This window comes from Lampetra planeri, chromosome 25 (genome assembly GCF_965212315.1).
Source record: "Lampetra planeri chromosome 25, kcLamPlan1.2.h2, whole genome shotgun sequence".
NCBI lineage: Eukaryota > Metazoa > Chordata > Hyperoartia > Petromyzontiformes > Petromyzontidae > Lampetra > Lampetra planeri.
In genome coordinates this window covers 2,780,861-3,069,218 of record NC_136131.1, presented here as the reverse complement: position 1 = coordinate 3,069,218, position 288,358 = coordinate 2,780,861, and the positions used below count along the sequence as shown (strand labels likewise).

At 47.8% G+C, this 288,358-nt stretch overlaps 4 protein-coding genes across 6 annotated transcripts; 3 read left to right on the top strand and 1 right to left on the bottom strand.

The window, feature by feature from the left end:
• The first annotated feature begins 8,112 nt into the window (after window positions 1-8,112).
• ASPG (asparaginase) lies at window positions 8,113-50,472 on the top strand. 2 transcript variants are annotated; one of them, XM_078605937.1, is made up of 17 exons: window positions 8,113-8,650; window positions 20,416-20,545; window positions 26,491-26,602; window positions 28,318-28,443; window positions 29,392-29,475; window positions 29,741-29,867; window positions 32,713-32,825; window positions 34,351-34,536; window positions 35,897-36,010; window positions 37,561-37,680; window positions 39,573-39,668; window positions 40,668-40,831; window positions 42,701-42,787; window positions 45,117-45,219; window positions 46,479-46,544; window positions 47,711-47,764; window positions 49,048-50,472. In XM_078605937.1, the coding sequence occupies exons 1-17, from the start codon at window positions 8,482-8,484 to the stop codon at window positions 49,087-49,089; spliced, it is 1,893 nt and encodes a 630-aa protein (XP_078462063.1). In that variant the 5' UTR covers window positions 8,113-8,481; the 3' UTR covers window positions 49,090-50,472. The 2 variants fall into 2 exon arrangements, with proteins under 2 accessions (XP_078462063.1, XP_078462062.1); XM_078605936.1 differs by having other exon boundaries at window positions 29,374-29,475.
• Window positions 50,473-52,870: 2,398 nt separating this feature from the next.
• LPGAT1 (lysophosphatidylglycerol acyltransferase 1) lies at window positions 52,871-159,214 on the bottom strand. Of its 2 annotated transcripts, none has more exons than XM_078605939.1 (9): window positions 158,964-159,214; window positions 129,498-129,638; window positions 91,984-92,209; window positions 84,356-84,474; window positions 82,161-82,256; window positions 69,455-69,788; window positions 67,412-67,538; window positions 62,662-62,768; window positions 52,871-60,346 (listed from the first exon to the last, which is right to left on the bottom strand). In XM_078605939.1, exons 3-9 carry the CDS (start codon window positions 92,204-92,206, stop codon window positions 60,189-60,191), a joined length of 1,164 nt encoding a protein of 387 aa, XP_078462065.1. In that variant the 5' UTR covers window positions 92,207-92,209; window positions 129,498-129,638; window positions 158,964-159,214; the 3' UTR covers window positions 52,871-60,188. The 2 variants fall into 2 exon arrangements, with proteins under 2 accessions (XP_078462065.1, XP_078462064.1); XM_078605938.1 differs by lacking the exon at window positions 158,964-159,214 and adding an exon at window positions 134,598-135,452.
• A 4,257-nt stretch (window positions 159,215-163,471) lies between these two features.
• LOC144727247 (phospholysine phosphohistidine inorganic pyrophosphate phosphatase-like) lies at window positions 163,472-184,790 on the top strand. The gene is made up of 7 exons (XM_078605935.1): window positions 163,472-163,638; window positions 172,470-172,657; window positions 177,723-177,876; window positions 180,493-180,556; window positions 183,342-183,434; window positions 183,831-183,922; window positions 184,670-184,790. The coding sequence occupies exons 1-7, from the start codon at window positions 163,493-163,495 to the stop codon at window positions 184,767-184,769; spliced, it is 837 nt and encodes a 278-aa protein (XP_078462061.1). The 5' UTR covers window positions 163,472-163,492; the 3' UTR covers window positions 184,770-184,790.
• A 30,996-nt stretch (window positions 184,791-215,786) lies between these two features.
• On the top strand, window positions 215,787-286,637 carry LOC144727246 (ATP-binding cassette sub-family C member 2-like). The gene is made up of 33 exons (XM_078605934.1): window positions 215,787-216,229; window positions 228,680-228,772; window positions 233,001-233,174; window positions 236,595-236,729; window positions 238,080-238,217; window positions 241,436-241,558; window positions 241,846-241,907; window positions 242,806-243,016; window positions 244,807-244,994; window positions 245,602-245,779; window positions 248,773-249,027; window positions 249,990-250,055; window positions 250,391-250,528; window positions 252,609-252,755; window positions 254,329-254,413; window positions 257,285-257,351; window positions 259,501-259,627; window positions 260,286-260,462; window positions 261,744-261,911; window positions 262,719-262,917; window positions 265,780-265,915; window positions 267,330-267,450; window positions 268,225-268,435; window positions 270,330-270,484; window positions 271,534-271,689; window positions 273,232-273,431; window positions 275,654-275,780; window positions 276,662-276,763; window positions 278,141-278,284; window positions 280,574-280,732; window positions 282,471-282,637; window positions 283,274-283,468; window positions 284,822-286,637. The coding sequence occupies exons 2-33, from the start codon at window positions 228,731-228,733 to the stop codon at window positions 284,949-284,951; spliced, it is 4,683 nt and encodes a 1,560-aa protein (XP_078462060.1). The 5' UTR covers window positions 215,787-216,229; window positions 228,680-228,730; the 3' UTR covers window positions 284,952-286,637.
• The last annotated feature ends 1,721 nt before the right edge of the window (window positions 286,638-288,358 follow it).

Below are 288,358 nucleotides of genomic sequence, written 5' to 3'. Positions count from 1 at the left end.
GGAAATGACACATTCTGACTGAAATAAACAAAAATAGGTGATGGAATAAACTGCGTCTATTTAGCTTTTTTCCCCACCTTTGTTATTATTTAACAGTAGAGTTTGCCTATTGTACCTTTTGTTGTCACCAAGACATTCCATAGTTACCTCCATTCACTGTAAAAAAAAATTATAAATTATCTTTACGTAAAATTACGTTTAAGATTTAGTTATATTTTTCAACAGCTGCCCACAAGGCGGTAAGCCATCAGAGCTGCAAGGGCGAAGCCAAATAGCTCCAAGGGGGAAGCCTCAGGTTGCCGACCCCTGGGGTTAAACAAAAAAACATGTGGCCATTTGGTTTAACACGGAGGCTTTCGCGACCAATATCATCCATAAGAGAGGTTTTTTTGGGGTTAGATCGCGTAAATATATAAATGTGCCATTAAAACTTGCCACCACCCGACACAGCCAACTAGTAAGGGTTGTCACGTAAACAGAACGTGGCCAATTCGTCACTAGTACAGCACACCGGTGTGTTGGAGAGCCAAGCCACAATATTTACAATCTGAGTACGACGTTTCGCCAGTAATTACCGGGAGGTCGAACCGGTGAGCACAGGACTACACGTCCAGTGTACTGCACCGTTACACCGAGGTGGCATTCGCAGTTATTATTGACAGCCAGTAGCGTAGTAACGACATAATAATCGTTTAACACGTAGGCTTTCGCGACCAATATTGTCCATAATAGAGGTTTTTGGGTTAGATCGCGTAAATATGAATGTGTCGTTAAACCCGCCACCATCCGATTCAGCCAACTAGTAAGGTTTGTCACGGAAATAAAGCATGCCAATTCGTTACTAGTGTAGGGGTGTTACGGAGGGGCTGTTATAGAATGGGATCAGATGGGAAAGAAACACAGTGGGCGTGGCTATGTCGGTGCACGGGAAGGTGCTCCCAGCGACGTCCGCATCGGGCAGCCTGGGGGGCTGACTCGGAGCTGGGATCCCCCGGGGCCCCACCCCTCAGCGGGGGGTTTTGGTATAAAAGGGGATGAGCCGGAGGGCTCAGGGAGAGATGTTGAAGCTAACCAGTGAAGGCTGAAGATCGTCGTAGATAGAGCCCTGGACTCCCCTGGATCGCTGCCCTTATCAGGGCCGAACAGGATCGAGCCAGCGGCGTGGTCCCGAGAGCCAGAGCCGGTGCTCTTGTAAGAGCTGGTCTGGGACTCTGGGTACCGTGAGCCCGACTTACCAGTGTCGGCTAGCTAGCCTCCCCTAGCCCGTTAGTGGAGGACCCAGGGGTAGGCTAGGCGTAGCTAGAGAGTGTATCCCCAGTTAGACGGGTGAGGGGGCCGATACCCCCTCCAGTGTTGTAGGTCAGTGTTGTACTGTACCGACACGGAATAAATACGTGTGCCTCCAAACCCCGGCGTCCAGTCTCCTGGAACATTATTACACTAGTACAGCACACTGGTTGTGTGTTGGAGAGTAAATCCACAACATTTACAATTCTGAATGATATTACGAATAATAATTGTCCTTTTGGGCGTTCTCTGGTCTGACACTGGTGAGACTAGACCATGAAGAAGACTGTCTCCGGTGTGGGCAGAATCCGTTTTAAAGACAATGCAAATATTATCAGAGCATGTTTGTTTGCGTGTTTTGCCACAAGTACGTGTGTGCTTAATGCCGACTCGATGTCTTGCAAAAGGTGTCGTCTATTTTGGCGTTTGAACATCTTAACACCTCCTGTTTTATTGGCAGAAAGGGTGAAACCTATTATTTTTTTATACTTTAATACGGGAATAAAAGTCCCATAATAATTCTTAGTGTTCGTGATAAGAGTTTACAACCACTGTCGTAGTAACGACATTATCAGCTCAGGGGGGGCGGCAATCGGTCAGGTGGGGTCCCCCCCCCCCAATATTTGATTTGTCTCGCACGGTCGCACCTAGGCTATTGTGTATCACAGCTCTTATTGCCCTAATCACGTCATCGTCGTTACGCTCACGGCATCGAACACTTAACGATGTAGGTGCGATTTCGATTTAAAGCTTTCGTGACTGCAGGGATTCATCTTCTTGGTTCTTTCGGTAAAGTCACGTAGAATGGAAATAATAAAATATTTTTTTTATTTTTCTTATTTTATTATGTCCATTCTACGTGACTTTACCGAAAGAACCAAATAAAAAAAAATTCTTATTTTATTATATACATTCTACGTGACTTTACCGAAAGAACCAAATAAAAGAAAATTATTATTTTTATTATTTCATTATTTCCATTCTACGTGACTTTACTGAAAGAACTAAGAAGATGTAAGTGCGTCTTCGCAAAATAAGTGTTGTTGTTCTTTTACACTGTTGTTGAAAACATATCTGGTGGTGGTTGTCAAGGGGGGGGGGGCCTCAACTTGTAGCTTTGGTCACCGGTGGGGAGGGGTAAGGCATCCCCTGCTTGGCCCCACGCTCCGTTACGCTGCTGATGCCACATGCAACACTCCTCTTATTTCAGACCTCTCCAGTGGGTCTGTTCTTGACGATGGCAGTCCCAGAAGGACTGTGATCTTGTAGACAAGCAATTCCGCCGTCGGGCGTTGGAATGCGTGCGCTGTCGCTGCGAGATCAGCAGCGATTTGTTCACGTTTATCGCGGGGTGTCTTCAAGCATTCCGAGCGTGATTGCGCGTGACATCGCACAGATAACACTGGCGGCATTCATGAATAAATACATAAACAAACAAACAAACTAAAACGTTATCCCAAGAGCATGGCAAGGTGCTATCTTAGTGTGGCGAGATGTTAACTACTTCGCCTGGTATACAGGACGGTCGTGGCTTTTATCCCGACCCTGACGCCTGTTGTATATTTGAAGTTTGCGTGTCTCCCTCTCTCTCTCCCCGTGGTCGCGTGGATTTTTTTTCAACTCCGTGCCCTCCAGGTTTGTCCCCTCCACATTTAGAATCAACATGCCTTTAAGAGTATTTGGCTGCTTATAAATGTCCCCGTGAGACAACAACTTCGTGGAGCTATCATCTGTGATGGCCATATCGCTTCTGAAAAAGAGCTTCTGGAGAGCTCAAGTGGGCCTTACCTGGTAAATAAAAAGAGTATTTTAGACATACTCTTAGTTTTTTTCGGTAAAGTCACGTAGGTAAAAAATGAAATTAAAATTAATAAAAATAAAATAATAAAAATCACGACGTTTCGGAGGCAACGCAAGTCTCCGTCATCAGGTGGGACCGTCACAGCCAGATTTGCTGTATCACTTGATACAGCAAATCTGTCTGTGACGGTCCCACTTGATGACGGAGACTTGTGTTGCCTCCGAAACGTCGTGGTTTTTATTATTTTATTTTTATTAATTTTAATTTAATTTTTTACCTACGTGACTTTACCGAAAAAATCTAAGAGTATGAATCCTTGCAGTCACGAAAGCTTCAAATCTAGGAGTATTTTAGAGTTTGTGATAACGAGCGAGTGCTTCCTCTAACGACCACTCGGCGGCGTGGCTGGCGGAGCGCACTGCGGTTAAAATAAAAACAAGGTCACCCCACATCCAAAGCAACTCAAGGCATCCGTCAGTAACGCGGTGGCCTTTGGGGCATTAATGAGCCTGATGATGGCCCTTCAGCACATTCTTCGCAGCACAATTAGCGCCACCACCGCCAGCCCAAAGCCATCGCCGCCTTCCCTTTTGCCAGAGCCACCATCAGTTGTTTATTCGACTGATGACACTGCTGCTGGACCTCTTTCGTCTCAACCAACTCGTGGAGATTTACATTGAGAATTTACATTGAGGGCGCTCTGCACCCCCACCTCCTCGTGTTAAGTAGTGCCCCCTCCCCCCCACTTTCTGCACCCCCTCCTCAACCCCGGGGGCCCCCCAGTGTCCTGTGTGCTTAAGCCTTGGACGGTGACCCTAGCTCCTATTTTTACACGCGGCAGTAGGACCCCCCCCCACTCCATTCCTCAATTTAGACGCAGCCTATTCAATGTGCAGCCTGCTATGAATTGCCAGGCGTCCCGGAGACGACGATCACGTGACGGGGCATGATGACGTCACGCGACCCACGACGAGACACATTCCCGTCAACCCACACGGTTTGCCCCGTGTTCTTGTACAGGGACATCGAGTGTGCAGGTCCATACGGCGTATAGCCGTTTCAATGCGGGCAAAAGAATCATCAAATTTGTTTGTGTTTCTCCCTTGTGATGGGACTTTGTAGGATGAACGTTGAGATTTATAAAGGGCACGGGGTGACCAATAAGGTCTGAATTGGTCTGTGATGATGTTGGGCACGGATAAGGGGTTGGCAGGTATGAAACCGAATATTTTCCACTGCCACAACCACTGCAGATGTAACCTTCATTTCACCCACCCCCAAGAGCATGGCACCGTAACTAATATGTGGACCGTCCAGCAACGCCTGCAACGTCGCAGCACGCCCATGAAATTGAGCCTAGCAGCTCATTGGGTCCTTCCCGCTGAAAATAAATAGAATCTAAATAATAATAACAACAATTTCATACGCATGCGTTCACGACCAATATTGTGTATATACTCTTTGGTTCTTTCGGTAAAGTCACGTAGGTATAAAATAAAATAAATTAAATCACCTACGTGACTTTACCGAAAGAACCAAAGAGTATGGATCCCTGAAGTCACGAAAACTTCAAATCTAGATTGTGTATATATTTAGGCTTTGAGGACCTTTTTGAAAGGTGCTTTAAAACGTCACTTTGTTTTACTCGTAGAGTATTACTGTTATGATTTTTAGTTTCTTTTTGGGATAGCTCGTTCGTTGGTTCGTTTCTCAGTCCGGTTGTCCTGATGAGGGTCAAGGTGGCAGTGTGTTGAGTAGGGCGGTCCAGACGTCCCTGTCCCTGCCAACATACTCTAGCACTACATTACTATACACGACTATAAACTACTACAAACTCCACTTTAATACACTACACGACTATACACGACTATAAACTGCACTATACACTACTATACTATACACTACTATAAACTACACTGTACACTACTACGCTATACACTACTATAAACTACACTATACACTACTGTACTATACACTACTATACACTACTATGCTATACACTACTACACTATACACTACTATAAACTACACTATACACTACACTACTATAAACTACACTTTTCACTACCCTATACCCTACTATGTACTCTATTATACACCAGACTATACACTACTATACACAGACTCTAGCTCTTCCTGGGGAATTCAGATGGTTTCCCAGACCAGCTGAGCGACGGAGTCCTGCCAGCGTGTCCTGAGCCGGCCCGGGGGTCAATGACAATTTGTGTAGTGCCGTAACGCAAGCCATACACAAGGGGGTTGAACAAACGACAACACACATTCACCATGAGCCATTAGTCCATTGCAGTGAGAAGTAGACGTAGCCAATCGTGGTTCTCGCGGCGAGGAGCGTTCACTAAGTTTTTGAATGACGAGCCAAACGTTTTGAACGTTGGCCAAACATTGGTTCAACGGTTCCAACTACATGCCAACGTAGTTGGCCCCAACGTTCCTTGTTTTACTGGGAGACTTGCTCCAGGCACCTGGACTGGTAACAGGAAAGGTGCGATCACAGAACGTGGCTTTCGTATGATAAACACACAGCAGAGGTCAGGCGATGGGCTGGACTCATTGGGGCACCACGGTGGTGAGATGTTATCTCCCTCGACTGGTATCCAGGAGGTCGTGGGTTCGTTCCCATGTGGGCGCCGCGGGTGCGAGATGTATCTCCCTCGACTGGTTTGCAGGAGGTCGTGGGATCGATCCCGACTCTGACACCTGTATGTTTGGAGTTTCCATGCAAAAATTATAAAAACAAGAACAACTACTGTACTTTGTTTCATCAAACCCTATGCATTTATTAACGTTGTAAAAAATATAACGATTGGAAACCAAAAGCGTGCAAGGCTGCAGTAAAGGTGAAGCACCACTGCTTTAGACCATTACTTCAAGCGTGTTGTTCGTGAGAGGAAAGCGTAGCCACCTGGAGGAAACAACCTCTCTATTATGTGCATGAGCAGACAGCGGTCGAAGGTTGGCACAAATGGGGCTACAAAGTACTGTCATCTAGCAACGTCGCATCTCATGTGGGAATGTGTCACCAGCACACGACGGCATATGTCACGATCGTCCAATCAAGCCCGTCTCGTAGGAGGAGAAATAGCGGGACCAAAATAGACCAGGCATCGTCGTTGTTTTTCATTCAGCCCTTTGTCGAGCTCCACTGCTGGCTGAATGACTTCCGCATGCCGTGTCGGTCATGCGGGAATGATTGACCCATACTTCATTGCACTGGATATACCGCACAGAATCAAGGATCAATCATGTTTGTTCTCGTTTGCGGTATACTGGCTATACAGTATTCTTTGAGTCTTTCGGTAAAGTCACGTAAAATGGTTAAAAGAAAATAACAAAAAATATTTTTTAAAAACTACGACGTTTCAATCGCAACACAAGCGTTCGTCATCAGGAAGAAAAAAAGGGGGAAAGCTGCTGAGGCAGACTGTTTTAAAGGTTTAAAATGTGTGTAGCCCAAGGGTCATAAACGTAGTGGGCGGGGCTAGTGATGCTAATGTAATAAATTTACATGTTAATGTGAGAGATGAGCATGTTAATGTGAGAGATGAGCATGTTAATGGGAGAGATTACCATGTTAATGGGAGAGATGAGCATGTTAATGGGAGGTCGTAGAGCAGCAACGTCGAGCACGGCGAGCGAGGTGGCTGTGTTAGTGTGGGAAACTTAACCTGTTAAAATCAAGGCCGTAGCCATGGAGTCAACATTGGGGGGACCAAATTTTCCAGGGGGTCTAGGGGTACCCCCCCCCAGAAAAAAAATGAAAATTTGAAAACTAATTTCCTGCCATTTCCTGCCTAGAATATTAAAAAATTCACGAACACATGGGATGGACTTTTTATTTATTTTTTACAATACAGGTAATGTCTAATAGTGTATTGTATTACATTGCTCTGTTTTTACTTTTTTTTAACATTTCTTGATTCATTGTATGTAATGGCAGAGATTAGGGATTAATAAAGTACAACCATAACCACAATCATATAAACAGAATCTATGCATTGATTTATATGAAGACAAGTCCAGATATTGTGGCAAAGGTTTAGCAAATAGTTGTTTTTATTTACATAGCATAGCAATTTATTTTTTATATAGCAATATATTGGGGGGACATTTTGAGCATATTTGAATATTGGAGAGGCTGTGTCTCCCCCAATATATATTATAATTATGGCCTTGGGCTAACAGTAGTTCGCATTGTGTCTTACGCGCAGTCTCGTTCCTTCCAAAGCACCCTGGAGATGACTTTGCACGTATTCGCATAGTTATGTCGGAACATCGAGAAATTGTATTGCAAGGCAGGATGGCGAGATGTGGCGGAGCGGGTTTAAGCAGGCCTTCATCCAGCAGTGGAATGGCCATTAGCTGACGATGACGAAGAAACTTAAATGGGGATGCAGCAATCGCGCAGCAGCATTAATATGAACCGATCGATAATCGAAAACCCGAACGCATCCGTGTGGCTTAAAAATGAGAGGCGACGTTTCGGGCGATGGCCCTTCTTCATAGCACACGAAGGGTCATCGCCCGAAACGTCGCCTCGTATTTTTTATTTTCCTTTTTAATTCCTCGGTGTTTTTTTTTTACAAATCTTGCCGCGTTATTTTAGTTGCGCCTGCCAACGCAGCAGCAGCAACATCACCACCAAAATCATAATAACACGCCTTAACTTGGAAAATGCGCACCAGCAATACACAAGCAGTCAATGCCCCCAACCCACCACCTCCCCATAGATCACACTGCAATTGCAACTCGTACACTTAACAAGCACGTGTGAATCGCGAGTGGAGGCGGGGGGGGCGGCAAGGACGAGCCTCCAAATCGCGACGCGCCATTGGTCAATACGGCGACCCTCCCCCCCCGTCGCCCGCGGGGCGACCAATCGGAACCTCGGCTCGCGCTTACCCGGGCTGGGAAATAGAAATTGAGGGGAGGGGAGAGTCGTGGGGTAATGTGGGTGGGGTGCGACCACGTGCTTGTTGCGGCGCGCATATAAAGAGCCACGGCGACTCGCACTCCGAGTACGCAGCGTGGATGTTAGCATAGGCGCCGGGCAGCCACGATCAGCCACGATCAGCCACGATCAGCCACGATCAGCCACGATCAGCTACGATCAGCTACGATCAGCCACGATCAGCCACGATCAGCTAACCAGCAGCTATAACACCAGCAAGCCATCCAGAAGCAAGCAGCGAAGAGCCCACGAGCAGCGAAACAACCACGTGCAGAGAAACATCCACCGGGCAGTGTAGCTAAACTAGTCGCCTTCAAGCACTCGGCTCTTAAGTCGGCGGCACTTGCTGCAGCCAGGGCGAGCAAACAGTCGCGCCCTACGGCCTCGCCCGATTACCTGGAACGTCGAACAGCAGCTGGCGGCAATGGAGCCGAGCAGTAACGGCGTCTCGTCCCCACCGCACAGCCTCAGACGCTCCTCCAGCCACTGCCTCCGTCGCTTCCCCAGCACCAGCAGCTTGGAGCGAGAGCCCGAGGCGCGGGTGCTCGTGATCAACACGGGCGGGACCATCGGAATGATGTACTGCGGCAACGGTGAGAGTGGGGGGGGGTCGTGAGGCACACTCACCACTGTGGCACGCGATCTCGCCTCGTCTCACTCTCCAGCGGTCTCACCGCAGGAGCACCACACACGACGTGGAAAGACGCCTTGTGTGTGTGTGAAGAACACGCGTGCTCGCGATGTGACGCAATGGGGTTGCTTCGTGTCGTGCGTACGGATTGTGAGCACTGTAGCAGATTAACCTGCAGGTGACATCGTCATCATCACACATCGTCATCATCACACATCGTCATCATCACACATCGTCATCATCACACATCGTCATCATCACACATCGTCATCATCACACATCGTCATCATCACACATCGTCATCATCACACATCGTCATTCCACATCGTCATCATCCCACAGGCCGTGTTTTTTCGGGACCTCGTTTAAATCCGCCAGTCTGGAGGGCTTCCACCCCTGTATGTATTCTGTGTCGAACTTCTTTCGCACCGTACGTAGCCTAACCGTGTTCATCGGAGGTGCGGTTGGGGAAAGACCGCAAACTAAACGCACGCAAAAGAAATGAGTTTGTCAATAATGACGATGATGTCCATGACGATGACGACGACTTGCAAGTGCTAAAGCTCCCCCCAGAGGCTTTCCAATGTCGAGCCGGGGAGAGCGTTCCAGACGGGCCGCAGAAGAAACGCATCTGAAAGCGCTGCGGTGATGACCCCACGTACGGGGAGAGTGATGGACAATGCTGTTGTTGTTGTGACCCCAGCAAATGAACTCGTTTCCAGGGTCTTCACCGGCTACCTGCAATCTTGATTTGAAGCTTTCGTGACTGCAGGGATCCATAATCTTCGGTTCTTTTGGTAAAGTCGCGTAGGTAGAAAATAAAATTAATCACGACGTTTCTGGCGCAACACAAGCGTCCATCATTAGGTGGGAAAGTTTTTTTTTTCCCCCCACCTGATGATGGACGCTTGTGTTGCGCCCGAAACGTCGATTTATTTTATTTTATCATCTACGTGACTTTACACTCGGGTAGAGCGTGTAACCGGACCGTGTAAACATTTAAGTGCATGGTGCGTAGTGCTGACCCTAGGGGTATGTATGTCATGTGTATGATGTAATACCCGGGACGTATGTGCCTACCGCTTGGGGGCCGTTCATAAATGACGTCACGCACCTCGGGAGGGGGGTGGGGTTTGAGGAATGTGGTGTCACCTCAATGCGCAACTTTAAATTAAATAGACTTTTTAATAAATGTTTTCTCCTACAACATCAGAGTGGAGTGGCACATTCAATACGCACTACAATGACAATAGTTTAAAGCGATTTGAAGCATGTTTTATATTTTTTTTGGGGGGGGGGGGGGGCGCAGAGCTTTGCGACGTCATTTGAGGGGGGGTCTGACTTGTGACGATGGGGGGTGGTCAGAAATAGTCCAAAATCGCGTGACGTCATTTATGGACGGCCCCTTACGCAAGTGGTCAAGACAAAGATTCCCCGTATAGCCTGTAACAAACTGCTGGGGCAAGTGCTGTTAGCGAGTAGCACCTATGAAGGCCAGCACGGCACACGAGGGGGTGGGTGGCCAGCAACCATGCCCGGCCGCCTTTGTCTCCCCAGTGGCGATGTTTACGATGCACCGCAAATCGACCTCTGGGCAGGAGGCCCAGCAACCTGCTCAGATCATCGTCACCGATGTTGGGTGGCCGCGAGCGGGAATCGAACTCGGGTGGCCAGGTTCGTCGCGATGGCTACCAGCCGTGTCCCACGCATCGCGTGGACTAATAAACTCCGTTGTTCTTGTGCACCTCCAGACCGCGGTTGTTAGTACGGTCCAAGAGGGACGGACGCCTCGTTCAGGGATGGCCGCGAAACTGAATCGTCTTGGCGAATTTCATCCATTCTTATCGACGGTGACATGTGGATATCGATCGATAATGTAACCTAATATAAACAGGGTGTGTATACCTGTCAACCCCTTATCAGTGCCTACCTTATTTCAGACCTTATTGGTCACCCCGTGCCCCTTAAATCTCAACGTTCATCCCACAAAGTCCCATCACAAGGGAGAAACACAAACAAATAGACAAGCCAAATGTTTACCGAATTGAAACGGCTGTACACGCCGTATGGACCTGAGAACTCAATTTACCTGTACAAGAATACTGTACGGGTAAAACATATGGGTTTGACAGTGGCATATGCAGTAGGATTTCTGTAACAGTCAAGATAATGGGGTGGGAAAGGGGGCATTAACTTTAGCTAACATTCATTCTAGAATTTAAAGTTTTCGTGACTGCAAGCATCCATACTCTTTGGTTCTTTCGGTAAAGTCACGGAGATGAAAATATATATATGGAAATAAATAATTTATTTAATTCTATGCTTTTATTTTTACTTATTATTTCTTATTTTCACCTACGTGACTTTACCGAAAGAACCAAAGAGTGTTTAGCTAACATTGCATTACAATCGGAGTGTTACTGGAACCCTGTTGCGAGTGCACTGTTTATATAGGTAAGACGCATTATGCATTATGCAGTGTCTTTATGCTACCGCATGTCAAGATTATTCTGCCAATTACTTTTTGTTGAGAGTTGTGCAGTCGTAGCCGGAGGATCGATTGCAATTCTTGATTCTTGACTTTTTAAACCTAGGGGGGGGGTCGAGAGTTGACCGCACGGATGGTGGAGAAGAGGGAGCTTTTAATATCGTGCACCGGAGTGGTGAAGTATGGTCAAACAACCCTGATGATCAGCGGGGGTTGGATTGATTCAATATCTGGAAAACAACGTGGCGTTGTGTGCGAAGTGCAGTTTTAAATCTGCACGACGTCTAAGTAATTTTTTGGCATTTTGGCGATGAACCAACAACAATATGTAAATAATTACAGTAACGTGTTTTTTTTATATAACAAAAACGTTACGGTACAGTATGTATGTTCAAGCGGCAAGTACACGGTTGGGTGTAGGGCTGAACGATTTGGAGAAAATATATTGCGATTTTTCTGACAGATATTGCAATTTGATTTGCGATTACGTTACACGCTTCAGTTCCAATATTCACTGTGAAAATAGATTTGAAACGTGACTGAGCATTACCACATGATACCATCGAAATAGGAACTGCTCTATATATTCTAAAGCAAGGATGAGAACTTAAAAGATATGAATTTCTTCCAACATGTATTTATTAAAATGTTTTAATTGAAATAGAACAATTAAGTTAATTAAATAAAGTTATAATAATAATAAATAAAACAATTCCAATAAGAAAAAAATGGGACTTTTCAAATCGCTAAAAATCTAACCCTTTACGATATGCTAATCGCATTGTTTCAAATTTGCGATTTCTATTTGAAAATCGATTTATTGTTCAGCCCTAATTGGATGCTACGGGACTCTCCGTTGTATAATCTAGATTTCAAACGCTTTGGTTCATTCGGTGAAATCGCGTAGGTATAAAATAAATTTAATCTCGACGTTTCGGGCGCAACACAAGCGTCCGTCATCAGGTGGGACAACCACAGCAAGAAACAATTGCTGAAGTGGGCAAAGGGGGCTGCTGTATAATTTAGTAGCAGGCAAGAGGACGCACTTGAAATGCAACACTGTATAGCCCGAGTCACTCCCGTTACAGACGCGTTTCGTTTGTTCTTTGCACAGGCTGCGAGTGTATTGGTGTAACATGTGCTGCATCCACAAAGCCCCCCCCCCCCCCTGTAAGTTTGCAAGCATAGAGAGCCAGCCCATTAATTCACCCACTCGCTCGCCCGCGTGGTGAAGTATGATCAGACCCCCCCACCGTGACCGCTCCGGTTAGATGTTATCTCATTCGTCTGGTATGCAGGAGGTCGTGGGGGATCGATCCCGACTCTGACACCTGTTGTATATTGGGAGTTTGCGTGTCTCTCAACCGTCTGCCCGTGGATGGTGGATTTTTTTTTCTCCAGGCCCTCCAGTTTTTCCCCTCCGCATTTAGAATCGGCATGCGTTTTTGAGTATTTGGCTGCTGTAAATTTCCACATGATAAGCCACTTCTTAAAAATAACTGTTTGCTCGGTGGGCCTTACCTGGTAAAATAAAAACATGTTTAGTTTAGCGTGGGGGGGGGGGGTGGTGACCCATACACAAAGGTCATCACCACCTCTCGCCAATGGAGGAGCTTTTATTCCAGATACTAAACTTTTTTTATTTTGTCAGGTAAGGTTCACTGAGCTATGCAGCTCTTTTTCAGAAGCGACCTGGCCACAAATGATAGCTCGACGAAGTGGCTTGTCACATGGAAATTTAGAGCGGCCAAATACTGGAGGCCCCAGATAAATTCGCGTTCTGTGCCCTCTGTTCATCAAATGACAAATGGAACATTCAAAAACTCTCCTGCACTCACCCAGAACAGACAATGTGCAACCAATAACGAACAACTCCACACCTGATTCACAAATACAAAGGAGGTGGCATCGTCACATGACACAGTTAATCTGGCTCATTTAGCCACCTTTAGTGTCCAATGATAGTTGTTACTCGACACCAGGGGTGAGGAACGTCCGGCCCGCGGGCCGTACAAGGCCCGCGAAATCATTTGGGTCTGGCCCTGACAAGGCAACCGCAGGCGGGACTCGAAATTCAATAAATCTAGGAGCAAACCTGAAAAAGCAGTTGCGAGTAGCGACATCATCAATACCAGCTAACATCACACGCCTCCCCAAAGAGAAGCAGTTCCAGGCATCACATTAGGGGTGAGTTAATTAAATGTTTGACCAAACATAACAGGCAAATTTTTAAGTTAATAATTTTGTATGGCCAGCGAATGATGTTCTAAATTATCCAAATGTCCCTTGGCAGAAAAAAGGTTCCCCACCCCCTGCTCTACACCAACATCAGACGAGGAAAGATCATCCTATTTGAAGCAGAACACTGCTAGTTCTTTGTGTGCGTGGCGATGGAGATTGGCAACACTGCTTAACGCCCCATTTAATTTGCCATTCGGAAGAAACATTGCGTCAACCAATTCATCCAGGGATGAACTTTGGGGGCCAGTGCGCGCTGCTTTGTGGTAAAGTTCGAAATGTGCAACCTTGGCTACGAGGTTGCATCATTCCAGAAGGGCCTCCCATCTCTCCTCTGCCCCACAGAGAGAGCAGCCGTGCCCCCCCCCCCATCACGCAGGGGTGTGGTGCCACCGTTTCAACAGCCCCGCATGAGCCGCGTTGTTAATTTGTGACGATGCTGTGGGGGGGGGAGCGGTTGGCGTGTGCCGTGCTGCGAACCCTACGCCACGTGTTCGATTCCTGCTCACGGCCAACGCCAGTGACGAATTTCTGAACCGGTCCTGGGCCTCACCTAGGTCGACTCGGCCTCAAATTAATACCTGGTTTGGAGTGTAAACATCGCAACTGGGGGGACAAAGGCGGTTGGGCGTGGTGATTGCCACCTACCCCTTTGTGTACTGTGCCGGTCTTCATTGGTGCTCGCTAACAGCACTTGCCCCAACAGTCTGTTGAGGTTATACGGGGTATATTTGTCTTATGACGATGCTAAACTGCATTGTTCCACAGAATATGATTGGGGTTCTGTAACGACACGGCGGCGCTCGGCTGTGTGGTTAGCGGCATGCTGTTTACAGCCGTGTTAGTTCATTCGGTTATGTTATTTATGGTTAAGGCCCATTTGAGCTAAGGGGCCGTCCATAAATGACGTCACGCACCTGGGGGGGGTGGTCAGATATTTGTGACTGTGACGAGGGGGGGGGGGAGTTTGAGAAATGTGACGTCACATGAAAATGCGCAACTTTAAATAAATAGACAACACGTTCTCCTTAATTAAATAGACTTTTTGATAAATGTTTTATCCAACATCAGAGTGCAGCAGCACTTTAAATACGCACTACAATGACAATAGTTTAGACAATAGTTTAAAGCGATTTGAAGCATGTTTTATTTTGGGGGGGGGGGGAAGCAGAGCTTTGTGACGTCATTTGAGGGGGGGTCTGACTTTTTGACGAGGGGGGGGGGGCTCAAGAATCGTCCAGAATCGCGTGACGTCATTTTTGGACGCCCCCGAAGATAGAAAAAAATCTAAACATTCGTCAATAACTTCGTGGCCTTAATAGGAAAAATATGTGTAACGGGTGACGTTTCAGACGATGGCTCTTCACGTCACGCACAAACAAGAGATTCCAGTGCGATAGTGGACAAGGGTTGGAGACTGAATTGAGCCAAAGAGGCTCTCATTCAATAGCGGCAACTTTGAGTGTGGCATGGATTAACAACCACGGTGCGTGGGTTTTCTCCAAAGCTCGCTGTTAGGTATGGATGGCCCATTTATTTCCCAAGCTCCGGCTTTAGATCTATTTTAAATATCCCCTCAGCGGTCATGTGGTGAGGTGACGTCTGGAAGTGCTCAATTTGCAATGGGTTGACTGCTGTTTGTAACTTAGATTTCCAACCCCTAATTTATTTCACAATTACATTACATGTATGTACTGTCGTGCCATTTTTTAGGGTGAAGACCTCAGAGTGCTTAATTAAAAAAATAGTTCTGCTTGACTGGCAGAAAGTGGGTATAGTCTGCCAGTAGGAGGGCGATGTGAATAAGTTTGACCTAATTTAAGTACATTTTCATATTTGTAATATTGGGACTGATGCGGCGCACACGTGGCGTACTCCTTTTGAAATAATGTCACAGAAGGCGCTTGGTTTTGATGGTAAAATACACTCGCAGTAATAACCAGGGTGGCCACTAGACTCGAATCGTGAACCTCTGCAGGAAGTGGCAAACCTGCTCCCACACGGCTATGGCACCACTTGCATAGGATGCACTTAAAAAAATATGGATACATTGGTAACGTACCTCTTTATTGCCAGCCTTTTAACAAACTATCGGGGCAAATGCTGTGAGCAAACACCGAAATGAAGGCCAGAATGGCACACGGGTGGGTACGTGGCAAAGGCATGGGCGCCTTTGTCTTCCCAGTGGTGACGTTGGCACACTGCACCAATTACTCATTTAAGACTGAGTCTAGGGGAGGCCCAGGACTGGTTCAATCGTCGCCGCTGTTAGCTGTTGGCAGCGGCGACTTTCGCACCTACGTTTAGCACGGTTGGCTACGTATGTTGTACATATGTTGCTCCATAATAAGGCGCTGTAGGCAGCTGACCTGCCACCACGCTCACGGGCCAACGGGGCAGCCGAGAGAGCGAGGTGCGTAGGGGTTGACCGAAGGTCAAACCCCCCCCCCCCCGTGACCGGAGGTTGACACCCCAGACCCCCCGGGGGCTGAGGGAGATGGGGGGGGGGGCCCACCACTTCCTAAGACCCCTTAAGAATTAAGACCCTCTAAGACCTTCTAGAAGGTTCTGGAGGGGGGGGGGGGTCATGAGGGGAGGGGTGACCCCGACCTGGGGATAAAAGGCAGGCCCTCTGGACGGGCCGGAGAGTGTTTGCCAACTCAAGCTCAAAGACATCCGAAGACCTGAAGACTGGACCAGGCCCCAGGAACCCTCAACCGAGGCTCATGTTTAGAGCCGGTTGTAGCGGACCCGAGGTAGCTCGGACACCCTGGAACCCTCCCCGAGGCTCTGGGTAGAGCCGGGGGTTGCAGTGGACCAGGGGCGAGTCCCGTACTCCGAGTGGGTCGTTCGGTCCAGTCTTCCCTTGGAGCCGTGGCGAGGGACCGGCGTGTAGCGTAGCCCGGCGTACGTAGGACGCGAAGGGAGGCTGTCCCTCCCTTAGGCTATCAGGTGGAAGGGGCCCGTACCCCTTCGTGCTACAGTAGTGTTAAATAAGGTTCTAGATTTGAAGCTTTCGTGACTGCAAGGATTCATACTCTTTGTTTTTTCTGTAAAGTCACGTAGGTAAAAAAATTAAAATAAATGAAAACCACTACATTAAGTTAAATAAGGTTGTGACGAGTGTTGTAATAAACGCCTTGCCTCCAGCAGACATATCTGTGGTTAGTTACAAGACACAACACATATGTAGTGGTGATACGCGCTGGGGTAGCGATCAGGTGCCAGCGCGTTGTGATTGGATGTGTGGGTGGTGACGCGCGCTGACGGTGAGGGATCAGGGGTCAGCGCGGGATCGTGGGTTGTGTGGTGTTGATTGGCTGGGTGCCGGTGACGTGCTGGTGTGGGAGTGATCGGGTGGCAGCACGGCGTGATTGGTTGGTGAGTGGAAACACGCGTTGGGGAAAAAGGATCGTACAGATAACGCGTTGTGATTGGTTCACTAACAAGCGATGCTCGCATCGAGGTCCGCATCCGCTCCGTCTCCCGGGAGGAACGACTATATAAGGGGATGCGCACAGGCGCACAGGGAGAGTGTAACCAGCGAAGACTGAAGACGGGAAGAAGAGCCAGGGCCCTGCGGTACCTAGTCCCGCTGTCCTGCGAGGACCGGGACTCTGTAACCCAGAGGCGGGGGTAGTGTGAGCATGCAGTGTCAGCATGCCGAGTGTGTAGCCGGGACCTAGAGTCTACCCGAGACGAGTGATGTGTGTGTAGCCAGAGGCATAGAGTCTACACAAGAAGAGTCTACACGAGACGAGTGAGGCGTGTGTAGCTAGAGGCTTGGAGTCTACACGAGTTCAGTACGGTGTGTTATAAGAAGAGAAGAGGTTACGAGTTGTACCGGTGTCTGGTGACCGTACGCGGAAGAATAGAGACTACACGTTGTATCGAGATAAGTGAAGATTTAATAAAAGAAGTGTGTTACCCGTCAAGGAGTTTCCTGCCGTCATTTCCAATACTTCACATACAGCAAAGACAAAGGTCCCTTATAGCCTTAACAGACTTTAGGGACAAGGCTGTTCGCGAACACCCTAATGAAGGTCGGAAAAGCACACGAGGAGGTGGGTGGCCAGCACCACACCCGGACGCCTTTGTCTCCCCAGTGGCGATGTTTACTCCATTTAAAGCCGAGTCGACCTAGGGGAGGCCCAGGACCTTCAGATTCTCGTCACTGGTGTTGACCGCAAGCAGGAATCTAACTCGGTTCGCCGGGTTCATAGTGCAGCGCACTAACTGCTACACTACCGCTCCCCGCACGCATACATAGAGCGTGCACTGTTACGCGCACGAACACTCGACCGAGCACTGATGCGCACGTGCCCGCCAACGTTGTCGTGCGAGGCACGAACCACGTGGGGTTACCCCGAGACGACGGTGGGAAAACATTGATCCACATTGGCAGCAACACGATTTAAAGTTGTGAACGCAGACTTATCCAGGGCAGCGGGACTGCATTCTGGGAAAAAAAGTACCGTGTGCAATTTATTATTTAATTGAAAGTTCATTTTTTGTGTGTTTGAACCTAACCAGGCGGTGGTGGTGTGTGTCTGTAAACCCAGCGCTGGAGGCAGAGAGGGTTGGTGGATCACCGCCAGACATGTTATGAAACTCTCTACCCCCCCCTTCCCCCGGTCATGGGTGCCTGCCAGGAGAATGTGGTATAGCTGAAATGTGGACTCCACCTGTTCCATCCGTACGGGATAGCGTTATCCCCCCCCACACGGCGCGTGGGTTTTTCTCCCGCGTGCTCCACTCGTTCATTTGGCTGAAACCCGTCTCAGAAAGTGTTGGGAAATCGTTGTTGCCATCTCCACCGCCTGGCTACTGCTGCCAAATCCCACCTGTCCGTGGGTTCCGCCTCGTGCCTCATCATCAGTCGTCCCCTCTCTTCGACAGCGGGCAAAATAATACTGCGCCTTCCATGCTGTTCTCTCGCGTCGACCGCGAGCAAAATATATTCCGTGTGGAAAGTTTCAAGATGGCATCTTTTTTTTTGACGGCATTTGGAAGTGGAACCACTGCAACCCATGATGTGTAATATGCTCCGAACGGGGCCAGGCTAAATCGCAGGAGTTTTGAACGACCCCGTGGCTCCTCTGTCGATGCTTGTGTAACCAAAATACACGCATTATTGCCCCCCCCGCCCCCTTAATACTGGTTACGTCTGGAAACTGTAGACGTATGTACGTATGTATGTTGAACGGTGCGAAAGAAGTTCTGCATGCAAACATACATCTACTGTTTCCAGCCTAACTCTTATGATTAGCCTGATGCTGCTGTGTTCTTTCGTACTATGTAATTTGCCAAGTGCTAAGCCATTACACGTTCAACAGTGCTGTTTGTTCATGGCCGTTTGGCGTTCACTTGCCCAAGCGACCGCAATAAACAAATAATATTTTATTGCTGTGGCTCTTCGGTGCTACGGTGATGGTGTAAAGGTACTCTGGTCCTTGCACGAGTTGTCTCTGTAATAGATGGACAACCATGCATGTGCTGGTTCGTAAGGGATGCAAAATGACAAGGGGCATTTTTTTCGAATTCGGTCAAAAACTATTTCAAGAGCTGCAATGCACGTGGTGAATACCAGACGGGTGGTCCTTGATAAATAACGTCGCCAAGCAGCGGTTCCTTCTTAAAGAGCCGCAGGTAGCCAACCCACCCCCCCCCCCTGGTGTAGCCAGAGATCTGTAATTGCCACGTATCTCACGGGGGGGGGGGTGACTTTTTAAAACTTGGAAGTGGGTGAAGGGTGCTGCTGTTAGCATGGTTTCTCCGATAGCGTGTAGTTTCAAATCTTGACTTAAAGCTTTCGTGACTGCAGGAATTCATATTCTTTGGGTCTTTCGGTAAAGTCACGTAGATGGGTTCAAAAAAAAGAACCAAAAAAACTAAATAGCAATCGGTAGTTTTTTGTTATTTTCTGTGAACCTATCTACGTGACTTTACTGAAAGACCCAAAGAACACGTGTAGTTTCAAGTTTTTATTTAATTTAACCAGGCGAGAACTCGACAGACCCAGGGATGTCTCGTCTGCAAGCGTGATACTTGATCGCAGCCCTGGGCTTCTCATTACTGCTTTTCACGCGATTTAATAACAAACAAAAAACTAGGATTTTTTTTTTCTCAATTTATTTATACTGGATGAATCTGATGAGCTATAAAGCTTTCGCAGATTGATAACATGAAGGAGCTCTGCATGGTATTGTGGGTATTTTTAATGTAACATTTTTAAATGGTAGAACTGCAGTTATTTAAAGTACTGATTAACCTCGATCGTGTTTTTAAACTTTGTTTTATTTAAATCCTTAACTACAATTACCATTTTTATTAGCCTTGCGTGAATCGGATTTTAACGGCATAATAAATTTGTGCTATTCTGATTTCGAAGGTATATATTATTCTAGCAGCCGTAGCCTCGAAGCTCGTGGTTTAAATTAATTATTATGTAAGATCATATGCAACGATAGTGCATAGGAGCAGCTATCCTCCAATGCCAACCCAAGGTGTCGGATTTAGCCCCTTTGGTTAGGCAGGAGCAATTTTCTGGCTCGACAGTTTCCCAGTCAATATCCCAAGATAAATTTAAAATCTTTGACAGGACGACTTAAGTCGCAGCCTTCGTTAGGATTGCTGCTGTTGTTCCGGTAGCAGTAACACCATAGATGCTATTCGTCGCAGATGGTAATAAAAAATAACTACAGCTTGTTTAGCACCATTCATAAAATTCCCAAGGCGCTTTACATCAATGACTTGGGGGGCGGGGGGGAAGTGGCGACGTTAAAATAGGAAACTAACCTTCTTAATGTTTTTGGATGGTACAGTCCCCTTACCTTTTCCTCTATCTGTCTAGGCTGCATAGTCACTGTCGGCTTGTCGAGTTATGTCTTGTTAATTTTGAACTCTTGTAGACAATGTAATTGCACTTGCAGAGTGCCGTGCGTGAGCTTGCCGTTACTAAGTTTGGGGTGCGTTCTCTCGCTCTTTCTCAATCTGTGCAGTGCTGGCGCCCCGGGCGAACACGTTTGTGCAGGTGCTGCGAAGGCTGCCCATGCTGCACGACGAGGCCTACGCTCAGCAGACTCACCTCTATGACCACTACGGCTCCAGCGAGAACATCCTCGTGCTGCCGTGAGAACTCCACACACGCTCGCAACGGGCGCACACGCAGCGACATGAACACGCAGACGACAACACGCCTCCTTCGTATAACCCACATGCACACACAAGGCTGTGTTCGCCTTTTGGCATACTCTCTGGTCTAGCACTGGTTGAGACTTGGCTCTAAAGAAGGCTGTCTCTGGTGTAGACCAATCTGTTTCAAAGACGATGTATCATATTACCAGAGCATGGTTTTTGTTGGCATGATCACCACAAGTATGTGTGGTTAATGCAGACATGATTCCTTGCAAAAGGTTTCAGTTTGGTGTTTGAACACCGTAACGCCTGTTTTATTGCCAGAAAGGGTAAAACCTTCTTATAAAAATATAATTGTTTTAAACATTCCATCGACCAACATGGCCTTCTGCTGCAAATGCATGGTGCAGCATGGGTTCAACACAAGGGAAACTCCTGCGCTTAAACCACCCAGCTTCGCTTATATTCTTTGAAATCTTTGATGCTTAATATTTTTGGATGTACGAAGACTAACGAGCTGAAGTTTTCTACAGACTCGCCTCGCGTGACGGTTCAAGATTGTATTAAAACCGGTCCGGGTCCTGCCCATCGTGGCCTGATTCGTTGTTTTATTAATACTTGATTTTAATAATGAATCCTCGTGCACTTCACCCACACCTTTTTTAAATCTCTAATTATTGCGCCCAGCTTCAAGGGCAAACATCTCGTCCAATCGGAGCGGCTTTTGCTGGTCAGCCTATGACCAATGAGAGGGTGCGTCTATCACCGCTCGTCATGGCGCCGTAGCGGCCGCTGTGGCTGCCCCCTCTGCCTTGGCACGAGACCAACAAGTACAACATTAATAATCATTACTACTCTTGCTATTCATAACATAATTACTTTTAATCGTTAAAAATAGCGTTTTCATTTGCTTAGCAACGCCCCTTCTGACACGCTGAGGGCAGCATGGTTAAATTAAAGTGCTGCCTCTGCACTTTGCATACCCTGTCGCGATATATACACTGCTGTGCGTACACACACATTGTTATAACATTGCAGTCCATGTGTATTATTTTCCGTCGTGCATACTCTCCAGTACCGAACGATCGCAAACACAATTAAGCGCGCTGCACATCTCGCCTTCCCCTGAATGTCATTCCACTCCACCGTCGTATAGCAATGTGCATGCTTGCCAATTGCTAAACTGCTCATAGGCTAGACATCATTGCCATCTCTGCACGCTCACAACATTGGTTCCACTTCGTGCGCAGTCGTCGGCGGTTGGTAAACACGGCCCCGGCCATGGCAATGTGCAATTTCCACTGGTCGAGATGAGCACCGCACAATGCCCATAAGAGCATTAGGGACCTGTCCTTCCACTGCTGGATGACGTCCTCCACACGCGCTATGCTGGTTGCAGAGGCTGTTTGACTATAACTCGCCTGCCCAATGGTCAGAGCAGATTGCTAAAGGTGGGCAGCATAGACGTATAGTACAACTGCATATAAACACAACGTGCCCCCACCAGCCCTGTGACAACCTGCTTGTGCATGGTGGCCACCCCTCCAGCCACTGTCCCCCGCTCAGATCTGCTTTACTTTTGAGGGTCCAAACAGATCGACCACATTCCAAGCAAGTCGGGGTGATTTCTTCAATAGACCTTGGGTTATAGCCTTGCTGTTCTTCAGTTAACATCATGCAGTAGTGAGATCACTACTGTATGACTCCTTGTAAAAAGGTGTCAGTTTTGTTGCCAGATAAAAGGGTAACAATTATCATATTTTTTCTTCTGGCAAATGAGGTTCCAATGGTGTAAATGCTTACCCCGAGCTCTCATACTCTGATGGTGCATTGTCTTTGAGTTGTGTGCCTTTTGGCGTCATCTGGTCCAACATCATGTGAGACTAGGCTCTAAGGAAAGCTGTCTCGGGTGTGGACCAATCAACTTCAACGACGGTGCATACATTATCAGAGTTATGTTTTTTTTGCATTACGACTGCAGGTAGTGTGGTCTATGCAAACATGACTCCTTGTAAAAAAGGTGTCCGTTTTGTTGCCAGATAAAAGGGTAAAAAAACAATTATCAGAAGTGAGATGTTTACTACCTCGTCTGGTATATAGGAGGGCCTGGGTTCCATCCTAATACGTGTACATATTTCCCATTTGCATGTTCTCTCTCCCCCTGTATATCGCTTTTAAAATTTGCATATGCGTAAACAGAGACTAATGCTACTTCCATTTCTTTACTGAATTTAAACTTTACATAAGCTTACTGTATGCAAATGACCAAATTCTACGTTCAAGTCTTTACCAAGTTCACCACCGGTGGGACTAAAACGTAAAAATGTTACAATGCCTCACCGTCAGAGGTGGGACAAAGTCATTGTTATGCAAGTCCAAGTCGAGTCGCAAGTCATCAAATTCATGACTCGAGTCTGACTCGAGTCCAAGTCACATGACTCGAGTCCACATCTCATAGGTGGGACAAAGTCATTGTTATGCAAGTCCAAGTCGAGTCGCAAGTCATCAAATTCATGACTCGAGTCTGACTCGAGTCCAAGTCACATGACTCGAGTCCACACCTCTGCTCACCGTACATATACAACACGTTTTAACAATAATGCTACAGCTTACTCCACTCTCCCCTTCTGCATTGCCAATTTAAAATAAAAATTTCCTGCTATGACCGTTGCCAATCAATTATTTTCCTTTCATATTCAGTAGCTGTCGAAAATAGCATTTTAGACTATATAAAAAAAGTGGTTAAACAAGTTTTTCAATGCACATACTTTTATTTGCACTCAAATAGAAAATAAATTCCTTTAACCCCAGAATTAATCAAGTGATGTGCTCAATTGTGGGTGGCTTGCATAAAGAAAATTAAACATCACAAAAGGAAGCCACCCATATTTATTTAGCACATCAAATGTTATTATAATATGGGGTGAAAGGAATTTATTTTCTACTTGTGAGTGCAAACAGCCAATCGGTAAAATAAATATGTCACGTTGGCAAAAGACAAATAGTTCACTACTTTAGCCCACCGGTGTGATGAAGAGTGAACCCACAACATTTACAATTTGAGTACGACTTTTTGCTGGAAATTACATCCAGCATCTTCGAGCGATTTACCAGAATAGTGAAGCCATCCACCTGCTTCCGGTTTTAAATAGTGCATTATGACGTCATCATTGTACCCCCATCAGCTTTCGAGATCACAGGCAGAGGTGTGGGTGGGGTGTATGCAATTATGTAATAGATCAGTAATCAGCCACTTGTGACTCACCTTGTAAGGAATTAAAATGCGCTTATTACTTGATACGCTTCCAGGCTGCGCGAAGTCTATAGCTATCACAGCGATTGAAATTATTTGAATTCATCTCAATTTAAATTGATTCTCTAACTAGTCTTGGCCAGTAATAATTAGTTCTGCATAACACTTCAACGTTATCAAAATCAATTGAATGCCCTTGTTGGCAAGCATGATCTTCCACTGCTGACAGCTGTGTTTGGGATAATTTAATGTGTTCTTTTAGTCTTGCGCTAATGTTACGTCCCGTCTGTCAAATATAACACTTACCGCATAAGCAATTGATCTGATAAACACCTTCTGCCACTATGGCATCCTGCTGAGTGCGATTGATTTCCGATTTGTTTTAGGTCCATGGACTGAGAACTGGCTTCGAGTAACGGAATTCTGTCCCTGTTGAAAGTTCCAGCGTACTTGGAAGCGAAATGTCAGGCATCGTGTCCGAGAACACACGGTGCAACCCGAAAAAACACATTGGGGAGAGCCAAGTTGTTTATTTTACCCATTACCCCCCCTCCCCCCTCATGCTAATTGGAATAGTGGCATTGTGGATGTTTGGTTGCTTTGCTGCTGTGAACACGGGGGCATTCTCTCCTCCACTGGAGTGATGCCAAGGGGAAGGCACGTCAGTCTGCACATGATTGGTCTTCATACAAAGCCAGGCTTAGTTGTGGCCCCTTAAAACCTCTTGTCTCTGTGTATGTATAACAAGAGATCCATTTACAAAGGGGCTTCTTTTCCCTTGAGCGGTTTGTTTCAAATTGCTTTGGTGCCACATTCCACGGCGTAGCAGGGAATTGGGGTATTGATTAAGCATGTGTTTTGCATGATAAATACGTGCCGGTAGTCGCCGGCAGTTCCCGGGTTGTTGCCGTGCTCTGGGGTTGCCAAGCTTTGCTTAACGAGCGCGCGGTGCGATGGCGCGCACGCCCAGGGCTGTGTTCCAGGAAGCCCGTCCTCTCCCGTCCCTGCCACTGCTGCAACCTGGCCGTGTTAAGTTTATCAGAATATTTGATACTGGAGGAATCGGATGCGCTATAAAGCTTTGTTTGTCATGGATAGGGGCGGGTAATAACGTTACAAACAATACAAAAACACGATGGTAGTGCAAAGTTCAAGAAGGGTAAGCCTATCGCCCAAAAACATACAAAGTAAAACTAAGCCATTCCCATCGGGCAAAGTTCACTGAGGTATGAACTTATTTTTCAGAAGCGACCTGGCCACAAATGATAGCTCGACAAAGTGGCTTATCATTTGGACATTTAAAGCATTGCCAAAAAAAGTGCGGTTACGAATCTAATTGAGATGGTAGCTGATACCCGCTTACCGATTGCGCCGATTTCAGAGCTGGAATCACGAATCTATAAGGAGGTAACTCCATTTGTATTTGCTGATTGACTATTGCAAAGCCTCGTTCTTTTGGGGGGGTCCAGAGTAAGGTCCTGGTCAGGTTGCAGACTGCAGAATGCGGCAGCCAGGGTGCTTGCGCCACGTCCCTTCGCAGCGAGAACTCCATTGCTCCTGTCCTCACTTCATCGCATTGCAATTTAAGATAACGTTGCTCGCATGTAAGGCCTTGGTGAGGGCTTGCCTCCAATCTTCATTTGAAGCTTTCGTGACTGCAGGAATCCATACTCTTGGCTTATTTCGGTAAAGTCACGTAGGTAGAAAAAATTATAGATCACGACGTTTCGATCGCAACACAAGCGCCTGTGTTAAGATCGATTTTATTTCTAACTACGTGACTTTACCGAAAGAACCAAAGAGAGTGGCTTTCCTCCACTTTACATTCGGAAGCTAATTCGAACTCGTCCTTTGGCGCATGGTCTTTAACAGAGACCTGTTGATGTGATGCCCCTTTTATGCACATGCCTTCCTATCTCCGTGACGTTCTTGAGAGTGATCTGACGCTTCCTGTTGCGGCCCCCCAGCTGTGCGACTCCCTTTACCTGTGGCAATTGGGTTGTCGCCAACAGTGCTGACGTCCTTTTAATCCTCTCTGTTTAAAAAAAAAATATATATATATTTGCCCTCATTTAATGTTGGTCCTCCTTTGGCCTTTATTCTGCCACCCGATGCTTTATTTATTGATGCCTCATTTTCATTCACGTTGCCTTGAGCCTTTTTGTGAAACACTCATTTATTGGTGCAGATTATTAGGATTACATTATTATTCAACACTTATATTATCCATAAGAGGGGTTTTTTTGGTTCGATCTCGTAAATATAAATGTGTCGTTAAACCCGACACAGCCAATTAGTGAAGTTTGTCATGTTAACAAAACATGGCAATTGGCTACTAGTTCAGCACACCAGTGTTTGGAGCGTAAAACCCACCGCATTTAAAATGCATTAAAAACTTTACTAATTTGCTGCGTCGGGTGGTGGCGGGCTTAACGACACATTTATATTTACGCGCGCTAACTGAACTTTTCTGGAAACCTTATTTTTCATGCAGCGGTGTTTACAATAACAGTATTGTTACTTTTGAGTCGAGTGCCTCCGTTGAACGCCTGTCATTGGGCCGCATTTAATTGGGCTGCACAAGCGGAGCCAACCGATTCAAAATGGGCATGGTGGTTGGGGGGTGTCTGCTGCTGCTAGCTTTTCATCTGCCCTCTCTCCGTCGTTCTTGCTTTCTGTGGCACAGGCTGTCCAAGCACCACAAGCGAATCGTTTACACGGTGCTGGAGTACAGCCCGCTGCTGGATTCGTGCAACATCACCACAGATGACTGGGCCGTCATCGCCAAGGACATCGAGGTACGTCGCCAGGCCCGCACTCGCGAGGGGCGAACGGTCCATGGGGCAAATGCCCGGTGGGCCGGTCCATTCTGAGGGCCGGTGGGCCGGTCTGTCGGGGGAAATAGCAAATGTGATCGGAATAATTTTTATATTTTTTATTTAAATATGTTGTTACCTCAAATGTGTGTGTGCTTCATTGCTGATTTATGCTCTCAATTGGCATTAAGTCCCCATATTTGGCAGTCCCAAAGATTCTTCCTCACCGGCCCATTTGTTCTTTGGACCTAGCCCAAATGGACCAATGACATCGCACAGCAAAATCACACTAGTACGTCACATGGTAAATCAAGCTACTCGTATACAATTTGTCTTGCACAACCCCTTTTAACAAAAAAGTATATTGGCCATAGCCCGAATTTTGGCCAGTGTGTTCACAAATGCCTAAGCCGATGTTTAGTCCCAGTCTGTCACTGCACGCCGTTCCTCCGCTGTGGCCTCGCGCGGTGCGATATTGTCACGCGTCGGGCCGACTGCGATTGCAACGGTCCCCCAGGGCAAGCAAGATTATAGGGGCCAGAAAAGTGGCACAAAGGCCCCCCCCCCCCATGTGAGGGGCTATGTGGGCCCGTGTGGCATTATACAGGGACCTTAAAGTATTTGGAGTGGCACAGAATCGCTTGTGCAGTGTAACCCTGCAATGCTAATTGATGGAAATTTGCATTGCAGACAATACATGGTTTTCTGTAGTAGCAATTGCAGTTATTTTAAGCATAAATGCTCGTTTGTCCTGTTTTACCTCCATTCCAATAGACTAATAACCCCGATATCAAATGCATTCCTAACTTTTACCCCACCCCCCCCCCCGCCAATTTTATTCTGTGCTGTGGGGTGTCATTTCGTGAAATGAATTACATATTCGGAAATCTCTCTGAGCAGCATTTCGCCCCATACAGACATCGGTCTGCAGAAGGAGACGTCACAGAACTGCTTGTGAAATCCCCTTTCAAGTGACCTGTTTTATATCTACACGGGGGGGTGGAATTTTTCCCAACCACCCTGGGACAGGGAGAGACGTTTGTTGCGTTTGCCAGCCGGGCTGATATTTGTTATTATAATCAGAGATGTATTTTAGCAAGTTTATTATGATTGTTATGTGCAGTCATTCGTGTCTCCAGATGAGACGATACATTCTCTGCACTGGAATTTTGCTTAATCGTGTGCAAGTTTGTTTTTTTGTCCACGGTTGCTGAGTAAAGGCTCAGTGCTCCAATACAATAAGAGACCAGAAACAACCAGCACGAATAATTCTAGATTTGAAGCACGAATAACTTTGTATAGACAAGAGCTCGTACGTTTCTTGTTTGAACATATTTTAATATTAGAAGTATTTGTGAAAAGTGATTATGGAAGGGAATTCCAAAGTCAAGCAAGTGTGAAGGAAGATGGCAGGAGTTGATTTTAGATTCCACTGATGGGTGAGAATACATTATTTAAACCTGTCCTTGTGTGTGCCAGTGCGTTTTGCGGGGAGCGGTCGTGCAACGATTGGTTACCGCTCTGCTATGACCCTGGCGACCTGGGTTAAGATTCCTGCTCACGGCCAACACCAGTTAATATTTATCTGAACGGGTCCTGGGCCTCCCCTAGATCGACTCAACCTCAAAGTCATCCCAACTGTCTATTTAAGGCTGTATGGGGGAATCTTAACCTTTGTGCGTTTTGTCCCCATGCAGAAACACTACAAGGCCTACGATGGCTTCGTTGTTCTGCACGGCACCGACACGATGGCATACACGGCCTCGGCCCTCTCCTTCATGTGCGAACATCTGGGCAAGACCATCATCCTCACCGGTTCGCAGGTGGCCACTCACAGACGCGACGGCCCCTGCCGTCTGGCTGCTGCTGTTCCCTGCCACTTTCGGGGGCAGCTGCTATCAACTTTTGAAATCCTTTCCTTGTTGCGGTGGCCAAATGTTAACTTCCTCGCCTGCTCGTGGGTTCGATCTGGACCCTGGCGCCTGCTGCTGTATATTTGGAGTTGGCGTGGATTTTTCTCTCGGGTCCTCATGCATCAATAGGGAAAATATTTAATAAGTGACATTTCGGGCATTTACCCTTCTTCACATGGCCACTTATTTACGAATGGATTTTTTTTTTGTTAATTGTGTTTGTACTCAACTGCCAACACGGCAACATCGCCACGTAATTTGTGAAAAAGTGAGGTACTCGTGGAAAGACGTTCAACACGTGATTCGGCATGCAAGATAAATATAATGATCTGGAGATGATTACAGTTTAATCTGGAAATGCAGGGAACAGAGCTCTATTTCCGGCTTAACACTGTGCGTCATCGCTGCTGTTTATGAAACCGATTGGATTAAATCCCTGGCTCATCATTGTCACCATTTAACAAGTCAAACTGGTATAGCCTGTCTGTCCGTCTGTAAACTGTGATTAAACGTCACCTGATATTTGCCATATTAACATTACTCACGCACAAGGGAGAGTTGTGGGTCATACTGCCTGGGGGAAGTAGGAGTAGCGGCTAGTGTTGTCCTATGCTACGGACCCGTCTGCCCGAGTTTGATTCCAAGCCACGGTCAACATTGCAATAATTATCACGTTATTGCATGAGTGTACGCCACGTGACAATTTTACTTGGCTGCGTCGCGTGGTGGCGCGTTTTGCAACGGACGTTTGACCAGGTCGTCACTACTTGGCCTGACCGCAAACAAAAAATCAATTAATCTTAAGTTTTAATGTTTCGGTTTAAATTAACGATGGCTCAGTCCTCTCCTTGCACGCAGGTGCCCATATTTGAGATGCGGAGCGATGGCAGAGACAACCTCCTGGGAGCGCTGCTCTTCGCGGGACACTTCGTCATCCCAGAGGTGAGGCCGCCACCCCCCCCCCCCCCGCTTGTTCCGGATGTCGGGAGAGCGTCTTCGTGGTGCCAACTCTCTCATTTATCCTGCGGATATGTGGATATCTTTTGAGCCTGGTGTCAGGTGCGCGTGGTGAGTGGTTAGTGTAGCGGTTAGCGCACTTGTCTGGAGCAGAGATGAGAAATAAGGGCCATTCCTTTTTTAATGTTACGGTGCAAACTATCCCAACGGAACATCGTTAATCAATTGCCTGCGATTGGCATTCCCGCAGGTTGGGCTGTACTTCCATCACAAGCTGTACCGCGGCTGCCGTGTCACAAAGGTGGACGCGGGAAGTTTCAAGGCTTTCCAGTCGCCCAACATGCCGCCGCTTGGTAACGCGCAAGTCGACATGAAAGGTATCCACTCCTCGGGGGGGAAAAGCCCTGGGCACTTTCTCCGTGTTCTGTTGGTAAAGGTCACCGGTGTATATGACAGAGGTGGGACAAAGTCATTGTTATGCAAGTCCAAGTCGAGTCGCAAGTCATCAAATTCATGACTCGAGTCTGACTCGAGTCCAAGTCACATGACTCGAGTCCACACCTCTGGTATATGATGCGTGGGTAGGTCTTCTAGAAGGTGATTAATAATTTACTATTGGTGAAGCCGGTCCGCCATGCCCCCTGCTCCCGTTGTGAAACCTTGCGAGGGGTGGGGACAGGTCGGCTAAACGGACAACAATAAAAAAAGTTAGCAGACCATGAGTAGTGACTCTGCATTTGTGTCATGTCCTCCTGAGAAGTGGGTGACCCCCCCCCTCCACAACGGCTGAGCTGCACCCAGAGGGTTTGTGAAACGGCAAAACTTTTATTTCAAAAGTCTTCTTCAGAAGGGCAGTGACGTATCTGCAGTAGCGATCAGGGACACACCCTCCGTGTCACAACACCGCAGCTGTGAACCCCTTGGCACCAAGTCCGCCCAAATCTAAATTATGGGGGGCGTACCTCGTACTCTGCCGTGCACGTGGGGGACTTGGTCCAATCCCTGATCACCGTTGCATTCGCTTAGAACAGTAATAATAAACCAAATCTGTTCACCCGTAGCTATGCAAAATGGTTTCTTATGTTCCGGTATGCTTCAGGGGTGCACATTTAACACGTGTGATTTTTAATCACGGGTGTACTCACACCGGCTACATTGGGTTCGGCCTCATGGCAAGGATCTTGCTAAATTAAATAGTCGCAGGTGTATGACCGTTTTTAAGGACGCGCCTGTTATTGTTGTAAGTTGGAGTGCAATTGTGAATTTGGTTGTGAGAATTGTTCTTCCAACTTAGCGGTAAGCAGAAATTCTAATATTCAGCACGTTAAACGCACGTGCACATGGCAATTACATTTATTGTGGCTGTGCTGGGTGATGGAGGGCTTCGCAATTTAACTTGGGCACATCATTACTACGAGGCATAACCAAAAAATCAACTTTGAATGATCAAATATGCCTAACCAAAAAATCAACTTTGAATGATCAAATATGCCTTTTGCTGTCCTCTTCTGAATGGAGATGAAGTGCTTTGGACTTGCACCGTAATTCATGCAAATGGAACACATTTCTAGTGTCCTTGGGAGTTTCCTCACGTTATTTTTGTTTCCGCAAGCTCTGTGGCAGCTTTAGTTTCTTCTGCCAGTCTGTTAACAAGCTCCCCTTATAAATACACAGTAATAATTATTATAAATAAAAACACTTGAAGCCAATAAATACAACCTGAAACAACACTCGAGTAGAACGTGTATGTAGTGTGCATTCGTAGCATGCCATGTGTTTTATGCATGGCATGCCTGTGTGTAAATAGGTTTAACTCGGTTTGAGAAATTTGGGTAGTGTTATCTTATGGGGTGGTTTAATTGCCGTGTGTGAGCATTTTGAAGCAGATACCACGAATGTGTTTTGTCTTCGATTTTATATTGCACGCACACATTTATACTGTACAGTTCTCCGAAACCGCTTGGTTTTCTGTTGCACTAAGGATATATTTTTAAATAATCACTGGCCATAACCCAAACTCTCATGAATGCATTCCTTAACCTCCCATTGGTTTATATTGCATGAGCTACCAATTGTCTGACGTTTAATAACAACCTCGTGCTATCCAAATAAAACTCTCCTTCCCCACACTGTCAGGCACTGACAAACGTTGTGTATTTCTAATATATGTATATACATTGAACTTCTTTTGCACCCTACATAACCAAACCGTGCTAATTGTAGGTGCGGGAATGGCTAATGCCAATTGGATGGCCACCTGCAAAGCAATATTTTGGTTGTACCCACTTTACTTAGTTTTCCTTACCAGAAGTGTTTTTTTTTTGAGAAAAAATCAAACCAGGGGAAGTTTCCTCAAGCGTTACGGTCAGACGGGGTTGGATGGGGCAATACGTGGGGTGAAGCGGAACGGAGTAACTGGGGTCCCACATGGGTTGAGGGGGTGGAATGATAACAGTGGGAGAGGCATAGTGGAGGGAAGAGCAACCCTTTGGAGTGTTGGTGATGGGAGGCAAATGAGGGTCTGGTTGAGGTTGGGTAACTCGTGGGTGGCAGCGTGTTCATGTATGCTGAGGCGGAGGTTTTTCTTTTTTAAGAACGTGTTCATTTCGGAAAGGGTTTATTTTAAAATGTTTCACACTAGATCTGTAACAATGTCGGCAGCGTGCCGTATTATTGGTTCAAATTCTACTGTCAGGAGTCCTCGTCAACGGCCATGCTCTATCCACTGCTGGATGAAGGGCTCCCCAATCCTGCGCCAATAGAAGCGTGCGTCAGTTGTTGGAGGTCAAGTGAAAGATTCTGACCGAAAATCAACCTGTTGTTAGGAAAACTCTCCTCTAGCAAAGCGTTCAGGAAACATGCTGCTGTGGTGTCGGGAGCAGTAGGACGGGCTCAGTGTTGGTGTGCTCGATAGAATGATCCAGAACCTCATAATTCGGACTCATGATCCTGCCCATACCTGAGCATGGAGTGCATTTGCTTGTTCGGCTCTTCTGCGCATTCGTCATTGCTGCTGTGCTTGGACGACGTGACAACAGAATGATCCGCGCCACGTGGATCGTGGCATTTGTGCACCGTGGGACGGAGTTGCCAAAAATAAATCAATTACGATTTTGACTTCTGTTTATTCGGGACCCCGGGGTCCGGCCATAAGGTTTACTTGCACCAACAGTCTAAGGCTACACTGTGGATCTTTGTGTTTGTGCGTGCGTGTGCTTGCAGTCACCTGGGAGGAGGTGTGGAGATCCAACACGACGCGCCCGTTCCGCGTGCACACGAACATGAACCGTAACGTGGGCCTCCTGCGGCTCTTCCCCGGCATCACAGCCGCCACGGTGCGTTCTGCAGGACCTCGACTGCGTGCCACTGCTGTGCAGTGCGCCAATGATGCCGACTGCGAGAGCGAGGCTTCTAAATTGACAACTAATTTTTAACAACAAATTTCTGGGTTTAGTTTGTCTTTCCAAAGCACCTGCAATTGGCATGGTTGGCGATGTACGGTATGAAAGAAGTTCAACTATTATATACGGACAGGGTTGCCATTTTCCACTGCAGACCAAACCCGGACATGTTTCTCGGTGAGCCTGGGTCTATCGTCAAACCTGTGCAGAATCCTGCGATGATGATTAACTCCACCATTACTAGTTCTCGGTACAAAATCAATTCCTGCCACCAAAAACCCGATGCCAATTTCCCAGACTGCCCGAGGTTTGATAGGTGGCAACTCGAGACAGAACGGTAGCTCACAACTCAATACTTATTGGAGATTGAGCTATTTGAACAACAATTGTTTTTTTTTTACATTTTTGTCTGATTAGGTAACAATACATGATTCTAAATGGGCCGGTATTATGGCAATACAGAGCTGTTGCCAACTGCACTTTGGCTTGGCACACAGCAGCGTGTCATCAAAGCCAAGATTAACGGAGAGTGGCTGTGCTGGGAGCCAAGGCTTGTGGGATGAGAGAGACCTCTTCCTTGCGGGCAAATTACATCACTACTGTTGGCTACATACAGTGCGAAAGAAGTTCTACATACGTACAGGAGGGCTGGTATGCGTCCAGCCACAAATGTTTTCCTTTTCATGCGGCAGTTGAAAAATCAACCGATTCGTTACGCAACTCTAAGTCTGGTAATCAAATAGCATCAGGAGTTTCTTGATGTATAATAATGCAAAGCGTCCGTGCCCCCACCCCCCCACCTCGTGTAAGCGTATAACAGGCAGTGCTTGATTACGTGATGTGTGAATGTGGTTATCTGAACCGCATTTTACCCCGGGGGACTCTCTAAATTTCTAGCATCTGTCAAGGAGATAGCCGCAGCTGTTGTGCGGTGATCAAAACGCGAATTAAGTGCTGCCCTTCGTGCAAAAGAAAGCAATCGCTACGAATCCCGTTGATGGCATTTTGTTTTTATATTAAAATGCAATTGGCACTCGCTTGGACGGAATCGTTGGTTACAGCCGCGGAAAAACTAAAATCTGATCGAGGACCCCGACCTGTGGAGGAAGCGGGCTGCTTCTCTCCCTCTCTGACAGCTACAGACCTCGACCTCGCTGAACCGCGCTCAAACGCAGCGTGGGAGATGCGCGTCCACCTTCCGCAAATGGAAGAACAAATAGTCGCCAAAACAACTGCGACCCGCAGTGAAGTCCAAACGAATCGCCGCCATCTTTGCAACAGCATTGTCGCTGCGATTCGCACCGGCGCCTGCCACTGCCTCCTTGGATTGGTTGAAACAAAAACATTGGCGTTCACCTTTAACGCTGTTTCATGACCGTTGCTCTTCCCTCCTGCTGTTGTACAAAAGCGGTAGAGCGCGGGAAAGTAAAATGCGACTGTCTGTGTGCTCGTGCGCCAGGTGCGAGCCTTCCTACAGTCGCCCATGGAGGGCGTGGTACTGGAGTCGTACGGTACGGGCAACGCGCCCGACAACCGCCCCGACCTGCTCGACGAGCTGCGCAGCGCGACGGCACGCGGGGTCCTCATCGTCAACTGCACGCAGTGCCTGCGCGGCTCTGTGTGCGAGACCTACGCCACCGGCAAGGTGGTGCCCCCCCTCCTTCTCCGCCGCATCATCACGCTCGTCGCACGTGCGAGTGTGCGTTATATAATGTGTGCGGGCGGCGGCTAGCAGGCTGTGCTGCGGTTGAACTTCTTTCGCACCATACGTAGCCAACCGTGCTAGTCGCAGGTGCGAATCCAGAGACCGTAGTTCGATTTTTGCTCGCGGCCGATTATCTGAACCAGTCCTGCGGCTCCCCTATATCGACTCTGCCTTAAATGAGTACCTGGCGCGGTGTGTAAACATGGGTCACGAGGGAGGGATTCTTTGGTTCTTTTCGGTTAAGTCACGTCTAAAAATAAAATAATAAATTAAAATAACATATTACGACGTTTCGATTGCAACACAAGCAATCATCATCAGGCATAAAAGAAATGGCAACAAAAATCTAACTAGAAAACTATAGACAGACATACAAGCAGACAGACATCACAACGGCACACAGAGAGAGGACACAAATCGGCACAAAGAGGGGTCGTTTCTGTGACGGTCCCTTAAATATAGAGAGGGGGGGGGCGGGGACGGAGAGAGGGAGGGGGCAGAGAGAATTAGCATATCAATGAGTGTACGGCAACGTACTGCTGTTGCAAGTAAGATGACAATGTGGAACGGGCACGCAAGCTTGAAAATTAGGAGACAGGCACACGAAAATTAAATAACCTAGCAAAATATCGAAATGTGATGTAATACAACACAGAGTCGGTTAACACACAATTAACGCATAGCCTGGTTGATTACGTGTTTCAAAATTTGCTAAGTTAGAATTTTAAGTGTGAAAATTCCAAAGAGAGGACACAGGCAGAGAGAACAAATAGCCAGAAAGAAAAAGGATAAGCTTAAAACTTCCCCGTAGAAGTGGTTCAATGTTAATTTAGGAGCTTTCGTGACTGCAGGAATTATAAATACCCCTCTCTTTGTGCCGATTTGTGTCCTCTCTCTGTGTGCCGTTGTGATGTCTGTCTGCTTGTATGTCTGTCTATAGTTTTCTAGTTAGATTTTTGTTGCTATTTCTTTTATGCCTGATGATGATTGCTTGTGTTGCAATCGAAACGTCGTAATATGTTATTTTAATTTATTATTTTATTTTTAGACGTGACTTAACCGAAAAGAACCAAAGAATAATTCCTGCAGTCACGAAAGCTCTTAAATTAAGAACGAGGGAGGGAATTGTGGCCGGGCGTTGTACTGGCCCACCCATCCCCTCGTGCCGTACCAGTCCTCGTAGGTGCTTGCTATAACAACAGCACTTGCCCCAAAAGTCGTCTTCAGGATACAGGGGGGGCGGTGTGTGTGCCGTGGGTGACGATCTTCTGCCACTCGCCTCATTGACGTTGCGACCCAGGTGCTGAATGACAACGGCGTCATTCCTGGAGGAGACATGACCCCCGAGGCTGCCCTGGCCAAGCTCTCCTACATCCTGGGGAAGGAGAAGCTGAGCTTGAAGGAGCGGCGCGAGGTGGGTGCCCTCCACCCCCCCCCCCCCCCACGTTGCTTGCTTCCCACAGCGATTCCGGACAGCCAATGCAGAGCAATTTTATTAGAGATGCAGCTTCTAAGTGGCGAGGCCATTCACTTGCTTTGTCTGAGATTTAGTGTGTGTGTAACCTGGCGACCCGGGTTCAAATCCTGCGCTCACGGTCAACGCCAGTGACAAGTAGCTAATCTGATCCTGGGCCTCCCCTAGGTCGACTCTGCTTCAAACGAGTACCGGGTCTGATGTATAAACATCGCCACTGGGGAAACAAAGGCGGCCGGGCGTGGTGCTGGCCATCCACCTCTTGTGCGGTTCTTGCCTTCCATAGGTGCTCGGTAACAGCACTTTCCCCAACATTCTGCGAAGGCTATACAGGAGGGGGGGGTCTTTGTCTTTGTATGCATGTTGAACGTCTTTAGCACCGTACGTAGCCAACCATGCTAATCGTACGTGCCTGGGAAGGATAACAAACACAAAAAGCAGTTCTAAAGGAATCGGGTTTAAATCTATATTTAAAAGTGGCTTAATAATATCGAAAATAAGTGTTCCTTATGGCTGCAGAAGCACATCTGAAAGCGTGCGATGTAGTGACGGTCTTTGTTTGACGCCTAGCCAAAAGCCGCTGTGAGGATGACCGGATTTCGCGTGATTGTTTATGGTCCTTGACGAGATCGGCAAGATATTGTGAATTGCAGAACATTATGATCGTACTTGTATCTGGTGCAACCCCACTGACCTGTTGTGTTTACATTTTGTGAGTCGTCATGGCTGCAAGGGAACACGTGACGTGAACTGTTCACCGTTCCGAAAGTTTATGTAACATTTTGTAACTTTCACAAGTCCCGCAGTGCTACGCGGTGGGCACCAGAGGGCAGTGCAGAAAATCCTCTTTGTATCGCACTTCTATGCTCCTCCACTTTCACGAAGATGCACTGCCCCAGTACATAATAATTGGTGTATTACCCTTTTATCTGGCAAACAAAACTGACACCTTTTTTACAAAGAGTCATGTTTGCAAACATGACTCTTTGTAAAAAAGGTGTCCGTTTTGTTGTCAGATAAAAAAAAGGGTAAAAAAACTATTATATTTTGCTACTGGCAAAGGAGGTTCCAATGGTGTAAATGCTTACCCCGAGCTCTCATACTCTGATGATGCATTGTCTTTGAGTTGTGCGCCTTTTGGCGTCATCTGGTCCAAGACCATGTGAGACTGGGCTCTAAGGAAAGCTGTCTCGGGTGTGGACCAATCAATTTCAAGGACAGTGCATACATTATTAGAGTTGTGTTTTTTGTTTGCATTCCAACTGCAGGTATTGCGGTCAATGCAAACATGACTCCTTGTATAAAAAAATGGTGTCAGTTTTGTTGCCAGATAAAAGGGTAATACACCAATTATCATATTTTGCTACTGGCAAAGGAAGTATGGTCAAATAGAGGCCGCACGACCCATAAGGTATTCGCGACAATGCTGTGCGTGACTCTGCAAGTACGCAAACCCATGCCTGGAATCTTTTTCCCTGGGTGCGGTGCAGATGCTGTCGGACAACCTGCGCGGCGAGATGACGGCCCTCCGCCAGGGTCCCACCATCTCGCTGCGCGACAGCAAGTTCATTCAGTTTGTGGCGCGGGCTCTGAGCGTCAGCAGCAAGGAGGCAAGTTTCAACCGGGGCGGGGGGGGGGTGCAGAAGGAAAGTTGCACACGGCGACGAGTGAAGCAGGCGAGCGGCAACGCGGGTCGGAGGCTGGGGTGTCGTCGGGGGAGATGTTTAGAATCAACATTGCGGTTTGGAGTATTTGGCTGCTAGAAATTTCCATGTGGTGATGAGCCACTTCATTGAGCCGTCCTTTGCGTGGCCAGGTCGTTTGTGAAAAAGAGCCACGCAGCTTGGTGACCGGTTACCTTGTGAAATAAACAAAATTGTTGGGCTACGTTTGTGGCTTTGCAACCTCCAGGCAATTCACCGCCACAGCCTCTCGTGTGCATCCTCATCGTGTACATCTTACAGACCCGATCAGCTGTCCATGTACCCCCTTACGAACATGTACTCTACTTGCTTAAATAATGTGGTGTTAATTTTTATTACGTGTGTGCTTAATTTTTTACGCGTAACATTTAATGTTAAAGATGATACTGCAATGTGTAACACGATTTAGTTGTAACCCTGCTTTATTTGCCTGATAACAATAGATTTTTATTCACAAATTAACCAAGGGTTTCTTTGTGACCCTGGTTGATGAAACTCCACGTGACCACCACCCCGCTAGACCCACTCGGACCTATTTGATTAATTTGCCAGGTAAGGCCCACTGAACTATATAGCTATTTCAGAAGCGACCTGGCCACAAATTATAGCTCAACGAAGTGGGTTATCATGTGGAAATGTATAGCAGCCAAATGCTCTAAACACACGTTTTTAAATGTGGAGGGGAAAAACTGGAGGACCCAGAGGAAACATCCATGCAACCACGGGGAGAGAGACATACAAACTCCGAATATACAGGTGCCAGGGTTGGGATCTGAACCCACGACCTGTATACCAGGCGAGGTAGTTAACATATCGCCACTGTGGGTACCCATGGAAGTCTGATTGCCACAGGTTAAGACCCAGAGGCGGTGACATGGCCTAGCACTACCGCATTTGCAGGTTGTGGAGGTTAACAGTGCTAATCCAGCAGGCTGCCCTCATTATCACTGCGGTGGTGTGGCGTTACCCATCATATACTACGCGCCGTCTGCTTCACTCGGTTGACGTAATAAAATATCCAGTGCGGGAGCCACGGCCCAAATTTGGAAAATTCCCCAAAATACTCAGTAAATTTACTCTGCTGTGATTTGCACACGGCAGCCGTCATCGCCCTCTACCGACTGTCACGACTAACCGCCCACTTGTAGGACCACAGTCCTGAGTCTCCTTTGTGTGCCACACACTGACACAGCAGCCACATTTGTGTTGAGATGGAGATGTTTGAGTTGCTTATCACGTGTAAAGACGCCTTGAGATGCCCCGACCCATAGAGGGTGCAAACATCAAAACCCTAGCAATAACGCTGGTCAACACACTTTTTCTGGCATAAGGTATTCCAACGGTTTTAAGGTAATTTTGGGGTGCTGATTCCAAATCTGGCATCAGTTTTTGTCTATCACATCAGGTTTTTGAGATCAAATATTGCATTTTCAATAAAAACTACAGAAGAAAAATATTAAATAAATGTGGATATCTACATAAAATTATATTATAAACACACTATCCTAAAAATACAGCACCATATTTTAACACTAAAGCAGTCACTGACTCGCAACAACTTGCGATCAGTGACAGAGTTAATTTCGGGTAAAATCAATGAAAATGGGGTATGCCGATAGCATAATAATGAGATGTGATAGAGCAAATCTGAAATCAGATTTGGAATCGGCACCCTGAAATTAGTCAAACAGCTGATAAAGTCCAGGCCAGAAAAAAGTTTTTTTTGTTGACCAGTGTAATTGTCGTTGTTTATTATTCACCACTGGCGTTCGTCACGTTTGCGTCGAGTCTGGGCGCAGGAGCTGGAGGCTGTGCGGGATGCCATCGCGCCCATCCTGGCCTGCGCTGCGGCCAAAGCGGGAGACATCCACACAATGGAGGCCCTTCATGAGCTGGTACGCGGAGATTGTTTGGACACGCTATTTCCATCGTGGGGTGGGGGGGGGAAAGTGGCTTGCAAGCGCTCGTGAGTCACGTGACGCGAATTCTGCCCCCTCCCGGAGTGAGTAAATGACCGGGGTGGGTGTGAGCGTCTTCCTGGCAGGCTTTGTGTATTATTCGGGCAGTCGTGCAGTATTAACAGCGTTGTAATATGTAACAAGAAGGGAAGTGAACTGGGATCCATGACAGACATTGTCAGCGGCAGAGTAGAGTTCTCTCGATGTTGGCTACGTACGGTGCGAAATAATTTCTCCATACACAACATTAGTCTTGATCTTCCACGAAGCTCATGGTCCACCCAAACTATAAACGACATCGGCAGATACAGATACCTGTTACAAAAATTTAAAATTTTAAAACTCTCCAGTCGTGTGCGAATGTCGTCATTCCGACGACCATGTAACCACGCAATGCCCCGATCCACAAATACGAAGGAGACACCGCTGCTCACGACGCGGTTGTTTGGCTTGACCGCCTGAATGTGAAATTGTAGTTGCCCTGCATCTACATCGGCCATATGAAAGAAGAAGAGTGTTAACGTTTTCGTCTGAGGTCCGCAAAATATTGCAGGCGCATTGCACGCGTTGAGGGTTCGGCTGCGATTATCGGGGATGGAGCAGGTGGCTGTGTGGGCTTGCTCGCTCAACGCACAAACACACGGGTGGAACGTTATTGCTCAATACTGACGGTCTGGAACACAGCTCTTTACAATTCCCTGTGTTTCGATTATGGCATAAAAAGAGCAACGTCAAGCCTCGATAATTGAATTAGCTTGCCATATATATATATTTAAAAAAAATGAACATTCTGCAAGTTCACCCTTTGCTTAAGTAGGTCGCGTCTCTCCGGGCAAACGCTTGGTTGCCCGGCGGCCCGGCCCGGCCCTGGCGTGGCACAAGTTCAATCTGCTCGTGCTCTTAGATGGCTAACGTGTGGCGTCCACACGGGGGCAGGGTATGAACCTGAGCGACCAGGACTACGACGGGCGCACGGCGCTGCACGTGGCGGCGTGCGAGGGCAACCTGGCGCTCGTGGACTACCTGCTGAGCTGCGGCGCCACCGTCTACGCCAAGGATCGCTACGGCTGCACCCCGCTGCGCAACGCCGTCATGTTCCGGTGAGTGAGTGAGTGTGCGTGTGTGTGTGTGTGCGCGTGATACCAGGAACCATGGGCAAGTTCCGTGCTACGTGTTTGTCCTGAGTTTTTTGTCCCCCCCCCCCCTCCACCGCCGCGCCTCTGATTCGCACGGTTGGCTACGTTTGGTGCAAAGGAAGGCCACCGTAGATATGTAGGCACACCCGGACACGGCAGTCTTCCAATAATAGTAGTATTGATTTCTTCCAGCATGGGACACGTAGGTCTTCAAGGATTCCATTCACTCCAAGCGTTCACAGCTGTCTTGTTTCCCCCCCCACTTGTGTATCCCTCGAGCCCCTTTCTCGAAGGTGCCTTGCCACGCTTTTCTCTCCCAACCAATCACCTTCCCACTTTGTGTTAATGGATCCCCAACCGACCTCCCTGTCAATCGTCCTCTGTTTCCCACCATTTCCATCTCGTATTTCTCCTCCAATCCCTTCAATGTCCTTGCCTCTAACCAGTCCCCTTTCAGGCCTGTCAATTCTCCAATCTGAGGGCTTTGTTTTTACTTCCTGAATTTCCGTGTCACGCGGTGGCGTCCACCCACGTCGGGCGAGTATCGTTGCTCGTGATACAATCTCTCCACGTGCTTGCGCACTCGATGCCGCTGTTGTGCCGACCCCTGCTGGATTTTGTGTTTTTAGCCGAACGATGCTCTAGGTGGTTTTACAAGTGAAACGTCACGGTATTGCACGTCTCGTCGCTGCTCAGATTGGCGTGACAATTATTCGTCAACTCTGCCGGCAGGGTGAGACTGAAGCGATTTTAATAATAATTGCTGTGTTAAGCGTTTGTGCGCTATGCGATAATTTTTATTTGTTTGCTCATGTCAGGTGGTGGAGGGTTTCGTAACAAAGAATTTTGCCGACCCATTAAATAGTGGCCTCATCCAGACTTAAAATCGAGTCCTATTGATTGCGAAAAACCAATACCTCCTGCGTATTGACTAAACGCAATATCTGCTTTGGAATCTGTCGATAAACACGGCTGCCCCTGGCAGGTTAACAACAATACAGGTATCAAAGGCCTGATGGGTAACTTATTTCCCAATAACAATACTACCGGATGGGGCGTGGAGTGCAGCCGTCGTGTTCACGGCTAAATGTCATGGCTCAAATTTTCCGTAAAAATGTCAATGCAACTTGGGGGGTCCCAATCGCGTGGATGCCGCTCTGCTTGAAAGGATTTTCCAACTTGGAACTGAAAGTTCCTCCCCACCCCTCCTGTGCGTCGGGCAGCAGCGATGGCCTGTAGTTCGGCCCTTTTGGAGGCAGCAGCGAGGATTTTGGTGAATTGCTGCACACACGTGGTTACCCTGGCTCGCCAGGAGAATGCGGTACAGCAAAAATGTGGGCTCCACCTGTTGCATCTCCAGGTGCTCCGGTGTCCTCGCACGTGTAAACATTCTTTAATTGGCTGATCACAGCCTAACCCTTTCCTGGAATCGGAAGTTTAAAGCCCGCACGGTAGGGCATTTGGCAAAATTTGGTGCCAGCTATCATCGAGTGCGGTCGTGTCGTTGCAGCTCTCTGTGGTGAGTACAATGTCTTTGAAAAGCAACGGCGCTACACCTAGATAAAAGTAATGCCGAGCCGCTTGCGTGTTCTGAGATTTGGGGATGAACGGGACGCCCACCCTGTAACTTGCAGATGTCTCGGAATGGGAAAGGGTTAATATATAGAGGATCTCAGAGCTTGGGCAATTGTTGGTACTGGCTCATCGTGTGGCTGCCTTGCCGCTTGTCTGTGGTTCCTCCCGAGTAATTTTATCTCTCTGTTCGAGAGTGAGCGAACACTGCCACCACAATTAGCATTATTATTATTGTGCCGTGCATGTGCTCCCCCACAGGCACATGGACGTGATCAAGCTCCTGCATCAGACAGGAGCTCACCTCTCCCAGGACGAGTACGATGGTCTGGGCCCCGAGCTTTGCACGTGAGTGCACAGCGTTACGACACGCATGGCATGAGGCACGCCAACCGTGCTGTAATGGTCGGCATGCTGGACTTGCGATCCGTAGGGCACCGGTTCGATTACCCCCCCCTCGCTGCCTCTCCTACCCGCATTCTTATCGGGAGGTCACACGTGGTGAGGTAAAGTGTTGGTACTCCAAACGCTCTCCTAGCTGTCTGGCCAACGTGGACGAGTAGGCCTCTTAACCCCCCCCCCCTTCTAGTTTGGTTTCGGAGCTGCTTCATTTTGTTAGCAAAACAAATTTGCAGACCTGCTCCTTTACCTGTGTGTGACCAAGTAATGGAGCGGTAGCGTAGCGGGTTAGCGTGCTGCACGAAGCCGGTGACCCGAGTTCAATTCCTGCTCATGGACAACCGGTCCTGGGCTTCCCCTAGGTCGACTCGGTCTCAAATGAGTACCTAGTGCAATATGTAAACATTGCCACTGGGGAGACGAAGGCTGTCGGGCGTGGTGTTGGCCACCCACCCCTTCTTTCACAGGTGCTCGTTAACAGCACTTGCCCCAGTAGCCTGTGAAAGCTATATGGGGGATCTTTCTTTATCTTTATTGTGACAAACAATGCCGAGACTATTCTTGTTTTTTTCCGGTAAAGTTGCGTACATAGAAATGAATAAATATCCTATAACTCACGCCGTTTTCGGTCGCAACACAAGTGGTTGTAATCGCCGCTTGTGTTGCGATCGAAACGTCATGAGTTTTTGGTTTTTATATATAATAAAAACAAATATTTTCTATTGTGGCTTTACCGAAAGAACCAAAGAATATGAATTCCTGCAGTCACGAAAGTTTTAAGTAAAAAATGTATTGCGTCGATTGCGTGCAAGGCCCGTTGTCACCTAACTTGACACACACAGCGTGTGACAACCAATGTGTGTGACGCATGCACGAAGCCTGCCGCCCCCAATATATGAACGGCACCACGTGTAGCGAGCGGGCACGCTTCCTGCGCCATGGCATTGACGTTCAAAAGCTAAATGCCAAATGTCGGTCTGCTAGCCATGACGAGAGGTCTTCAGAAGAAGAGGGTTTGTGTACTCATGCCATTCCTTGTCCGTTGAAGGAGTGCAGACTACGATGGTTTACTTTCTAGTGCGTAGTTTGAGTTGCATGTGTGTATCAGAATGCATCTGCATTTGTAGCCCCTTAAAGTTTGACTGGTAGTCCAGTTGCAAGACTTGAGGTTTAGCATGTCGTTAGTAAGGCTTCCGTGATCAATATTATCCAAAAATTGAGGTTTTTGGGGTTGGATCACGTAAATATAAATGTCGTTAAACCCGCCGCAGCCAATTACTAAGGGTTTCTAACGTTAACAAAACGTGCCAATTCGTTAATAGTACAGCACATGGGTTTGTTGGAGAGTAAACCCACAACATTTACTAGCAACGAATTGGGATGTTTTGTTTACATGACGCCTTATTTAACTGGGTGTCGGGTGGTGGCGGGTTTAACAACACTTATATTTACGTGATCTAACCTAAAAAACCTCTTCGGTTAAGGTTTTGGGGTCTTGGGCATGTTGTTGTGCCTCATTCTGACCGCAAGCAAGCTGCAGAACGGTCGCTACACAGCACGTGTGTGCGCACCGCCCTGTCGTGTCACCTCCTCGTGTTTACGTGCAGGAGGTGGAAGGCTTCTTTGCACGTGTACAGCTCTTGTCGATGTATACTTCCATAGCAGGGTGGCGCAGTGGCAACGCTTGTGCCGCACAACGACCCCCGAGGTTCGATTCCCGACTTGATCACCCTTTCTGTGTGCAGGTTGTTCTTCACTGGTTCCATAGAGAGTGAGTGGCATTTGTATGTTCTTCCCGTGTTCTACAGCAAGTGGAGTTTGTATGTTCTCCTGTTCTGCACAGCTTTACCTCCTGAGTACTTTGGTCCCATACCTAAAATAAAACACAGCCAGTATCGGCCCAAAAAAAATCACAATCCTAAAATAATCAACATTTCAATACCCCATTGGGATTCCACGTAGTAGTAACATCGCCCCCCTACTGTGATGACCTTTGCAGACCCCTCCTGAAGGAGAGTCTTGAGACACTGAGGTTTTCCCAAGTGGGCGTAATCTTCTTTCGTACGGCTGATGTAGAAGCAGAGCAACAACTACGATTTCACATTCAGGAGGTCAAGCCAGATAACAACCGTGTTAGCGGCAGCGAGGTGTATCATCGCTGTGATGTCTCCTTAATATTTGTGGATCGGGCCATTTATGAAATAAAATAATAATATCTGGTGAAGTTGTGGATGGTGCTGTTTTACATAAATGATTGTGCGTGCGTGTGTCTCCCTAGAATGGCAGTAAATGGGGACGTGCAAGGCTTGATGGCGTGGAATTTGGCCGGACTGAACCTGGACACGCAGCTGGGCTACGACCAGCGCACGCCACTGCAAATAGTGCGTACGCTAGGATCTCCCCGGCTCTTCCTTCTGTCCACGTTGTGCGAGGTCTATTTGTGCGTATGGCAATATGTTCAGGAGCTCCGCGAATGTTGAGGTTTGTATATATGCACGATGAACTTCGTGTGCACCGTACGTAGCCAACCGTGCGGATTGGCATGGATGGTTGACGCCTGCCAGCCACAAGTGCTTTTTAGGAGAACGTTTGGGTAGTTTTGCCATTCCTCATCCATTTGAAGGAGTGCAGATTGCAGTGGGTTTTCTCTGTAGTCTGTAGTTTTGGGTTGCGTGGCCACAGTCGGACTGCCGTGTCGGTCTTTACAAATGGAGGTAGAGACAAAGTGGTCTTGATTGTTTGGGTAAGCACCCACACCACGAGGGTTGGGCAGCCCACTGTATTAAAGGAGTGACGGTGCAAATGCTCTAATCACGTTTGTCCCGGGGGCCGTATCGCGTGCGTGTGCATTGAGGCTGCTTGTCAGTGGCACCTCCGTAAATAGTTTCATCTAAAAAAGTTCGAGGAAATTCAATTGTGAGCTTGGCGTACGGCCGTTACGAGTGATGCCCATTCCCAAGTGAACGGAGAGATGAAGACTCGCCACGCACGCTGGGACGTGTTGCACATCGTCCGTAGATCTTGTTGAAGATGCATCGATGTCTCCCAACCGTCCAACTGCCAGCCAGGCTCATGTATTTATGGCCATTTTAATCGGTGTAAATCTGTCCTGAAATCTGTTTTTAAGGAGTGATTTGGTTGATGCCATTTAAAACTTGCTGCACAAGTTCAAGCTTCAACTGGCAACATGAAGTTGTTCGTTTGATTTAATTTTACAATTTTCAATTGGTCACTAATAACTGCACGCTCCCCCCCCCCTCCCCTCATTGCATTTGGGTTTTCATTTATTCCCGATTATTCTCACTCTGCGGGCTTGTGGTGGTGTTCATCGGTGCAGAGTGAACAAGCGGGCTTGTGGCGACCTGCAGCGGAGGGATTTTGAAGGGGTACCAGGGGTCATTCTTCGTAGTGCTGTCCTTTGGCATTCCCCGAACATTGATGTTCTTCTCTGTTCCGAAATGAATCGCGATGTCATTCGTTCCGTTCCTTGACATTGAGAATAGAGAAGATTCACACTTTCATTGCAGGACGATGAACTGAAATGTAAAATACCGTCCGTTCTGCAACTGGTGCGCTGTGTATTCTACGGAAGCGTTTGTGTTTTGTACTCGTAACGAGAATCCATACCTTGTGCTTTCAGGCGAAGAAAGCCAATAAAAAAGAAGTTGTACATTTCTTGGAGGGTGCCTCTCAAAGGAAGGAACAGGCGAGTGAAAGCAACATTGCAGCAGCTGACAACAAAGGAGACTGATCGTTAAACGTGGGGACCACATTGATAACGACAACGGAGTGAATTCGAACTCTGACAGAGGGAAGAAGTGCCGTCTGACATTGTGTGACATTGCGTGGCATTGTTAGATCACCGGCGCAGACTTGAAGGCCAGCTGCCATCGCCAAGAACGACTTTGCCAGTTAATGTCATTCTTGTCCCTCTTGCGGACACGCTGTGTATAGTCGATCGGGAAAACAATAATAGCCGTTTAGGCTGACGACAGTTGGTATTGTTTTTAAATCGGCGTTGTTACATTCCTCGCTATGCCACCTCCATTGTCGGATGGTATAATCCATTCGTACAAAGCGGCGCCATGCATTGCAAGGCACATTTTGATCGCCCTTTCAGTTACGGTAATACTGTGTGTGGGGTTGTTGGCCGTGTTGTGGAGAAAGTGATATTGTTTGTCCCGGTTTGGCTTTAATCCATCTACGGTTATTGTCCTAAGGCTACTAAATTATACGATCAAGTCGCACCAGCCTCCTCTGAAAGTTTATAGTTTTTGTATATATTTTTACATAGTTAAATTTGTACGGTTGTTAATGATAGATGTATCAATTTGGGTACGCTGATAACGCCCTCGCCTGGTATGCAGGAGGTCGTGGCTTCAATCGTGACCCTGATGCCTGTATTTGGAGTTTGTGTGTTTTCCCCGTGGTTGCGTGGATTTGTCTCTGGATTCTCTGGTTTTTGCCTCCACCTTTAGAAACGTGTACGTCATTGGAACGGAATTGGAATAGAATGACGACGTACACACGCACGTCATTGGAACAGTTAAGGGTTTTAATTGGCAAATGACACCTTTTTAATGCATAGAGGACCCCAGAGCTTGGGCAGTTGGTGCATGCTCATCGCGTGGCCGCCTTCCCCCCTCGCCTGTGGTTCTTACTCGCACCTCCGACTCGGTCTCTCTACGAGAGCGATCGGTGGCATCTTCCCTTTTGAAGTCGCGATGTGCCACTGTGCCTCTTCAGCCGTCGTTGAGGTGAATGCGAATGTGTGTTTAGCTGCCCTGCAGCTTGACATGACCCGAGCGTTGATGTATATTTTTGTTCAGACATGTGCAGATCTGCTCACGTCCCGTTCTCTCTTGCCCGCAGAACTTGGAGACTGGCCAAGTGAAAGATCTACCTCGTGTGGAAGCTCTCTCTCTGGTAGAGTTAACAATTTCTATTCTTGAATTTAAAACGTGAATAACATGGAAACCCGTTGTAGTTTTCACATGGGGCAGGGGGCGGGGTTGGTGGGGTTTCCCCATCAATATTCCAAAGTTAAAATGTATTTGTTCACATTGTAGCGCCTCCTGGATTTGCTGCCTTTCTGAAAACAATCTTGGACGTAATAGCCCCTACATCCGACAATGACATGGATACCACCTTTGGGATTTGATGGTTTGTGTTCCTTGCAGCAGAGGTGAACTTTACCCAAGGAATGTAACTGAAAATATAAAACATTTTAATATTTTAAAGACTTGCCTCACAGCAGTTGTGGTAAAACAGATAAACTAAAATAATGATATTATCAGCTGGACCATCCCAAAGTTTGGAAAAATGGAACTTAAAATGTGCCTGTAGCTTGGCATTTACCGATTTCAGAAATAAAAGCTATACGTTACAAAATGTATAGTTGCAGTTAGCCTACTTTTTTTAATGGTTCGAAGTTATAATGGGGAATAATTCATGTACAGGGCCCTTGGTTTTAAGAAAGGTGCCTTTTTCAAGAAAAAGTTTCAGTTTGAGAAGTGCAACTCTTATGTAAACGTATGTTATATTTCATAATTGATACGATTACATTAACGACACATTGTTATGCGATCAAACTCAAAAACATTTGACTAATATTGATCTCGAAAGCCTACGTGTGAAACTGTCCATTGTGTGTCTATATGCTTAAATCCGTGAAATGTGTGGCATATGTAATGATTTGATGGCGAGGCGATGGCATTGGTGGACGTCGCTTTATCCGTAGCGCTGTTTCACATCTGAAGTTACACACTGCACAACATGTACATTCTCTATTCAAATAAAATGTGCAATGCATTTTGGTATTCACGCCATTTGTTATAGCGCGAAACTCCATCGCCACAACTTAGGAAGAGTTGCAGCTGCGTTTCAGGCCGGTCTGCAGTAGTATCGCAGTAGGGCGCGCGATGTTGCTGTGCCGTTCTCCAAGTTGAGTAATTGACAGGTAAAATATTCTTCTTTGGGATCGTGACGCCGGCACGCGTGGCATGCGCACCCTGCTCCGTGGTGAATAACAACGTGGCATCTACTCGCCTCAAACCGTGAAGCAGCAGGCGGCGCGTAGAGTCGTAGTAGTAGTATGATGGACCGTACACACCGCGCTCGTAACCGGGGGTGGCCGTGGGGCCCCGAAGAAAGCCTTGTTCGTGCCCCCACATTGCTCACGCTTGTCGCTTGTCTCCGCCGCTGTGCAGGATGCGGCTTGCACCAACGGTAATGGTGTGGACGACGAATGACGAGGGCAGCTCTTTTGACTCCGTGCAAGTGTCTCAAGGTGCCGAGGGGGGCTGGGGGCTGGGCGAAGGGGCCCCCCACTGGCCTTGCTAAGGAAACGGATGTGGACACGGTATTCTCAGTGTCAATCGTTGCACACGCGCCAGAGGTGAATTTTGCAATGTTGTCTTGTGAATGATTTCTGCGCGGTACCCACTGACAAAAGTTGGTTTGTTATTACCGAGATGTATGAACGGAAACCTTTTTTTAGCGTAGACATGACTTTGCACAAAAAATATTGTAATTTTTTTCATTTATCCTTGTATCATGTTTTTTATTTGAGGCGTGCGATGTTGTTTAACTTCCGTCGCACGCATGCGTGCGTTGATAAACGTCTTGCTGTGTTGGTGGCAGAACCCAGAAATGTCCGAGTTTCGTGTCTTTGTAAATGCGTGGTTTTAGCATTGCGAAACGACTTGTATTTTAACGAAAAAAACGGTGTATAATTTGTGCTTGCTGCTGGTTTGTCAAGAGTGGGGGGTGGATATCTTTGTGCATAAGTTCGTGATGAAGTCGAGTGACCCAAGGTGGTGGCAATGGAGTGCCCAGGCACGCGGTAATGCTTTACTTAAACGTGCTACGGACTGCACACCCCCAACTGGGTTATGCCAGGGAGCCTGCGTCGACATTGCATCCTCTCGTTGGCCACTCGTCATTGGGTGGGGGGGGAGGGGAGTAAAATCGAAAAACCGATGCATTGTCTGCGCTAAACGAATGTTGTAACATATATCAACACCAGAGGTCGCAATCGGGTACCCGATACCGTTTGCGACCCTGGTGCGGCCGGGTACGGGTAAGGGTAGGCCGTGAGTCACTGGTGAGTAACCGTTTGTCACTCATTTCGGGTAGGGTACGGGTAGGGTACGGGTACCCGTACTCGGCCGGGTGTGGCTGGGTACGGGTAAGGAATCAAAACCCATTTGCGACCTCTGATCAACACCCCCCCCCCCCCCCCACTGGCTACCAACTCCCTCCCGCGTGGGCTTGTGGCCCAGCTAATACATGAAGCGGTGTATCTTTAACACCCCCACCCCCCACTTGCGTTTTTTAGCAAAAGTTGTATTTGTGGTTCAGTGTTCCAATTTGTATGCCTTTAAAACTTGATGTGACTGAGGGGGGCAGGGTTGTGTGTTCATCGGCAGAATAAGTCTACATCAACCATAATTAATGTCGCTCTTGTGGTTTTCCTTGACATTAGCTTAAAAGTGACACTTTATGCATATAACCACAATAATGTATTCACTCTTGATGAATTGTGTGGGAAAACTTCCATTTTAAAATAGAAGGTATGATTTCCTGAATGTTAATGAACATTTTCTTCAGTAAAATTTAACGTTTGTGTAGAATTTTGCTCTGTCCGTGCATTTTGTGTACATATTCTTAAGAGCACGTGGTGTTTTTTATGTTTTGCATCGGTGTGTAAAAGTGCATTCGCTCGCACCACAACTCCCCGCAAAAAAAAAAGATTCCACCGTTTCTCCTTGTTAAAATGTAAAAAAATAAACACTCCACCGTGTGATTCTGTCCATGGCCCCCACACCCATATGCCCAACTTGGCCACTCTGCCATGTGCACTGCGCTCGATGGCACGCTGTATGTAACACGCACGACATTGGCCCAAATTTGGCAAATTAACAACTAATGGCAGTCTTCGGGTTACGAACCTAATTCGTTCCAGAGACCTTGTTTGTAAGTCTAGCGGTTTGTGAGTCAGAGACGCAGTAATGCGCTGCATTTAAATGCCCATTTCGGTCTGTATTATGAAATGTGATGCGGTTCAATAAAATGGTTTAAACGCCTAATTAAGAAGAAATATTGTATATTTGCATGTAACGGTGTAAAACAGTGCTTCGTAACCTTGTACTGCAGCATGCACCCGTTTTGGTTCTTGGGGCATCTTGCACCACCAGGGGGTGTGTGCACCCAGGTTAAGAGCCACTGGTGTAAACTACTACTATAGTAAATAAAACAGTCACAAATAGACAAAAACTCTATTTTAATTTACCTGGAGTCCTGATGGCAGCTTGTAGTTGGAAGGGGGGGTGGCGCAATGAGTCGCCACAATTGCACAGACACACGAGGCACGCACACACAAAGACCCCGATCCCCCTTGTAGCTTCAACGGCACACGAGGACGAGTGGCCAGCGACATGCCTGGCTGCCTTTGTCTCCCCAGTGACGATGAATACCACACACTGCACCAGGTACTCATTTGAGGCGGAGTCGACCTAGGGGGGAGGCACAGGACCGGTTCCAACAATCGTCACTGCTGTTGGCAGTGAACAGGAATCTTAACTCGGTTCGCCAAGTTCGTAGCGCAGCGGCGTGAACTGCTTCACTACCGCTCCCCCATAGCTGTCAACCCCTTATCCGAGCCCCCCCTACCTTTATTTCAGACCTTATTGGTCACCGCGTGCCCCTTTATAAATCTCAATGTTTATCCTACAAAGTCACATCACAAGGGAGAAACACAAATAGACACAATGAATTTTTGTACCGTATTGAAATGGCTGTCTGCCATATGGCCCTGAACGAATTTTTCACGGGCAAGGATTTGGGGTAAACCGTATGGGGTTGACAGGTATGGGATTGAGTGGCCGCTTCGTGTCTGGTTATGTATTTGGACTTGCTACACTCCAGGGACGTGCGGTCAGGGGAGGCAGAGCCTCACCTGTCATACTCCAATGAAAACAGCTGTTACAAAAAGTAAAATATAATCGCATCAAATCAATATTAAGATTTTCCCACTGATCTGTTTTTATAAATGTAATTTCTGTACGATTCCAATAATCTTCAGTCAAAATCGCCAAATTTGTGGAGCTCCGCTGCAAATACAGGAAGAGACGAGAGGTGAGGCAGCGACGAGCTCAGCCTCCCCTCTGATTGCACAACCCCTCAGTAACTGGATGGAGCGTGGGCAATAAGCACGTGCCTGTTACTCTGTCACCAATGTAATGTTTGTAGACCCCTTCGTTTCATGTCCTCGCCTTCCGTACTCCAGGTAACTCATTTCACGTATGTGTATAAATATATTTAGGCTCGCTGGTCTCGACATGAAATTGCAATGATAATGCACCAGGGGAGGCAGCTATCACATCTGCCTCACTGAGGGGGATGTCTAACGCCCCCTGAGGCCACGTCCCCCTCGGTGTGAATCTTGCTCTGACACAATCCAGTGCCTCCCCAGCCATTAACCTCGCCGCAAGTCACTGCTACACTCACACTTTCACACACCACGCGCAAACACTCACTCCCAGCGCGAGGCCGACTCTACACCTCGCGGAAGAAAAGTTCCGCTGTGCAAGTACGGAGCGTTCGTAAGGTGAGGACTGCCTGGAGAACAAACTCGAATGGGGGGGGGGGGACTGCAACATTGTACCCCGACTGGTGGTCGAATGGGTAATTTCGAACTGGTGCTGTGTCCACACCTTGGCGAGACTTGCTAGACAGAATTGGAATGCTGAACTAATACCGCACCGAATTCTAAATGTCTTTGGGGGCGATGACGTGGTGGCCAATTTATGTCACAAGGTGACACGAACCGTACATCTGCTCCATTTTAAGATTGTTGGAAGATACACTCATTCCCGCACGTTTGAATTGGTGGTCCAAACACCATGGCATGCATCTGACAATCGCTTATTCGGTTGCGTGGGGGGGTGAAATTTCACCGGAAGTATCAAAAAACAAACTTGTCCACGATGAGAACACAAGAAAAGCAACACACAAACGCAACATACAAAACATTATGGAATTGTCTTTATTTTCAAAAACTGAATAGACCTCCCCACCCCACTGCCTTTCTGCCCTTTGCAGTAAAACTGTAGTTGACAAATTTACCAAAGTTAATCAACAAAACCTGTTTTTGTTAGTTGGTGAGCGATTGCATAAAATCGCCTGCGGATGGCTGTTCCCTTGTTCCTCGGACGTTCTGCTATTGCACTTAAACTGTACAGTAAAACAGCAACTTCTCTCGTTAAAAAAAGAACTAAGGACAAAAAACCACCGCTCCACAGCAGACAATTTTTTTTAAATCGGGAGCTCTAAAGTTAATGTTATAACATGTTTTTTTTTTTTGGGTAAAAATTGACAATTCAAAAAAACGGTTCAAGACAGTTTTTTTCCTTTGTTTTAAAAAAAAAAGCAACCGATATGCCTTTGCGATTTTAAAAATTAAATAAGAAGCCGTAGCCAACTAACGAAAAAAATACAATTGTGTTTTGAGTAAACATGCAATGAGGGGGGGGGGGGGGCGAGCATTTAACTACAGCACGAAATATCAACACAATCGTGAACATGTGTTTGTCTAAAGTTGGACAAGTTTTTGTTTGCATTCCGTAAAGTCTGGTGGCATCGCCCTCTCGCTTAAGTTTGCTAAGCCTTCAAAATAATAAACACCGGTAAAATAACAAATATTTCTCACGATGTATCTTCAACTGTTTCGAAGCCATTATAATAAAAAAAAATCGAATTCTCTTCTTGGAACGGAGCACCATAAATGCGCAATTTCATCCGGTTGTGATTTCCGCAGCGTTGCTCGAACTGATCGGGAGACCCCGTCAACACTGGCGCTCGGGGTGGTGTCTTGCTGGGTTTGGGCCGTGCACAATCATGTGGTCGCACGTCGACAAGGAGGGAGACATTGATGGTTGGGAAATCGCAGAGTTCAACATTCACCACTGGCCGTGACTGACAAAGGCTCAGTTTGGCTGCCATTGTCCACACGTCCCATAATTTTGTAATTCATGAAGCCCTGCTGAATCGATGCTTGATTGTATCAATTTCCCACCATTTTTGTTTTAAAAAATCCCACCTCTACCTCTTAGCATCCTGTAACCTTTGACCCCAGCCCAAGAGGTTGACCCAAAAGTAGGTTGAGGTCAAGGGTTACAGGAAGCTAAACAAAGAATTGGTTGAAAACATTCCTCCTTCGGCCTGAACAGATGGGATGGAGCATCACCAACCTCTTGCATACTCCTACCATCAACACCTGGCAAGGTGTTCTTGCTTTTCAGGCAGAGGGCACTGGATACAAAACTGGAACACTCTTCAGCGGTGTGATTTGGTAATCTTTGTGTGTACATGGAACAGCCCTTCTGGCAATCCACTGCTGGATGGAAGAAGACCCTCCCCACGCAGTGGGTTCGTACATTTTTATTTTACTATATTTAACCACGCCGGTCTGTGGGCTTTCCCTTCAGACAAAGTATCACAATATTACTCAAAAGGTCAGAGGTCTGGTTACTGACGAGTTAATGCCCCAGTCTGCCATGTAGGTTTTGCCCAAAAATGTGCATTTATACTGGTTATTCCAATCGCAGAAACTGAAAACAAATACATCGTGAAAATGCTTCAAGACTTCATCTGATACGTGGTGAACGTATCTTCATGGCAGTCCACAACCATCTACATTTAAAATGACCGTCACTGCAATACCATCTGAGCTTGCCCGCTCAACAAAACGAGTTCATCTGCCGTAAGGCAAAATCAAAACACGAGGCCATTTTCACTCCGAGAACAACGTTCGAATGTCATTATTCTAACAACAGACCTGCTGCCTTGTTTGTTTAAGGGTTTGCTTGCAGACACAAACCGACAACGGTAACAACAAAGTGTTTGAAATTCTCCTCAGTAATAAATGTCGACTTACCAAGCTACTAGTACATTGCTTAATTACGGGAGAAAATAGAGGACTTGGTAGCATCTTTGTTGAAGAAAATGAAATAAAATCCCATCAAAATAATATGCCATTTGTCGAGTGAAAAGCCGACCCGAGTACTCGGTATTGTATCAGAGTCGTTAACGACGTATGAAAACATTGCATTCAAACCGGGTGTCGGGGGGAAATCCGTAACCTTGAAATATTTTGAGTTTCTCTCTCAAAAATGACTGCAGCAGAGTGAATTACTGCCATTAGTGACCTGAATTTTAGCGACCGACGTCATGACGTTTTTATCTAGAAAGGGTGTTTACATTTTTTTGCTTATTAAAAAATAACGAGCATTGGATCGTTATCGAGCCAACGCCGGATGGCTGCGATAAAAATGCGTGCGAGCTTCGAGGTGGACATACGGCCACCAAGTATATTCAAAACTTTGCATAAATGGTGTACGTAGGTGTACAATTCTAATTAGCATTCCTTATTAATATTCGTTTTTCCACGTCTAAATACTAAGTGGGCACTCTACCGAGACAAACGGGCGTCTAATCAAAAGGTTAGCGGGGCCTGCACCCCGTCATAAGCAGGCCTTGGGGGGAGTAAACTTTTTTTTCTTGTGCGGACTTGTGGTTATGCCGACGTTTCGGTGGTGGGGGGCACGGGCCCTGCCCTGAAATGAACAACGTTTGTACGATTTCACGGGGGGGGGGGGGATGGCAGCGGTGCATACATTTTGACATCTCGAAAACGTCCCCGCTCGCTCTGTGCGACGGTATCTCGAGAAGAAGAGGAGAGGCGCGGGGGGGGGGGGCTAGAGAAGCAAAACAACAAAAACCGCAGCGTACAAAAAAAAATATTTATAACAAAAAGGTCCCTTCCGGACATTTGCGCACGTTCACGAGGAGCAAGGCGTGTGCACAATGACGCGCGTCGGTGTGCCGCTCGCAAACAATTGGCAGCGGGTCGAGAGTCGGGTCGACTTCTCACTGGACATTCGGGCACTCGCGCCAAACGTGTTGCGACGCGTTACGTTGCCACCACCTCGGGTCACCCACGAAATTCACCCGCGGGCAAAGTGAGTGGCACCGAGCGTTCGGACAGGTGGCGCGTCACGCGATTGGAGCGTGTGCGGCGATTTTACTTTCGGAGCCCTCGGCCGCCCACACCTCGATCGGTCCCTGCCAGTTCTGTTAATCGATGTGAATTTCACCCTGCCACCCCATCGTGATGTCACCGAGGTGGCAATTACGCTCTGTGCGTTCAAAGATCCAGTGTGAATCCACCGCGAGCGCGAGTAGCATTACTCGTGGGTTGTGTGCATGCGTGCGTGCGTGCGTTTACACAACCGCTACACTCGTATACCCAATCTTCGTCGCCAAAAAACACAGGCACACACATGCACAACAATCGCACTTTGCATACGCAATCGTTACATTCATCCGCAGGCGCAGACAGACACGTCCGCAGCAGTTTTACTCAAACATGGGGGTGGCGTACTCAGGCGGCCTCACGGGAAAGACGCACACTGGCACATCTGCACACACGCGCAGACACTGATATGCAAACGACTTCATGCGGACGCACTTTGCTGTCGGCAAGCCTGGTTGGTTTGTGTGCGGAACATCTGGGCCAAAATTCAGATTGTTTATGAAATGTTCACGGATCAACTCCTTGCTAAATTAATGGACCGATATTTCGTCTCTGGCTCATCACCATGATCATCGCCATGATCATCGCCAGCTTTTGGCCGATCCACTGCTGGATGAAGGCCTCCACCCAAAGTCGCCGCAATATCTGACGATCCTGCGATCGACCCGGCATTGATTTCATCGCTCCATCTTCTGTGGACGTCCTCTCTGGGTCGCGTTCCACGCCTCGGCTGCCACTCCCATCGTGACTCTTCGGCGATAAAGTTTTACAGATATTTATTTTCATTCAAAAGCAAATTATATATTTCCTATACGTCAGGCATGAACGAAACAACTTTAAAGGGTAGGTTCAAACTCAAAACTATTAACACATTTTTTTTTATTTTACCAGGTAAGACCCACTGAGCTGTATGGCTCTTTTTCAGAAGCGACCTGCCTACAATTGATAGCTCAACAAAGTGGCTCATCACGTGGAAATATATAGCGGCCAAATACCCTAAACACATGTCCCTAAATGTGGAGGGAAAAACCGGAGGACCAGAAGAAAAATCCACTCGACCACAGGGAGAGAGACACGCAGACTCCAAATATACAGCAGGTGTCAGGGTCGGGATCGAACCCATGACCTCATGTATACCGGGCGAGGTAGTTAACACCTCGCCACCATGGTGCCCACACACACACAAAGAGCCAGCCAGTGGGAGAAAGTGCCGTGGGGAACTAACTGCATCAAGCTTTGCCAAGAGGGAGGGTGGAGGGTCGTGGGACACTCGTACAAGCAGCACGTGCGTGCGCTGGCAGTCATCCACTGCGACCAGAAAGGCATGTGTGCAACGCAGCCTCGCGCGCCACTTCAACAGCTCTTTCATACTTAGGGATCGATCCACGCGTCGGAGGACAGTGGCAGAACCACGCCAACGTCTCCATTTACCAACGGTCGGGCAAAAAAAACAAACGCCAAGGTGTGTTTTAGTTTCACTGGAACGTGAATCTGCTATTCTCGCTCCCACCCTCCCCACGCGGTCGGTAACGTGGGGCCCCGACCACGCGCAGCCTCAGGAACGCAACGGCCTCGTGACCCCCACGAGCATTGCGCGCACACCGAGCGGGCCTGAAAACGTGCCCATGAGCAGCTCCGAACACAAACGGGCACGTCACCTCACACCCTCACCGCCACCCTCCCCTCGAAGACACACACAGTGGTGCTACGAACAGAACGTGCGTGCGTACGCGAAACCCCCCAAACACATGCATGGTGTGGACAGGGAGGGGGCTTATATTTGTGAATGTGTTTTGGACGGTGGGGGGGGGGGCAGCTGGTGAATATTGTTTGTTATCGGGGGTTGTGGTGGCTTCCAAAAGGAATCTCTGGTCCCGGTGAATCACGACTGTTGTCCCTATTATCAGCCCGTTAAACAATCCTCCAAATTGCAAACGGCAGTGGTTGGATAAAAAAAAAAATTGGACAACCGCAGTGAACAACGTTGAGCTCACAATGCTGCATTCACAGCCGCGGGGGGGGGGGGCGGGGGGCTGTGACCAACGAAACGTTGCCGCTGGCGGAGGTCGCGATTCGTTAGCCACGTCGCAGCCGCTCTGAACGACTCTGGGATCGACGCCGGTCGTGGTGGGGGTTTTACCGTCACGTTGAACGGCAGCTCTGCTCGAACATCCGCGATTTTAATGCGCCCTCCCCCCCCTACCTTGCTAACAATGCTAAAGTTGGGTACACGTGAATAATGAAAGGCTCGCTGTTTGTGTGTGTTCATTCTACCCCTTTAAATGAAGCCGAATGTCCAATTAATGTATCAACATACTGGCGTACTAATGAAATGCTTGGTTAAATTTAGCCGCCGGTGAGAGTGGCGATCCTGGTCAGTGATGGCGCGAGCGGCGTGGTGACGCCGGATCTACATGGTAACCGCATCATCGGTGACCCCAAATCTTCTGGGGCTGCGACGCGCGTCGTCGCACCGAGGTCAACTGAACTAAGAGGTCAACTGAACTGACAAGATACCCCCCCCCCTTGGGCCCGTTCTTTTCGCACTCACACGCTTCCTCCCTTCAAGACAATAAAGGAGATAAAGGTAACGGTACAGTCATACAAGTTATTGCTTGCACCACTGCTGTGCTGGTGACCTCCAGTCATCCTCGTAGCAGCAGCAGCAGCGGAATTTGGCTGGCCATCAAACAAAGACGGTCACCACATCGCGCGCTTTCAGATGCGCTTCTGCGACCGTCTGGAACGCTCTTCCTTACGATATTAGGAAGCCACTGGAGCTATGCACTTTTAAATCATCTCGACTGAAAACGAATTTCTGTAGAACTGTTTGCTGTTGTGTTTAGTTTGTGGTCCTTCCCCCCGCACCTCTGATTTGCACGGTTGGCTACATACGGTGTGAAAAAAGTTAATCGTACAAAACATGCGGAAGGATGTGGGGGGGGGGGCAATCGTCTCCTGTCTAGAGTCTGCAGCTCCAAGTCAGCGGTGTACACTCCACATTCCTATGGTAGGGACGAGTCTAACCATAGGATGACCACTCTATCGGGTTGCTACAAAGAACAAAAGTACAAATAAGCACAACTCCACTTGGTCTCATTTCCACATTCAGATGCATTCCCCAGTCCATCGACCTATTGGCTTTCCAGACCAAATCTTATCCAGTAGCACTAAGTTTAAGCAAAGACAACTCTGGGCTAGTTTCAACCCGCTCGGTCTCATCAGCAGGGGCAGGCTTATTAAACTGCTGGGGGTTACCAGATGTTATTGGCAAGAGCACTCTGTCTAAACCATGGGGTCCTGTTACATGCGAAAATCAATGTTGTATCCACCGAACTCATTCTGCACCGCTGGGACGCCCCGAGCACAAGAACACAGAGAAGCAGAACGCCACGCCAGGTCTCCACACACAAACAAAAGTACTCTCAAGTGCCTGGTTCGTAGCGCAGTGGTGCTAACTACTACACTCCCACTCCCCACGCAGTGAGCACACACACGCACACGTACGCACACGCATCCTTACACCACGGACACGCGTGTCCGAACACCACGCACACAAGCAGCAATACACCACGCACACACTCGTCCGTACACCACACACACACGCAACCGTACACCATTCTGTGGGCTTCATGCGACCTTTTCAGCTTACAACGGAAGAGACCTTTTTGTAACTTCACACCCTTTTCATTTTGACACAGAAAAAGAAATATTTCAAATTATATTTAAATTACTGGCTTCATTTTCTTCTTCAGGGTAGGAAGTGGGGGGCAGCAGTGGGGCGGTACAAGCATTGTTTTCACTGGCAGCCACGAAGGTCCAGGTTTGGGCTCTCATTTGCACGCTCCCACCACTCCCGGCTGGGCAAATTCACACTTCCCGCGTGGAGGAGCGGGTTTTCACCCAGAAATTGCCAGGCTTGGTCTGAAATTAAGAAAACGGACCTTCCGATGGTGGCAATGCCAACGCTGAGGAATTCAAATGCAGCTTTTGAGCGCCGTTGGTCCAATCCACGTAAAGCAAACGCTCGGCAGTGGCACTTGCCCCAAAGATGCAGCCATCCTCTGCCACACACAGTTTGTCCATCTACTCTGGGTATTTATTGCAGCGACATGGTCAGTTCCAGAGCCAGGTTTTCACCGCTGCTGTGTTTGCTGCTGCTGCTGCTGATGTCGTCGTCGTCGCCGTCTTGCCCACCGTCGCTGCGGCTGGCCCGTCTGGCGCGTGCGCGAGCGAGCAAAGAGTCCCGGGGCTCTATAAGATGAAGCCGTAGCAGATGTAACGCAGGAGGCTGAACCACATGTAGCCGGAGAGAAAGCACCACAGCTGACACATGAGCAGCCACCAGGGGTCGAGGACCATGGCTCGCGATGGGGCATCCCCGGTCTCACCGGCTTGCGCGGGGAACGCTCCTGCAAGATGGACGGGAGGCAGCACACGCGCCCAGACGATCGCTTGGTTAGACGGGTACACGGCGCTCGCGCACACGTAACAACGTCACTTGCGTGGAGCCAGAATGTTAATTTAAAACTTTGTGACGCGCCCACCGTGCCAGTCATTTGCTCGCTCTCGTGCGGACAGAGCGAGAGAAAGGGAGAGCGACTACGAGGCGCGAGGAGGAACCACAGACGAGCGGGAAAGGCAGCAGACACGCGGTGAGCCGGCGCCAATTATTGCCCAAACTACGTGGTCCTCGGTGTTGTCGGGAAATGAATGATTGCACACATGTGAGAGGAGACCCAAGCAGCCAGAGAAAACCCACGCTGTGCGAGGGGGACACGCTCTCTTGGAGGCCATTTGTGCACTCTTGAAGTCACTTTTGTAGAACCGTTGGTTGTTTGCAGCTCATAAGACCGATAAACGCTGCAATAGCCAAATAAAAGTACAGTAAAACCTTGGATTGCGAGTAACTTGGTCTGCGAGTGTTTTGCAAGACGAGCAATTTTTTTTTTCAAATATTAATTTGATAAACGAGCGAGGTCTTGCAATACGAGTACTGTAGTACGCACAGTATACGCTTTGTCTGCCAATGGTTCTTCTCTCTCTCTCGCTGCGGGATTTTGGGTAATCGTCTCCCATGCTCGGTCTCAGTCGGCGTGCCTCACTCGTATAGTCAACATCCGTGTGAGCGTATACTGTTTACTATAGTGTTGTGACCACGTGTGTGTGCGTAAAGCATTTTTTTTTATTTTGTGTCCAAGTGTAGTGACTGTTCTTTAGTGACTGTACTGCAAGTGAAAGTCGTCCTACACAATAACCCTCCTCTCCTCTCTCTCGTCTCCCTCACACCAGCCACGATTACATTTAATTAATAAATTTGATTACTTTATGTTAAATAAAAAATAAAAATATCAAAATGTATTTGTATTAATCATTTTTATATGAATACAGTATTTTTGGGTTGTGGAACGAATCATCTGAGTTTCCATTATTTCTTATGTGGAAATTCGCTTCGATATACGAGTGCTTTGGATTACGAACACGTTTCCGGAACGAATTATGCTCGCAATCCAAGGTTTTACTGTATACACGAAACAAGGGAAGGCATTTAATGCAAACGTAAAAAAATATTATTATTTACTTGAATGAACATCAACACAGGAAACGTACATTAATCTTTCAGAAATGTTTTGTAGCATAAAAACACCATATCCGTTTAATTATTTACTTATTGGCTGCAAATGCATTTCCCGATGAGGCAGCGGAAGCCTCCCTTGCGGTGACCTCGTTCCCATCGGACGCAATGCACACGCAGCACCGTTGCGCGCGTGTGCGACAGTGCCGTGGCGTTCACGCCGGAGTTCAACGACGTGGAAGCGCAGGAATCGACGTGAGCGGTGGCGACGCTCACCACGGCTATCGTGACTGCTGTACTTGGAGGCTGTATGCATTTAAATCAATTTGTGATTTTATTCCGCCATCTGCAGGTGATTGTACCGCTTTGTTAATTCGTCCCTTCCCTTTGAGTAATTGTATTATATTACGAGCGTTTTCCAACATTTGTGTTTCTAAATGTTTTATCTTAAAATGTTTTATCTTAAAATGCGTGAAGTGGCTTTGGACATCGTGGTATCAAAGGCACCCTATAAATAAAAGATGTCATTATTATTAGTAGAATTATGAAATTTACATGACCTAGTCTCGACTACACTGAAGTCAAGATCAGTAACACTCCGGGCACGGCTGGTTGTTGTTTTTGTGAAAGAATCCTTGTGCCCTCTTCAGGGCTTTAAACGTGACCTGAACATGATCTCGATTGGGATTAGGCTGCCAGCACCCATAATGGTGCTTAACGGCCAGCCACACCCCGCCGCTGTGGGGGAGGCTTCGTTCGCTCCCGATGAATTTGTATTTGATAACATTTTACATTTTAGGAAAAGAGGAATTGGTTCTTATGGCTGTTGCTGCTATCCAGTCTCGACCAAAAGCTGTCCTTGGATCACGCAGCTTGTCTATACTCTGCTCATTTACTCTTGGGACGATGACCAGTGGCCACAATTTAATGGCATTACTATAAAAACGTGGACTCCACCTGTTCCAGCTGAACGGGGATGGAGCGTTGCCCCATCGAACGCGTGGGTTTATCTTCAGGTGCTCCCAATTTCCTCCCACGTGAAAACGCTCTTATAGGGGACTGCAGAGCTTGGGCAAGAGTTGGCACCGGCGTACCACCTGACTACCTCGTTCTCTCTCTTTGAGAGCGAGCGGATGTCGTGCGGTGCGTTACCGGTCGTATAGAAGTAGTCGAGGAGGTGCTCCTTCTCAATGAAGCGCTGGTACATCCACTTGGTGAGGGCCTCCATCTCAAGCGGGACCTCACTCACCGGGTAAAGCCTGGGCAACGGCAACAGCAAAGCAGCAGCAGCATTTTAAACGACAGCGTAGATTTAACCTTTTAAACTATTTTACAAACGATTTTTTTTATTTATCCAGGTAAGGCCCACTGAGCTATGTAGCACATTACTAAATGTGGAGGAAAAGAACGATCCTGCTATCTTCTGGGTGGACGTCCTCTCTCGGTCGCGTTCCACTCCTCGGCTGCCACTCCCATCGTGACTCTTCGACGATAAAGTTTTACAGATATTTATGTTTATTCAAAAGCAAATTATATATTTCCTATACATCAGGCATGAACGAAACGGAACTTTAAAGGGTAGGTTCAAACTCAAAAAGATAAACTTTTTTTTTTTTCCCAGGTAAGGCCCCACTTAGCTATACGGCTCGTTTCCAGAAGCGACCTTGCCACAAATGATAGCTCAACAAAAGTGGCTTATCGCGCGGAGATTTATAGCGGCCAAATACTCTAACCGCATGTTCCTAAATGTGGAGGGGAAAACCGGGAGGACCCGGAGAAAAATCCACACGACCACGGAGAGAGAGACACGCAAACTCCAAATATACAGGCGTCAGGGTTGGGATAAAATCCACGACCTCGTGTATACTAGGCGAGGTAGTTAACATCTCGCCACTGCAGTGCCCTTTCCTCGAGACCACACATCACACCGGGATAGCGGCAGGAGACGCGGTGGATGCAGAGTGCGTATTTCAGGCATACCCTGGATTACGCCCAGGATGCATTCCGGAAAGCCACAACGCAAATTGTAAGTACTTATATATCACAGCAAAGCGATGGGACGGTGGATCGTAACATGGTACAGAACCTAAACAGGATGCTCAGTCACCCATTGCGCATCTATACTGTGCAACCATCAGTGTGCATATTATTGATATTTTCACGTTTATTTTGAACTTCTCTCGCACATACGTAGCCTACTGTACTATATTAGTATTAGTTTATCATACCGCGGTGTGCAAAAACGGCATCGGGTGTCGGTAAGTTGAGGACGTTACGGACTAAGTGCGCAAAACGGGGAGGGCGTGTATATATCGGGGTGTTACTGTGTTTGCATCGGGAAAGCAAATGCCGCCCCACGTAGCAGGCTTTTTTTTTACTCAACCAAATATAAAGTTTAATATTTCACTGAATGGATAGCTGTTCACCGGAGTTTTCGCGGACTCATTGGTAGAAATGCCACAGCTGTTTGGCGCACACTGTGGAGGATCGTTACTGTGACACGCATTGGTATAAATACACGAGTTAAATGCTTTGGATACAGAACTGTATATACATATCATGGCCTGACTACTAAATCACGTGAATAGAGGGTTCGTATTGCGTTAATTACAACACAGGTCGTGACTATAAACACCGGTGATTCTCAAATTTTGTTTGGACCGCAGACTGTTGAGCTGATGCAAACATTTCCCATGGACCACCACCCAGCCCCGCACCCCTGGCGATAAAAAGCATTCACATCTCCCTATAAATACCAACAGGACAACATTCATATCACCGGGACAAAAAAAAGTAACGCTTTTTTTTAGGGGAGGGGGGGAAGGGGGGAAAGGGATATTTATATCTTAGGGTTAGGGTAGATTAATCAGGGTAGTTTACCCAACTTGATCTGTAAATAAAATACAGTAAAACCTTGGATTGCGAGCATAATTCGTTCCGGAAACGTGTTTGTAATCCAAAGCACTCGTGTATCAGTTGTGATCACGTGACACTCGGCAGACAAAGCGTATACACGTACTACTCATATTGCAAGACCTCGCTCGTTTACCAAATTAATATTTATTTAAAATGTCTTGCTCGTCTTGCAAAACACTCGCAGACCAAGTTACTCGCAACCCAAGGTTTTACTGTATCACGAATAAAATATACATTAATGTCCATAACAAAAGGCATGGTAAACGTTGTCATTATTGTGCGGATCAAGCTGCGTTTGCATCACAGCCCCGCGGACCGCCTGGAGGATTGTCGCTAACTGCTGGTGATGGTGGAACCGGGGACCACGCTCTGAGAACCGCTGACCTAAATGAAGAAAAACTAGAAACTAAAACTAAGGCTTTACATTTGTATAGATAAATATGACGTTATGAATAAAACATAGGTGAGGATAAAAATAATCCTCGTGACCGAATCTAGATATGTTTGCTTCAGTCACGCTCACGTTGTCTGCTATCTTTGGGAACGATTGAATTAGTCGTTGAAACACTTAGGCCCCGTTAAGAGTGGAGGTGCTGCAGTGGCACAGCGGATAACGCACCACACCATCAATCCCACCAGCCGAGTTCGATTCCCAGTCACAGCTCACACCGGTGGCGAACGATATCTGAATAAGTCCTGTCCTCCCCACCCCCTTTACCAGCATGCACTGACCAACATGGCGAAGTATGGTCACACAGCCCAGCCCCCACCCCCCCAGCCCCCACAACTAAGGTGATGTGGGGAAGCTTTCAACCAGCAGTGGATTAACAAAAATCCAACAATACCATACAATCTAGTTTTATATAAAAGTCTCAGATCAGCTGTATCTCAAAAGATTTTGATTGCCAAATCCTCATGGGTGAAAACGGATAACATATTTCTGAAAGAAACGAAGTCTTGAGACTCAGTGAGGCTTCCTTGGGTAAATAATTGGCATTATTATAATAAGCGCCATGATCTCAAAGACTTTAAAATTGACGCCAATGAGTGGGAAGCTCTGGCAAGTGGGAGAGGAAGACTGGTGTGGCATGGGACCAGATGGTCCCAGCAGCTCCTATTGGCACAGTTGGTGGCTACGTACGGTGCAAAAGAAGTTCAACACACAGTACACTCACACGTACAAACAGCAGTTCCGCGTACGTGCGCAGCGCCGCTTGCAGCCTCCTCAGTCACAAAGTCAGCTGCACTTTACGATCACGTGAAATGTCGAAGGCTCGCTGACAGGAGGTCTCGACAGACCCAGCAAGGGCCGTGGATTGGCTGACTGAAATGACCAGTAGATGCACCAGCTGTCCCCCTACTGTACCAACTCGCTGCATTTTAGCCGCCCCGGCGCTCCGCTCATTGTGAGCATCGCTCCTAGGCACTCAAAAACTGTGAATGTTGTGGATTCACTCTTCAACACACCGGTGGGCTAAAGTAGTGAACTATTTGTCTTTTGTCAACGTGACACTTTTTTGCTGATTGGCCGTGTCGGGTGGTGGAGGGTTACGACACATTTATAAATAACGCGATCTAACCCAAAAACGTTTATTATGAATAATATTGGTCGCGAAAGCCTACGTGTTAAACTCCTCTGCCCTCCTTGTTACTGGAGGATGACTGCCTCCAACTGCCCAGTAGCAGCGTCCTTCACGAACCTCCCCCAGCCACCACCACCACCACAGTTAATCACTGCTGCAACTGGCTCAGGCCGTTCCACAACTGGACCTTTTCAAGTCATTACAGGGAAGCGTTCGGATCGTTAAAATCTTCTGAAACATAATTTGTAAAGCTGAAAAACCCATCATGCCATGGATGGTATTGTGATTCTTATCATCATAATTTAATCGAGAGGAACCACACACTGCTAGTGTTGCTCTGTTGCCTGCATCAATGAGAGTTGTTTTCCAGTCAAGGGTCAAAGTTGAAATAATGATCGTTTGTAAAATAGGCTTTGGGAATAAAATGTCAAGTGAATTAGTGTGAAATGAATATATCGCCGGATGAATATTGAATGAATAAAAACGATACAAAGTTTACATACGAATATCATCTAAAAATCCAACACAGATCCCAGGCTCACATCTTAAGCACGAGTAAGAGAATTTCAACAGAAGGCAACCGCCTACACACCATGCACAACAGCCCTGTAACTGAGGATAACCTCCCCGGTTATTTACAACTAGGGAAATACACATCACCAAACACGGTTCATTCAAACAAATTCAGCTCGTAAGACACACACAGAATATGCGGTCTAAGGGAACACGAGTGAATAAAATATCACTTTTTTCCTATTAAAACCACAGGTATGTGTACATCATTACCGACATCTTCTGACCGAATACGCTTTCCTTCATGACTGTTTATTAAGCTCAACAAACTAAAACGATTGTACTTGCCAATGAAATACACAAATGCTTGACATTAACTTAAACATTAGCCTAAACACATGAAAGATAAATGTGTGTATGTTGAACTTCCTTCACACTGTACGTGGCCAACCGTGCTAATTGGAGGTGCGGGGGAAGGACAACAAACGAAACACAAAAAGCCGTTCTAAAGAAATGAGTCTTCAATCTAGACGATTTAAAAGTGCATAGCTCCAGTGGCTTCCAATATCGGAAGGAAGAGCGTTCCAGACGGCCACAGAAGTGCATCTGAAAGTGGCGCAATACAGTGACCGTCTTTGTTTGATGGCGAGCCAAAAAATGCGATGGCCAAACAAAATCCATCCAATTCCAAACTGTACCGAATCTTGGGAAATGCCAGAAGGGTTTTGAGCTCCGCCATAGACCACTGGTGTCATGCGGGACACCACACCAAGCGATGCCACCAATCCTACTGGTAAAAAACGCTTCGACGTTCCTTCTCGACAAACAGACGAACAGTCGACGTGTGTGGCAAGGACGGCCGGCACATACGCGAGCGGCTGGGGTCTGACCTGTAGTGCACGTGCGTAGTTATCGGGGGCCGGTAGCCGAGAACCCACGTCTGGATGTCCATGGGATCCGCATTGGGGTACGCGATGGTCACGTCGATCACCCACCGCATGCCGGCCTCCGTCGCGCCTGAGGGGACAGCGACAACGGCACCTCAAGGCACCACACATCGGCACCACACATCGGCACCACACGCGCTACGCAAACGAGTCTCCACCGCAACAGCAGCAGCAGCGACAACGACAGCAGCAGCAACAGCGACAGCCGCCGTTCGCCACCAAGTGGCGGTTGACGTCACCACGGCACCTGTGGCACGCCAGGCACGTGAAGTGTCGAAGGGTTGACTAAACGAGGTGACTGGTTTCCACGCGGCCGGCACCAACACCAGTACTCGTCAGGGAATTCAAATTCTAGGTGTCCAATTTTTAGTCAGTTCCATCTTTTAGTGAAACTATATTTGTTATTGGTGGGTCAATTTCACAGAGCGATAGCGTACATCCGCAGTCAGCTCTTGATTATCAGGGGTAATAGTAGGGTGGAGGAGTGTCCGTCGTGGTCAGATGTTATCGCCCTCGCCTGGTATGCAGGAGGTCGTGGATTTGATCCCGACCCTGACGCTTGCTGTATATTTGAAGTTTGCATGTTCTCCCCATGGTCGCTTGGATTTTCTCCGGGTCCTCCGGTTTTCTCCTCCACATTTAAAATCAACGCGCGTTCAGAGTATTTGGCTGCAATACATTTCCACGGAATAAGCCACTTCGTTGAGCTATCATTTGTGGCCAGGTCGCATCTGAAAAACAGCTACATAGCTCAGCGGGCCTTTAGCTGGTAAAATAAAAACGGTTTAGTTTCAGTTTAGGAGGATAAAACAGAAAGGCGGATATCGCACAACACCTGTGCATTCGGCGACGCTGCCTACGTGGCTTGTTGGAGCAATCGGATCGCTTGTCTAGAAATGTTTGCGGTGATGTCACGAACAAGCCCCGATACGGGTGAGAAGCACTGAACGCTTTGCACAGTTAACCGATCGACGCACGGATCATCGAGAGTTACGTTTACGTCGCTGTTATTATTGTTAAGGTTGCGCTTGTTAAACCTGGCAAAAGTCTCACCCACTCTTTTTCCACTGACAAGTTGTCACAGTAGGGGGCGATGTTGCTGCTCTTTTTTATCCCCACTACTGAGTCGAAAGTTGCGCGTAATCTTCCAGCATTGGGATGTTTGGCCGATACCAATGACATTGTGTGGAGAGAACCATAACACCCCGAAGGAGCCGCCAACAAAACGGAGGGAGAACAGAAAGACACTAGTCGGGATTCCAACCCCATCGACTTCTTGCAGTGAGGGTAACAACTGCCCCACCTTGATTAGGTGAATGAATATAATTGTCTACAGCAATTTATTTCTCGCGATTTAAAATCAACAACACCATCCGAATATAACCAGGAATACATTTTAAAAAAACTTTTAAATGTCTTTACGTTGAGAGGATACAATAAAGCGTAATTTATTATGAGATCGAGAGAAATGCGACTGTGGTGAAATGGTCAGCGCACTGGACTTGCAATCCCCATTTGGCCGGTTCAATCTCCCGGGGCGGCAGTTGAAACAAAGTTTCCGAAATCCCCCCCCAGGGCCTTCACCCACCGAGCAGTGTAGATGCGTGGACCACAGATTACAATCGATTGGCAGGTTGCGCACGGTTGGGTTAAGCCGTGCGTACTTCCACCCCTCCCAAGACGTACTGGGGCCAGCTTGGAAGAGTTTTGCCAAAATACCCTGGGGGGGGGGGGGCGGCGGGGGGAAGGGGGGGGGGCTTTCTCGAGCTCCCTGGAGTGGAGGCGCTTCCACCAGGATTGCCAGCGAGCTGGGACCTGCAGGGCCGCACCGCTGCTTGTAACGAATCGCCTCATTGTCACCACCTTCACACCCCGATCACTTCTCAAAAACGTGCAATTCCCGCAAAAGCTATCGGCGCTCCGTTACTGTCGCGGTGCCCTGACGCCCCCCCCCCACCAGAGGGGGCTCTAGGCAGTCGGCCATACCCCGAGCATCGCCGCGGGCGCCGTCCTTGGGCGTCTCCCACGCGCCCCCGTTGAGGCAGGAGCTAGCGGGCGTCGCGCCCTGCGTCGCCACCGCCGCGGGGCGCGGCCGCGAGAGCGTGTGCAGCACGGCGTGGGCAGCGCCCAGCCGCGGCAGCGTGACGTGGCGCAGCGCGGGCAGGCCAAGGCGCGTGGCGTAGCGCTGGCTCGTCTCGCGTCGCTTGCGCAGGAAGCCGCCCTCGGGGAAGAGGACGAGCCAGCGGCGCGCGCGGGGCCTGAACACGCGGCCCAGGTGGTGCCGCAGTAGCTCCACTTGGTGCTCGCGGTGCGCCTTGCCCTGCGGGGGAGGGACGGGCAGGCAACAGAGCAACACTAGCATTGTGTGGTTCCTGTCGATTCCATTATGATGATAAGAATCACAATACCATCCATGGCATGTGTTTGTCAGCGGTAGATGATGGGTTTTTCAGCTTTACAAATTTATGTTCGAGAAGATTTTAACGATTCGAACGCTTCCCTGTAATGACTCGAAACAATCGTTACTGGACCGATGTATACACGATAATATTTAAACTTGTACGTATGTTGAATTTCTTTCGCACCGTACGTAGCCAACCGTGCCAATAAAGTTGGCGACGTCCTAATTAGCGTTTGCCACTGCCACCGCACACCATTCGCTCGCTCTCGAAGAGAGAGAGAGAGAACGGCTCAGAGGCGCGAGGAGGAACCACACACAAGCGGCATGGCAGCCACGTGGTGAGCCGGCGCCAACATGTGCCCAAGCTCTGCAGTCCTCTCTATGTTCAAGTGTTATCGGCCAATTTCTGAGTGCAAACACGTGGGAGGAAATCGGGTGCCATGGCGTTTGCTTAAAAGCCTCAGCAACTCGGAAGTGCCCTATAACACATCATCCACTGGCAGCTGTCCCTGTGCAACAAAAGGCGACGTAGCACCGGCCTGCAAGCGAGCATCAGTCTGCCGTGAGGCGGACGGCGATTGTTGCCGTGTGTAATCCCTGTCGAGTACTTTTTTTATATCTGGCGAATTTGGACCATGATGAAGGCACACAATGGCTTCCTCTTTTCGACTGACATCATGCATTCTTAAAATGTTTATAGCACATATTTTATGGTCACTGCACGCGAAGTGTTAACATTGCCCAAGTACATCTCACAATCGCATACAGCCAGCACTGACACAGCAACTGATAACAAAAAACACGATTTCTGAGCATGGACCCCAACAACACTACCACAGGGAGTCTTGTTTGTTGTCTATTACACAGGTGTTGTCTATTACGCAGGTGTAATCGATAATAATTAATCGGTTTCTTTAATTGAGTGAGGTTGCAAGAATGCAAGAAAAGATAGGATGGGAGGGAAATCCCACGTCACATTCAAGATCTGTCCCTTCTCTATTACACGCACACACGCTATCGGTGTGCAACAGTGGTCACATTACATTGCTGACATACTGAGATAGCAACAGGCACACGCTTATTGCCCGCGCTCCATCCAGTTAATAAGGGGTTGCGCAATGAGAGGGGAGGCTGAGCTCGTCGCTGCCTCACCTCTCGTCTCTTCCTGTATTTGCATCGGAGCTCCACAAATTTGGCGATTTTTACTATAAAAACTATTGGAATCGTACAGAAATGACATTTATAACCCAGATCAGTGGAAAAATCTTAATGTTTATTTGATTTGATTTTTTTTTTACTTTTCGTAACAGCTATTTTCATTGGAGTATAACAGGTGAGGCTCTGCCTCCCCTGCCTCCCCTGACCGCACGTCCCTGCTATCTACGTGACTTTACCAAAAGACCCAAAGAATAGAGATCAAACAGTCCGTGTCACAACCATCTTGCGCAGTGCTCATCTCTGTGTCGTGAAACAGTAGTGGTAATTCCACATTCCTATGGCAGTGACCAATCTCTCTCTTAAGACTACTTACTTTTAAGTACTACTGACTTTTCAATAGGTGGTCATCATCACGCAGCACTCATCCCCTCCTCCACCCAGGGGAAAATGAAAGCTGCATTTGGTCCAGCAGGAATTTTAAGAAACTTACCAAATGATTACTTACAGTTCTTCCACAACCAAAATCCCAATCCCATAATAATGAACAGCTAAATGTCCACCGTGGTAGGGTCGTACGCACGCCTGCAAAGATAAAATCAAACGCAACGTTTCCTCCGGTGGCTCCCCCCCCCATTCATGCGTTGAATCGCAGAGCGATGAGGGCAAGGGTACGACTCAGCTCGGTCACGGGTCCTATCGTTGATGCGAGCGCGCCTTTTAAGCAAGCTTGTGCCGTCAACGTTCGCTTACGTCTCGCCGGTCAAACCGCCTTTCGCAAATACGGGAGGAATAAAGATACCGAAGAAAAGCAGGCCAGACAGAAACAATCTCAAGCATAAGAGGTTTTTTTGGGTTGCATCGCGTAAATATAAATGTGTCGTTAAACCCGCCACCAACTGACACAGCCAATTAGTAAGGTTTGTCACGTAAACAAAAAATGCCAATTCGTTACTATTACAGCACTAACCGGTGTGTTGGAGAGTAGACCCACAACATTTACAATTCGAGTAACGATGTTTAGCTGGTGATTCCAACATTAAGTTTCATCAGGCGACTTCGATAGAGGTGTAAAGCTGATGTCATCCCTGTGAACCTATCAGGTGCGAAGGCCAGAAAGGGGTGTAATGGAGTCTTACAAGCAGCTAACAAAGGTGAACTTGGTTTGCCGTTTTGCACATGCATTAGGAAAGAAGTTGTCAATAGGGATGAAAAACAAAAAACAAAGATCCCCTGTATAGCCTGTAGGGGCAAGTGCTGTTAACGAGCACATTAATAGTAGTAGGTTTTTACCCTTTTTAACTAGTACAAAACTGACACCTTTATTCAAGGCATCATGTTTGCAATAACCACAATACAAGTAGTCAAAAAAGCAAACAAAAAGAAGCAACTCTGATAATGATAATAATATGCACTGTCCTTGAAGTTGATTAGTCCACACCCGAGACGGCTTTCTTTAGAGCCTAGTCCCCATTGGTGTTGGACCAGATGACACCAGAAGGCGTACGGATTATCATTATCAGAGTTGCTTCTTTTTGTTTGCTTTTTTGACTACTTGTGCTGTGGTTATTGCAAACATGATGCCTTGAATAAAGGTGTCAGTTTTGTACCAGTTTAAAAGAGTAAAAACCTACTACTATATTTTGCCATTGGTAAAAGAGATCTTATAGTGTAAATGCTTACCCCGAGCTCTCAATACTCTGATATTGCACTGTGTTTGAGTTGTACGCCTTCTGGTGTCATCTGGTCCAACACCAATGGGGACTAGGCTCTAAAGAAAGCCATCTCGGGTGTGGACCAATCAACTTCAAGGACAGTGCATATTATTATCATTATCAGAGTTCTAGATTTGAAGCTTTCGTGACTGCAAGGAATCATATTCTTAGGTTTTTTCGGTAAAGTCACATAGGTAAAACATCATTAATTTTGATGTTTTACCTACGTGACTTTACCGAAAAAACCTAAGAATATTATCAGAGTTGCTTATTTTTGTTTGCTTTTTTGACTACTTGTGTTGTGGTTATTGCAAACATGATGCCTTGAATAAAGGTGTCAGTTTTGTACCAGTTTAAAAGGGTAAAAACCTACTAATATATTTGGCCACTGGTAAAAGAGATCTCATAGAGCACATATTAAGGCTGGAATGGTACACGAGGGGGTGGGTGGCCAGCATCACGCCCCGACCGACTTTGTCTACCCAATGTTGATGTTTCCACACTGCACTAGATACTCATTTCAGGTTGAGTCGACCTAGGGAAGGCCCAGGACCAGTTCCAAAAATCGTCACTGGTGTTGGCCGTGAGCAGGAATCGAACTCGAGTCGCCGGGTTCGTAGCACGGCGCGCTAACCACACCATACACGCACACACACAGGCATCGACTTAAAATTAAATCCAAATTTACATCAACAATTCGTGAATTGACACAGCCAAAAGGTGAACTGGGTTTTTGCTACTTTGGCCCAATGTTTCCATGGGAGCTGGAATTAAAAACACACGCACATCAAACTGGTGAACGGTAACCAAACGAGACAGACCCACAGGGGGAAGCTGAGAGCCACATTATATTGAGAGCCCCCCCCCCCACCCCAGTGATGCTGGAGTTAATTTGTTTTGCGCATCACAACAAAGGGATGCACATTGCCCGAATGGCCGAACCAGATTTTTTTTTCTCAGAGCCATCGGTCTCAACGCGTTCTCTTCAGAAATGATTAAGCTACGAGAGCCCGCCACTGACTGTACGCTCATTTGTGGAAAACGTTCACGATATTATTCGGTGATGCCGCTCCGTTGGCTGCGGTTGGCAAGCACGAAGAACCAAAAGCGTTGTCAACACACGCATCATTGACGCTGTGTCGCCTGAAAACATTAAATGTTAATAGCAGGCGACGTTATAGGCAATGGCCCTTCTTCACTGTACAGACAAAGTTATTCGGGGTTGGAGAGTGCAAAGTGATTAAGCATAAGAGGTTTTTTGGGGGGTTGGATCGCGTAAATATAAATGTGTCGTTAAACCCCACCACCGCCCGACATAGCCATTTATAGTAAAGTTCGTCAGGTAAACTAGACATGCCAATTCGTTACTAGTACAGCACACCGGTGTGTTGGAGAATAAACCCACGACGTTTACAATTCGAGTACGACGTTTCGTCAGTAATTACAACCAGCATCCTCAGGCAGACAGCCAGATCCTAGCCTCATGATGCTAGTGGTAATTACCAGTTGCATCTAGGACAACCACCACTGACTTCCCCACTCTTCACATTGCGAGTCTGCCACCCCCCCCATTGCCACTACGACATTTTTTCTCTCCACATGCCGTGTCCCAGTTTCAGCTCTGTCACGGTGCTGGCTCTGCGGGATGGAGGTGGCGGTGGCGTAGCGGTTAGCCGCGCCGCGCTACGAACCCGGATACCCGAGTTCGATTCCCGCTCACGGCCAACACCAGTGACGATTTATCGCAACCGGTACTGGGCCTCCCCAAGGTCGAATCAGCCTCACATGAGTACTTGGTGCGGTGTGTAAACATCACCACTGGGGAGACAAAGGCGGCCGGACGTGCTGCTGGCAGCGCACCCCCTCGTGTGCCGTTCCGGCCTTCATAAGTGCTCGCTAACAGCACTTTCCACAACCGTCTATGAAGGCTACACGGGGAACCTTTGTCTTTGGCGCTGTCTGTCTGCTTGCTGTGTGTAAATGGGCCTTTCAAAGTCAGCAGGGAGACAGGTGTGCCCGAGGTCAGCCTGGCTTGACGTGCGCCCGCCCCCCGCCACTCCTCCCATCTCGGGGTCCACCCGTGGGGAATGGGGCCCTCTCAACTGCTACTGTGCGCGTGGGCCCCCGTGTAAGCGAACGTCAGCGTGTCTGCGGATACCACAGCGGTAGCCGCCGACTGCTTCGCTTTGCCCTTCAGCTGTCGGCTTTGAGCACACAGGAGCGGTCACGCACGGCTTGCAGCAGGCGCGCCATACAAGGGTTTCTGGGTCAAGGCAGATTTTTGGAACGGCGACAATATTGGCCACGCCACCAGCGCTCCTACCACTGTACAGCATTCTCAATTTCGCTTATTTTATTTTTTAAGCACGTACTGTAGTGTTATAATAGATGTACACGTGACAAAGTAAATAAACAGGCGACACACCTTCCCGTATGTTTGTACAGAGTTTTGCTTGTATCAAAGCGATGCTGCTGAAATAATTAAATTCTGCAAGGCTGTGCATCCGATACTTTAATCTTTTTACGCGATGAGACAAGCATGTCGCTTGCACATTTACTCCACAACTACGGCACGACTCATTGTTTTGTGTAATACAACTGCCGGCGATCGTAGCGATTGCAGCGGTTGAATTCTCACCCCATTCGAGCAGACAAAGTGCCTTGCTTTCTTTAAATATTCCATTGTTGCGTGTGTAAATGTGATCAGAAGCCGACTGTCAATGCCGAGGTCTGCTCGCAACACGAGGGCCTCAGGAGAGAGTTCAAGCAGCTTTGCTCTTCCTCCCTTGAAGGAGCGCAGATTACAGTGGTTTACCATATGGTCCATAGTTTAGGTTGCATGGTTACAGCTGCACTGCTACCATAGCTTGTCTTTAATGTTCCAGTCAGAAGGAGATATGCACATCGGCCTGTTGTTGTTGATGTTTGGATGCAGTTGATGGTTTACACCACCAGTGTCTTCGAGGACGAATGTCAAAGCCAGGAGGTGGCTGGCTTAGCAATGCTGTTGGTAAGAGAGGGCATTTATGCCTCCTAAATGAATCCAGGGCTGGAATGGTACTCTTACTAATGGAGACAATTTCAACTTGGAGTTGGCATGTCCTCCGCGTGGTTGCGTGTGTTTCTCTAATTTAGAATCATGCGTTTAAAGAGTATTTGGCTGCTGTAAATGTCCACATGATAGCTGCTTCAAATTACAATCTCTCTTTAACAGTGGGTGGTATTTCATGAAAACATCCAGCCTTCATGAACTCCAGCAATATTTTATTTCTGAGGAGTTCAGTAAGATAAACGGCCTATGGTTGTGTGATTCTCTGCATATCTAACGGAGTAATTAGGTAAAGGTGCAGCCCTGCAATTGCTTACTCAGGCAACTGCCGGAGGGAGGAAGGGCCCCGAACGACACTTTAGAGAACCCTGGCCAGGCGTTCTTGGAAAAGGAGTACCCACACTTTACCCCACCAGGCACAAACATGCTGCCCCATTTATAACTTTTTGGGCAGACAGGGGTGGGAAATTTTTTTTTACAAAAACCTGAACCATTGTTCAACTGGACATGTGTGTGAAAAAGTGGCTTATTGATGTGTAAATTTAGAGCGGACTAAATACTCTTAGGAGACACAATTCTAAATGAGAAATATCTTTTAAAAAAAGAGAGCTTCACAGAGCTCATCAGAATCCTCCGATCTACAGTAAGATGTAGATTCTGAACTGCCGGGCCGGGAGATCGAAACGTGAATTTTTGAATGTAAGGCCGGTGTGCCGAGCCGTATCACCCTGCCAGAATCACTTGGAAGGGGGGGGGAAGGAGTCTGAATCACCGGGTTATTTATTAATTTGCTTTAAAATTAAGTGTTGTACTTCTGTCGTTGACATAGCACCTGTTAGCAAGCCTGTGTTGTGTTTATTTTACTCGATGAGTCAACGTGCACCGACAAGATGCCACTGTCGTGCTAGTGAAGAGAGCAGAGAGTTTGCTCAAAGTTAACGCGTGGCTTGGCTGGCTTTTTCAAAGCACTATGATGATATAAAAATGACAAACCGGGTCTCTATGGTAACTGTGTGTCAATATCAATGGCTGTATTATAAATAAAGATATGCCAACCTTGGGGTGTTATGACCATATCACCCTCTGCCGTGTCCCTTAGTTGTTGGTGTAATTGAATGAACATTGCTTATTATACGAGTTAAGACTTTTTATTAAACTATTTTTTTAATTTTATCAGGTAAGGCTCACTGAGCTACATAACTCTTTTTCAGAAGCAACTTGGCCACAAATGACAGCTCAAACAGAGTGGCTTATGAAGTGGAAATGAACACCAGCCAAATACTCTAAACGCATGATTCTAAATGTGGAGGGAAAACCGGAGGACGCGGAGAAAAACCCACACGACCACAGGGAGACCACGTAAACTCCAAATATACAGGCACCAGGATCGGGATTGAACCCACGACCTCCTGGATACCACGGAAGGCAGTTAACACCTCGCCACCGTGGCGCCCACGGTAATAATGCCCTATATCATCGATAGGTAGTTCCACAAGTGGAAGTATGGAGCCCATGTAATACTGGCGAAATGACATACAACTCAGTGTACTGCAACTTCAAAGATCTCCCTATAACCTACACAGGCCGTTGATGCAAGTGTTTTTAATGTGCACATATTATAAGTCCAGAACGACACACGGTGGCTAATACCATGCCCCAACCACCTTTGTTTATACAAAGACAAAGATCCTCCGTATAGCCTTAACAGACTGTAGGGGCAAGTGCTGTTAGCGAGCACCTATAAGGCCGGAACGGTACACGAGGGGGTGGGTGGCCAGCACCACGCCTGACCGCCTTTGTCTCCCCAGTGGCGATGTTTACTCACCGCACCTGGTACTCATTTCAGGCTGAGTCGACCTAGGGGATGCCCAGGACCGATTCAGATAATCAGCAGCGATATCAGCCGTGGCCCAGGAATCGAACTCGGGTCGCCAGGTTCATAGCGCAGTCAGCTAACCACGATAATACAGCCTCTAAACCAGTGGTTATTAACCTGGAGAACATGCACCCGCTGGGAGTGCGAGATGCCCACTCTGGGGGTGCGAGACATGGCCAGATGTGTTTAGAAGGTAAATCATCGAAACACAAATTAAGCACGGGTACGTAAGTACAACTTAGTTTCATCAAACCCTAGATACGTATTAACATCTCCATATATATAAAAGCCAAAGTTGTGATTATGTGTGTCTGTTCAAAATGTTTAGCGTACTTCCCGACATGCAACAAACTTGAAATTTGCCATGTGGGTACTTTCCAGACTGTACACCATGCACAAATTATTAAAATACACTTTTGTTTTTTTGTGGGCAGGGGAGGGGGAGCTCAATAATGCATATATTTTTTGCACGGCAAGTGAGCTGTGATGTCACATCTGTCATGTGACCCGCGCATGTGGAAGCGTAACGCATTGTAGTGTAGTAGTTAGCGCTACGCCGCGCTACAAACCCGGCGACCCGAGTTCCATTCCCGCTCACGGCCACCACCGATAAAAATTATTTTAACCGATCCTGGGCCTCCCCTAGGTCGACTCAGCCTCAAACGAGTAACTGGTGTGGTGTGTGAACATCGCCACTGGGGAGACAAAGGCGGCCGGGCGTGGTTAATCCAAGTCCCGGGCCAAGCCGGGTAGGACAGCTAGTCATGATATAAAAATTACGACTGAGAAGCCAAAGGGCGAAAGGCTGCAGTAAGGGTTAAGAACCACTGCTCTAAAAGAACATGCACGCACACATCCACCCTAATTATTCAGTAATAATAACGTAATACATTTGGTATTCAGCTCGTTTTTTTTACTGCAAAGCCACAGTAGTGGCCAGAGGTCGCAACCGGGTACCCGATACCTGGCTACCCGTACCCGGCCGGGTACCCGTTTGCGACCCTGGTGCGGCCGGCTACGGGTACGGGTAGTCACCGGTGAGTAACCGTTTGTCACTCATTTCGGGTAGGGAACGGGTAGCGTACGGGTACCCGTACCCGGCCGGGTACGGGTACGGGTAAGGAATCAAAACCCGTTTGCGACCTCTGGTAGTGGCACAGCAGGGGGGGGGGCATGTCGCTGTGTGTGCAATCCCAATCGAGGAGCATTGTTTTAATTTGGAAAATGCGGACCACAACGCTGGCAACACCATGGCCTCCTCTCTTCGAATGTCTCCCCGGAGAAGGGAGAATCTCTTAAGGTCCACTCTGACGCAGACGGGAGCACAATTTACAGCCAAGTACACGCGCAGCATTATCCAGGGTGGCCCGCCGGATTCCAACCGCAGAAAGCCTCTTGCCTAGCCACGTCACCACCCCAAAGTGTACATTCGGGGTATTTGTGTAGAATGGTGATGGTGGGAAGGAAGGGGGCGGGGGGGTTCATAATTGTGTCCATGGTGGTACATGTGACCATGGAGAGGAAACACGTATCCTTTGGGACACCCACAGAAAAAGAACCGAGTGGTGATTTGCAGGGTTTAGTTATGAGATGAAGGCCTAACAAAGTTGCACTGCCAGTCCTCACTAATAACAACGTTAAAATCAGGGATTTCATTCGAAGGTTATGCAGTAGTGAGATGAATATAACACCAGAAACGTGGCACAGAGAGCTGGTACCTCAATCAAGCAGTGCAGGGGGAGGTTACCGGACAATTATGAAGACGATATGAGCGAAGGAAAATCGAAAATATTAGGGTTCAAAAAATATTTCCCCTCAGAAAATGCGACGCGGATCGCACACGAGGCATGACGCGTTGCTGCGCACGTCAAATTGGTGCACGGCGTTCACTGTATCGTGGTGCGCCTCTGCCAATTAGTTCGGGAGCGCCGTCTCATTAAACCAAATATATAAGCGAACTCCATCTGCCTCAAGAGCTTTTGTGATCTCGGCAGTGACCCGTGCGTTCAACTCTCCCCCCCCCCCACCGTCCAACCCTCACCAATGGAAAGAACACATCCGTTGTCTTTGTTGGGAGTATATGGAACAAAACAGGAGGATTTCGCCACAACTCTGGCTGTCGCCTGATGAGGCCGGTTGCAATTACTGGCGAAACGTCGTACTCGAATTGTAAATGTTGTGGCTTTGCTCTCCAATACACCGGTGTGCTGAACTAGTAACAAACTGGCACGTTTTGTTTACATGACAAACCTTACTAATTGGCTGTGTCTGGTGGTGGTGGCGGCAGGTTTAGCAACACATTTTACTGGTAGGAACCCACTGGTTCCACCAGCCCACAGGGGATTATTGTGTCCGTCCGTCCGTCGTGCAGGGAGGGGCTGGGTGGGGAGGGAGGGGCTGGGTGGGGAGGGGAGGGTGGGGAGGGGCTGGGTGGGGATTTTGGGGCTGGGTGGGGTGGGGAAGATGGGGAGGGGCTGGGTGGGGAAGGTGGGGAGGGGCTGGGTGGGGAGGGTGGGGAGGGGCTGGGTGGGGAGGGTGGGGCTGGTCACCCCGTGGTGCCCTTATAAAACTCAACGTTTAACCTACTCACGCCGGCTTGCGCCCGCCCTCAGTCGGGCATATTTGCGGAATACACCACGCCGCCGTTGACCCTGGCCATTGACCGAGCAACCCAACGTTCCTACCCGCTCCCTCCGCAGGAATGTGTTAATCACGCGAGCTAACCCAAAAACCTCTATTATGGATAATACTGCAACCGTTTGACACAAAAGTAAAGTTTAAAGAGAAGAGTTTGTGATTGTCATGGACTACTGTGGAACAGTAAGGAGTAACTAAACAATATTTTTGCAATGAGGTGAAAGTTACACCATGGGCTCCACCATTATCTCAATGCCAATGTTTGGCCATAAAATCAGAGTAATTACGTTGCGATGGCATCTCATTTAGGGTATCTCGATTAGTTGAACGCGTTTTTAGAAAATGTACTCTTGAGAAAATAAACAAATCAAACTTTGGACGTATATTAAGTAGAAAGTTGAAGATGGATTTTATACAATAGCAATTTGGCAAGGATTCGTGTATGGCACCGAGTTGCTAGAAAAAAGTCACAAGTCCTTTTTTACACGCTTTTGTTTAACTCACTCTGTCTGTTGTTGTCGTATCCTCAAATCTTGTAACTCAATTTTAACCCACTTACCAATGCGGTATCGACTGCAAACTTGGTATACTTATGTCATACTGATGACAATACTATATTCTATCAAAGAAATAAAAAAAAGTATTTTTAAACATTCATTTTTATATATTATGTTTCGGCTTGGGTCTAATTGTCCACGCTCAACTGACGTTGGCTGTAAAACACCACGGCCCCTTACGTTATGGCAAGCTTCGGGGCAACTTCCTGGAGTCGTGGAGTTCTGCCATTACTAGTACGGTACATTTCATTAAAGTGTGTTTAAAAAAAAGTATTTTTAAATGTTACTTATTTTTTCCTACTCAAATGAGGATTGAAGAGATTCTTATCGCCTCTTTAAAGCCCCGAGCCAACTAGCAACACGAGAAGACATTAATAAAGAAACAAATCAATAAGGGTCGGATGATTCCCATAACCAACAATGTTTTCCAAAAACAATAAAACTTACACGTGGTGTCGGTGTGGTGTCAGTACCGGTGAGGTGTGGTGTCGGTTCCGGTGAGGTGTGGTGACGGTACCGGTTAGGTGTGGTGACGGTACCGGTGAGGTGTGGTGACGGTACCGGTGCGGTGTGGTGACGGTACCGGTGAGGTGTGGTGACGGTACCGGTGCGGTGTGGTGTCGGTACCGGTGCGGTGTGGTGTCGGTACCGGTGAGGTGTGGTGACGGTACCGGTGAGGTGTGGTGACGGTACCGGTGAGGTGTGGTGTCGGTACCGGTGAGGTGTGGTGTCGGTACCGGTGAGGTGTGGTGACGGTACCGGTGAGGTGTGGTGTCGGTACCGGTGAGGTGTGGTGACGGTACCGGTGAGGTGTGGTGATGGTACCGGTGAGGTGTGGTGACGGTACCGGTGCGGTGTGGTGTCGGTACCGGTGAGGTGTGGTGACGGTACCGGTGAGGTGTGGTGATGGTACCGGTGAGGTGTGGTGTCGGTACCGGTGAGGTGTGGTGTCGATACCGGTGAGGTGTGGTGTCAGTACCGGTGAGGTGTGGTGACGGTACCGGTGAGGTGTGGTGATGGTACCGGTGAGGTGTGGTGTCGGTACCGGTGAGGTGTGGTGACGGTACCAGTGAGGTGTGGTGATGGTACCGGTGCGGTGTGGTGTCGGTACCGGTGAGGTGTGGTGACGGTACCGGTGAGGTGTGGTGATGGTACCGGTGAGGTGTGGTGTCGGTACCGGTGAGGTGTGGTGTCGGTACCGGTGAGGTGTGGTGACGGTACCGGTGAGGTGTGGTGACGGTACCGGTGAGGTGTGGTGAAGGCGGATACACGCCGGTGTGCGCGGTGAGAATGCAGCCGTACCTGCTTGATGAAGAAATCCCCATGCACCCAAGACACCAATCCGAAGTTGGTGAACTTAAATATGTGCTCCATTACCCACATTATGTGCCTAATCGTCTGCAAGCACCCACACACACACAGACAAAGGAAAATTTAGTTGAATCTGAGCAAGCACAGAAATTATTTGCACATAAAAAAAACGAGATCTGTCTTTACAAGCAAAACTTCATGCCAAAACCATGCCCCCCCACCACCACCACCATCGTTATGTTTACACTACACAGCAATCTTATTTACGTAAGATGTTTGTTTGCATGCTTGCACAATGTGTCACACACACAGCCAGCAGACTCGGGGATGTTTGGTCACTGCACGCATTTTTGTTAAGATTTATTTTATTCATTTGGAGGGTGGGATGCAAGTGTTTTTTTTTTCAATGTTCACCAACTGCGAGAAAAAACAACGATCTAGCCTCTCAAAGGGCATTAACTACCATCCCCATCCCTTCCCAGATGCCTGGCCGCTGTGGAAGCACAGGCCAAGTAAAATCTGGAGGGGCTCTCTATAAGCTGCTGGAAGGTGACACTGACGGCTGCTCTGTGCTTCCAGTGTTCAGAGGCCTGCTCAAGGCGCGGCTCCGGCTGGAGCACGCGTACCACACACATGTCGGTGATGTGCGCGTCTTCTTCGAGCGCTGGGGAGCCGGACAAGCCCCTCTCTGTACCAGCGTGGACGGCACCCTCGTGTTCACCGTCTGAAGCGCTCGCTCGTCACCGTGGCGTGCGCGGTGACCACCACCACGTGACTATTTTTTTGTGTTGTGTGCGGTGCTTTTAGCCCCAAAGCGCGTCGATTTGTAGCGTTTATTTTTCATTTGTTTGCTGGTGACTTTGTGTGTTTCATATCGAAATCGCCTCCAGTGCTTTTGCTGCTTCTGGCGGCAATAAAAGTTATATAAAAGTCAAAGTCTATAAGCTGCTACTTCTAGTCAACGCCCTTCCGCCAACTCAGTGGTGTGAGCAAGCAATAGCAGCAGCTGCATCTCCACCATAACTGCTTTCTGAAATCTGGCTGTGACGGTCCCACCTGATGACGGAGACTTGTGTTGCCTCCGAAATGTCGTGATTTTTGTTATTTTATTTTTATTAATTTTAATTTCATTTTTAACCTACGTGACTTTACCGAAAAAACTAAGAGTATTCTGAAAGAGAGTCGAGTGCCCTGATCACAGCGCCACTAATCCCTCGCTTTAATAACACTGGTCAACACACTTTTTCTGGCATAAGGTATTCCAACGGGTTTAAGGTAATGTTGGGGTGCTGATTCCAAATCTGGCATCAGTTTTTGTCTATCACATCAGGTTTTTGAGATATCAAATATTGCATTTTCAATAAAAACTGCAGAAGAAAAATATTAAATAAATGTGGATATCTACATTAAATGATATTATAAACACACTCTCCAAAAAATACAGCACAATATTTTAACACTAAAGCAGTCACTGACTCGCAACAACTTGCAATCATAAGTGACAGAGTTAATTTCGGGTAAAATCAATGAAAATGGGGTATGCCGATAGCATAAAATGAGATGTGATAGAGTAAATCTGAGATCAGATTTGGAATCAGCACCCTGAAATTTGTCTAAAACAGCTGCAAAAGTCCAGGCCAGAAATTTTTTTTTGTTGACTAGTGTAATAATAATAACGTTCGACTTGTAACGCCCCACCTCCGCACACCGTTCGCTCGCACGCTCTCGTAGAGAGAGGACGACTCGGAGGCGCGAGGAGGAACCACGGACGAGGGGCGTGGCAGCCACGAGACTCGCCGATCCCAACATGTGCCAAAGCACTGCGACCCTCTACATATTAAGGTGTCACATCGGCCAATTAATGTGCTTTTACATGTGGAAGGAAACCGGAGCTCCCGGAGAGAGCCCACGGGGGCGAGTGGGGGGAAACGCTCTATTCCGTGCAGACGGAACAGGAATCAGGGCATGGCGTCTCCTCGACGCCCCACGGCAAAGGGAGTTCGACAAACATCCGTGCGGCGATCCGCCACGACCCTCACTGCCTCCGCAACACCGTACTACAGGCAGCCACCCGCGTACGTAGGCACCGCCGTGCCCGGCTACGCGAAGATGCCTTGGAGCGGGGGGCTTCTTGACGAGAGTTTCGCGAAAAGTCGCTCAAACGCGCGAGCTGCGAGTTTACTTACGGTCCCTTTGTCTTGCAGGCACATCATGAGGGTGCAGATGTCGCCCGTCGACTGGTGGTTGACCATGACGAGCGCCTGGTCCTCGGCAATGGCAGCCACGTCCGCGCCCCACTCTACCACTGCCGAGCACACAAAGACAAAGATTTACCCCCCGTGGAGCCTTTAACACACCGTTGGGGCAAGCACTGTTAAGCGACCACCAATGAAGGCCGGCACGGCACACAAGGGGGTGGGTGACCAGCACCATGTTTGTTTGTTGTAGTACAGAGTTAGACTGATGGCCTTAATCTAAGTTGTCTTGTGGTTGTTGTTGGTTGTTTGACTTGCATCGCACTGGGATTTTTGCACACAGCGGTGGTGTAGGGTGATTTTTTTCTGCAATATTTTGATGTCTTTTCTTGGATTTTCTGTTTGCACTTAGTCACATATTCACTTTAAGATGTTTTCTTGTTCATGTTTTTGCTTTTTGTTTGTTGCGGTTGCACCCGATTCAAGAGCCGAATGGCTCAGAGGGCAATACCTAATAAATTAACTTGAACTTGAACCACGCCCGGCTGCCTTTGTCTCCCCCAGTGCTGACTTTACACATCGCACGAGGTCGTCATTTGAGATTGAGTTGACACTATGGGAGGCCCAGGCCCGGTTCAAATATTTGCACATTGTTATACAGGCAGTCCTCTACTTACGATGGAGATGCGTTATGACGACCCCATCGTAAGTCGAAAATATCGTAAGTCGAAGATGGCCTAGCCTACCCAGAAGCCTTAAAGAATGGTGATAATTTAGCAAAACAGAGCAATTTACAGTACCATACTGTATAAACTATATACTGTATGTATTTATTAATTACAATACTGTATTGCACAGTAAAATGTAAATAAAAAAAAACAAGCTAAATTCTAAGCCTACCTATATGAACTGCAATTTAATAGAAAGGCGGGAGATGCGGACATCCCTGCATCGTCCCAACGTACAGTATCGTACCTCGTACGCTGCTGCGTTTGCCTGCCGCGCGAGATTTAAAATATTTAACAATTTTGTCGTATCGCTATCGCCATCGTAAAATCGAAATATCGTAAGTCGGACCATCGTAACTCGGGGACTATCTGTATTCGTCACTGTGATGAACGGGAATTGAACTCGAGTCAGCGGGTGAATAACAAAGTGCACTAACCACTGCACTACTGCTCCCCACAGAAATGCAGCCACACACGCGTGCACCGTTGGTCAATTCAGGCAGTAGCAGCAACAGGTTCAGAGGTTAGGCTTCTCTGAAGCAACAAATAACACGACAAAATTAAGGTAGTTGTGGAGAATCTAAGTCATAAAATAAATATGCAGACAATACGCCCACATCATATATCAACCAGACAGCCTTTTAGAACCCATATCAAACAGAGAGGGTTCTTGCCTATGAACATGTGACAGTTCACCCGCCTAGACTCCAGTCAGCCTGACTGCTGATGAGACACTCTTTGTTGAAACTGCTCCAGAGTTTGCTTGTATTGAACAAATGCTGCTGAAATTATACATTGCCAGAAAGGCAGTTACTGTGGCTGATGGAATTTGTGAAAAAGTACCAATAAAAAAAACATGCTCTCAATCCCCTTTTCACCAGTTGAGTCGATATTATCTACCGCTATCCTCACACACCTTCCACACGACCAAAACATTACAATGGTATCGGCCTCAATTTCACCTCTAAATGGTTTTACAGACAATTTACCATTCAAGCGTTCGGCTTCATGCTAGACTTGAACTGCGCTCTTCATCGCCGCAATTTATAGAAATGGCCACGATTTATATTAACACAGCCTATAGACCGTAGCCTTTCCACACCTCCGATTGGCTAAGTACGGCGCGAAAGAAGTTCAACATACATACACTTAGCGCTGCACAAATAGTGAGTGGTTTTTCTTCTACGTCTACCTTCTCAATAAGTCCCCAGTGCTGCGTTTGCACTGCACTGAGCAAAGAGACAAATGTTGTGCAGTTATTAATCCTAGACCATCAGGATGCTCCTGTGGTGTTAACTGTCAGCAAACTGGAATTGCAATCCAGAGGTCAGTGGTTCAATTTCCCGGCAGGGGCAGCTGAAAAAAATTGTTAAAAGTTGCTTAATTCCAACTCCACATTCTGTCCAACGGGCAGTATAAATGATCAGCAGGCTGCATGTGGTGGGGTAAATTGTGGGGAACCCCCACCTCTCCCAAAACGTCTACCCAGCGAGGAAGAATAGGCCAAGTTACCCTGAAGTTGAGACTCTTCCACAGGCAGTGGTGCAAGCAAAAACATTGCAGGGCTGCACCACCAAGCTACCTATGAAAAACCATCATCACATCACTGCAATTGAGAGCTTTCTTCATCTTGTGACAGCCTCCAAGGATCCGAACCCAAACCCTCACCGGTGCTGGCTCAGTCCCCAAACAGCCCTGTGACACAGACTCCAGCCCCCTACTATCCCCGTGACACATACTCCAATCCCCTACTATCCCCTACTATCCCCGTGACACAGACTCCAATCCCCTACTATCCCTGTGACACAGACTCCAACCCCTACTATCCCCGTGACACAGACTCCAATCCCCTACTATCCCCTACTATCCCCGTGACACAGACTCTAATCCCCTACAATCCCTGTGACACAGACTCCAGCCCCCTACTATCCCACGTGACACAGACTTCAGTCAGCTGAGCCACATGACCACCTATTCTCGACTGATTTTTCAGTATTTTCCCACCAGACAGGCAGCAGATTCATTTTCTCGAGGGAGCACAAAACAGTCGACTTCCATAGCCCAGAGGTTAAACATCAGTTGATATATCACAAGAAAAATAAACATTTCACTTATTATTCCGCTCTCGCTGTCGTTCAATAGGTTTGCGGACCACTGCTGTGAATGTGGCTCTGCGAACGTCTAATTTAGTTTCGACATTTTTACGAAATTAAAATAGAAGGCATAACCTCGTCTGTATTGATGGTCTGCACGTCATACGATTGCCTCTTTTTATTCCATTACATGAATGAAACACGTTTCAGAGAAGCTAACATACAATCATACACTTCTCCACGTGTGACTCAACAACAGGCCCGTGGAATTTACATTTAAACAGCCAAAACACAATTCTAGATTTGAAGCTTTCGTGACGGCAAGGAATCATATTCTTAGGTTTTTTCGGTAAAGTCACGTAGGTAAAACATCAAAATTAATGCAAATAAAAAAAAAATCACGACGTTTCGGAGGCAACACAAGTCTCCGTCATCAGGTGGGACCGTCACAGCCGAATTAGCTGCAGCCAAAACACACACCGCTTATATTGACACATTAAACCAAAGGCTGCTCCAACAACAAGACAGAGTACCGAAAACATTAAAAATTTGATGTGCATTTATTATTCCTTTTTTTGCCGAAGCAACCAAAAGGATGGCATTGCCTGACGTCAAAATAATATCGGCATCATCGCCGCTCACATTTGATCGCTACTAAAAACACTTCCTTCACAAAAAATAAATGGTTAACCACCATTGGAACCTCATTTGCCAGTAGCAAAATATGATAATTGTTTTTTTGCCCTTTTATCTGGCAACAAAACTGACACTTTTTTTTACAAGGAGTCATGTTTGCATTGGCCACAATACCTGCAGTCGAAATGCAAACAAAAACACAACTCTGATGTATGCACTGTCCTTGAAATTGATTGGTCCACCCGAGACAGCTTTCTTTAGAGCCTAGTCTCACATGGTGTTGGACCAAATGACGCCAAAAGGCGCACTAGTAGTTGCCAGATAAAAGGGTAAAAAAACAATTATCAGAAATGGTCAAATTTACTGTTTTCTCCAGATTACGAGAGCTCTGGAAAGTGAGCTTTAAAACTATTTTACCCGTAAGATTGACGACCGCGATCAAATGACCACAGCGGTGCAATTAATTCGACTGAAAATGTTTTCAACAACTTTTTTAAAAAGGACATACATATTTGCATCTTTTTGGATTAACTAGTTGGCATTAAATACTGGACGTTGCTAACATTCCGATTACACTAATGTGAGTCTCTAGTTTTTCACGGAATTACATTGCTGTTTCAGACTAGTTGCCCACAAATTGGGTCCCCCCCCCCCCCCCCGAGGCAATCGAAGATAGAAACGGACTGATACTGATGGCCATCATGCAGCATAGGCCCACCAGACCCAATGGCACTTTCCCCACCACGCATGCTCCGGTGAAAAGGCAGGTACAATATTTATAAACATTGGACTCTTCCGCCAAATAGGGCAGGGTCAAGGATTTTCCTTTCCCTGCATGGCCATGCAGAATCAAAATATTTATTTATATTGGAGAAATCCGATGAGCTATCAAGCTTTTTGCGCGCCACATCACCGGTTCTACAAAGTGAGCATGAAACTGTCGCGTGCGTGACGTGTGCGTGGCTCGTGCGCACAGACGAGACGGTGCCTTTGCTGGGCGGTCGTCCTGGTACGTACGAATGTTGAACTTCTTCTACGTAGACAATCGTGCTAATCGGAGGTACAGTTATGGAATTTTACCCGCCTCTTGAATCACATTTCTTTTCCCAAAACTGAACTTTTCCTTGGTAAAAATAAATTATATTCTTCTATTTAAAACTTTCGTGACTGCAGGGATTCATCTTCTTGGTTCTTTCGGTAAAGTCACGTAGAAGGGAAATAATAAAATAAAAAATAATTTTAAATTTTTTTTATTTTTATTATTTTCCTTCTACGTGACTTTACCGAAAGAACCAAGAAGATATATTCTTCTAACCAAGAGGACCAACTTCCTCATTTCTTTTCTCACCTGACATTTCTCAAGCTTTGGGAAATAGGTAAGAATTGTCCTCAACAGATACTTAATCCTTCCCCCTCACATCTTTATACAGGGACTCCTCTACTTACAAGCATTCGACTTACAAACTTTCAGAGATACGAACAAACCTGTCCATATGTTCAGTTGCCTGTTCGGATCGAGATTCGTAAGTTCAACCGCCGCGCAATAGATGGCAGTGGTGGCATCTACATCTGCAGAACGTGAAGAACTAGTGGCATCTACATCTGCAGAACGTGAAGAACCAGTGAAATCTACATCTGCAGAACATGAGGAACCAATGGCATCTACATTTGCAAAATGAGAAGACACCAGTGGCATCTACATCTGCAGACCATGAAAAACCAGTGGCATCTACATCTACAGAAGATTATACAACTTTTTAAAGCCATTCCCCATGTTTAGTGTACATGGCCGTACAACATGTTTGGAATCGACAGGAGTAAAGTTGGACTTACGAACAAATCCAGTGACGAAACAGACCTCTGCAACCTAACTCGTTCGTAAGTAGAGGAGTCCCTGCATCAGTCACAAACAATGACTGACGAACATTCCTTTCTAGATTTGAAGTTTTCGTGACTGCAAGGATCCATACTTTGGTTCTTTCGGTAAAGTCACGTAGGTGAAAAAATAAAATTTAAAATAAATAAATTAAATCACGACGTTTCGGGCGCAGCAGAAGCAACCGTCATCAGGTGGAACAACCACAGCAAGAAAACAATTGTCGTGATTTAATTTATTTACTTTTATTTTATTTGTTCACCTACGTGACTTTACCGAAAGAACCAAAGAGTATGGAAACATTCCTTTATTATTTATTTACTCCCAATTGCGTTGTTTTGTCATATTCTGGAGTAGATTTTCAATTGCATTAGTTCATTTCCATTGTCAACATTAAGCACGTTTCTAAATTGCTTATTGTTTCTTAGAATTCCCCTAAAACTAAATGGAACGGAAAATATTTCATGCTTTTTGAGATATTACTCATTTATAAGCTTTTTGTCTCCATCAACCATTACCCTCTGCCCATCCAGAAGCAAGCAGAGGGCAGTAACCAGGAGGAATAAAGGAATGGACTCAAATAATTATGATGATGTGCTGTACACACTCGGTTTGCCAAACAAATATCCCCTTATATTTATCACTACATGTATTCAATCCGGAGGTTCCGAAATCCTCGATTCTTGGGTCGTAAAGAAATACACACGTAATGCTGACACAGAGTCAATGCAATTGGTATGCCTGGCAATGGGATTGGTGTTGGTTGCCTGGATTTAGATACTGATGTGCCTGATGCTGATGTCTTATTTCCTTTGCCAGCAGACAGAGTTTCAGCGCATCACAGGAGCTATCAATGCACCCGTGGCTGATTTAAAGATTATATTTTTGATCCAGTTGGGAACAGGACACAGACGTCCTATCGCTCACCAAGCTTCCTCTTTAAAACGTTATCATTTCACATTGTTCCCAAATATTTGACACAAACAGCAACGCAACGGGGAAAAAAGGGTGCAAAGTTGTACACATCTGCAAGTCGCCATGGCAATTTGTGGCCGGTAGCGTTCCCCGTGGCAGCCCATGAATTGTTAATCATAAAGTCCACAAATACATCCTGGCAGATACATCTCTGCCAACTGTGTCACCAAGTTAATCGAATGATAGTTGGCACGGCAGTCAGAAAATGTATCGTAATAAAAAGGGATATGATGTTGGTTGAAGGATTGGAAAGATGATACATAGGGCTTTGTACTTTTCTCTTGTTAGGTTTCGATTAAATAATGATTTATTCTTCTCACCGATCACTGCCGCTCTCAACTCGGGATGTCTAACGTCCTAATTTTGTACGATCGGGCATGCAAAGCCCTCAACTACTACAACCCCAAAGTGCAGCAGCACTCTATAAATCTGGGTGCACAGCCCAAGAAAACCATACAAAATAAAATTAGAAAAGTGGTTCCACCCCCACCAGGGGCTCAAACCGTAATTGCTAAAGTTTAACACGTAACAGGAGTAGTAAGGCTTTTGCAACTAATATCATCCATAAGAAGCTTTTTTGGGTTAGATTGCGTAAACATAAATGTGTTGCTAAACCCGCCACCACCCGACACAGCCAATTAGTAAGGTTTATCACGTAAAGAGCATATTCACAGTTGTCACATTTGCAGGCTGTAACCCACTCATCCTCACGACGACGAGGGCGACTGCACATATGTATGTATGCTGAAGTTGTTTCGCACTGTACGTAGCCAACGGGGGGGGGGGGGGACGACACACACAACAAACTAAACGCAACAACAAGCAGTTCAAGAAATTAGTTTTTTTTCATTTGTGAATGCGACAAGGGTGATCATCGACAATTGTGGTAGCTTCAGCGATGAAGTGGCTCGTAGGCCTCGGTTACAGCCTCGAAATGTGACAACTGTGAATACGCAATCAAGAAGCAGATTTCGCATTCAACCAAAATTACCGGAAAGAAAACTGAAATTGTTTCGCGGATTCAAAGTCAACAATCGCCGACAGGCAGTGGTCGCTGTGCATGGCCACGTTTGAATGGATACCCGCAGAGATAACGTGTCCAGTCGAGGTTTATTTAGTTTTTTTAAATCTACGAATAAATTGTCACGCGTTAAAAAATATATTGAATTAACATGCCCAGTCTGGCTTATCAGACAATTCTATTCCGTGGGTTGGTTGGTTGTGGTCCAACATTGACAGTCTCATGCCATCCCAAAGAATGACTCCAAGCAGGCACGAGCAGTGGCTCGTCTCGCCGACTGACCCACCCACCTGTGTATCCAGCCACCCAGCCCCAGGAGGCCACAATGGCGAGGAGCCACTTGAACATGACGCCCTCGAGCTCCCAAAAGAGGCGCGGGCGGCACAGGCGCAGGGGCAGCAGCGCCAGCAGGTAGAGCAGGTAGGATGGGATGGCCACCAGGTTGTTGATCACCATGATGCCAAAGCGCAGGCACATCTTCAGCAGCAACCACGTGTAGCTGAGCAGTGCCATCCCCTGCGGAGGCACGGACGGCGTTGTCGTTCATCGTCGAGCGAGGGGGACATTTCAGAGGCAGAGCAATGTTACAGCCTCACGTCAGTTCTCTGCTGTCACCCCCCTCGATGTGAAACTCTATCCCTTTACACATCCGCAACATCGAATGATACTCTTTGGTTTTTTCGGTAAAGTCACGTAGGTAAAAAAATAAAAAATGATAACAACTATTTTTTCATCTTCTTGGTTCTTTCGGTAAAGTCACGTAGAAGGGAAAAATAATAAAAATAAAACATAATAAAATAATTCTCACGACGTTTCGGCCACAACGCAAGCAGCCGTCCTCAGGTGAAGACCAGGTCTGTCGGGGAGACAGCGTCTGAATGAAACACCACCACGCTTGGAGCGTATATTTAAGCTGGGTTGGAAGGGGGGAAGGGCGCCTTGACAAAATAATTAGCATATCAAGAGGAATTATTTTATTATGTTTTATTATTATTTTATTATTTCCCTTCTACGTGACTTTACCGAAAGAACCAAGAAGATGAATCCCTGCAGTCACGAAAGCTTTAAATAGGAATTTATTTTCTTTGGGTCATTCGGTAAAGTCACGTAGATATGTTCAAATTAATAAAAACAATATATATATAAAATAAAATAAAACTACGACGTTTCGATCACAACATAAGCGATCCTCCTGATGACAATAGCTTGTGTTGTGATGGAAACGTCGTCGTTTTTGCTAACTTGATATTTATTATTATAATTAATTTGAACCTATCTACGTCACTTTATCGAAAGACCCAAAGAATATTTAAACAATTACTGGAAAATGTTCACCAATTGCAAATACTGTAATGAATTGCTGCATGCACGACTTGATGGATGTATTGTAGCGATGCTTCAACACATGCCTACTAAGATGTGAAGCAGACAGGTGCCGGCTTTTGCTAACAGTCTTTAGAATACGTCGAATTTGGTACACGTCGTGTTTTCGCGAGAAAAAAATGTTTTGGGATACGACGTCTTTCTTGGGATACGACGTCTTTCTTGGGATACGACGTGCTTGCTAGAACTTGTATGGGTCGGGATGAGTCACCGCGTACCCGCGTAGACCCCGTTCACGACTCCTCCCCTTCCTCACCACCATCCTCGTAGGCTATCAACTCCTCTTAGCAAGGTAAAGTGATGTCAAATTTTATTTTTATTTAAAAAAAATTATTTATGCATTTATTTTGTATTTATGTATGCATTTTAGTAATAAGTAGTGTCTAAATTATTTTATACAACCCCATTAATGTATAATATGCCATATAAAATATAATTTCTTACATTCTGGAATGGATTATTTCCTTTCCCTTTATTTCTTATGGGAAAAATCCGTTTGGTTTCTGTAATTTTCGGTGTAAGTCCTACCTTCTGGAACGAATTCACGACGTATACCGAGGTGCCACTGCACTTGAAAAGTCAACTCCCCAATGTACGAATGTAAAGCAACAACTTAACAAATACTGTACTACAAAAATAACTCTCCAAATTCAGATTACTTAAATGTTTACTATCAACGTATAACATAGAATGTCCATGTATGCGTGCTTAATGTGTTTCCTATTGCATAAAATGAGCCAGTTTAACAATGGAGTGTTCCCTGAAACATTAGCACGGTTGACTATGTACGGTTCGAAAGATGTTCAACATACAAAACAACATAAAGATGCCCCATATAGCCTAAACAGACTGTTGGGCCAAGTACTGTTAGCGAACACCTATGAAGGCCGGCATGGCCCACGAGGGGGTGGGTGGTCAACACCACGCCCGACCGCCTTTGTCTCCCCAGTGGAAATGTTTACACAACGCACTGGGTACTCATTTGAGGCTGAGTCAACCTAGGGTAGACCCAGGACCGGTTCAGATAATAGTCACTGGTGTTGGCCGTGAGCCGGGAGTAAGACTCAGGTTGTCAGATTAATTAATAGTACAGTGTTGCTAAACACTCATTCCACTGCTTCCTCTTCTGCCGATCATCATAAGAAATTCCACAGAAACTTTCCAGATGCCCTGTATGTACCATTCAGAAAGCCTCTCTCTGTTTTATTCGAACACAGACATCACAATGAACAGAAAACATTGTTCAACCAAGCTCAGAAAATGCCAGGGCGGGTATGGATTCTCATAGCTGCTCTTGCGTACGCGTCCAATACAAACCTTTATCACTGTGCGCGCTGTGCAATGTATGATGAACGCAAGGACAGGAAGTGACTGGCACAATTCACTTCCTTCTGCTAAACTGGCACAGTTATTGTTGAGACATACCCCCAATTTCTTTGCCCCCACACACACACACATCACAATGTACGCAAAAAGGCACACACGAATACAAAAAGACAAAGGTACGGATCCCCATATAGCCTTCAACAGACTGTTAGGGCAAGTGGTGTTATCGAGCGGATCTTAAAGCTGATACAGCACATGATTACATTGCGTGGCCAACATTACACCCGGCTGGCTGCCTTTATATGCCCAATTCTGACATTTCCACTTCACACTGGGTACTGATTTAAGGATAATTTAAGGCTGAGTCAAACTTAGGGAGGCACAGTAAGAGTTCCAATACCACTGCTTTTGGACGTGGCCAGGAATCAAACCTAAGGCCACGTGAAGTGTTGATGGCCTGCTTGCAGAAAGGTCACGGGACAGACCCAGGTGCCATGGGTATCACAGTACGCGAACTATTACACTATTACACCACCACTCCTCAAATACAAAAGATACACGCACGCACACGCACACACACGTGAAAGAGCTGATTGTAATTTTATCCTCAAGTTGACCGTTTGTTAAGGAGTGATACATTTTCGAGGAAAAGTAAATGCCCGAGTGTATTTCCCCTGGTCACACTTGTGCATGAAGAAAATGTACATTACAGGCACTGGGGGTGGATGGGCCGGGTATCTAATTTCCAAAAAATATTCTTTTTTTTTTTGGTAAAGTCACGTATGTAGAATTTTTTTTTAAATAAATTAAATTCAAATAAATCACGACGTTTCGAACGCAACACAAACGATCATCATCAGGTGGAAATGGGGTAAAACACATAGCGAGGGAACACATAGGAGGACATCACGCAACTAGCACACAGAGAACGGTAAACTGCACGGAGGCAAATACAACAAGAAGATGAGAGACGAGAACTCAACAAACCTTAGAAACATAATGTGATGCAAAACAAGTCGGCCAACAACACAGTTAGACACTAACCTGGTTGACCACGTATTTCAAATGACTGCTAAATTTCGTGTTCATCTTCTGGGCTGAACATACTAACGTAGACAAGAGTGAACAGATATGAGGTACAAGGTAGCAGAGATACATACACAGAGAAGAACATCCAGGGAAAGATGTTTTGGGCAGCACAGAGGGACAACCAGAGTAACACCACAACAAGAGACATACACACATGGAGAGGCACACACAGAAACACGCCTGGAGGGATAACGTACAGGGACTTATAGAGGCTGTAGAGTATAGTAATCTCTGCAGTCACGAAAGCTTCAATTGTATTCCAAAAAATACGTTGCCAAAATAAAGAGCAGCTAAAGAAGCAGATCTCGGTGTTCATTATTCGAGAGATATTTTTTTCATGTTTTCCAACCGAGAGTTTATTGAGATAAATTTAACTCATTCTCACAGTCGACTTAAGAGAAGGGGCAGGAGAATGAATCGTCGCAGCACAAACGGTTTGGGGATGTCACGCGACTCCAATCGTCGGTCACTGTACCAAATTTGCAAAACAAATCACGGGACGCAAAGACACCCCCAACAATAATGGGACAGGGCTCTCTCTGTGCCGTCCTGAATCTCTCAGCGTTGGCCTGCTGCTGCCTCTTAACCAGTTGAGCACACACAGTGTGCGATGTATAAGCAGGGAGAGAATAACCGAGGTGGATATTTCCTTCAGCTGAACCGGTACGATTATTTGCAGTGGCCAAGTATAAAATTTCTTAACAAGGGAGGAACTCAAACCCAAAATGTATTGTTTTCATATTCCCTCGTGTGTATGCGGGCTGAACATCAAACCCACTGTAGGGCCTTTCAAGTGGTATTGAATTCAAAGTTCTTTACTTAAACAAGGAAGAAAAATCATGCATGCGCACGGTTTATGCAACACCCTTTCCAATGTACGTATGCCCTCGAACGTAATCAATCAGGGAACACGACATCGTGGTTCAGGTCGCGCAATGACATGACATCACGTGTCGTGTGTTTTTGTGTTTGTTCAGGTTCCTTTACTCCACTGCTGCTTTGGAGTAAAGCAACCTGAACCTGTTGGAACTCCAACTGCAATGATCAGTGCTTTCACGTCCCGACAAAAAAACATTCTTACATCTCTCGCGCCCATCATGTCTGGTGTGGTTCTCTGCCATCCATGCTTTGGCTGTCGCCGAATAAAGGCGCGTCATCAATATCGCATCGATTGACTGACCGACGTGATCGCCTGAAGACGGCAATGTGGGTCGTTTTGGCGCTGGGGTTTTTTTTATCACCAAGCTTTGGCAACCCTTTTCATAAATTTGCACGGTTTTCCTAAGGGTAAGTATCCCCCGTTGGATTATTACAACCAGAGAACATGTTGTAAGTCTGGTTGAATGAAAGAATCAACGATTGAGTTGTGCCGGCATCAGAGGCATTTGCCATGACCACTTCTCAAGCTTGACACGGCATATAACCACGCGCCTCATCCCACATCACCACCATCAACAGCGTGCCATTATCGTTATTGCTTTGGGAAATATGTTTTCTCAGTCAAAGGGCTTCAAGCACCATCTCGTCAAGAATGGCGAAAGGCAGCCTACCTGCGTGGCGGAGATGTGTCGATACGAAAGCGCGTTCTTTAAAATATCTAATTATTATCAATGATGAATTCTTCACGCTGTTGTAACGAGCGCACGCATTTTTTGACGCCGCGTCCTTCACGATCTGACGTCGCAGACTGATGCAGGCTGGCTCAGAAAAGCCTCATGTACGGACCGAGTGCGTGATTGCGCAACGATAAGCAAGCAGCTGACGCCCGAGCTGTGGGATGGGGAGGAATCTGAACCGGTGCTAAAGGCCACCACGGTGGCACAGCTTGGCAACCGGTGCGCTATTTATACTGCGGGTTGCTCGGCGCACCAAAGGAGTGGCATCTCAATGGCGACACAGGAGATGAGTGCTGGATACAGCAGTCATATTTGCAAATGTGATTTGTAACTTTGATCCTTGCTACTCGCCGTGTATCGATTGTTCAATGTCAATGTGCCATTTTTATTGAGGGGCCAATGCTGTATTGCTGTTATCTTGGTGTGGCCTGGGACTGTCTTGTTGTTTTTGCTGCCTTGCCCAAGTTTGATGAATCAGACGTATACATTTATTTCACTTATTTTTAGTCACTTGCTGACCATTTTTTCTATTTTGCTCTCCTACCGTGTATTTTTTTGCGTATTGTTTTGCTGTTGTAACTCGCTGACCCCGTGCCCATAAAGAGCTTCATAGCTCATCGGATTCCACCTCCTGCAGTCTAAATAAAGATTCTGATTCTGGTGGCAGACCACACTATGCCCTGTAGGTTGGGACTCAAAACGCAAATAACTGAGAGGAAGTATGAGGTTACAGGGTGTGGCAACCAATTTTTAAACATCAATTGCAATATGAAGGTTTAGAACTGGTGAATGTATTTAGTTAAGCTTACACATTTAAAGAGTATATTTTTTGGGATGTCCTTACACTGGAACATTTTTTTTTCATATCGACGAAAGAATAAAATGTGAAATGTATTTAATAAAATATTTTGGTATTTATTTAAGCGGTGTGAAGTTATCAGACTTCTTCAAGAGCAGAATCTGCACAGTATATTCGCTGGATACCAGGGACGTCCAGAAGGTTTTGATGTAGCATCTTAACCCTATCGCATTCCAAGACATCTGCAAGTTGCAGGGTAGGGGTACCATTGACCGGTGAATCTCGGAACGCGCAGGCAGTCAGTGTTAATTTTAGAGAGGCGTAGCGCCAAACTGTGCACACGCCCTCCCACATGGCCTTGTGGGAGCCTTGATACGTCTTCCGACCTTAAGACATACCGATAGTAATCAAATGTTTTCTTCTGATTCCATTCTGATGATGTACGTGTACATCCACGTGTACATCATCACTACGTCATCAGAATGGGAAAGCTTTAATGTACTAGTTGGTGCGAAAGAAAATGTCATATTATACACGACAGTACAGTAAGTCCTCGTTTAACGCGGTAGATGCGTTCCTAATAAAATTGCCGCGTTAAGAGAAAAACGCGTTCGTCGAAAAAATTCCCCTGTGAATAATGTAACAGTAAAGTTTGGCGAGTTACGATGTACTACTAATCACACGCAGTGAGATGGCGGGACAAATAACTGAGGCTACGCCGCCGCGTTACTGCATCATTCCGCGTACTGTATCACCGTACCGCTCATCCGCGCAGCTCAAGAAAGTAGTTCGGCATCGACTGCCCAAGAAACCGTGTTATAACGGTGCGCCTTCCTGCGCTCCGCGTGTTCCCTAATGGAAGAACCGCGTTAGAGGGAAAACACGTCGTGCGAACCACCGCTCGTTCAGCAGGAACTCCCCCCTTAAGCAGGGGTAAAGGTACGGCCCTGCAGTGTCTTGCTCACAGCAATGATCAAGTGCCAGGTTTATTTGACTTAACCGGGCGAAGAACTCAAGAGACCAGGATGAGCCCTAGTTGCAAGGGAGACCAAAACGACAGAACGAAAAGTAAACGGGATAAAGGATGGAAATTGCGCGAACGATAATCGGAAACAAAAAAACTACCGCGTCGCAAATAAAATGTGAAAACAATGCACAAACGTAAGTCAGTGTTAAATCATAGATTGCCAGCGGCGCAAATCGGCTCGGGCAGATTGATGGTGGAAGGAGTTCACGAGAGAAATCTCTAAAGAGCCCCCATGGAGGTGATTTCACCTACTCTTTCATGCTGGAAGAGGTGGAAGTAACCCACACTTTACCCCACCACGTGCAACTTGCCGATCGACTCACTCTGGTGAACCCAAGGGCGCCACAGTAGCGAGATGTTCAATACCCTGCCTGGTATACAGGAGGTCGTGGGTTCGATCCCAACCCTGACGCCTGTATATTTGGAGTTTGCATGTCTCTCTCCCCGTGGTCGCATGGATTTTTCTCCAGGTTCCCCGGTTTTTCCCTCAACATTTAGAATCAACGTGCGTATTTGGCTGCTATAAATTTCCACGTGATAAGCCACTTCGTTGAGCTATTGTTTGTGATGGCCAGGTTGCTTCTGAAAAAAAGCTACATAGCTCAGTGGGCCTTACCAGGTAAAATAAAAATTATGTTTTAAGTACTGCAGGATGAATAGAGGCGCTGTAGGGGGAGGGGGGGTTCATGAAACTTGCACCGTCGCTTCAACCGCCGCACCGGGCAGAAAAAATCAAAGCGGTGACCTCCACATTGCCAGCATGCCACTCGTTAAGACTACGGCAGCACCCCTACTATAGTAGAGCATTAGTTAGCGTGCTTACGCAACCAATATTACCCATAACAGAGGTTTTTCGGTTAGATCGCGATCCAACCCGAAAATCTTTACGATGAAAACACTTTTACGTCAATTGCACAAAGCCATTGAATATAACGTAAGGGGTGATCACTTTCACATACCACTCTTATGTGTGTAAGAAAAACTAAATTATCCTGACAAGCAAAACACAATGTATGTATCTTGAACAAATTTTTCTCCGCACATAGCCAACCGTGCTAATCGGACGTATGGGGGGTGGTCAACAAACTAAACAAAAAAGCAGTTCTAAAGAAATTAGTTTTTAATTTAGATTTAAAAGTGCATAGCTCCAGTGACTTCCGAACATCAGAAGGAAGATCATTCCAGCCGGCCGCACAATGCACGGTCATCCAAAAGCCGCTGTGAGGATGACCAGAGTGTTTGCGTGCTGGTGTCTGTATAGTGTAATGGATATCACATTAGTCACAACGAAAGCACTTGATGCTACGGACACTAATGTGTCACAGAAATCTGAAAAAAACCTGCCATGTGTCTGCCAGCATGACTAATACAGAGTACTGTGTGCAACAGCGAAAGCGATGCTATCACAGGGCACTGCACAGTGCAGCCTGCCCTCAAGAGATTCTAGACACAGACACATCATGAGGATGCGTACGTGCTCATCGCACACTCGCGCATGGGGCACTGAAATGCACCTTGCTGACCCCTGCAATGTGAGAAGCTTTCAACACTGGCATTGCATTTGTGCTGATTTTCCATCGAAAGCTGTTACCATCAAACGCACGTCCATCGTCGACTTCCCGTTCGTATTTTTTTGCAGAACTCCTCTTATCCACGAGCCTACTGCCCACGAATTCCATTATCCACGGGAACAGTAGGGTCCATAAAAAATATACTAATGTTCTGGTTCAATTGCAATTCTTTTTTTGTAAAAACTCTCCCCCACTAAAGGGGGCATCGCAATACTTTACAGCAAAAATTAAACGAAGGCAGTCCAACCCATAAAATCAGGACACGTATAAAAACATCAAAATCAGAGGACACACTCAAGGAAAAGCTAACAGCGGGATACTTTTCCCCCTGGACCGCTGCTGCTGTTGCTGCTGTGTTCTCTCTCACTCGTCCGAAGTACCGTTCAGATTTTTGGGATTTCATTCCGGTTTTTTGTCGTTGTTGTAAAAATGTTCTCCAGGGACGAATGGATGCTATAGCGAATCAGCGTTCTTCGGGGGATCGTGCTAGGCGAGGGAGGACTGCCTGTGCTCCTCGAAATCACCAAGTTGGCTGATGAGGCTGAATATTTTTGTATTCAAATGCAGAGCCACCGAGTGGAGTTCCGATTTTACATGCATCGATTACAAATATTTAAAAAATATTTTTTTTTAAACATGCTTGCATGAAATGTACTGTCCGAGCTGCCCCTCTCCCTGCCCCCTTCCCCCATCGCCCCTCCCCTCCTTCCACATCCCCCGCCCCTCGGCGTGGCTCCCCGAGGCTTGCCGTGACGTAAGGGACCACGTGGTGATTTACAGCCAACGTGAGTTGAGCGTGGACAATTAGAGCCGTAAAAAAGATTGTTTTAAAATATATATTTAAAATTTTTACTTATAGAATATAGTCTTGTCATCAGTATGACATACCTATACCAAGTTTGCAGTCGATACGACAATTGGGAAGATGGTTGAAATTGAGTTACAAGATTTCAGGATACGACAACAGACAGAGTTAAATAAAAGCGTGTAAAATGTTTAAAATATGCTTTGGATTTTTTATGATAGAATATAGTCTTGTCATCAGTATGCCATAAGTATACCAAGTTTGCAGTCGATAGCACATTGGGAAGTTGGTAAAAATAGAGTTACAAGATTTGTTGAGGATACGACATCAGACGGAGTGAGTTAAATAAAAGCATGTAAAAAAAAATGCCCCCCAACAAGGCATGAGGACGTGTTAGTGTGATGGCCGTAATTGTTTTTTTGCATTCAACGGATTCACTTGGCTTACATCGTAGGAGAGTCTGTAAATACAGCAGCATTTTGTTTTAACATGCCACATTCCTGTCGAGACCATAGGTGGAAATCGGTTCAGTTTGCTTGCTTAAACAAATACTTCTTGATATCGATCTGGAAAGCCAATAGGTTCATGGAGACTCACTGGAATTCTGCTTATATATTGGCTTTCATGTTGGGTAAAAGTCACTGGCATGAAAAAAACGTGGCTGCAATTTGTTCTCCGGGGACAAATTTCTCGGCGCATTTTTATTCCACGCCGGGTATTGTGCGCAACATACATTCCGATTATATTCTTGCGCTCGGCAATTTTCTTCCAAAGCTAAATACATTCATATGAAGACCCAGTTCATGTCATTGCTTTTGCAAATGTAATTACAAAAGACAAATATTGCAGGAGTATGATATACGATTAAGTCCAGAGTACAAGTGTGATATGGAGTCGATGACTGCCCCCACATGCCCACTTGGCATGTGATGCCCTATGTAGGGTTGTTACGGGAGGGCTGTAGGTGCATGGGATCCAACGGGGAATAAACACAGTGGGCGGAGCTCCGGGAGTACACGGGGGGGGTGCCCGCAGCGACGTCCGCATCAGGCAGCCTGGGGGGTTGTGATCCTGACGGGGGGTATAAAGGGGGAGGACAGAGAGAGCTCGTGGCTCAGTCTGGGAACGAAGGAGGAAGAAGGAAGATCTCCTAGTTAGAAGCCCTGGACTCCCCTCGACGCCGCCCTTGTCAGGGCTGCGGAGGATCGAGCCAGAGGCGTGGTTCCGTGAACCAGGGTCAGTACCCTGGGACTCCGGAGACCGTAGCCCGACTCACCAGTGTCGGGCCAGTTAGCCTCCCCTAGCCCGTTAGTGGAGGACTTGGGAGTAGGTCAGGATTAGCTAGGGTGTATCCCCAGTTATCCGGGTGAGGGGGCCGCTACCCCCTCTAGTGCTGTCCTGTACCGACAACTTGTAATAAAGATACGTGTGCCTCAACCTGGGTGTCCAGCGTACTTACCGGTACTTCATCTGGGGTCAGAAGTATTACGAACATGGAAACACGTCAGACAGCTCGAGCCAGAGTGCCGGACGAGGACACTGCTGAAATCGTTGAGCCCGAGACGGCTCACCAAGACATGGTACAGCCGGGGCCTGACGCGTTCCTGCCGGGGCATCGGCATGAAGAGGGGCCGCAGCCAGACGCGCTACGGCTGGCTCACGAGAGGCTGGCGGAGCTGCTGTATGCCGCTGCCGCCACGCTGGAAAACATCACGCGGCTGGGGGCTGGTGGTCCACCACGGGGCGAGGGGAGTCGACGACCGGAGCGCCTTCCCGCCATTTCGGAAGACTCCAACTTTGAATTTCCCGCCATCGCCACGGCAGCTGCAGAGGGCGTGGCCGGGCTAAACCTTGGGTCCGACACCGCTCTCGCTGGGACAGCCGCATCATCGCCAGCGGCGGGAACGTCATCACGGCTGCGACAGGCGATTCCATCTGCCATTCGCGCCGACGCACAGCCGAGTCCTGGGGATAGCAGCCTGCAGACTTCCAAGGCGAACGCTGCGCTGCAACAACGGCTACCTCCGCTGAAGGAATTTGTTGGCGCGGAGGGCGACTGGGGCGGCTTCCAGCGTCGCTTCATCGCCCACCAAGAAATGGCTAGGTGGTCGGACGACGAAGCCCTCTGCGCGCTGCCGGCGCTCCTCGACGCCGACGCGCTCGCCGCCCTCACATCGGCGCCAAGAGAGAAGCGTTCTACTCTGCCGAGGGCGCTACAACTGCTGGCTGGGGTCTATGGACCATCTGCAGAATGCAGACAGCAGTTCTACGACCGCAAGCGGGGTGAAAAAGAGTCGCCCCTGGCATACAGGACGAGCCTCCTGGCGCTGGCCAAAACGGCTTTTCCCCGTATGGACGACGACGGCGTGGACGCGATGGTCACGGAGAAAATCCTCCTCCTGGCAGACGACCTGGACATCGCTGTCGTCGCACAGGAGGACGCCGAGATGACCTCTCTTCAGGCGGCGCGCCTCCTTCACGCCAACCTTCTGTCCCTGCGGCGGAAAGCCAGCAGGGCATCGGCCGGGCGTGCGGTGGCTGCAGCCACCCTTCAGACGGAGGAGCTCTACGCCGTCGACCACCGACGGCAACAGGCGCAAGGAGCACGGGCGGGCCGGGACGGCTCAAGCCGGTTCGACCGTCCATCGTCTCCACCGGGGGGTCCGCGGTGTTTCAACTGCGGTGTTCGGGGCCACGTCGCCTTGGGGTGCCGCTCGCCTCGACAGCGCGGGACGACGCCTCGACGGGACGCCGGGCCTCCTCCTCCCAAGCTCCAGCAACATGATCCGGCGAGTCGCGGCACCACACATGTTTGGCCAAAGCACCCACCCGTTGCACACTCTCGCACCGCAACGAACGGGGGGCCGATGTTGCGTTGCGACGGCCCAACGCGGATCACTGCGGGGACTCGAATCGAGCCCAAACAGTGGTCCGTGTTGGCCCATCGCGTGGTAGCCGCGTCGTCAGGGTCGTCGGCCGTGGTCGGACACATTGACGGGGTAGAGGTACGCATCCTGGTCGATACGGGGGCATCGGCGACAATCATTTCGGAGTTAATTTACAATATTCTGCCTGTACAAAGCCGGCCCTTACTGCCGGTTAACGTCCCATTCTATGCCGCTAACGGGGGCTCTCTGGGCATCATGGGACAGATTCGCGCGCAAATTTGTATCGGGGACATCAAATTGTCGGGGCCGATTTTCGTTTCCTCCTCGCTGGCGGTTCCGTGCCTGCTGGGGACGGATTTCTTAGGCAAAATGCCAATTCGTATTTTGATCGACCAAGGATGCATTGAGCTTCCGTCAGGGCGACGCATGGCCTTCCTGCCTTCCCCTGCGGCGGCTCGGACGGCGTTCGCGACGGTACCGGCGTTCGTCGTCAGAACAGTTAGTGTGCCGCCGGGAGCTCAAATGCTAGTGCCTCTGAAACTTCGTAAGCCCTTCGCTAAGGGCGTAGGGGATCAGGGTGTTTTGCTGGGACCGTCTAGGGCCGGGGTTAGTGCACCTAATTTGATTCCGGCCCAGACCGTCGTAAGAGGGGACGAGGACCCTTTCATCGCGGTCCTCAATGTGGGGTCGCAGACAGTGGTGGTTCCTCAAGGGACGGTGCTCGCTCACGCGACGCCGGTACCCTGCGAGGAACCTGTCGCGAACCATGTTGGCACTGCTTCCCGAATGCTCCCACATTCGGACAGCGATGAAGGGTGGCTCGACGCGCTTTGTGCGGGATCGACGGACCTGACAAATTCAGAGCGCCAACAGCTTAGAACGCTACTGAGGGAATTTTCCGACGTTTTCAGTCGGGATAAATATGATTTGGGTTGCACTCACCTGCTGCGTCACCATATTGACACGGGTGACAGCACGCCAATTCGCCAAAATCCGTTTCGGTTAAGTCCCGCCGAAAAGGACCATGTCAAATCGGCTGTTGATGACATGTTAGCCGCCGACATCATTTCTCCCTCCACCAGCCCTTGGGGAGCGCCGATCGTCCTGGTTAAAAAGCAGGACGGCTCGTTGCGGTTTTGCGTGGATTTTCGGCGCCTTAATAAAATTTCGGTTGCCGACGCATACCCGCTCCCACGGATGGACGAATCGCTGGACGCCTTGGCGGGAGCGCGATTCTTCTCCACACTAGATTTACTTTCGGGATTCTGGCAGCTTCCTCTGGACGATGATTCTAAGCCTAAAACTGCTTTCCGTACACCGCACGGCCTGTTCCAATTCAACCGGTTGCCGATGGGCTTACACTCAGCGCCGGCAACTTTCCAGCGATTGATGGAATTGGTTTTGGCTGGATTGCAATGGGAATCGTGCCTGATTTATTTGGATGACGTTATTGTCTTTGGTAAAACTTTTGATGAACATCTCCAGAGGTTGCGGGCGGTTTTCCTAAAGATGCGGGCTGCTAATTTGAAATTTAAGCCCCAGAAATGCCATTTGTTACGCGAGTCGGTGCGTTATTTGGGGCACATCGTAGGGCGCTCGGGTATTGCTACCGATCCCGCCAAAACGCAGTGTGTCAGCTCCTGGCCGACTCCCACCTCGGTGGGAGAGGTCAGGAGTTTTATTGGCTTCGCATCATATTACCGACGCTTCGTCGCTAATTTTGCAACGATTGCCAAACCCCTACACGCGTTAACATCTAAAGGGGTTCGGTTCCACTGGGGTCAGGAGGAGGAAGCTGCTTTCTGCTCCCTTCGGGACGCCCTGGTAAAGGCTCCTCCCCTGATTTACCCAGATTTTTCTAGGCCGTTTTTGCTCGACACCGACGCGAGCAACACGGGTATTGGAGGTGTGCTTTCCCAGGTGGTTGACGGCGTGGAACGGGTGGTTGCGTACGGCAGTCGGGTGTTGTCTCCAGCGGAGCAAAGATATTGTGTCACCCGTAGGGAACTGTTGGCAATTGTCTATTTCATCCAACAGTATCGCCCATATCTGTACGGTCGGCATTTCACCGTCCGCACAGATCATGCGGCACTGCAGTACGCCCTGAAGGTTCAACAGCCATCGGGACAATTGTCCCGATGGTTGGAGGTCCTCCAGGATTTCGATTTCGAAACCACCTACCGTAAGGGCGTTCGCCACACCAACGCTGACGCTTTGTCACGGATGCCAACCGCCTCCGAATGCGCATGCCTCCTGGGGTCTGGGCGTTGCAAGCCGGCAGGGGACATGATGGTTCCGGTCCTGGCGGCCGCCGCCAATGACGAAACATTGGTCACCAATGATATCGCGGAACAGGGGAAAGATTCCCTGCTTGGGTTGCCCGTTAATGAATGGGGGCGCCTCCAAATGGAGGATACCTCCCTCCTCGCGTTGCGTCGTCGCGCCGGAGAGAGGGGGCCGGGGACGGGTGAGGCCGACGCTTGGGGCATGCACGCAGGGTTGCTCATGCATTGGGACAGCAAATCCCACCGTCACCGGCTGGTGGTCCCTTCGGGATTACGGGGTAAGGTGGTGTGGGCTGCGCATGAGCGCCTCCTCCACCTGGGGACCCAGAAAACTCTCTCCTTGCTCCAGCTGAATTTTTTTTGGCCAGGCATGACAAGGGATGTCACTGATCTGTTGGCAGCATGCCCTCGGTGTGCGCAGCGCAAACCACCGGCACGGGAGTCGAACCCGCCCTTGCAGTCCATCCAGGTCTCCCGAGTAAATGAACTGGTCGCACTGGACATTCTGGGGCCATTCCCCGCCACCCCCAGGGGTAACAGATATTTGCTTACTGGGGTCGAATATTTTACGCGCTGGCCTATGGCCTGGCCCCTGCCAAATCAGTCGGCAGCAGCCATCGTCGACGCCTTTGTCCAGGGTTATGTCATGGACAAAGGTGCTCCGGAGCGGTTGCTGACCGACCAGGGTAGAAATTTTTCCGGGAAACTCCTAAAACAAGTCTGTGATCTCCTAGGAACGAAAAAAATTCGAACCTCTCCTTATCACCCGCAAACGGACGGGATGGTCGAGCGTCTGCATCGCACCATCTCGTCTATGTTGTCGCAGCAAGTCTCGGACTCACAGACTGATTGGGACTTACAAATTCAAGGGGTTCTAGCGGCATACAGATTGGCTCCCCATGCTGCGACGGGATTTTCACCATTCTTTCTTATGTATGGCCGCGAACCCGACCCACCTGTTCCGGCACAGCTGCAGATCCCCGCGCCGCTGGGTAAAATTAAATTGGATGAACACGTTAAATTTAACCTTGACAAACTGACTGAGGCGCGGGATGCTGCGAGGCTAAATTCTGACAGGCGTCAAAAGGCGAACGAGCGCCTCAGGCTGGCTCGCGCGCACGTGCTGCAGTGGAAGCCGGGGGACAGGGCATGGCTGCACTGTCCCCAGGTACCGCTCGCGACCTCCTCTAAACTCGTGCGCCCGTGGCGGGGCCCCGTCGAGGTTGTCGAGGTTTTGAGGCCTCAGTGCGTTCGAATAAAATGGGGCAGGCGCCGGTGGTTTGTACACCCCTCTAGGCTAAAACCGTTTGTTGCGGTGCGAGGGCCCACTCCACACGCGCGGGGCCAAGCATGTGGGGGGTCGACCGACTCGGAGGGTCCGTCGCTGCTCTCGCCTGATGTGTTGCCGGCTGTCCCACCCACAGGTGCACCGGGAATGACGGGCTCATGCCCTACAACCCACACGGGTGATGCCGACGGTCGCGCCACTTCAATCGCGACCTCATCTCGAAAGGGACAGCCGCCACCGGATGGTCCGCCGTCCGGGGTTGCCCCGTGTGACGGGCCTGCGGCAAGGACGCGCGCTAAGATGCGCAGACTCTTATAATATACAAAAAGAAGAAATTTTTTTTATTTCACGTGTCATGGTTACTGTATGCTGCGTCGGTGGTGCGCTCCTGCCACATTGTGTGTGTTGTGTTGTGTGTGTGGGCGGCGTGTGGGTGTTGTGGGTGCGTTGTGTGTCGTGGGTGTGCTGTGTGTGCTGGGGGAGTTCCTGGCTAGTTGTATATACGTGCTTTTACGGATTTCGTATTTATACGGGGGGGGGGGGTGCGTCGGACATTCCCTTCGGGGGTGTGCTTGTTCTTCTTGTTGTTCTTGTTGTTGTTGTTCAATTTGCATTTTGTTGAAAAAAATGAGGCACACACGGGGTTGAGGGGTAAATGTTCCTTTATTGGAATTATTGCAGCCGGGACGGCTGCGAGCTGTAATGGGGGGAGTGATGTAGGGTTGTTACGGGAGGGCTGTAGGTGCATGGGATCCAACGGGGAATAAACACAGTGGGCGGAGCTCCGGGAGTACACGGGGGGGGTGCCCGCAGCGACGTCCGCATCAGGCAGCCTGGGGGGTTGTGATCCTGACGGGGGGTATAAAGGGGGAGGACAGAGAGAGCTCGTGGCTCAGTCTGGGAACGAAGGAGGAAGAAGGAAGATCTCCTAGTTAGAAGCCCTGGACTCCCCTCGACGCCGCCCTTGTCAGGGCTGCGGAGGATCGAGCCAGAGGCGTGGTTCCGTGAACCAGGGTCAGTACCCTGGGACTCCGGAGACCGTAGCCCGACTCACCAGTGTCGGGCCAGTTAGCCTCCCCTAGCCCGTTAGTGGAGGACTTGGGAGTAGGTCAGGATTAGCTAGGGTGTATCCCCAGTTATCCGGGTGAGGGGGCCGCTACCCCCTCTAGTGCTGTCCTGTACCGACAACTTGTAATAAAGATACGTGTGCCTCAACCTGGGTGTCCAGCGTACTTACCGGTACTTCACCTATAACACAGGTTTATTGTATTTGCCTCGAAAAAGCATGTAAAGACAAACATGCTGGCGTACCTTGGCCAGTCGACAGAGGATACATTCAACATAATAAAATAATTCTCACGACGTTTCGGCCACAACGCAAGCAGCCGTCTTCAGGTGAAGACCAGGTCTGTCTCCCCGACAGACCTGGTCTCAATTGGAACTATACATAGCAAGTATGGCCCCCTACTGGCAGACTAATTCACCGGGTCACTCCTGCAAATTAGCCCCATCCTTGTCTCCTGAGTTCTCGCCTAGTTAAATAAATACAGACCTGGTCTTCACCTGAAGACGGCTGCTTGCGTTGTGGCCGAAACGTCGTGAGAATTATTTTATTATGTTTTATTTTTATTATTTTATTACCTCCTACGTGACTTTACCGAAAGAACCAATAAGATGAATCCCTGCAGTCACGAAAGCTTTAAATCGAGAGGATAAATTGTAAGAAGATGCTGCTTTTTTCTTTCACCTATCACTGTGTTCAGCCGCTTGGCATCACGCACACTTTAAGCGACGCATTTTCAAAAAGCCATCGTTTTCATGTGGAGAACTTAGATCTCTACGGGGGATGCTGGAGGTAACTCGATCACGTCAGATTGAATCATGAAAGGCCCACACAGCTCTTCATGGGCGGTCACATGGCCTGGAGATGGTGCGTTTGCCGCTCCTTGTGGAGGTTGGCAGTTTGAATATATCGGCTGCACTGATTATTACTGCCGGTGTGTTATAACCATGATACTATGATAAGCCGTCTGCGTCATTCACTGTGGACGTTAATGATCCCTTGACGATACCCTTATGCAACTTTCAACATCGCTTGACGTAACGTCAACATTCCTTGCCGTTTGCAAGAGCAGGCCATTGTGTGCTGGTGTCAAGGGTCAACCTTAACCAACTTTGAAAATTTGCACGCAAATCACTCAATTGGAATTATACATAGCAAGCATGGCCCCCTACTGGCAGACTAATTCACCGGGTCACTCCTGCAAATTAGCTCACCCTTGTCTCTTGAGTTCTCGCCTAGTTAAAGAAATAAACGCAACTCAAACAGAGGCGAGGCTACACAGGGAGGGAGCTGTAGAACTGCGTGATCCACCAACCCTCGTTCGCTCGCTCTTCCACACTCTTTCGCTTCCTTCCCCACACGCTCGCTCTGCCATTTTATTCCGTGCAATTTAACACTCTCCCCACTGCTCTCATTCTCCAGAGCCGTTCACACACCCATGGCTTTCGTGCAGGAGAGCGATGAAGATGATGGAGATCATGATGACGATGTGATTTCCACTGGTAGGGTGAGTTTACCTTTTCATGCACAGTGCCACCTCCCCCCCCCCACTTCAATGCGAATGCAACGTTTGAGTTTTCAATTAAATTGTACGACACTTTGTAGGCGAAGTGACCCTGACTTTGTTTTGCGAGTGTGGAAGGCGCTTTGCAACTATAATGGTAAACAACAGTAGTGACTTGCTTTGATTGAATAGAATCAAAATATGTATTTACACTGGAGGAATCCGACGAGCTATAAAGCTCTTTTTCACACAAGCCCAATCGGGCGGGTAAGAATGTCTAAACAACAAACACGACAAAAACACGATCGGATTGCAAAGTACAGGAAAAGCAAACAAATCACCCAAAAACATGCAAATGAAACTAAACCAAACCCATGCTACCAGGCAAAGCCCACTGAGGTATTATTCAGAAGTGACCTGGCCACAAATGATAGCTCAACAAAGTGGCGTATCATACGGAAATTTACAGCAGCAAAATAATCTAAGTAGTCTCAATGCTCTTGGTTCTTTCGGTAAAGTCACGTAGTTAGAAATAAAATAAAATAAAACAAAACACGACGTTTCGATCGCAAAACAAGCGGTCGTCATCAGGCAAAGGAGTCAGCCTCTAAAGGCAAACTGTTTATAAAGGTTCTGATCTCCAGATAAAATAAAAGCAAACCTCATCCTATATACCACGTCTAGAATGGTATGAGTATTCTATCACATACAAGGCACCATGCTGGTATATGATTCTTTACATGTCACCTGCTCGACAGACAGGTTTAAATTTATCCTGCCTGGAGCTCTCCGCTAGTACTGTAACAGGTTTCAATTTACTGGACCCTGCTAGAAGCTAGTTTCAGTAGGATGTGAAAGCATCAAAACAATACCTGCACCTGTCCTCCTAGGTTACATGATGCACTACGCACGCTGAAGTGCGTAACTTAGTCCCTGTGGTCGTTCGTGCTACCACACAATAACTGATCATGATTTTGCCAACAAAGAGATATGATCATTTATCATGATATTAGTTTACCCATTGTGAAAACTGATTAACTGGGTCTCTCCAAGAAATGTCTCGATGGGATTCCATCTGCTGCTCGCAACTGACAGAGCCAGACGGACTGAATGGCTCCCTCTCGTTTGTAATTTTTGTACATTATTGTGAATTTTATTTAAAGGTTTTATCGTATTGTTTGTTGTGCTTTGCTATACTGTAATTCCAGTGTGACTAGAAAGCTAGCTAACTACAGTTCACCGCCATAGGCCTTCGTAACCATGTAAACTTTACAATCTATAACTCTTGTAACACACATGCTGTCAGTTACACAACACAACAATACATTACCAAGTAAAAGAACTAAAGAAAAATGGCATCTTCATATGATTCACGATAATTTGACTTACGTAATATCGTCGTATATTGGTTACCGTTGATTCAATATTTCACGTTCTGACAACACATTTCCCAAATAACAATAATTTAAGTTCACTATAATAATTCAAGTATGTGCTTGAAAATACTTTTCTGATGAGTTCATTATTTGCTGACAGAACGTGCTGTAGAGGCAATGCGGGTCGTAATGTCACAATGACACTTAAGGCGGGCAGGCTCATGTTAAGTGAAATGCAGTTGAACAACTATGAAGTATTCTTGGTTCTTTCGATAAAGTCACGTAGAAGGGAAATAATAAAATAAATATAAAACAATACAAATTCTCACGACGTTTCGACTGCAACACAAGCAATCATCATCAGGTGTGAAATCCACAGCAAGAAATAAAAAAACGCCACTTTTTTTCTGATGAATTTTATTATTTCCCTTCTAAGTGACTTTACCGAAAGAACCAAGAATATTAATCCCTGCAGTCACGAAAACTTTAAATAAAAACTATGAAGTAATCTTGTATTCGACCGTGCATTTGCGAAGTACACTCTGTTCTCATATTGCGTGGCGGTAATAGTGGTTGCGTTCCTGAGGAATGCGTGAAATAAATAATACAGAATTATAGGGCAAAGCACAGTCCACGATAACACGTGAGATGCGTACGCAGACTGAACAAAGACCGAGGCTCGTGGATAGCATCTAGAAGCATCCAGCAGCATCCCGCCTTGTGCAATGCAGCGCTGACGCAGCCTTACAAAGCTTATTCCTGCTCGTGTGACAGTTACATTCACTCAATCCCATTATATCCAATTGCCATCCACATTATAAACAATGTATTCCGTCATACATTCATCGCGTTATATCCAATTTGTGTATATATGAGAACAGACGGTACTGTACATCAAAGCAAAAAGAGACAAGATGATAAACAGGTGAAATGTAATTACAAGGCGAAGGTAAACTGATATTGTGACTGCCGTCATATCGAGAAATGTAATATTGCAATCTGACGATGCTGCATCTTACAGTGGTGTGCAAATGTACAATTAACAACAACAAAAAACTACAACACACTCGTCAACAACACTGCCTCAAAATCCAATAAGGAATTGGAAACGTTTGGGGCAAAAGTTATGAAGAAGGGCCACTGCCCGATACGTTGCCGCCTATATAAATATATTAAACTAAACTATTTTTATTTTACCAGGTAAAGCCCGCTGAGCTATGTAGCTCCCTTTTGAGAATTGATCTGGCTATCAACGATGGTAGCCCTTCGAAGTGGCTTATTATCACGTGGACATTTAGAGCAGCTAAATACTCTAAACGTGTAATGTCGATTCTAGATGTGGACGGAAAAAACGGAGGACCCGTAGAAAAATCTACATGGCCAAGGGGAGAGAAACACGCAAACTTGAAATATACAGGCGTCAGGGTCAGGATCGAACCCACGACCTCCTCCATACCAGGCGAAGTTAGTTAAAATCTCGCCACCGCGGCGAGATGTCAACTATGTTAACTGAGCGTTTTGACTTATGTTGTTGCTAATCCCGTATCGTATCGTGCACGGCAAACCTAGAGCCGGCACACATTTCCAGGCACAGTGTTCGACTCGGTCGTGCTCGTCAACAGCTCGTGCCAGCAGGGGCAGATGCCAACTGAACCTTATGGCCTGACCCCGGAGTCCCATAAGCCCCCGACTCTCGCATAAACTGCGTTGCGGCATCATTTTATGTCCGTTGAAGGCGAACGATACGGCAATCTATTCCTCTCGACGAGCTCTACATGATGCGCTAATCAAAGTTGCAAAGTTGCAAAGTTTTGTTTATGACTACGGCAATTTTGGCAACGACGGGTGCTTGGTGAAGAACGACAGGATGGATTTCTGGTGGGTAGCGGCGTTGATGTGCGCGGTGGGTCGGAGTCGCCAAAAATAAATACATTTATTACGATTTTGACTTTATTCGGGACCCTGCGGTCCCGCCATAAGGTTCAACTACCACCATCCAAGCCACGAGTTCCAGGAAGTGACGAGCGTACTAGGAATTTAGCCCATGTTGATAGTAACCAATTCTCCTTAATAGTGACTCATACACATGGTGCATACATATTGGCCTGCACTGAAGGCATGTGTAAAAAAACACTCCAATGATGATTTGTAGTGCAGTAACATTCTGCACGCCTCTCTCTCTACTAACAATATACGGATATAATTGAAACCACAAATATAGTCTTTCCATTCTAAGAATTGAATGGTACATTCAATCTCAATCAGACCACCATAGATGTATGACAGAAATATGAAGCATTGTTCACAAACTCTGTCAGTTATCAGACCGTCAGAAGTGTGTTATTCGCACGGTGATGCATTTGTAAACTGCGCCCCTCATATAAACCAGGCCAACCCGGATATGTGATGTTTTTGTGGTGTGTGCAGATACTGGAGACAACGTGACGGACATCAACTGCCTACACCTCAGGACCTGGTTTAATCGCGAAGACGGTGAGACGTTAACTACCTCGCCTGGTATACAGGAGGTCGTGGATTCGATCCCGACCCTGACACCTTTATATTTGGAGTTTGTGGTGTCTCTCTCTCCCGTGGTTGAGTGGATTTTTCTCTGGGTCCTAGTCCCCTGAGCTGCCACCCAACTAACTGCAGATTTGCTATCTTGGCCAAGGTGGCAAATATTAATAACCAGTCTATGTCAGTATATTTGCCACCTTGGATTTTTGTGTTGAGTTTGTTGTCCTTCAACCACACCTTTGATTAGCACTGTTGGCAACGCACGGTGAAAGAAGTTCAACATACCTACAAACAAAATACCTTATGCAGTTTATTACACAAAAACACTAAACTATAGTGGTTATTAATATGTTCATAAGGAAGCCACTTGAATATTACATTATAAAAATTTGCAATAACGGAAGGATTGCATCACCGACATCACATGATACAACTGGTTCGCCGCGGCACCGTGCAGTACGATCTCCGATTGCCGAAAGTTAAAATTAAACTGTGAGTCCCCACTGCGTGCTATTGTGTTGCCTCTCCAAAATGTGGACAACTTCGAAGGGTTAAACATTTGCTTTTGGTTTGCAATAGAGTTGCACTTTACAGAGCCATTCGGGCCAATCAGATTTAAAAAAAAATACAGATTAGGATACACATCAAGGCTTATCAGTGTATTCTCCATTCTGGTATCATTATACATGAAGAGCTTGCATATAGGGGTACTGCAGTCTTAGGGGTTAAGTGGCAGATATTCTCCAGTTAATGTACTACTGTATACATGCCATACTGTTAATGAATATGTTGCAACAAGTTTACGGAAGGGAAGGCCTTTGTCTTTTTTTTAAGAGCAGAATTTGTTTGATAAAATGTTCTTGTCGAAAAGGTTTCGACTGTGTGTAAAAGTCCCAATTGATTAACCGTCGCATTATTAGCGATCCTGATGACGCTTGGGAAGTCGGTGGGAGTTCTCACAAGAAGTTGCAAACACATGGTGAAAGACCCAAAGCAGAAGATCCCCGGCTTCGTTTGTTCCGCAAAGCTTAAGAGCCACAACCCCTTCACCGCACCCCATTGCACAAACGATTGCAGTATATGTGGATACTAGAAGCACCAATGAGAATTAAAAAAAAACTCTCTTGTGTGCGACTGTGGTCACCCGGGACAGACCGTGGAAAATATAACGACTCAGTGCCCAATTCACAAATACGAAGAAGGCGGAGGAGGAGGCATCGCCACAGCGATGATTCACCACTCCACTACTCCTGCTGCAATCATCCGGCTCAACCACCTCAGTGTAAAATTACAGTTGTTGCTCTACAGCAGGGGTGGGGGAACGTCCGGCCCGCGGGCCGTACAAGGTCCGCGAAATCATTTAGTCTGGCCCTGCCAAGGCAACCGCAGGCGGGACTCGAAATTCAATCAATCTAGAAGTAAACCTGGAAAAGCAGTTGCGAGTAGCAACATCATCAATACCAGCTAATATCACACGCCTCACCAAAGAGAAGCAGTTCCAGCCATCGCATTAGGGGTGAGTTAATTAACTGTTTGACCAAACATAACAGGCACATTTTAAGTTGATAATTTTGTATGACCCGCGAATGATGTTATAAATATCCAAATGGCCCTTGGCAGAAAAAAGGTTCCCCACCCCTGCTCTACAGCAACATCGGCTACTGTATTTGAAGAAGTGATTTTGAACAATGTAGCTTCATTACTCTTTGGTTCTTTCGGTAAAGTCACGTAGTTAGAAATAAAATAAAACAAATCATTATTTATAGCCTTGACATTGGGCAGTCCAATAAGAAAGGCGTCGAATGTCCCCACACAGTACTAGGCTGAGGTCGAATTCTAAAACTCAGGATCCCGGACAGATTTGTTTTGTTTAAGTTGCAAAGCAAGAGGGAAATAAGGACTCACAAGTGATGTCATGACATCTATTCCTCTATTTAAGGAACGAAACAGCAGGATTTCTCCACAAATCTGGCTGTCGCCTGATGAAGCTAGTTGTAATTACTGGCAAAACGTCGTACTCAGATTGTAAATGTGTGGCTTTGCTCTCCAACACACAACCGGTGTGCTGTACTAGTGTAAGGACAGTACGGGGTGATGTAGGGACAGTACGGCTCCCCGTGGCCATGGTTACTAATTCACGTAAAGGGAACAGACAGGGTCACATTAGGGTAATGTGGGACCTAAGTGGTCACTAATAATGATTGATGCGACAAGCTTTGACAGGGTTGGGTGAGGGGAAGCACGGGACCTAATGGTCGTTAATTGTAATAAGGGCAGAGACAGACAGGGCCAGGTGTGGTGAGAGAGGATACGGGAATAGGGGCGTGGCCGGGTCGTGAGGGGGATAAAAGCCGGTGTGAACCGGGGCTCTGGGCTGCTGTTGTGGGGGAACTGCCGTCGCCGTCATCACCTTGGAGCGGGTCGTGTTCATCATCCTGGAGTGAACACCTTGTAGTCTTGGAAGGCGAGAGTTATGTTGTCTCAGAATAGAGTTATCTAAGTTACCCAAGTGTATATAGTCACTCGCGGTTACTCGTTAAGTTAACAGTAAGTCGGTGGACTTTATTTTGTTACAGCAGCCCTTTTGCTCACTTCAGCAATTGTTTCTTGCTGTGGTTGTCCCACCTGATGACAGACGCTTGTGTTGCGCCCGAAACGTCGTGATTTAATTGTATTTTATACCTATGTGACTTTACCGAAAGAACCAAAGAGTATAAACTTAAAAGCTCAGCCTGAACCTAAAAAGTGCAGGAGTTACACAAAACCAACACAGCGATAATTGAAATGAAGCTATGAAATGACATCATTCGTTTTTTTATGCAACCCTTGTCCAAGGCCTTTCATTTGAATTCACTCATTTTTTTCTGCTACAAATGTACCGTGGTATAAAGTGCCGACTCAACACCTTAAACACCATTTAAAAATCTGTACATTTTAAGCCACGAATAAAAAAAATCCAAGGTACTTCTTCCCAGAAAATTACATGTCACTTTTGATGCATTCTACCTCGGTGCATATCATCAGCATATCATTTCTAACGATGAATAATGGCACGCAGTAACAGGTTACTCAAGGTCCCACATGCTGGGAAAAAAAGTGTGCATTACTTTAGGACTTTCTATGATAGGCTAAAAACCTTACCCAAAAGGGGTCAAGCGATGCGCATTATTAAATTACCGATATCACTCGATGCAGACTACCACCCGAATGCAATGCACACGACCACTAAACGAGGTTGAAACACACTTTCTACAATATCGTGCCATCGAAGCGGGCGCTGTGTAACCAATATGCACACGTGTGCGTTAGCAATGTGCACACTTGCCTTAGTTCCGATGATCATGATGATGACCACAAAATTGTGGTGATCATCACAGTGACCACAATTGTGATCATCACGATGACCATAATTTTGTGATCATCACCATCATAACAAAAACACAAAAAAATTACAAATTATGCAAGGCGAGACAGGATTGTTGTTTTAAGCGCAGGCGTTCAAAAGGACGTTTTCCTTTTCCATACGATTTCCATATCTGCGACGGCTTGCTGACCCCACGAACATTCATCAGAGCGCTGTAGAGGATTCAAGAATGGGGTTGGGGTGAAGCGGTGGCGGCGGGAGCAGGTGGGTTGCGGGAACGAGGGAGGGGGAGTATTGAGCAAGGTGGGGGGGGGGTGGGAAGCGAGCGAGTGAAACGGGAACCCAGAAGGATAACAACGACGATGGCTCATTGATTTTTTTTCGGTGGCAGCGCAACCCGACCAAGAAACCCTTCGGCGACCTCCCCTTCACGTTGGTCGTGACCTACATTTTGGGAAATGCTGATAAAATAACAATCATACTTTGGCAATATCCCTGCTATATTTCACGTCGCATTGTATAAAATGGGCTCGTCAGATGTACTTTAGTGCTTTCGTAAATCGGTAGTCCTCTCGCTCCGGTCACAGCGTGTAATTCGTGTGTTTGTGGGATAAACATGCTGTGTAAGTGTAGCGGCGTGTACAGTGTCTCTGTGGTGTAGCGCCAGTACCGAGAGAAGGGCGGTACTGTAGGTGTGGAGTCTCTCTCTAGCACCGGGATGAGTACAGAACGGAAGGGCCCCGAGGGGGCATAGTTTGGGTGACAGCGAGAGAGAGGTCGGGTGAGTACATGGTAGTCTGGGTGAACCCGAGAAGGCACGTGACCAGATGAGGTAGTAACGAGGGCCAAAGAGGAGGTGAGAGGGACACGTGATGTGGGCCCAGAGTCTCCGAGAAGGATCTGGAAGGGGGCGTGGCCAAGGGCGGATCCTGGCTACGCCGCAGCCCAGAAAGGCCGAGTCCCGAGAACTATTTTGGCTATTCGTCTCTGGGAATGGAATCCACTGGCTACGGCTTCGGTCTTCGGGCTTCAAGCAAGTCATCGTGGACCAGGCAGGGAGTTAGCTGACCTGGTCCGAGTATATAGTTATCCCATTGAGTGGTTACGTAGTTACACGTGGTGGTTACCACCCTATATCGTTATCCCGTCAAGTGGTTATATGGTTACCCCGTTGTATTAATAATAAACGTGTTGCCTCCAAGTTCCAGTGTGCGCCTCTGTGGAACCCACTACACAAGTACTAGGCAAATCTCGTATAATTTACGACGAAAAAAGTGGCAGAAAAGCATTTTCAACGGATACATGAATCAGGCCCCATTCCTGTAGTTCAACAAAGCATCCTGGGTCAACTGCAGTGCCATAAACCAGAATACCACCACCTGGTGCCCCCCGTCCCCTTGGTGGTAATTTAATAAACGGCTGGATTCTTGGCGAGGCCAATTCATGCCATTAAAACGTGGAATTTCACCGTGGCTTCAGCACTCCAATTTGAGACTGAATATTCCCAGCGTGCACCTTGGCATGGGACACACTGGTACACACGTACGTTGAACTTCTCTCACAACGCACGTAACCAACCGTGCAAATGCACAATGTGGCGAAACGGTAGTACCTGCACAGTGCTGGGGGCACACTCCACTCTGACCCCCTGGCGAGCTGAGTTTGATTCCTGGCCAGGGCTAACGCCATTGCCAAGTGACGCCTGAACGGCTCATGGGGTCCCCTCCTCCAGCTCCCTCCCACCCCCACCCTCCAGAAAGCCACACGGACCAGCGTGGTGAAGCATGACCAACAACCCCCAAGACTAATACAGATTGCCAAAGGAATGTAAATCATTGCCAAATAAGTAACCCTTCATTAAAGTAAGTGTACTTGACTGCCCTTTGTCAAACCCACTGCTGGATGAAGGCCTCCCCTTGCATATCAGTTGCTTAACCATACTTCACCATGCTGGTCAGTGAGGCTCAATGAACGATTTCACTTGCCACTGATGTTTTGCAGTGGCCAGGAATATGACTCGAGTCACTGGGTTATATCGCAGTGTGTTAACACTACAAACGCCATCAACAACGCTGTTTAGAGTTTACATTCCGTCCTTCTGAAGTGTTTAAAGTAACCACACCAGCTCGACCAGGGGTCGGCAACCTGCGGCTCCGAAGCAGCATGCGGCTCTTTAAGGTTCACTTGGTGACGTTATTTACTAAGCACCACCGTCTCGTACTCACCAAGCATTGAAATACCGATTTCGACGAAAGAAAATGGCTCTTCTTGTTCGTTTGATTGTCGCTCCCTGGGCTCGACTGACGTTTGCAATCACAGTATTTTAGTTAATAACTGGACAACAAAATATTCAAACTGAGCAGCTCATTAAAATAATTAGTATGGTTAAAAGGTTGTCCAAATCTGAATCTAACACAGTAATAACAAGTGCCTCCCCTCCTTTGTAAAACAGAAACGATATCTATTCAATGGCAAACTTCACCCCTGGGGGCATTTAATGATCACTTAAAAAACCAGAGTGGAGAGAGTGAAGAGATGTAACCAAAACAGAAAATCCACACAGTGGCAGTCCACAAGCTGGGTGCAAGGACTTGAATCACAGCGCTTGCACCAAGATTTATGGGCTTACATGCCATGGTGGCGAGATGTTCTCTCCCTCGCCTGGTATACATGAGGTCGTGGGTTTGATCCCGACCCTGACGCTTGTGTTTTTGCAGTTTGCGTGTCTCTCTCCCCGTGATCGGGTGAATTTCTCTCCGGGTCCTCCGGTTTCCACATGTTGAGCCACTTCGTTGAGCCATCATTTGTGGCCAGGTCGCTTCTGAAAAAAAAACTACATAGCTCAGTGGCCCTTATCTGGTAAAATAAAAAGTTTAGTTTAGATTACAGTAGTGCCAATCAATTAACATTACTTGGGATTTTAAAGGGATTTCGTGGACATGAACTTCGATTCCAGAAACATCCAAACTAATGAGGCATCTACATAACGGGAATTATCATTTAGGCTAACCTCTCGTCATGGTGCTTAAGAGAATTGTGATTATCATCATCCATGATCTGTGCACTGCTGGACTTATGCCTTCCCAAGTTGTTGCCATTGGTCATGGGTCTTGAAAATGCAACAATCGCCGAGCCCCCTGCACATGAGCTGATCTCACTGCTGCAACTATGTGGTGGTCATCCTCTCGGGGAATGCTCCTTCCTTGACTGCCATGCCATTGTCAGTATTGACCAGCAGCCAATCATCCCTTCCATTGTGTGTCCTGCCAAATCTCACTTGCTCGTACTAAGAGTCAAGTGACAGTTGTCTGATTTGCGTGCATTCCCCCCAATCCATGTCCGTGTGTTATATCTGTCACTTTAATGCAATCCCAAGCATATCCCTCCCCACACTTATTTGTGCAATGTTCAACTGTCTCATTTTTATTGCCAATGGTGTATTTGTCTCTGACCCATGTCATCCTTGGAGGAACGATATGTTAGTTGTTGTTCATGATCCAGTTATTTAATTTAAAAAAACACTCCAATCTGCTCTCGCTAGCCAACTCATTTCATCATATTTATCCCTGGTGCTCATTCAATAAACGACCCGATGTTTACACACTCTGATGTGTTTTCCAGCTTTGTTTCCTCCAGCAAATATTCGTTTAACGAGAACTGGTAACATTTGGTTTACTCATTTATCTTGAGCCCAACATTGCAGCCTTTTTTTACCAAGTTCTTCAATCATTTACTATAATTACTTTCCACTGACATAATCATTACAACAACGTAAGGTTGGCGTTCTCACCGTTAATGCCTTTATTTTTGTCCAAAGCATTTTTTTAAAACATCTTTTAATGTTGCTGTGAATAACTTTGGCGAACTAAATTTGCAAACTTTAACAAATTAAATAACTCAAGACCTGAATCATGTAATACTTCAAGATTTGAAAGATGCTTAATTCATTCTTCTATTAATAAATGGAGGCAAAACTGAGGAGAAATATTACGGTCTCGTTTGCCTCATATCTATCACAAGTATATACATAGTTAATTAATATTAATGGTAACAGAATAATGGTCAATTTATTTCCAACCAACCGCAACAGCAAGCTGCATTTGGCGAAGTTCTTTCTACCATTGACCGCATGCATACCATTTATCAGATCCTGAAAAAGACACAACGAATATCAAATACCATTATGACTTTGTAGGTGATGAAAAGGCAATTTGATTTGGAGGCATTGCACTGTCACCCAAGCTCTCACAAACCAAGGCAAAAGTAATCATTAAAATATATATATATCTAGATAAAATAAGAACCATTCACGAGGTTCAAAATTCAACAATGATGGTGCACAAAAAAGGTAACAAAACACAAATCGGAAAGAGAGTTTGGCAGGGAGATACGCTCTTGCTATCAAGATTAAGAAACAGCAATACGGCGCAACTGCTCAAATCTGTATATCTCAGCAGGTTAAGACAGGAGGATCAGAAATTCCAGCACATGTATAAGAAAAATGTTTTAAGACTGGAATTAAATATTATGACTGCGGATAAAGTGTTTTGAGTTATGCACACTATCGCTATACAGGCAGTCCTCGACTTACAAACACCCAACTTACGAACATCCACACTTACAAATATCCGACTTGCGAACATCCACACTTACAAAATCAGCTTCCATCTTACCTATAAAAATCATTTTTGTCTGTCTATCTGTCTGTCTGTCCGTGTGTGTGTGTGGACACACCTTGTGATGCATTTAACTCACAAACTGCTGGCTTTACGTTTCAACAAACTATACACGTACGACGTGATAAGCCCCCGACCGACAAATCGCGATAAATGTTTCCCATTCGTCAAATGTAAAGTAGTTAAATTAACAATTTACTCCTTTTATAAGCACAGGGCGGCGCCAAAGCACAGATCTGCGCATGCGCGAGAACGCTCACTCGGTGGTGGGGGGGGGATTTCTCATTCATGTTCAAAATTCAACAACAAAAAACATAACGCTGAGCTAAATTCTTCAAAGTGTGATGTCCTCTTCTCCCCCCACCACCCCAATGTGTACAGTTACTACTATAGAGTCGGTAGATACTATGATAGTCCATAGCCACTACTACTGTAGTGCGGGCAGGGGGATGGTGGGGGGGGGGGGGGGTAGCGGCCCAGCCCCAGGCGGCCAAGGCGCCACCTCGGCCGGCTGGGCAATCTAGGCAAGACCGGGGGCTCTGCACGGGTTTAGGCCTGACCACGCCACTCTGTTAAGTTAGTAGTTAACTGCTATAGAGTCGATAGATACTATTATAGAGTCGGTATATACAACTATAGAGTATGTGATACTCCTGTAGAGTAGGTAGATACTACTGTAAAGTTTGTAGTTACTGCTGCTGTAGAGCGGGTGGTGGGGGGGGTGTGTAGCAACCCAGCCTGCGAAGGTGCCACCTCGGCCGGCTGGGCAATCTAGGCAAGACCGGGGGCTCTGCACGGGTTTAGGCCTGACCACGCCACTCTGTTAAGTTAGTAGTTAACTGCTATAGAGTCGATAGATACTATTATAGAGTCGGTATATACAACTATAGAGTATGTGATACTCCTGTAGAGTAGGTAGATACTACTGTAAAGTTTGTAGTTACTGCTGTTGTAGAGCGGGTGGTGGGGGGGGTGTGTAGCAACCCAGCCTGCGAAGGTACCACCTCGGCCGGCTGGGCAATCTAGGTGAGGCCGGGGGCTCTGCACGGGTTTAGGCCTGACCACGCCACTCTGTTAAGTTAGTAGTTAACTGCTATAGAGTCGATACATACTATCAGAGTCAATATATATGAATATAGAGTAGGTAGATACTACTGTAGAGTTGGTAGATGCTACTGTAGAGTCAAAAGATACGACTATAGATTCAGTAGATACTACGATAGTCATTAGATACTACTGTAGAGTTGGTTGATACTACTATAGAGTCAATATATACGACTATAGTATCCGTAGATACTACTACAGTCATTAGATACTACTACAGAGTTAGTATTCTACTATAGAGTTGGTTGATACTATAGTCGTCAGATACTACTTTTTAGTCTGTAGATACTACTACAGTCAGTAGATACTGATACAGTCAATATATACTACTACAGAGTCAGCAGATACTGCTAGAGTCAGCAGTTACTATTATAGTTAGTGGATACTACTGCAGAGTCAGTAGATACTACTACAGAGTCAGTAGATACTACTGTAGAGTTAGTAGGGACTACTTTAGTCATTAGTTACTACTGCAGAGTCAGTAGTTACTACTATAGAGTGGTTAGATACTACTGTAGGGTCAGTAGTTACTACAACAGTCAGTAGCTACTACTGGGCTCAGTAGATACTACTGTACATTCAGTAGATACAACTGAGTCAGCAGATACTACTATAGTCAGTAGACACTACTGTCGAGCCAAATACTATTGGAGAGTCAGATACTACTATAGAGTGAATTTCGATTTAAAGCTTTCGTGACTGCAGGGATTCATCTTCTTGGTCTTTCGGTAAAGTCACGTAGAGTGGAAATAATAAAATAATAAAAATAAAACATAAGAAAATTATTCTCACGACATTTCGGCCACAACGCAAGCAGCCGTCCTCAGGTGAAGAACAGGTCTGTCGAGAAGACAGAGTTTGAATGACAACCCCAGGCTTGGAGCGTCTTTTTTAAGCTGGGTTGGAGGGGGGAAGAGCGCCTTGACAAAAGAATTTGCATATCAAGAGTAATTTAGTATATTTATGGGAAATGCAGATATGCGATTAGTACTACTTGTGAAATGCGTAGGAGGTTTGGCGAGGGGTTTAAAGTCATTATGCCCGTGCATTATGCAGGATTAGCAGCATCAAAGGGAGGGGGTAGGGGTAGCATTAATAAAGAGAAGGAATGTTAATAGTATGTATCTGCAGTAACTAAACCACCACGTAAACAACTAAAGTATAAACTACATAGTATCATCAGTATACTAAATATACTCTTCAATAAGCTGAGCTACTAACAGTAAGTAATACATTACAATTCTACGTCGCAAAAAATATAATATGCTTCAAGCTAAACTTTATTCTCTTACATCACACGGGTATACCCTGTACTATATACTGCCATAGACAAACCCAACATTAAATTCTATACTGTATTATTATAATACACCACTCTATACCTTATACATTGTAATATTACACTATGTATTATTCTACCTACCCCACTGTATATCACACTGCTGTATATTCACTATACAATTACGATACTACATATTACTTTTTACATTGTATAAAACATTACAATTGTATACTATTTATTATTATACAATCAGCTATACACTATACCATTGACCGTCGCGTGAAAGATACTAAGAGGAAGCAACGAAATATGTCAATGGGAGAGTGGTGGTAGGAAACTTGCAAAATTCCTCTTGATATGCAAATTCTTTTGTCAAGGCGCTCTCCCCCATCCAACCCAGCTTAAAAAAGACGCTCCAAGCCTGGGGTGTGTCATTCAGACTCTGTCTTCTCGACAGACCTGTTCTTCACCTGAGGACGGCTGCTTGCGTTGTGGCCGAAACGTCGTGAGAATTATTTTCTTATGTTTACTTTTTATTATTTTATTATTTCCATTCTACGTGACTTTACCGAAAGAACCAAGAAGATACTATAGAGTGATCAGATACGACTCACTCTATTGTATGTAGGGTCTGTAGGTGTATATAGAGTGAGTAGATACTACTGACTCTATTGTATGTAGGGTCTGTAGGTGTATATAGAGTCAGTAGATACTACTGACTCTATTGTATGTAGGGTGTGTAGGTATATATGCCTACGTGGGGGTAAAAATATTTTTTGAGGGGGGGGGGGGGGTGACAATTTTCGGAAAACTTTTAGATCAACTATTTACCCCCCCACTTTCTATAACTTTTTGGACTTCTGCCAGCTTCTTATAATTTTGTTGATGGACAAATGGAAAGACAAACGGCCCACCGGGCTTTCACAATAGCTTAGTATTTGTGTATGTATATGTTATGTTTTTAAGCGAAGTTTTGAAATACATTTTTCCCCCGGGCAACGCCATGTACTTCCCGCTAGTGAGATATATATTCTTCTTAACATCGACTTACGAACGCGAACTCGCACTTGCGAACTCGCACTTGTGAACTGAACCGCGGAACTATTTTGTTCAGCAAGACGTAATGAGTCACGCTAGGAGTAAGTGTGTGTGTTCGCGTGAGGGTACATTTGTGTGAAAATGAGTGTGTGAAAGTGAGTGTGCGCGTGTGTGTACGTGATGCCCATGCCCACGTGTGTGTGTATGTGGGGAGCGGCAATGTAATGGTTAGCGTGCTGCGCTACCAACCCAGCGACCCGAGTTCGATTGCTGCTCACGACCAATACCGGTGATGAATATCTGAATGGGTCCTGGGCCTCCCCTAGGTCGACTAAGCCTCAAATGAGTACCTCGTGCGGTGTGTAAGCATCGAGACAAATGTGGCCGGGCATGGTGCTGGCCACCCACCCCCTCGTGTGCCAGCCTTAAAAATTTCTCACTAACATCACTTTCCCCGACAGTCTGGTAAGATTATATGGGGGATCATTGTTGTTGTGTGTGAGTGTGTGCGTGTGCCCTGTGTGCATGTAATTGTTTAGACTCATGCCTCTTCCGACAAGCAAGCCAGCATCAGGACTCAAGGTAAATAAAAATAAAACGGATTTATTTTCTCTATTTCTATTTATTTTATGTTCTTTTATTTTATTTACTACACAGTATTTATTACAGCATTACATACAAATGTACAATATTTCTTCTTATTTTCTAGTTTAACAGTGCTTTCCTCTTTTGTTGAAAGTTTAACACATTTTATAATGCCTTTTGTGCATTTAAATCAAGTACTTTATTCCGTTCCGACTTACGAACGAGTCTCAGGAATGGACCCCGTCCATAAGTCGAGGACTTTCCAGTATGGTGCATAATTGTATTCTATGGCCTGTGATACAACACGCTTCACCACGAACCATAAGGCAGGGAAATACTTGTATTGTTATTTTTATATTCATGAAAGCAGATGACACCATCCATGACTAGCGATAACACGACAACGTACGGGGCACTCCACTCAGCCCATGCCCTTTAACTCTTCCCAGCATCTCCACGGATAATAGAACGCAAAAACTGAAAACCCTTGATCAGCGACAGTGCAGAGTGGAGGAGGTTCTCGTGGTTCCTTAGCCATCAAACTAAGCTACAGCTTGTCTGAAGTAATACAAAAATAACATGTAAAATATCATTACAAAGATTGTAATTATGTTAGGCCACTCTGTATTGTGGAAAATAAGGGGTATGGGCTGGAGTGGCCTAGAGGAGTTATCCTCCAGGTAAACACAGTCCCATTAAAGTAACTGCTCTTATCTCTGAATGATCTTGGACCCTAAATACCAATGCCCCAGGGCAAAACGCACTGCTGCAATATGCAATACCAAGTTGCCATATTATGTATGCATGTGTCTCTCTCTATGTATCTCTGTGATATCTGTCTCTGCTTATATGTTTGTCTAAATGTCTCTGGTTCTGTGTTTTATCTCTGTTTTATCTCTCTCTCAAATTTAGCATTCTCAGGAAGAACGTAATCAACCAGGTAGGGTGTTGACTGTTATGTTATCCGACTCTCTGTTGTATTACATTACATTTCTAAGTATACTAGATTTGTGTTTCTATTTCATTTATACCTGATGATGATTGCTTGTGTTGCAATCGAAACGTCGTATGCTAGTATTTAATTTATTATTTTATCTTTATATGTGACTTTACCGAAAGAACCAAAGAGTAATTGCTACAGTCACGAAAGCTCCAAATTAAGTTTAAGTTTGCCATATTAACTTCATTCGCAGAGCTATTGCTGTGTGTCTAGTGTTATGTTTCTATATGATAAACAAATATGTACGTTTGTATAAACACCCATGACCGTGGAACGATGTTTTATAAAATTCCAAACGGGGATGGAGGGAATGGGGAGTTGCCACACTGTTACAATTCAAGAGACAAAGCGTCTCGCTGCTCAAACAAGCAGAAATGCTGGGCCAGACGCGAGATCCAACACAGCTCCCGCTAACATGTTTTCCATTTCTTATGAAGTTGGCGTCATTTTCGCAGTCCGTGCTACGCCACAATTCCTCGAAAAAGTAGCTCTTCAAAACACTGTTATCATTATAAATGAATGCGGTGTTACTTATTACAAGTTAAATTTGCTTCATTTTAAGTAAAAAGTATAAAGCTCATGCACAACATATATAAACAGCAAATATGGAATCTCATAACAGACGGAAAAGCAATCAAAACCCACCATTAATACATTGACAGAACTTCATATTATCAATGTTCAATATAAAATGCATTATGCTCCTTTCAAACATGTACATGGGAATGTAAATTAGCATCCATGACTGTAAATACTCGTTAAATGCAGCAAATACTTAAATTCCCATCATAACAGGCAGCCTCCCCCCCCCCCCCATAGGAAAACTCAGTCGTGTTGAAACAAAATGCTTCATTTAAAGGCACTTTACACATTTCCATGGAAGGCTTAGACTGTAGTTACACATTAGCCCTGACAGGAGATAACAGAAGAAGAAAGAAAGGGCTATGTGGCTGCCCCAGTATAATTTTATTGCAGTGTGTGGCAATGTGGCCACGTGGAGTGGCGGTGGCTTCGGCACTGCAGTTATAGAAAGGGCTTCACGTGCCAAGTCAAGCAGCCAGGTTAGGATAATCGACCCGGCATCATCATCAACTTCTGTGGTAAATAAAACTATAGCGCTACGTTGGTGGGGGGGAGTGAACAGTGGCAACGTGGCCCAGCCTTGGTAATGTGGACTTTCCACTGTGACCTCCAGGTCGCCTGGAGGCGATGAGATCTGCCACATTGCCTGTTTGAGCGTGGAGACACTTTGACCCTTGAATTGTAAGGGTGTAGCAACTCCCCCCTCCTTCCCTCCGATTGGTATTTTCAAAAACATCGTTCCACGGTCATGGGTGTTTATACAAACGGGACACATTTGTTTATCGATATATTAATTTCCTCTGGGACTGTAAGAACAACTCGCGATGAAGCACCACGTGAAGGCTCAATCACGTCCAGTTGTATACATCAGGAAATTAAAGTGCTATGAACGACAGTTAAATGGGGTCTAAAGTTCCGTTGGTAAAGTTGTGGAAAACCCACGAGGCATAACGTGAACTCGAGCTACGCTAACACTCAAAAGGGGTGCAAGAATGAGCGTGAATTAATAATTACATTGTGGAGAATGGAAATGAGGAACAAATACCATCGGTCACAATCGGCTCCCTATAACAATTTAACACGTATGCTTTCACGATTTGGCAGGTTTTGTTTACGTAACAAACCTTGCTTTTTGGCTGTGTCGGGTTTAACGAGACAATTTATATTTACACGATCGAACCCAAAAAAGTCTCTACTGTGGTTCTTATACCAAGCCAAGTCACAATTTGAATTCTTAGAATTCAGGAAAAAACAACAACAATCAACCACTGCAGTCAAACTCAAGCGATGCGTTATAAATGATCGCTTAACCAAGTGGCTTATCAAGTGTCAATTTACAGCAGCGGCCAAATACTCTAAACGCGTGATGCCGATTCTAAACGTGGAGGGAAAAAAACGAAGGACCCGGAGAAAAAGAGAGAGAAAGAACATACAATCTCCAAATATACAGCAGGCATCATGGTCGGGAACGAACCCACGACCTCCTGCACACCAGGTGAGGGAGTTAACGTCTCGCCACCATGGTGCCCGAACTGTCCACAACCACAACGCAGTATTTGTGCGGAACACGACTTTCATGGTCTATAACGTTCACACACATGGTATATATTTTTTTACGCTTTTCGTCAATTCGTACCTTTCTCTGGTGGCAGGTGGTGCCTGTGCAGTGATTTCAGCTGGAGGAGGGAACCCAAGAGGAGAGTGGGGGGGGGGTGCAAATCCTCCAGCGACCTTCAAAGGCCTCCGCCAAAACACCTCTCAACTTGGAAAGCAGCTCCTAAAGAGGGTGCCAAGCACATTCGACAACAACGCACGACGAATCAGAAAATAAGTTGTCATCCGATTTGGACAAAAAAAACCAACACACGCTTTAGAACGTTTACATGCAGATGCGTGACGACCTCTGCAGATGGTACCGTGTAACTCGTGCAGCAAAGTCTGATAAGACTGGGCACGCTGGTACAGACAAGCAAGCAACCGTGCACCTTGCACTCGAAGCAAACATTGAAGATTTGAATGCAAGACCATGGAAACATTGATCATCTTTCAATTATTAACCGAGCCGAGCTGGATGCCACAAAAAACACACACAAACACAAGCAGACCCCATTTACACATGCACGGATAGACTTTGAGGACAATTGTTGTTAGCGAGCACCTATTAAAGTCAGCGTGGTGTACAAGGAAGCTGACGTATCAACTCCAATCCCAACTGGTGTTGTCACCTTGGTGCTGTCAACGTCACACACAAAGTACTTTATTTTGGTGCGGAATTGACCAAGAAGGAAACCCAGCCCAATAATCGCCACTTGTCACTGTGTATTAAAACGTATTTGCTGGAATCCTAGTGCAGTGGAAAACATATCTTTGTATAGCCCCTTGTAATAATAACATATAAACAGACACGTAAGCATATACATACGTGCGCGTTCCGTCTTATTTTGCCAGCAACTAGCTTTGTCTTTTCTTTGCCAATGGTGAAATGTAAATGGTATTGTACCATGTATCCTTAATTTAATGTATTCTTTATCGAACCAAGCTGTGGTAACTTGCGCTGTCAAATTTACTGAGGGCCATAACAAAAAGAATAACCCACAGGGAAAGAAGTGATGTTTCAGATAAGACGGATAATGTTTCAGATGTCACAAGTAAATAACTAAGCAGCGCCATTCATATACGAAACAGGGAAAGCTCCCAAGCCAGACGGAATAGCTGAACATCAAAGCCGGACAAGAAATTTAAACAACATTAAGCTGACCTATTTATGAAAATGTTTACAAAGGAATGAAATACCCGTAAGTTGTGGACTGGTTTCTGACTCACGGTTCAAAAAGGCAATCAAACCTGATCTCAAAAATTGCCGACCCATTAACCTACTATCACATATACTCTACATAAATTATTCTCAAAGATGTCAAGAAAATTAAATACAGTCACAGAAATTTAAGAGGCCAATCTATGACGTGAGCAAGTTGTATTAGGAAATGTGTCCACCAGTGACCACACATATACAAATATGTCCACCAGTGACCACAGATACAAACGGCACCTATAAAAAGACGTACGCGAATGAAATTCCATTCACGCCGAGACATTATTGTTAGATACATTGGATTAATTGGAAATGTAATCATCTAAGCTCTCACAAACCAGGCTTGAAAAAAATAATATGTACAGTATATCCATGGTAAACAAAACTCTGTCAAAGAACCACTACACTGAGTATGAACACAGCATAAATGACAAAACAGAAGGGGCAGTAATCCAATGAGATTTGCTTTGACTGTGGCGAATTACAAGAGCCGAAGACATTTTTCTGAAAAATTGGATGGGAGAAAGCGGGCATTGGAGAAAAGGGATACCATTGGATGGGAGAAATGGGATAACATTGGATGGGAGAAATGGGATAACATTGGATGGGAGAAAAGGAATAACATTGGATGGAAGAAAAGGGATAACATTGGATGGGAGAAAAGGAATAGCATTGGATGGGAGAAAAGGGATAGCATTGGATGGGAGAAATGGGATAACATTGGAAGGGAGAAAAGGGATAACATTGGATGGGAGAAAAGGGATAATATTGGATGGGAGAAAAGGGATAACATTGGATGGGAGAAAAGGGATAACATTGGATGGGAGGAAAGGGATGACATTGGATGGGAGGAAAGGGATGACATTGGATGGGAGAATAGGGATGACATTGGATGGGAGGAAAGGGATAACATTGGATGGGAGGAAAGGGATGACATTGGATGGGAGGAAAGGGATAACATTGGATGGGAGAAAAGGGATAACATTGGATGGGAGAAATGGGATAACATTGGATGGGAGAAATGGGATAACATTGGATGGGAGGAAAGGAATGACATTGGATGAGAGAAAAGGGATAACATTGGATGGGAGAAATGGGATAACATTGGATGGGAGAAAAGGAATGACATTGGATGGGAGGAAAGGGATAACATTGGATGGGAGGAAAGGGATGACATTGGATGGGAGAAATAGGATAACATTGGATGGGAGAAAAGGAATAACATTGGATGGGAGAAATGGGATAACATTGGATGGGAGAAATGGGATAACATTGGATGGGAGAAATGGGATAACATTGGATGGGAGAAAAGGAATAACATTGGATGGGAGAAAAGGGATAACACTGGATGGGAGAAAAGGGATAACATTGGATGGGAGAAAAGGGATAACATTGGATGGGAGAAAAGGAATAACATTGGATGGGAGAAAATGCATAACACGCGTCGAGAACGTAAATAGCCATTTCATAATTGCCGACAATGGGAATTAAAAACAAGCAAGGGACTACAGGAAATGACTGCGAAGTTTGTGCCACCAGATAAAGGGGGCACGTTTTCAATTCAATGAAGAGAGAGGCTAACGGGAGGATGGCACACATGTGGAGAACATGAACTTCGTAATTGAGAGGCATACACCAACCGAATGTGCTCGCATGAGTATGATTTCAATGAGTCGATATGATATTCCCAGCTTTTTTACATACGGAACCATACCACATGATCACAAATAATTGTAGCAGGAAGCGTGGAGAGATGCCATGCCCACTGAGAGACTGGGATAGGAGTATTAAAGAATGTGGGCACAAATGCCAATGAGACATCGCGCTGACCTGCTTGCTCATGGAACATGTGTTGCTTGGCACATTTGCTATGTTGGGTTGATGGCCAATAGGTCGAGACTTGCAATGGGATGACAGGACAACTACCGCTGAGAGGGAGTGTGGTGGAGTGATGCCATTCACGTGTACAGGAATTAGCGAGGCCTTGATACAAAAAAAGAACAGGACAGCGAGTGATGGATGTAGGGGAGGCATTCTTTCAGCAATTGACATGCAATAAGTGACATTACTGTATACACATGTTAACATGCGCTACCGTACAATATACTTGTGCCCTGCCATATTGTAATCACACAGATACAGGGGGTACAGAGGCACACACAACACTACACTACACGTTTACAAACACATCCCATCAGACGTTGCACGCGAACTACACACCACGACACACTTGCACACGTACAGTACTTTATACACGTCCATGCAAATAGAACACGTGTGCGTAAACAATGCGGACCCTCTTACACAGCCACACGCAACCGCGTGCATGATAAGATATTAGACACGCTACACTGGTGTACACATGTGTGTACACACATACACACTACATACACACACACTGCATACACACACACACACACACTGCATACACACACACACTGCATACACACACACACTGCATACACACACACACTGCATACACACACACCGCATACACACACCGCATACACACACTGTATACACACACACTGCATACACAACACACACACACAGTCTGCATACACACACACACACTGCATACACACACACAACACACACACTGCATACACACACAACACACACAACACACACACTGCATACACACACACTGCTTACACACACACACACTGCATACACACACACTGCACACACACACTACATACACACACACTGCATACACACGCACACCATACACACACACTGTATACACACACACACCATACACACACACACTGTATACACACACACACCATACACACACACCATACACACACACTGTATACACACACACTGTATACACACACAGTATACACACCATACACACTGCACACACACCATACACACTGCATACACACACACACTGCATACACACACACACTGCATACACACACACTGCATACACACACACTGCACACACACTGCATACACACTGCATACAGACACACACACCATACACACACACACTGCACACACTGCACACACACAACAACAACACACTGCATACACAACGACACAACACTCGGGGGAGGCCCAGGATCGCGGTGCGCTCACCACCTACACACACACGTGTACACAAAGCACACACACTGTACACACACGTGTACACAAAGCACATACACTGTACACAACACACTGTACACACACTGTACACACACTGTACACACACACACTTTACACACTTTACACACCACACATACACTGTACACAACACACATACACTGTACACACACTGTACACACACACACGTGTGCACAACACACACTGTACATCACACGTGTGTTGCGGCATATACACACTGTACATCACACACGTGTGTTGCGGCATGTACACACTGTACTGTACACTAACAACTAAGGACGGCAGAGCGGCATGGATCGTCTTAGACGCAGGGAATCCGCTACACTCCCCATCGCCATCATCACGAGTGAAGATGCATTCACAATCACCCATCATCATCATCACCGGCGACCAACATTGGGATGAGTTCACGACCACCACCACCATCACCAACATCACCACCAACATCACGACCATCATCATCACGGCGACTAAGAAGAGTGTTACGGGTTTACATCACCCATCATCATTACCGGCGACCAACAGAGTGGCAATGGATTCACACCACCACCAACATCACCACCATTATCATCATCACCACCAACATCATCATCACCACCACCATCATCATCATCACCACCACCACTACCATCACCACCACTAACCACCATCATCACCACTAACCACCATCATCACCACCACCACGTCGGTGATGTTGCATCGGCCGCGGGCACACCGAGAGCCCCTCGCTATGGACACAATTGAAGCTCTTAAGAGACGGAGGAGGAGAAGGATGATGAAGGAGCAGCAGCAGCGATTGATACTCACACATTCAGCGGCCTGGCCATTTTTCCCCGGACCCTTGCGCAGTCTTTGGTGTGTGTCTGTGTGTGTCTCCACTGTATGTGAGTGTGTGTCTGTGTGTGTGTTAGTGTGTGTGTGTCACTGTGTTACTGTGTGTTAGTGTGTGAGTGTTACTGTGTGTGTGTGTGCTGAATGGTTTGTAGCGCGCCGAGTGAGCGACTGCACGGATGTTGCTGTCACGACTGCGCGCACTGTAATCTGTGTGTGTGTAGTGTGTGTGTCTGTGTGTGAGTGCAGCGTGTGTGTCTGTGTCTCTGTGTGTGTATCTGTGTGTGTGTGTATGTGTGTGTGTCTGTGTTTGTGTATCTGTGTGTGTGTCTGTGTGTGTATCTGTGTGTGTATCTGTGTGTGTCTGCGTGTGTGTGTTTGTGTGTGTCTGTGTGTCTGTGTGTGTGTGTATCTGTGTGTGTGTCTGTGTATGTGTCTGTGTATGTGTGTGTCTGCGTGTGTGTCTGTGTGTGTGCCTGTATGTCTATCTGTGTGTATGTGTGTGTGTCTGTGTTAGTGTGTGTGTGTCTGCGTGTGTGTGTCTGTGTGTGTGTGTCTGTATGTGTGTCTGTGTGTGTCTGTGTGTGTGTGCGTGTGTGTGTCTGTGTGTGTGTGTCTGTATGTGTGTCTGTGTGTGTCTGTGTGTGTGTATCTGTGTGTGTCTGTGTGTGTCTGTGTGCCTGTGTGTGTGCCTGTGTGTGTATGTGTGTGTGTCTGCGTGTGTGTGTGTCTGTGTTAGTATGTGTGTGTCTGTGTGTGTCTGTGGAGGGGGGTGATTGTGTGTGTGTGGAGGGGAGATGATTGTGTGTGTGTAGGGCGGGATTGTGTGTGTGTGTGGAGGGGGGGGGGGTGATTGTGTGTGTGGAGGGGGGTGATTGTGTGTGTGTGGAGGGGGGTGACTGTGTGTGTGGAGGGGGGTGATTGTGTGTGTGTGGAGGGGGGGGGGGGTGATTGTGTGTGTGGAGGGGGGTGATTGTGTGTGTGGAGGGGGGTGACTGTGTGTGTGGAGGGGGGGTGATTGTGTGTGTGTGGAGGGGGGGGGGGTGATTGTGTGTGTGGAGGGGGGTGATTGTGTGTGTGGAGGGGGTGATTGTGTGTGTGTGGAGGGGGGTGATTGTGTGTGGAGGGGGGGGGGGGTGATTGTGTGTGTGGAGGGAGGGTGATTGTGTGTGTGTGTGGAGGGGGGGATTGTGTGTGTGTGTGGAGGGGGGGGGTGATTGTGTGTGTGTGGAGGGGGTGATTGTGTGTGTGTGAAGGGGGTGATTGTGTGTGTGGAGGGGGTGATTGTGTGTGTGTGGAGGGGGTGATTGTGTGTGTGTGAAGGGGGGTGATTGTGTGTGTGGAGGGGTGATTGTGTGTGTGTGGAGGGGGGTGATTGTGTGTGTGTGGAGGGGGGTGATTGTGTGTGTGTGGAGGGGGGTGATTGTGTGTGTGTGTGGAGGGGGGTGATTGTGTGTGTGTGGAGGGGGGTGATTGTGTGTGTGTGTGGAGGGGGGTGATTGTGTGTGTGGAGGGGGGTGATTGTGTGTGTGTGTGGAGGGGGGGGGATTGTGTGTGTGTGTGGAGGGGGGTGATTGTGTGTGTGTGGAGGGGGGTGATTGTGTGTGTGTGTGTGGAGGGGGGGGTTATTGTGTGTGTGTGTGGAGGGGGGTGATTGTGTGTGTGTGTGGAGGGGGGGGGGATTGTGTGTGTGGAGGGGGGTGATTGTGTGTGTGTGGAGGGGGGTGATTGTGTGTGTGTGGAGGGGGGGGGTGATTGTGTGTGTGGAGGGGGGTGATTGTGTGTGTGTGTGTGGAGGGGGGGGGGTGATTGTGTGTGTGGAGCGGGGTGATTGTGTGTGTATGTGGAGGGGGGTGATTGTGTGTGTGGAGGGGGGGGGGATTGTGGGTGTGTGTGTGGAGGGGGGTGATTGTGTGTGTGTGGAGGGGGGGTGATTGTGTGTGTGGAGGGGGGTGATTGTGTGTGTGGGGGGGGGGATTGTGTGTGTGTGGGGGGGGGATGTGTGTGGAGGGGGGTGATTGTGTGTGTGGAGGGGGGGGTGATTGTGTGTGTGTGGAGGGGGGGGTGATTGTGTGTGTGGAGGGGGGGATTGTGTGTGTGTGGAGGGGGGTGATTGTGTGTGTGTGGAGGGGGGGTGATTGTGTGTGTGGAGGGGGGTGATTGTGTGTGTGGAGGGGGGTGATTGTGTGTGTGTGGAGGGGGGTGATTGTGTGTGTGGAGGGGGGGTGATTGTGTGTGTGTGTGGGAGGGGGGTGATTGTGTGTGTGGAGGGGGGTGATTGTGTGTGTGTGGAGGGGGGGGGATTGTGTGGAGGGGGGGGGATTGTGTGTGTATGTGGAGGGGGGTGATTGTGTGTGTGGAGGGGGGGATTGTGTGTGTGTGTGGAGGGGGGTGATTGTGTGTGTGTGTAGGGGGGTGATTGTGTGTGTGTGTGGAGGGGGGTGATTGTGTGTGTGGAGGGGGGTGATTGTGTGTTGTGTGTGGAGGGGGTGAGTGTGTGTGTGGAGGGGGGGGGGATTTGTGTTGTGTGTGGAGGGGGGGTGTTGTGTGTGTGTGTAGGGGGGTGATTGTGTGTGTGTGTGGAGGGGGGTGCATTGTGTGTGTGGAGGGGGGGGGGGATTTGTGGTGTTTGTGGAGGGGGTGATTGTTTGTGTGTGTTGGAGGGGGGGTATTGTTGTAGTGTGTGCAGGGAGGGGGTTGTGATTGTGGTGGTATTGTAGTGTGTGGAGGGGATTGTGATTGTAGGGGGATTGTGTGTGAGGAGGGGGATGTGTGATGTGTGTGGAGGGGGTGGTGATTGTGGGGGGATTGTGTTGTGATGGGAGGTGGGATGTTGTGTGTGGAGGGGGATGTGTGGATGGTGGCAGTCGGTAATTCTGCCGTGGCTGAGCAAATGTTGCCATTGGGTGAAGGCCGACTCCAATCAGCTATTCCCCTCATGGCTCTCGTAGCCACGGCAGCGGCAAACGGGGGCTCTGGACGACCGAATATCAAACTAAGCTTTTGCTGGAGGCCCCGGGTGGGGGGGGGGGGACAGGTGTCTTCATTAACTTTCCTATTTTACCAGGTAAGGTCTGCTGAGCCATGTAGCTCTTTTTCATAAGCGACCTGGCCACAAATGATAACTCAGTGCAGTGGCTTATCGTGTTGGAATTTATAAGTTTCGACGAATTTTTCTAAATGTGGAGGGAAAAACCAGTGGGCCCAGAGAAAAATCCATTCGACCGTGGGGAGAACATGCAAATTCAAAATATACAGGCGTCAGGGTTGGGATCGAACCGACGACCCTCCAGGATACCAGGCGAGGTAGCGAACATCTCGCCACTCCATGACGAGTGGTCACGTGGAATGTTTGAATGCTCACTTCGGAGGAGAGGCTGCTACTTCGCTATCGGGAGGTGGACCGGTACCGCGTGGATTTCTGTGGTATTCAAGAGGTCTGGTGGACTGGTTCTGGCTCTAGTCACTATGAGGGGTAGACAGTCCTCTCCTCGGGGCAGGAAACTTCCAAACAACAGGGAGTGGCTCTTCTTATGAACAAGATGAAGGGGGCGTGGGAGCGTGGTGGTCTTCGACTGTCGTATAACTGTTGTGGATGCAGAGCAACAACTACAATTTCACATTCAGGTGATCAAGCCGGATAATCGCGACAAGAGCAGAAGATTGTATCCCTGTAATGTCGAATTCGTCTTTGTGGATTGGGCATTGCGTCGTTTCTGTATTATGGCCTATTCTGGGTGACCACAGGCGCACACTGGAGTTTTAAATTTTCCATTTGTGCATCAGTCAGAGGTTCTGCTGGTTGGGACTCAGGCAAAAACATTTCTGGTAGGAACAGGTGTGGCAATCGCAGACTCCAGAATTCAGTTTTTGACTCATCTAAAGAGCCTTGGCACCATATTCGACCAGAATACGTCGTTTAATCACCGCGTACAAAATATAGTCAGGTCCTGCAATTTTCATATCAGGGCTCTACGACACATTCGACCACGACGGTGGTGTGTAGCCTATTATCAAGAAGGCTCGATTATTGCAACTCACTACTCTTCGGGACGTCTGGCAAAAACATTAGCAAGCTGCAGCATGCATGAAATTATTTGGCACATGTTGTGATGGGTACTGCAAGAACCGACCTGCATTGGCTTCTGGTTGCTGAACGAATGCATGATAAGGTCACAGTCATGATGAAAATAATTCAAATTTAGAATGCGCATTCCATCCGAGGATCCCAATGCGCAAAAAGTCCAAAATACCTTGTTGATGTGGGTGATGATGGGCCTATGTTGGGAAAGTTTGGGAGTATTTTTTGGGAGTATGCATGAAGTGTGCTCCCACTTTGATCCTTGAAAACGATGGCGAGATCCACGCTGTAGTCACTTTGCCAGCGAGAAAGAGTGGAAAGTTGCTTCTTGCTTGGCATCGAAAACCAGGTGCAGATCTTCAGCGGACATCCAGTCAGTGAGGTCTTCGAAGTCGGCCTGATTTGGGGGCCATCCATTTAGTACGTACGCATGGAGGGGGAAGGGAGGGGTTAACCCAAATGCGTATGCTTGCGTATGGGGGTTCTACTGACAATGTACGTACGCATAGGAAACGGGGGGGGGGGGTGAAGCCTCGATAATAATGTGTACATTGGCCTTCAAATGAATTAGATAGTTCGGTGGTGGACTATCTGTTTGCTTAAACACGTTATTATTATTAATCCTTAAATATATCGGCCATTATGATTCGTGGGGGGGGGGGGGGGTGCGTCAAGCGTACGTACGCAGGTGGGGGGGGGGGGTAAAAAGTACGCGTGCGTACAGGGAGGGGTCAGATTTTGACAGATTTTTGCGTACGTACTAAATGGATGGCCCCTTACTGTATAGCCCCACATAGTTGGTGGCTGTTACATGTAGGAACAACAGGTTCCACACTGCCCACCAGGGATTATTTGTCTGTCTGTCGTGCATATTTGTCTGTCGTGCACGAATGCGCTGTCCAACCAAGTTCCTACCTGCCCACTCCGAAGGAACGTGTTAAAGTTACCAACATATCGGGCTGGGATTGGTGCACTTGGGAGCGTTGGCTTTAGTAAATTTGAATTATGGGATTTGTACACGTTGGTGACGTGCAGTTTCTCTATCTCGATGCTGGTGGTGTAGGTGGCTTTTTTCGGTTGGTGGGAAGGTGTAGAACTCTTGTGCTGGTGTTCTTCACGTATATGGCCAAGCCATATTTCAGGTGGTATCGGCTCGTCGTGAGGGTGTATCCATGGATGTGGTAGCAACTGGCACGTAGGGCATCCAAGACCTGGGTTTCTTGGAGCGTCAGGACATCGATGTTACAAGATACTCGCACTTCGCCCGGGAGAGCCCCTCAATGTTGAGATGGAGGATCCTTGTCCCAAGGCCTATCTGGCATGTTCTTTGGCCCTAAAGAGGGCCATTGGCGTGGCTTGTTATGTTGCTCTGGAGACCGGGAGATCGATGATCAATGTTCGGTCGCTGCGCTGATAGCATTATTCATCGTGATTTCTCACTTAACAAAGTGGCCCGCGTGAAGGTTGCCATCTGTCCACGCCAGCGTGGCGGTGAGGTGTGGGAAGCTGTAAGTCCCACTGAAAATGAACATCAGTGGAGGGATGCAGGCAAGGCCGATGAGTCCGATGCCTTCTACGACCTCCCTTCACAGGTGCTAGCTAGTGAGCCCTCGCGATAAGTCATCCTGTTGGGTGACTTTAATGCCCGAGTGGGAATGACGCATTCACTTGGGCTGGAGCGATTGGAAGGTTTGGCCTAGATCAGCTTAAAAACAACAGTAGGAGGCTGCTAGACTTCTGTGCATCCGATGGGCATGTAATTACCAAAACGCTTTTCCGGCATCTGCACATCCACACAACATCATCGATGCATACCCGGTCCAAGCAAGAACATCTGCTGGACTATATAGTGATGTTTCGATTTAAAGCTTTCGTGACTGCAGGGATTCATCTTCTTGGTTCTTTCGGTAAAGTCACGTAGAAGGGAAGTAATAAAATAGCAAAAATAGTGATGGCTGTTGTGTATGGAGAGGGGTGATCGTGTGTGTGTGTGGAGGAGGTAATTGTGTGTGTGGAGGGGGGTAATTTTGTGTTAGTGCCAAGCACGTTGTACATGTACTATATTCTCTGAATGTGAATGGCACTGTGTATGTACTAATTGTGGACTGGCCACTGTACGTACTGTTGTCCAATCCCTGACCGTGTGTGTGCTCTTGAATGATACTGTGTGTATGTATTATGCTGCTTGATACAGTGAATGTATCCTAGTGTCTGACCCCTGGAGCTGTTTGTGGGCTTGTGAATGTCACCGTGTACGTGCTCGTGCTTTTGTAGTGGCCCACCCTGTGGTTCCCTGTGAACAACACTAAGTGCGCTACTGCCTCACTATGTTTGGAACTCACTGTGTGTGCCTGACTGTGTGCAGTTGGGCCTGAGGGGAGCGGTGGCGCAGTGGTTAGCGCGCTACGCTACGAACCTGGATACCCGGGTCCGATTCCCGCTCACGGCCAACACCAAGTGACGATTATCTGAACCCGTCCTGGGCCTCCCCTAGGTCGACTCAGCCTCAAATGAGTACCTGGTGCGGTGTGTAAATATCGCCACTGGGGAGACAAAGGCGGCCGGGCCTGGTGTTGGCCACCCACCCACTCGTTTGCCGTGCCGGCCTTCATAGGTGCTCGCTAGCAGCACTTGCCCCTACAGTCTGTTAAGGCTATACGGGGATACTTCGTCTTTGTTTGGTTGGGCCTGACAACGTGAACGTGTGCTTGACACATGACGGTGTTTCTGTGCCGAGCACTGTGCCTCTGCGCTTGAATCCAACGTGTTCCTGCCAACGTGAGTGTGTGCCTGCCAGTGTGTGTGTGTGCCTGCCAGTGTGTGTGTGTGCCAACGTGTGTGTGTGTGTGCTAGTGCTCTACGTGCTGTGCTTGTAACAATACGGTACTGTGTGTGTGTGCCAGTGTGTGTGTGCCTGCCAGTGTGTGTGTGTGCCTGCCAGTGTGTGTGACTGTGTGTGCCTGCCAGTGTGTGTGTGCCAGTGTGTGTGTGTGTGTGCCAGTGTGTGTGTGTGCCAGTGTGTGCCAGTGTGTGCCTGCCAATGTGTGTGTGTGTGCCAGTGTGTGTGTGTGTGTGCCAGTGTGTGTGTGTGTGCCAGTGTGTGTGTGCTGGTGCTCTACATGCTGTGCTTGTAACAATACGGAACTGTGTGTGTGTGCCAGTGTGTGTGTGCCTGCCAGTGTGTGTGTGCCAGTGTGTGTGTGTGCCTGCCAGTGTGTGTGCCTGCCAGTGTGTGTGTGTGTACCAACGTGTGTGTGCTCTACATGCTGTGCTTGTAACAATACGGAACTGTGTGTGTGTGCCAGTGTGTGTGTGTGTGTGCCAGTGTGTGTGTGTGTGCCAGTGTGTGTGTGTGTGCGTGTGCCAATGTGTGTGCCAGTGTGTGTGTGCCAGTGTGTGTGTGTGCCGGTGTGTGTGTGTGCCAGTGGTGTGTGCCAGTGTGTGTGTGCCAGTGTGTGTGCCAGTGTGTGTGTGCCAGTGTGTGTGTATAGCGCGCCGCGCTTCGAACCTGGCGACCCGCGTTCGATTCCCGCTCACAGCCAACCTCAGTGACGATTATCTGAACCGGTCCTGGGCCTCTCCTAGGTTGACTCAGCCTCAAATGAGCACCTGGTGTAGTGCGTCAACATCGCCACTGAGGAGACAAAGGCTGCCGGCTGTGGTGCTGGCCACCCACCCCCTCCGGCGTTCACAGGTGCTCACTAACAGCACTTGCCCCAACAGTCTGTTAAGGCTATACAGGGGGGCCATTGTCTTTGTATGTTCCTTCCAGTGTGTGTGTCTTTGCCTGCCAGTGTCTTTGTGCCCGTCACTGTGTGTGGTTGTGACCAATGCAATGCAGTGTGTGTGTGCCAGTGCGTGTGTGCGCATGCCACTAAAGGGCAACCCAATCTGAAGGACGCCTCCTCCCCCTCCTCTCAGCGTCATTCCTGAGTCCCAGTGAGAGGGGCAAGTCCCTCTCCAGCCTCCCGGGGGAGACTCCCGAGACAAGCAGAAGGAGGGAGGAGAGTGGGGGATGGACGAGGAGAAAAAGAGAGAGCTGAATCCACCCCGGACACACACAACAACAACAACCGCCATTCGCCACTAAGTGGCGACGCTTGTGCCAGGCCATGTGCACCTTGAGGCCACGTGAAGTGTCGAACGCCCACTGGCAGGTCACGGGGCAGACCCAGATTCCACAGGTCGACTAAGACGACTGGCTGATGCACCACCTGTGCCCCCTGCTGTGCCACCTTTCTGTGCTTTAGCCACCCGGCACTCCGCTCGTTGTTATGAACGTCGCTCCTCCGCCCTCCGTTGTTGCTGGAGGACGACTGCCTCCAACTGCCCAGTAGCGTCCTTCACGAGCCTCCTCCACAAAAGCCGATCTTGACACCGCTGGTACCAGTCATTGGCAAGTCCACTCAACTGCACATCCTCCTGTACCACATCACTCTATCGCTTCTCTAGCCCGTGCCGTGCCCATCTAGTCCCCTCGATCCGGCCGAACAAAAGCTGTTTAGGCATGCGGTGGCTGGGCATGCGGGCTATATGGCCCAGCCAACGCAGCCTTGCCTGCCGGAGGAACTCACCGATGGGACTTTGTCCAGATCTTTCAAGGATTTGTGAGCTCCTCACACAATCCAGCCTGGTTAAACCCAGGATGGATCGTAGGCAGGACAGCCTAAATGTTTCTAACCGGCAAAGATGTTCCATTAGGGGAGTCCACGTTTCGCAAGCATAGAGAAAGGAGGGAATGACTGTGGCTGAGAAGACCTAAAGCTTCATGCGGAGCGACAGACCAGGTAGCTTCCACACAGCGTTACGCAACCGATGAAAAGATAATGTTGCTCGACTGATTCGGAGTGAGACCTCTGCTGTTAAACCGGAGCACGTCATGAGCACACTGCCCAGGTCTAGGAAACTCTCCACTCTCTCCACTACTGCCCCATCACCAATTGGGAGTTGTGGGGGTGGAGTGCCTGATGGTACAAAACACTCAGGCAGGTGCTTAGTTTTGGTGGGGCTGATGGTAATGCCCCACCTCTTAGTGGCAAGCTCCAGGTTAAGCAGCAGCGCCTCCAACTCCTCCTCTGAGTGAGCAGCAATTACCAGATCATCGGCATACATAACATGGTTGAGCAATAGGGAGCCATCCCTTGACCGCACCCGGGCATCGATCAGCCTCCCATTGTATCTGTACCAGATGGAAATTCCTCCGGTACAGCTATTGAAGGCTTCACGAACTACGTGGTCAAAATAGATGTTAAATAATGTGGGAGCAAGAGGACATCCCTGTCGCACCCCAAGGTGTACAGGGAAAGGCTCTGACTCCCGGCCACGTAGTTTTACCCAGGCCCGCTCACCATCATGAAGGTCCTTAATGATCGTGAGCAGAGAGTTATGGACTCCGAAAGCACGAAGAACAACCCAGAGCCCAGGCCTACTGATGGTATCATAAGCCTTGACCAGGTCAATAAAGCAGAGATGTAGGTCTCGTTGGAATTACCTACACCTCTGCTGTAGCAGACGGACAGAAAATATAGCATCTGTGCAGGACCGCCATTTCCTGAAAACGCATTGGGGCTCCGCAAGCCTCTCCTCAGCGTGCCTAGCAAAGCGATGTTGAATAATCCTTGCCAGGACCTTTCCCGGCACACTGAGGAATGAGATGCCCCTGTAGTTGTTACAGTCTGTGCGGTCCCCCTTCTTAAAGAGGGGGACCACCAGGGCATCCTTCCAGTCCTGCGGAACCCGTCCAGTGGTCCAGACTGTTGTTATGATGTGCACAAATGCCACCCTCCCTCAGCATTTCACTTGGGAGATCATCTCTGCCCGGTGCCTTTCCTGGTCTCAGACTCTGGATTGCCTTCAGTACTTCCTCAACAGATGGCACCTCAGCCAGCCATTCACAGGGGGTGACTTCTTCCAATATTTGAGGCACCGCAGCCATGGCAGGATCATCCCCAATTTGTCCCACGTTGTTTTCCTGGCTGAGGGATTTCCCATCCCCCAGGACCTCACATAAATGTTCAGCAAATCTGCAAACCTGTTCCTGGGGGGGTCGGAGATTGGATCACCGTTCTTTCCCCTAATGATGGTAATAGGTGTGGTGCTGCAGGTTACTTTTTTGATGGAATTAAATAGTGATTTGTGATTGCGGGCCTTTGAGGCAGACTTCCATCTCCTCAGAAACCCGCGACCACCACCCATCCTTGCAGCGCCTCACGGCTCTCCGAACCTCCGAGCAAAGGCTGCGGTAAGCCTCCTCATTCTCCGACATAGGATGCTGTAGCCGATGAGAGTGGGCTTGTCGCTTTTTCTCAGCCAGCTTGAACACCTCCTCTGTCAGCCAGGGTCTCTGGGGAGGTCTGGACCGCGTACCCAAAGCAGCCATTGCAGCTGCATGAGCCACAGTCCTAAACCTCGCCTATTTCCCCTCGACATCAGGAGGAGTGGGGGGCGATTCCAAACCAAGCCGCAAGCGATGATGAAAATCTCGCTTGCAACTTTCATCAGCTAGCTGAGACCATGAAACTAAGGGTTTGAATGGGGTCCTGGGTGTACACCCACCACCAGAGTGGAAGAATGGCAGGCGCATCTTACAGATGACAAGTCCATGGTCAGTGGGCAGATCAGCTCCACGGTAGATCCTGATATCAAGGACATGGGCCTGCATCCGCTGTTCTGTCACTATGTAGTCCAGCAGATGTTTTTGCTTGGACCCGGCATGCATCCATGATGTGGTGTGGATGCGCTGATGTCGGTACAGCGTGTTGGTAATTACAAGCTCATAGGCTACACAAAAATCTAGCAGCCTCCTGCCGTTGATATTGAGCTGATCTGGCCCATGCCTTCCAATCACTCCAGACCAGGTGCCAGCATCATGACCAACTCGGGCATTGAAGTCACCCAACAAGATGACTCTATCCCGAGGGGCCACTTTAGCTAGCACCTGTGACAGGAGGTCATAGAAGGCATCTGACTCATCGGCCTTGCCTGCATCCCTCCACGGATGTTCATCTTCAGTGGGGGCATAAGTAACCACGACCACCACTTCTCGCTTCTGGTTGATGCGAAGGCGAGCCCAAAGTAGCCTGGGTCTTACAGCTTCCCACACCTCACTGCCACTCTCCCACGCCCCCTTCATTATTTTATTCAGAAGAAGAGCCACACCCTGTTATTTGGCAGTCTCCTGCCCCGAGTAGAGGACTGTCCACCCCTCATGGTGGCAGGAGCCAGAGTCGGTCCACCGGACCTCCTGAATACCACAGAGATCCAGGAAGTACCGGTCCAGCTCCCGACAGAGGAGTGGCAGCCTCTGCTCCGCAGTGAGCATTCGAACATTCCATGTGGCCACACATAGTGTTTTTTGTTGTTTCTGGAGGAGCCCCGAGGGTAAGGATTCAGTCTCCTGGCTCTGCCAAATGGGGTTTGGCCAGGAGACGTCATAGACGCCTGTACCCCCGGGGCCTCAGGCACAAGCTTATTTATTAAAATGTATCGTCGTGGTTTAGTGGTAATTAATTGAAGGTGGAGGGGTTACCAGCCCCTTGCACCCGTCCAGAGCCCCCATTTAGCCACTGTGGTGGTTACAAACGCCATGAGGGGAAAGACCAATCGGAATTGGCCCTCCCCCCACAGCACTGCCCACAACAGCATTGCCCACAACAGCGTTGCCCGTCCAGCACCACGAGGTAGGGGGTTGTTTTGCCGGACACACACACACGCGTTCACCGTGTATCCCCAAAGATACACATGCAGCCCCTATACCACAAGCTTCTGCACACACTCGTCACACTCACTCGCTCACTCACTCTCACGAACCCGTGTGTCTATATTTACACCTCCACACTCAACACGGCAGTCTATAACAAGGGCCACACACATCATGGCAGGCGTGAGGGGAGACGGGCAACTCGAGTATAATTAACATAACTAAAACAGACCAGAGTTTTGTTTGTATGGAAGGATAGCTCTGGTAAAAGGGGGGAGGCGTGTTTAATGTTTGCGCATTTGTAATGCGGGCGTAAACGACCTTCCGGATGTGACGTCACGGGGGGGAGGAGTTACGTCACGTGGGAGAAAGGTTCGGGTCTTTAAGGGGAGAAACCGGAAGAGGAGGGGGGGTTGTTGGAGACTGGACTAGGGTGAGGCCACGCAGGGCGAAGGCTGGGAGGAGTGGCGAGATCGCCACACACACTCGGAGAGAGGATTGGCACCGTCGGCCAGCGGTGACCAACCCAGGGAGCAGCGGCGAGGCTGCAGCGAGAGCAGCCAGAGAGGCTGCACAAAGAGGCAGCAGTGGGACTGCTCGGAGAGGGAGAGCAGTGGGGGAGCTGCAGCGAGGGCAGCCGGAGAGGCTGCGTGAGGAGATCAGCAGCGAGGCTGCTAGAGGCTACGGGAGCGACACGAGGAGACCAGCAGCGAGGCTGTTAGCGACGACGGGAGCGACAGCAGCGTCGGCGCCGAGCGGAGGGTCTCAGAGGGAGAGAGCCGTGTGGGAAGAGTAGACGAACCCGAATAAAGGACACTAAGCCAGATACCGTGGTCGAGTCTTTTATTACACTGGTGTTGGAAGTGTAACGGCATGTCGAAGCAACTAAGAAAAAAGAATATTCCGACGCCATAATCTGCTTCTTCGTCCGACGACGACGACCTTCCTCCTACGAGGGATTCAGCTGCAGTGGTGGAGGAGAGCCCTGCTGAAGCGAGTGCGGGAACGGGAGTTGAAGATGTCGCCGCGTCGGCGGGCCCGTCAGCACCAACGGACGCGGATTTCCGATGGGAACAGATGGCGGAGCAGCTTGAGACTCTCAAGAGCGTACTGGCGCAGTTATGTCACCTCGTCACGCCGAGGACGGCAATGGGGAGAGCTGAGGGTGGTCCACAGGCCGCCGCCTTGCCTTCGCTGTCGACGCCATCAGCCACGCGGCACGAAGCCGCCATCTTGCGCGCTCCGCGGCGGGAAGCCGCCATCTTGACCACGCCGCGGTTCGACGCCATTTTGAACCTACCGCCGGATGAACCATCGCTTGAAGACGGCGTGCTAAGGAGTCGCAGTCGGCATCTTACTACGGTCAAAGAATTCTCCATCGGGGGCGATTGGAGCGCTTTCGCCTGCAGATTTTTGGCGGCGGTACGTTCTGCTAGGTGGACTGACGCTGAGGCTTTGGAAGTGTTGCCGACTCTTCTTGATGACGAGTCGGTCAGATTATTTTGTTCCATAACGGCCGAAAAGAAGAAAACATTACGTGGAGTTTTTGACGAAATGGCGGACGCTTACGAGCCACCTGATGATGCTCATCGCCGATTTGCTCAACGACAGCGAGTGCCCGAGGAATCGCCGGTGGCATATAGGGGTGCGGTGCTGGAGTTGGCTATGGCCGCATATCCGGAGACGAAGCCTGACCTGCTCGAGCCTCTCATCTTAGGTAAGATGCTCGAGCTGTCTCGAGATCTGGGGATTCCCATGCCTGTGTGTGGCCACGAGAAGCTGACTTCCCGGGCGACAGCAAAATGTCTGGATGCACAGTTTAACCTCCGTCGGTGGAAGCAAGTCGCGGCGTGGACGGGGGGGGCCCATCGTCGAGGGAGGCGCCTTGGGTTGGGACCCTAAGAAGGCGGTCTACGTGCCGGATGGGGGGGCCCTCAGGAGCTGACGGCCGCCTCTGGTCCATGGTCGGGCCGCGGTGGGCCGGCCCCGCGCGCTGCACCACCGGTACGGGCCCGGCGGGACGCTGGGCCTGCGCTACGGCGCAATGGCGTTGACTGCTTCCGCTGCGGGCGTAAGGGCCACTACGCCAGGGACTGCTGGGCCCGCGTCCCGGGTCCGCCCCAGCAGGAGGCCTCGTCAACGGACGCGCCAAAGAAGGAACCGCCAAGACAGGCAAGTCGGTGCGCACCAGACACCCGGCAAGGCTTTGCACCTCACCCATCACCGTTGTCGTGCGATCCGGGTGTTGTTATTAAGGGGAGGCCATCGACGGGGCCTTGTCGCTCGGTGACGCAGTGGCGTAAATTGGCACGGAGGGTCGTCGCGGCCGCTACGGGTTCGTCCACTGTACCGGGGTCTATACAAGGGGTGGACGTTCGTATTTTGGTTGATTCCGGGGCGTCCGCGACTATTATATCGGATGTCATTTTCCATCTGTTGGGCATCCCACCGGGGGCCGTGCGTCCAGGTTACGGGTCGTGCGTCGCTGCGAACGGGGGTAGCATGGGCATTGTGGGCCAGGTGGACGCTAAAATATCTATCGGGGAAGTGTCGGCCTCAGGAACTGTGTTAATTTCAAGATCTCTGGCAGTTCCTTGTTTACTGGGAACTGATTATCTCGCTAAGATGCCCATTTTGATCAAAATTAATGAGAATTGTATTGAATTGCCGGGTGGCCGTCAAATCTCGTTTCTGCCGTCGCCCTGGGGGCGACCTGCTCCTGCCGCACAGGTGCAAGCGTTATCCGTAGTATCTGTTGACATTCCACCTGGCTCACAGATGCTTATTCCTTTGCGGTATCGGAAGCCCCTGCCTGATCGGCTAGGAGCGGTTGGGGTCTTGTTGTCACCGTCAGCCACGATATCGACCGGATTGGCGCTGGTTGGGGCGCAGACCATCGTTCGGCCGGACCAATTACCCTTTTTGCAGGTGCTCAATGCAGGTACCGAAAACGTGTGTGTCCCGGCTGGTACGGTCGTGGCACATGCCACTACGGCTTTTACGGCACAAGATTGCCTGCACAGCCAGGGCGTGGTTGCTGGTGTTTCCGAGCCGGTAGCTTCGGATAATCGCTGGATTGCCGACTTATGTGAGGAAAATTCTTCCCTGTCCGAGGAACAACGTCGTGCGATTCGTAAATTGTTATTGACGTATTCGGATGTGTTTAGCTCCGACGATTTGGATTTGGGACGCACCTCGTTGCTTTACCATCATATTGACACAGGGGACGCTGCCCCTATTCGGTTGAACTCGCACCGGATGAGTCCGGCTGAGCGAGAACACGTTCGGGGGGCAGTGGATGACATGTTGGCTGCGGACATAATATCTCCATCTAACAGCCCATGGGACGCGCCTGTTGTTTTGGTCAAGAAAAAGGACGGCAAATTGCGATTTTGTGTTGATTTCCGGAAATTGAATAAAATATCGGTGGCAGATGCGTATCCCCTGCCGCGTATGGACGACTCCCTCGATGCCTTGTCGGGGGCTAAGTTCTTTTCTAAGCTGGATCTCTCTTCGGGATTCTGGCAGCTTCCCCTTGACGAGCCCTCACGGGAGAAAACTGCATTCCGTACGCCGCAGGGGTTATTTCAATTCAATTGTCTTCCGATGGGGCTGAATGCGGCCCCTGCCACATTTCAAAGGTTGATGGAACTGGTATTGACGGGGTTGCAGTGGGAGACGTCTCATATATTTAGACGATATTATCGTCTTCAGCCGCACATTTGATGAACATTTACGGCGGTTGGAGGCGGTGTTCACGAGGATGCGTTCCGCGAATTTGAAATTCAAACCAAAGAAATGTCACCTACTGCAACGGTCCGTCCGTTATTTGGGGCATATCGTGAGTGCTGAGGGGGTGGCCACGGATCCGGACAAAACGGCGTGCGTCCGGGATTGGCCAACTCCGGCCACCGTGGGAGATGTACGTCGGTTTTTGGGATTCGCCTCATATTATCGGAGATTCGTTCCAAATTTTGTGACGATCGCGAGGCCCTTGCACCTCCTTACGGGTAAAGGACGAAAATTTGGTTGGGGACCGCCGGAAGAGGCGGCTTTTCAGGGCCTGCGCGATCTATTGGCTACGGCGCCGACATTGGATTATCCGGATTTCGATCACCCCTTCATTCTTGATACGAACGCGAGTGACACAGGTATTGGCGCGGTGTTGTCTCAGTCTAAAGGGGGTGTGGAGCGCGTGGTGGTGTATGGTAGCCGGGTTTTGTCTCCCGCGGAAACCCGCTACTGTGTCACTCGCAGGGAACTTTTGGCTGTTGTTTTTTTTCTACGCCAATTTCGACCGTACCTGTACGGTCGTTCCTTTATTGTGCGTACGGATCATGCGGCCTTGCAGTATGCTCTTAAGATGGATCAGCCATCTGGCCAGTTGGCGCGTTGGTTGGACACGCTGCAAGAATTTTCCTTCCAAATTCATCATCGGAAGGGGGTGCGCCATGCGAATGCAGACGCACTTTCAAGATTGCCGCAGCGCTCCCCTTGCGCGTGCGCGTTGGGGACGCATAGGTGTACGCCGATTCTATCCCCCCCTCAGCCGGTTGCGTTGGCCGTCGAGAGGCCGGATGCTCCGATGGAGCCGGGTCCGACTGACGGGGTTTTGAATCTGCCACGGTCTGTGTGGATTCGGGAACAAATGATGGATGAGTCGTTGTTGTCCTTACGGAAGCGGTCTGCGGTGGAGAGTGGGGGTCCGGGTACGGATGGGGTGCCGGAAACCGCTCTCCGAGATGGTCTGCTCATGTGGAGGGAAGGATTCCAGGAACGCTGGCGTCTGGTTGTGCCAGCGTACCTGCGATACGAGTTAATTAGGACTCTCCATTGTGACACGCTCTTACATCTGGGTGTGCAAAAGACCTTATTGACGTTGCAACGTCATTACTTTTGGCACGGCATGGCGACAGATGTCGTCGGGCACGTGCGCGCGTGCCCTGATTGTGCCCGGCGTAAGCCACCTAAACATCCTTATGTGCCGCCTATACAGTCAATTCAGGTGTCTCAGGTTAATGAATTGGTGGCACTGGACATTTTGGGACCCTTCCCACCATCTGCGAGGGGTAATAAATATTTGCTGGTTGGAGTCGAGTACCTCTCCCGTTGGCCGATGGCCTGGCCGTTGCCCGACCAATCGGCCGCGGCTATTACCGAGGCCTTTTTATTCGGGTACGTTATGGACAAGGGTGCGCCGGAGAGACTCCTCACGGACCAGGGCCGAAATTTTTCTTCTAAATTATTGGCGGAAGTGTGCGCGGCCCTTGGGACTAAGAAAGTACGGACATCCCCATACCATCCGCAAACGGATGGTATGGTCGAACGGCTAAATCGGACATTGTCTGCCATGCTGTGCCACACGGTGAGTGAACAACAATCAGATTGGGATCTGCACATCCCTGGGGTGCTTTCGGCGTACCGGATGACGCCTCATGCGGCTACAGGATATTCGCCGTTTTTCCTTATGTATGGTCGGGAAAACGTGCCGCCGATGGATGTGCAGTTGGGAACCGGTGTGAGGGGACCTGGTAAACCACTCCCAGATTACATTCAGGACACCGTTCGCCGGGTCACGGAGGCGCGGGAGGGTGCCCGCGTGGCTACGGCCAAAGCTCAGGCCCGGAACGAGCGGTATGCTCGACGTTCCAAGGGGGAGTGCCCCTGGAAGGTTGGGGACCTGGCCTGGCTCCATTGCCCACAGGTGCGGCCAGGAACCTCTCTTAAATTGCATAAACCTTGGCAAGGGCCCGTCCGCCTCATCGAGGTTCCCAACCCGCAGTCGGCACGTGTTCGGATTGGATCTCGTCGCTGGTTTGTTCACACGTCGCGCTTGAAGCCTTATGTTGCTCCCCTACCGGATGCGTCATCTCCTGATGTTGCCTTGCCGGGGTCTGTTGCTGCCGACTCTCCCTTGCCTGCGTCCGTTGATCTCGCAAGAGCGCCTGTCGTGCCTATTCCAGACAGACCGGCCGTGACACCGCAGGTGACGAGGGGCCCTGCTCGGGGGGTGCCTGCCAGGACTGCGGGAACTCCGAGCCCTGCAGCCCTTCCGACCCCGCTGCAAGCACAATCGCGGGACACCTCCGGGGCTGAGCCTTCGGGGACACGGGACGTTGGTGGGCCTCCAACAGCGACAGGAGGATTGCGGCCTGTCACTCTTAAAACCCCATCACGTTCCCGCTCTGCGGGAGGGCCGCCGACCGTCCGGGACGGGCCGGCGACCCGCACACGTTCTAAATCTCTTACGTTTCGTTGATTGTTATGTTGTGTTGTTGTTTTACTGTTATAATTATTGCATGCTTCGTGTCCTTTAGTGTGTCAGGGTCAGTTCGCCCGCATTACTGTTCGGAGTTTTGTTCAGCCGAGGTCGGCTGGGTTTTCTCTACGGGGGAGGGTGGTGTAATGCGGGCGTAAACGACCTTCCGGATGTGACGTCACGGGGGGGAGGAGTTACGTCATGTGGGAGAAAGGTTCGGGTCTTTAAGGGGAGAAACCGGAAGAGGAGGGGGGGTTGTTGGAGACTGGACTAGGGTGAGGCCACGCAGGGCGAAGGCTGGGAGGAGTGGCGAGATCGCCACACACACTCAGAGAGAGGATTGGCACCGTCGGCCAGCGGTGACCAACCCAGGGAGCAGCGGCGAGGCTGCAGCGAGAGCAGCCAGAGAGGCTGCACGAAGAGGCAGCAGTGGGACTGCTCGGAGAGGGAGAGCAGTGGGGGAGCTGCAGCGAGGGCAGCCGGAGAGGCTGCGTGAGGAGATCAGCAGTGAGGCTGCTAGAGGCTACGGGAGCGACACGAGGAGACCAGCAGCGAGGCTGTTAGCGACGACGGGAGCGACAGCAGCGTCGGCGCCGAGCGGAGGGTCTCAGAGGGAGAGAGCCGTGTGGGAAGAGTAGACGAACCCGAATAAAGGACACCAAGCCAGATACCGTGGTCGAGTCTTTTATTACACATTTATTTGTGTTAGATTTTCCACAGCGACGCCAAAATGATTCCTGTACTTTCGGGATATAATTCGTGGCATGCGAGGCGTCAGCTGGCACTGGGCACATGCGGGGTGGTAAGGGGAAAATTGTTTTAAAAGTTACACGAGGGTAGAACCCGTTTGCTCTGCAATGGAAGAAATTAAATCCAGCTGTCATTGTCATACTATTCTCACAAATCCCGTACGAAGTAATCTGCTTTATTTTACGCAATAAAACGCAAAGATGATACGTATTGTGAGGGTTTTTGATATTCTCTGAGACGTAAAGAATATTCTGTTCCTGATGACGACCGCTTGTGTTGCAATCGAAACGTCGTGATATTTTATTATATTTGTATTCACTTTATTTTCATTTTTATTATTTTATTGTTATTATGTTTCTATCTACGTGACTTTACCGAAAGACCCATTGAATATAATATTCTGGCAAAAGAAATTACATTCATCGGAGGACATTTAAAAGTTTGTGCGATTTTTTTAAATAACCTTGTCAGTCTTCTGTATGTTATCACTTTTTTCAAATGTTCTTGCTGTGGTTTTCACACCTGATGACGATTGCTTGTGTTGCAATTGAGACGTCGTGATAATTGTATTGTTTTATTAAATCCTTTATATTAAGTTCGCTTGCTTGCTTGCGTGCTTGCGTGCTTGCTTGCTTACGACCGTGCAAATCTTTCGGTCGTTTTTTAACCCACTTCCCGTGATCCAATCGAGCTGACATTTTCCACACAGACTCGTTGTGCGAGACAATTAATGTTCGTGAAAAAAAATTCCCAACATTTTACACTTTTTAGGCAAAAAAAAATTATTTTACATATATTCAAACAGAACTCATTCACAGTATAAGAGCCCAGAGCGTAACCTCTACAGGCCGTGGCGGAGTAGCGCTGTTGGTAGCGCCCTCGCTTCCCATGCCAAAGGTCGCGGGATCGATCCCCGCGTCCTCCACAGGCGAATATATTTTTAAATCCTTTATATTAAGTTCGCTGCCACGCATATAAAGGATGTATAGTAAAAAACTTTGTTTTTACGGGTTATACTTATTTTTATTATTTAATTGTTTTATTTGTATTATTTTATTTTTATTATTTTATTGTTTTTTTCCCTTCTACGTGACTTTACCGAAAGAACCAAGACTATGAATCCCTGAGGTCACGAAAGCTTTAAATCGAAAAGTCTTCTGTATATTCGTTACTCTCCCCTCTTCGCTGTGCCTGTTGTTGTCTTCCGAACGTCTTCCACCGTTTCAACTCAATTCGATGTTTATTGTTTTTGTTTACACGGAAACTCCCGTTTGGCCAGTTACCCTTCTAGTTTCTGTGGCTAACAACGGAGTTATACTGGTTGGAACCTCCTGGTTACACTAGCCCACAGGGGATTATTGTATCTGTCGTGCAGGGAGGGGCTGGGTGGGGAGGGTGGGACTGGGTGGGAGGGGTGGGGCTGGGGGAGGAGGGGCTGGGTGGGGAGGGTGGGGGAGGGTGGGGGTTGGGAGGGGTGGGGCTAGGTGGGGAGGGGCTGGGTTGGGTGGGGAGGGGCTGGGTGGGGAGGGTAGGGAGGGGCTGGGTGGGTAGGGTGGGGTGGGGCTGGGTGGGGAGGGGAGGGTGGGGAGGGGCTGGGTGGGGCTGGGTGGGGGGGTGGGAGGGGTGGGGCTGGGTGGGGAGGGGCTGCTCACCCCGCGGTGCCCTTATAAAACTCAACGTTTAACCTACTCACGCCGGCTTGTGCCCGCCCTCATAGTCGGGCATTTTTGCGGAATACACCACGCCGCCGTTGACCCTGGCCATTGACCGAGCAACCCAACACGTTCCTGCCAGCTCCCTCCGCAGGAATGTGTTTGTTGGGGTGGAAAGGCGCGCAGCCAGCAGCCAGCCAGGGAACTTTACTTCAATGTTGTATTTGTTCTCATTCAGGTAATAAAAAACCCCAAACAATATACCGCAATGCTGAAAATGTGCAATAACAGTGGAACTCCTCATTCAGCGTTCGACCTCTCTTAAAATTTTTTTTTTTAAATCGCGGATAAGAAAGGTTTAAATCATCCTATTTGCAAATATACCACGCGGGTCGGCGTGTTTTGGGTTTCGGGTGATTGACGATGGTGTTTGGTTTACATTACGCGGTGTTTTAGGAGTGTCTAACGGTATTTATAGATATCTGTCAAGAGTTTGGGGTGTTCCCCGGTGTTTGCGGTGTTTAAACGGTGTTAATATCGGACCTAAATAGTAGCACACACGCGCACTGGAAGGCCGGCATCACACACACACACTGGCAGTAGCCAGACAGACTGACTGCACACACACACACAGTCACTCACCACACACACACAGTAACTCACCACACACCACACACATTTACTCACCACACACACACACACACAGTCACTCACCACACACCACACACACACAGTCACTCACCACACACCACACACACAGTCACTCACCACACACACAGTCACTCACCACACACCACACACCGCACACACAGTCACTCACCACACACCACACACGCACAGTCACTCACCACACACACACACAGTCACTCACCACACACCACACACACACAGTCACTCACCACACACCACACACACAGTCACTCACCACACACCACACACACACAGTCACTCACCACACACACCACACACACAGTCACTCACCACACACCACACACACAGTCACTCACCACACACACACACAGTCACTCACCACACACACACACACATAGTCACTCACCACACACCACACACACAGTCACTCACCACACACCACACACACACAGTCACTCACCACACACACACACACAGTCACTCACCACCCACACCACACACACAGTCACTCACCACACACCACACACACAGTCACTCACCACACACCACACACACAGTCACTCACCACACACCACACACACACACAGTCATTCACCACACAGTCACTCACCACACACCACGCACACACACACAGTCACTCACCACACCCCACACACACAAACAGTCACTCACCATACACACACAGTCACTCACCACACACTAGACACATAGTCACTAACCACACACACGGTCACTCACCACACACCACACACACAGTCACTCACCACACACACACAGTCACCTACCACACACACACACAGTCACTCACCACACACCACACACACACAGTCACTCACCACACACACAGTCACTCACCACACACACAGAGTCACTCACCACACACCACACACACAGTCACTCACCACACACCACACACACAGTCACTCACCACACACCACACACACAGTCACTCACCACACACCACACACACACACAGTCACTCACCACACACACACACACATAGTCACTCACCACACACCACACACACAGTCACTCACCACACACCACACACACACAGTCACTCACCACACACCACACACACAGTCACTCACCACACACACAGTCACTCACCACACACCACGCACACACACCACGCACACACACACACAGTCACTCACCACACACACCACACACACAGTCACTCACCACACACCACGCACACACACACAGTCACTCACCACACACCACACACACACAGTCACTCACCACACACCACACACAGTCACTCACCACACACCACACACACACAGTCACTCACCACACACCACACACACACAGTCACTCACCACTCACCACGAACACACACACACAGTCACTCACCACACACCACACACACATCACTCACCACACTCCACACACACACACAGTCACTCACCCACACACCACACACACAGTCACTCACCACACACCACACACACAGTCACTCACCACACACCACACACACACAGTCACTCACCACACACACACACACAGTCACTCACCACACACCACACACACAGTCACTCACCACACACCACACACACAGTCACTCACCACACACCACACACACAGTCACTCACCACACACCACACACACACACAGTCACTCACCACACACCACGCACACACACATAGTCACTCACCACACCCCACACACACACACAGTCACTCACCACACACACACAGTCACTCACCACACACCAGACACACAGTCACTAACCACACACACAGTCACTCACCACACACACACAGTCACTCACCACACACACACACACACAGTCACTCACCACACACCACACACACACAGTCACTCACCACACACCACACACACAGTCACTCACCACACACACACAGTCACTCACCACACACCCACACACACAGTCACTCACCACACACCACACACACAGTCACTCACCACACACCACACACACAGTCACTCACCACACACCACACACACACACAGTCACTCACCACACACACATAGTCACTCACCACACACACAGTCACTCACCACACACCACACACATACAGTCACTCACCACACACCACACACACAGTCACTCACCACACACACAGTCACTCACCACACACCACGCACACACACCACGCACACACACACACAGTCACTCACCACACACACACACAGTCACTCACCACACACACATAGTCACTCACCACACACACAGTCACTCACCACACACCACACACACACAGTCACTCACCACACACCACACACACACAGTCACTCACCACTCACCACGAACACACACACACAGTCACTCACCACACACCACACACACATCACTCACCACACTCCACACACACACACAGTCACTCACCACACACCCACACAGTCACTCACCACACACACACACAGTCACTCACCACACACCACGCACACACACAGTCACTCACCACACACCACACACACAGTCACTCACCACACACCACACACATTTACTCACCACACACACGCACACACACCACGCACACACACCACGCACACACACCACGCACACACACCACGCACACACACCACGCACACACACCACGCACACACACCACGCACACACACCACGCACACACACCACGCACACACACCACGCACACACACCACGCACACACACCACGCACACACACCACGCACACACACCACGCACACACACCACGCACACACACCACGCACACACACCACGCACACACACCACGCACACACACCACGCACACACACCACGCACACACACCACGCACACACACCACGCACACACACCACGCACACACACCACGCACACACACCACGCACACACACCACGCACACACACCACGCACACACACCACGCACACACACCACGCACACACACCACGCACACACACCACGCACACACACCACGCACACACACCACGCACACACACCACGCACACACACCACGCACACACACCACGCACACACACCACGCACACACACCACGCACACACACCACGCACACACACACAGTCACTCACCACACACCACACACACACAGTCACTCACCACACACCACACACAGTCACTCACCACACACCACACACACAGTCACTCACCACACACACACACACAGTCACTCACCACACACCACACACACACAGTCACTCACCACACACCACACACAGTCACTCACCACACACCACACACACAGTCACTCACCACACACCACGCACACACACATTTACTCACCACACACACAGACACTCACCAGGCACCACGCACGCCTCCATCGCGATGTCCCGTGCCCGGTGTACGTGCCGAGCGAAGCTGCTGCTGCTGCTCCTGCTGCTGCTCCTCACTGCTGCCACTGCTACTGCTGCTCCTACTGCTGCTTCTACTGCTGCATGTCTCCACGTCTTTTGTGCTTCTTCGTTGGGCCCGTTGCCGCAGGCGCGCGTCTCACGCTGCACACACGCGGCACTGCGCCCGGCCCTGGCGATGACCCCACGCGGTGTCCCGCGACCCACAGCCATCTGTGGGGGGCACCCCCCCCTGCACCCCCCCCCCTGCACCCCCCCCCTGCACCCCCCCCTGCACACACCCTCTCTGCACACACCCCCCCCCTGCACCCCCCCCCTTGCACCCCCCTCTACACCCACCCATACACCCCCCCTGCACCCCCCCCCCCTTGCACCCCCCCCTACACCCCCCCTGCACCCCCCCTTGCACCCCCCCCCCCTTGCACCCCCCCTGCACCCCCCCCTGCACACACCCCTTGCACCCCCCCCTTGCACCCCCCCTGCACCCCCCCCCCTATACCCACCCATACACCCCCCCCTGCACCCCCCCCCCCTTGCACCCCCCCCCTACACCCCCCCTGCACCCCCCCCTTGCACCCCCCCCCCCCTTGCACCCCCCTGCACCCCCCCCTGCACACACCCCTTGCACCCCCCCCCTTGCACCCCCCCTGCACCCCCCCCCCTATACCCACCCATACACCCCCCCTGCACCCTCCCCTTGCACCCCCCCTACACCCCCCCCCCTGCACCCCCCCCCTTGCACCCCCCCCTGCACCCCCCCCTATACCCACCCATACACCCCCCCTGCACCCCCCCCCTGCACCCCCCCCCCCCCTGCACCCCCCCCCTGCACCCCCCCCCTACACCCCCCCCTTGCACCCCCCCCGTACACCCCCCCCCTGCACTCCCCCCTGCACCCCCCCTGCACCCCCCCCCCCCTGCACCCCCCCACCCCCCCCTGCACCCCCCCACCCTGCACCCCCCCTTTGCACCCCCCCTACACCCACCCATACACCCCCCCCTGCACCCCCCCCCCTGCACCCCTCCCCCCCCCAGGGGGAAGCCGAGGAATTCCCCTCCGAGCGTGCCGCGTGCGAGATGTCCCTCCGCCAGGGGGAGCGGTGGCGCAGCGGTTAGCGCCACTGCGCTCGATGAAAGCCGGCGGCGGTGGCAGTGGTTGGTGGGGGTGAGGTTGTTGTTGTGAGCCGAGTTCAGTCCCAGCAGCTCACGAGCGAATAAAACAGTGGCGGGGGGGGGGGGGCGCGAATTCGTTCGACTTGGTCGTGTGCCCAGGGTCAATTCGACGTCCAAATGAGTAGCCTTGGGGCGTTGTGTAAACGTCAACACCGGGGATACAAAGACGGCCGACGGGCGTTGCATCCTCATCCTCTCTTGCCGCCCTGCCGGCCTTAATGTCGGTGTTGTACCAACAGCGGCCAAAGGCTGCTGATATCCGACGTGTGGGGGGTGGGGTCTCTGTGTTTAATCTTTGCTCTGCCACTGGGGGGAGCTGCCGAGCTGCTGAGCCTGGCAGCTTGGAGTCGATCGATGCGCGTTGATTCCAAATGCGGGATAGAGGGAGAGAGAACACCCACAAACACAACAACAACAACCGCCATTCGCCACTAAGTGGCGGTGACGTCACCACGACGCTTGTGCCAGGCCAAGTGCACCTTGAGGCCACGTCAAGTGTCGAACGCCCGCTGGTAGGAGGTCACGGGGCAGACCCAGGTGCCGCGGGTCGACTGACCGAGATGACCAAGATGACTGGCTGATGCACCACCTGTGCCCCCTACTGTACCAACTTGCTGTGCTTTAGTCACCCGGCGCTCCGCTCGTTGTTGTGAGCGTCGCTCCTCCGCCCTCCGTTGTTGTTGGAGGGCGACTGCCTCCAACTGCCCAGTAGCGTCCTTCACGAGCCTCCTCCACAGAGGCCGATCTTGACACCGCTGGTACCAGTCATCGGCAAGTCCACTCAGCTCCACGTCCTCCTGTACCACATCACTCCATCTCTTCTCTAGCCCGTGCCGCGCCCGTTTAGCCCCCTCGATCCGGCCGAACAAAAGCTGTTTAGGCATGCGGTGGCTGGGCATGCGGGCTACGTGACCCAGCCAACGCAGCCTTGCCTGCCGGAGGAGCTCACCGATGGGACTTTGCCCAGATCTTTCAAGAATCTGTAAGCTCCTCACACAATCCAGCCTGGTTAAACCCAGGATGGATCGTAGGCAGGCCAGCCTAAATGTTTCCAACCGGCGAAGATGCTCCCTTAGGGGGGTCCACGTTTCGCAAGCGTAGAGAAGGGATGGAATGACTGTGGCCGAGAAGACCTGAAGCTTCGTGTGGAGCGACAGACCAGGTAGCTTCCACACAGCGTTACGCAACCGATGAAAAGATATTGCCGCTCGACTGATTCGGAGTGAGACCTCTGCTGTTAAACTGGAGCCGGTCATAAGCACATTGCCCAGGTATGGGAAACTCTCCACTCTCTCCACTACTGCCCCATCACCGATTGGGAGTTGTGGGGGTGGAATGTCCGATGGTACAAAATACCCAGGCAGGTGCTTAGTTTTGGTGGGGCTGATGGTAAGGCCCCACCTCTTAGTGGCACGCTCCAGTCTCAGCAGCAGCGTCTCCAACTCCTCCTCTGAATGAGCAGCTATTACCAAATCATCGGCATACATAACGTGGTTGACCAATAGGGAGCCATCTCTTGATCGCACCCCGGCATCGATCAGCCTCCCATTATATCTGTACCAAATGGAAATTCCCCCGGTACAGCTATTGAAGGCTTCATGAACTACGCGGTCAAAGTAGATGTTAAATAATGTGGGAGCCAGAGGACATCCCTGCCGCATCCCAAGGTGTACAGGGAAAGGCTCTGACTCCCGGCCACGTAGTTTTACCCGGGCCCGCTCACCATCATGAAGGTCCTTAATGATCGTGAGCAGAGGGTCAGGGACTCCGAAAGCACGAAGAACAACCCAGAGCCCAGGCCTACTGATGGTATCATAGGCCTTGACCAGGTTAATAAAGCAGAGATGTAGGTCTTGTTGGAATTCCCTACATCTCTACCTCCTCGCGGTGCCGGACGGGCAACACTGTCGTGGACAGTGCTGTGGGAGGAGAGCCAATGCCTCATTGGCCTCTCCCCTCATGGCGTCTGTGACCACCACAGTGGCTAAACGGGGGCTCTGGACGGGTGCGAGGGGCTGGTAACCCCTCCACCTTCAATTAATTACCACGAAACCACGACTTAAACATAAACACAAACACACACACAAATATACACACACAAATACACACACAAATACACGCACACAAATACACACACACAAATACACACACAAACACACACACACAAATGCACACACACACAAATACACACACAAACACACACTCAAACACACAAATACACACACAAACACACAACAACCGTCATTCGCCACTGAGTGGCAGTGACGTCACCACGACGCTTGTGCCAGGCCATGTGCACCTTGAGGCCACGTGAAGTGTCGAACGCCCGCTGGCAGGAGGTCATGAGGCAGACCCAGCAGGTGCCACGGGTCGACTGACCGAGATGAACACAAACACACACACAACTCCAGAGGTGACACACACACAATGACGTCACGCACCTAAGGGGGCAGGGGTCAGACATTTGTGACGAGGGGGAGGGGGGTTTGAGAAATGTGACGTCACATTAAAATGCGGAACTTTAAATAAATATAGACAACACGTTCTAATTAATTAAATATACTTTTCAATAAATGTTTTCCCCTACAACATCAGAGTGCAGCGGCACATTAAATACGCACTACAATGACAATAGTTTAAAGCGATTTGAAGCATGTTTTATTTGGGGGGGGGGGGGGCAGAGCTTTGTGACGTCATATTTGAGGGGGAGTCTGACTTTTTGTGACGCCGTGTGACGAAGGGAGGGGGGGGGGTCAAAAATCGTCCAAAATCGCGTGACGTCATTTATGGACGACCCCAGAGAGACACAGAGAGATGAAATAGAGACAGAGCTGAGATAGCCAGAGAGATGAGAGAGACTAAAAGATGACAAAGACGAGAGAGACAGATAGAGACAGAGAGAGATGAGAGATCACAACATCCCAAATCCACAGGTGGCCTCTAAGAGAGCGAGGATTTCCCTCTGTGATCTGGCAAGCAGTGTCCGCTTCTCGGTGTTCACACCCTCTTTACCCCTACCCCTCCTACTCCCCCTTTACCCCTCCCCCTACCCCTCCTACCCCCCTTAACCCCCACCCCCGCTACCCCCCCTCCTACCCCCCTTTACCCCTCCCCCTCCTACCTCCACCCCTCACCCCCCCTACCCCCTCCCCCTCCTACCCCCCTTTACCCCTCCCCCTACCCCTCCTACTCCCCCTTTACCCCTCCCCCTCCTACCCCCCACCCACCCCCCGCTACCCCACCCCCCTCCTACCCCCCTTTACCCCTCCCCCCACCCCCCGCTACCCCCACCCCCCCGCCACCAATGGCGGTCCCCGCGCCTCTGTGGGCTCGCGGCGCGCCACCTGCGGGGCTGCTGCTCGACATCAACGGGGTCCTCTACGACGGCGGCGGCGGCGCGGGAGGAGGAGGAGGCACGGCCATCGCCGGCTCCGTGGACGCCGTCTCCAGGTGGAGAGAGAAGGGGGGCAATGTGGTGGTGGAGAAGGGGGGCACTGTGGTGGAGAGAGAAGGGGGGCACTGTGGTGGAGAGAGAAGGGGGGCACTGTGGTGGAGAGAGAAGGGGGGGCACTGTGGTGCAGAGAGAAGGGGGGCACTGCGGTGGAGAAGGGGGGCACTGCGGTAGAGAAGGGGGGCACTGTGGTGGAGAGAGAAGGGGGGCACTGTGGTGGAGAGAGAAGGGGGGCACTGTGGTGGAGAGAGAAGGGGGGCACTGGTGGAGAGAGAAGGGGGGCACTGTGGTGGAGAGAGAATGGGGGCACTGTGGTGGGGAGAGAAGGGGGGCACTGCGGTGGAGAAGGGGGGGCACTGTGGTGGAGAGAGAAGGGGGGCACTGTGGTGCAGAGAGAATGGGGGCACTGTGGTGGAGAGAGAAGGGGGGCACTGTGGTGGAGAGAGAAGGGGGGGCACTGTGGTGGAGAGAGAAGGGGGGCACTGTGGTGCAGAGAGAAGGGGGGCACTGCGGTGGAGAAGGGGGGCACTGTGGTGGTGGAGAAGGGGGGCACTGTGGTGGAGAGAGAAGGGGGGCACTGTGGTGGAGAGAGAAGGGGGGCACTGTGGTGGAGAGAGAAGGGGGGCACTGTGGTGGAGAGAGAAGGGGGGCACTGTGGTGGAGAGAGAAGGGGGGGCACTGTGGTGCTGAGAGAAGGGGGGGCACTGCGGTGGAGAAGGGGGCACTGTGGTGGAGAGAGAAGGGGGGCACTGTGGTGGAGAGAGAAGGGGGGGCACTGTGGTGCAGAGAGAAGGGGGGCACTGCGGTGGAGAAGGGGGGCACTGCGGTGGAGAAGGGGGGCACTGTGGTGGAGAAGGGGGGCACTGTGGTGGAGAGAGAAGGGGGGCACTGTGGTGGAGAAGGGGGGCACTGTGGTGGAGAAGGGGGGCACTGTGGTGGAGAAGGGGGGCACTGTGGTGGAGAGAGAAGGGGGGCACTGTGGTGGAGAGAGAAGGGGGGCACTGTGGTGGAGAGAGAAGGGGGGCACTTTGGTGGAGAGAGAAGGGGGGCACTGTGGTGGAGAGAGAAGGGGGGCACTGGTGGAGAGAGAAGGGGGGCACTGGTGGAGAGAGAAGGGGGGCACTGTGGTGGAGAGAGAAGGGGGGCACTGTGGTGCAGAGAGAAGGGGGGCACTGTGGTGGAGAGAGAAGGGGGGCACTGTGGTGGTGGAGAAGGGGGGCACTGTGGTGGAGAAGGGGGGGCACTGGTGGAGAGAGAAGGGGGCACTGTGGTGGAGAGAGAAGGGGGGCACTGTGGTGGTGCAGAAGGGGGCACTGGTGGAGAGAGAAGGGGGGCACTGGTGGTGCAGAAGGGGGCACTGTGGTGGAGAGAGAAGGGGGGGCACTGTGGTGGAGAGAGAAGGGGGGCACTGTGGTGGTGCAGAAGGGGGCACTGGTGGAGAGAGAAGGGGGGCACTGTGGTGGAGAGAGAAGGGGTTGGGGCACTGTGGTGGAGAGGGAAGGGGGGCACTGTGGTGGAGAGAGAAGGGGGGCACTGTGGTGGAGAGAGAAGGGGGGCACTGTGGTGGAGAGAGAAGGGGGGCACTGTGGTGGAGAGGGAAGGGGGGGCACTGTGGTGGAGAGAGAAGGGGGGCACTGTGGTGGAGAGGGAAGGGGGGGGGGGGCACTGTGGTGGAGAGAGAAGGGGGGGGGGGCACTGTGGTGCAGGTGACCGCAATACAACTCCATGCAACAATGCCGACAACTGCAGCAGATCCTGAGCGACTGCACTAAATCAACTCCTGCCAACCCCGACACACACAAATACTGATTTCACTATGTAACACGACTTTTTGTTCATGGGTAGTAAGTGTTATTTTATAATTGCTTATACCTTAGAAGTATAGAAAATGGATTGTATTCCCCCAAAAACGTTGCTTTTGTGACCAGGCACTTTATGTGAATGACACAAATGCACACCACGTTTTAAATTTCAAAATATCACGGTCCTGAGGCATAAGCAATTAGCAAACAACACTTACTACCCAGGAACAAGTAAAATATATTTATTGTTACACTGTTTCCTTCCGGCTGTACCGGGTCAAATCCTACGTGACTTTACCGAAAGAACCTAAGAGTATGAATCCTTGCAGTCACGAACGCTTGCGTATGGGGGGGGGGGGTCTACTGACAATGTACGTACGCATAGGAAACGTAGGAGGGGGGGGTGGTGAAGCCTTAATAATAATTTGTCTACATTGGCCTTCAAATGAGCCACAGTTCAGTGTCTCCAGCTGTCAGACCAAGTACTATGGGAGAAGAAGTGGGACTGTGGGAGAGGTGTCACTTCGTGTGCCACCGTGCCCCTGACTGGAGCTATCACGCAGCTCAGCAAAATAAGTGGCCAAGGTACGCAATGTAATTCTTTAATACAGCCGTCGGCGGACTACCTGTTTGCTTAAATACGTTACTATTATTAATCCTTGATCATTTCTGCGTGGATTAAATATCGGCCGTTTTATGGGTTTCGGGGGGGGGTCAAGTTTAGATAGGTTTTTGCGTACTTACTAAATGGATGGTCCCTTATCCTTGCAACCAAGTTGCGTGCGAGCAGTTGCGGGCAACCCCTGTCAAAAGTGTCGACAGTTGGGGGGACAGCGCAATCGATGGGGGTTTGTGGCTACAATTTCCCTTTGCTATTGACACGCGAGTCTCGTCTGGAAGTTCAGCGTTACTGGTTCGTGTCAGCCTCGCCACTGCCGATGAAACCCTGAATGTCAAAACCGGCCAAAAGTGTCGCTTGCATTGCAGCAATGGCTCAGATAACCCTAACCGCTCATGAGACAGTGAATGTGAAAATCGGGCCAAAGTTTCTCTTGTATTGAAGCAATGGTTCAGGTAGACCTGACTGCTGATGAGACGCGGAATGTCGAAACCGGACCAAACAATGTTGCTGGAGTTATCTATTTACAGAAGGGCGTGTGGCTTGCAGGATGTGCAGAAGTACTTAATTTTTTTATGGAAAGGGCCAGATATGTGGAGGAAACATTATTTATTATTTGGGTCTTTTGGTAAAGTCACGTAGATAGGTTTAAAATGAATACAAATATACAAAAAAACACGACGTTTCGATCACAACACAAGCGACCGTCTTCAGGTGGAAAAAGGGGGGAAAATCTTCCAAAGGAAAGCTGTTTTTAAAGGTTTAAGATGGGCGTAGCCCAAGTGTCAACTTACAGTTCGCCCAACGACGTGGGTGGGGCACAAGGGCCCTGGGGCCAGCACAAGTGGAGATGGTTATGTTAATGTGGGAAATTAACAACTTTTTGTACTTGTAGTAGTATGCCCAACTTCAAGGGTTATGGTTATTTTAAATATGAAATCGGAGAATCAAGAGAAGGGTAAGCGCATGAGCCCTGGAGAAAATGGAAAAATAAAATAAAACTAACATCGAAAGGTGACAAGATGAAAACATCACAGCCAGTTATGACTTAAACTGGTTGATGACATCCCTCAAATGATTGCTGAGTTTGTACCCATCCTCTCGGTTGAAATTGTGTCTGTGTCTCCATATATGGATGGCTTCATGAACGAATCTTTGTTGATAGCCAGTGGGCTTGCAAAGTACCTTCGTCTTAGAGAAATAAATTTCGTGTGAGCCAACCGCATTCAGATAATGATCAGCCACGGCTGAAGTGTTGGTCCTCCCGTGTTTCAAATCTGCCTTATGCTCACGAACACGGTCAGAGACATGTCGCTTAGTTTCCCCAATGTAACTACTGCTTAGTTTGTAGACGCTAGGGTATTGCATGTCAGGGATCCTATCCTTCACAGATGGGATTAGATCACGAATTTTATGCACTGTTAAATCGAATCTGGATCTTGTGTTTGCTCATGATTTTGGAAATCTTTTTGGTGACAACTGCTATGTATGGCAAGGTGATGGTTTTGATTGGATCCTCAGATGGTTCTTTCCCAACGGTTGGGGTGATAGCTTTACGGATTGTGTAGTCAGAATATCCATTCGTCTTGAGAGCTTGGTGCACGTGTTTCACTTCACTGGCTAGGTGATGATGGACGGAGATGCATCGAACTCTATGGTGTAGAGTTTTGATGAGGGAATTCTTCTGGGATGGATGGTGGTGGGAGTCAGGTTTTAGGTAGGCATCAGTATGGACTACTTTCCTGTAGACAGAGTGGCCCATTGAGCCATCTGGTCTCATTTCGATTAGAACATGCAACAATGGTAGATTGCCATCCTTTTCCACCTCCATGTTGAATTTGATGGCTGGGTGTATGGAATTGATGTGGTTGAGGAATTAGTTCAGAGCTGGTCGGCCATGTGGCCAGATGACGAACGTATCATCTACATACCTCTTCCACAAGGACGGGCATAGAGTGGATGCCTGGATGGCATCTGTCTCAAATTTTTTCATGAAAACATTGGCTAAAACCGGAGATAAGGGAGAACCCATTGGGGGTACCTTCAACTTGTTTGTAGAATGTTCCATTCCAGGTGAAGTATGTGTTGGTGTGGCAATGTCTCACCAGGGCTGGTACATCAGCATTCAATCCTTGTTGGACCAAATCTTAAATGATTTCAATGGTGTCGGGCACAGGAACTTTGGTGAACAAAGAAACTACATCGAAACTAACGAGCAAATCACCTGAAGATAGTGAGATGTCCTTAATTAACGATACCAAGTGATCTAAGTTAAGTACAGATGAGGTGGTCTTACCAGTGAATGGTTGCAAGGTCTCAGACAGAAATTGGGCCAGTTTGTAGGTGGGTGAGCCAATGGTAGAGACGATGGGACGAATGGGTGTACTTTACAGCTTACCTTTGGGAGCTTTTCCCCTCTTTTTCAACGGTTTATTTAACTTCACTTGTGTTTGTCGTGGTCAATCTTTTAATCAAAAGTTAGTCTACGTCCTGTTGTCCAATCAATTCAAAAATTTGTACACGCACTCAGATCCGGAGACAATGCATGCCTGTATCAAAATCGGCATCAAATCATCAATTAATTTCCTCCTTTCAAGCAATTTAAATTTTTGTATGGACGGCTTATTAATTATATATTTTTGCGTAGGTCAAAAACACCACGGTCCCTTCACACTGGCCATAGTCCTTTCAGAAGAGGTGGAAGTTGCCCCACACTTTACCCCACAAGATGTGACGTGCCAATTGACCAACTGTGGTGTACCCATTTATACTGCTCGGTGGACAGAGGTGGGGGTGGGGTTAAAAAAAGAAGCACCTTTAAAACTAAACTTACACTTTTAATTTGACAAGGTAAGGCCCACTGAGCGATGTAGCTCTTTTTCGAGAAACGATGGGCCACAAATGATAGCTCAAAAAAGTGGCTTATCACGTGGAAATTTATAGCAGCCGATTTTATAGCAGCACCGTTGTTTCAGCTGCCACGCCTGGAGATCGAACCGGAAACCTCGTGGATTGCCTTCTAATCCTGCGTTGTAATTGTTACATCACGACAGCATCATACTCGAGGATCATCTCATTGTGTGATTTGATGGAGAAATGTTATGTTTTAAAGTAAAATTGCAGTCGTTTGTAAGAGATGTCAAAATGGGGGGCTTCCTTTCCTGTGAAGATGGAGAGACGAAATTAATCTCAAATTGTACTGAACATCCTGTCAATAAAAACTAGGACCCTTAAAGAATGGCAAATTGCTAATTGGATCTTAATTGTTGTTTGAATCTCGATGGTAAACAGGGAGCATGACAAGAGCCACGGTATTTTCTCCGAAATGTGATTAATAGTCCCTGGCACAGCCACCTTCGTTTGCAAAAGATACCATGTAAATGCCTTGTATTTGAACATTAACTAAATTAAATATAGCTCAAGATCTCTCTCTCGCTCTGTGCCATGTCCCTTGTCAAAGATGTCGGCGATCATGAATTTCCTTTTAGTTATTTCTGTTCATGATTATTTCACTAGAAATGTGCACGAGATACTTCCTGCCAGTTGCATCCAATTGTTCAATTTGCTCATGTTGTAACTGTAATTGTACGAGTCAAAGCATTATTTTCAGTCTCCTGGTATTTCCTCATTACATGTCCAAGAAATCTAACATTGCCTTTCTGTAATTATTATTATTATTCATGTTCTTGTTGTGTACCCTGATGCTATCCCTAAATACATTTGTTCTCATGTCTGTCCGTGAAAAGTTTCACATCCTTCATCTTAACAAAACACATTTCTGTTGATATTCGTTGGGTGTTTCGGTAAAGTCACGTAGATAGGTTCAAACAAAATAACAAAAAACTATTAACGTTTCGAACGCAACACAAGCGGTCGTTTTTTTTCTTCCTGATGACGACCGCTTGTGTTGCGATCGAAATGTCGTTTTTTGTTATTTTCTTATTTTCTTTGAACTTATCTACGTGACTTTACCGAAAGACCTAACGAATATGAATTCCTGCAGTCACGAAAGCTTGAAGTTAAGACATTTCTGTTGCTTAGCTTGCAGCAATGTTTTCCATTTCAGACCCGTTAGTAGGACTGTAATAAAGAAAGTCATATTTTCAGACTTACCGGTATTAACCCTTTCCCATTCCGATGATGTACACGTACGTCATCGGAGCGGGAAGGTGTACGTCATCAGCTTTTCTTCCGATTCTGTTCCGATGACATACACACGTACGTCATCGAAATTGGACGTAAAAGGCCTTGCGTGAGGGCGCGTGGCACAGTTTGGCGCCGGCTATCATAGAGTGCGGGTGTGTCGCAGCAGTTCTCTGCTGTGAGTACAATGTCTTTAAAAACAGCGGTACTACGCCTCTAAATAAAATTAGCGCTAACCGCTTGCACGCTCGGAGATTCAGTGGTGAATGGGACCCCCACCATGCAACTTGCGGACGTCTCGGAACAGGAAAGGGTTAAGTGTAGCATACTGCATAAACACTGTTGGTGAAAAAGTAGGAGGCATTTTGTACGAGAAAAATGTGTACTGCCTTAAGTTCGCCTGCTCATTGTCCCTCTGAGAGCTGCTCTGAATAATGTATTGTGTGGCTCAAAAAAATGCACGCATGCGAGTGGGAAACTCTCTATCCCATACACACAGCACGGGTGGAATCCACATTTTTTTCTTTACTGGTTTCTCCTGGCAAGCCAGGGTATGGCACCTCTTCAATGCCCACGGGAAGGGAGTTTCGCAACATTTATACGATCAACGAAGCACCAACCCTCGCTGACTCGACAGTGCTGGATTCGAGTTTTGCGCCACCACCAACCCGGCTAAACTATGCCTGTTTAAAGATACAATTGTCGGCATTGGTCACGACGAAATGGACGTTTGGATTTGTTGCGTCTTATTCTGGTTGTGTCCGCCACAGAGCAGAGCTGGTAATATTTCCGAAGAGTACAAGGAGCCCATTTATTTAGACACAATACTTGCCCTTTGAAACTGGCATTCCACACTTGTTTTCTTGACTCTATCCATCGCCATAAAGGAAAGAACGATTGCAAGAAGACACTAGCCCACTGTTGAACAAGAAACTTGTGAGGATAATTGAGTGATACGTGAGATTTGCCGTGCCATGGCATGTGCACGTGGGTGTTTGTGTGGCTCCGCGTGCACATTTGCGCGTTGGATGTTTTCTGTGCGTACGTGCGTTTGTTTACGAGTGTGTGCAATTGTGCACGCCGTCGAGGCACCCGCGCCAACCACTGCGCCACCTGAGTTCAGTTCCCAGCCACGGTTAACATCGGTGGCACCTGCACCGAGCCTCCACCAGGTAAATTCGGCATGAAATGGGTGTCTGGTGCAGTTGGTCGCCAAAGAAAGGGGGGCTTAGTGGAAGTGTGGGGGTCGGTGGCTTATCACCATCATGAGCTGCAGTAACAGCGTCATAATTATCATTATAATCATCAACATTTCGTTTTATTTAGCCCTAAACCGTCATCATTGGTATTTTTAGAAGTAAACTGGTGTTGATCTAATATGCTAATTCATATGTTGGAGACCAGCCATATGAATGATTGCACTTTGTCAGAAATGTGTGTGCTGTAGACCTTGTTAATGCACAATTGACATGTTACCATTCCTTGCCTCGGTGCAACTTTGAGAAGCCTATAGCTTGTCTGTAATCTTCTTGTCTTGGGCTTGAATTTCGGGTCTGTGGCTCATCACTGTACTGCCCCATGTTGTTCCTTTGAGGCCTGTCGACCAAAGGGTCGAACTCGATTGGCGACTAAATATATTCCAGTCTGGTCTTGAGTTCCTGTCCGTGTGTGACTCGGCCAATCAGCTCTCCACAGTCGATATCATAGCGAGAACTTTGTGGAAAATCAACAGTGGCAGTTCTGTGGAGGGCCTGGATCTCACTTTCAGTGTGGCCAATGCATATTTGAGCATGGAAACACTGACCTTGATAAAATACGTAAAAACATGTCAATATGTAAAGACTTAGTTGAACCAACAACTGGGTGTGGGTACATTTTTGTGTGCAGTATATCGTGCTCATCTTAAAATTAGCATTTGCCTATTATCATCATGGTGTTGAGATGTTAACTCCCTCGCCTGGCATGCAGGAGGTCATGGGTTCGATCCCGACCCTGACGCCTGCTGTATATTTGGAGTGTGCATGTTCTGCCTGTGGTCGCTTGGGTTTTTCTGCGGGTCCAGTATTTCCCTCAACATTTAGAAACATGCGTTTAAAGTATTTGGCTGCTATAAATTTACACGTGATAAGCCACTTCATTGAGCTTTCATTTGTGGCCCACGATTCTGTTGTATCTCTTGAGATGAAAACCTTGTTAAATATCACGCACAAGTTCTGGCTTACCAAGACCCCCCCCCCCCCCCCCCGGCGGCTCGGCTGTCTCACAGGATTAAGCAGTCGGGTTTGAAGCTGCGCTTCTGCACCAACGAGACGCAGGCGACGCGGGAGGGGCTGGCGCTCAAGCTGCAACGCCTGGGCTTCGCCGTGGACGCCGGCGAGATCGTGGCGCCCGCTCCCGCCGCCCGCCAGTTGCTCCAGCAGAGGGGCCTGCGTCCGCACCTGCTGCTGCATCGTGGTACGGGGAGTGGTAGGGTGGGGGGGGGGGCCCGCGTGGTTCACGTGGGTCACAGCTCACGTCCATCGCAAAGTCCCAAAAAAACGTTTTGCGCGTTGCGTTCAGGTTTGGGCCCGGCTGGAACCGCTGTGGATAAATTCCCCGATTCCTACTGCGCAGTGTGTGATGAGGGTAAATTGTGATTTTTGGTGATGCATTGCGGCATTGTTCCTTCCAGCAGCAGGCTGTAATGATGGCATTCTGTTATATTTGCGCGTATTGCGGCAATATCATTGGTAGATAAATGCCAATGCCGAGGTCTGGCCTGCCACGAGAGGGCTTTAAAAGAGAGTTCTTGTATGCTTGGTTCTTTCGGTAAAGTGACGTAGAAGGGAAATAATGATAAAATCCCTTCTACGTGACTTTACCGAAAGAACCAAGAATATGAATCCCTGCAGTCAAGAAAGCTTTAAATCGAGAGTTCTCTTGTAGTTATTATATTCTTCCATTGAAGGAGAATAGATTGCAGTGGTTTAATGTAAGGTCCGTAGTTTGGGTTGAATGGCCACAATCACACGACTGTGGCCTGTCTTTCAATTGTCATTTATAAAGGAGATGTGCACATCGGCCTGTGGATGTTGTGATGCAGAATCAGAATATTTATTTATACCGGAGGAATCCGATGAGCTCTAAAGCTATTTTTCACGGACGTCCAGTAGGGGCATGAGCAGAGGCGTAGCTAGGGGGAGGGGGGGCAGGGGGGTACACGTGTCCCCGGGCGCCAAGGTAAAGGGGCGCCAAAATGAGGCTTACAACGTTACATTATAACTTATTGCGGCGGGCGCGGCAGCCTGAAACTACTGCACAAATCTACACCTCAACCTAAAAGTTTATATATCCCGCCACACAGCCTACATGTCATGTAATTACATTTTGGTATGTGATTGAACGGGGGGGGCTCCAATTTTATAGTTCGTCTCCGGGCGCAAAATATCCTAGCTACGCCACTGGGCACGGGGTAGGAACGGCAAAACAACAAACAGTACAAAACACGATAGGAGTGCAAAGTACAAGAAAGGTAAACAAATCAGCCAAAAGCATACATATAATAAATAATCATCCCCATCGCACCAGTGTCTACGACCAAATGAAGGAATTATTGATTTGAGGCTTTCGGGACTGCAGGCATCCATACTCTTTGGTTCTTTCGGTAAAGTCACGTAGGTATATTTTATTTTGTACCTACGTGACTTTACCGAAAGATCCAAAGAGTATGACGGAATTATGTTTGCGAGATGGGTGTAACCTGCCAGTAGGTGGGAGGGTGGAAATGTTGCTGTGATGTTTTACCCAATTTAGGTGATCTGTGAATAATGTTTTGAATTTGTAACTGTCACACACGGCCTGCATTCTGTACGTGGGAAGAGCAGGCTCTTAATGGTGAACAGAATATAGCTGCAGACCTATGTGTTTTACACGCCGTGGAACGTGTTGCTATATGAGAAGCAGGGAATGTACCTGCTACTAATGTAGTTGTCATTTCACAACTAGGCAGTGTAATTGCGTGTTTGCCATGCCATGAGTTGTACCCGTTGTCTTGCTTTTTCAATATAAACCTTGTGACGAACATTTTTAATTGGTTATGCAACACGTGTATGAATTTCAATAAGCTAAGCATCTCCAATTAGCACGGTTGGCTATGCAAGAAGTTCAACATTCATTCATACAAAGAGCCATAGCTTGTCAAAAAAGAGACATCACATGGAATACAACAGGATAGGGTAGATAGTAGCAAGGGAAGGCTTTAACTATGATCAGCAAGAAGAAATCCATTTCAGTTTTAAAGAGCAGCAGTGGAGTGACTTCCACTTGTTCACAGATTTATTATCAGTACTACTGTGCAGGAGTGAGTAGATATTTATTTGGAGTTGTGTAGACGTATGCGGTACCCGTAGAATAATTCTGCTGTGCATAGTACAGGTTTGGTCCAATCAGAAGCCATTATCATTCCTCGAACTATGTTGCTGTAAGCATTGATAATTTCTGCCGGATATGGATGCTAGCTCCTCCCTCCTGCCTGTCCCTCTTCATCCAGTGCCAAAGTCTTCCATGCAACAGCAACGCTACTCACTGTGATGGAAAGAAGAAAACACATCTCAACACATTCCTCAATTGCGATCCTATGTTATATTTATATAGCGCTTTATCCAACGCGATGAGGGGAGCTGAAGGTGATGCGGTGAATAGGGATGGGGTATGGGGAGGGATGTTTTGTGGGTACCGGAATTACGGTGGATGCCTAGGGATGGAGCGAAGGATGGGCGAGGGAGAAGAGGTGAGGGTCTTGAGGGCGGAGCGGAAACGAGACGGGGAGGGTGATTGCAGCCTTAAGAGATAACGAAAATAAGAGGCAACGTTTTGGGCAGTGCCCCTTCATCATAGCATATACATACAGAAGCCATAGTGATACAGTGGATATTAAAAGTTGTAAACTGCACTTTTCAGTGTGAAATGATGCCTTTTGATGACCAGTTTTTAAATTGTTGCCTCATGAGGACCGTGAGATTATTCAAATGGATTTAAGAGGTGATCAGTCCAAAACATTTTGACAACCAATGCTCTCGTTTATTAGTGAGTGGAACGGATTGGCTGAAATTTTACCGTATTCTCCACATTATATGATGAACGGAACTTTGATTCCCGGTGTGAATAAAGTTAAACAGATCTCGATTTAAAGCTTTCGTGACTGCAGGGATTCATATTCTTGGTTCTTTGGGTAAAGTCACGTAGAGGGGAAATAATAAAATAAAAATGTTTAACGATATTACGTTTTCTTTTTATAGAAGGGAAATACATTTTTATAGAAGGGAAATAATAATAATAAAATAAGTAAACATATTTTGTTTTATTATAAAAATAAAACGTAATATTATGTTTTATTATAAAAATAACACAAATAATAAAATAATAAAAATAAAAACAATATTACGGGTTGTTTTTTCCTTCTACGTGACTTTACCGAAAGAACCAATAAAGTTAAACAGATCTGGTCACAAAGATGAAGACACGTGCACTTGTCAGATTACAAGATGCACCCCCAACCTTTTATTTAACATCTCATGGACAAAAGTCCATCTTATAATTCTGAGAATACATTAAGTCTGGACCATAGCAATGTGCCATTCTGGGTACACTGATGATGGTGGAATATACTCGGCTTGTCAACAAAAGTTGACGGGAGATTCCCTTACACTCATATCGTAGCATTGCATTATTTAAATGATGGTTCAAAGCAGCCTTGACTTCAAAGCAACTTTGACTTCAAAGCTCAATTTTAAATACACGAGCGGAAACTGTTTTTTAGTGTAGTTGTAATATACCAATTAATGATTGAGCCATACTTACGGATGTTCATATATGAGGTAAATGTGGCTTATTTAATGTTTTACTGACGTGAAAACAAGCAGTGGTGACCATCGATTACTGTACTGATGTGCCCCACCAAGGACGAAACCGGTCTACAGTTGTATCTTTGTTTTCATTGCTGCCTGTCGGTTGATTGCATATTATCAACTTATTGATGGTGATCGAAGACAAATTGACTACGATGCAGTTCTTCTGTACTAGTGGTTTCCTGTTTAAGGCTGAGAGCGCTGTTTGCACACACGGTGCATGTTTTTTGTGTCATCAAAACTCGATTGACTATAAAGGTGAACACACATTCACGTTGAGAATTAACACGTTCCTTCGGAGTGGGCAGGTAGGAACTTGGTTGGACAGCGCGGCGTTCAGGGGGGGGGGGCAGTTGGATGAGTGGGCGTGTTGACCCTTCCTCCCCACCCTCCCCGACATCGTCAACCAATCGCGGGGTAGCTTGGTGTTCGGTGGGGAGGTGCATGGGTGGGCGGAATTCCGGATATGCACGACAGAGACAGACACATAATCCCTGTGAGCAGTGTGGAACCTGTTGTTCCTACCTGTATTATTTCAGTTAATAATCATAATTATATATATATTTTTTTTATTTTGTGCAATGTTGACACTTGGTAAACTGTACACACTTCAATGAGTTATTATTAATGGAGGTGACTGGATGGCCCAGGGTATTGAGGCCGATGTCAGAGGACTGAACCAACATTGTTGAGAGCCTGGGTTGAGGTAAAACTGTTGGGTTTATTTTTATTTTATTGCATGAGTTTCAGTACTGCCATTACATATAATTATTCTCGCTTGCTGTGGAGAATATAAGTAACAATAAACAAAGAGACGATAAATGTCTCCTTCACATATACATCTCTTCACGTAAAGAAAAGTGTTTCTAACACAACCCCATTTGCCGCACGGCCTTCTGGGAGTGCATAATTCCAGCAGCATTGATTTCAAGCAGCGCAAACTTAGGATGGTTTCAACAGCAGAGCCAGACTTGCCTGAATCGATGCTGGTGAACTATAGCTATTTTTATTTTACCAAGTAAGGCCAACTGGGCTATGTTGCTCTTTTTCAAAAGCGCCCAAGCCACAAATGATAGCTCAACAAAGTGGCTTATCACGTTGAAATTTGTAGCAGCCCAATACTCTAAACGCATGTTTCTAAATGTGGAGAAAAATCATCCACGCGACCACGAGGAGAACATGCAAACTCAAAATATGCATACTCTTAGGTTTTTTCTGTAAAGTAACGTAGGTAAAAAATAAAAATAGAAATAAAATATTTATTTTCATTTATTATTATTTTATAAAAAATAGATATAAAATAATACTAAATGAAAATACATATTTTATTATTATTTTATTTCTATTTTTACTTTTTACCTACGTGACTTTACCGAAAAAACCTAAGAGTATGACTCCTTGCAGTCACAAAAACTTCAAATCTAGAATCCAAATATGCAGGCGTCAAGGTCGGGATCAAACCCACGACCTCCTGTATACCAAGCGGGGCAGTTAACATCTCACCACCGTGACGCCCACTGCTGATCTTACAGTTAAGATCCCCTCTGCTATCTCATGTCGGGTCCATAAAAATACTTTGGCGCGTGAAGTAAAAAAAGTGGCGTTCGGGTCTCCCTCTCCGAATGTGCTCGCAGACGTGTTGCCGGAGTTTGACGGCCTGGACGTGAGCGATCCGAACTGTGTGGTGCTGGGCGATGCGGCCGAGTTCTTCACGTACGACCGCCTCAACGAGGCGTTCCGCGTCCTCATAGGCCTCGAAACGCCCGTGCTGCTCTCCTTGGGCAGGGGGTCAGTGTTGCACACGATTGCCTCTCCATGCAATGCTCTCCTCAAACTGTCTGCGAGGCTTTCCATAACTTTTGTTTACTCGGTGAAATTATAATTTTTCAAAAGGGTGGAATTTGTATTTGGACGTATTGGCGGTATACCCGGCGCAGCATGACACACCGGTCCTCATAAAGCAGTCGAAAATTTTAATTTGAATAAGCACATTTGTTTTTATCAATCTTGAATTGACCCTGTCACCAAGTTTGACGCGATTCAGACGTTTATTCAGCCTACTGAGATTTGATTTAAAAAAGGTCAACATTGACCGTTGATTTGGTTCCATTGAATCCAGGAACCGTCCGACCAAGTCTCGGGCACGAGAAGTCAATCTGCCTTTGGAACACGGAGCAGCCAATCGTCACCAGGCTGGGTGCTGCTATACGGCAATGGACTGTGAAGCTTCGTGTTCAGTCGCTCGTGATGTTCGTCTTCCGTCTGAATCGACGTCACGAGAACTGATTTTGACGCACCCTGCAAGATTTTCTGAGCGGGGTTACGAATAAATTATTATTGGGGAATTTTTTTAAATCTATATACTGCGCACCACCGGTGTACCGTCAATACGTTAATTTGAAAGGACGCTTAAACACCGCAGCATGTCAAAGTGTGCCCTGTATGTGTGTATGTAGGTTGGACTTATTTCGCACCGTATGTAGCCAATCATGCTAATCTGATCTCAATCACTCCAATGTCCAGCTGCAGTTATTTCTATGTTTTAGCCTGCGGCACACAGTGGCGCAGCAGCCAGCCTGCAAGTGGCATTGGTCTCTCAAGAGGGGGTGATGTTGGCCTCGATACATTTTTCAAATTTGTCCAAAATTGGCACCTTGACTCTGGCACGCATGGCCTGCTCGATTTGACGACGTCACAGGATCTTGAATGCCCACTCTGATGCGGGTGGCGTGTTCATTTTTGTGTGGCTGCAGTATTACCCAGGGCAGCTGGGGGGCATAAACTGCGAACCTCTGTCGACAAGAAGTGGCAAGCACACTACCGCACGGCCGCGTCTTAAACGTAATTTGACAGAGCTAAACTATAATTCTCGACAGTTGATTTGATTTAGTATTGATGTGTATTTGTTGCATTCTTTTTTTAAAAAATGTATCCGCTGAAACGCAGTTGTTGTTTTGCTCCGATTTAGTTTTATTTTCCTCGAGGTATTACTACGTTTGATTGATTTGTCATTCGGGTTATTTCAGGTCACTTTTGCAAACGGCACACTATATCCTGGTCTCTTTGAGTTTGCAGCCAGTTAAAGACAACAAAAACGAATTAAGGTAAACTAAGGCCATGGGGACATCTGCAGCAAATGAGGTTTCTATATCTTGAGCTGATGTGAGATCTGGAGCTATGTTCACCTGCCATTTTAACTGTGCTCCCGATCACAAACGTACATGCAGCAGTGGCCATGCAAGTACGTTTTTTTTTTTATCAATCCTTAACCGCTTCACATTCTCGTGCGCTTGTCAATTAATGCATTGATGAAATGCCTCTGGTCTTTTTGAATCGGTTAAGTTAGGGGTACTTTTATCAGGGAAAGAGCCTATTTTACACGTTTTGTTTTAAGCAGTTGGCGATTTTAAAATTCAGAATTTTGGATGATGACTAGCTCGCAGCAGTAAACTTTTGAAAATCGCATCAAAGGTTATCCTTTATGCTTTTTTTATCATCTCTGCGTGTCACGCTTCATAAAAATTGTTAATTATATTGTCGGTTCGCAACGCAGTAACCAGATGTACATCGACGAGTGAAGCCAGTTGGCACACTGCTTGTTGGCATTCGTTTGAGTTTAAGAAACAAAAATTGGAATCCTGGGCTTGGTACGCCACTTAGTCATGGAACAGAATAATAGAAGTACATCCGCTGCTCGCCCAGTGACACGGAACGTTTTCCCGCTCCTGTGCTGCACCCTAAGTTACACACGAGGGAGTGAAAGGGAATAGTTTCATGTCATCAACACACACTGGCTTGCCATTATTATTTGCGACGCAGAGACCCTGTCTTGCTCGCCGTAAATGCCACTGTTTTGTTAGTGCAGCGTTGCTACTCCTTCGTTCCACCAGTTTATCATAGTTTGCGATTCCTTTGGCAGTTCAGGAATCGGGAGTCTGTCAGTACTTTTAAATCCAGCTTGACAATTGATTTTTATTCATTGACTTTTCCTGTAGTTTGATTGGATTTCCCGATACTGCAAGTCAAATTTTTTTATATTATTGCCTTTCATTGTATTTCTTCATGCTATATATGTCGTGCACAACATTGTGCGTCCACAACCGACGTTAAGGCCTAGTTTGTCGTGTAATACTGCTTAAGGACCCTGTATTTGCTCGTCGTATTATTGATGTGTTTGTCTTTTGTTGTTACTGTGCTCGCGCAACCACGGATATCCATTGTTAAATAGCCATAAAACTGGCTGAACGGGATTATCCGTGTAACATGAACTCAAGTTTTGATTCATATTTAAACGTAATAGTGGCGGCAACAACAATCCCAACTGATATTGCAGTCATAAACGAAGGGAAATGATGTTATGTAATATTAAATGGAGATATTGTGTGCCTTGTAATTAAACCACAGGAGATACTACAAGGAGACCGATGGGCTCAAGTTGGATGTTGGGGCTTACATGAAAGCATTAGAGGTGAGTTTTTTTGCTTATTGCAAATAACATTCCTGTGGAGGGAGTTGGTAGGAACGTTAGGTTGTTCGGTCAATGGCCAGGGTCAACGGCGGCGTGGTGTATTCCGCAAATATGGCCGACTGTGAGGGCGGGCACAAGCCGTCGTGAGTAGGTTAAACGTTGAGTTTTATAAGGGCACCACGGGGTGACCAGCCCCTCCTCACCCAGCAACACCCCTCACACCCCCCCATCCAGCCCCACCCTCCCCACCCAGCCCCTCCCCACCCAGCCCCTCCCCACCCTCCCCACCCAGCCCCTCCCCACCCTCCCCTCTCCACCCAGCCCCACCCCTCCCATTTTTGGATGCAGGACGGACGGACACAATAATCCCCTGTGGGTTGGTGTAACCAGGAGGTTCCTACCAGTATAAATACGTTGTATAGGCTGCGACGAAATGACATCTTTGTAAAAGTCCAAAACTCAAAATTTTTACTTAAAACTTTCGTGACTGCAGGAATTCATATTCTTGGTTCTGTCGGTAAAGTCACGTAGATAGAAAATAAAAATGTATTAAAAGTAAATAAAAATTAAAGCAAAAAACGCTAATTTTCATTTATTTTTAATTTTAGTGTCTATCTGCGTGACTTTACCGAAAGAACCAAGAATATCCAAAACTCTATTTTTGTGATGAAAGTAGAATTGGATTTCGATTTGTTTGCACTGGGTTGGATCACATCACGGCAAACCAGAGGATTTTAGTCAATCGTAGACTTGCTGCGTGACGGATGAAGGATGTCGTCAGAAAATGGGAATTATTATAAAGATCAAGCTCTGTATCTTTATTAGGGGTGGAGCGGTGGCGCAGGGGTTAGTGGACCGCGGCGCGAACCCAGTAACAACATGAGTTCGATCTCCAGCTACGACGAACATCCAATGCGAGTGAAATCTGAACCTGTCCTGAGTTCTGTCATTCACCGACCCACACTGACTAGCATGGTGAAGTATAGTCAAACAACCTCCGTGACCGACATGCAGGAGTGGACGGACACAAGACGGCAATTGATTTCATCGGCAAAGTTTATATCACTAATACAGCGTCAAAATGTGACAGCACCTCAGATTTGTGGTGAACGTGTGCACTGGGCTATTATGAAGAACAAGATTTTATTTATTTTGACTTGTTTTTGCATAGGGGAGGTATTGAGGGTCGACTGCGATAAGGGCAGAAATGGAAGTGAGAAAGAGCATGGGGAAGGTACAGTGAGGACACTTGATGGAGAAGAAGGTCGCGTGAACAGGAGTAGGGGGGGGAGTTGGGTATGAAATGGTTAGGCAATGAATCGCGATAAATTTTGCTTTGAGCAAACTGGCTTGTGGTTATCACTTGTACTGTAAACATCTTCAGCACAAACTACTTCAGTCGCTCAATCGAAGACTGGTGTGCGGCCTTGCCTCCGTGATCAAAGCCGTATAACCCTTCACTGCCCCCAAACACAAAGGCGGATGAAGTCACCCACATCTCACAGTTATGAGACGGTTCCTGCTGATCTTAGGCACCCCCCTGCCGACCCCGTCCGTGCATCCTACGCAAATGCGTGGGCAGTGCTGGTTTAGATTAAAACAAACTAATGTATGATTCTCAAAAGACTAATCAACCCATGACATACTATGTACATTCGTTGAGCGTTAAGAAGTTAAAGTTGGTGTTTTGAATGTCCTCCGTTGAATTCTTAGACATTGCTTGCCTGTACAGATCACCATACATCGATGGTGATTAACTGTGAGAGGCCCATTTTTGAAACTATTTCTTAGGGCCAAAAACGGCAAAGGCCCACCTTTGAGACTGTTTTTGGGCCCAAGGGTCAGTAATGTACATACATAATGTACGTTGTGTTTGTTCAATGGCGAAGCCAGGATTTTCAGGTAGGGGGGGCAACCCAACCAGCAATTCAAAATGATAGAAGTTGTTACTAAGGACTTGTCTCTTGCTTTTTATTCGACGCGTGTGCGGCGATGGTGCAGCCATCGATCGAGGGTCGAATTCGAACCGTGTGTGATCGGCATCGCGCTCGCTGCCTTCAGGGAAGTCGTGTACTGTATGAGCAACTGTGCACAATTCTATGAGTCACTTATAACTGCTTTGCCGTTACTTATTGCCAATTATGGACTCAGACTATTGTTTTACCATCTCAGAGTCCCTGGCACGTAATAATAATTTGCTACACAGTGGCAGTGGGGGTCGCAAAATGCCGATTTATTACTAATAAACCCCAATGATCCGATCGAAATTAGGGACTTCGATCGGATCATTGGGGGGGCATGTGCCACCCCACCCCCCACTGGCTCTGCCAGTGTGTGTGTTGATTAACTGTGAATAATCCAACTAATAATAGAGATCCATTGTAATTGATATGACTACATTGACCCCCCGCCTCCTCTGGGCTTCACATCTGATTGGCTCACAGTGATGACATCACATCTATCCCTCTATTTAAGACCGAAACAGGAGGATTTCTTCACAACTCTTACTGTCCGCCTGATGATGCTGGCTGTAATTACCGGCGAAACGTCGTAGTCAAATTGTAAATGTTGTGGGTTTACTCTCCAACACACCGGTGTGCTGAAAAAGTAACTAATTGGCACGTTCTGTTTACGTGACAAACATTACTAATTGGCTGTGTCGAGTGCTGGCAGGTTTAACGACACATTTATATTTATGGGATCTAAACGTGGAGGCATGCATGCTGTGGCCGCGTGTGTTCACGTTGTGCGTCTGTGTGTGCGTGGTGTGCATCCTGTCTTCTAGTACGCGTGTGACGTAGAGGCGGAGGTGGTTGGAAAGCCCTCAAAAGCCTTCTTCATGGCAGCTGTGAATGACATGGGACTCACTCCCAGCCAGGTAAGGAAATCGGTGCCTTAGCACTTAGGCTTTCGCGACCAATATTACGATTCACAATTGATTTTCGGGGCAGATCGTGGAGGTAAAATGCGTGTCGTACGCCCTCCAGCTGCCTGATGATGCTGGTTGTGACTACCGGCGAAACGTTCGTGCCCAGTTTTTTTAACGTATGCGGATCGCTGTGGTGCTGAAGCAGTAATACATTGACACGTTTGTTCACGCGACAGCTTTACTAATTGGCTTTGTCGAGTGGAGGAGGGTGTACGAAACACACGTTTTACTTACGCGATCAGTCACAAAACCGAAATGCTCCGATGGCACTGGCGCCCGGTTATTCGGATGCTGTGCGCGCCTATGCGGGCTTTGAGTATTGCATTCCTGCGTGCTCCGGTGCAGGTGCTGATGATTGGCGATGACATTGTGAATGATGTCGGAGGCGCTCAGCTGTGTGGCATCTCTGCTCTGCAGGTCCGCACGGGAAAGTTCATGTAAGTAACTGAAGGATGTGAGAGATTTAAAAAATAGCTTACTGCTTCGGGGAGTTCCAGCAGTCTTCATTCAGTAATACCCTAAAGGTCGTGACTGACTGATGTGTACTTTTCCTTGGATTTAATGGATGGTAATGCTTAGGTGACCAATGGCCCTCTGGGCCCATGGTTTTCTTGCTTCACTGCAATGGATGTTATCAAACTAAAATTGCTTCTCTGCTAATGTGTGCATGACTCATTTGAATAGATTTTTCTTTCAGTTGGTAGAACACAATGTTACCTGATTTAAAATGTGATTATAATGGCTCATTTGTATTTAATTAAGCCCTTTAGGGCACTGCAAAATTTGATGGATGAATCTGCAGTGGAACACTCGAGCACAATTTCATTTGTGGATTAAATACTTTGCAGCTGCGGCAGCCAACATTTCGGAGCTGTGCCATACTTGGCAGCACTCGTGTGCAATACTGAGTGTCACGTGACAGTCCTGCTAATGGGGGGCACCCGTACATATTATCCCAAAAGGTACAAACTTCAAAAAAATAATTCTTACATCACAAGTCCAAGGCAGCTGAAGTGATTACTGCTGGAATGAGTCTCCAGGGTCAGTAAGACGAGCCCCCCCCCCCTCCCCCCTGGTGAATTTGTATCCGTGGAGTGAAATTCACCATTGGTTGGCCTGTGAAGGAGATGTGACTGTATATCGTTGCTGTGAGTTACATTTGTTTTTCACGCGTGTCCGTGCAGGCCTTCGGATGAGCATCATCCCAGCGTGAAGGCCGATGGCGTGGTGGACGACCTGGCGAACGCTGTGGACCTACTGCTGAGCGAGTGGAAGAAGTCATGAAGCCGATATGGGGATAATAAATATGAGGACAGAGAGAGGACACGCACCGTAGAAAAGAAAATAATAGGAGTGTGGCAAGCTACGATTAAGCGGGTGAACTGGGTTCACACGAGATAACGAGGGGTGGCCCGCAGATAATTTGAAATGATTCACGAGCCGTGTTTGTGTCGCCGTGTCGCGTCGCCTGGGGCCACCCAACGAAACGTAGCTTTGAGTATTCGTGACAAGTTAATGATCGCCACGGGCTCACCTCAATCCTCACCATCGGTAGTGATGAGGTGAGCATTGCCACGGCCCGTTCCCGCGAGGCCCGTGTGTCATCGCACAGTGTGGTATGACTGGGGTTTTGGTCTTTTTTTTTTCTATTGAACATGAGCCGATTGCAATGCACGGGCGATAGGAAGACAACCACTAGGCCAGCTGCCCACGGGGTGAGGGGAGGCAAGAGCGATTGGGTTTACTGCCCACCTACTCGTGAAGAGGAAGCGATGGGGAACGTGGTATTTTTAGGCGTAGTGCGGTATTGCTGTTATTGCGACACCACTCCACGAACGTACCTTCCCTACCCGGCCCATGAGAAGCCACGGTCAGTCAGATGGGATATCCGTGGATCAAGGGAAAAGTGGTCTGTGTTGGGGCGTGCTCGTTGTTGTGGTTTGAGCGTTAGCAGCACCACGCTTGGCCATGTGGCCAGAGTTTATATGACAAGTACGACTGTTTTTTGTTGGTCTGCCTCCGCACCTCCGATTAGCATGGTTGGCTATGTTTGATGCGAAAGAAGTTCAGCATACAGGGACTCCTCCATTTACCAACGAGTTCGGTTCCAGAGATATGTTCGTATGTCAAACTTTACTCCTGTCGATTCCAAACATGTTAAGTTGTATAATATTCTTTAGATGTAGATGCCACTGGTTCTGCAGATGTAGATGCCACCACCGCCATGTATTGCGCGGAGGTTGAACTTACGACTCTTGGTTCGAACAGCCAATTGGACATACGGACCAGGGTTGTTCGTATCTCTGAAAGTGCGCAAGTCGAATGTTGTAAGTAGAGGAGTCCCTGTAAGCACAAATCTACGTGAGGTGTTCTCTCATTTGTCTGGAACTTCATTTTATTCTCACTATATAAGGAATTATCCTAATTGGGACTTTTCTGTAAAAAAATTGGTCTTGATAGCAAAAGGAGGTTTTTCTGGGGTAATTTAAATGGGTAAGAATTACATTAATTCTGGCTGTGTCGTGTGTGGAGGTGTTCATTCAGCTGTGGATTGAAAACGGTGAATTATCGTAATTACGGAATGTATGATACCTAAAAGTGAATATTGGATACTCTGGTTTTTTCAGTAAAGTCACGTAGGTAAAAAATAAAACAAATAAATTAAATCACGACGTTTTGGAAGCAACACAAGCAACCGTCATCAGGTGTTGACTGTTCCAGCAAAATCACTGAGCCGTCTCTGCTGGAGCAGTCAACACCTGATGACGGTTGCTTGTGTTGCTTCCGAAACGTCGTGATTTAATTTATTTGTTTCATTTTTCACCTATGTGACTTTACCGAAAAAACCAAAGAGTATGGATCCTTGCAGTCACAAAAACTTCAAATCTAGAATGAATATTGGATCTCACATCTTGCCTTTTTTTCTCCTTTCTAAACAATGCACGTATCGAATACATCTGATGAAGAAGGAATGTGCATCATACTTGAATTAATATGTAGAATTAACATATTGAAAATTGCACAGTAATACATAATATATATATAACTAATGTAAGCATTTTTGACATTACATGTAAGATGTTTTAACCTAAATGAATTGTGCGAATGCCGTTGGCAGGGATATTGATTGAATTGCTCGCTCTTAAGTGCAGTTCTATTTACTTTGATGAATTACATGCACTAACTTGGTTAAATAAAAATGCTGGTATCTCCAGTATCCAAGATGCTCAGTGGGGTTTGAGTTTATTTCTCAGTGCTCCGACTGCATACGATTCACGAACGATCAGGCAAACTATTCCAACCCAAACAAAACTCGTCTTTGACTTTTCCCCATGAAGATCGTGTATGTGTTTAACCGTGCATGCTTTCCACAGGAGCATGTCTTTGAACGGGTTTTCCTGTGATGTTTGAGTTATTTTCTGAAAAAACAAACCACTGCCATGTTTACGTTTTAGACTTCATCAGAGCCTGTGCACTTTGTTAACTATCCGACTTTAAAAGAACCAACTTTCGACAAATGGTAATCACAACTTGATGAGCTCTAATATTGTCACCAGTAGACCCAGTCCGAACAGATGTAATTCGCTCTGGTCGCATATATCTGCGTGATCAAAGATGTCGCTCTGCTCAAATAAGCATGGAGTCGAGCTCTTGACTTGGCAACCCTGAGTCGGCAATTGGATATTCACAATTTCTAAATATATTCGCATCCACGCACCCGACGCTGCAGGCACACAGAGAGATACAGGGAGACGGAGTCAGAGACGGAGACACAGACACACAGGGAGTCCGAGACACAGGGAGACAGACACGGGGAGATACCCAGGGACACAAGGAGACAGGGAGTCAGAGATACGGGGAGACACAGACACACGGAGTAAGAGACACATGGAGACAGAAACACAGGGGAACACACAAACACAGGGAACACACATACACAGATCTGGGCCAAAACGTTTCTCAAGTTGGTGAACCAACTCCGCCCAATTTCCCTGCATGGGTGCAGATAAAATGTTGATACTGTTAGAAACCTCCTGGTCACACCAGCCCACAGGGGATTATTGTGTCCGTCGTGCAGGGAGGGGCTGGGTGGGGCTGGGTGGGGGGGGCTGGTCACCCCGTGGTGCCCTTATAAAACTCAACGTTTCACCTACTCACGCCGGCTTGTGCCCGCCCTCACAGTCGGCCATATTTGCGGAATACACCACGCCGCCGTTGACCCTGGCCATTGACCGAGCAACCCAACGTTCCTACCAGCTCCCTCCGCAGGAATGTGTTTGAATTGGACGCTGTTCCATGCGCATGCAGCAAACAGCTGTTCCCGGGCCTTCGCCATAGTCCTTCCATTCATTCTTGGTAGGCCAGGGTGACATTCTTGGTAGGCCAGGGTGACATTCCTAGAGAAGGGCTGACACGGTTGGGATCCCTTGTCCCGTAAAACAAAAAAACTGCCCCTAATTTTTGCACGGCTCATTGCTCCCCCACCCCCCAGTTGCGTTGGGATCAATCCCACTTCTGACACCCAATTGTCACGGCTCACACTTGCAGACCCCGTTGGGGGCCTTCACCAAATGGTATGGTCCAGGAGCAGTGGTTCTCACCCGGGGGCTCTGCTGTGGCAATGTCCCAGGGGGGTCCATGAGGTCATTTTATGTCATACCTGGCAAAATTGTTTGAATTTGCCAATGTAAAATAACTACGATAACATTTAAAATCTCGAACGATATAAAAGGCATTTCTAAACTCACTGATCGTAAACTGCATGGCTTCGCAAGGGGCCGTCCATAAATGACATCTCGCACCTGGGGGGGGTCAGACATTTGTGACGAGGGGGGGGGGGGTGAGAAATGTGACGTCACATCAAAATGCGCAATTTTAAATAAATATAGACAACACGTTCTACTTAATTAAATAGACTTTTTAATAAATGTTTTCTCCTACAACATCAGAGTGCAGCGCCACATTAAATACGCACTACAATGACAATAGTTTAAAGCGATTTGAAGCACTTTATTTTGTTTAGGGGGGGGGGTGGCAGAGTTTTGTGACGTCATATTTGAGGGGGGTCTGACTTTTTGTGACGATGGGGGGGGGGGGGTCAAAAAATCGTCAAAAATCGCGTGACGTCATTTATGGACGGCCCCCAAGAGTACCGTACCCAGCGAGCGCGATTGAATTACGTGACGCACGCAGAGCGTCCGTTGAATTTTGTTTTCATTCGCTTGCAGTAACGACGCCTCACAAAATTGACCATTGGTTAGATATATCGATGTTCATGCATTCGTACATTTATTTCCCAGAACCACTCGGGCAAGGCAAGGGGGTTTTACTCGGTTGACACTAAATTCAACATGGGGTAGCCTAGAAAGGTTGAGAACCACTGGTCCCAGAGAGTATGCTTCCGACACGCTGCTAAGCAATGTGTTTTATAGTTGAAAATTTGTTGATTTCCCGCCTTAATTTTTAAGTTAAATATTTATTTACTCTTGTTGGTTATACCGTACACGCAACGGAGACGATCAGGGAGGCAGACTAAGACAAAACACAGCCCACACACAGAGACAGACAACACAGATGGGGTTACACTCCATGGAGACCAACGAACAGGTAACGCGTGAGGGCCATTAGCGTTATGTTTTAAGCTCCTGCAGTGTGCAATGGCGTACAGAGAATTCCACAATGGGAAAGGTGGCTGACTTCTCTGCAGAAAGAAAGTGCACCGAAAGAAAAGGGGGCCGTCCATAAATGACGTCACGTGATTTTGGACCCCCCCCCCCCGTTCGTCACACGGCGTCACAAAAAGTCAGACCCCCCCCCCCCCTCAAATATAACGTCACAAAGCTCTGCCCCCCCTCCCTCCAAAAAAAACACATGCTTCAAATCGCTTTAAACTATTGTCATTGTAGTGCGTATTTAATGTGGCGCTGCATTCTGTTGTAAGAGAAAACATTTATTAAAAAGTAAATTTAATTAAGTAGAACGTGTTGTCTATATTTATTTAAAGTTGCGCATTTTTACGTGACGTCACATTTCTCAACCCCCTCCCCCCCCATCGTCACACATCGTCACAAATGTCTGACCCCCCCCCCCCCCTTAGGTGCGTGGCATCATATCACGGCAGAAGAGGTTAAAAACTGGATAACATCATAACAAATAAGGGACTACAGTTGTAAATTTGTTTCATTGGTGTGTGTGCCGATGGGGCTCTAGCCATGACCAGCAAATTAGGAGGGGTTCTGGCAAAAGTAAGAGAAGTTTCACCTACTGCCAAGTTCACGCACTGCAGTAGACAATATACATCGTGAGGCATTTGCAGCCAGAACAATGTTGGCCTGCCGACCTTAATGTCGTTCATCTTCTTGGTTCTTTCGGTAAAGTCACCGAAAGAACCAAGAAGATGAATCCCTGCAGTCACGAAAGCTTTAAATCGAAACTTAATGTCGTTGTAGATCGGGCAGTAAAAGGGTGGCCGATTTAACAAAAAAAGCACGGCCGCTCGATTCACGATCGTTTTCTTCTTCTGTGCAACGAATTGGGGAGCAGCGATGAAAAGCTTCTGCGTACGGCGGTGAGATGGAAAGGTGTTGACCCCCCCGTTAGTTGCAGAGGCGTAGCTAGGGGGGGGCAGGGGGGTACATATGTCCCCGGGCGCCAAGGTAAAGGGGCGCCAAAATGAGGCTTACAACGTTACATTATAACTTATTGCGGCGGGCGCGGCAGCCTGAAACTACTGCACAAATCTACACCTCAACCTAAAAGTTTATATAGTGCGCTACACACAGCCTACATTTCATGTAATTACATTTTGGTACACGCGCCTATTAAGAACTTACATGGAAGAACGTCCCAAACAACAGACAGGCGCAGTCTTTCAGCCTTAGTCACTGGCCTGTTTTTTGGTGGCAGAAACTACGACGGCCTATTTTTAGTTCTTATTAGTGACACCACGCTCCAGGCGGCTGCAGCAGCCGGAGCAGCCCACGCACGTTCAATTACATCATCATGGTTTAAACGCCGACTAGCGAACGGAGAGGAAGTGAATCGTTCGTGGCTATTATATTCACCAATCAATAAAGCTGCTTACTGTTTTTGTTGTCTATTATTTACATCATTGAGTTCAAACTCACGAGCTTCGTTTGAGTTAACAAACGGTTTCAACAAGTGGAGAAAGCCAGAAAAACTAAATTCTCATGAAAACAATCCTAGCCACCGCACAGCTTTCACTGCATGGAAGGAAGCCGAACGAAGGATAATTGATGGTACTGGAATTGACGCAGTGGTTCAAGCTCAGATTCATTTGGAAAAACAACGTTGGCGAGATATATTGCAAAGAATACTCACCTGTATTAAGTTTCTGGTTTCACAAAATTAGGCACTACGTGGCCATGAGGAAAATTTGAATGCGGATGAGGATAAAAATGTTGGAAAAATAATCGCGCTGATCAAACTCGTTGCGCAGTATGACCCATTGTTAGCAAAACACGTACAGCACGCAGGAGAAAATCCGGGATCAGTTTCTTATTTGTCACCGGAAATCCAGAATGAATTTATCCACATACTTGCGTCGACTGTAAAGAACCAATTGTTGAGTGATATCAGGAAAAACAAGTACTACAGTATCTTACTTGACTCAACTCCTGATCTAGGACATCGGGAACAGCTTTCTCAGGTCATAAGATTTGTGGATGTGGATTTTCAAACTAAAAAAGTAACTATCAAATATTTTTTTTAGGTTATATCGATATACATGCAGAAGATGCAGCAAGCCTAGAAAGAGTCATCGTCGAAAGACTGAAATCTGACAATATACCTCTAGCCGACTGTCGGGCACAATGTTACGACAATGCTGCTGTGATGACTGGGCATATGTGACAAAAATCACAGAGCATTGTTTGTCAACTGTGACAACCACAGCTTAAACTTAGCAGGAGTACACTCAGCCAAACAGGATCCACATTTCGTCACATTTTTTGGAACAGTTGAAAGTATATATTTGTTTTTCTCTCGTTCAACAATTCGTTGGGAAGAGTTAAAAAAAGCTGTGCCCATCACAGTAAAGCGGGAGTCTGAAACATGCTGGAGTGCATGATCAGAAGCTGTTAAAGCTATCTATGAAGGACTGGATGAACTAGTAGGGCTGCTAGACAAATTATCGGAGAATGTAACTAGACGCCTGAAACCAGAAGCGATGCAAAACAGTTACAGGCATGCGTATTAAATTTTAACTTCATAATTTTATTACATTTCTAGAATGTCATTCTTGGAAAAATGTATCGTGTTCAGAAGCGCTTACAGGAATTTTTGGAAAACGGGGCATAGATACAACAGGATCCTACTATGAACTTCAAAGAAGCAGCAACTGATCTTGAATCTTTGGAGCATGAATTTGTCAAGCTTCGTGATGATTTGAGCCAAGTTGCTGTAGAAAACGCCAAAACAAGATGCACAGCCTGGGGGATAGATGTGTGGTGGTCAAGGTTGACACCAAGGTTGACACAGGTCACACAGGTCACACAAGCTAGGGGAGAGGTACGTACCGGTCTGGTCCGGTCCGGACCGGCAGGGACGAGAGGTGGTTGGAACCGCTCTGAGGGGAGGGGGCTGGCGAGAGCCAAGGCCCCGAGACACCCCCGCCCCTCAGAGAGAGGAAATATATAAGACGGCTCCCAGAGAGCGGAGGGGGTCCATCTCAGGAGAAGCTGAAGGAGGTGCGGCCGGAGATCCTGGACCCCAAGCCTCGAAGATGCCGCCCCGCTGGGAGTGAGTGGGCTGAGTAGCTGTAGGCTAGGGAAGGAGAGTAATTGAGTAGCTGTAGGCTAGGGAAGGAGAGTAATGAGAATAGAGCCGGAGGCTGTACCTCCCTAGGTTGTGTGGTTGGGCTGTTCCCCCCAGTGAGTCCGGAGGACTAGTGTTATTGGAATAAAAGCGTGTGGCCTCTACGACGTCTCTGTCTCATTCAAGAATACTACAGATGTGGACAGAAGAAGATGCCATGAAAACTGGCAAGAGATGCAGGACTTTCAGCAGAAGAAGAAATTGTGCGCGTTATGAAGAGCGTACTTTATCGACTTCAACAGGAGATGTCAACACGGTTTTTACGACTAAAAGACCTGAACACAAAATATGGATTTCTGCTGGACGTCAAAACTCTTCTATCCGACACAGATGTCGATGCAATTCGCCGAAATTGCAGATTTTGGAAATTTCTATGACACCGACATCAATGGCCACGAACTTTTCACAGAAATTGGAGATTGCACAATGCTGCTCAGTAACCGGAATGAAGTTCTACCAGAAACTTCTTTGGATCTTCTTAGTTTTATTGTGTTTTATGGAGACGACATTTCCGAATTTGCGAATTTCACTGCAAATTTTATTAACAATAGCAGTTTCAATTGCAAGCTGTGAGCGGTCGTTCAGCAAATTGAAACTTATTTGGTCGTATTTGCGTGCTTCAATGGGACAAGATCGTCTCAGCGATCTTGCTCTTCTTAGCGTTGAAAGAGAAACATTGGAAAAACAGATTTTGATTACGTGATTGACCAATTTGCGACAGTGAAATCAAGAAAAATGTATCTTTTGTAGACTATGTCAACCAGTCTACGACAGTGACTGAGTGAGCCATGTAATATAATTTCTATAAATTTGCTTCTTTAAATACAATGTTTCATTAAAATTTAAATTGTTATTCCTTATTCGATGTAATAGGAAAATGTGATTAAACGGGGGGGGGGGGGGGGCGCCAATTTTATAGTTCGTCCCCGGGCGCAAAATATCCTAGCTACGCCTCTGGTTAGTTGAAACTTCATTCAGATTGTTTTGGTTTCTTGGTGACTTTTGAGTTTTAGTTTTTCTGATTGTTTTCAACGGCTGCAGCTGCGGGTCGGCAATGCTTGCCTATTTGACAGACGTATTTACACGTATTAATTAAGTGAATGAGAGTCTGCAAGGCCTGAAAAACAATCCCTTTTTAGCGTTTATAACAAAACAAGACCATTTGTTTAAAAACAACAATAACAACAAATAGCTGCAGTTTATTTTGCTGGGAGTAGTGATGTTAAAGGGCACTGTCCTGGTCTGTTCTGAAATTCCAGTAATTATTAGAGACCCATTTTTACTGGAAAAATAATGTTTGCCACATAGGAAAGGGAGCAGAGAAGTGCCATATAACGGAGAGATCAGCTGGCGTTCAGGAGAAGACATCTCGGTGATTTTCGGCTCAGAAGAGACTGTCCCCAGATTTCGGAGAGGGCATTGACACTTTTGATTCAATTCTGCATCAACTTATTTGTGTGAAACTCGAAATTCATTCATGATTGTCGTAACAACAAAAAAAACAAATACAGGACAAAGCGAATCGTCGAACCAGGCCTCCTACTGAAATTAACCAAAATGTCAGCAGATATCCGACGTCTGTCAAGCCAGTTCACGCCCCCCATTAAAACACCCCCAAAATACTAAAATGTTCTCTGGAGGAGGTAAATATGTAACGTCCTTTTCCAGTTTACAGCAGTTTTTTTTCCACCACAACTGATACAACAACGTTTTATACATTCTTCAGGTTTTGATGTTGTTTTAATACACAGTCTGTTATCTATGTGGATGTATCGTTTTCGATTGGTGGTACTATCTATCAGAGTTTGGCAGCCGCTACTTCCAGATGTCCTCACTTGATCCTTACACGAGTGAAAGAAGCCTCTGCTGGGACTCCCTTTGCCCACGAGGTTAGTCTTCGTTTCACGTCGCTCGCTTCCTCCCACAATTCCCCGAGCTCCGCCTTAAGCTCCCTCTTTTAACCTCACACTCCGTCTCCGCCAATCCTCACCTCTTTCTCCTCTCCTGATCTAACCCCCCCCTCCCCCGTCACTCACTCGACTTTCCCCTTTGAACGTCCCAGCCAATTTCTCTTGCACCCGTGCCCTAACCCATCAGAGCGTGCAGTGTTGGCTCCACCCTTCTTGATTTAAAGCCCCACCCTCCCCAACCAGCCCCTCCCCACCCAGCCCTTCCCCACCCTCCCCTCCCCACCCAGCCCCTCCCCACCCTCCCCACCCAGCCCCTCCCCACCCTCCCCTCTCCACCCAGCCCCACCCCTCCCATTTTTGGATGTACGAGGGACGGACACAATAATCCCCTGTGGGCTGGTGTAACCAGGAGGTTCCTACCAGTATAAGTTCATACCTCGGTGGGCTTTGCCTGGTAGGATGAGGATGGTTTAGTGTTGTGTCTGTATGTGTGTGGGTAATTTGTTTACCTTTCTTGTACTTTGCGCTACTATCGTGTTTTGTACTGTTTGTTGGTGAAACGTTCTTACCCGCCTGACTGGACATCTCTGAAAAAGAGTTTTATAGCTCATCGGATTCCTCCAGTAGAAAAAAATATTCTGATTGTAAAGTTTACACTCATTTGTGAACATACATTTATAGACACTCCTTGAGCAATGCGGTTTGACTAATTTCTTCAGACTAGTTCGAGAAATAAGGAACTTCTGCACCCAAAAAATTGTTCATTATTAATTTTCAAACGCACTATACAAATTCATGTTAAAAACAGACGGAATACAGAGAAATCTGGAAAAGGAGGGCAATTATGTGAAGAGAAACATCAGAGGGCACCACACAGAAGTTACAGAAGATACAATAAAAAAATGGCAGCATACAAGCATGACAAAAGAATATCGATTATTGGCTTTTTAAGTTTATTATGATCTGAATTCGAGCCGATGTTTGGTGCATCTTTAGATTATTTGATACATTTTAGAGGCCCCTTGAGCTGCTTTGTCTCCCTAAGCATTTTGCTTAGTTTGCTCCGCCTTTAGCACCAGAACTGGACAAAAGTATTGCATTAGATTTTTACTTTTAAACATACTAACATAAATCAGGATTGTCTTATGTTACTTTTGGAACCTCACTCGCAATTAATATACCAAAAAGTGCCCCACCCCCAAACGCTGCCAAAATTCATTTTAAATTCAAGATCAGAGATATGTTTTTGGAGCAGAACGAAAAGCAATGGAAGCATTCGAGTTTGTTATTCAGTTTCACACCTGGCAGTAGCAGTAGTAGGAGGAGGCTTTTGCGACCAATGTCATCCATAATAGAGGTTTTTCTGGGCGAGATCGCGTAAATATAAATGTGTCGTTTAATCCGCCACCACCACCAACACAGCCAATTAGTATGGGTTGTCACGTAAACAGAACGTGCCAATTAGTTAGTAGTTCAGCACACCGGTTGTGTGTTGGAGACTGAACCCACGACAACATTTACAATTCGAGTACTGTGACGTTTCGCCGGCAATTGCAACAACCAGCCTCATCAGGCGAGAGCCAGATATTGGCTGTCACTCTCCAACACACAACCAGTGTTGCTGTACTAGTGTAGTGGTGATACGCGCTGGGTGTATATGTCGTGTGCCAGCGCGTATGTACGGGTGTGTGTGTGGTGACGCGCGCTGACGGGGAGGAGCAGGCGTCAGTGCGCGGGTGGGGGTAGTGCTGCTGATTGGCTGTGTGCCGGTGACGCGCCCAGAGGGAGTGATCGGGTAGCAGCGCGGTGTGATTGGTCGGGGAGTGGAAACACGCGCTGAGCGGAACCGGATCGTAGGGATAGCGCGTGGGGATTGGGTAACTGAGGAGCGGTGCCGACGTTGAGGTCCGCATCCGCTCCGTCTCCCGGGAAGAAGGGGTATATAAGGTGATGCACAGAGGAGCAGGGGCAGAAGTGGAACCATCTAAGAATGAAGACGAAGGTGCAGAGATAGAGCCCGGAGAGGAGAGTAAGGGAGAGTAGAGGAGAGTAAGGTATAAGTGTGTAGCCAGCGAGAGAGAACGGTCTACACGAGCTGAGTAATGTATAGTGTGTAGCCAGCGAGAGAGAATGGTCTACACGAGCTGAGTAATGTATAGTGTGTAGCCAGCGAGAGAGAACGGTCTACACGAGCTGAGTAATGTATAGTGTGTAGCCAGCGAGAGAGAACGGTCTACACGAGCTGAGTAATGTATAGTGTGTAGCCAGCGAGAGAGAACGGTCTACACGAGCTGAGTAATGTATAGTGTGTAGCCAGCGAGAGAGAACGGTCTACACGAGCCGAGTATGCATACGGTGTAGCCAGAGAGAGAGGAAGGTCTACACGAGCCGAGTATGCATACGGTGTAGCCAGAGAGAGAGAGATGCAACGTCTACACGAGGAGAGTGGAGAGTGTAGCAGAGGCGCAGAGTCTACACGAGGCGAGAGAGGAGTGTAGCCGAGGCGCGGAGTCTACACGAGGCACAGAGAGCCAGCAGCACAGAATCCAGAGTCAAGAGAAGCGCATTGTGAAGAAGAGAGGCCACGCGTTGTATTGTTACAAGTCAAGATTTAATAAAAGAAGTGTGTTCCCGTCAAGGAGTTTCCTGCCGTCATTTTCCAATACTTCATCTGGCGTCAGAAGTGAAACGGGCTTCCAAGTATGGAGACGAGGAAGACCCGTAGGACCCACGGGATTGACCGCGAGGAAGACCTGGACGACTCGGGGCCGCTGGTGGCGGGGGGTGAGGAAGAGGACTTGCCCACGCTGCAGGGTCCGTCGACGGCGCCGGCCGAGCGACCGGGGACAGACGCCGGGCTTCGTGAGGCGCACTCCCGACTGGCGGAGCTGCTGCTCGCCGCCGCGTCCATCTTGGCAGAGATCAGCTCATCGGGAGGAGCGGGGACGGTGGGGGACATTTTACAAGGTCGCCCCGCAGATTCCCGCCAAAACGAATGGGGGATTCCCGCCATTGCGCCTGGGCCTACTTTTGGCGGGAACGGCGAGCGCCACGTGGTGGTGGGTTCCCAAGCGCGCGCATCGATGTCATCAGCGCGCGAGGGGGTCCGCCATCTTACGTCTGCTGCTGGAGCCGCCATTTTAGACACCGACGGACAGGCGGAGAGGAACCACGAGGCGGATGACTTCATTTTTCAGCAGCGCCTGCCCACGTTGTCAGCCTTCAAGGCGGAAGGCGGAGACTGGGGCCAATTTCAGCGAAGGTTTTTGGCGCATCAAGAGATGTCAGCGTGGTCCGATGCTACGGCGCTGCGGGCATTGCCCGCCATGCTGGACGACGATGCGCTCGCGGCCTTCAGGGCTGCACGGAAGTCGGACCGCTCCACGCTGAAGGATGCGCTGGGTTTGTTGGCCAGGGTCTACGGGCCTCCCTCTACGTGCCGCCATCAGTTCTACGCAAGACGGAAAGCGGCCACGGAGACCGCGCTGGCCTATCGCACGGCGTTGCTGGCTCTTGCTGATGCTGCGTTCCCTCGGATGGACGAGGAGGGCCAAGACGCGATGGTTTTGGAGCAGCTGCTCAAGTTGGCGCAGGACCTGGGGGTCCCTATCAACACAGCTGACGAGATTGATATTTCTTCTTTGAGAGTCGCCACGAGTATTCAAGCGCACGAGGCCCTACAACGGAAGCAAGGCGTTGGTTGCAACGCTGCTGTCGTCGCAGCCCCGGGTTTGGTGGTCGCCGAACCCCAGGTCGTCAGCCCACGAGAGGAGGCGTTCGCCACGGGACGACCAGGGGACTGGAGGCCGGGGGCCCGGTCGCCTCTGCGATCGGGCCGAAAGTCGGAGCAACCAAGATCTACTCCGACCCTCGTCACGTGCTATAACTGCGGCCTCCGGGGCCACGTGGCGTCCGGGTGCCGCGCTCCGCGGCAGCGCGCCATGGGAGCTCGGCTGGACGACGACCGAGAGCCCAAGTCATCTCTACAATCCCCGGCAAGTCGCGGCACCTCACACGCTCGGCCTGTTTATTCGGCACACATGGGACGCCGCGTTGCGGCGGAGGAGGGCCGGTTAAGGTTCGGGGATTCGGTTCGGCGAGGGGGGTTCGGCCGGGACCAGGGAGACATTGAATGGGCGGAATTGGAGCATAGAATTGTGGCTGCTTCGGCGGGTTCGTCCGTTGTTACGGGATCTATTGATGGGGTTGAGATTAGGGTGTTAGTGGACACGGGGGCATCGGCAACTATTATATCGGACCTCATTTATAATATTCTTCCGGTCCAATGTCGTCCGCTGCTTCCAGTGGATGTGCCATTTTACGCCGCTAACGGGGGATCGTTGGGCATTATCGGTCAGGTTAGGGCGTCCATTTGCATTGGAGATATCAAATTGTCGGGACCCGTTTTCGTTTCGTCTTCTTTGGCAGTTCCGTGTCTTTTGGGCACTGACTTTTTGGCTAAAATGCCCATTAAAATTCTTATCGATCAACGATGCATTGAACTGCCATCGGGTCGCCGGATTTCATTTTTGTCGGGCCCTACTGACATTCGGACGGCGTGCGCTACGATACAAGCGGTGGCGACGCAGACAGTGCAAGTGCCCCCGGGTTCACAGATGTTGATTCCCCTCCGGTTGCGGAAACCATGGGTGAGGGAGGCTTCGGGACAGAGTATGCTTTTGGGTCCTTCTAACAAGGCTGTCGGGGGTCTTGATTTATCGGTGGCTCACACTTTGGTGCGGGCTGACAGGGATCCGTTTGTGATGGTTTTGAACGCGGGGTCGCGACCAGCTGTCATTCCGCAGGGCACCCTGCTGGCTCACGCGGCGCAGGTCCCTGGGGATGATGGGTTGGTTGCGCAGGTGGGCTCGAGCCCCGCGCGGAACGTTGAGCCAAGGGAAGACCTTGAGTGGGTCCATTCGTTATGTGCCGCCTCGGACGATTTGTCGGCGGCGCAGTTGGGTGCGCTGCGCGAGTTGCTCATTGAATTCTCTGATGTATTCAGTAAACATAAGTATGACATTGGGTGCACGGATTTGTTGCACCATCACATTGAAACGGGCGATGCGGCGCCGGTCAGGCTAAATCCCTTCCGACTGAGTCCCGTGGAGAAGGAACATGTTCAGTCGGCTGTTAACGATATGCTAGAAGCCGATATTATTTCGCCCTCCTCTAGCCCGTGGGGAGCGCCTATTGTGCTGGTTAAGAAGCAGGACGGGTCCCTGCGATTCTGCGTTGATTTCCGTCGCCTGAATAAGATCTCTGTGGCTGACGCGTATCCGCTCCCCAGGATGGATGAGTCCCTCGATGCATTGTCTGGTGCGCGATATTTTTCGACTCTTGATTTGTTATCGGGGTTTTGGCAGTTGCCGCTCGACGAAGAGTCGAAACCTAAGACAGCATTTCGGACTCCAGGGGGGCTGTTCCAGTTTAACCGGTTACCCATGGGACTTCACTCCTCTCCAGCGACGTTTCAGCGACTTATGGAGCTGGTTTTGTCGGGCTTGCAGTGGGATACATGCTTGATTTATATGGACGATGTCATTGTTTTCAGTAAAACGTTTGAGGAACACCTCCGCCGATTGAGAGGGGTGTTCTTGCGAATGCGATCGGCTAAGTTGAAATTTAAACCGGCCAAATGTCACCTCCTTCGTAGGTCCGTTAGATACTTGGGTCACATTGTCGATTCTTCGGGGATCTCCACCGATCCCGCGAAGACGGATTGTGTCGGTTCGTGGCCGACACCTACGTCCGTTTCCGACGTGCGTAGTTTCATCGGGTTTGCTTCTTATTATCGGCGGTTCGTTGAGCACTTCGCCACTATTGCAAAACCCTTGCACGCTCTAACGGCGAAGGGAGTGAAGTTCAAATGGGGACCGGAGGAGGAGGCCGCGTTTCGCTCCCTCCGGGACGCCTTGGTGGGTGCCCCACCCTTGTGTTATCCCGATTTTGCCAGTCCCTTTTTGCTGGACACGGATGCTAGCAACACGGGCATTGGGGGGGTGCTATCCCAAGTCGTTGGGGGTGTCGAAAGAGTTGTCGCCTACGGTAGTAGGGTGTTGTCTCCGGCGGAGCAGCGCTACTGTGTCACCCGTCGCGAGCTGCTTGCCATTGTTTTTTTTGTGCAGCAGTTTAGGCCATATCTTTATGGTCGTCACTTTACAGTCCGAACGGACCACGCGGCGCTACAGTATTCATTGAGGGTCGCCCAGCCCTCGGGCCAGTTGTCGCGTTGGTTGGAAGTCCTCCAGGACTATCAGTTTACGACTACGTACCGTAAGGGGTTGCGACACACGAATGCCGATTGCTTGTCGCGGTTGTTGCCTTGTGATGAATGCGCGTGTTTGTCGGGATCGGCGCGCTGTAAACCGACGCTTGCGGGGGAGATGGGGGCACTGGCTGCGACAGCGGGCGCACCGATCGGGGATGATTCCACTGCCTCTCAGGGTCGGGACTCGCTGCTCTCGCTGTCGCTCAGCGAATGGGGCCGCCTCCAGATGGCGGACAGCTCGCTGCTAGCATTGCGCCGCAAGGTTGGGGGTCCCGAGGGGGACCAGGAGCGTACCGGCTCCTATGTACTTGAGCAGGGCGTGTTATTGAAATGGGACAGTTTGTCCCGGCGGAACGCACTCGTGGTGCCTTCCGCTGTGAGGGGGAGGGTTGTCTTGGCGGCACACGAACGCCTCTTGCACTTGGGAGTTAACAAGACGCTTGCCCTGCTTCAGCGTGACTATTACTGGCCGGGAATGGGAAGTGATGTGGTGCATATTCTGAAGGGGTGCGTTGAGTGCGCCAGGCGTAAACCACCGGCCGTGGCAGCTAATCCACCGCTGCAATCTATTCAGGTCTCGCGTACCAACGAGCTCGTTGCACTCGATATTTTGGGGCCCTTCCCAGTCACGCCGAGAGGGAATAAATATTTGTTAGTGGGGGTCGAATACTTTACCCGATGGCCTATGGCGTGGCCTCTCGCTAACCAGTCGGCAGCGGCTGTGACGGATGCCTTCGTCCAGGGCTATGTCCTGGACAAGGGGGCTCCCGAACGCCTGCTGACCGACCAAGGTAAAAAAATTTCGAGTAAATTGTTGCAAGAGGTGTGCGATCTGTTGGGTACCAAGAAGGTGCGTACCTCCCCGTACCACCCGCAGACTGACGGGATGGTGGAGAGACTCCACAAAACCTTGACTTCCATGCTGTGCCAGCAGGTGTGCGAGGCACATGTAGATTGGGACCTGCAGGTCCCGGGTGTCCTTGCCGCGTATAGAATGGCCCCCCATGCAGCTACGGGGTTTTCCCCATTCTATTTGATGTACGGTCGGGAAGCTGACCCGCCAATAGAAACGCAACTTGGCCTGTCCGCTCCACGAACTAATTCTAATTTGGCAGAACATATTAAGTTTAATATTCACAAGCTGACAGAGGCGAGGGAGGCCGCACGGCTTAATTCGCGGGCTCGCCAAATTGCTAATGAACGGTTGCGGGCACGGAAGGTGTCCATGCACGAATGGAAACCAGGTGACAGGGCCTGGCTGCATTGCCCTCAGGCACCCTTGGCTACGTCGCCTAAATTGTTGAGACCGTGGAGGGGACCCGTGGAGGTCGTGCGCGTTGCACGGCCCCAGTGCGTTCAGATAAAGTGGGGAAAGCGCCGTTGGTACGTTCACCCCTCCCGACTGAAACCGTTCTCGCCTCCATATGGCCTCCCCTTGTGTCGTGATGGCCGGGCGTGTGACGTGACCGGCGACCCAGAGGGGGAAATGTCTCTGCCTGATCCACACGTATTTTCGCCTGATCTGCTCCCAGGTGTCTCGGAACTGACAGCTGCCGATCACCGGCGGCCGGATCTCCGCGGCGGGGCCGGCCCTTTCAGGCCCGTTCCGCGCCGTCTGGAGCAGCCGGAACCGCCGGACGGTCGTCAGTGTCCCGCCCCATACGATGGACCAGCCAGACGGACTCGCGCCAGGTCGTGCTACTTTGCATGACCTGCCTCGTGAGGAGTCGGGGCAGTTGGAGCGCCTCGTCACTGCGTATAGTCGCAGGGACGTGGGGCGCGTTCGTTTCGAATTTGCTCGTATCGTGTTATTGTTGACTTTTCGGGTTCATTGTCAATCTGTACATAGTTATTCTTGTTGTTGTTGTTGTGTTATGTTACGGGGCACACTCGGGGGGTTACGGGTTTTTTTTTTTGTTGGTTGTCGTTTTATCGTCGCGGTTGGTTGTTGTTAGCAGCCGGGCCGGCTGCGAGCTATGTGGGAGGGGGTGATGTAGTGGTGATACGCGCTGGGTGTATATGTCGTGTGCCAGCGCGTATGTACGGGTGTGTGTGTGGTGACGCGCGCTGACGGGGAGGAGCAGGCGTCAGTGCGCGGGTGGGGGTAGTGCTGCTGATTGGCTGTGTGCCGGTGACGCGCCCAGAGGGAGTGATCGGGTAGCAGCGCGGTGTGATTGGTCGGGGAGTGGAAACACGCGCTGAGCGGAACCGGATCGTAGGGATAGCGCGTGGGGATTGGGTAACTGAGGAGCGGTGCCGACGTTGAGGTCCGCATCCGCTCCGTCTCCCGGGAAGAAGGGGTATATAAGGTGATGCACAGAGGAGCAGGGGCAGAAGTGGAACCATCTAAGAATGAAGACGAAGGTGCAGAGATAGAGCCCGGAGAGGAGAGTAAGGGAGAGTAGAGGAGAGTAAGGTATAAGTGTGTAGCCAGCGAGAGAGAACGGTCTACACGAGCTGAGTAATGTATAGTGTGTAGCCAGCGAGAGAGAACGGTCTACACGAGCTGAGTAATGTATAGTGTGTAGCCAGCGAGAGAGAACGGTCTACACGAGCTGAGTAATGTATAGTGTGTAGCCAGCGAGAGAGAACGGTCTACACGAGCTGAGTAATGTATAGTGTGTAGCCAGCGAGAGAGAACGGTCTACACGAGCTGAGTAATGTATAGTGTGTAGCCAGCGAGAGAGAACGGTCTACACGAGCCGAGTATGCATACGGTGTAGCCAGAGAGAGAGGAAGGTCTACACGAGCCGAGTATGCATACGGTGTAGCCAGAGAGAGAGATGCAACGTCTACACGAGGAGAGTGGAGAGTGTAGCAGAGGCGCAGAGTCTACACGAGGCGAGAGAGGAGTGTAGCCGAGGCGCGGAGTCTACACGAGGCACAGAGAGCCAGCAGCACAGAATCCAGAGTCAAGAGAAGCGCATTGTGAAGAAGAGAGGCCACGCGTTGTATTGTTACAAGTCAAGATTTAATAAAAGAAGTGTGTTCCCGTCAAGGAGTTTCCTGCCGTCATTTTCCAATACTTCACTAGTAACGAATTGGCACGGTCTGATAACGTGACAAACCTTACTAATTGGCTGTGTTGGGCGGTGGCGGGTTTAACGACACATTTATATTTACGCGATCTGACCACCCAAAAACCCCTCTATAATGGACAAGTTGTTATTGTTCACAAAATGTGAGAGCCTCCTTGCTGCTTTCGGAAAAGAGACTGCCAACCCCAATTTTTTTTTTTACCAAAACCCACTTCCTCAAATCGGAGGGATTTTACTTTTGCATAATCTGACGGTGCCCATGTGTTTCCTCGTGTGATAAATTCCGAGAGGGGGACTGAGTAAGCTTTGGTAAACGCAGTCCCACCACCGCTTATGGCAAGGTAGGTTCGTTATTTTACATTGGGTTTGATATAAACTACAGCAGCAATATGCACCAACCTCTTGCTCGCTTACCAAGCTTACCGTTCGCATTTTGGCGTCCTCTGGTCTGACACTGGTGGTGAGACGAGGCCATCAAGAAAAAATGTGTCTGTTGTAGGCAAATCAGTTTCAAAGGCAATCCGTATATTATTATCAGAGTATCAATCTTGATTTGAAGCTTTCGTGACTGCAGGAATCCATACTCTTTGGTTCTTTCTGCTGATGCAGTAGGCCATGCTTTCCCACCTGATGACGGACGCTTGTGTTGCGCCCGAAACGTCGTTATTTATTTTATTTTATACCCTACGTGACTTCACCGAAAGAACCAGAGAGTACGATCAGAGGACGTTTGTTTGCATGTTCAGCACAAGTACGTGTGGTTAACGCACGCTTGATTCCTTGCAAAAGGTTTATACTTGGTGTTTCTTAACATCTTAACACCTGATTTAAAGCTTTCGTGACTGCAGGGATTCATATTATTGGTTGTTTCGGTAAAGTCACGTAGAAGGGAAATAATAAAATAATACAAATATAAAACTATACAAATTATCACGACGTTTCGACTGCAACACAAGCAATCATCATCTTGCTGTGGATTTCAGACCTGATGACGATTGCTTGTGTTGCATTCGAAACGTCGTGAGAATTTTTTATTGTTTTATTTTATTATCTCCCTTCTACGTGACTTTACCGAATAAACCAAGAATATATTAACACCTGTTTTATTGCCACGAAGGGTAAAACCTATTCTTATATTACATCTTACATGGCAAAAAGGTTCCATGATATAAATTTACATGTTGTTAGTCGGGAGAAAGCACGGTTTTGTATGCGCCTATGCTATAAACTATTTATGATAATTGTTTAACTAAATATATGTTTCTCACCTCCGATTAGCACGGTTGGCTTCGTAACAGTGCGAAAGAAGTTCAACGTACATACTCACATGCGTGTTGTAGAAGATGTTCTACAAGCATTTGCCTTACGTTGCTCATAAAACTCTGTCCGCTGCAGTGATGTAAACCGTCAGTTAATATTGTTACCTGAAGCAAATACCTTTTGCTGGGGGGAAAAATAAAATCTTCAAAATTGTCGTTTATAAGGTCGCCGGTTCGTTTTCCCGGCGCGGCAGTTAAAACAATGGGTGGAAAGTCTCTTAAATCTTCTCTGCCTCCCACCACCTCTGTCCACCCAGCAGTAATTAATGGGGGTAAAGTGTGGGTACTCACCTTTTACAAGGCGTCTGGCCCAGTGCCGCATAAAGCCAGTGCGGGGCCTGTAGCATCTGTTATAAAGGGGCCCTAAAAAAAAAACATGTAAATATTAAAACACAAACATTTGTAACTTTTATAGGAAGGTTATTTTTTTATTTGCTATACAGACAGATAATACGAAAAATCGCTAACATTAAACACCCAGTCGTTCATAAAAGTTGAAGGCGGCATAGTACTATAGTAATAGGGCAAGTGCAGAATCACTTTAACCGGAATTGATATCTTGAAAGCGTTTAGCGCGGGGGGCCCGTAGCATGTGTAGCAACTTTTGCTACGAGGATAATAATCCGGCACTGGTCTGGCCGGCATGGAAGAGTAGGCCAAAAATTCGAGAGCAGCGGTCGCAAACCTGCCGTTCTGGAGCAAGCACGCGATCGCTCTTTGGCTGCCCCCTCGCGGGCAGCCGTTTAAAAACCAAACTAACATCTTCGACACAATTACACGTAAAGACAGTCGATTCAATAATAGCAGGGAATAGGGGGCACTATGGGGCCGTCCATAAATGACGTCACGCACCTGGGGGGGGGGGGGGGTCAGACATTTGTGACGATGTGTGACGAGGGGGGGGGGGTTGAGAAATGTGATGTCACATCAAAATGCGCAACTTTAAATAAATATAGACAACACGTTCTACTGAATTAAATGTACTTTTTTATAAATGTTTTTTACTGCAACATCAGAGTGCAGCGCCACATTAAATACGCACTACAATGACAATAGTTTAAAGCGATTTGAAGCATGGTTTATTTTTTGGGAGGGGGGCAGAGCTTTGTGACGTCATATTTGGCTTTTTGTGACGCCGTGTGACGAAGGGGGGTGGTCAAAAGTCGTCCAAAATCTCATGACGTCATTTATGGACGGCCCCTATGGAATGTTTTTGGTGGTGACGACAACATGTACAACAGTCAAACTGTACTGTTAGGAAATAACTAAGGGTGCCGGGAAAACAAATGTAAACCGGCGCATTTGATTCCATCACCTATTATGTTCATCTCAGTCAGAATTAGTTTTTCATCTGCCGTATACCTGCCGCTGTGTTTGTGTACAAGTGGCCCTGCGTGTGATGCGGCTCTCGAACTATTGTTGGTCAAAGACAAAAACGGCTCTTCTCCTCTTTCTGTCAAAGGCTGCCAAACACCCCAGCTCAGTAATCTAAGTTGTCTTGTGGTTGTTGTGGTTTGACTTGCACCCCACTGGGATTTTTGCACACAGCGTTGGTGTACGGTGCTTTTTCTGGAAGACTTTGCAGTTTTTTCCTGGATTTTTCTGTTTGCGCATAGTCACTTTAAGATGTTTTCTTGTTCATGTTTTTTGTTTTGTTGCGGTTGCACCCGATTCAAGAGCCGAATGGCTCACAGGGCGATACCAAATAAACTGGAAACTGAAACTAAGAAGGGCCTCTCTGGGGGTCTCCCTCTAGTGGAGGAATCTAGCAGCAGAAGCGGGAGCAAGGGATTGCAGGGTGTTGAATCTCTGAACTTTTTATACTGTTATTATAGTCGGTGGCGAGATGTCCGAGCACGCCGCCAGTAAGTGGCGTGAACGGAGAGAGAAAGAGAGAGGCGTGCCGCGGATGGAAGCGGATCGTCAAGGCAGCGGGGGAAGCCAGGGAACTACCCAGAGAGAGGGAGAGAGCGCGGAGCTGTGCAGACATTCTGTTGAATTAAAGACACCAGTCAAGAGTCGTCGTGGCAGTCGTTTATTACACCTTATCAAAATCGGCATCAATTAATCAATTATTTGACTCGTTTAAAGCAATTCATATTTTGTATGGAAGCCTTATTGGACGAGTGGTTTGCGAACAGGTTTTGTGACAATTTTTTTAATACCAACGTAGGAGTCGAGAGTTCGAAACTCGCCCGGAACATTTTTCTTTTACTATTTTTTTGTATTTTTCCATTTTTAAGGTAAAGAGTCAAATGAAATGCTTCGGTGTCTTTACAAAAGTTTATTATGATGTAGTGCGTCGAATGGGACAATGCATGGATAGGGTCGGTGACGTCAGTTTTGCATTAACCCCATTTAAAGTGAACTTGTAACATTTATGTAGATATTTTATCCGTTAAAATTGTAAAAATAAGTTGGTTGTGGTGGACAAATCGGTTGAGTGTTGGCCTTTCGATCTAAAAGTCAAAAATGCAATTCTCGGGTATGATTTTTTTTGTACCTTATATAGAGGTTTCAACTGTACCATATTTAAGAGTGAGTTGGTTGTGGTTAATAAGTTGGTTGAGGTTTGGAAATTTGAGTTTTATACTTAAAAAATTCATCTCTCAGGTCATGAGTTCAAGCCCCAACTTATCAAAAATTGCCAGCCACTCGTTCACCCCACGTCAAGATGAGTACGTGCCGAGGACTGAATGGCATGAGGATGGTTAAAAATAACAGGTCCCTGCGGGGTGGGCTGGTAGGAACGAACAAATGAATGGCTATAATAAAATGAAATGGCGGGGGTACGATACGAAGGAAGAGTTTGAGGCCTAGTTCTAGGCTTTAGGCCTAGCTGTAGGCTTTAGGCCGCTGTGAGTTAATTTTGAATTTAAATGTTTTAATTAAAAACTATCTCAGGGAATTATAAGGGAATGTTACACTTGTTTAGCCAGGAAAGCCTCACTGAGTCTAAAGGTTTTTGTAGGGTCCTGCCAAGTGTTCGCAGTAGGGGGCGATGTTGCTACACCTAATCGGACATCGGACGGACGGACGATATAATCTATTGTAGGCTGGTTCACTTCGTTCCTACCAGTATCATGTCGCTAACGTACACTACCCAACGTCACGGTGAGTATGTGCCGAGGACTGAATGGCATGGGGGGTAGTAAAAAATGCCATGTCGCTAACGTAGCAGCCTCGGGTCACCGGGCACACCACGTTGTATAAGAGCCTACTTCTCTACAAGGACATCTTGGGGGGCGGACCGTTATTTGTCCTATACTCGTGGGAACAAAAATGGAAAACAACAAATCAAACAAAAATCAAGGAAATACGGTAACGACAAATGCTAAACAAACAACGGATCACGGGAACGGAAATCGAACAGAAACTGCAACGCAACGAAAGCAACGGTTAGAAAAGGCTCCGCAAAAGTACCAAGAAAAGCGTTCCAGACTTGAGAAACGACGTGATTGTTTGAATGATGAAACACCAGAAGCTCGTGATGCTCGATTGCAACGAGATCGTGAACACCACTCACAATCAAGAGATGGAGAAACACCAGCAGCACGAACGTCCTATTGCAACGAGACCGTGAACATCACGTACAATCAATAAATCAAGAAACACCAGAAGCTCGTGATGCTCGATTGCAATCTGTGCGTGAACACATGTCACAAGTAAGAGTTGCAGAAACACCTGAAGCACGTGATGTCATATTAAAGCGAAATCGTGAATATCAATCGCAACGTCTTCAAGCACTCAATGCTGACATGACAACATTTGACAATGCAATCAATACATTCTGCGATCGAATCTGTGAAGTCTGCACCAAACGTTGCTTTCCAAATCAGATTTACAGAGTACGACGTAATGAAAATGCATTGCACTATCTACCAACCGAATTGTCATTAAAGCAAACATTGCAAGTGAGTTCACGTTGCAAGACACACATCACCAGTAACAAAAGAGCTGCACCGCCAAAGGCTCGCTGGAATCATTTGGATCCTGGTGAAATTCCAGATGTCATTCGAGTCTTAACACAGCCAGAACCATGGGTGGAAAAAATAGATTTTTCCAGCGGCAGGCATCGGGTTTTTTCTTTCATACAATTAAACCCGATTTCGGGGAATTAAAACCTGTTTTGATGAATACGAAACTCTGATCCAAGGCTTAGGCTGCTTCCTCGTCGGTGCTGCTATCGTACTCGGGGCCATCGGGCACGGGGTAGTCGTAGAATGCGGCGGGCAGGTTGGTCTTGATGAACACGAGCTTCTCCACAATCGTGGGCGCCAGTGAAGTTCCTTAGTTTGGAATGGATGAAGGTCATCGTTGAGAAGTGCGGTTCTGCAATTAGAACCCATTAAACCGGATTTCTCCCAATCTCAGATGATCGGGTTTAATATAAAAAGACAATTAAACCCGATTGTAAAAAACCCGACTGTGCCACCCTTGGCCAGAACAACGTCTATTATCAAAAGTGATACCATTTGTGGAGATTATCAAATTCAGTGGAGTCTTCGGTCAATATGGCTTCCGTGGATAGGTAGTGCTCTTTGCTATGGACATCTTTGAAGTTAGTGACACACTTCGACAAGCAATGGATAATATTGGAATGGTTGTCATCACAGAACATCTTGAGAATCTCAACATCACACGTGAATTCTCTATAAATCGTGAACGAGTTTACAATTCACTCAACTGGCTAATTCGAAACAAGCCACTTTATCGGGATGTAACAATCAATGAAGAAGCAAACATCACTGATGTACATTCAGTTGCTATTCCTGCGCAACAATCAGTGGAGCAAAATCAGCCGCAAGAACATGCAAATGCATACATGCCAATCAATGGAAAATGTAGAATTGTTCGCGCTGCATGGCATCAAGCAAATGAAGATGTGTTTACATGGGGCAATGCAGGTGTTCAATGTTGTGCAATGGTGTTGGCAAATATTCTAAGAGCTGCTCTACTGCCACCAAGCATATGGACCACAAACACGTTGAACGTGAACTTGATTGCGGGTGGTTAAATGTATGAAACCAATCGATTGGCCAAACTTGAGAATGTAGGATATCCAATGACAGAAAATGGATATCTGGAAGTCAAACATTTCGATGTCATAAGAAATGACTTCATTATGTTCAACAACTCAATCTCAATAGCCTATGATGAGCAAACATTACTAGTTGGAAGTCTACAAGACTCAGTCAATGAAGGCGATTCACAAGGAATGACTTTGGGCAATGCATTAAATGAATTGTTCACAAATCATCAGGCTGGCGTACTAATAACAAGATTAAAATAACTAGGAATTATGCATTACGATGACAAATACTACTTCACTGATTCACATTCATGTGGTCAGAAAGGTGCACCGGCAGGCAATGGCAGAGCATGCATAATTGAGTGTGACACAATTGAAGAACTTGAACGAATCTGCAGACAATCAACAGGATCAAGAAATGTTCAATTCACCATCAACTTCATTGATGGTCATCCGAAAAATGACATCGTCGATCCAGGAATGTGAGAAGAAGATTTATCACCACATCTGCGAGAGCCAATGCAAGAAAATATGGCAGCACAAGTTGAATCGATGCCTGTACAAACATCATTCATGGCTTCGACCGATTGTGATCAGCCAAATGTGGAGGATGAACACGAAGTCTTTGATAATACTCACGAAATAAGGCGTAAAACAACCAACAACATTGTGAATGAAGCACATGAATTGAAAGCTGAAGAGTTTGCATGGTTCTACCTCTTCCCAAAAGGAATCAATGGACTCAATGAAGTAAGACCTGTGAGAATCACTGCATTGGACTACTTCCAATTCAGAATGATGGGTAGTGATACACGATTTCAATGAAACGACTACCTCTTCTACGCATTATCAATGTTCGAGTATTGTCGCATCCAATCTAACATCTCAGCTTGTGGAAAGAAGGTTAAATGACAAGATGGTAGAGTAGAAGATCTTCACCTCTACCTTAAGAACATTCAAGGATCAGCTGCATCTTGGCAAACAGCGCTGAATGAATTGATCGGACAAATACGTTCAATAGGACCACCAATATACTTCGTGACATTCAGTTGGAATGATTTTAATTGGCTTGATATGCGTAAGGCACTCTTAATAGCTGATGGAAGACCCGATGAAGATCCAAATGAACTCAACGTATATGCCACGTATATGCCATATATTGATCAAACAGTATCCTGTCATAGTCACTCGACACTACATGATTCGATTGAACGCACTTATGAAATTCTTGAGAAATAATCATGAAGTGCTTGGTGGTCGATTGAAGGATTGCGAATCGAGTTCCAGAATCGTGGAAGTCCACATCTACACATGCTGGTGTGGATAGAAGATCATCCCTCATTCAATACACCTGAGGGAATCAATCATTTATGGACGGCCCCTTACTTGATACAGCAATCGTGCTGTGACGGTTCCACCTGAAGACGGAGGCTTGTGTTGCCTCCGAAACGTCGTGATTTTTATTTTATTTTTATTAATTTGAATTTTTTACCTACGTGACTTTACCGAAAAAACCTAAGAATATGAATCCTTGCAGTCACGAAAGCTTCAAATCTAGAACGGTATGGAACCTGTTGAACAAGGCGCGCAACCCGCGCGGTCACTCGAAGCCGGGGAAGACGAACCGATGGGACGGGCGACGAGGAAGCGGTTCTCACTGCGTCGGGTGGGACCGTTCGTCACGCCGAGCCTTCCCGATGACGAGCGGGCTCGTTGAGGGTCCTAGATTTGAAGCTTTAGTGACTGCAGGATTCATATTCTTACGTTTTTCGGTAAAGTCACGTAGATAAAAAAAAAATCAAATTAATAAAAGTAAAATAAAATAAAAATCACAACGTTTCGGAGGCAACACAAGCTTCCGTCTTTAGGTGGAACCGTCACAGCACGATAACTGTATCAAATAAGAGAAATTCCAAGAAAACAGTCCTTGTATATATACTGGTTGAGGGTGGGAGGAGCCAAGGTGGGCCCTGAATATTATTTTTGTGAGGTTCGGTGCGGCTGAAGCACGCTGTTAGGAATGAGCCTTTGTTGTGTAAACTAGGTGCGGCTGATGTAACGGTGTGTGTAAATGGGACTGAGCCTTTTGTTATGTAGAGGTGGTGCGGCTGAAAACGCTGCTCGTTGAGGGTCGCCCGTGTCCAGCTGCAGATGGGGACTCGCTGTATTGGCCGTTGCCCGTCCCCACGACGAAAGCGAGGGTGGTGGTGGTGGGGGAGCGATATTGCTCAGCGCCAGCAGCCAAGGTGGTGGGGTGGCTCGCAGCGTATAGGACCCGTGACGGTGTGCGCGGTTGAATGCAGTTGGACCTCAACCAGCTTCGTGTGCAACGACCGACACCGCACCGGTGCTTGCGCCGCGATACTCAGCGGTTGAATAGCAGAGGGCGGTAGCAGCTGCTGTGCCAAGTATTTGTGAGCCTAGCACGCCGTGCAGGATGAGCTGCCCCAGTTTGCTGAGAAGGTTGTTTGTTCTTCGACCCGACTTTGGCTGCCGTCTTCTTCGAGTGGTTGTGGAACATCAGAGGCCTGTCCAATGTCGCGTAAAACCCAATGGTTTCAAATTGGCCAAATAAACTGCATGAGATGACGCCTGCAACGGAGCTTGATGAAAGCGGCGTCGAGTGGTGGCGAGATGTTAACTATCTCGCCTGGCATGCAGGAGGTTGTGGGTTCGACCCTGACACCTGTATATTTTGAGTTTTAGTTTTTTTCCCCCTTGGCCGCGTGGATTTCTTTCTCCGGGTCCTCCGGGTTTTCCCTCCACATTTAGAATCATCGCGCGTTTAGACTATTTGTCTGCTATAAATTTCCACATCATAAGCCCACTTTGTTGAGCTACCATTTGTGGCCAGTTCGCTTCTGAAAAAGAGCTATGCAGCTGAGTGGGCCTAACCTGGTAGACTGAAAATAGTTTAGAGTTTAGTTTCAGTGCATAGACATTCCTCTAAGTTACCAGTGTATCATCAACCGCATCCGAGCATCAACAGGCCAATGCGCAACATCTCCTTCATAATTGGAAAAGTAAAGACGAGCCACAGTAACAGTGTGGCCACGCAACACAAACTATGGACCATTTGGTAAACCGCTGTCGCTTGTGCTATTTCAATGTAAGAAAAGCGAAACTACACGAAACTCCCTCCTGAAGCCCTCCTGTGGCTAGGCAGACCTCAACATTGGCATTTCGCTGCTGAGCATATTGCCATGCGCAAAGAGTAGAATATAATTGTGGGTGTTCATGAAGGAGGTGGGTGTGGGGCAGTAGGTGTCAGGAAAAGTTTACGTGTCGCAACCGATTTGAGCCACGACGTGGCTGGGGAGGCAGCAAAGGGCTTGCGCGTGTAACCTGCTTGCCCAGACACTGTTTCTCTGCCGCTTCTTCTGTTGGGCCACGGTGGCGAGATGTTAACTGCCTCGCTGGGTATACAGGAGGTCGTGGGTTTCGATCCCGACCCTGACGTCTATTGTATATTTCGAGTTTGTGTGTTCTATCTCCCCATGGTCGCGGGTTTTCCATCCACATTTATAATCAACGTGCGTTTAGAGTATTTGGCTGATTTTAATGTCCACGCGATAAGCCACTTCGTTGAGCTATCATTTGTGGCCAGGTCGCTTCTGAAAAAGATCTGTATAGCTCAGTGGGCCTTACCTTGTCAAATGAAATTAATTTGTTCAGTTTATAGTTAAAGGCTGATTCATGACTTATAAATGAGAACAGGAAGTCGAATCTCGAGCTTCTCGACTTGTTAACTGGGGGTAGCGCATAGTAAGTTGGCTGTGTCGGAAACGCCGAAGATAGCCACCCCGGTCCGATAATCCATCACACATAAATGTGGTCTGTGTGACCTCATGCCGTTGGGCCGTCACCACTCCAGGGCCTGTCAAGGTTCTGCGGAATGTGAACGCGTGACACCATTTGGGGGTCGCCAACGATGCCAATAACTGGCAAAGCCTTTCACACTAATTGTTCATCCAGAGGAGACCCGGGGGGGGGGGGGTGGTTTTGTTGCAGATTTGTGGACTTATTTGCGCAAAATTTCTGCCAATTTGGCTGGGTTTTGCGTACACTATTTGCGTCCCTCGTGTGTGTGTGTGTGATGCTAATGGGAGTGACGGGAGTGGGATGGGGTGGGGTTAGGGGTGGAAGGGAGTACAGGGAGGTGTCTCCGTGCCAGTTTAGAGCTCGTGCCCTAATTGTGTGTGAGCAAGTGCTCATGTAAACTCGACGATCCACGTGCCCTCCAAATGCACCTCGTTAGGCACAAAGCAAGATCCCAGTAAACGTGGCAACGTTGAGTCAAAGTCAATCAACATTGGGCCAACGTTTTCTTGTTTACTGGCATGGGTGGCACCACGGGTCCCGTGGTGGTGGTGGTGGTGAATTGCGACGACTGTTAGTGGGGTGCTTTGCGTGTGGGAATTGTCGTCATGATGATGGAGATAATTCTGTCGTCATGGCACACTCGCATAACGTTTTATCTGCACTTGGCTTGGACCTCAGCTCGGCTGATTCATCATAAAACAAATACCTGGTATAGTTGATAAAAAACCCACTGCCAGATAGGAATAGGCCAGGAATATTGGCTCCACCAGACCCTCATTTCCATGCTGTCCATAGTAAGTGCTCCATAACAGTCCCTGTCCGAGAACAAAAACATTGCTAAATATTCATCGTCATCAGACATGAAAAATCGACTGCTGGATGAAGGCCTCTCCAAGCTATCGCCATTCATCAAGGTTCTGGCTGAAATAAGGGGCTGTCCATAAATGACGTCACACGATTTTAGACGATTTTTGACGCCCCCCCCCCCTCGTCACACGGCGTCACAAAAAGTCAGACCCCCCCCTCAAATATGACGTCACAAAGCTCTGCCCCCCCCCCAAAAATCGCTTTAAACTATTGTCATTGTAGTGCGTATTTAATGTGGCGCTGCACTCTGATGTTGTAGGAGAAAACATTTCATTAAAAGTCTATTTAATTAAGTAGAACGTGTTGTCTATATTTATTTCAAGTTGCGCATTTTTATGTGACGTCACATTTCTCAACCCCCCCCTCCCCCTTGTCACAAATGTCTAGGTGCGTGACGTCATTTATGGACGACCCCTAAAGTTTTGATCTGTGCCATTATTGTGTGTATCACGTGACAGCAGACCAATAAACATGTGGCTGGAACCGTCGGACCAACTTTGGCCCAACGTTCTATGTTTGCTGGGATCTTCCAGAGGTGTGGATAGCTTCAGTAGTTGCTTCGTTGAATTAACATGTGATTCGGGCAAGTGCGGATATGTGTGTATGTTGAACTTCTTTCGCACAGTACGTAGCCGACCGTGCTAATCGGAGGTGCAGGTGAGCAATGTGTCCATGACCCATCAACAGGGTGGGCTGTTTCAGTACAATGCAGAGGCTCTTCATCTTTTAAAAACTGCCACATCATCAGGAGCTGCATGGGGAGGAGCTGCTGTCTTCTATGCCTCTCAGCACTGTGTATACTAAAAACTATACAACTTGACAACTTTTTCTATTTTTCCCAGGTAAGGCCCCACTGAGCTATGTAGCTCTTTTTTCAGAAGCGACCTGGCCACAAATGATAGCGCAACGAAGTTGGCTCATCACGTGGGAATTTATAGCAGCCAAATACTCTGAACGCACGTTGATTATTATAAATGTGGATGGAAAAACCGGATGATCCGGAGAAAAATCCACGCGACCACGGGGAGAGAGACACGCAAACTCGGAATATAAAGAAGGCGTCAGGGTCGGGATCTAACCCACGACCTTCTGTATACCAGGCGAGGTAGTTAACCATACATCTATCACATGACTCAGCATGACTTGACGCGTTCATATACTATCACTCTTACAAAACAGAGCAAAGTTCATCTCATGTAACCATTCAACAACTCACATGAGACCCTCCTATTTCCTATTCTTACCTCACGAGCATAGTCAAAACCATCACCGGCAATACCATTAACATCATAACAAGCACAACAGCATCTGAATACATCAACGTTAACAAATCAGCAGTGATTCATTTTTTTGCGTGGCAAGTGTCGCAAATATTTTAAGGGAAATGTGGATGAGCTCGCTAACAAACGTGAGGAAGCTTCTGCGCATTTCTTTTTAACCTTGTCCCATGAGTCACGGCGTTTAAGTTCAAAGTTAAACCTGATAACCAGTCAGTCTGCATAAAGCTCAGACTCAGTGCGCGTTGTTGAACATTCGAGTTTGTACCTTAACGGGACTCGACGTTTCCGACGATTTTAGATTGTTCGCTGGAGATAATCACGTTACATCAAGAAACGACTTTGTGCATCTTTACCGAAGCCTATATTCACGGTATGTATGAATGTGCGTGTGTATAGCGGTGGTGTAGCGGTTAGCGCGCTGCGCTACGAACCTGGCGACCCGGGTTCTATTCCTGCTCACGGCCAACACCGGTGACGATTATCTGAAACGATATTGGGCCTCCCCTAGGTCGACTCAGCCTCAACTGAATACCTGGTGCGACGTGTAAACATCGCCACTCGGGAGACAAAGGCGGCCGGGCGTGGTGTTGGCCACCCACCCTCTCGTGTGCCGTGCCGACCTTAATAGGTGCTCGCTAACAGCACTTGCTCCTACAGTCTGTTAATGCTATACGGTGGGTCTTTGTACATATTTTGTCAGGACTCGTACCTTTCTGAATGTGTGCACTCTGTTACACGTTATGTTAATTATTAGTGTGCAAGTTACTCTAGCGGTTATGTTGTGAAAGAGTTTTTGCAGCCAGCCTTTTAACATATTTTCAAGTATATTATTTCCAGTTTTTTAATTCAATACATGGCAAGTTGAAATATGTATTTGACCTGGTGTCCTAAACTTTTCATGAAAACATTGTTTTCACCATTTTCGAGTTGTCCATTTGTCACGACAGACTGTTTGACGGTACAATATACCGTAGTCCATTTTACAAAACTGGTTAACGATTATCGCAATTTTTATTTAAAGCTTTCGTGACTGCAGGGATTCATATTATTGGTTCTTTCGGTAAAGTCACGTAGAAGGGAAATAATAAAATAACAAAGAATATAAATTAATAGTTGTATATTTATTTTATTTTATTATTTCCCTTCGACGTGACTTTACCGAAAGAACCAAGAATATGATTATCGCAATATTCGTTTCCCGTAATTTTGTAATTGTATTTCGCAGGCTATTTTAATAGCATTGTTTTTGGTTGTGCTTCGCTGCACTTCCAGTAAAATTAAGCTCGTGGGAACACACCCTTCAACTGCGTTTCGCTCTCTCAGCGCGAGCCTGCCGTGATTATTGTCGTCATCGCAATTTTTGTCATCTCCAAATCTTGGCATGCACGCAGCTGTTGATGAGGTGGTAAATGACAAGTAAATAATTAACGTCCGAAAATGAACTTCATGGTGAGACCCGGGGTCCCGAATAAACGGAAGTCAAAATCGTAATTAATTAATGCGTTTTTGGCGACTCCGTCCCACCGCGCACATAAACGCCGCGACCCACCTGGCACGGATCATTCTGTTGTCATAACACAGTGAAACTGCTCTCTTATCTTCATCATTATTTGTGACTATTATTTGTGACCTACCAATGTCTGCAGCCAGGATCAATCGATGGCAATCCTATTACCTGCAGATATTTAACAGATGAGATGCGTTGCACCTAATTCCTCCTGTTTGATAATACTTCTCTTGTCCGTATTCATCTGTGCAGATAGGTTATTTTCGTTAAACCATCGTCCCTACATACCACTCGTATCAATGCGGATAAGAGGAGAGTAACATTGGTATAAACGCGTGTTACAATATGAACAGCGCATTGAAAACGCGAACTATTTTATGTACCGTTTACAAAGTGTGTTCACAAAGCCACAACTGAGAAACACAATAATTGACAGAGGAGTGTAAATAATTTTTTCGATAGTGTATTTAAATAGAGGTACTGCAGGTAAGTAGTTTTCAGTTTTAAAGGCATAGTTTAACATGACAACACTTGCCACCATCTTTCAAATCCAATGGTGAAAAAAGCTACGTTTTTGTTTACATTAAAATGTATAATGTTTATGCTGGGGTCCCGCTATGAGGTTCAATTGATGAACTCTCAGAACACGCACTGCAGTCAGTTACCACGGAAAAAGAGTACATTATTTTGCTGTTTGTTTGCAACTTAATTTACTGTGCTTTGGTTATTTCATTAATACCATAATTTGTCAGAAAATACAATTTTTAAACATATTAGAACGTGCCAGGATGATCATTATAAAATAATATTATTGCTCATCTGACTCTGCAATTATGGTGGACCTCAAATTGCGAAATATCGTAGAATTATATTATTTGGGTTTTTCGGTAAAGTCACGTAGATAGGTTCAAAGAAAATAACAAAAAACTACGACGTTTCGATCGCAACACAATCGGTCGTCTTTAGGAAAAGGGGGGTTGGCTTCCAAAGGGTTTGCAATTGTCGTAGCCCAAATGTCAGCAGCCAATGTTCATGCAAGTGGTGGGCAGCCAACCCGTGGTTGGTTGTCCACCAATCAAAGGGCTGCCAGGTGAAAATTTGCATGTTAATGAGAGATGAGCATGTTAATTGAAAATCGCAGAGCCGCAACCGAGGGGTAGTCGGCGCGCGAAGTGGCTGTGTTGGTGTGAAGCCTGTGAAATTGGCGTAAAGCACAACTAACATCGGAAGGTGGTAGGATGGGAACATCACAGCCAGTTATGACTTAAACTGGTTAATAACGTCATTCCGATGATTGCTCAGTTTGTACCCATCTTCTCGGTTGAAATTGTGTATGTGTCTATATATATGGATGGCTTCATGAACGAATCTTTATTGATATCCAGTGGGCTTGCAAAGTTTAAATATCGTAGAATTGTATCTCCATATCATGACAACCCACATAACCCACTCCAGAACCTCCAAAGCCTCAGCCATTGGTAATGAACCTTAAGAATCTTGATTTGAAGCTTTCGTGACTGCAGGAATCCATACTCTTTGGTTCTTTCAGTAAAGTCCTATGGGTGTCTTAGTTTGGCCCGATGTGCCCTGGGCATTGATACTACATTCTAATAATTCTAAACGACACGCATTGTTTGGTGATACTGCAAGGTGCGCCGCGGTGGCGAGATGTTAGCTACCTCGCCTGGTCTGCAGGAGGCAGAGGTCGCAAACGGGTTTTGATTCCTTACCCGTACCCGTACCCGGCCGCACCAGGGTCGCAAATGGGTACCCTTACCCGTACCCGGCCGGGTACGGGTACCCGTTCCCTACCCGTACCCTACCCGAAATGAGTGACAAACGGTTACTCACAAGAGAAGCACGGCCTACCCGTACCCGTACCCGGCCGCACCAGGGTCGCAAACGGGTACCCGTACCGGGTACCCGGTTGCGACCTCTGGCAGGAGGTCATGGGCACCATCCCGACCCTGACACCTTTATATTTGGAGTTTGCATGCTCTCCCCTTGGTCGGATGGATTTTTCTCCGGGGTTTCCCTCCACATGTATTAAACATGCGTTTAGAGTATTTGGCTGCGAAACATTTCCACGTGACAAGTGGCCTCGTTACCAGGTCGCTTCTGAAAAAAGCCAATTAGTAAGGTTTGTCACGTAAACAAAACGTGGCGATTAGTTACTACGTCTGTATGGGATAGCGTGTTGCCCCCTCGCTTGAGTGCATTTTCTCCGGGTGCTGCTCCGGTTTCCTCCCACATGTAAGAACTCGTTAAATGGCCGATGACACCTGGGGCGACGCGGTGGTGAGATGTTAACTACCTCGCCCGGTATGCAGGAGGCCGTGGATTCCACCCCGACCCTGACACCTGTACATTTGAAGTTTGAATGTTCTTTCCGTGGTCACGTGTATTTTTCTCCGGGTCCTCCAATTTTTCCCTCCACATTAAGAAACACGCGTTTAGAGTATATGGCTGCAATACATTTCTACACGATAAGCCACTTTGTTGAGCTATAATTTCTTGTCAGGTCACTTCTGAAAAGGAGATAGTTAACTCAGTGGGCCTTACCTGGTAAAATAAAAAAAAGTTTACGTTTTAGTTTAGCATTGGCAGTGGTGCAAACACGCAATGAAACAACTCAACCAACCCGTGAAAAAACAATAAACTGAATAACCGCGTGACGTTATTAAAACATACAGACTAAGCAACGTTTTGAAAAATGGCCCTTATTTATAGCAGAAAGATAGGGTGGATAAGAGATGGAGACTGCTCTATACACCATGGGCCATGATTAGAATTACAGTTTAATTTATTTCCTGATGAATAACAGATATTGAGGAAGAGACAACCCCTTCAATAATCATATGGATTACTGAATAAGCCCAATTATATTAAAAGTAAAATTATAAACTGTTGCTCGCGAATTGCATTATGGGTAACCCTCTCACAGTGGGTTACCCATAATCAACTTTAGAAGTTATCGTTTCATTAGAGTCACAGAGGTCTAGAGCAGCGCGGTGGCCCTTCTACAGGGGAGTAGCGGAAAAGAAGAAGAACATTATACTGGTAGGAACCTCCTGGTTACACCAGCCCACAGGGGATTATTGTGTCCGTCCGTCGTGCATCCAAAAATGGAAGGGGTGGGGCTGGATGGAGAGGGGAGGGTGGGGAGGGTGGGGCTGGGTGGGGAGGGTGGGGCTGGGTGGGGGGGTGGGAGGGGTGGGGCTGGGTGGGGAGGAGCTGGTCACCCCGTGGTGCCCTTATAAAACTCAACGTTTAACCTACTCACGACGGCTTGTGCCCGCCCTCACAGTCGGCCATATTTGCGGAATACACCACGTCGCCGTTGACCCTGGCCATTGACCGATCAACCCAACGTTCCTACCAGCTCCCTCCGCAGAAATGTGTTTATATCCTCACAAAGGAAATGTTCAAATTAAAATATTTCGTAGCACGTGGCAGTCGGCGAAACAAGGTTGGGAGCCGCTGCTCTAAAGAAACTGATCAAATGGACTTTGCAAGTCAAAGGGACTTTCAAATGTTTGAAATTCCTGAAACTTACAAGAGGGGGGTAGATAAATGTCGTGGAGTTAATCTAAAACGTGTTTTTATTTTACTGTGTGCATGTGCGTGTTTTTTTGTCCTTGCTGTGTATTTTAATGGAGAAATCAAATGCCTTACGTAAACACACCTGTGCTCCGAAAGGACACCACGCGTGGATCTACAAAGAGATACGTTTATTTTAAGTGAAGGAGAGGCATTCATTCAGTGCTCTCAGCTGAATAGTATTCAGGTGAGATAAGAGGTGACCTTCTAAATAAGTGGTGGCCTGCAGAAACCAAGGGAAAATCAACGCTCTGGCTTGCCAGCACTCTCGCAAGTGACGCGTTGTTTACTCGGCGGCGTACAAGAGGAGTCAAAACGCAGAAAAACCTTGCGGATTATAGGATCCAATGTATGGGACCCCCCCCCCCCACATTACCACAGTAAAGAGGAGTTAATGCTGTATTGCCGTAACCCTATAGAAATGTAGCCCGTAATAAACATGAATATTACAATGCCTTTCTTTGGCAATTACAGTGCACTATCAAATCACCGCATGCTTGTAACCCTTTTTACCCACACCCACACACGCACAGAGATTCCAAAGCGGCATTCGTATTTGACATCTTTTCGTTTGTTTCCACGAAGCCCAAAGTGATTTTGTACTCTGGACTTAGTGATAACATTGCCAAGCACGCGGTTAAACAGCCATACAACTTTACAGTCACTAGGTGACAGTCATAAAACTGAATGTTTCTGTCAAGCTGCTTTGGCCATCGGTGCTGGTAGAAATATGTTTTAATGTTTTCCCACCCACCCCGTCTTCCTCCACTTTTTAAAGTATTCCCCCCCTCACCTTCCCCCTTCCCCATCTAAAAGTACAAACACCCCGCTCGCTGTCCCAAATCTCCCCCCCCCCCGTCGCCCATCCACCCCTTCCTCGGAACTCAGGAGCACGTTGTGTGGGACTTCTGTCCGCCGGGTTTCTGTAATCCCCTCCCTCCGTCGCGGATTGTGATCCGTACCGGGCTCCTACTGAAATACCATAAAAACAATATTTTTTTACGTGAATGTAATGTTTGTTTTCGCGAATATTGGCGACTTTTACCACCAGGTGGCAGAGCCATGAAACTGACCATTTCCGTCAAGCTGTTTTGGTGATCGATGACAGTAGAAATATTTTTCAATGTCCCCCCCCACGCCCCTGCTCCCTCCGGTTTCTTTCTTAAGTTTTTATTTTCCCCCCTTTCCCCACCCGTTGGGGCAGCAGCGAGCCCAATCTCCCCCCAACGCCTTCGTCTCAACTCAGGCAGTGCCGGATTATCCCAGTAGCAAAAGTAGCTGCATATGCTACTTTTGCTACTGGGGCCCCGCGCTAAATGCTTTCAAGCTATCAATTCCGGTTCAGTGATTCTGCACTTGCTCTATTACTATAGTACTATACCGCCTTCAACTTGTATGGACCACTGGGTGTTTAAGGTTAGCGATTTGTCGTATTATCTGGCTGTATAGCAAATTAAAAAATACAATTACTTTACTATGCAAGTTAAAAATGTATGTTTTTAATATTTATCTGTTTTTTATTTATTTAGGGCCCCTTTATAACATATGTTACAGGCCCCGCACTTAGCTTAATCCGGCACTGAACTCAGGAGCAAAGCGTTTGGGACTTCTGTCTGCGGAGTTTCTGTAACCCCCTTCACCCCGCTACATCGAGGATTGTGCTATATACAGGGGTCCTACTGAAATATATTTATATTTTATAAAGTGGATGTAATGTTTGTATTCACGAATATTAGCGACTTTATTCACCATTAGTGGGCACGTCTAACATTTGCCACTGCGCAAAACATTGTGACATGTCATCCGTGAATGAGATGGGTATTCAAGTAAAATTCTTGCAAGGTAGGTAGAACTCAAAATGGGAGGGTATGGTGACATGGTGTTGTTTAGCCATTCGATGAAGTGTTATTTAACAATGGTGTGGATTACTGCAGTTGTGTTACTTAAAAAAAAGTAGAATGGAATGTTGATATCAAAGCTTCAAAATTGGGCTACAACTTCTAAATGAAGTATAAATCAACGCTAAATATGCGACTCAAAACAACCGTGTGCATGGCTGTCCGTGGGACGCAAGTTGGAGAGTATCATAGCTGAGGCGTCATTTAGGTCTGAGTGCAAGGGGACTGAAGAAGAACTGCAGTCATGAGAAAACAAGCATTACAAGAAAAAACATCATAACGGAAACATGCATATGAACGTATTGGCGGTACACCGTTGCTGCTGCTGGTGCGTCAAAATCAGTTCTCGTGACGTCGATGCAGTCGGAAGACGAACATCACGAGCGGCTGAACACGAAGCTTCACAGTCCGTTGCCGTATAGCAGCACCCAGCCTGGTGACGATTGGCCACTCCGTGTTCCAAAGGCAGATTTGACTCCTCGTGACCGAGACTTGGTCAGACGGCTCCTGGATTCAACGGAACCAAATCAACGGTCAATGTTGACCTTTTTTATTATCAAGTCTCAGTAGACTGAATAAACCTTAGAATGGTGTAAAACTTGTCGACAAGGTCAATTAAAGTCCAAATGTGAATTATTGTTGTTTTTGGGCAAGCTAATGGGTCCCCATAGCATAACGGTGAGTCCTCTACATATGTGGGGCTCTTAGAGGCGAATGGCAGCAGTGAATAATAATGTAGTGTACTGATGGCTCCTAATGAAAACGAATCCGGTCTGCTTTTGTGTCTCAGTTACACCACAGCCTGTTGGGATGGCCACTTTTGTTTCAACTGTTTAAGTTGGTGGTCGAAATGACAAAATGGCCACACGTCCAGTTATTTCAACTTTACCGCATCGAAGAAGCAAACGAAACCTCCTCCTTTGCTTCGCCGCATCTGATGGCACAATCTGTGCCGACTAAGTCGACCTCAACCTTAGACATGTCATTGGCAGCAGCTGTTGAGTCAAAGTGGAGCAGATGCTGACTGGAAACCATTTAGTTGTGCTCCGGACTTGAAACTGACCACATTACGTATCGTCTCACCTTTAAAGCCGCCAACAAACTCATTGAAACATAAACGAACGCATACACTCTTCATCCATAATAGAGTTTTTTTGGGGTTAGATCGCGTACAGATAAACGTCTCAATTTAACACGTAGACTTTCGCGACCAATATTATTCATAATATAGGTTTTTGGGTCAGATCGCGTTATTTATAAATGTGTCGTAACCCTTCACCACGCAACACGGCCAAACAGTAAAAATGTGTCACGTTTTCAAAGGACAAATTAATTGACTTCTTTAGCCCACCGGTGTGCTGAAGAGAGAATCAACAGCATTTAAAAATTTGAGTACGACGTTTCGCTGATAATTACAATCAGCTTCATCGGGCAAGAATGGTGAAGCTTAATACCAGAAGCAACAGGAGAGCTTCACCATTCTTGCCCGATGAAGCTCATAGTAATTACCAGCGACACGCCGTACTCAAATTTTAAAATGCTGTTGATGCTCTCTTCAGCACACCGGTGGGCTAAAGAAGTCAATTAATTCGTCCTTTGAAAACGTGACACATTTTTTACTGTTTGGCCGTGTCGGGTGGTGGAGGGTTACGACACATTTATAAATAACGCGATCTGACCCGAAAACCTATATTATGAATATAAACGTCTCGTTAAACCCGCCACCACCCGACACAGCCAATTCTTAAGGTTTGTCACGAAAGCAAAACGTGCCGATGTGTTAACAATACACTCTTGCTAACCACCTGCATCACTTCTGGCCCACACATGATGCCCTTCTCCATCACAAACTTCTAACGATTTGGTGCGATCACCTAGCCGACTGCTCGCTCATTAATTCCATCTTTTTTTTTATACGAGACATTTACCAGCATGGCCTCCGCCATGAGGATATCTCTCTCGGCTTGTCGTGATCAACCCCTCGACATTCTTTCTTTCGCTCCCCATTCGATACTCTCCTCCTCCCTTGCGACACCCCAAGATGTTCTCAATCTAATAGAAAACTCCACAACAAAAACCTCTTTGGTCGTTCACCTACCAGCCATGGCCTTCAAGGATTGAGTTCAAAAATTAACAATAATGGGGTCCCATACTGCTAATGTCTCTTTCTATTTTTGGTCTTTTCCCTCTGCCACTTACAGTAATACAAGTGGCACCTCGAGTCAAGAAACCTGGCTCTGACCCTTAAATACTAAGAACATTACTGACCTGTTATCTTATCTTTATTTATTTATCAAGCCCCTAAGCTCAAGGCGCATTGCACAATTAAGTGATATAGATGTCAAGGGTGTGAAAGGGCCGAGGAATGAGTGACCATAAGTGAGGGCATATACAAGTAAAAACGATCAACTATTTTTTGTTTATTTTACCAGGTAAGGCCCAACTGAGCTATGTAGCTCTTTTTCAGAAGCGACCTGGCCACAAATGATAGCTCAACGAAGTGGCTTATCACGTGGAAATTTATAGCAGCCAAACACTCTAAACGCACGTTGATTCGGAGGACCCGGAGAAAAATCCACGCGACCACGGGGAGAATATGAAACCTCTACATATACCGGCATCGTGATCGAAACCCACGACCTTCTGTCGACCGGCGAGGTAGTTAACATCTCTCCACCGTGGCGAGATGTTCATATGGGGTGACGAAAGGGCGGGGGCGTGGGAAGGGGACGGGATGGAGTGGAGGGGCGAGGGAGAGGTAGACATGGGCAATGGGGAAGAGGCAGGGCCGGATTAAGGCACGGGGCTTTCGGGGCTGCAGCCCAGGGAACTCCGCCAGCTGGAGAACCTCCAGAGATTATTTCATTTGTGAATGCTGAATTTTATTTGTTGTTAGCCTTGTAAGAACACTTTTTCTTTAACTTTGTTTTCCTTTTGAAAATATTACTGGGGGCCTCACAGTACCTGTAGCCCAGGGGCCTACACAATCTTAATCCGGCCCTGGGAAGGGGTTATGTTATCAGAGAGGAACAAAAGGAGGTTGACACCAGCGATGGTTGACACCAACGTACCAAACGTATCAACATCTCCAAACTCCACGAATGCCAGAATCACGAATCGCATCACATCACACCCCGATCTCTCCGACCCCTTCAGTCTGTCTACCGCCCAGCTCGACTCTACCGAGGCTGCGCTAGTCAAGATCGTTGACGACATCCTCGCCCCTATCGCCTCTGCTTCTTCCACCGTTGCTCGACACATTTGCCGCCTGTTGACACGGTCAAGCCACAATATTTTATTCGAATTTCCTAGAATCCGACCTATTTCTCTATCGTTGCCTCAGCTCTCCATTGGCTCAATTTGCATCACTCTGACAAAATGTCCTCCGTCAAGGTTGGCAGGCCCTCAACACTCAGTCGTCATATCCACTGCAGGTGTCCCCCTCAGAGAATCAGTCCTGGGCCCTTTTATTTTTTGTCGTCCACATCTCCCCACTTGGTCGCCTCATCGATAGTCATAGCTCAACTCTAACCTCCGATCATGCCCTGTCGATCTTAACTGATTGTACCTCAGCCTTACAGCACAAGGTTTTGGTTAAATCACCTCTTCATAATCAACGTTTTTGGGTTAGATCGCGTTATTTATAAATGTGTCGTAACCCTCCACCACCCGACACGGCCAATCAGCAAAAAAGTGTCACGTTGACAAAAGACAAATAGTTCACTACTTTAGCCCACCGGTGTGTTGAAGCGTGAAACCACAACATTTACAAAAAAAAATAATTGAATAACATTGGTCGCGAAAGCCTACGCATTAAAATCACCTCTTGTTTCACCCTCAGAATATTCCCATCACAGGTTCCACTGTCAGTCTTTCAAATCTTCTGAAAATCTTTGGTATGACCTTCGGACTCACATTCTCACTGGACAACAACATCCCGCACCTTCGATTTTTCCTCCCCCCACCTCCCCGCACCTCCGATTAGCACGGTTCACGACGTGCGGTGCCAAAGACGTGTCGACACGCGTACAATGAAGTCACGCATTCCCCAATTCTCAAGGCCTCGTGGCACATCCGCCCAATGTTCACAGCAAATGTTCTGACTTGTAGCATTGCAGACACTCGCCTTGATTATTGCATCATCATCTTCATCATCATCCTTACTTGGGAATAAAAAAACCCACCTAACTACAGTGGCTCCAAAGTACGGCAGATCCAAAGCAGCCTGTCTTGTGCTGCCCTCGGCATTAGGCAGGGCCAGACGGCTTCCATGGCTGAGCTACAAACTTAGTATTGGCTCCCCATAAAATCACGGATAGGGGTACAAAACAGCTATCCGGTACCACAGAGCTTTCTTTCAGTGTCTCCTGCCAGACATCTCCACCCTTCTCACTCAACCGACCACGGCAAAGCGCCACGTCGTACGCAGCACGTCTAAAACAGGCCGCTCATCGTGCACAGATCCAGCGCCGTCCTGGCCGAGCGGCGCTTCTCCGTAGCTGCACCGATCATCTGCCGCTCTCTCCCGCTGCACACACGCGCAGCAGCAGCAGTCAAGCACCAACCAGCGTCAAGCAGCAGCTCAAGGCTCTCACCTGGTTCAGGCACTCACCTGTCCAGGATCTCACCTGTTTCACCTGCTCAAGATCTCACCTGGTGCAGGCTCTCATCTGATTGAGGCTCTCACCTAGTTCAGGCTATCACCTGGTTCAGGCTCTCACCTGTTCAGACTCTTACCTGGTCCAGGCTCTCACCTGGTTCAGGCGTTCACCTGGTTCAGCCTCTCACCTCTTCAACCTGGCATTTGAGGGACTTTGACCTCTGCCTCTGCGCCTCCAAGTTCTCTATCTAACAAATGCATTTGATTCATGAATTATGCGCGTGAATTGTTTATTTTTACATTATTATTTTGCGTTTGGTGGTATGGATAAGGTCCAGGGAATGTGTACACGCAGTGCACATCTTTGTGTGTGTAGTAGTAGTATAGATGTAGTCAAAAGAGATCAAGGAAAATATAGCCGCACAAACACTCACAAAACGATTGCCGCATGTATCTCTTGGTTCTTTCGGTAAAGTCACGTAGATAGCAAATAAAAATAAAATAAAAAACCACGACGTTTCGATCGCAACACAAGTGGTCTTATTTTTATTGTCTATCCACGTGACTTTACTGAAAGAACCAGGACTATGAATTCCTGCAGTCACGAAAGTTTTAAGTCAAGATTGACGCATGTGTTGCACTATTGTCACGTTAGGTGTGAACGGCGACAACGTTGGTTACAGGTCAAGCACAAACGTGTGTCAGCGCGTTATTATTACTCTATCACCATAGCAATGGGTAGTTACAATGAAATATGAATGGGTGAAAAGCTATGACATCTTCAATCACAGCCACAATAATCACACCAAGAATGAATTTTAGTTGCATAGGCTGAATGACATTTGATATTTATAATTAAATACTAACCAACAATGACCATCGTGGTAAAGTATGGTCAAGCATATTCTTTGGGTCTTTCGGTAAAGTCACGAAGATATGGTCAAAAAATATAACAAAAAACTACGACGTTTCGATCGCAACACATCGTAGTTTTTTTGTTATATTTTGACGTAACTTTTACCGGACGGCCCAAATAATATGACAGTATAGCTCTTGTTCTTATAGTGTCAGGACTAGCAATTTGAGTCAATGATCTTTACAGTATACATTTTTTTATTTTATGATGTGAGACGTTAAACAATGTTTTATTTTATCCAGACGGCAATCATGACTGATCTAATGTGTCCTTGTGTTTGTGCGCTTGTGTGTGTGCAGGCGTTATTTATTTATTTTGTACTATAGCTTGAAACTTGAAGAATTACAAAGATGTCTGGTGTCCTCGACTCGTACTGTGGCTCAGAGTTTTGGGTAAGTACCGATGATAATATTACTACTTTTATTTTTGCGTTTAGCAATATGTTCAGGAGCTAAATAGCAAAGTTTTGAGGTCTGCTAGCCACGAGAGGGCTTTCGTAGGAAGTTCGTGTCGTTTTGCCGTTTCTCCGTTGAAGGAGCGTAGACTGCAGTGGTTTTCTATATAGTCAATGTTATTAGAATTCAGTAAGGGTGCTAACAAAGTAATGTTTTAGATCAATACTGTACATTGCATTAAAAGGGTGCTTAGCACCCATAGAAGACATTTTTTTCAATATAATCTACTGGAAAAACGTTCTGATTGTGGAATATTTATTTAAAGAAAAACGCTTGTTTACAGGTTGTACAACATAATCAAGTCTACCAAAATTAATTGAAAACTCTTGCAACCAGAAAGAATATTTGTGCAAAGACAAAATTGCCCTCAATATAGAGACAGCAGAAGGCTGCATGCAGAGATTTGTTACATGGTGGGGCCAATGCCCTTGTTTGTGGATAAAGTTAGATTTTAAATATTGGGCGTAATTTAATTTTCTTCCAATTTTCAACAGACGCTTTGGTTGTCATCATGAAGTTGCTCGTATTGCCTGGACTACCGGCAAACACTCAATATTTCCACCTTGATCACCATTTATATGTGTAGGAACCCACATTGGTTTTTGGGAGTCCGCAACGTCTGATCTCAAAATGCAGCTCAACAGCTGACAGCCGTAGCCGATTGTGTATTGCCATGTTAATAGACAGGTTATTTATCTATAAAATATCATGACACACCATTTTAATGGATAAAGTCTCATTTGAACGTCTGCCAGTGGCAAATAGACAATCCTGAAAATTACTCATTCACCATGATGTGTGACCGCTGTTACTTCCAACAGCATTTTTTTACAAAAAGGATGTGTAATCATAATCACTCAGTCTTTTAACAAGAATAACAACAACACCAACAATATTATACGATGGCCTTTATGTTGACAAGTTAGGAGAAACAATACTGCACAAGCTGCAGTTTAATGATTACCAAGACTAAGTGTCAGGGTCCAAATTTACTCACAAATTACCCAATCAGGATCACCTGCATAGCAATGATCGCTCTCTTCCTAAGCAGACAAATGTCCCAGGGTCACTCTTGCAAATGAAACTAAACTGGTCTTTTGAGTTTTTACTTGGTTAAACAATTATGAACTTAAGGTGCAGGCAATATAGACAATAAAAAAATGAAGAGCCTCATTCATAAGTTGGTAGAAATCCAAGATTTTCTGTTACAAAATTGACAAATCATCTGATAAGTATTGGCAGCAATCCGGCCTTTTATCAACACACACACATCATATCCTGAGTGTAGAATTAACAATACCAATTTTCACGAGTTCTCCATTGTCATCGCCCTTGTGGGTAATGAATTACAGAACAGGTGGCGATAGACGCTGGCATTGAAGAAGTGAGCGCCCCACAATTGGTAATGTGCGGTGGCGGCAGGTCTTTTTGGATCACGCATGGGCGTAAGCCACGTTGACTTTGTGAAACACAAGCTGCCCACGTGAAACAGTAAGAGCCCGCAGGAGACAGCAGCTGGAAGACCAAGTGGGTGGTCGGCAAACCTGCGGCTTGCGTCCTCTTTGAGGGACCGCTTTCTCGTGACGTTATTTATTAAGGACCACCGCCGCCTCGTATCAGCCAGCGGCCATTGTGCTGCTCTTGAAATATTGGCATATCGAGGAGGGCCGTTCTTTTTCGAATTCGGCCAACAACAAAAACAAAACCTCAATAGGATGGAAATAATAAAAGAATACAAATAAAACATGATTAAATAATTCTCGCGACGTTTCGGCCACAACGCAAGCAGCCATCCTCAGGTGGAGAACAGGTCTGTCGAGAAGACACCTGACGACGGCTGCTTGCGTTGTGGCCGAAACGTCGTGAGAATTATTTTATTATGTTTATTTTTATTATTTTATTATTTCCATTCTAAGTGACTTTACCGAAAGAACCAAGAAGATGAATCCCTGCAGTCACGAAAGCTTTAAATCGAAATTTAAAACCTCAATATTTCAAGAGCCTCCACACACGGTGAATACGAGACGGCGGTGAGTCCATAATGAACAACGGTCACGAAGCAGTTCCTTTAAGAGCCGCGTGCCACTCGGGAGCCTGCGGGTTGCCGACCCCTGCCCTCGATGCATTGGGCACTTGCTAAACAAAGACACACCTCGTGTACACACTGTCAGCATATCTAATGCAATGTTGTCATGCTGTTATCGTGCTGATAAACATTGTAGCAAATTACCAAAAAAATGCTAACGGAGGTTGGATTTTAACCCACAGACCTCGTGACTGCCGATCGCTTTTGGCGAGGTTTGAGTATTGCATTCTGTGCTAATCGTGAGCCCTGGGGTGTCTTATCACAGCACAGGATTCTTGTTATATTAAAAATATTAACTTACATTTCATAGTGGAGACCTACACATGACACAGCATGTGATACTGTGTTGTAACGTGTCTGTGTTGCATAAAAGCTTTGGCAGAGCGAATAACGCTGAAACTAACATTGCTCCCAGTCACATGGAGCCGTTGATGCAGTAAAATATATTTGTAATGTACAATAACACATCAAGTGTTAATACTTTTATCAGTTTTACATGGAATATTGTCAGGCTGATAAACACTGCAAAAAATTAGGAAGTAAAACAAATAATGGTTTATTAAGTGAAAACATAACGGAGGTTCGATTTGAAACCGTGACCTCTTGACTGCTGCCTGCTTGTGGCGAGGGTGAGTATTGCAATCTGTGGGTATCGCGACCCCTGTGGTGTCTTTCCGCATTGCAGGATTACTGTGAAATATAGATAACTGTTACTGTCGGCAACCTTTAAAAGAAGAAGAGCAATTTTTTGTTGTCTTTGACCAAAATGGTTCGAGAGCCTCCGTCACTCGCAGAGATACTTCTACACGACAAACACATCTGACTTATCTCATCATCATTAGCCCTCCTTTGCCAGTACCAAAATATAACAATAGGGGTTTTCCCCTTTTTTCTGGCAACAAAACTTAAACCTTTTTTTACGAGGATTCATGTCACTGCATTAACCACAATACCTGCAGTCAGATGCAAACAAAAACACACACGATGATAATATATGCATTGTCCTTGAAACTGATTGGTCCACACCAAGGGACGGCTTTCTTTTGAGCCTCGACCCAATTGGTGCTCGACCAGAGGACGCCAAAAGGCTCAAAGACAATGCCACTATCAAAGTAATGAGGGCTCGGGGTGAGCATCTACATAATCTTTATTTCCGTTACACCAACTCCAGCCTCCTCTCTCACGATCACGTTGCCGTACAGCCCGGCCAAGACACAACCCTGACCACGTTGCACCGACGGCGTCGACCCAGACAGCCAACAACTGTCCAGCCGCACAATTATCGGGCGAAGGCGGCAGCGACGACGAGAACCGGCAGCCTGGAGCTCTCGCTCTCCACTGCTTTTATTCTTCTCGGCGCGGCCTGGCTCCGCCCTGGACGCGCCTCCCTTCTAGAACCCACTAGCGGGTTCCAGGGGCCTCCCGATGAGGTCTTCCGTGACCCTTGCCCCAGTTCCTCCGCCCTGCCGGCACACAGCCGTGTATATGCTGGACGGCAGCGTGTGCGCTAACTGTCCTCTGCAGTTGCTACTGTTGGACAGCAGTCGGCGCTGTGTCACTACAGATGTATGAATAATGACCATCAATATTTTAACCAATTGTCCATTTTGTGAGATATGTCCTAACTGGCTGGTAACTGCAAGCGAATACAAACAAACAACAACGGACGCTCTGTATGCGTGATGTAAATTGTTTGAGCTCGCTGGTTACTCTTGGAAACCGCATTTTTTAAGATCAATGAGTTTAGAAATGTCTTTTATATTGTTTTAGATTGCCATATTGTATCGTAGTTATTTTATCTTGGCAGATTTATACGAAATTATTATTCACCAATGATGCTCACGTATGATATAATATCACACATTCATAAATCACCTCGCGTACCCCTGGGACTTTGCCAATAACCCCCCAGAGGTCTGTTTACCCACCCTCCGCCGGTTGAGAGCCACCACTCTTTGTTATAGGCGTTCTGCGTCAGTACCAGATGTTATAAAGCGCATCATCTTTAGTCACGATCATGGTCTACCCTTGTATATTGTATGATTAAGTTTTTATTTTATTTCACCAATGCTTTCGCAGAACGACTCTTACCTGGAGCGGTCGCAGCCCGACCTGCCGGTGTGCTTCGAGCAGACGGTGCTCGTCTGGGTGCCGCTGGGGTTCCTGTGGATCTGCGCCCCCTTCCTGTTGAGCCACCTCTTCCGGCACCCGTCCAAACGTTTGCCCGTTTCGGGAAAGTACGCTGCCAAGCAGGTGGGCCAAGCGGGCGTTCGCTCGATCGTTCGGTCCGTTCTGTTATCACGCCGCGTGTTTTCACAACGCGAATGGGATATCACGCGATGATGAACGTATCAGGGAACGCATTTTTGTTATAACGAGCATGCAAATTGGATATAACGCGAGCGAGTGAACGGAGCTACGTTGTGCGAGTAGGAATAAGTGGTTGTGCGGATGCCTCGGCATAGCATCGCACAAGGCGGGATGCTGCTGGATGCTCTAAGATGCTATGCACGTGCCTCAGTCTTTGTTTGGCCAGCATACAAATATTATGTGTTATCGCAGACTGTGCTTTTACCCAATAATATATTGTTTATTATAACGTGATTTTCCCATAGCGCGATGTTCTTCAGGAACGCAACTACCGCGTTATAGGAGAACAAACTGGATTAAAATTTACGACTCTCCGTTTCGCTCAGATGACCGCATTACCTGTGTTCCAGGTGGTGCAAAGACACGTACTATACTAAACAATTTTTTTTATCTAACCAAATAAGGTCCACTGAACTATATAGCTCTTTTTCAGAAGCGACCTTGCCAAAAATGATAGCCCAACAAAGTGGCTTATCATGTGGAAGTTAATAGCAGTCAAATCCTCTAAACGCACGTTTCTAAATATGGAGGGAAAACCCGCCTGGCATGCAGGAGGTCGTGGGTTCGACCCCCACCCTGACACCTGTATATTTGGAGTTTGCATGTTCTCCCCGTGGTCGCGTGGATTTTTTTCCAGGTCCTCCGATTTTTCCCTCCACATTGATAATCATGTGCTTCGAGTATTTGGCTGCTATACATTTCTACATGCTAATAAGCTACTTCGTTGCGCTATCATTACATGTAGCCAGGTCGATTCTGAATAAGAGCTACATATTCTTAGTTCTTTCGGTAAAGTTACGTAGAAGGGAAATAATAAAATAATAATACAACTATTATTTCCCTTCTACGTGACTTTACCGAAAGAACCAATAATATGAATCCCTGCAGTCACGAAAGCTTTAAATCAAGAGCTATATAGCTCAGTGTGCCTTACCTGGTAAAATACAAATTAGTTTATAGTTTTAACCACATCAGAACATCAACAGGCAGCTGCGTGCATCTCCTTCATGAATGGAAAATTAAAGACACGGGCCACAGTGCGATTGTGGGCGTGCAACCAAACTACGGACCATATCGTAAACCGCGTGTAGACTGCGCTCCTTCAACGGAGGAAGAGCAATGCTCTGCAAACTCTCTTTTGAAGCCCTCTTGTGTCTAGCTGACCTCGACACTGCCATTTTGGCTCCTAACATGCTGCCATACACAATGGGAGAACAGAAACATACATTTGCTGAGCCAGATTTATCAATCCGCCCTAGTTGTTTTTCTTTCTCAATCTCTGGTCCTCGCCGTCGTTATATATCATTCGATATTGCGCCTCGCACAAGGCGCCGTGCAATGGCAGTAGACAATGTGCGCACGCAGAATATATATCCATAATGCGAGAACCTTCACAGTTCATTCATGCAAGAGTCTACGGGCCCAGCTGCTCGCTTGCGCTGATCGACCAGCTGCCCCACGAATGCATGAAGGATTGCATCCATGTTAAATAGGTCCCCCCGTGATGTTTGTGTTGAGCAACCTACAATTGCGTAATGGCGTATGGCTTACTTATGAGTGCCAACAGGCACAAAACACGGGGTTGTGTTGTTTTGTGTCGAAAAGGATGGTGATGTCAGGGGTTGTTGTCCTTCCCCCGCACCTCTGATTAGCACGGTTCGCTACGAACGGTGCGAAAAAAGTTCAACATACATACGTGCATATGTTGGCCAAAATGTTTACAAACAATAACTTTAATGGCTATGCTGTTCACAGCGACGTTATTAGTTAATAATTTCGTGTAATGTACTTCATGAGGGATGCGCTGTTCGGATCAATTGAGATCCCATCACATTGTGCTTTGAACCCAATTCGGAGTTGGTGTGATTCGACGCAGCGATTGCACAGGTCTGATTGCTCAATCCGGATTAGCAATTGGTTGATACTTAGTTTATTTTGGATTTGATCGTCATGTAGGTACTATGTGAATTGTTGAACTATAACCCTCGACCATCTGACAGAGCCGATTAAATCGAGTTGTCACGTAGCCAAATACGCCAATTCATTTGGTTTGTCAGTGCAGCTGGAGGAATGCTGAGCGATATTGTCAAAAGTATTTGCTCGCTTTTAACATTCTGCCGGTTGTGCTGTAAAATCCAAGTAAATTGCCATGTTTACCCCACGTGACAATATGATTTGATCAGCTCGAGAGGATTGTGGAGGGTTTTAGTAAAAAAGAAAACTGACATTATACACAAAACGACGATTGAACCGAAAATAAATCGTAATCATATTGGTCGTGAAAGCCGGCACATTATATCAGGTTGACCCATCATGGAGAACAAATGTATTCAGTAACCATTTTAGTGCTGACTCATTTCCAGTTATCTCCAACCCACGATGACCTCGACCTGGCTAATCATGGCCCCACATGGCGTCGTTTATTTAGCAGTGGGGCCACCTTCGTAATTTCGTGAATGAAATAAAATAAAACCAAAACCAATCAGGCAATTATATTTCATAATTTAAACACAAGGTGACATGGTTACGGTACAATAATTGTATCAAATACAATTAAATAAAAAAAATACAAATGCCATCTGTTAGCGATCGTTTTTTATTAAGTTTTCACCAATTGTTTCCAAAATGTCTAAACTTGTGGCGGTGGTGGCGAGCGGTGGCACAGCGGTTAGCGCGCTGCGCTATGAACGCAACGAGTCGAGTTCGATTCCCTCTCACGGCCAATGCCAGTGACGATTATCTGAAGCGGTCATGGGCCTCCCCTCGGTCAACTCAGCCTCAAATGAGTACCTGTTGAGGCGTGTAAACATCGCCGGCAGGGAGACAAAAGCGGTCGGGCGTGGTATTGGCCACCCACCCCCACGTGTGCCGTGCCGGCCTTCGTAGGCGCTACTCGCTAACAGCACTTGCCCCAACAGTCTGGTTATGCTATACGGGGGATCTTTGTCTTTTGCGTGCGTGTAGTCGGCGATGTCGTGGTGAGCACACCGCATTGCGAACTCAGACACCCGAGTTTGATTACCGCTCCCGACCGACGGCAGTGGCGAATACTTTTAACCGGTCTTGGGCCTCCCCTATCGTTGACTCAGCCTTAAATGAAAACCTGGTGCTGTGTGTAAACATCAATAATTGTGGGGAGACAAAGGCAGCCGGGCGTGGGGAGGTGGCCACTCCGCTCCCTCGTGTGCCGTGCCGGTCTTCACGGCTGCTTTCCAGGAGCGCCTGCCCCGAGGTTTCTGGTCGAGGCTGCGACGGGAGGTGGTGACCTTTGTGTTCTCTGTCTTTCGTGCGTGGCGCGAGCAGGCGTTCACAGCGCTGCTGTTGGCCACGGCAGTGGCCAGGTTGGCTGTCACGATCGCTGAAGACTCCGGATCGACAGCCGCGGCCACCAACCCCGTCGTCCTCTATGTCAACCCCTCGTTGTATATTGCCACATGGGTAAGGATGTCGCGATACGAAGCATTCGCCCCCGTCCCTCCCCGCCCTAGTGAATCCCAAGGCCAAGGGCTTGCGATACTAAATCACCTTTCGTCAGCAGTCTCAAACATGGGTCTCGATGTGAATATTTAAGATTTGCTATGATCACATCCTGCCAAGCTACTATTGGCTACTTCCATCGTGGGAATCGCCAGGGGCGGTGGTGGCTATTCTGCACGTGGCTGTCAGCAATCCAGCACCATGGAGGCAGCAGCGAGTGTTGGTGGACCGCACAAATGTTGTGAAACTCCCTTCCTGTGGGCGTTGAGGAGGGGGCCTACCATGGCTGATTTGCCAGGAGAATGCGTTACGGCAAAATGTTGGACTCTGCCCGTTCCATCTGTATGGGATAGAGTGTTTCCCCCTCGCACGCGTGGGTTTACCCCGGGTGCTCCGGTTTCCTCCCACATGTCAACACTAATTTATTAGCTGATAAGACCTTCATAAATAGAGGACTGCAGAGCTTGAGAAATTGTTGGCGCTGGCTCATTGCATTGAGAATGAGCAAATACTGTGTGCATTATGAGTTTCAATTATATATTTATATCTAAACGGGAGGATCTGATTGTAAATGTATTTGAAACTGGGAACCCTGTTCCTTTAAGCAACGTGCCTTTCAATCTCACCTTTTTTTTCACCGGGTCTTAAATCCTATCAGGATACCGTGGGTTAGTTGTCAAACAACAGGTGACGCATTCGGCCGCAAGGGATGTATAGCTTGTACCGTGCCGGCCTTCATAGGTGCTACTCGCTCACAGCACTTGCCCCAAAACTCTGTCTCTTGGAGGGCTTTGTGAAGCTGGGGTGCTATTTAATAATTCTCACGACGTTTCGGCTACAACGCAAGCAGACGGCTGCTTGCGTTGTAGCCGAGACGTCGTGAGAATTATTTTATTTTATTATGTTTTATTTTTATTATTTTATTACTTCCCTTCTACGTGACATTACCGAAAGAACCAAGAAGATGAATCCCTGCAGTCACGAAAGTTTTAAATCGAAATTTAAGGCAGTGGTCCTTAACCTGGGGTGCACCCACCCCCTGGGGGTGCCAGATGTCCCTTTCTGAGAACCAAAGGGGTTGCAGGCTGCAGTGACCCACTGATCGAGGGTTTAGCGAGTCCCCTGCACACACGGCGGGGTGGGAGAGGGGGACTTCAACCGTGCTCGCGAACAGCACTTGCCGCAACAGTCTGTCGAGGTTGTGCTTGTGTACGTTGAACTTCTTTCGCACCGTACATCGCCAACCGTGCTAATCGGAGGTGCGGCGGCAATGTGGGGGTGGTTGTGGTATCGTTGTCTTTGTATCCACAGCTGCTGGTGTTGCTGATCAACGAGAGCGGACGGCGAGCCGGGTTGAAGACGTCCGGCGTGCTCTTCCTCTTCTGGCTCTTCTCCGTGCTGTGCGAGATCCTTCCCTTCCAGACGCTCATCCGCAAAGCGATCGACGGCGTGAGTAGCGGCGGTGCCGTCGTCGTCTTCGTCAGCGAGCGTCGCGGTCTCCGCGTCTTTTAGAGGCCGACCGAAACTGAATTTCTGGTTTCGGCCGAAACCAAAACCAGACCGAAAGTTAAAAAGATTACTTTTGGCCGAAACCGAAGCTGAAACCGAAAGTTTAACTACACTTTCGGCCGAAACCGAAAGTTTAACTATACTTTCAGCCGAAACCGAAGCCGAAACCAAAAGTTTAACTATACTTTCAGCCGAAACCGAAAGTTTAACTACAGAAAGGTATATAACCGAAGTTACCGAAGAGGCCATTTGCCAACTTTCGGCGCCGAAACCGAAACCGAATTTCGGTTGGCCTCTAGCGCCTTTACAGTCGACATCGCGGCGAATAAAAGGAGCTGTCCAACGCGTTGAGGACTAGGCGCCGTCCACGTGTCAATCGCATAGCCGTCAACCCGTACGGTTCACCCCGTGTTCTTGTACAGGGAAATTGAGTTTTCAGGTCCATACGGCGCACAGACGTTTCAATGGTTGTTGTGTTTCTCCCTTGCGATGGCACTTTGTAGGATGAACGTTGAGGTTTATAAGGGCACGGGGCGACGAATACGTTTTGAATTGGTCTGTAATAAGGTAGGCACTGATCAGAGGTTGACAAGTATGTAATTCTCTTTTAAAGTGTAACTGATCAACTATGATGATTATTTTTCTGTTGTAATTATTATGTCACCGTAGCATCTGCGACCGGTCTCCTAGCGATCGTTGTGTACGTCCTCGCCCCGTCTTGATGCGCAAACTCCTGCAGCAAATTGCGCTCTCACTTCGGTTTGGCGGTCGACGTTCGGAGTGAGGACTGCGACCCCCCCCCCCTCAATGGAACAGCGCCACTCCCCGTGGTCACCCCCCTCCGCCACCCCCCCCTCTTCCCCGTGATCCGTGGTCCAAACAAATCACTGGAGACGCCAGTGTACGGCAGCCAAGAGCGGTTGATGAGAACGCTGTCACAGCAAGGGGTCACGCGCGTGATGAATGAATGAACATTGATTACTATTCACAGAGCTGGGCTCAAGATTCATAAAAACAAAACCCAAAATCGCGTACAACAAGTTGACTCATAATTATAATAATCACTGGTCAACAACAAAAAATGTATTTTTTTCTGGCCTGGACTTTTGCAGCTGTTTTAGACTAATTTCAGGGTGCTGATTCCAAATCTGATCTCAGATTTGCTCTATCACATCTCATTTTTATGCTATCGGCATACCCCATTTTCATTGATTTTACCTGAAATTAACTCTGTCACTTATGATTGCAAGTTGTTGCGAGTCAGTGAATGCTTTCGTGTTAAAATATGGTGCTGTATTTTTAGGATAGTGTGTTTATAACATAATTGTATGTAGATATCCACATTTATTTATTTATTATTTTTCTTCTGCCGTTTTTATTGAAAATGCAATATTTGATATCTCAAAAACCTGATGTGATAGACAAAAACTGATGCCAGATTTGGAATCAGCACCCCACAATTACCTTAAATCCGTTGGAATATCTTATGCCAGAAAAAGTGTTGACCAGTGTTATACAACGTGTAAAGCACCTGTCATCGAAGATCTCAAAGCATCGTACAAGACACAACACACACTCAGCATGACGCTGACTCAGGAAACTAAAACTAAGAATTGGTATATTAATGAAATTAAATACCACAAACTCATTTGCTCAATACATTGAAGGTTGAACAAAGGGCACTGCACGAATACAATGTAACACGGGCCATGGAAAATGTGCACGGGCTCGGGGAAATCGTGAGATCTCGTGGAAGAGATTTCCAGAGTCTGTGGGCCACATCGACCAACGCCTCTGTGCCCTGGGAACGCAGAGGAGATCTGCATGAGGCCTTGAGGGAACTCATGGGTGCAGCATGTCTCCGATGTAGGCTGGGGCAAGGTGGTTCAGAGCTTTGTTGGTTAGCAATAGGAATTCAATCCTGTGCAAAACTGGAAGCCAGTGCTGCGAGACTAATACATTGTTGGAGAGTTACAACTGTAGAAAAACACACATCACAGTGCATGCGCCTAGGGAGGTTATTGAAGGTGAGCTGGGATACTTTTTGGTTGACTTTAACTGGTAACTTGAACAAGTAAAGCAAAATATATTGAATTCTTTTTTTTGTATTTCTGAAAACATTTTACCTATAATTTTTTTTGTGTTTTCTATGAGAACATGGATGTTGTGACAATGTTCTTTTTGCTAATTTGGCGGGTCTGTTTCTCTGATGAGATTGCAACGAACCCAGTGACATGACACAGTGGCTCAATGTCAAACGCATTCATTACCCAGTAATCAAGCTGTCGTGGTTCATTACATCGTCATCATCATCATCATTACCGTTGTCAATGTGTGATGTTCATTCGTACTGACAGCCCTGGCTGTCTTGATCCTTCTCTGGAAACCACTCTGTAAATATATTCGACACCGAATTAATGTCCACTGCGCATGTTGTAGCATAAAGGTTGTATACACAACATTACGTGCTTGCTATTTGTGTGTGTTTGCGCGTCACTTGACACCCTGGACACCCCTGCACACGAGATGTTCCATCTCAAGGGATTAATCCAGGTCAAATATTTAAAACGTTTAAAAGACATGTGAATCAAGCCCGAATTGTCCGTCACGCGAGTGGTGACCTCAGTAGAGGCCTGATGTGAGCGTTGGTTGTCCACGCGCAATTGTGTGAACATTTCTCAGCTTGGGAAACTAATGTCCAGTATGAAAAAATAAGAATTGGTTTTACCCTTCCTGGCAATAAAACAATTGTTAAGATGTTCAAACACCAAATAAAAACCTTTTGCAAGGAATCCAGTCTGCATTAACCACACGTACTTGTGGTGAACATGCAATCAAGCATGCGCTGATAACATTTGTACTGTCTTTGAAACTGATTGGTCTACCACATAAACAACCTTCTTTAGGGCCTAGTCTCACCAGTGTCAGACCAGAGAACGCCAAAAGGCCACGTGCTGAGTCAACCTTCTGCCGCACATGGACCGCTACCAATGCGGGTGGCCTTTCAAATGTGAGATGCCGACGCGAGTTATGGTGTAAAGCATACGGGCATTCTACCAAAACGAATCATTATCATCGTTATTGTTGATATGAGCATGTTTATTATTATTTGTATGTTATTATTATTGACATGAGCATGTTTACCATTGTCTCCCCAGCACGGGGACGTAGCTCGCTTGAGCCTCTTCTACATCTCGTTCGGACTGCAGCTCAGCTGTCTCGTGATGTCTGGTTTCGCTGACCTGCCCAAGGACCACGGAGCGATCGACGATTCTGGCATGGTGAGTCACTCTCGCGAGTGTTACGAAGATCCCCACGGTTCATTCCATCGGTGTTGATGAGACATCCTTGAGCGAAAAAGAGGGCAACCGTCTGATGGAACGTGCATTCAGCATAGATTATAATTCCAAGCATTGTGAAATTTGCATAGAATTGTTAACGATATTTGTATAAATCACTGCCCTAATGTTGTTTCTAAAGTCACGTCGCATTAATAGTTGATGTTATTTAATGAAAACAAAAGTGAATGCCTTAAATGTCAATCAAAGCGATTGATTGTACCTTGCAGAAACCGAGTCCAGAAGAAAACGCCTCTTTCCTTAACCAGATCACGTTCACCTGGTTTGACAGGTGAGCAATTGGTTGTGCGCTCATCGCAATGCTCACCCGGCCTCTGCACCTCTTCCTCAGAAATTGATGGGGGACATTGAGGGAACAATGCTAAAAATAAGAATTTTGTTCATCAAAGACCTCAAAGCACCATACAAGACACAGTAGACGGTTTAAGACGTAATATGCTTTCGCGACCAATATCCATAATAAGTTTTTTTCGGGTTAGATCTCGTAAATATAAATGTGTTACTGAACCCGCCACCACCCAACACGATCGATTAGTAAGGTTTGTCACGTAAACACAACGTGGCGATTAGTTGCTACGTCTGTATGGGATAGTGTGTTGCCCCCTCGCCTGATTGCATTTTATCTGGGTGCTGCTCCGGTTTCCTCCCACATGTAAGAACTCGTTAAATGGCGATAACACCTGGGGCGACACGGTGGTGAGATGTTAACTATCTCGCCCGGTACGCAGGAGGCCGTGGATTCCACCCCGACCCTGACGCCTGTACATTTGGAGTTTGAATTATCTCCCCGTGGTCACATTTGAAAAAAATTAATTAAAATCTCTTACCGTGGATTTCACACCTGATGATGATTGCTTGTGTTGCATTCGAAACGTCATGAGAATTTTGTTTTGTTTTATATTTATATTATTTTATTATTTCCCTTCTACGTGACTTTACCGAAAGAACCAAGAATATAGTGGGCAAGCTTTTAAGAATCCTCCCGTCTCGGTCCGGAATCCTCAGCAGTTTAAATGGGTTCACTGCAGTTAGTCGATCGGCAGGTCGCGTGTGGTGGGGTAAAGTGTGGGTAACTCCCACCTCTTCAAAGACATCTGGCCCGCCGCGTGGAGTAGACCAACATGCCCTTTACCCTTTGTTTTGTGTAACCGAGTCCACCTGTGGCCTAGCATGGTGTACCGTGGGTACAAGAAGCCGCTGGAGGTGGAAGACCTCTGGGGGCTCAATGAGGAGGACACAGCCGAGCGGATATTCTCCGACTTCGACCGCAACTGGGAGCTGGAGCTGGAGCGGGCACGGAAGAAACAGCAGCGGGAGCTCGCCGCGTCGCCCTCCCTCGCCGCCAACGGCATGGGCAAGAGCACCGAGGCGCTGGCCATGGTGAGGAGGGGACTTGAGCAGGAGGCGCGTGCGTCGCAAGCTTCATCGATAACCAGCGGGGCCATCCGTCGATGACCCCGCAGGGCAGTGGCGTAGTAACAACATTATTGGGGACCCCCCCCCCCCAATATTTGATTTGTCTCGCACGGTTGCACATAGGAGATTATATATCGCGGCTGCTCTTGCCCGAATCACGTCATCGTCGTTACGCTCACGGTCTTGAGCATTTATCGCTGTCGGGGCACTCCGGCTTCGCAAAATTCAGCCACGACAGCTCTAATAGCAGTACCTCTTTTCAAAAACACGTTCCTTTAGAGTGGGCAGGTAGGAACTTGGTTGGACAGCGCATTCGTGCACGACAGAAAGCTCGCGGTCACATGACGCACTTCAACCAATCCGGGAGCATACTACATGTTTGGGAGGGGCTATGCACGACAGACAAATAATCCCTGGTGGGCAGTGTGGCACTGTTGTTCCTACCTGTATTACGTCCCTGCTCTAATTAAATTTAAAATAAAATAATTTGAAATCGCATTTACATTTTTATAGTCCTTTTTACACTACTGTTAAAACCATATCTCGTGGTGGTTGTCAAGAGGACCACCAACTTGTAGCTTTGGTGCTGCTCCTCCTGTCGAGGATGCACGTTTATACAGTGCGTTCTCCTAAAACGCTGCATGTTATTTTCATGACGCGAATTGGATATAACGCGATGAATGTGTAGTGACTCAGATCGGAGACAGAAATAACTGGAGGCACTTTTATTTACCAATCACCATCGGGGTAACACACACGATGATCTTGAGCAGCACGACAGGGATTCCACTTCCAGCAAAAGCCCCGAGCTCCCGCTCAGGGTCCCCTCTTATACTCCCAGCGTGGCTCCGCCTTGGCCACGCCCCCCTTCTGGAACCATCTCGCAGGTTCCCGATGGGCTCCTCTATGACCTATCCCCTTTAGATGTCCCCTCTCGTGTCTATCGTGGCCTGCTGACGCGAGTACTGCCGTACACTGCAGTTACCCTTTTACGCCAGCAGCCAGCACTATACCACTACAAATTAATGAGGGAACACATTTTCATAACCCGGATGTCAATTGGATATAACGCGATAAACGTATGAGGGAACACATTTTTATAACGTGGATGTGAATTGGCTATAACACGATGAATTTATGAGGGAACACATTTTTTATAATGCAGATGTCAATTGGATATAACGTGATAAACGTATGAGGGAACACATTTTTGTAATGCAGATATGAATTGAATATAACGCGATGAATATATGAGTGAACATATTTTCTATAACGTGGATGGGAATTGGATATAACCCAATGGACGTATGAGGGAAGACATCTTTTATAATGCGGATGTGAAATGAATTTAACGCAATTAATGTATGAGGGAACACATTTTTTATAACACGGATGCTAATTGGATAGAACGCGATGGAGTGACCAGAACTACATTGCGCGAGGAGGAATAAGCGGTTGTACGGCTGCCTCGGCGTAGCATCACACAAGGCGGGATGCTGCTGGATGCTTCTAGACGCTACCCACGCGTCTCTGTATTTGTTCAGCCTGCGTTACGCATCTCACGTGTTATCGCAGACTGTGCTTTAACTCTCTATATCCAATAAAATGTATCATAACGCGATTTTTCCATTACGCTGTGTTCTTCAGGAACGCAACTACTACCACGTTATAGGAGAACAGACTGTATGTTGAACTTCTTTCGCACCGCATGTGGCTCACCTTACTCATCGGATATGCCCTGAATGCTGCCACAGGAGCCTATCCAAAAGGACGGCGACAAGAAGAAGAGCGACAAGAAGAAGAAGAAGAGCGACAAGCGAGGAAAGTTGGACCCTTCCCTCCTGCGCGCCCTGTTCTTCACGTACGGCTGGGTCCTGCTCGAGTCGGGAATCTTTAAGCTCATCTACGACCTGCTGACCTTCGTGAGCCCGCAGATCCTCAAGTACGTCGGCTTCCGCGAGGAGTCGTTTTGCATCGGTGATTGCGCATTGTTTGTACGTGCGTGTGTGTGCGAACGTGGGACTTCTTTCACACCGTGCGTAGGCAACCGTTCTGTTTGGAAAAGCAGGAAATAAAAAAACGCTACAAAAAATGGTTAATACCGGTTTGCCACACGTATAGAAATGCCAAGAGTAATAAATGAAACACGTGCGCTCAGACTTAGCTGAGCTGCCCATTCTGATCGTGTGAAGAAACAACTGTGTCCAGATCTTAGATGCACAACGCAGGTTGTCAACCCACAGGGTGATTGCATTGTTGCACGTGATAGCAAATATTCGTTTAGTCTTCATGAAAGAACAAAACTGACAAATGCCGAATTGCGCAATGCAATTAAGCGTTCTTCTAATTCGCCGCTTTGCATTTAATCCGCGCCTCCGATTAGCATGGTTGGCTACGAAGGGCACGAAATAAGTTCAACATACACACATACAAGGCATTTTTATTCCTATTATTAATGATAGACGACATTAATTTTGAACGCTTGTGAACTGCGAGAGAAAAGGGCATCTCCGTTGACTGCCTTGGCTGTGCTGCGCTCGACGTTGCAGGTTGCTGATCGGGTTCACGGAGGACCAGAACGTGATGGAGTGGAAAGGATACTTCTACGCCATCCTGCTGTTCGTCACGGCACTCGTGCAGTCGCTGCTGCTGCAGCAGTACTTCCAGCGCTGCTTCCTGTTCGGGATGCGGGTGCGCACCGCCGTCATCGGCGCCGTCTACAAAAAGGTGCTGCACGCGCTCCAGTTTCGTTTCACGCGTCAGTTATTTACACGTCTGTGTTTGTGTGTGTGTTGAATTCTTTCGCACCGTACGTAGCCAACTGTGCTGGTCGCACGTGCGGAGGAAGGACAACAAACTAAACACAAAAAAGCAGTTCTAAAGAAATTCGTTTTCTTTTTAGATTTAACAGTGCATAGCTCCACAGTGGTAAAACCAATTCTTATACTTTGATACTGGCAGGAGAGCAGAGGCGTAGCTAGGATATTTTGCGCCCGGGGACGAACTATAAAATTGGCGCCTCCCCCCCCCCCTCGTTTAATCACATTTTCCTATTACATCGAATAAGGAATAAAAATTACAATTTTAATGAAACATTGTATTTAAAGAAGCAAATTTATAGAAATTATATTACATGGCTCACTCAGTCACTGTCGTAGACTGGTTGACATAGTCTACAAAAGACTAATTTTTCTTGATTTCACTGTCGCAAACTGGTCAATCACGTAATCAAAATCTGTTTTTTCCAATGTTTCTCTTTCAACGCTAAGAAGAGCAAGATCGCTGAGACGATATTGTCCCATTGAAGTACGCAAATACGACAAAATAAGTTTCAATTTGCTGAACGACCGCTCACAACTTGCAATTGAAACTGCTATTGTTAATAAAAATTTGCAGTGAAATTCGCAAATTCGGAAATATGTAGTCTCCATAAAACACAATAAAACCAAGAAGATCCAAAGAAGTTTCTGGTAGAACTTCATTCCGGTTACTAAGCAGCATTTTGCAATCTCCAATTTCTGTAAAAAGTTCGTGGCCATTGATGTCGATGTCATAAACATTTTCTAAATCTGTGCAATTTCGACGAATTGCATCGACATCTGTGTCGGAGTTTTGACGTCCAGCAGAAATCCAAATTTTGTGTTCAGGTCTTTTAGTCGTAAAAACCGTGTTGACATCTCCTGTTGAAGTCGATAAAATACGCTCTTCATAACGCGCACAATTTCATCTTCTGCTGAAAGTCCTGCATCTCTTGCCAGTTCTCCTGGCATCTTCCGACGTCGCCTAATTATTCTGTCCACATCGATCCCCCAGGCTGTGCATCTTGTTTTGGCGTTTTCTACAGCAACTTGGCTCAAATCATCACGAAGCTTGACAAATTCATGCTCCAAAGATTCAAGATCAATTGCTGCTTCCTTGAAATTCATAGTAGGATCCTGTAAGCGCTTCTGAACACGATCAGTTTTTCCAAGAATGACATTCCAGAAATGTAATAAAACTATGAAGTAAAAATTTAATACGCATGCCTGTAACTGTTCTGCATCACTTCTGGTTTCAGGTGTCATAGTTACGTCCTCCGATAATTTGTCTAGCAGCCCTACTAGTTCATCCAGTGCTTCATAGATAGCTTTAACAGCTTCTGATCGTGCACTCCAGCGTGTTTCAGGCCATCGTAGTTTCCGCCACCAAAAAACAGGCCAGTGACTAAGGCTGAAAGACTGCGCCTGTGTGTTGTTTGGGACGTTCTTCCATGTAAGTTCTTAATGGGCGCGCGTACCAAAATGTAATTACATGACATGTAGGCTGTGTGTGGCGGGATATATAAACTTTTAGGTTGAGGTGTAGATTTGTGCAGTAGTTTCAGGCTGCCGCGCCCGCCGCAATAAGTTATAATGTAACGTCGTAAGCCTAATTTTGGCGCCCCTTTACCTTGGCGCCCGGGGACATATGTACCCCCCTGCCCCCCCTAGCTACGCCTCTGCAGGAGAGGTCCTATATTATTGACTTCTATATTATTTTTTGCCTGTTTCAGCGGTGCGTTAAAAAAGCTATGTTTTTATATTTGATATGCATATTCACAGAATTGTTACGCAATTGTATGTATGTTCTCCCAGGTATCGTTTTGAAGACCCAGAGGGTGACTGACATACACTTGCGATTTACATATATAGATATATGAACTACTCCGCCATAACGACACTTGTTCTTGTTTCCTTCGGGAACACAGTCAGGTTCAGATTTTCACTTCTACCACGGCGTTCCGGGTCGTTCCGGCCAATGGGAGCCACGATGGCGAGATGTTAACTACCTCGCCTGGTATACGGGTGGTCGGTGGTTCGATCCCGAGCCTGACGCCTGCATATTTGTAGTTTGTATGTTTCTCTCCCCGTGGTCGCGTGGATTTTTCTCCGTGTCCTCCGGTTTTTGACTCCACACTTAGAAACATGCATTTGGAGTATTTGGCTGCTCTCAATCTCCACGTGATAAGCCACTTCGTTGCGCAATCATTTGTGGCCAGGTCAATTCTGAATAAGAGCTATATAGCTCAGTGGGCCTTACTTGGTAAAATTAAAAATACTAATTTTAGTTTGAATAGTTTCACTTCCACCCTCGGATGCATTTGACAAAGTTGAGTAGGTCGAGGTGATAAAGGTGCATTGAAATATTATAATACTCCGATTGATGCTCCTACTGTTGTGGAGTGACTCATGCATGCAGCCAGCTATGGCTGCAGGGTTTTGGTAGTACATGTTGCTTATGCCATTTATTGTGAAAATTCCGTCACAGTTCCTATGATCACTGTTTCATTGGTTTCATGGCTTTATTTTGGTGATTTCGAAAAGTGTATTGGTTTAGCCACATTTGTTTGTTGTAGTACAGAGTTAGACTGATGGCCTTAATCTAAGTTGTCTTGTGGTTGTTGTTGGTTGTTTGACTTGCATCCCACTGGGATTTTTGCACACAGCGTTGGTGTACGGTGTTTTTTTCTGCAATATTTTGCTGTCTTTTCTTGGATTTTCTGTTTGCACTCAGTTACATAGTCACTTTAAGATGTTTTTTGTTCGTGTTTTTGTTTTTTGTTTGTTGCGGTTGCACCCGATTCAAGAGCCGAATTGCTCACAGCGCTATACCTAATAAATGAACTTGAACTTGAACGTGCGTGCGTGTCTGTGCGTGCGCGCCACTAACGACGATCGCCTTGGTCTCTGCCGCTTGCGCAGTCCCTCATCATGTCCAACGCGGCACGAAAGGACTCCACGATCGGCGAGACCGTCAACCTGATGTCGGCCGACGCGCAGCGCTTCATGGACGTGGCCTCGTTCATGCACCTGCTGTGGTCGGCGCCGCTGCAGATCGTCATCTCGCTCGTGTTCCTGTGGATCGAGCTTGGCCCCTCCGTCATGGCCGGCTTCGCGGTCATGGTGCTGCTCATTCCGTTCAACGCCGTGCTCGCCACGCGCTCACGCGCCCTACAGGTCCGGGACGCACCGGCGGCTGAGCAGTCGACGTTCCGTAACGATCAGTTTAACGCCCAAACAAACGTACTTTATAATGTTTATACAATGGATATGAATACATTACGATACTGACAACATTATACAGACATAATGTTAAAAGAAACATGGTTGATAAATGCATTAATTCATATTTACTGTACCTACAATAGCCTGTCGTTAACAGAGGAATGTTCATCTTCTTGGTTCTTTCGGTAAAGTCACAAGAACCAAGAAGATGAATCCCTGCAGTCACGAAAGCTTTAAATCGAAAAGAGGAATGTTCGGTAAGCGAACACATTGGGCTCTATGGAGGCACTACATTACTATACACTACACTATACACTGCACTACTATACACTACACTATACACTACACTATACACTGCACTACTATACACTACACTATACACTACACTATACACTACACTATACATTACACTATACACTAGACTACTATACACTACACTACTATACACTACATTACTATACACTACACTACTATACACTACATACTATATACTACACTACTATACACTATACACTACTATACACTATACCCTACTATACACTATACACTACACTATACACTACACTACTATACACTACACTACTATGCACTACACTATGCACTACACTACTATACACGACACTATACACTAGACTACTATACACTACACTACTATACATTGCACATTGGGCTCTATGGAGGTTCTACTCTACGCACTGCACGTGTGTGCGTGTGTTTGGTGTGGCTGTTCCTCACAAATCGCCGTCATTCAGCAACCAAATGGTTGCTGAACAATGGCCAAAAAAACCACGTCATGAAATTGGGCCGAGTGTCTCCGCAGTCGAACACCAGTTGCTATCTCAGTAGTTGCTATTTGTTGAAACTGTGTATTATTTATATATGTAATTTTTTTTTTATTGTTGTTGCTGTTTCAGGTGAAAAACATGAACGAAAAAGACAAGCGCATTAAACTTATGAACGAGATCTTGAACGGAATCAAGGTGGGTACCAGGAAAAGGCGTTCAAGTGCAGGCATGTCTTGAGACGCGTGGATTTGAACAGAGAGACTCGACGGAATCTTCTTGGTTTTTTCGGTAAAGTCACGTAGAAGGGAAATAATAAAATAATAAAAATAAAACATAATAAAATACAATTCTCACGACGTTTCGGCCACAACGCAAGCAGCCGTGCTTGCAGTCACGAAAGCTTTAAATCGAAATTTAGACTCGACGGACTGAAGAGATCGGTCCGCGAACCCACCACGTGCACCCATCCGCCGCGCACGACGTTACCGCCGCTCGCGTCGCCGACATGGTGCTTGTGCGTCCCATCTCAGATCCTCAAGTACTTCGCGTGGGAGACGTCGTTTGAGCAGAAGATTGGCGACATCCGCAACAGGGAACTGAAAGTGATGCGCAGCTTCTCCTACCTGAACGCCGTGTCGATCTTCTCGTACACCTGTACGCCCTTCTTCGTGAGTTCTCCCCTTCCCAGCTGTTAACCCTTGACCTGCGGCAATATCCCCACAGCGCGTGCAGCCTTAACGCCGTAGTCGTATCCCACCTGCAGTCGTGACCATTTACTTCAAGGGTTAACCCGTAATCATAGCTTTTACCCTTATAGCCATAACCATAGTCATATCCCTGCAGTCGCTTGCTCGCGCTGCTGCTGGTAAAAGGGACATCCACTAGAGCAGTGGTTCTTAACCTGGGGTGCACGCTGTACCCCCCGGGGATGCGGGATGCCCTTTCTGGGGGTGCGAGACATGTCCAGATTTTTTTAGAAGGTAAATAATCGAAAACACAAATTAAGCACGGCGCATAAGTACAAATACTTTGTTTCACCAAACCTATGTATTTATTTATTCCGATTGAGAACCAAAGGGGTGCAAGGCTGCAGTAAAGATTAAGACCCACTGCACGAGAGGAAGCTCTATAGAGCCCCTCTAGAGGATATTTTATTTTATCCTCCTCTTCCACGCTGGCCAGAACGTCTTGGAAGAGGAGGGACATACACCACACTCTACCCCATCGTACGCGGCCTGCAGATCGGCTCACGGCGGGGCACCGGTCTACGCCGTCTGGGGTGCACAAAAAGCCACACGGGCGATTTTAAGAAACTTGCCGATTGTTTTTACTGGGAGGTCTCGAGTCCCAATGGGCCAATCGTCACACCGCCACAGTGGCGGCAGCACCATCCATAACAGTGGGACTGTAGCCCTTAATTTTCTACTCGTAATCTCAAGACTCGTCCGTAATACAGTGTTTTTGGGTTAGATCGCGTAAATATAAAAATGTGTCGTTAAACCCGCCACCACCCGACAGAGCCAATGAGTAAGGTTTGTCAAGTAAACAGAACCTGCCAATTCGTTACTAGTACAGCACACCGGTGTGTTGGAGAGCAAAGCCACAACATTTACATTATGAGTACGAACTTTCGCCAGTAATTACAACTAGCATCATGAGGCGGCAGCCATATTTGTGGAGAAATCCTCCTGTTTCATTCCTTTATATATTAACGCGATCTAACCCCAAACAAAACTGCATTATGCATGACATTGGCCGTGAAAGCCCACATGTTAAACTCAAGACTCGTGTTCGTTATTCTAAACCTCAAACAAATTCCAGAGAGCCGTGGCCACCTTCTCTCCTCGCGACATCTCCGTCAATAATTGTTTTTTTTTACACTTCTATCTGGCAACAAAACTGACACCTTTTTTACAAGGAGTCATGTTTGCATAGACCACAATACCTGCAGCCATAATGCAAAAAAAAACATAACTCTGATAATATATGCACTGTCCTTGAAGTTGATTGGTCCACACCCGAGACAGCTTTCCTTACAGCCTAGTCTCTCATGGTGTTGGACCAGATGACGCCAAAAGGCGCATAACTCAAGGACAATGTTTAACACGTAGGCTTTCGCGACCAATGTTATTCATAATCAACGATTTTTGGGTTTAGATCGCGTTATTTATAAATGTGTCGTAACCCTCCACCACCCGACACGGCCAATCAGTAAAAAATGTGTCACGTTGACAAAAGACAAATAGTTCACTGCTTTAGCCCACCGGTGTGTTGAAGCCACAACATTTACAATTTGAGTACGACGTTTCGCTGGTAATTGCATCCAGCATCATCGGGCAATTCGCCAGCATCATCGGGCAATTCGCCATTCTGGCGAATTGCCCAATGATGCTGGATGCAATTACCAGCGAAACGTCGTACTCAAATTGTAAATGTTGTGGCTTCAACACACCGGTGGGCTAAAGCAGTGAACTATTTGTCTTTTGTCAACGTGACACATTTTTTACTGATTGGCCGTGTCGGGTGGTGGAGGGTTACGACACATTTATAAATAACGCGATCTAAACCCAAAAATCGTTGATTATCAAGGACAATGCACCATCAGAGTATGAGAGCTCGGGGTAAGCATTTACACCATTGGAACCTCATTTGCCAGTAAAAAATATGATAATTGTTATTTTTTTTACCCTTCTATCTGGCAACAAAACTGACACCGTCAATGCTCTCCCACTGCGCTGGCCCATGCAGGTGTCGCTGGCCAGCTTCGGTGTGTTCGTGGCCGTGAGCAAGGACAACGTCCTGGACGCCCAGAAGGTCTTCACCTCCATCTCCCTGTTCAACGTACTGCACGTCCCCCTTGTCATGCTGCCCATGCTCATCTCTTACATCGTGCAGGTAAATAACAACAACAACAACCGCCGTTGGCCACTAAGTGGCGGTGATGTCACCACGGCGCTTGTGCCACGCTAGTTGCACCTTGACGCCACGTGAAGTGTCAAAGGCTCGCTGCTGGCAGGAGGTCACGGAACAGACTCAGCTGTCGTGGGGTTGACTGGATGAGATGACTGGCAGATGCACCGGCTGTGCTCTCCACTGTGCCAACTCGCTGCGTTGTATCTGCCCGGTTCTCCGCTCATTGATGTGAGCATTGCTCCTCTGCCCTCCTTTGTTTTTTGGAGGGTGACTGCCCTCCAACTGCACAATAGCGACCTTTGCGAGCCTGCTCCAGGTATACGCATCATTATTAAAGCAGGTAAAGGTGCAGCCCTGAAATTGCTTGCTCACACCACCGCTAGCAAGAGAGGCCTCCATGAGAGGGACCTCTATTTGGCCGACTTTAGTACACCGGCCAGACGTCTTGGAAGAGGTGGCGACACTTTACCGCACCACGCACGACCTGCTGCTCGAACAACAGTGGTTGTACCCATTCATACTTGTGGGTGGACGAGTTGGGGGCGATTTAAGAAACGTGCATCATTGTTTCACTGCTGATGTAAGTTACACAATTGGTCAAATTTTCTTTTTAATGCTTCTTCTCACGTTTCCATTTTTTTCCGTTGAAACAAATCGCCAGAAAAAGAAAAATAGGTTTACCCTGATTGGAAATAAAATAGGCGTTAAGATGTTCAAACACCACATAGATACCTTTTGAAAGGAATCAAGTCAAAAAGGGTAGAAAAAAAACTATTCTTATTTTTCATACTTTGTTACTGGCAACAAAAAAAGGTTCCATAAATTGCCAGAAAGTCGCGCTCCACCAACGTTTTCGTGAGGCCTTTTTTTCCATGCAGCGGAATATTTCATCGCCGTCTAAATCTACTCTCCTCCTCCTTTCTCGCCAGCCAATCTCTCCACTGCTGTGTGCTACACCTGCCACCCTCCCCTCCCCCAGTTTCCACTTTATTCAATTAACCCTTCTTGCTCTAACTATTGCACAATGATCGGTGAAGATAATCACACTTTCAGCTCATCGCTGATAGTCAAAGCTATTCTCAACATCGATGTTCTCATGTTGGTACATTGTTTAACGCTTCGGCTTTCGTGACAAATGTTATCATTGATAGAGGTTTTTTTGTGGTTGATTAACTGTGAATAACCCAATCAATAATGGATATCCATTGTAATTTATATGACTACATTAACCTCACCCTCTGGTCCTCGCATCTGATTGGCTCACAAGTGATGACATCACATTTATCCTCCATCTATTTAAGACTGAAACAGGAGGATTTCTCCACAATTCTGGCTGTTACCTGATGAGGCTGGTTGTAATTACTCTCGAAACGCAGTGCAGTCCTCGAATTGTACATTTTGTCGGTTTACTCTCCAACACGTTGTGTTTACGTGACAAACCATACTAATTGGCCGTGTTGGGTGATGATGGGTATTAAAAAGAAATCTCTATTTTGGTGCATTGTGTTAAAAACAACAACAAAAATAATCCCAATTCTGTCTCACAACCGTGCAGGCGAGCGTGTCAACCAAACGTGTGAAGAAGTTCCTGAGCAACGATGAGCTGGACACATCGGCCGTTACCTACGACAGCAATCTGAGTGAGTTGGGGCCTCTGCCAACTCCACCCTCTGAACACCCAACTTGGAAGGCTGACAGTGACTGGGGGCAGTGGTGCACACGAGAAGGCGTGGGACACACGCACACACGCGGACCACCAGCAACGGAGAACTTGTTGACTTGTTTACAATCGGAGCACACGGATGGGCGTTCCGCAGAAAATGTGCACGCAAAGATGAGGATACACAGGACCCGACACCTACATAAAAGACAACAAAAAGACAAAGATCCCCCATATAGCCTGTAACAGACTGCTGAGGCAAGTGCTGTTAGCGAGCACCTATGAAGGTTGGCACGGCACACGAGGGGGTGGGTGGCCAACACCACGCCCGGCCGCCTTTGTCTCCATCGTGGCGATGTTTACACACCACACCAAGTACTAATTTTGAGGCTGAGTCGACCTAAAGGAGGCCCAAGACCGGTTCAGATAATCGTCACTGGTGTTGGCCGTGAGTGGGAATGAACTCGGTTTGCTAGGTTCAGAGCAGACTGCTACACTACCGCTCCCCACAGGACTCGACACCTATATACATGCATACACAGCATGCAAGTACACAGGATACATCCATTACAATAGGGGCATTTAAGATATAATCTGCACAGATTATGTATGTGTCAACTGGGGTATAACATGAACAGCTAAAACGTATTACAGTACTGTGGATATTTCCTCCATGAATGCATTTAGAGTAATTGGCTGCTACAAATGTGCATGATGAACCACTTAATTGGGCTATCATTTTTGGCCAGGTTGCTTCTGAAAAAGAGTTATTTAGATCAGCTAAAATAAAATAAAAAGTTCAATAGTTTAGTTTAGAAATGGAAGACCAAGGACTCTGCCATACTGAGAATGTATTAAGGTGCAAACCACACACCAGCTGTACATCACGGATGACTGCCCAACACAACAAGCCGTACCCTGGTGGAACAAGCGGCCTCCACCCAGCTACCACCCCGGATGCCGTAGAATGGCCCCAAAAACTAAAATTACAATTCTAGATTTTTTCAAACGCATATACGAAAGACGTTAATTGTATCTGGAACACAGCGGCATACAAGGTGACACACGTGGAAATCCAACAAACTCAGTCTACAGACGCAATTCCCGCGTTGGTGAATAATCCGTTTTTTCTGCTCTTAGGTTTTGTCGGTAAAGTCACGTAGGTAAAAATAAATAATAAAATAGAAATTTTTGTATAATAAAAATACAATTATAAATCACGACGTTTCGGAGGCAACACATGTCTCCGTCATCAGGTGGGACCGTCACAGCTAGATTTACTGTATCAAGTGAGGCAAAATTCCAAGATACAAGCTCTTAAATACAAGTTAAGGGGGGAGGAGGAGGGAGGGATTTATCTGAATGTGGTAGCCAATGAATGGAACGTGTTGGGGGGGGTGGGCGGGGCTAAAAGAGAACAATAGGTGCACATGTTGTTTTTACCCGTTGTCAGGACGGCTGCTTGCGTTGTGGCCGAAACGTCGTGAGAATTGTATTTTATTATGTTTTATTTTTATTGTTTTATTATTTCCCTTCTACGTGACTTTACCGAAAGAACCAAGAAGATGAATCCCTGCAGTCACGAAAGCTTTAAATGTATTTCTATTATTATTTCTATTATTTTTATTTTGTTATTTATTTTTACCTACGTGACTTTACCGAAAAAACCTAAGAGTATGAATCCTTGCAGTCACGAAAGCTTCAAATCTAGAACCATTTTTTCTGATTCTGGTTAAAATGTGATAATGGCTCCGTCACTAACGGGCAAATCACCAAGGCTCTTGGGTAAGGATGTAATTAGTTACATTTGTACGGTGCTTGCTTAAATTCCTCGCCAACTCAAAAGTTTTACATTACATTGTATTTCAATAGTTTTGATGTCTTTGCTGCAATCTAACCTAGGGGACCCCCCTTGTGGCAGCTGTTTCTGTGCGACACATGGTCCACGCAGCACTGGCCTGAAAGTTGGAATTAGTCTCACATTAGTCTACCAGTATTGGCCAATGTTGCCTCTATGGGGATTTTTGTTAGTAATTTGTAATTGATTACGTTTGGACCATTACACCGGCAGATATGGCCTGCTCTTTGTTGACTCATGCCACAGGATCTTTAATGTTCACTGTGATGTAGGTGGTGCAGAGTATTTATGGTCAATAAACTAACAGTATTAATTAGGGGTGGCTGCTGGGCTTGAACCACACATCTGTGCAGCAAGTGGAAAAACGCGCGACACACGCTGAGTTTATACGGTAAATGTAGTACAACATAATTACACAGCCCTTGGTCAATCCACTGCTGGATTAAGGCCTCCCCACGTTGTTGGACATGGGTGGTCATTTGACCATACTTCACCACCCTTAGTGCCAGTTGCTGACGGCTAGCCGAAAATATATTAGTTCTCACGTACGACAGGAATTAAGCTTGAAACCGAGTCTCAAGAGTTATTTTTCAGGAAAGTCCATTGGGATGTTTCACCGAACGCTTCTTGGGTGTTTTTTTTTAATCTCATCTGCTCGGTACTTAAACCCAAGAGTTGAGCCACTGTCGCGAAGCTGTGGGCCACGACAACGACACTGGCAATTCCTGGGAGTTTTTGGCAATATTAGGAAGGCAATGGAGCTATGCACTATGAAATCATCTCGAATGACAACGCATTTCTTTAGAACAATTTTTTTGTGTTTAGTTTGTTGTGCTTCCCCCACCCCTCCGATTAGCAAAGTTGGCATACGTACAATACTTCAGTGTGCTGGGTTGGAGAAGTATTATCTTTCAAAGAAATTTTTTTTTTTATTGAAAAAAAATTGAATAAATATTGCATTGTTTAGTATGTTACGGTTACGTGTGTCCACAGAGTCTGCCATTCTGATAGAAAATGCCTCATTTACCTGGGACAAGGGAGAAGAAGCGACCCTGAATGAGTAAGTGTGGTAATTCGCACGCGCTGCTTGCTGATTACGCTTGTACACTCTTCACTGGCTGTAGCAAGTGGATTCGCGTGTCTGAAATCAAAATAATCCACAGCTAATTGTCAGTCCACTGCTGCATTGTTTGACCATAAGTAATCATTCTAAAATAATCATGAGTTGTCCTTTTGGACAATATACATTACAAAATAATTATGCAGACAATTAATGTCTCTTCTTGTTTTTTTCGGTAAAGTCACGTAGAATGGAAATAAAAAAATAATTAAAAAATAAAACATAATAAAATAATTCTCATTATTTTATTAAGCATAGGTCTGTCGAGAAGACAGAGTCTCGACAGACCTGTTCATCACCTGAGGACGGCTGCTTGCGTTGTGGCCGAAACGTCGTGAGAATTATTTTATTATGTTTTATTATTTTTTTTTTTATTATTTCCATTCTACGTGACTTTACCGAAAGAACCAAGAAGATGAATCCCTGCAGTCACTAAAGCTTTAAATCGAAATTTTATTCATGTCTCCTTCACATATTTGTCTCTCCACACATAAAGAAAACTAATTTTGCACAACCCATTAGCCCCACGTGGACCTGCTGAGTGCATTATTTCAGCTGCATTGCTTCAAGACAAAGCAACACTCTGGACCAGTTTCACCACGCAGTGCCTCATCATTCTGCTCGAGTGTGCTCCATGAAGTTGAGGTTCCAGGACCGGTTTGGATGTCGCCCAATCTTACATTTGAATTCCCGTTGTTGAAGTTGTTGAGCGCAGTGCACTCATCGCCTGTGGCCACAACTCCCACCGTTTACCAAAGTGTGAACCCAGGTTGTAGTGTCCCTTTGTACAAGGGGGCATTGGGCAGCGCTCATCTTCACAAGTGACTCTGTCGCAATAGGTATCTCTTTGGTGTTTGGAATATCTTAACACAACTTTTGTTTTATTTCCAGGAAGGGTTAAGCCTATTCTTCTCTTCTCATAGGCAATGCTCAACTTGCATTGCCTTTGTCCTGTGCACCTTTTAGAGTTCTCTGGTCTAACACTGGCGAGACTAGGCCATAAAGAAGGCTGTCTCTGGTGTGGGCCATTCAGTTTCAAAGACAATGTAAATATTATCAGAGCATTTTTGTTTGCATGTTTTGCTACAGGTACGTGTGGCGAATGCAGACTTGATGCTTTGCAATATGTATCTATTGGTTGTTTGAGCATCTTAAGACCTCCTGTTTTATTTACAGGAAGAGTAAAGCCTCTTCTTATGTTTTGGCAAAAAGGTTCAATAGATATAACTGCTCAACCCGATGTATCAGTGCTTTGATACTTGTATTGTCTTTGTACTGTTCGCCTTTTGGTGTTCTCTGGTCTAACACGGGTGTTTGATTGTCAGAAAGAGTAAAGCCTATTATTTTCGTTTCACCATGGCTCTGTTACACATTCCATAATTCTGTAGTGCGCGAATTAGACGTAGACTTGTACTCGGAGGCAACACCTTTATTTAACACAACGGGTAACTCCTTAACAGGATTGTAACATAGGGTGGTGACCACCACGGCTAACTCCTCTAATACTCGCGGGCTATTCTATAACTGGACCCGGACAGCCAACGGGCTTCCTGGCCCACACGTGGAGACCGAGGATCGAGGATGGCGACTTCATACCCCGGGCCTTCCCTCCCGGGACCCCGCTTATATCTCCCCTGGCCTGGCTGGCTCCACCCCTCGCCACGCTTCCTTTCCAGAACCCTCGTGGGGACTCTTGATCCCCACCACGTGATCCTCTCACCCCCGACTGGGACCCCCCTGCCCCCTCTCGTCCGGTCACGTGTCCCCTCGGGTTCACGTCCTGGTTATGACCCCCTTCTCAGCGACACCCGTGCTCCGCCCCTACAGTACCACCCCACACACGGCACTGTCTCTGCACCATCGTGGCCCCCTTGAGGCCACCACAATTCCATGATGGGGAGCAGTCTCTCCAGAGCCCCATAGGATAACCCCTGGTGACGTCCCCTTAAAGTGGTACCTCATTTTATTGACCCAGAAGGGGATGGTGTGCCAAATCAATTCCTGATATTTGTGTTTGTGCACCAGCACCACAAGTGCTGAGTGTAATCTCGAGATGTTGTACTCTCCGTGTGTGCTGTGGAATGGGCAGCGTGTCGGTGGAGGTGCCGGTGGGCAGCCTCGTCGCCGTGGTGGGACAGGTGGGCGCGGGAAAGTCTTCGCTCATTGCAGCCACGCTCGGAGAGATGGAAAAGCTGCAGGGCACCGTCGCAATGAAGGTGCGGTCGACCGGCACGGGCGCACCGCGTCGACAGGACGCCGTGCCGTGTGAGCGGCACTGGGTGACTTTACAACGATTTGCTTCGAATCTATACGTGGAGTGGCAGTGTTACGCATCGTTACGAGGGTGAAGTTGAAATAAGCAGAAATTCATATGTGTGTACGGTAAAATCAGAAGAGTGAGGAGAGAGATAAGGTCGAATAGGAAAGTTCTTGAGGTGGTTCAGGAGGACAAAGTCTTAATTTTAATGATCCAGACAAGGCAACAGATGTAGATTCATCATGCACGCGTTCTCTCTGTACCTTGATTCACACATTAAAATGCAGATACTGTACGCTTGTGTATGGGAGTGTTGGCGCAGTGGTTAGTGCAGTGCGCTACAGACCTAGGTAACCCAAGTTCGATTCCCACTCAAGGACAAGATCGGTGACGAATAATTGAATTTGTCCTGGGCCTGCTCTAGGTCGACTCACCCATAAATCAGTACCTGGTGCGGTGTGTAAACATCAGAATTGGTGAGTCGAAGGCAGCAGCCGTGATGCTGGCTACCCACTCACCTCGTGTGGCGGGTGGCCGCCCTTCACAGTTGCTACTCGCTAGCAGCACTTTGCCCAAAAGTCCGTCAAAGGCTACACGGGGGGACCTTGTTGTTGCAGGGCTCGGTGGCGTACGTGCCGCAGCAGGCATGGATCCAGAACTGCACGCTGCAGCAGAACGTGCTGTTCGGCCTGCCGCTCGAGCCGGAGCGCTACGCGCGAGTCATCGACGCCTGTGCCCTCAGTGCCGACCTGAAGGCCCTGCCCGCCGGGGACCAGACGGAGATCGGGGAGAAGGTGAGACTCTCGCTCGTTCACTTGCGTGCTCACTCACTCGCCCGCTCACTCACTCACCTCTCACTTGCTCGCCCACGCATTCACTCGCTCATTCACTCACTCACTTGCTCGCCCACTCGTTCGCTCATTCACTCGCTCATTCACTCACTCACTTGCTCGCCCACTCGTTTGCTCATTCTCTCGTTCATTCACTCACTCACTTTATCGCTCACTCGTTCGCTCATTGGCTCGCTCATTCACTCACTCATTCACTCACTTGCTCGCTCACTCGTTCGCTCATTTGCTCATTCACTCAACCACTCATTCGCTCATTCACTCGCTCATTCACTCACTCACTCGCTCGCCCACTCGGTCGCTCATTCACCCGCTCCCTCGCTCACTGCCTCAGTTTCTTGGCCACATTCACAGTGGCTCGGAGTGACCAAACGATGCCCACAGTTGTCATCGCCGATCCGCCGAACAACAGAAAATCTTATTCTGTTTGTGCCTGTTAGTTTTCTCGGTTCTGCATCTGCATGTGTGACTGAAGATGCTCTGGCATATTTTGGAAGCATGAGACTCCGACATGAAACTCTAATGGCCTAATTCAACTAGTCCCGGCATCTCGGCTTTTAATATTTTTAACATCAGAGGCATAAACGTTCCATCTGCTGCTACTAGTTTCCCCATAACCCAACAATTATATCTGGTGGTGCATCCTTTTCAGGATTCACATGATCAACTGCATTGACAAGTAACAAACAGGACATTAAGCACGACCAGCAGTCATAGGTACAACTATTATATGAACTAAACAATTTTTTATTTTACCAGGTAAGGCCAACTGAGCTATATAGCTCTTTTTCAGAAGCGACCTGGCCACAAATTACAGCTCGACGAAGTGGCTTATCGCATGGAAATTTACAGCAGACAAATACTTTAAACGCATTTTGATTCTACATGTAGAGGGAAAAACCGGAAGACCCGGAGAGAAATCCACACGACCACAGGGAGAACATGTAAACTCCAAATACACAGGCACCAGGGTTGGGATCGAACCCACGCCCTCCTGTATACCATGCGAGGTAGTTAACATCTCGGCACTGTGGCAGCCCAATTCATCAACGCTATAGCCAACTGGAGCGCTCTCAACCGCTTGCACGACCCCACACACGTTGAGAAACCAACGGCGTAGGACGCTACCTGACTGGCGGTCACTGCCGTCTTTTGCGTCCGTCTCGCCGTCATTTCAAAAGCGATGAAAAGGAACTGACCGACGCCTCTGCTCCGCGTCTCCCGCAGGGGATCAACCTGTCCGGGGGGCAGAAGCAGCGCGTGTCACTGGCGCGCGCCGTCTACAGCGACGCCGACGTCTTCCTGCTGGACGACCCGCTGTCCGCCGTGGACGCGCACGTGGGGAAGCACATCTTCACGCACGTCATCGGGCCCACCGGGATTCTCAAGAACAAGGTGGGGGAGCGCGCTCTCTCTCTCTCTGGGAGGGCGGCCGTGGCGAGCTGCGCTTTCAGGGATCGTAAAGACGCTCTTCCCCACCCACCCATCCACCCTTGGCCTCCCGTATTTTAAGGAGAAAAGTTGGGGGTGCGTCTTCTGGGCCGGTTGTTGTGTGTGTGTGTGTTCGTGTGGGGACCCAGGTTCGATTCCCGCTCACGGCCGAGACCGGTGACGATTATCTGAAGCGGTCCTTGTCCTCCCCTAGGTCGACTCAGTTTCAAATGAGTACCTAGTGCGGTGTGTAAACATCACTGCTGGGGAGAGAAAACCGGCCAGGCCGTGGTGCTGGCCGCACACCCCCTCGTGTGCCGTGCCGGCCTTTATAGGGGCTCGCTAACGGCATTTGCCCCAACGGTATGTTTAGGCTACACATGGGATATTTGTATTTGTTGTTCGTGTGTTCGTGTGTAAAGGGAATCTTTGTGTATATGTGGGGAGGCGGCCGCCCACCCACTCGTGTGCCGTGCCGGCCTTAAGAGGGGCTCGCGAAGAGACACTTGCTCCCAACAGTCTGTAAAAGACTACACGGGGGGGGGATCATTGCTTTTTTTTGTGTGACCAGATTTGTCTAACTTCATTAGGACCGGGCACAGGTTTACGGTGCGCCTTACTCTCTTTGCAAGTGCGAACGTGACAATCTGAGCATCTTATTACTCTGGGATGACAAGAAAAAATCACGGTAAGCTTCAAGTGGCTGCTGTGCGATTTGCGACTAAAGTCGGCGGTTGCCACCCGCCGCTCCGCGCCCGCCTCTTCCCGCAGACGCGCCTGCTGGTCACCCACTCGGTGAGCTTCTTGTCCATGGTGGATCAGATCGTGGTGCTGCAGGCCGGCCGGGTCTCCGAAATTGGCACCTACAAGCAACTTGTCATAAATGGCGAAGCTTTCGCCGAATTCCTGCGCATTTACGACTCCCAGGAGAAGGACGGGGACAAGAAAAACGCCACCGACCTGGACAGCGGTGAGTAAAAGCATGTTTTTTGTCGTTTTTTTCGCATTCCTGTCAACCACTTATCAGTGCCTACCTTATTCATGACCAATTTAGACCGTATTGGTCACCTCGTGCCCATATAAATATCAACGTTCATCCTACAAAGTCCCATCACATAGGAGAAACACAAATAGACCAAATTATTATGTTTGCCCGTATTGAAAAAGCTGTACGCCGTATGGACCTGAAAACTAAATTTCCCTGTACAATAATACGGGTAAACCGTAAGGGTTTACAGGTATGGCATTGTTTGTCTTTTCAACATGGTGACGAGACGTTAACAACCTCGCTAGGTGTACATGAGGTCGTGGGTTCGATCCCAAACCCGATGCTTGTATATTTTGGAGTTTTCACGTCTCTCTCTCTCTCATTGTTGCAGCGTGGATTATTCTCCGGGTTTTCCCCTCCACATTTAGAATCACCATCACGTGTTTAGAGTATTTGGCTGCTATAACACATTCGACCTTAACGTCCTTGATATTTTGTTGAAAAAGTGTGCAATGCCCTGCAATCTTCATCATCATTGTCAGCCATAATCAATTCACTGCTGGATAAAGGCTTCCCCAAGCTGTCACCATCTCTCCATAGTCCCCGCACCTGAGCTGTTTTTCATCGCTCCATCTCCACAGTGGCGAGTCTCTTGTGTTCCCTCTTTTTTTGGCTGCAGTCGCATGCTAAGTCTCAACCGCCGGCCATCACCTGTTCTCGGGATGTGCCCTCACCCAAAACTCGCCTTCTTTCTTTCAGCGGTAATCCATACGACGATGCACCTACTTGCGTACGCTCTCTGATCCGTGCGTTCCTCTTTGTCTCTCACTGTTTCATTGCTTTCATGGCTTTATTTTGGTGATTTTCGAAAAGTTTTTTGGTTTGGCCATGTTTGTTTGTTGTAGTACAGAGTTAGACTGATGGCCTTAATCTAAGTTGTCTTGTGGTTGTTGTTGTTTGACTTGCATCCCACTGGGATTTTTGCACACAGTGTTGGTGTACGGTGCTTTTTCTGAAATATTTTGCTGTCTTTTCTTGGATTTTCTGTTTGCACATAGTCACATAGTCACTTGAAGATGTTTTCTTGTTCATGTTTTAGTTTTTTGTTTGTTGTGGTTGCACCCGATTCAAGAGCCGAATGGCTCACAGGGCTATACCTAATAAATTAACTTGAACTTGAACTGTCTCTAACGATGCGGATGGTCACTTTCAGACACACTTCTGCGGCCGCCTGGAAACGCCCTTCCGATATTAGGAAGCCGCTGGAGCTGTGCACTTTTACATCATCTAGTTTGGAAACTAATTTCTTCAGAACTGTTTATTGTGTTTAGTTTGTTGTACTTCCCCCGCACCTCCGATTAGCATGGCTGGCTACATACGGTGTGAAAGAAGTTCAACATATATGCCCAAACCTGAATTCCCATGCATGTGTAGTGAGTCCAACTGAGTCACAGACGTTGTCTTGGGAGCAACACTATTTATTTAGTAACTCAACATAACACAACACAACCTACACTTGGGTGTTGAATGCTCATCTAGCCACGCTACGGCAGAACGAGACACAGTTCGCTATCCCGGCCTAGACCACGAGCTGGGTCCCGGACCGCGTAGCTAGAGACTTCTTTTACCTGACGTGGATCTTCATCACCAGCAACACGAAGAACCCCGAGCCCCTCATGGGACCCCCGTTATATCGGCCTGGACTGGGGCTGGCTCCGCCCCTCGCCTTGCCCACCTTCTAGATCTCTTCGAGCTCTTTCCCGAAGGCTCCTGAGAGCTCCTTTATACCACGTGACCGCCCAGCGGCCCCTGTCCATCCATGACCCCCCTCCAATATCATCCGGTCACGTGTCGGCAGGTCAACCAGCGTATCATGCCCCAATGTAGCCCTGGCTGGCTGACACTCCCTCTCGCTCCCTCACCTGGAGCTCGCACCGCACACTGTACGTGGTGCCTCCGTGCTGACCAGCGCTCACCCAAGCCCCGCTAGGGCTGGTACTATACCCAGTAAGCGGGCTACACGTAATGCCAACACATTATCTGCCGTGGCTTCGTAAGCCCGGCACCACACAGTGACAATCACAGTCACTACACATGCATGTGCAACTCCACGCTTCTATTTGCACTTGTCAGCTTTTATTCCATTTCAAAGGGAGTCCACACAACACGATCTTCCGATAAGTCAGGGCTTTATTTTAAATCCCTCACTCTCTTCAAGAGTGCTAGGCACACGTTATACGCCCTTTGCATTCCTTCTCGACAGATCTTTCTGGAACCTTCCAGAAGGTTTTTCTAAACTCCTCCGTCTCCTCCTTCCCACCAATCCCTGCCCCCATGGCCCATCTGCCTCTCGCTCTCCTCTCTCCTAGCTATCTTCCACCAAATCTCTCCTCAAATTCCTCAGCCTATTCCCTGCTTTCTTTTTCCCAGCTGCTTCCCACTGCCTTATCTTTCTTACTTAATTGATTCAGGGTGTAACTCTGGACCCTCGTATAACCCAATGTCCTCATGTTATTGACCTACCCCAGTGGTTCTTCATTGCAAGGCCATCACGGGCCACTGGCAGCCCCCTGGTGGCCTTTAGTGCGGCCTCTGTCGTGCGCCCCCAACCCCCCCCCCCCGCCAGTGACAATACACAAATATTAAAAACACCCACTGCCCCCCCCCCCCCCATCATCATCATGCTGCCAATCCCCCAATGGTTTAAAATGTGGCGGCCCCTGACACTGATGATGTCCTATCAGTGAAAGTGCCCCCCTCTCCGCCGCCCACCCCCTTCTGAAAATGAGTGAAGAACAAACTGGTCTACCCCGTCCGCCCCCCTCCCGCTCCCTCTCATCTCAGTGATCACGACCACGGTGGACATCGCGGACGAGCCGGACCCAGAGCCCCAGGGCGACGACGCGTATGAGGACAGTGTGAGCAGCACCTTCCGGCGAGAGCGCAGCATGCGCCTGCGGGTCAGCACCAGCAGAAAAAGGTGACGGGCCCCTCCCCTCTCGCAACTTTTTATCTCTCATCACTTTATCTCTCATCACATTCTCATCACTTTATTTCATAATTTTCTCGCATCACGTTCTCTCTCATCACTATAGCTCATCACTTTCTTTCTCTCTCTCGTTCGATGCGGTCGCTCGTTGGTAGGCGCCGCCACTATTTCATTACGAACACCGCCACTTTTATTACGAGTATTGCCACTATTCTATTACGAGCATTCCCACGATTTTATTATGAACATTGCCACTATTTTATTACGAGCATCGCCACTATTTTATAGCTGTTTAGCTCAACAGGTAATTTCCAGCTGAAATAATAAAGTCTTGAGTCTGAGCGATGCTCCTTCCATCTGGAACTCTATTCCAAGTGGTGTCCAGGAAAGCTTCTGGCATACAATTGTTTTAATCAATGATAAAATGTAATTTGTTTAAGTTATTTTAATTTGAGCTGGATTTATTGTGCAATGGCTTTTTGAGCACCTTCCTATTGTGAAGCACCCTGGGATGTAAATGCAAATTGTATCGCTACGGTCGGTATGAATGTTGAACTTCTTCCGCACCGTACGTAGCCAACCGTGTTTAGCGGAGGTGCGGGGTACCTCTGTGACCATATCCAGCATGTACTGACATTTCGCAAATACTCTTCAGTATTTTCCGAGGCTTGTTTTCCACATTTAATTTCCACCGAGGTTGTAAAATAATTTTGGGTGGAATGGCGTAGTCCTGTGGGGTAGCGCATTGCACTTCAGAACTCGGCACTCCTGAGTTCATTCCTCCCGCTGTGGTTCACGTGATAGTTCTATCTTAACCGGTCCGTGGCTGTCCAATTAACCAGCGCGGTGAAGTATGGTCAAACAACTCCCATGACGAACACGCGGAAAGGGGAGGTCTTCTTCTTGGTTCTTTCGGTAAAGTCACGTAGAATGGAAATAATAAAATAATAAAAATAAACATAATAAAATAATTCTCACGACGTTTCGGCCACAACGCGTAGACAGAGTCTGAAGACTCTGTCTACTCGACAGAGTCTGAAGACTCTGTCTACTCGACGGACCTGCTCTCCACCTGAGGACGGCTGCTTGCGTTGTGGCCGAAACGTCGTGAGAATTTTTTTTATTATGTTTTATTTTTATTATTTTATTATTTCCATTCTACGTGACTTTACCGAAAGAACCAAGAAGATGAATCCCTGCAGTCACGAAAGCTTTAAATCGAAATTTAAGGGAGGTCTTCATCCAGTAGTGGCTTGATGAACGGGTGTAAATGATTATAACTGACATCAGCTTAGATCCGAAAGCTTTTGCACACCGTGCACCTGCATCTTAACGTGTTTATGTGGAATGTGTTTGCCTTATTATCGTTGTTCCTTTGCATTGTGTTTTTCTGACGTGAATCTAGACGGAGCCACAAGAAACACTCTGCGAGGAACTCGACGAGCGGAGAGACAGCACTGCTTGGGAAGGAGCAAGATGATAAAGCGCAGAAGCTGATCGAAAAGGAAGGCGTGGAGACTGGAAATGTACGTACGCCTTACGAGGATGAGCTTGTACTTTACGTTCAGGAGCCAATTCAATCTCGTGCCCCCTTCATCATGGCTTGTACGATCTGCCGACGGTGCCCTTCTATGTATTCCTCGATCTCGGCTGCGTTCTTGGGCTGATCGAGAGCATATTGTGGTGGCCCCCGGTTGTGGAACTCCCTACCGGTGCCCCCCCCCCACCCCCCGATTGTACAAATAATATGTTTACATTATTATTGTAATGCTTTGTATAAAGGTGTCAGTTTTGTACCAGTTGAAAGGGTAAAAACATATTGCTATATTTTGCCACTGGTAAAGGAGGTCTCATAGTATAAATGCTTACCCCGAGCTCTCAATACTCTGATAGTGCGCTGTTTTTGAGTTGTACGCCTTTTGGCGTCATCTGGTCCAACACCAATGGAGACTAGGCTCTAAGAAAAGCTGTCTCGGGTGTGGACCAATCAACTTCAAGGACAGTGCATATCATTATCATTATCAGAATTGTTTCTTTTTGTTTGCATTTTGACTGCTTGTCTTGTGGTTATTGCAAATATGATGCCTTGTATAAAGGTGTCAGTTTTGTACCAGTTGAAAGGGTAAAAACAAATTACTATATTTTGCCACTGGTAAAGGAGGTCTCATAGTGTACATTATTATTTATCTTGTTTACTCGGGGAACACCTCGTGTGTTCCCATGTTGGCGTGCAGGTCATGTGGTCCGTGTACATGCAGTACATACATGTGGTGTGTGTGTGTCCCCGTGTTGGCGTGCAGGTCAAGTGGTCCGTGTACATGCAGTACATGCGCTCCACAGGCCTCTTCTTATCGTTCCTCATCTTCATGGGAAACCTCCTGCAGAACGCGGCCGTCATCGGCCAGAACTTCTGGCTCAGCGACTGGACCTTCGATGCGGCCAGCTACCCCAACGTCACCTACGGCAACGATATGCGCCTGGGCGTCTACGGAGCGCTGGGGGTGGCTCAAGGTAAAGGCTTTAAACCCGAGCGAGCATCGTAGCGTCGCCGCTAACGCCAGGGGTGTGCGCCACGCATCCTCTGAGACTTGTAATTTTTGGCAAAATGTATCCGTGGCTTTATCAACGGATGAAGGAAGGAGCGTCCGAGAAGTAGTGGCTGGGCAACCGGTAGTGGCTTTGCTACACGTGGCCTGTCACCCAGCACTGCGGGAGGCAGCGGTGATGGTTGGTGAATGTGCACGAGCGTTGCAAAACTTCCTTCTCGTCGTTGTTGAGGTGCCGTAACCCTGGCTCTCCAGGAGAAGGCAGTTACCAAAGATGTGGACTCCACCTTGTTTCCGTCTGAATGGGATAGAGTGTTCCCCCTCGAATGCGTGGGTTTCCCCGGGTGCTTCGGTTTCTTCCCGCATGTAAACTCATTAATTGGCCGATAACACCTTCATATATAGAGGACCATAGAGCTTGGGCAATTGCAGGTGCTGGCTTACCATGTGACTGCTGCCTTCCCGCTCGTCTGTGGTTCTTCTGTGCGCCTCCGAGTTGTTCTCTCTCCTCTTCGAGAGCAAGCGAATACTGCGTGCGTTACAAGGTGAAATCATTGTTATTATTATTGTGATTTTATTCATGTTCATACGTTTATTATTCTTGCTTTGAATACTTTAACTAAACAGGACGGATTTGCTCCCTCACACCAAAATTTGAAAGACATGCCACTGTGGAAGCATGTGTTCAATAACACGGAATATTCACCTTTTTGATAATTCTTGACACTTACATGCATTTTATATTTAGTATCAATAATATCGTGCAACTCGAATGAGGATAATATCGACAAAATGCATAAAATCCTGGGGGGGAAATCACAAAAAAATGCAGATAAATCTTGGAATTCACATTCCACACCCGACTTGACGACCTGGGGCTACTTTTAATTTTGGTTTTGAAACAATAATCTGCGAGGGAAAGCGAATTCCAAGTGACACTGAAGCGGTGTGCTACGAGTGAGTGGCTTGAACAGCGAGGGAGATTGAGTGATGTCGAGCAGAGATTGAAAGCCTTGGAAATGCATTCAACTTCAATGTAAATACGTAGAAAAATTATACGCGTTGTTATCAAGCTTTGTCATTGCTTTTTCAGGCCAGGCCGCAAAACTTAGCAATGGATAATTATTGCGTTAAATGTGTTCACCGAATTTTTTTACACAGTTAGAGCACCACACACACAATACAAATCAATAAATAGAGGCACGTGACAGCCTCCTCCTCCAGCACGTGCAGGGCAGCAACCAGTCACGCCTGGCATGCCCTGATGCACTTCACAGCCGGAGACGATGGGGCGCCATCGTCTGCTGCTCCTCGCATTCACACAGTGGGGCTGTCGTGTAGTAGTCGTCGTACGATGCCCCATCGATGTTCGGAAGCGGCCCATACCCCCTGGTCACTCCGGAAGCGGTTCAACTGAACCCACTGGTGCCTTGGGAGGTCGAAACCAGGCATCTGGACAGACGGATCACTGACGAGGTCGTTGTTGGGCACATCCACGCATCTCCATTCCTGGCCCCAGGCAGTGTGGCTATCCCGTATTGCGTTCAATGAAATGCACGCTTTCCCGAGTTCAATTCTTGGCCACGGCAAACACCAGCCGGTGAGTGATATATGAGGCATGTCCTGGGCCAACCCCTTCACGCACCGACAGCGACTCCTGTGTGGTGAAGTATGGTCAAACAACCCTGATGACCGACGAGGCTCGGGGAGACCAGCAGATACGTGGATTGATTGATTGATGCAGGGCTGCACATTATAACGCACGACATCCAAACGGAACGGGCTGCTGCTGTTATTTGTATTATTTTTTTCCCAACATAACAAACAAACCCCCTGCCCACTCGCCATTTGCCGCCCAGGCCTCTTCGTCTTCCTGGCCACGTTCATCACCGCCAAGGGCACGATCGAGGCTTCACGAGTGCTCCACCGCGACCTGCTGGGCAACATGCTGCACGCCCCCATGGCGTTCTACGACACCACTCCCATCGGCCGCATCGTCAACCGCTTCGCCAAGGTGCTCGCCGCCGTCATCCTTACCCGCCCCTTGCTGGACATCTCTGGAAAAAAGAGCTTCACTGCTCATCAGATTCCTCCGGCGTGAATAAAATATTGTGATATTGTCCCATGTGCTCTCCACGACGCCAAATAAACCAGTCGACGTCTATAGAGTCAGGGTGTGATGAGAGATAAAGTAATGGGAGATAAAGTGATGAGATATAAAGACTCTCCTTACGTTCGTTCACCTTCCGCAAGATCCGCTCATCTCACTTCCCCGGTGAGGATGCTGCCGTGGTGTTTGTCGTGGGCTAGCGCACCGGACTTTACCCAATGGTACGGTCTGCCCTCATGGTGTCTGTACGGAGACACATGAGTGGCATCGTAGGCTGGACAATTTGCTGGAGACGCTCGAGCGCCAGGGTACGCTGCCCTGGTGTAACGGTTGGCACACCCGACTTATAATCAGGGGATCACCGGTTCAATTCCACCTCCCGGCACGGCAGTTGAAACAGGAGTAGTGCAAGCTTCTCAAATCCCACCACCCTAGTTGCTTCTTTCTCCACAACAGCATTAACAACAGTGAGTACACCACAGTTAGTTGATCCGCAGGTTGCGTGTTGTGGGGTAAAGACGTCTGGCATTGCGTGGACATCTAATCAAGATAACCCTCTTGGAGGCCCCTTCCTATAGACTTTTTTTTATTTTACCAGGTAACGCCCACTGAGCTATGCAGCTCTTTTTCAGAAGCGACCTGGCCGCAACTATAGCTCAACGAAGTGGCTTATCATCGTGTGGAAATTTACAGCAATGAAACACTCTAATCGCACGATGATTCTAAATGTGGAGGGGAAAACTTTGAGAAAAATCCACACGACCACGGGGAGAGAGACATGCAAACTCCGAATATACAGCAGCAGGCGTCAGGGTCGTGATCGAACCCACGACCTCCTGCATACCAGGCGAGCAAGTTGACATCTCGCCACCGCGGGGAGATGATAACTCTGCTGGCAAGCAGGGCTGCACCTTTGCCTTTTTATTCACCTTTTCTCGTGACTCCCCCAACAGGACATCAACACGATCGACGACACCTTGCCCATGTCGTTCCGCTCGTGGATCTCGTGCGCGTTCGGCGTCCTCAGCACCGTCCTCGTCATCTGCATCGCGACGCCCCTCTTCGCCGCCGTCATCGTGCCCATCGCCATCTTCTACTTCTTCGTGCAGGTGCCGACTCGCTTGACGCGTTCCCGTCGGTGCGGGGAGCGGCACAGCGCGGCGAGCGAGTGAGCGAGCGCGGCGTCAACGCGCTCTGCAATGGGAGGAGGAGTTGGGGGATGGTTCTATTCTGTGCGGGGGTGAGAGCTAAATAATTCAGATCAACGACGTCCATTTCGCCTATGCAGTCTGTTCTCCTATAACGCGGCGGGAGTTGGGTTCCTGAAGAACGCCGCATAATGGAAAAGTCACGTTATAATAAATAATGTAGCGTAGAGCACAGTCCACGATCACACGCGAGATGTGTACGCAGGCTGAACAAAGACTGAGGCGCGTGGGTAGCATCTAGAAGCATCCAGCAGCATCCCACTGCCTTGTGCAATGCTACTCGCGCGACGTCGCTAAGTTCACTCGATCGCGTTATATCCAATTCGCATCCGCGTTATAGAAATGTGTTCCATAATACATTCATCGCGTTATATCCAATTCGCGTTATGAAAAGAACAGAGTGCAGATATTAGTCGTGTTTAAGGTGACACGAAAACACCCGAGAAGTGGGCTACTGTCTGCCACCCTTGGCGGTGGTTATGCTTGCGCTTGTGACTTATCGACGAGTTCCGAGGAAGCTTCGTACCATACTAACACCGGTACAGCAGTGCAGTCTTCCCTCGTTATTCACGGACTTGCTATCTGCGGTTTTGGCTATCCACGATAAAGTGATGCGAGATAAAGTTAAGAGATATAAAGTGATGGGAGATAAAGTGATTAGAGAGAAAATGATGAGTTATAAAGTGCTGAGATAATAACTGATGAGAGATTAAGTGGTGAGAGATACAGTGATGAGAGATTAAGTGATGAGAGATAAAGTGATGAGAGATAGTGATGAGAGATTAAGTGTTGAGAGATAAAGTGATGAGAGATAGTGATGAGAGATTAAGCATTGAAAGATAAAGTGATGAGAGATCAAGTGATGAGAGATAAAGTTATGAGAGATAAAGTTTATTTACGTAATTATATAAGGCAATTCATGAAAAAATTTAGGTTTTCATCGGCCAATATCATTACCCGCGAAATTTGTTATTCACGAGCATCACTGGAACGTGTCCCTCGCGCGTGATGAGGTAACACTCTACGTCAATGCTTTCATTGAATAAATGCTCAGCGTTGGGAGAGTTTCAACACACGAGTACGTGCGTGTGTGCGTGCGTGCTCGAAATCTAAAGGCTTTTGCCTGCTGCGTGTCCCCTCCGTGCGGCCCCCCTTCAACGTGCACATGGCCTGGCACAAGCGTCGTGGTGACGTCACCGCCACTTAGTGGCGAATGGCGGTTGTTGTTGTGACACGTGCCGTTCCACCTCGGCACGTGATTTTTCTGTTTGCGCATAGTCACTTTAAGATGTTTTCTTGTTCATCATGTTTTAGTTTTTTATTTGTTGCGGTTGTACCCGATTCAAGAGCCGAATGGCTCACAGGGCTATACCAAATAAATGAACTTGAACTTGAACTGTCTCTAACTGAAAATGAAACTCTCCCCTCCTCCTCCACCGGCAGCGCTTTTACGTGAGCACGTCGCGCCAGCTCCGTCGCCTGGACTCGGTGACGCGCTCGCCCATCTACTCGCACTTCGGGGAGACGGTGCAGGGCCTGAGCGTGATCCGGGCCTACAGGCACCTTCCTCGCTTCCTCGCGCACAACGTCAAGATCGTGGACGTCAACCAAGTGTGCGTCTTCCCCTGGATCGTGTCCAATCGGTGAGTGGCCTGGCCGGTCTTCCTTGGGTCCTGCGTTGCCTTTGGTCACGAGTTCTACACGTGCCGCCCACGGAGTGACCTGTCGAGCACATTTGCGCACGGGAAGAAACCGGAGAAAAAAATAATGCGATGAGAGGGAAGTTGACTGATCCGTAGAGAGATATTGCAAATCAGCGGATTACCTGCTACGCTGCCTACTGAGGGGGAACCTCACCACGCCTGCAAGTGGATCTCAAGCGCATGACTCCTGCCTCCAAAGTGATGAATTAGAGGTGTGCACATTGTTACACAGTAATCCAATGTGGACATGAGGTAAACTAACGATTACTCTCATGAGTTTTTTAGTCTTTCCAAATATCTAAATCGGGTTCAATATCAGTTTTTGATATATACCACATATCGAAACAAAAAAAACACTGTTAATGTATGAAAGTGTCTCAAGACAGAAACATCCCAAGTTGCTAAACAGGAGTAGGGGGGGGGTGTACAGTGAGGGAAAAAAGTATTTGATCCCCTGCTGATTTTGTACGTTTGCCCACTGACAAAAAAATTCTCAGTTTATCATTTTAATGGTAGGTTTATTTGAACAGTGAGAGACAGAATAACCACAACAAAATCCCGAAAAACGCATGTCAAAAATGTTATAAATTGATTTGCATTTTAATGAGGGAAATAAGTATCAAATACTTTTTTCCCTCACTGTAAATGGTGACGCAACAGAGAATTGCGATGTTGAAAAAGATAGGCTGTGGTGCATTGTGGGTAGCTTAGATGACATTAGATTGGAGGGGGGGGGGCAATAATTAGCAGAATAGACGAAGAGTTTGAATAAAGACTTCGACAGGTGCATGGAATCGGAATTGCAGAGAAGGCGCGGCAAACTGGAACAGATGGGGATGGGAAGAGTGGTAGAGCACAATGGGAGGAGAGAGGTAGGCGAACAATACAGTTGTAATAAGACTCTTTGAGACGACTTCTGGAATCCGTCTTTTATTCACTTTGGGTTACATCTACTTCACGCTGCTGGTAGACAACGTGAAGGGACAGATAGACCGAGAGAGACGCACTGCCACGTGGCAACTTGGAGCCACGCGAGCCGTTGGTTCCCGTTCTGACCACGTGTCGTTCCTCTCTACCCCTATTTAATCCCCGGGTCACGTGGTACGCTTCAGCCAATCCTCGTTAGCCTGCATGGAATCTTCCAGGCTCCCTCGTCAGCTCCCGGGACCAAGCCCCTGACTCATCTCCCCATTGGCTGAGGCCAAAGCCTGCAGAACCAATCTCCATAGCTGTCACCCTTCCATCACGTCAGGGCCATGCCCCCAGGCTTCCTCCCATTGGCTGTAAACCAGGACCGGCAGAGCCAATCACCATGACAAGGTGTGATACGTCAGTGAGCCGGATATTCTCATATTACACAGTTTACACTATGATCAATGCATTAATATTTTTACTATACACTTTCGATGGCGCGTATTTATCCACAGGGAGCAGAAAAGTGAAAAGTCAGAATGATAATCTTTCAGAATTTTTATCCTGGGAAAATCCGATGAGCTGCGAAGCTCTTTTTCACCGACGTCCAGGAGGAATGTCTTCTCACTTGGTGGCTCTTGCTGAACGCCAGCAAAAGCATTGTCTTGTCATACCGTGTGGTGGTGGCTATGCACGTGGTCTATAATCCAGCACTGTGGAGGTGAGGGTTGGTGGATCGCACACAGTTTGCGAAACTCCCTTCCCATGGGCGCCGAGGAGGTGCCACGCGCCGGCTCGCCACGAGGTGGTACAGCAAAAATGTGGAGTCCACTTGTTCCATCTGCATGGGATGGAGTGTTTCCCCCCTCGCACGCGTGGGGTTTGTTTGGTTGCTCTGGTTTCGTGCCACATGTGAACACTCATTAATTGACCAAATAACACCTTAGTTTATAGGGGATGGCAGAGCTTGGGATATTATTGTTGCCGCCGAATCGCCGTATGGCTGCCTTGTATGTATGTTGAACTTCTTTCGCATTGTATGCAGGCAACCGTGCTAATTGGAGGTGCGGGGAAGGACAACAAACACAAAAAGCAGTTCTAAAGGGATGAGTTCCTGCTCATCAGCAGTTCCTCGTGCCGACGAGTTGTTCTCTTATCAATGAGAGTGCCGCGTGCTTCATGTTGAAGTCATTGAATTCGTATTCCATACGCTGTGATCACATGACTCAACGCCTCGTCGTGTGCTGCAGGTGGCTGGCTATCCGCCTCGAGTTCACGGGAAACCTGGTCGTCTTCTTCGCCGCGCTCTTCGCTGTCCTGGCGCGGGGGACAACAGCCGGCGGTGTTGTGGGCCTGTCAATCTCCTACGCCCTCAACGTGAGCAACACCCCCCCCCCCCCGCCGCCGCTTGGCTCATTAAAGACACCCCGAGTCTTTATCTTCCCGCTGCCGGACACTTCGTACCTTTCCCATGCCGCGAGGCGCAGAACTTATGACCTCTGCAGACGAGCCGGTGAGCTGCAGGCACGGAAGGAAGCAGCCCTCGGCGCGAGAGGTTTTGCAGCAGCGGTTTAACAGAGTGCTTGGTGTTTGCAACGTGAGGGAGTGTGATCGGAGCTTCTACTGTGGGCAGCGAAGGGTTATTGTGCCGATGCTCTGGGGACAAACAGGTTTAACGGGCCTCGTGGTACGTACGATGTATCGGGTCCTCTCACCCCAGGTGAATTAAATATCAGTGTGTGCCTCATAGAGTGGGATCGATGAACTCGCTTTTGTCCAGCTCTCGTTCTCATTGGGCCTGTGTCTGATTACATCACCAGCCACCCGCCTAGTCACAGTTTGATTGTGGCCATGCAATACAAACTATGGACCATATAGCAAACTACTGTAGTCTGCGCTCCTTCAGTGGAGGAGTGGTAAAACTACAAAAATTATCTGAAGTACTCTCGCTGTGGCGAGCAGACCTCAACATTGACATTTAGCTGCTGAACGTATCGCTGCCAGAGGCAAGAATAGAACAAGGCACCCATGAGCTTGCTCCCTGGCTGTGAATTTTCAAGCTCAGACTCTTGTTTGTCACGTGACAATTTCATCAATTGGCCGTGTCGGGTGGAGGAGGGTGTACGACACACATTTTACTTACGTGAATAATAATTTCAATCGCTAAAGGCGCAAATATCACGGGGGGGGGGGGATCCTGACAAGACGACATTTTTGTGACGGGCGTTCCGGGCGCGTGCCTCTGATGTGGAGCGCAGGTGACGCAGACTCTCAACTGGCTCGTGCGGCAGACGTGCGAGCTGGAGACCAACGTGGTGGCGGTGGAGCGAGTGAGCGAGTACACGGAGATCGACCGCGAGGTGAGGGCGGCTCCTGCAGCAGGGCGGTGCAGCCGCTCACTTATCCACACAAAGACAAAGATCCCACGTTATCGCCTGAACAGACTGTTGGGGCATTTGAGGCTGAGTCGACCTCGGGGAGGCCCATGATCGGCTCAGATAATCATCACTGTTGTTTGTCGTGAGTGGGAATCGAACTCGGGTCGCCGGGTTCGTAGCGTAATCGCGCAAACTGCTACACTGCCGCTCCCCGCTATTCACACACGCACGCAGCATGGACGTGCGCACACAGTCCGGCGATGCAAATGCGACTCGCCGTGGACCGGGGTACAGGTGGAGATGTGAAAAGGTCAGAGAAGTGAACATTAATGGAAAATGACAGTCCCACACTGTGCACAAACACTGCACTGGGTGTGGGTGGCTAATTTGTCAGGGCGGTCAGATTATGCGACTTACTGTGATTGGTAATGGAAATTGAACGCAAGCTAATATTAGGTTACCTTCGACCGAAGCACCTTCATCACGTGTACCATTTTTGTAATTGCTGTACAGCGCCTTGGATGAAGGCGCTGTACACATCTAGATGAGAGAAGGCAAGTGAAGAGGGGGAGTGAAGTGAGGGAAGCGAGCAGTAGCTGAGCAGCAAGAGGATTAGAGCAATGTGGAGCAACAACGCGGAAAAATTCTTTTTTTTTAACAACGTTGTAGCAAATGGAATTTTTAGTCGGAATAAGGAGGTGATTCTGAGGCTACGGGAGGAAGAAAGTTGCCCTTTAGGTCATTGGCGGATTTGTTTAACCTTTAGGATGAGGACCTTTAGGGTGAAGACATCCCAGTGGTGGTCTTTGCGGATATTCAGTGCGGGACAGAATTGAGTTGAGCTACAGGTTACCACGATGAGCTCTAGAGAGGGGGCGTCAGAGGGCAAAGCGGAGAGCGGAGTGGTTCAGTGGAATTAGACTTTTCAAGGTGGATTCAGAAGCTAGGCTGTAGATGGTGTTGTAATAATCAAATATGAGCAGAGTGGTGGCTTTAACAATATTCAGACGGGGAGTCGATGTGGAATGCAACGCTTGTTCCTGTATCGGAATCCAATATTGGTTTTTATCTCGTTGTGTCACGTGGTCAACGTGGGTATTGGAACACAGTTTTGAGTCCAGGTCAACGTCTAGATATTGAAGGTTGTCAACATCCCCAATATGCATGGTGTGGCGAGACAGATTTGGAGAATAACTTTTCGTGGAGAATAACTTTTCGTGAGCATTGAGGACCAGCTTGAGGGCAGATGTGAAGGAAGGCAATTTGTATTTTTAATTGGCCACAATGCAGTTCAACCACTAGACGTCGTGAAGCCTGCGCCGGTCTCTCCTCAACCGCTGTTGTGCCGTGAGCGCGCAGGCGGCGTGGGAGACGGAGACACGGCCCCCGAGCGAGTGGCCGGACCGCGGGCAGGTGGAGTTCGTGGACTACAGCACGCGCTACCGCCCCGAGCTGGAGCTCGTGCTCAAGGGTATCAGCTTCAGCATCCAGCCTGGGGAGAAGGTGCCCTGCACACAAAGATGGAAACAAAGACAAAGATCCACGCACCACCCCCCCCCCCCCCCCCCCCCCCCCCGTGTAGCCTTAACAGACTGTTGTGGCAAGTGCCGTTAGCGATACACCTACAAAGGCCGGCATGGTACGCGAGGGGGTGAGTGGTCAGCATTACACCCGGCCACCTTTGTCTGTCCCCCCCCACCCCACCGTGATTGTGATGGCTGACAGATGCACCACCTGTACCCCCACTCGGCCAATTTGCTGCATTCTAGCCGCCCGGTGATCCACTCGTTGTTGTGATTGTGGCTCCTCATCCCTCTGTTGTTGTTGGAGGGCGACTTCCTCAAACTGCCCAGTAGCGTCCTTCATGAGCCTCCTCCATAGAGGCCAAACTTAACATTGCTGGTGCAAGTCATTGGCAATTTCACCCAGAGCCACATCCTCTTTTCTCGCCCATGCCACGCCCGTTCATCCCCTTCTGCCTGGCCAAACAAAAGCTGCTGGGGCATGTGGGCTACAGGATTCAGCCAACACAGCCTTGCCTGCTGGAGGAGATCACTAATGGAAGTGTCCAGATCTGTCAAAGATCTTTGAGCTCTTCATACAAACTAGCCTGGTTAAACCCAGGATGGATCGTAGGCAGGCCAGCGTGAATGTTTCAAACCAGTGCAGATGTTCCTTCAGTGGGACCAATTTTTGGAAGCATAGTGAAGGAAGGGCATGATTGTGGCCATGAACACCTGGAGCTTCGTATTGAGCGACAGGCCAAGCAGCTTTCCTACAGAGTTACACACCTGATGGAAATATAATACTGCTCACCTGAATCGGAGTGAGACATCTGCTGGCAAACCGAAACTGGTCATAAGCACACTGCCTAGTATGGAAACTTCTCCAATCTCTCCACAACCGCCGAAACACACTCATCTCACATAACAGCAACCAACTATGATTTGCCACTAAGTGGCAGTGATGCCACCACGGCCCTTGTACCAGGCTCCGTGCACTTTGAAGCCACGTGAAGTGTGGAAAGCTTGCTGACAGGAGATCATGGGACAGACCCAGGCGTTACGGGTTGACCAAGACTATTGACAGCTGACACTCACACACGCTCAAAGCTGGAGCACTTCACTCTGTGAAGGTTCATCTGACTTTGAATGTTTCCTTTAAATTTTCTTTGCTCTTTTTGTCCCATGCCACGTGCATTGAGCCACGTACGGCACGCGCACGGTGCGCAATGTCAATCAATCTTCAATCAATCAAAGCATAGCGCAGGTGACTGCCCAATACACCACACATATCCTGGTGGCGTATTGGGCATACCACAGATAACAAGCAGCCTCCACTCAGCTACCATCCCAGATGCAGTGGAATATCTTATAAAATAAAATATACAATTGTACCCTGCTGCTTTTTTCAAACACCGTACAAAAGAAGAATTGGTGGTACCCTTTATCTATCCAATAGATTAAATAAACTCATTGAGATACGTGAAACGATGTTGCCTCTCTTGTGAGGATCTTTCATATGGCTGATGTAGATGCAGAGCAGCAACTACAATTTCACATTGAGGTGGTTAAGCCAGACAACCGCGTCAGGAGCAGTGGAGTGTTGTCGCTGTGATGTCTCCTTCGTATATTTGTGGATCGGGCAGTGCGTCGTTATATGTTGTACGGTCTGTTCTGAATGACCACAGTCGCACACTGGAGAGTTTATTTTTCCATGTGTGCATCAGATATTCGCATCTGCCATGGTTTGTGCAGTGGATACGATTTAGGGTGGACCATGAGCTTCGTGGACGATCAAATCCAATGGATCTTCTGCATTGGGTCTTTCACAAGGTGTTTGTGAGTTCTTTTGAACTCCATTCAGCTTTCCAAGCTTAATGGGGGTTGAGCACATGGGTCCAGAAGGGCTTATGCGACTTCAAGCGATGACGAGGGACGTTATTGAGGTCCTGGTGAATGGGAAGGCGACAGTTTTCCTTGATTCGAGGGACTTCCCAAAGGGTTGCAACGTCGCGGCGGATGGGTGGTGGGGGGGGGGAGATTTTTTGACAGCACGGGAAGCCAGGGTGTTGGGCAGAGGTCGCAACCGGGTACCCGATACCCGTACCCTATCCAATACCCGGCTACCCGTACCCAGCCGGGTACGGGTATCCATTTGCGACCCTGGTGCGGCTGGGTATGGGTACAGGTAAGGAATCAAAACCCGTTTGCGACCTCTGGTGTTGGGGTCGCCTTGCCTGGGTGGCCTGGGTTAACGCGTCGACGTGCCGGCGTGTGCTGCGTATCACAGGTGGGAATCGTGGGGCGCACGGGCGCGGGGAAGTCGTCTCTCACCAGCTGCCTCTTCCGCATGATGGAGGCGGCCGGCGGCTCTATCCGTATCGACGGCATCGACATCGCCCCCATCGGCCTGCACGACCTGCGCTCCAAGCTCACCATCATCCCGCAGGTGATCGACAGGGGGGGGGAGCGCGGACACTTGACAGCCGTGGGTTGTCAGGACATCGCCCAACATCTTTAGATTACTTACTTTTTGGTTCACTCGCTCCACCACCACGTTGGTCTCCAGCTCGCACGTCTGCCGCACGAGCCAGTTGACGGTCTGCGTCACCTGCGCTCCACGTCAAAGCCACGCGCCCGGAACGCCCGTCAGTCACGTAGGTAGAAAAAATAATAGATCACGACGTTTCGATCGCAACACAAGCAACCGTCATCAGGTGTGAAACAAACACAGCAGGAGGACTGCTGTCGTAGGAAACGTCGTGATCTATTATTATTTTTTCTACCTACGTGACTTTACCGAAAGAACCAAAGAGGATGGATTCCTGCAGTCACGAAAGCTTCAAATCAAGATCTTTAGATTACACCCACAAAATCTTGTGCCCCTGGTCAGCACAACACACACACACATTGACAGAGTCAAAATAAGACAAAGATCCCCCCGGTGTAGCCTCTTAACAGACCGTTGGGGCAAGTGCTGTGAGCAAGAGCACCTTTGAAGGCAAGCACGGCACACGAGTCGGTCGGTGGGTGGCCAGCACCATGCCTGGCCACATTGCACCAAGTACTTATTTCAGATTGCATATGCCAAGGTGAGGCCCAGGACTGCTTCAGATATCCTTTGTGAACGTTGTTGGTCATGAACGGGAATCAAACTCAGGTCGCTAGGTTCGTAGATAAACGCACGAACCACAATACTGACCATTACACTACCGCTCCCCACAGCACACACACACACGGGCAATTTTCTTAAATCCCCATGTCTACCACATAATACAAATGGGTACACCAGAGTTGGTAGACCATCAGATCACGTGTGGTGCGGTAAAGTGGGGGGGGGGGGGGGGCGAAATCCAACGATTTGCAAGACTTTGGACCAGTGTGGACGAGTAGGCCAAATAGCCCCCTGAAATGGCTCTCTTGTTTACTAAACTAAACTATTTTTTATTTTACCAGGTAAGTCCAACTTAGCTATGTAGCTCTTTTCACCAACGACCTGGCCACAAATCATAGCCCGATGAAGTGGAAACGTATAGCAGCCCAATACTCTAAAAACATGTTTATAAACGTGGAGGGAAAAACCAGTGGACTCGGAGAAAAATCCACGTGACGACAGGGAGAAGATAAAACCTCCAAATATAGAGCAGCAGGTATCAGGGTCGGCATCGAACCCACGGCCTCCTGCATAGCAGGCGAGGTAGACATGCACAAATTGTTATTTTGGTACTCTTTGTTTATTTCCGGTAAAGTCACGTAGGTTAAAAGAAGAAAACAAATAAATAAAATCACGACGTTTCGGAGGCAACACAAGCCTCCGTCTTCAGGTGGAACCGTCACAGCAAAATGACTGTATCAAGTGAAGAGAGCTCTAAGAGACACGCCCTTATATATACTGGCAAAGGGGAGGGGGGAGGAGCCAGGGTGCGCCGTGGGGGGGGGGGGGTATAAGCTGGTGAGGTCACGACCAGTGCTGCCACTGCGGCGTAAGTAGATAAGAGAGCGAGGATTACGCCGCCTTTTGTTATGCACGCCGGTGGGTTGCAGGCAAGCAGTGTGTGAAAAGCTAAAAAAACTACTATGGCTGTACAATTATAAGGCAGCTAGAGTTTGGCTTGGTTGATGACATGTTTTGTTATTCTCACCAAACCGCGTCTTCTTCCTTCTCTTTCTGACCCGACCCCACCCAGGACCCCGTGCTCTTTTCAGGGCCTCTGCGCATGAACCTGGACCCGTTTGGGCACCACAGTGACGAGGAGCTGTGGAGCGCCCTGGAGATGGCACACCTGAAGGCTCACGTGCGGTCCTTGGAAGCAGGCCTTGATCACCCCATCTCTGAGGGAGGGGAGAATCTCAGGTAGGTTTTTTTCGTGCTTTTTTGGAATCTCGCGAAAGAGAAAATTCATTCGGTGTGTACATGTAACCATTTCATGTATAGGGCAATGCGTAGAGTATATTGTATGTCAATGAGCATGACAGAGGGAGATGTCTTGAAATCTAAACAGACAGGCTTTCAGTGGAAACCTAAACCACATTTTATCATGGCAAGGGAAAGGCTGTTCAACCAATGCAATCGGCAAAACATACGGAATCGTGTTGGATGATAGTATCAATCTTCATATGGCTGATATCGATGTAGAGCAACAATTGTAATATTACATTGAGGCGGTTGATGAGCCAGTTAATAGCACCAGGAGTCGCAGAGCAAATCGCTTTGATACCTCCTTATATAGGAATGAAGCATCGAGTTGTCAAATGTGTCTTTGTCTGTTCTGCGTGACCAGTCGCCGCACACTGCTGCAGCGTTTTTTTAATTAGCATTTGTGCATCAAGTAACCGCGCTTGCTACACCGGTGTATCAGTGCGCTGGCATCGATTCGACGAATGTACATCCCTCCTTGTGTTGTCGAGCGTACACTGCGGTAGGGATTGCACCTCCGTTGGGTGATTGGAGGACACGCCGTTGCTACTTCCCCCGTGCGCTCTCCCGCAGCGTTGGGCAGAGGCAGCTCGTGTGCCTGGCGCGCGCGCTGCTCCGTAAGAGCCGCATCCTCATCCTGGACGAGGCCACGGCGGCCGTGGACCTGGAGACGGACGACCTCATCCAAGCGACGATCCGCCGCGAGTGCCAGAACCGCACCGTGCTCACCATCGCGCACCGCCTCAACACCGTCATCGACTACACGCGGTGAGCCCACGTGCAGCCGGCACCCCGTCGTGCACAGCACCGCCTTTGGGGTCGCGACCTCTTGGGTCTCGCCAGAACATGGGCCCTCGGGAGCGGGAGATGCCCTTGCATGCCGAGCAAGGGACGGGGGACGATCGTCGGATCAAGGGGGCGGCATTAGCTGGCTAATATTCCTGGGTAATGCTATTACTCAGGGGGCAAAACCCAGACCAGACATTGTCTTATGTATGGAACCTTTTTGGCAGTATTAAGATTTTAAAAAAGAAGAAAACTCACATGTCATAATAACAATGTTTGTCCAGGTTGCTTCATTCCTACAACCTAGGCAGTCGTCAGTTTGCACAACTACCCAAGTTTGGCCCAGTTAAGGTCGCAATCTTAATCATAACGTGTGCAATTTGATAATTAAAACACCGCATGAGAGTTAATTGCAGGTAAAATATGCTGCGTAGGCAGCTGTTCTATATTTTTGTTATTTAATAAAATCTTCGTGTTGTATTACAGGCTCAGTCACTGATTGGCCTGGCAGCCTGTGTAATCACTGTATCATGTGCATTTGATCTCCATCTCAATGTCCTCTTCATGTATTGCTTTCTCACAGAGGCCTACGTGTACAGTACTGTACATGATACATGACAGTCTGAGAATGCCTACATATTGTCAATCGTGTAATGTTTTGAAAAATAATGCATTACAACTTCTTCCTCACTGCCGCTTGCTTTTGGCACGGTTTTCCCCTTTGATACCAAACCTTTTGCTGATGTTTAAATATTGGGGAGGCCTTCATCCAGCAGTGGATTGGCAATTGGCTTAAATTGTACTCTTAGGTTTTTTCGGTAAAGTCACGTAGGTAAGAATAAATAATAAAAATAATAGAAATAATAATAGAAATAAAGTGATAAATCACGACGTTTCGGAGGCAACACAAGTCTCCGTCATCAGGTGGGTGGGACCGTCACAGCTAGATTTACTGTATCAAGTATTATTTCTATTATTTTTATTATTTATTCTTACCTACGTGACTTTACCGAAAAAACCTAAGAGTATGAATCCTTGCAGTCACGAAAGCTTCAAATCTAGAATTGGCTTAAATTGGATGCTATTCCCACCTTTGCAGGTAGACACCATTTCCAGCCGCTCTTTTCGCAAGAACGCATGGCTAATGGCCACTTTTGCTGGCAATTCACACAAGGCACTAACAACCCTCGAGATTGTCGACTGGCCGGGAAGGACCGGTGGCCATTTGTTACTGGCACAGGTGCTGATGTGGGCATGGCCAGGGGGGAATTTGCGGGGCTCGTTTTTGACGAAACATAAACATTGTAATTATTTCACTCTTTGTGTCGCTTTCAGAGTCATGGTGCTCGACGGCGGATGTCTCGCCGAGTTTGATTCGCCGGCTGCTCTCCTGAAGAAGAGGGGCATCTTCTATACTATGGCGAAGGATGCTGGGCTGGCCGAAGAAAAGGCCACACATCTGTGAAATAATGTTTTGAACATTTTCAGATGAAAGTTAGTTAATTCCCAAAATAGTGCATGCTGTATTAACATTCGCAATCGTTTGCTGTAAGCTTCAGTTGTTTTGATCACTTACGGGATAAAAACAACAACCTTTTGTCGACAAACAGAAGCCTGCGTGAATTGACAGCAGAATAGAGGCTGTGTACACGAGCCAGTTGAAAAGGGTTTTACTGGCACAGAACAATTATTACTCTGAAAAGGTCGAGTTTGCATGAGAAAAAAACGATCACGCACGTGCGGTTAAGGAGAGGTCACGTGACCCTTGGGGTCTGTTTAGGTGCGTTCATAAGGTGTTCCACAGTATGTGGTTTTCGTTTATTTTGAGTGCAAGGTTTTTAAAATATTTTCATTGCTAAATCTCTCTCAGGTTTTTTTGTTCTTACATCATTTTAGCAGTTTTTATTTTATTTGAAGACCATGTTTTTGTACGGTAGTTCATTGCAACATTGCAGTAAAATAGTGCAAGGCTCCAGTTTATGCATCTCCCCCATAGGCTATCATTAAAGATTGTCGGCCATTTATCAAAATAACTCATGACATCAATACAATATTGCATTCTACCTGTTGAGAGTACATTTTACTCATATAAGTATCAAACGAGGCGTGTAAATTAACATCCCACCTCCACCAGACATGCAGAATATCATCAAAGAATGCCATCTTCCATGAAGAGGATGTTACATTGTTTGCTATATTTAGACAATCGCGAGCCTTATCAGTGCCTTAATGCCAAGATTATAAACTCTCTGGCACAACGGAATTGGGTGATTGACCATTCTATGGTCGCAGGTCTCTCTCCGAGAAAAAAATACTCCACAATAGATGTATGTTCTGCACATCCAAACTTTTGAAGCACTTACAAAATATTTTCCAAAATATTTTTAATCATACATTCCGAATGGTGAAGTATACCTTTAACACATTTACTCTACACACGCACACACCCAATGAAAAGTGTAAATAAGATTAGGTGGCTGGGGAGAGAGAGGGATTCTCACTTGGCTGTCATCATTGGGATCTGGGTTCAAATCCAGATTTCAACTGCATGTGATTACACTGGGTTTCAAGTGAAGCGAAACTGTAAACTATTTTCATTTTACCAGGTCAGGCCCACTGAGCTATACAGCTTTTTTTTCGAAGCGTCCAGGCCACAAATGATAGCTCAACGAAGTGGCTTATCACGTGGAAATGTATCGCAAGCCTAGACGCACGTTTCTAAACGTGAACGTGGAGAGACTCCAAATATACAGGCTTCGGGCTCTGGATCGAACCCACAACCTCCTGGGTGAGTTTATGGTCTCAGCCCAGTCACTATTCCCCACACCTCCAATTAGCACGGTTGGCTACGTACGATGCGAAAGAAGTTCAACACATTGAGCTCACAATGAGCTATGCTCATTCATCTGCATTGGTGGCACTGAGACAATTGTGAAAATTCGACATTCCCATGGTGTTGGACGAGCCTCGTCAAGTAAAAATCACCGTTCATAACTCGTATTTTAAAAGTTTGTTCCATTAATTGACAGCTGGTTAAAGAAAAGGTTAATTTTAATGAAAATTAAAATGACACCAAGGGGAAATGACCAGCTGTGTATCGACTGTCTTTGTAACTCTGACTTGCACCGGAATAAATTAGCATTTTCATCAATGTCTTGTCATCATTGTCAATACATCTGCGAAGTTAGTTTAATTGAAACAAATGTTCCACTTACATGTGAAATGTTACAAGCACTGTACGTACATTGGCTAGGAGGCACGAAATGCTGGTTATGCTCACAATATCAAAGTCAAGTGGATTCATATGCGTGCATGATCAAATAGCCGAAGAGATCTCATGCCACACCTTTGTACATGGGGCCAGATTGCATTCAAGTGCAATGTGATCATTGCACATTGCACGCTCTTCTACACCGTGTCTCCTGCCAAACCTGTACGGGCCCTTCCCCGATATTCCACACAGGCCCACCGCGTCTGCTGTTGGCAGTGCCACGTCTTGAGGAGCCAGCATCGTAGTTGCTGCAGGGCATCTCAGGAGACGATCCACGTGGTTTGTGTTTCCTGACAAGCACACATTGGTCGGTTGTTGTGTAGAAGCTCGTGATTTCACGAGGGAGTTGCATCTTGCCGAAACGCACTCTCTTAAGTCTGTTTAGGCTCCGCCACGTGAGCCACTTGGAATTGGAGCCAGACTCGAGCTCCTCACTTTGGGGGTGATTTCCTCGCCGGCTCCATTCGCCAGCTGTGTCGCACGATTTTTTGGCATGGTGCTAATCTCATGGTGGTAATCTCTCATTAACACTGCTGTTGTGCGCATATGCGGGCATGATACTCTTATGCGGCGACGGAAGTTCATTTCATGCTAATCTCCCTCCCTTATCTCTCTCTCCCTTATCTCCCCCATTAACACAACTGACGTGCTTGCGTCCGGGGATGGAATTCCTTTCCAGCTCAGACCCCGCTTGCTTGCCCATCTCCACATATATAACCTTGTTGTAGCTGCTCTCTCGCTGGTTCAGCAGTTTCCACTGCTTTGCGCTGAGAGTGAGTGTTTGCGTGTGTGTGCGCGCACATGCGTGTGAAGTGTGAGTGCGTGGGAAGCGGTCGTGTAGCGGTTCGCGCGCTGCGCTATGAACCCAGTGACCCGGGATCGATTCCCACTCACAGCCTACAACAAAAGTGACGATTATCTAAATCGGTCCTGGGTCTCCCCTAGGTCGATTCGGCCTCAAATGAGTACCTGGTGCGGTGTGTAAACATCGCCACTGGGAAGACAAAGGCGGTCGGGCGTGGTGCTGGCCAACCACCCCCTCGTGTACCGTTCTGACTTTCACAAGTGCTCGCTAACAGTGCTTGCCCCTACAGTCTTTTAAGGCTATACGGGGGATCTTCTCTTTGTACGTGAAAGCGTGAGTGTGGGGAGCTCCGGTTTGACGGCAGAGGTCTCGCTCTGAATCAGTCGGGCGGCATAATTTTTCATCGGCTGTGCAATGTTGGGGGAAGCTACCTGGTTTGTAGCTCCACACGAAACTCTGGGTCATCTCTACCACAGTCATGCCCTCCCTTCTCTACGCTTGTGAAACGTGGACCCCTCTAATGGAACATCTGCGCCGGTTAGAAACTTTCAGGCTGGGCTTAACCAGGCTGGATTGTGTGAGGAGCTCACAAATCCTCGAAAGATCTGGACAAATTCCCATCGGTGAGCTCCTCCGGCAGGCAAGGCTGGGTTGGCTGGGCCATGTAGCCCGCATGCCAAATCACTGCATGCCCAAACAGCTTTGTTCGGCCGGATCGAGGGGGCTAAACGGGCGCAGCACGGGCTAGAGAAGAGATGGAGTGATGTGGTACAGGAGGATGTGGAGCTGAGTGGAC

Bases quoted from the DNA above. Each gene is read 5' to 3' on its own strand.
- ASPG (XM_078605936.1), top strand. From the start codon at position 8,482: ATGGAGCCGAGCAGTAACGGCGTCTCGTCCCCACCGCACAGCCTCAGA. The intron at 8,651-20,415 runs GTGAGAGTGGGG...CAATCTGTGCAG, and splicing joins AATGATGTACTGCGGCAACG to TGCTGGCGCCCCGGGCGAAC. The intron at 29,476-29,740 runs GTGAGGCCGCCA...GCATTCCCGCAG, and splicing joins GACACTTCGTCATCCCAGAG to GTTGGGCTGTACTTCCATCA.
- LPGAT1 (XM_078605939.1), bottom strand. From the start codon at position 92,206: ATGGCACTGCTCAGCTACACGTGGTTGCTGCTGAAGATGTGCCTGCGC. The intron at 67,539-69,454 runs GTATGGCCGACT...CTGTCCCCTCAG, and splicing joins CGCCCGCGGCGATGCTCGGG to GCGCGACGGAGGCCGGCATG. The intron at 62,769-67,411 runs GTCAGACCCCAG...GCCGTTGCCCAG, and splicing joins ACTACGCACGTGCACTACAG to GCTTTACCCGGTGAGTGAGG.
- LOC144727247 (XM_078605935.1), top strand. From the start codon at position 163,493: ATGGCGGTCCCCGCGCCTCTGTGGGCTCGCGGCGCGCCACCTGCGGGG. The intron at 163,639-172,469 runs GTGGAGAGAGAA...GCTGTCTCACAG, and splicing joins TCCGTGGACGCCGTCTCCAG to GATTAAGCAGTCGGGTTTGA. The intron at 172,658-177,722 runs GTACGGGGAGTG...ATGTGCTCGCAG, and splicing joins GCACCTGCTGCTGCATCGTG to ACGTGTTGCCGGAGTTTGAC.
- LOC144727246 (XM_078605934.1), top strand. From the start codon at position 228,731: ATGTCTGGTGTCCTCGACTCGTACTGTGGCTCAGAGTTTTGG. The intron at 276,764-278,140 runs GTGAGGGCGGCT...GTGAGCGCGCAG, and splicing joins ACACGGAGATCGACCGCGAG to GCGGCGTGGGAGACGGAGAC. The intron at 278,285-280,573 runs GTGCCCTGCACA...TGCGTATCACAG, and splicing joins GCATCCAGCCTGGGGAGAAG to GTGGGAATCGTGGGGCGCAC.